At 48.4% G+C, this 286,056-nt stretch overlaps 2 protein-coding genes and 2 pseudogenes across 13 annotated transcripts; 2 read left to right on the top strand and 2 right to left on the bottom strand.

Annotated features, from left to right (window-relative positions):
* Nucleotides 1-2,921: 2,921 nt before the first annotated feature.
* KSR1 (kinase suppressor of ras 1) lies at nucleotides 2,922-172,783 on the top strand. Of its 10 annotated transcripts, XM_054459835.2 has the most exons (21): nucleotides 2,922-3,471; nucleotides 96,893-97,033; nucleotides 123,796-123,943; nucleotides 128,946-129,405; nucleotides 129,587-129,591; nucleotides 134,764-134,824; nucleotides 137,114-137,197; nucleotides 138,674-138,735; nucleotides 138,837-138,943; nucleotides 143,612-143,780; nucleotides 147,686-147,727; nucleotides 150,142-150,196; nucleotides 150,989-151,037; nucleotides 151,744-152,123; nucleotides 154,216-154,312; nucleotides 155,498-155,631; nucleotides 156,370-156,501; nucleotides 157,839-157,974; nucleotides 163,630-163,763; nucleotides 167,526-167,606; nucleotides 169,648-172,783. In XM_054459835.2, exons 1-21 carry the CDS (start codon nucleotides 3,241-3,243, stop codon nucleotides 169,724-169,726), a joined length of 2,787 nt encoding a protein of 928 aa, XP_054315810.1. In that variant the 5' UTR covers nucleotides 2,922-3,240; the 3' UTR covers nucleotides 169,727-172,783. The 10 variants fall into 10 exon arrangements, with proteins under 10 accessions (XP_054315810.1, XP_063512380.1, XP_063512378.1 ...); XM_063656310.1 differs by lacking the exons at nucleotides 129,587-129,591; nucleotides 167,526-167,606 and adding an exon at nucleotides 135,086-135,165 and having other exon boundaries at nucleotides 168,261-172,783; XM_063656308.1 differs by lacking the exons at nucleotides 129,587-129,591; nucleotides 167,526-167,606 and adding an exon at nucleotides 135,086-135,165 and having other exon boundaries at nucleotides 2,924-3,471.
* Nucleotides 72,433-73,481, bottom strand: LOC129018291 (myb/SANT-like DNA-binding domain-containing protein 3; annotated as a pseudogene).
* A 4,671-nt stretch (nucleotides 172,784-177,454) lies between the features above and the next one.
* On the top strand, nucleotides 177,455-196,008 carry LOC129018292 (galectin-9). Of its 3 annotated transcripts, XM_054459838.2 has the most exons (11): nucleotides 177,467-177,610; nucleotides 184,744-184,835; nucleotides 187,045-187,246; nucleotides 188,700-188,810; nucleotides 189,993-190,088; nucleotides 191,780-191,815; nucleotides 192,305-192,355; nucleotides 192,989-193,030; nucleotides 193,472-193,560; nucleotides 193,712-193,874; nucleotides 195,284-196,006. In XM_054459838.2, exons 1-11 carry the CDS (start codon nucleotides 177,572-177,574, stop codon nucleotides 195,428-195,430), a joined length of 1,068 nt encoding a protein of 355 aa, XP_054315813.1. In that variant the 5' UTR covers nucleotides 177,467-177,571; the 3' UTR covers nucleotides 195,431-196,006. The 3 variants fall into 3 exon arrangements, with proteins under 3 accessions (XP_054315816.1, XP_054315813.1, XP_054315814.1); XM_054459839.2 differs by lacking the exon at nucleotides 189,993-190,088 and having other exon boundaries at nucleotides 195,284-196,008; XM_054459841.2 differs by lacking the exons at nucleotides 189,993-190,088; nucleotides 193,712-193,874 and having other exon boundaries at nucleotides 177,455-177,610; nucleotides 195,284-195,362.
* A 2,344-nt stretch (nucleotides 196,009-198,352) lies between these two features.
* Nucleotides 198,353-212,116, bottom strand: LOC129017550 (nitric oxide synthase, inducible-like; annotated as a pseudogene).
* Nucleotides 212,117-286,056: the final 73,940 nt, after the last annotated feature.

Consider the following 286,056-nt stretch of genomic DNA (forward strand, 5'->3'; position numbering starts at 1 on the left):
GCTGCAGTGAGCTTTCTTGCACCACTGCACTCCAACCTGGGCAACAGAGCAAGACCCTGTCTCTTAAAAACAAAAAACAAAAACAAAAAAGTTTCTCCACCTCTGATGGGCAGTTCTATAAACTTGTGGCTGACAGATGACTCAAATCCAGGCAAGAAGGCTGGAGGCTATCTGTGAAGAAGGAAAGCTGTGGCCTGCTGAATGCTTTGGATAATCAGAGGGAAGACTGTATCCACAGAGGAGAGACTCGCTGCATGGAACCTGGCGGGAGAGTAACCAGGGAGCTGGCATTTGTCCAGTCTCAGGCTCTGACATCACCCCTGTGGTGATATGGGTGGGCATGAATGCCACTAGTTGGCAGTGGCTCTTCTTAGGATGTGGCTTCCCACATAAAGTGGCCCTAGAGGGAGAATGTGATGACCAGGCCCCCGTGGCAATAACAAGTTCGATGTAAATGCATAAATAGGCACTTACCGGAACATTTCTTGTGAGCCAGGCATGGTAATTCACGCCTATAATCCCAGCACTTCAGGAGGCTGAAGGGGAAGGATTGCTTGAGCCCGAGAGTTTGAGACTAGCAGCCTGGGCAATGTAGAGAGACTACATTTCTAAAAAAAAGTTAAAGTTAGCTGGGCATGGCGGCACACTCCTATAGTCCCAGCTACTTGGGAAGCTGGGGTGGGAGGATCGCCTGAGTCTGGGAGGTCGAGGCTGCACTGAGCCATGATCATGCTACTGTACTCCAGCCTGAGTGACAGAGCAAGACCCTGTTTCAAAAAAAAAAAAATCTTTTGTGAATTGCGTTAGAATGAGTGAGTCGTTCAAGCCTGGAAGCTCTGGCTGCTGGACAGAGGCTCTGAACCAGCCAGGCTGGGTTGTGGATAGTCCCTTGAGATAGTTCTCTGCCCACTGACCTTCTTCTGTACCTAGGCTTCTCAAAGTATAGACTTGAGACTGGGCTCAGACTAACCACATCAGTACCACCTGAGAACTTGATAGAAATGCAAATTCTCCTGCTCTGTCCTCTGATCTACAAAACTAGAAACTATAGAGGTGAGGTCCATGGTTCTGGGAATTAACAAGCCCTCCAGGTGATTCTGATGCATGTTCAAGTTTGAGAAGCACAACTAGTTTCCCTTTCATAATAGTTACTACTTTGCAAGGAGTCGGGTGGGGTTAAGGTAACAGGCTGAGAAATTCATAATATCGTGCAGGGGGTCTTTTTATAAGTTGAGTGAGGACTGGATCAATGACTCTCAATGGGAAAGGCCAGGGGTTAGGGAGGAACCTCTTCGCATTTGGAAAATCTCGAGGAGGGGTTAATTTGCAAAAACAAATTTTAAAGTTATAGTTTTGCTTTCTATACCTGATTTTTAAAAATTTATTATTTTTTTAGAGACAGTGTCTTGCCATATTGCCCAGGCAGGTCTCTAACTCCTGGCTTTAAGTGATCCTTCCCCCTTGTCCTCTCAAAGTGCTGGGATTACAGGCGTGAGCCACGGTGCCCAGCCCTTTATTTCGAAGGCTGGTGTAATATAAACATTAAAGGAAGGTGTAATACAAATTGCCATCCATTATTGATTGTTTTAGTGTCTATAAGGTTTGGATCCCACCTCCTGTCCAATTCTCATCCTCAAACACAAAAACAAAACAAAACCAAAAAAACAACTGTCTATCTATACACACACACACACACACCCTTGGCTGGCCTGAGAGGTAAAAGAAACATCCCGTAGGACCCGCGGAAAGAGCTCCTGAGGCACGTTGGAGGCTTTCTTGTGTGCCATGCACTATACATCTGGCACTGTAAAGAGGGTACGATAGCTAGTGGCTTCTGCAATCAAGCAGCTTACAAGAGAAAATTCAGAGGGGAGACATTTTTTCTGGTTGACAGATGTCGAAAGCATGAAGGTGTGGGAGCTTTGATCAGAGACTTGGTTTTTCAGTTTTGCCAGATAATAGAACACATGGGGTGAACTAATGGGAGAGGAGGGTGAACAGATGGGCGAGGCTTGATTGCTGGGTTAGGAGGCACAGAAAGGCACAGAGGACAGAGGACTACCAGTCCTTGGCAGTACTGTACTGCTCCATGGCCACTACTTGGGTCCAGGGCCACATTCAGATCTGAGGTTAGATGGTAAGAATTGCTAACATTTATCCAGCGACCACATGTGCGAGTAATCAATCTAGGTGCTGTGCATGTATTAACTCATTCTTCATAGGAACCCTACGAAAGAGCTATTTGATGAGGAGACTCGGGCATTCACAGGAAATCGAACGTGCCCAAAGTCTCACCCTAGACAGTGGTGGAGTGGGAATTTGAGTCCTGGCCACTTGCTCCGAAGCCACCGACAATTCAGTGTGCTGTCCCCCGTGTCTGGGCTGGCTTGGTGGGCTGGGAATGGCGGGGGAAATGGGACACTTATTTTGGTAGGTAAATGTGGTTCAGAAGAAAGCTCTTCGTCTTTCTCCAAGCCTGAACAATCCTTTTGGCGCAGGCAGTCCAGACTAGAACGCTTTGTGAGCCAGCTACAGGAGAAGTGCTGTAAGCCCCTTCCCACTAGATGGCAGCCCCTAAACCCACATACAAATCCTGGAACCTTCCTGGTCCCCATCTTCCAGGGCTGGGCTGCAGCTGAGGAACTGCGGGACGCACGCCCGCCGGGCGTCCAGGGGGCGCCGCCCCATCCGGGGGTCGCGGGAAGCTCCTAGGCCGGGTGGGGGGCGGAGGCAGACGGGGAGAAGCTGCTCCCCCGACTCTAGGCGCCTGGGGGAGGAGCCGGCACGGAGCAGCCCCACCCGGGGCTCCCAGTTGGGGCCCGCCCTCACCGCCTGCCTCGCCGCGGCCGCCGGGAGGGGACGGGAGAGGAGGGCTGGGAGGGCGGCGCGGGCGCGGGCGCGGGCGCGGTCTGGGGCCCCGAGGGCGGAGGCCGGCGGCAGGTGCGCGGCGTGGACTACAAGTCCCAGCATGCCCGGCCGCCCTGACCCGGCCCCCGCCGCCGCTTAAAGGCTCCGGGAGCCGCAGCCGTCGGGTCGCCGGGGCTTTCGCTTTGCCGCCGCTGCTGGGAGGGTGGAAGCGGCAGACGAAGCGGCAGACGAAGCGGCCGGCTCTGTCGGCGTCCCGGCTCGGGCAGCGCCGAGGGGCGCTCCTGGTCCAGCTCTCCTGGCTCGGGGGTTCCTTGCCGAGGCGCCCGCGCCCCGGTCTCCCCGCCTCGGCCGCCGCGGCCCCGATGCCGAAGCATGGATAGAGCTGCGCTGCGCGCGGCGGCGATGGGAGAGAAGAAGGAGGGCGGTGGCGGGGGGGATGCGGCGGCCGCGGAGGGAGGCGCAGGGGCCGCGGCCAGCCGGGCGCTGCAGCAGTGCGGGCAGCTACAGAAGCTCATCGACATCTCCATCGGCAGCCTGCGCGGGCTGCGCACCAAGTGCGCTGTGTCCAACGACCTCACCCAGCAGGAGATACGGACCCTGGAGGTAAGTGGGTCGGGGACCGGGCTGGGCTCGAGGAGCGGCCCGGACACCTCCCTCCGGGCCCCAGTTCACTCTTGGCCGAGTTGCATCCTTGAGCCCGCGTCGCCCCCTTGGAGGCTTCCCCTCCCTCCGGCACTCGCTGATGCGGCAGACGGAGGACCCGGGACCAGCCCTCACCTTGGGCAGGATTTGTGGGGCGGGTGCGTGGTGGGAACTGGGATGGAGGCTCGAGGGGCCCGTGGGCGGGGTGGGCTGCGCGCGGACATCCCCTTTCCCCCCTTCTCCGCCCCACCCCATTTCCAGTTTGCGGGGCCGCAGGACTCGTCCCACTGAGTCACAAGCTGGACTTTTCCCCGTGTGACTGAGCCGAGCACCCGTGGGCCGGGGTGACGGAGGAGGTTCCCCTGAAGCGTGATCGCAGGCCTGCCGTCCCCTGTTCCCCTCACGCCCCAGACGCCGTCCTGTCCTTCCTTTCCTCTCCTCCCAGGTCTTGTCTGCCGCCTTTTCAAAAAGTGTTGCTGAAACTGCATTTTTGCTATTCAGGCGTTTGGTACTTTCCTTTCAGGTTGCCACGGAGGCTCGCTGCTTAAAATGTATTAATAATTACCCGCTGACTCCCCCTGCTTCCCCCCAAAGATTGGATTTTGGCTTAGGAAGGATTATGCTGGGAAGCAAGCCTTTGGTGGGAAGATGACACTGTTTAAGGGGTTCTGATGGAGACAGCCTGGAGTGTAAAGAAGAAATAAGATATGCGGGCCTTCCTCTCTAAAATTATAGCTGGGGAAGTATTTGAAGGTTTTGGAAAAACCAGCCGGAGGGTTGTTGGGGCACCCTGTCCATACACAAATGAGGGCAACTAGTGGATTCCGAATGTAATTTTGGCCAGGGACGGGGCGGTGAAACGTCAGACCAGTTAATAGCTGCCCCGTCTTGAAGAAGGAACCTCTCACCATCTTGCCCTGCCACATCTGGCCTCCTGCAGGTCTGGGGATGTTTTGTTTTATTAGATCCTGAATTTCTCCTCCCCCTAAACCCTCCCCCCGCCCCTTATTGCTAATTGCCTCTGCCAGCTGTCATAAGGCCCTCTGTGATCGCGGTAATTATTACAAGACCAATCCTTCCTCCAGGCATGCCACAAGCCTGAATCCTTATTTGATCCCAAATGCTCGGGGGTGACTCTCCCTCAGTTTTATTTTCTTAAAAGCTATAAAACCACAGGACATTGGAAGAATACAGTCAGTGCTGGGTATTATTATTTTTTATTACAGTTGGCTAAAGCTGTAGTGACCAAGGCTTTGCTTAAAAAACAAACAAAACCCCTTACAACCGGCCTTTCTGCATGCATGCTGCAGGTTTCCAAGTATTGAGAGAAACTGATTTTTTGAACACAGCTGAGTGTGTTTGCTCAGCAAAGTTCAGTTTTTAAGCTGACACAATAGGGGGCCTGTGAGGCTCAGTTCCGGGAGGAGGGGTCGCTGTCCGGCAGAGTGTGCGTGGTTGGACTTCGGTGTTGCTGGGCTTGGAGAATGCTCTCTGTGTTGGCCTCTGTGGGATTGTCCCCACGTTGCTCTGAAGTACTCCTGGCTTCCAGAGTGTGTATATAGGAGAACCATTTGCTGTGCATTCTCTGGAATGGCCTTTTGTCCTACCCTAACTTCCGGAGTCCCTCATTTTGATGGCAGTGTGGCGTTCATGACACCCCAGAGCATCCAGCTATTTAAGTCTTGGAGCTGGTTTATTCAGTGGCTTCCCTCCTGAGTGTTTGTTTAGACGATCATCCCTGGCAGCAGAGAACCCATCTGAAGGCCCACGGGGGATTTGCAACTCCCTGTTCTTCCCATCGTGATGTGGATTCGGGTTCACTCCACTTCCTGAAAAGGCAGGGCCTGGGTTGTTTTTGGGGATGGGAATTTAGACCCCTGGAGCGAGTTCCATGGGGCTGCCACCAGCTAGTTTAGATGAGTCACTTCATCCCGGAGGCCTCAGCCTCCTCACCTGCAAAACAAGGAGGCTGGAGTGGATCTCTGAGGGCTCTGGAAGCTCGAAATTCTCTAGGTTAGAAAAGGAGACTTGGTTGGGTGAAATCAAATGTTTGTGATTGTTTTTATACTACCCTTGTTTAAGAATAACCCTCTTTAAGAATGGTTCTAAAATCCAGATTTACTGAACCCATAGTAACATAGGGGTTAAGTTTATTAGAAGAATCTTTGCCATAGGAGCAGTGTGGTGAACAGGAAGCCCCATGGCTTTCATACTGGGCCTGGGTTCTGTCTGTGTGACCTTAGTCAAGTCCCATGACTTCTGAAACTCAAGCTCTCTTGTCCATAAAATAGGAACGAGACTGCTCACACCTGCAGCATTTTGTCTGTCAGTCCATGCTGTTACTACCAAAAGAGTCTGCCTGGCAGCTGTCCCTAGTGAGGGTCCAGTAGCATTTATGGCACAGGCCACCACTAGGGAAACTTAACCCCTACTGGACCCTCGCTAGAGAAACAACTCCTACTTTATGGGTTCAGTAAATCTGGATTTTAGGGAAAGGTACTTCTGCAGCTGCCTCTCATTTCATACAGGTGGGTGACACAAGCCAGGAAACAATCTCAGCAAGCTGGGTGGGGCCGTCCACCGCCAGCAGCATGTGTTGAGGCCGGGCAGGCCAGTGGCATTGTCCACTCCAGCGTTCTTTCCTGTTCTATGGGCTCCCCACACACCAGGCCGTGGCCCCAGAGACTGTGCTTGCAACACTGGATTCCTGGCTTTTGAAGAAGGATCTGACCTGGAGGGCTTGGCCTGTGCAACTGCATCGGACTTATCTAGAATCTTAGGAGCCCCAGCTCACTCTGGCCTTCATTAAATAAACACTCAGTGGGAGAAGCAGCACGTGAAATGTCCCTGGAGGTCCCTGACCAGGGATGGGCTGCTGCCTGAAATCGGGTTGTGATGGGGTGTAGTGGGTCAGCGTGTCTGGTTGTCTGGGGATAGCTTTTCTCTGTGTCGTGGTCCAGTTTGGATGGAAAAGGGTAGAAGGAGCTGAGACTTAACGTTTGCTGCCTATGTGCCTAGCAGCGTGCCTGACTCTTCTCAAACTCACACATGTTCCTGGAGATCAGCAGTCTTCATCATACACATTTTCCCTCTCTAAATAGAAAGGGAGGGAGGCACAATCTGAAACCAGGGTCTTAATCTGTAAACAGAAGTTGTGAGGCTACTGCTTCCTGGCAGGACCTGGTGTTCTGTCTCCGCTAGACCCTCCTAGGGGTCTGAAAACTCCACCGAGGCAAACGGGAATGTTCTTATGCCCCAGTATACTCACGGAGGGACACCTGGCCTGCCTAATAGCTGGGCCTGCAACCTATGCCACTAATAATTACCTTCATTCCTTTGAATCTGCCTAGCGCTGGGGAGACAAGGGTGTGTAGAAGCAGACACATGTTGCCTCATGGAGATTTATGTTCCAGGGACATTGTGACTTGCCCTTTCCTGCCAGCCTACTAGTACTTTCCAGAGACAGGCTCTGCCATGCTGAGTCTCCCCACCTTGCGTTCTTGTGGAGAAAAATCCCTCCTAAGCAAGCTGGCGTGGAGAAAGGGGCTGCAGGACTTTGACCATCAGGCTTTGCTGGGGGAGGTGATGTTGGAAACTGTGGTAGGTGCAGAGGGGAGGCAGTGTTGGGAACTGTGGTAGGTGCAGAGTCAGGCTGTGCTGGGAGGCGATGTTGGGAACTGTAGTAGGTGCAGTCTCTGCCCTTCGGCTGCTTTCCTGAGCCGTTGCCTTGGAGCCGCAAGGGGTCAGAGGGGAGGCCCTCCTGCCACCTGGAAGGTCAGAGAGGCCTGGCCCTCACACAGCTCTGCCATGGCAGAGGTCAGAGTCCCACCGTGTGGGGGACCTGAGCTCGCCCTGTGCCTCCCAGGAGCATCTGGCGATGGAACTGCTGGGAGAGGGGAGGGGTGGCATGCCTGCAGATTGGGTCCTTAGGGTGTGTTGAGGCACGTTCCCTGGACAGACCTTTAGTTACTGTTGATGTGCTTACCTGGCTGGTGTTACTGTTGATGTGCTTACCTGGCTGGCGGCCACCTAGCAAGGGTTCTGAAGTAGGTGGGCTGTTCTCCCAGTCTTTGGGGTTTAGGGACACTTCTAGTCTAGTGAAGGAACCAGGCAGGGCACAGTAATGACTGTAGTAGCACAGCTTGCAGGACCCTGCATTGGGAACCCCACTGAACCCTTGGCCCATCCAACCTCCTGGGTTTTTTTTTGTTTTGTTTTTTGTTTTTGTTTTTTCTTTTAGTCAGAGTCCCACTCTGTCGCCCAGGCTGGAGTGCAGTGGCATGATCTCGGATCACTGCAATCTCAGCCTCCCAGGTTCAAGCAGTTCTCCTGCCTTAGCTTCTGAGTAGCTGGGATTACAGGCATGCCCCACTATGTCCAGCTAATTTTCGTGTTTTTAGTAGAGATAGGCCAGGCTGTGTTGGCCAGGCTGGCCTTGAACTCCTGGCCTCAAGTGATCCACCAACCTTGGCCTCCCAAAGTGCTGGGATTACAAGTGTGAGCCACCTCCTGGTTTTCTGGGAAATATTCCCAGAGTCTTGGGGACTTCTCCCAAGTCACAGGTCCCTGGCAGAACTGAGAGTGAAACCTGGTTTTGCTTTCCCACCCAGTCACTGTCTCGAAGTGTGGCGTTGCTCTGCTTCTGCTCTGTGGTCACGGTTGTAATCCTCTGGCCAAGTGGCTCCAGCCATCTTTGAAGAGATACAGAGCTGGGAGCTGGGGCTCTGGCCCTTTTTGTGTCCACTTTCACCTGGGTAACTTTTTCGCTGGTAAAACCTACCTCCCAAATGTTTCTCGGAGGCAGCCTGGAGGGAGACCCACAGTGGCTGTGAGCCTGGGGAGGGCTGGGTGGTGCTGGAGAGAGGTCTTATCAGGTCTGCAGCTTGGGTTGACGTGGGTGCCGGGAGGTGTGGTTTGCTGCCTGCAGCTATGGGAATGCCTTCTTCCACATCAGGGTTGTTTGCTGCTCTTGGAATGGTCTGGGCTGCCTCAAAATCCAGGAAAGTGCACCGTAGGTATTCTACTCCTGCCCGCTGGATGTGTCTGGAGATGGACCATGCAGAGATGCTGGCCCATGGTGGCAGTGTCTGCAATGCTGGGGAGAAGCAGCAAAGCCTGTGGCCAAGTCTCTCTAAGCTGTGCCTTTTAAAAAGGCCATCCTTTCAGAATAGGCTGGTTGAGATCTCTTTTTTATGTTTAATTCAAAGGGAAAGCTGCATAGGTGCCTTTGGGGTTAGGGGAATGATCTTCGAGTAGAGAGGGCAGACACAGATGAGGAACATGCTTGATCACCTGTTCTATGTTGAGCGCTCCACTAGGCTCTCGGCATATGTCGCACCTTAACATTCACAATGATGCTATGAGGCCTTATCCTGATGTTGCAGATGAGGGAGTTGCAGCCCAGAGGGGTGGAGAGACTGTCTCAGCAGGTGGTTGAACCCAGGTTGACTGGTCTTGAGAACTTATGTTCAGAACTCCTCAGCTATTGCTATGGTGGGGTGCAGGGCCATGGTTGCTGAGACCAAGGAAATGGCCAGTAATAAAAAGAGCTGGGCCGAGAGCATTCCGTGGCTCAACTCTCGATGTTTGGGCTTCCTGGTGGCCACCCAGGCTGTGCAGCCTCAGGGTTCGGGCATGGGTCTGCTTCCCTAATGTCCAGGCCAGCACATCCTCAAAGACAAGACTCTCAGCACCATGATGCAGCCAGCTCTACGCTTGTCTCATTCTGAGAAAGGAGAAGCTGCCTAGAGATCAGTTTACTCATAATTTTTTAAATGGCTACCTGTCTTATTCTTTCTGAACAGTTCCTCTGATAAACAGTATATTCTTTAACTTTCTACTTTTAATTAAAATATGTAAAAAATACATAATGATATATGTTCACTATAAAAAAGAAAGTACTAGATGTACAACAGTGAAAATCACCCATAATGCCACCTCTCAGAGTTAATTCCAGTGCACGTTTTGTTGTATATTCTTCCTGCATTTGCATACAAATGTACATGTGTATATTTGTGGCACATACCATGTGCATTGCCTTGTAAGTGTCTTCTGTCTATATCAGCACATATACATATGCATCAGCACTATTAGTGGCTGCATTGTGTGGTCATACCACAAATTCATCTAACCGGTTTCCCTGTATGGGCCATTCAGGCTGTTTCCAAGTCTTGCTTTTATAAATGGTGCTGCAATGAGTATCTTCCTACAAGTGAGATTTGCTGGGTCAAAGTATATGAATACATTTAATATCTGTCCTAGTCTTTAATATCTTTGTGGCATCATAACTCCCCCTCTCCTAAGCAGGAATGGCAGCCTTCATACATTTATCCATTTGCCACTGCATCTGTAATCACACTGACGGCCACGAGTTTAAAAGGAGGCTGGGGCTGGGTGCAGTGACTCATGCCTGTAATCCCAGCACCTTGAGAGGCTGAGGCTGGTGGATAGCTTGAGTCTAGGAGTTCAAAACCAGCCTGGGCAACATGGTAAACCCCGTCTCTACAAAAAATAGAAAATTAGCCATGCATGGTGGCACGCTCCTGTAGTTCTAGCTACTCAGAAGGCTGAGGTGGAGGTTGCAGTGACCTGAGATTGCACCATTGCACTCCAGCCTGGATGACAGAGAAAAAAAAAAGAGGCTGGACATGGTCCTCTGGCTGAGGTTCTGGGATAAGTGTTAGGAACTATGGCTTCTAGTTTTGTGGTTCTTGTGTCTGAGGTTCTGGGCTATGTGTCAGGCATTGTGGCTTCCAGTTTTTGTGGTTACCTGCAGCAAAGGGGGGCCCCCTGGGCTGTTCAATTAGAAGAAGGCCTTTTCCTTGCTCCAAGATAGCGGAGGGAGGGGCTGGATTTCAGGTCTCCCTGTCCAGGGACTGATCAGCTTTGGTAGTACATAATCATATGGTGAGGTCTTGATCACTTGAGGCTCATGAAAGTCACTTTAACTGCATTCTTGGTTGCATCCCTAACTACAAATACTGATCACAGTGCTATTTGGGGTGCCTGGCTTTGGGGATGATTTAGTAGAGTTGTGGGTTTCTACGGCTGCAAAGGGTCTTGGAATTTCCATCTGGTCCAGCCCTCTCATCTTGTAGGTGAGGAAACTGAAGGCCTGAGGGAGAACTGACTTGCCAGGAACCCCTGTTAAGCAGAATTAATAAAGGGTGGTTATTAAAGGAGCACTGAGTTGGGAGTCAGACCTGGAGGCCCACACCCTTGGTTAAGACATTATACCACCTTGAGTCTGGCCTGTTGACTGAGGGTGAGCCACTCCATCCTCCTCTGATTGTGGGGTGTTGACCTCAAGGGGTTTCCTGTAGGAAGAAGCAAATGGATTTGCTTTCCTAGCTCTGTCCCAGTGCCTTAGGGACCCTGAGGACTGGAGAGATTCTTGGAGCGCCATCTGGGGTATGTCGTGGGTGGGCCTTTTTTGAAGGTCAGTCTGCCCAGTGGGCTGGCTCAGCCCGAATGAACTGTCTTGAATCTTTGGAGTTGTCTGTGTACTTTTAAGGGCTTCTCATCCTTGCACCAAAAGATCCCCTGGAAATTAGGTGGGAAAACCTTAACTTTTGTGGGGGCCCTTGTGTTTGTCTTAAAAGTTCATGCACATGGCCAGGTGTGGTGGCTCACACCTGTAATCCTATCCTGGATCCCTTGAGTCAAGGAATTTGAGACCAACCTGGACAACATAGTGAGACCCCGTCTCTACAAAAAATAAAATATTAGCCAGGGGTGGTTGTGCGCATCTGTAGTCCCAGCTACTACAGTGGTTGATGCGGGAGGAGCACTTGAGCCTGCACTGAGCTGTGATCTCACCAGTGTACTCCAGCCTGGGCCACAGAGCAAGACCTTGACTCAAAAAAAAAAAAACAAAAAAAAACCCAGCAAGAAAAATTCTTGCAGATTTTGCATTCTGTGCCACTATGCATTGGTTTTCATGTCAAGATAATGTCAGAAATTCTTTACAATTGCTTCCAGAAGGAGTAGCCTTTTAAGCTAGTGCACAGATGTCCAGTCTTTTGGCTTTTCAGGGCCACATTGGAAGAAGAATGCTCTTGGGCCACACATAAAATACACTAATGGTAATGATAGCTGATGAGCTTAAAAAAAAAAAAAAGGTTTGTGCATAATTTTCATGATACCCACCACCACAGATAGGCGGAAAAGTCCTTGTAGTCAAAGGGTTGGACATGGCTGATCTAGTGTCTTGGCGTCCATTTTGGCTTTCTCCCTGATTCCAGAATGCAGGTAGAGATGTAGAGATGTGCTCTCAGGACAGCTGTTGAGATAAAAAAAATTCGTTGTCATTTATTCCCAGGCACAGCTGTTTGTCATTTGCATTGAAAAAGTCTCCATTCAAACTGCTGTAACATATAAAACCTATTTATGTAATTCTGTATTTTTCTGTTGTCTTGGCCTTGGTGGGCCGTAGTGTGTTTTAACTGAGCAAACTGTCTTTCCAAATAATGAAGCTGAAGTCAGCCTACCTGCTTGCCATTTTTCTTCCCCTTCCATTTTTCTAACCTCAGGATAATTGTAAGAATGAATTAAGATTTGTGTTTAAGGCCGGGCACAGTGTCTCAGGCTTGTAATCCCAGCACTTTGGGAGGCAGAGATGGACGTATCACTTGAGCTCAGGAGTTCCAGACCAGCCTGGGCAACATACTGAGACTCCGTCTTGTATAATTAAATTAAAATTTAAAAAAAGAAGAGGTAAAGACCTGTGTTTAAAATTTTTAAAAAAAGAGGGAAAGTGTAATGCAAAATGTGGACTATGCCAGCTATGATTGGGAAAAATAATTTTTCATACAGCATTATCTATAGACTTGTATTAGCAGCATACTGGTCATAAGCGTTTTGCTTTCCGCAAATATGATGAGGTAAGCTACTTTAAAGTGTGTTGGGGCTTTCTTCCGCGTGGCTCCCGGAGGTGTTGAGTCCCAATTTAGCCAATTAATTTGGGTTTAGTTTTGATATGGATAAGGGATACCAGCTTCATTCATGGTGTACACACAGTTTTGCCAATAAGGAAAAAAAAAAAGCAACCTGAATGTTCCTACTCATTAGGAGCTATCTGGAGAGCTCCCACCCCACCCCCATCAAGGCCCGGGCCCTTAAAAAGACTCAGTGCAGCCTTTCTGTATCTCACTGTATTCTGCAAGATGCTCCTGTGAAGAAAGTTGTGCTGCATCAGCCATCTCCCTCCTGAAGATCCCTGCGGATGAGGATTTGTCTTTTAAAGGTTCTGAGAAGTACTGCAACAACAGTTCTCAAACTTATTTTTCCAAGGGATCTTTTCTTCCACTGAACGTAGTTGGGGAGACACGACCTTAAGCCTTGAGCAGAGAAAGAGACAAGAAACTGTTGGCTCACTTACAACCAAGTGTTGTGTTTAAGTTTTAGGTTTTTATGAAACTGAGGTGCTGTTTGAGTTTCCAAATAAAATTGGGTGGTTCAAGAGAGGCTGGTATCCCTGTAGACTTATCCAGCCATGAGGGGTTGCCTTTTTTACAAAGGGAAATAGGGTGTCTCCTGGGCATCACATTAGTACTTAAATACATGTATCACTGAATCCTTCTAACAAGAAGAGGAAACTTGCCCAGAGAGGTGTGCCCGCCTGCCTGCCTGCCTGGAGTTTGCACTTCCTGCCTCCTCCTGGCCCTGGGTGCATTTAGGTGGTGTTAAGGGCATGGTCTGCTCAGGGTCTACCGGGAACCTCATGATCCCCTTGGTGGGCAGAAAACAATCCAAGATAAGTGCAGATGGCTGTGGGTGCATTTGAGCTTGGGCTGCCGGGAGGTTGGGGGAGAGGGCTGGGCTACAGATGAATGCTTTTTAAAATAAAAAAGGAAATGCTGGCTCTGAATGGAAAGGAAAGGAAGCAGCTTCCTGTTTCTCGTGGTGGCTTTTTGAAAGGAGGAGCTCTTTCTGGCCTCTTGGCCAACGGAGGCCTGGGCTGCCTGGGGCCACTCTAGATGCGCTGGAGTCGAGGCTCCCACACCGCTGCCTGAGGTTTCAGAAAGAGAGCGCTGGTTCCACCCCGTTTCATTTTCCCCGGTCGCTGAGTCAAATGGATGCATGTGGTTTCCAAAACGAATATCTGTACCTGTTACAAAATGGATGTGTCATAATAGGTGACATTTACTTTTACGGCAAGCTTGCTTGGTGCCTGGCCCCCTTGTTAAGCTTTATGTAGCATTTACTTTTCACAACACCCTTGTGAGGAAGGTCTTCTGGCTGTCCCCATTTTACAGATGAAGAAACTGAGGCGCAGAGTGGTTAAGTGACTTTCCCAGAGTCACATAGCTAAGGAGAGACTCAGCTGTGACTTGAACCCAGGCAGTCTTAATTCCTTGCCTTTACCACCCAACTTGGATTTGCAAACTCCTCTCTCCATCCAGCTGGAAAATCTGTTAGCATAGGATAATTTTGAAGACTCTGGTTGTCTTTGTCTAGGCTCTGGGGGGTAGCCCCAAACCCTGGGCCAGGCCATAGTGATTCCTTGGTGTGTAGCGGCCAAGGGAGAAACTTACTTTTTGCCCTCTGAAGGTTTACTGAAAAATTAACTCACAACATATAGATGACTAAGAGAAATGGCATATAAATTGATTCTCCCTGGTGTATCACAGAATCACAGAGTGATTACTTAATATCCCAGTGGGACCCAAATATTTCTTTGAATGTTCCTAAGAGATAGACATTATCTTGTGAATGGGTCTCTTAGGGTGTGGTTGCATTTTTGGTCTTTTTTCCTGCAATAGATAATGAGATAACAGTGAGGGGAAGAAAAAACAATCCTTGGTCCCTGGTGGGTCCATCTGGTCTTTTTATAGATAGGGGAAATGTCTCTTTCAGTGTCTGTTAATCTCTAAGGGCCTTTAGTTTAAAATGCTGATTATATCAGAGAGCTATGTTTTGAGGTCAAGTTCCCTGTGCTCCATCAGGTGAAATGCCTAGGTCTGAGTTTATTTATTTATTTTATTTTTTTTTGAGACAGAGTCTCGCTGTGTCCCCCAGGCTGGAGTGCAGTGGCGCAATCTCAGCTCACTGCAAGCTCTGCCTCCCGGGTTCATGCCATTCTCCTGCCACAGCCTCCCGAGTAGCTGGGATTACAGGTGGCTGCCACTATGCCCGGCTAATTTTTCGTTTTCATATTTTTAGTAGAGACGGGGTTTCACCGTGTTAGCCAGGATGGTCTCGATCTCCTGACCTCGTGATCCACCCGCCTCGGCCTCCCAAAGTGCTGGGATTACAGGCGTGAGCCACTGCGCCCAGCCATATATATTTTTTTAACTTTATCATGGAAAGGTTTAAACTTGTACAAAAGTAGAGAGAATGTTGTGACCACCTCTATGTAGTGATTACCCAGCTTCAGCAATAACCAGCTGTGGCCAATTATTTTTTTTTTTTTCTGAGATGGAGCCTGGCTGTGTTGCCCAGGCTGGAATGCAGTGATGAGATCTCAGTTCACTGCAACCTCTGGCTCCCGGGCTCAAACAATTCTCTTGCCTCCGCCTCCCAAGTAGCTGGGATTACAGGCACACACCACCATGCCTGGCTAATTTTCTTATTTTTAGTAGAGACAGGGTTTCACCGTGTTGGCCAGGCCAGCTCGTGAGCTCAAGCAATTTACCCACCTTGGCCTCCCAAAGTGCTGGGATTACAGGCATGAGCCACCGTTCCTGGCCTGTGACCAATCTTGGGTGATCTAGGGTATTTATGCTCTGTTTTGGCAATGGTGGCCCTGGGCATTTCGTCTCTAGGAAGCAGAGTGACCCAGGGCAGTCTTCTCCAGCCATCCGCTTCCAGGCTGAGCTGTACCTATCTCAGCAGGCTGGGAGGAATCTCTATGTTTTCCTATGAAAAGGCAGTTTTGATTATTTTCTCCTAAGCTTGCTCTGGCTTCTGGCAGCAGGTACATTGCGGAGTGTCCATCTCACTATCTAACCTGAGTCTCCTGCTGCACCTGAAACCTGTTCTCAGACGGCTGAGTGCTTTCCCTCTCCCCACAGCAGTCCTGCCAGAGACTGAGATGAGAGTCTTTAACGAAGCAGGGCCCCCAGACCCAGCGGAATCCCACTGTGCATGTCCTGATTTCCAGTCCACTCTTGCCCATGCCTCTAGTGTCTCTTCCCTTCCTTTTCCTTGTTGCTTGTTCCCATTATGAGATAAGTGTATTTCAGCTAACATTGATTAAGCTTCACTGTGTGTGGGCCCTGGAGAGAAAAGCTGCTGAGTACAGGAAGGTGCTATTCTCTGGGAGCCCCTGGCAAACCCTCATTTCTGTGGTTCCAGCCTGGAACCTGGATCCAGCACCTGTAAAAGGCTTCCTTGCCCTTCCCGGCTCTTATCTTGAGGCTCGGCACAGTCCTTCCTGAAGCCTGGCTTTGCTGACCGCTTTCTCATTTCTTTTCTCCGTGGTCTTTTGATCCCAACAGGTAGTTTTCTTTTGGTTGTTTGTGCTTTGTTTTGGCTTTTGCTGTCTTCTCTTGCAAGCATTTCTCAGGTGCCAAGTCACTTTTTGCTGGCTGTTTCAGTCTCCGAGTTTGGCCTCCACAACACAATCGTGATGTCGCTATGGGAAAGAGCCCCTCAAGCACTTGGTAGGACATTGAGGCGTGCATTGAGGGCGCCAGGATGTGCGGGAACTCTGGGGTGAGGATGACATATTCGTATTCTGACTCCATTCCTTGCCAGCTCTGTGACCTTGGGCAAGTTCTTTAGCTCTCTGGACCTCAGTATTCTTGTTAGTTAAAAGGGGATAAGAGTAGGTTAATTTTGGATTCTTTTGAGAACCAAGATACAGAAGGAGTGCTGGACAGTGCCAGGTACTTAGAAGGAGTTCAGTGTTTCCCCCCCTGCCCCCCGCCTTTCATGTAGCATTACTCCAAAACACTTTTCCATGTTTCCCTGTTATCTTCCTTTTGGTCATTTTAGTTGCCACATGAGAGTGTATCTAGTGGATCTGCTGTAACTTGGCAAAGCATTTTCCCTGTTATTGGACATTTCAGTAGTTTCTAGATGTCTGCAATTATAAACAATGTGAATGGAATCGTTTTTATATGGGCGCTTTATTTTTGTTCCTATTCTGAATTTGTTTTCTTGGGATAATTCCCAGGAATGGAATTACTGGATCAAAGAGCATGGAGATGGAGTTTGTGTGTGTGTGTGTGTGTGTGTGAGAGAGAGATAAGACTTGCCAAACTGTTCTCCCATTTTTTTTTTTTGAGGTGGAGTATCGCTCTGTTGCCCAGGCTGGAGTGCAGTGGTGTGATCTCAGTTCACTGCAACCTGCACCTTCCGGATTCAAGTGATCCTTCTGTCTCACCCTCCTGAGTAGCTGGGATTACAGGTGCACACCACCATGCCCAGTTAAGTTTTGTTTTTGTTTGTTTGTTTGAGACAGAGTCTCGCTCTGTCGCCCAGGCTGGAGTGCAGTGGTGCGATCTCAGCTCACTGCAACTTCCGCCTCCCAGGTTCAAGCAATTCTCCTGCCTCAGCCTCCTGAGTAGCTGGGATTACAGGTGCCTGCCACCACGCCCAGCTAATTTTTATATTTTTAGTAGAGACAGGGTTTCACCATGTTGGTCAGGCTAGTCTCAAACCCCTGACCTCGTGATCCACCCACCTCGGCCTCCCAAAGTGCTGGGATTACAGACGTGAGCCACTGCGCCAGGCCTAAGTTTTGTATTTTTAGTAGAGACAGGGTTTCACCATATTGGCTAGGCTGATCTCAAATTCCTGACCTCAGGTGATCCGCGGACCACGGCCTCCCAAAGTACTGGGAGTACAGGCGTGAGCCACCACACCTAGCCCCTCCATTTAACTCCTTTTGAATGATGGCTGTTTTAAAAATTGTACTCCTGGGTAAGTATCTCGTATTTTTTACAATTCTTTCTGACCTTTGTGCCTTTCTTCTTCTCTCCTTTATTCTCCCCATTTTTTGACCTTGTTAGATATTCCTCATCTTGAATTTGCTGTTTGTCTCTTCTGTCCATTCATTCAGTGACTTTTTTTTTTTTAAATTTCAGACAGAGACTCACTCTGTCCCCCAGGCTGGAGTGCAGTGGCACGATCTTGGGTCACTGCAACCTCTGCCTCCCGGGTTCAAGCGATTCTTGTGCCTCAGCCTCCTGAGTAGCTGGGAGCACAGGCACGCACACTACACCCGGCTAATTATTGTACTTTTAGTAAAGACGGGGTTTTGCCATATTGGCCAGGCTGGTCTCAAACTCTTGGCCTCAAGTGATCTCCCTACCTTGGCCTCCCAAAGTGCTGTAAAGGCATGAGCCACCATGCCAGGCCCACTCAAGTGATGATTTATTGAGCATCTGCTCAATATCAGGTTTGTTTTAGGCACTGTTTTAGGCACTGAGGAAGGAGCAAGGAAGAAAATAGAGGGCTTCCTTCAGTGGAAAGAGAAAGATAATAAACACGCCAAATAGATGTGCTCTCAGGAGAAAACTGGAAGTGGGTTAGAGAGAGGTGGGGGTGTGGAAGAGGTGATTTCTTTAGATGGGGTGATCGGGAAAGGCCTTCCCAGAGAGGGTGACTTTTGAGCTGAGTCTTGAAAGATGAGAAGGCCACTGTAGCCTGGAGGAGTGTTCCCGGCAGAGGGACTGGCTTGTGCAAGAGCCCTGAGGCAGAATCGAGCTTGGTGTGGTCAAGGGCCAGGAGGAGGCTGGTGTGCCTGGAACACAGTGTCAGGGGAGGATGGTTGGCCTTGGGGTCAACGAGGTAGGCAGGGGCATGGGGCTGTTTTTTCAGTGCTGGGCCCCAGGAGAGAATTAATGCAGCAACTCAACAAACAGGTGTCCTCCCACTTCCCCCTCCACCCTTCTGGCTGGGTTTCGTGCCAGGCGCTGTTCTGGAATATAAGAGTGAATGAGAGGTGTATTGTGCTCCAGAAAGCCAGCTTAGTGGGGGAGTTTGTGGATGAGTAAACCCATAGAAGGTGCTGGTGAGATGTGAATGAAGGCTCATCAGGCCGCACAGCTGACTCGTCTCTGCACTGAGGTGTGTAGGGACTTGGGAAATGTGTCTTGATTTGCACGGAACTGTGCTGTGTGCTGCCAGCCTTCACTGTGGTAACTGAAACTCGGTTCGCTGATGTAAAGCCTGGCAGTCCCGGCCTGCTTGGGGGCACGTGGACCCCCGTCAGGGAAGGGGTCCTCAGACTTGAGGTTGCCAGCTCAGATGTGGGGCTGCTGATACCAGGTATGAGTGTTTAGGCTCCCAGTTATGGGAAACAAGCCCAAGAGACAGCCATGGGAAACCCCCTTCTTACTGAGCTGCCTGCCCTGCCTCTTTCTCCCCTGACTGTGGACTCTGATTTGTGGCTCTGGTTGGGAATGTAGACTTGGGGACATTGTGCTCCTCATGGGTTTCTTCCCGTAGGATGGGGCAAAGAAGGGGTTATGAGATCGAGCAGATGCTTCTGGGAGTCTAGATTGTACTCACATAGCGAGGTGTGGACCTCATGAGAGTGCCTGGAAATAGCCTGGTGGAAGATGTTGGCACCATTTCGTTTGGAGGAGGCTGAATGACTCATAAGCCCCAGGGGGGCTCTGATGTCATTGAGTTAGGGGCCTCCTTTGACCAGGGTTAACCAGCACCTTGGGTTCCTTGCGTGTAAGCTTGTTGCTATTAAATAAATGGGAAGTGGGCTGGGCCCCGTGGCTCATGCCTGTAATCCCAGCACTTTGGGAGGCCGAGGTGGGCCGATTACCTGAGGTCAGGTGACCAGCCTGGCCAACATGGTGAAACCCCGTCTCTACTAAAAGTACAAAAATTAGCCGGGCATGGTGGTGGGTGCCTGTAATCCCAGCTACTCAGGAGGCTGAGGCAGGAGAATTGCTTGAACCTGGGAGACGGAGGTTGCAGTGAGCTGAGATCATGCCACTGCACCCTAGCCTAGGCAACAGAGCGAGACTCCATCTCAAAATGAAAATAAAAAAATGAATGGAAGGCCAGAATCCTGGGAATATATCAATAATAACTCAGGGCCCTATCCCTTCCTCCCACAGTTATGGCTAATGTGAAGTGGACCTGCCCAGGTTTTTTGAGACAGGGTCTCGCAGTGTTTCCCAGGCTGGAGTTCCGTGGCACCATCTTGGCTCACTGCAGCCTCTGTCTACCTCTCTGGCTCACCTTCAGCCTCGCAAATAGCTGGGACCACAGGTGTATGTCACCATGCCCAGCTAGTACCCAGGTTTAAGGCAGCAAGATTCTGACAGCAGTTCTCTCAGTTAACTTCTCGGTGATGATAACTTTATGAGCCCATGTAGGTGATGAAATAAGGCCCAAAGTCACACAGTAACTGGTGGAACTGAATTGTCTGAATTTCCATTTGTGTTCATTTCATTGCCCTCTTTAGAAATTTGCTTGATCTTGGGTCATGTTCAGGGCAGAAAGAGATAATACAAGGCTTTGGTAATGCTTAGCATTCTAGAAGAAGTAATGCTGGGTGGAAATGGATTTGGCAGTCTCGTTTTTCGCATCATTGGAATGGGAGTCCCTCACAGTTGGAGACAGGATGAAGTAACAGAGTGTGGGGATCTGGATTAACAGGTGGCCATTCGCAGAAAGGAGGCTGCAAAGCAAGAGGTGGGGGCTTCTGGCTGAGCAGGAAGATGGGAGAGGGGCATCCTTGTGAGGAGCAGCCTGCAGGGCTGGGGTTTGGGCAGCAGGCAGGCGGAGGACTTTATCTGATCATCTCAAATAATTTTGCCTCTGCTTGGAAGGGTTCTAGCTACAAAGGCAACATAGCAGGTAGTGCTTGGGTGTGATGGCGATAGGCACAGTGGTATTTTAAATACTGGTGGTACATTTTAGGAGAAAGAAGGTGACAAGTCCTTGGGGAGAGTCCCTGTGGTGGCCATGACTCACCGTGGCACAGGGGACAGAACAGAACAAGGAAGAATCCATCAACGAATGGAAACTTGTCTTTTTAGGGGACAGGAAACTTTTTTTGTGTGGTTGGCCTGGTGGCTTATGAGGAGAGGTGAACATTTGAGACAAAACCCCAGGCCACTCTTCCAACTGCATCTTTGACAATTTTGAGAGTTTTAGGAAGTAGTTAAAAAAAGAAAAAGAGAAACCAAAAGCCAAAGACCTCGTTTACTCACAATACCTGTGTACAGCCAGCCGTGTGGGCTGCGATCGGCCATGTGTCTAGAGGAAACTCCTTCACTTGCATCCCTCCCACCTAGACCCCTAAACCAGAGGGGGCTTCTGACTATTCTTAGAAGACTTAGGCGGCCTCAAATGACCAGACCTTGTCTCAAGCATCTAACAGCTTAGGCCAAACTTCCTCTCTGGCCCTGTTTGGTTTAAGCAGTTTCCTGGTCTAGCAGGATTTGTTATCTTAGCACCCAGCTTGTCAAAGCCGTAGTGCTACTTGTCATAGCAAACAGGCCCCTGTCACCCTGTGGCTGCAAGCCAGGCAATGCTTATGTTCCAAAAGTCAGACCTGCTGTTCTTACTATAAAGCTCTGCTGGACCATGGGTGGCTTCTATCTTTGGATGTAAGGATGGGAGGATGAGCAGCACCTCATGCTGTGTAAGAGCACAGGTTGACAGCCTGGATTCAGGCTGCACTGCCTTTCTGGCTAGCTGTGTGTCTTTGGGCAAGTTGCTTACCCTTTCTGAGCAATAGTTTCCTCATCTGTGAAATGGGGATTATAATAGGGTTGTTTTTCATAGTAAGTAAGATGAGCCATGGAAAAGCACAATGCCTTGTGCAGAATGCGAATATTTTTATATTATAATATTACTATTTATTTTCTCGACAAGTGTTTAATTAGCACCCATTAGGGGCTGGGCACTATTCTTAGCTCTGGGGAAAATAGCAGTGAACAAAATGGACACAAATGTAGACCTTGTGGAACTTATGCTTTAGTGTTGGGAGGAGACATTCAGATGACAAGTAAATAAGTAAAGCCTGGAGCAGTGACACACACCTGGAATCCCAGTTACTTGGGAGGCTGGGGCAGAAGGATCACCTGAGCCAGAGTTCAAGACCAGCCTGGGCAACATAGCGAGATTCCCATCCCTAAAAATACCACACACACACTAAGGAAAATGTGTTATCTGTTAAGTGGTAAAAGTGCTGTGGAGAAAATGAAAGCAGGGAGGGGTGCCTAGATGGTGGTATAATTTAAAGTAAGGGATCAGGATGGGTTTGCAGAGGAGGTGATATTTGAGTAAAGAGTAGAGAAGGGCTCCACGGGGATACAGCTGGAAAAGAGCTTTGGAAGCTGAGCTCATGTGGAAGCCGAAGGGGAGTGAGCCCGGGTTGTTGGAAAACCCTGGGGCCAGGGGTGAGGCCACAAGGGGCCCTGGGCATGACATTTAGGGAGGTGCTTGCTCTCCAGTACCCACTGCACTCACGGGACTCTGAGCACAAGTGTGAAGGAGGAAAGAGTAATGAGAAGAGAAGGTGGTGAGAAGTGCTGGGTTTATGTGGGCTCTGCCTCCATCCTGTAGGATCCACAGGGGATTTTGAAACTTGTGTCTTACTAAAAAATGGAGTTTGGGGGCTGGCACACTAACCTACTGATTTACAGAAAGTCACTTTCTGACTGCGTGGGCAGGTGACAGAGCACTGGCCCAGGGCAGGCTGAGGCTCTGCCACTCACTGAGGGCATCAGGTGGGTGAGCCATGTTTATTCCTCCAGCAGCTTTTACAGAGCTCCCGCGGCAGGAGATTGTGCTGGCACCTGCCCGGTATTACTCTCTTCATCTATGACATGGTTGGATGCCCTTCTGTCCGCTCCATCCTTCCAGGGGTGTTCCTCCTGAGGCAAGAACGCAATAGAAAAGCAAAGCAGAATGTATGAGGCTATTTGCATTATCCATAATACAGAAAAAAATGAAAACAAGGTAGCTGTCCAGTGGTAAGGGGAGGTTTGGCAGTCCATGGCACAGCACACGATGGGTGGGTCATCACACACACAGATGTCAGTTACAGAGGCTGGGTAAGAACATGAGCATATTCATACTGTTACATCGAGAAAAAATACACAGTATTTAAGACTGCATGTATGTGGCATTTGTAGTCCTGTAAATATGTGATGATATGTATGCAGATGGAGAAAACTAGAGGTGAAATTGAAATGAGTTATGTGTGGTGGGACTGTTTTTCTTTTGGAAAAATTCCTTTATTATTGCTATAATTGCATTCCTTCATTTATTAAAGTAATGAATATTTGAGCGCCTCCTAGCCATCAGGCTCTGAGAAGGTGCTTGGGTAAAGCAGTGGACTGGACTGCACGGCCCCTGCCCCCGGGGGACCATGCTCGGTGAGCGATTCTTGAGCCCCCACCCCTTCTCAGCACTCAAGGATTGAAGGCTAATGAAGTGGTGCAAAATTCAAACTTTCTAAAATAAAATGGAGAGTTGGTCCTCCAGGTTCTCTGCAGGGTGCTTGTTGAGCCAGTCCCAGATTCTGCTGAGAAACAGGGAAGTTTCCAGAGTTGCCACCCCCTCCTGAGGGCAGAGAACTCAGGGGTAGAGCTGGCTTGGCACCAAAAGGGCTCCCTGAGTCTTGGCTGCTGGGACTTGAGCAGTGCTGGGGCGCTGCCAGTGAGCTGTGATCCCCCCTTCCCAGGGAGCGCCCCTGCCCTTTTGACTGTGGTGCCATTGGTATGAGGGGTTGTCCCAGGAAGGAGACCGCAGCTGTGGGCTCATCTCCTGGGTGCCCAACACTCACAGGGTCCACATTGCCCGTGATGTGCCCTGGGAAGCCCATGGTTGACTCAGAAGGACTGAAATGTTGGACAGCCACAGATGGTTCCCGCTGCCCCACTCTGAGAAAAGCCCTCTGGCTGTTTGGATGATGGTGGTGGCGATGAGGACATTTATAACTATAGCACACATGTAAGGCCTGCTGTCTATGTTCTGGGCTCTCAGATAGCACTGGGAGTACTGTATCCCACCAGTCCCCTCCATTACAGGAAAGGGGTCCCGATCCAGACCCCAAGACAGGGTTCTTGGATCTCATGCAAGAAAGAATTCAGGGCAAGTCCATAGAGTAAAGTGAAAGCAAGTTTATTAGGAATGTAAAGGAATAAAAGACTGGATACTCCACAGACAGAGCAGCCCTGAGGGCTGCTGGTTGCCCATTTTTATGGTTATTTCTTGGTGATATGCTAAATAAAGGGTAGATTATTCATGCCTCACCTTTTTAGACCATACAGGGTAACTTCTTGACATTGCCATGATACATGTAAAGTGTCATGGTGCTGGTGGGAGTGTAGCAGTGAGAACAACCAGAGGTCACTCTTGTGGCCATTTTGGTTTTGGTGGGTTTTAGCTGGCTTCTTTGCTGCAACCTGTTTTATCAGCAAGGTCGTTATGACCTGTGTTTTGTGCTGACCTCCTGTCTCATCCTGTGACTTAAAGTGCCTAACCATCTGGGAATGCAGTCTGGTAGCTCTCAGCCTTATTTTACCCAGCTCCTGTTTAAGACGGAGTTGCTCTGGTTCACACGCCTCTGACACCTCTAGCCGCCCTGGAAACACCGGAGTTTGGTTCTTACCTCCTATTGTACAGGGAACTGAAGCCCAGAGAGGTGAGTTAGACTCTTGAGGGCACACCAGTGGTGACAGGCTGAGATTAGAATTGGAGTCTGGCTGATGACCAAGCCCATGCCTTTGCAGTTTCTTTGTCACAGCTCACTGGACTGTGGGGTGGTAAAAGTTAAAAATCTGTCTACATAGGGAAAACGGTGATGTATAGACCCCTCTCTGCCTCCTGCTCCACTTCCGGCCCATCCCTCCCAGAATGCCATCATAGCCCCTCCACTTCTACACCAGATGCTTCAGGGAAAGTTCCCTGTTCTCTTTTTTTTTTTTTTTTTTGAGACAGGGTCTCACTCTGTCACCCAGGCTGGAATGCAGTAGTGCAGTAACAGCTCACTGCTGCCTCGGTTTCCCAGGCTCAATCCTCCTGCCTCGGCCTTTTGAGTAGCTGGGACTATAGATATGCACCACTACACATAGCTAATTCTTTTATTTTTTGTAAAGATGAGGTCTCACTATGTTGCCGAGGCTGGTCTTGAACTTCTGGTCTCAAGTGAGGCCAAGGCCTGCCTTGACTATGTCATGACCTTTTTACCCAGAAATTCCAGGGCCTAGCCCAGTACTTGGCACACAGTAAGTGCTGAGGAATTGAACGAGGGTTCTGGAGTATGTGCTTTAATCAGGGCTAAACTAACCTCACGGCATTCCTAGAAAAATAACACAAACCAGTGTAAAAGGGGATGGTGTCAGGGTTAGGAGTGTGGCCTCTGGGGTCAGACAGCCTGAGTGTGACTGCACCTGTGCTGTGGACTCTTCTTACCTTGGTCAAGTTATTTTGCTTTTCTGGGTTCCAGTTTCCTCATCTGAGGAATAGGGACATATGAATGGGGACAATGTCATACCTACTGGTTGGGGCTGTTGTGCGGATTATTTATTGTTTTTTGCATGACGTCACCACATTGGTCATGAGATGTTGTGAGGATTAAATGAATACAGTAAGTGGAGTAGGGCTTTGTGCCCAGTAAGCACTTGATAAACATGAGCTGTCCATTATTGTTCTCTGGGGAGAATCCTCTGCCCCCAGGTGTGGGTTCTCATCCTGTCTGTGGCTTCAGAGTCCAGACCTAATGCCACTGACCTCCTTGCCCTTCCTGCACCGCCACCATGGAGCACCATCAGTGGAGTGGGGTTGGGGGCTTATCACCCCAGAAAGATTAGATGAATTGGGAGGTGGGGAAGTCTTGGGCAGACTCAAGACCCCTGAGTCCCAGCTTTGTCATGCTGTGACCCTGGGCAGGTCCCCTCCTGGGAATCCATTTCCTAATCTGTGAAATAAGCACGACTGTTGCTGGCGTCACGAGAACATGGTCAGTGCCATAAAGCATGTGGCGGGTAGACCTCCATCCATGCTCCTCCCTTCATCCATGCTCCTCCCTCCATTCATGCTCCTCCCTCTTTCCATGCTCCTCCCTCCATCCATGCTCCTCTCTCCCTCTGTGCTCCTCCCTCCCTCCGTGCTCCTCCCTCCATCCATGCTCCTCCCTCCGTCCATGCTCCTCCCTCCCTCCATGCTCTTCCCTCTATCCATGTTCCTCTCTCCCTCTGTGCTCCTCTCTCCCTCTATGCTCCTCTCTCCCTCTGTGCTCCTCCCTCCATCCATGCTCCTCCCTCCATCCATGCTCCTCCCTCCATCCATGCACTGCCCTCCCTCTATGCTCCTCCCTCCGTCCATGCTCCTCCCTGCATCCATGCTCTTCCCTCCATCTGTGCTCCTCTCTCCCTCCATGCTTGTGCATCTGTGCTCTGCCCCTCCTCCCCCATCCATGCTCCTCCCTCCATCTGTGCTCCTCCCTCATCCTGGAGTGCCAGGCCCACTGTCAATCTTGTGTGAGTTCACAGAACCCACGTCAATAAGGCGAGAGCAGATGGGTGGCTGGGTTCCCATTCTCGCTGCAGCATCCCAGGTTGTACCCCTCACCTCTCTTTGCTCTTCCTTTTGTTCCTTCTGAGGCGGGTGTAGGGAAGGGAGGAAGGTGCCGCTCCTAGTGCAGGTGACAGGGATGGGCCGCTGTGACCCATACTGGCCCTCCACCTGCTTTCTTTGCTCAGTTGAGACCCCTTCATCTCCTTCAAGTGCTGCAGGACATGAGACAGACGCTTGGACTTCCCTTGAGAGCTGGGCATCCCAGACCTCTGTTGCGGCCTCCAGGGAGTGGGTAGGTTCTGGTTGGAAGGAGGAAGGGCTTCAATGGGATGTGAGCCTCAAGCACAGGAGAGAATTACATCCCTGGGTCCAGATAGTTGAAAGGGGCCATTCCCAAGCCATCTGCAGCGCAGGTGCTGTGGGATGAGAATGACTGACTAACAGGGGTGGCGGCACCACGCAGACATTAGAGGGTGACCTGTGCTGCGGGGGCACCTGGGTCGGACCATATTCTCTGGGGTGTGTGTGAATGTATGTAGGTGTCTGCCTGTGTGTGGGTTTGTCTGAATGTAAATAGGAATTCTTGGTGACATTCAGGGAAAAGTTTAATGATAAAGGGGTCCTTTAAAATGCAAGTCAGCTCTTTTGCATCATCTGCAGAGACCATTGACTCTCATTCCACTTGGGGCAAAAGCCAAAGTCAAGGCCCTAGCTTCTGTCCTTCACCCCATTGCTCATCCTGCCCCAGCCCCTTGGGCCACCTTCCTGTTCTCACATCCCCCAGATGCCCCCAGGCCTCCTCCCCTTGCCTCCACTCCCAGAGTGAGGTCTTCTCTAAGCAGCCCATGTCATTGTGAGCGCTCCTGCCTCCCCCACCTAACACATACTGTGGTTTTACTGACTGGTTCATTGCCTGCCTCACCTCCCTAGAATGAAAGCTCCACAGGGTAAGGATTTTTCTCTTTCATTCACTGATTTTCTTTTCTTTCTTTCTTTCTTTTTTTTTTTTTTAATTTTAAGACAGAGTCTTGCTCTGTTGCCCAGGCTGGAGTGCAGTGGTGCGATCTTGGCTCACTGCAACCTCCACCTCCCAGGTTCAAGTGATTCTCCTGCCTTAGCCTCCTGAGCAGCTGGGATTACAGGCATGCACCATCACGCCCATCTGATTTTTGTATTTTTAGTAGAAACAGGGTTTCTTCATGTTGGCCAGACTGGTTCTTGAACTCCTGACCTCAGGTGATCCACCCGCTTCGGCCTCCCACAGTTGTGAGCCACCGCACCTGGCCTATTCACTGATGTTTTATCCTCAACGTCTAAACAGAGTAGATGCTTAAATAATATTCAAATGAAAGAAGGAACAAAGCAAGTTACTAAGAAAACTGCCAAGGCCTAGTGCAGTTTGACACTCAGAGCCCAGTAGGACCCATTGAGTAGTTTTCCGATATTGGAAATAACACCAGTGGATCTGGGCTCGATCCTCCTTAGTTGCATGCATGTGTGTTTTCTTCTTTTGTATCAGCCAGGATAATGCAGGGTGTGTTCCAGGCCTCTGTGATTAAGGTTTCAGTAACACTGTGATGTCATTTTACAAAACAAAACTACCTTTGATGGAAACAGCTTATTGTGTCTTTAGCTTTTGTTGTTTTTATTATTTACATCTCTTGACTTTGTTTTTTGGTCAAATATGCCGGAGACATGAAACCAAATACCTCATCAAAGTCCTGTAAATTAGATACTCAGCTTTGCTTAAACTTCAGGTAGTTTTTTTTTTTTTTCTTAAAATAGAAATTTTGTTTTTGGGAATTTTTGTGAGTTTTGTGATTCACATACTGCTGTGAGTTATTGCTTAGACTGCTAGGTTGGGAGGCTGTAGACGTGGGTCTGCCGTGAACTGGTTTTGTGACCCAGTGTCCTGAGCCTCAGTTTTCTTGTTTGTGGAAACAAGGTGAGGGAATTGGACTGGCTGATTTCTTCTGAAGTCTCTTTCAATTCTTTAGTTCTGTCTCTCACGGGCCAAACTCACAGAGATAGTAATTTCAGTTCATAGCACATACGTGCCATATTTTAGCCGATAAGGCATGCTGCACCTTGTACATAAGATACACGTAGGTACTGTGGCCCTTCAATCACGAGTCAGCCTCATGGCTTCCTGTTGTGTGGTTGTGGACTGTGGAGCCACCAGCCTTCCTGCTTGACTATCTGGTGACTGCCAGCATGATGAGTGGGGCCACCAGCACTTACATAGCTATCTCCATGCCATGGAAACTCATCCTTTTGGGAGTTCAGCTTCAGGGGGTGCAGTGGTTTTAGGTTACGTGGATGAATTGTAGAGTGGTGAAGTCTGGGATTTTAGTGTACCCGTTACCCAAGTAGTGAACATTGTACTCCAGTATGTAGTTTTTCATTCCTCACCTCCCTCCCACTGTCCCTTCTCCTGAGTCTCCGCTGTCCATTATACCAGAACTGTAGATTTTATTGCCAGAGTTTGAAGCTGGTGCCCTTGGGCTTTGGAGACAATTTCGTTTAAATCCTGAGTGCTATGATGCTAGCAGTGTTCATTGATTGGACTCTGTATGTTGAACCTTAATTTCTTTTGTCCATCAAATGAGGGCAACAGCTTCTCTCAGAATGTTTTTGAGGGTTAAATGTTATCGCACATGCTAGCTGCTTAGTAAAAAGCATAAATGTTGTTGGTGGTGCTGAGAAAGAAGAACTACTATGATGTGGGGGTAAAGAATATCTCCAGGCCAGGAGTGGTGGCTCATGCCTATAATCCCAGTACTTTGGGAGGCCAAGGCAGCAGGATCTCTTGAGACCAGGAGTTTGAGACCAGTCTGGACAACATAGCAAAAAAAAAAAAAATTATATGTATATAAAAATTATATCCATGGTCCTGGGGTTGCAGGAGCAGGGATTCACTGTCTGCAGAACACCAGCAAGGAGAAGGCCCCATCTTTTGGAGTTGCTGAGGCAGATAGTGAGCCTGAATGTGTACAACCTCTGGTAACTGTGCTGCAGGTGGGAACAACCCATTGTTTACGTTTATAAGATGCCAGCTCAATAAAGTTACATGAGTCTCGGCACTGGAGATTTGTGTTAAGGACCAACTACTATTTAAAAATAATTTGGCCCCAGGATGTTAATTGCAGCATTATGTTATACTGATGAAGAATTACAAATCATCTAAATATCCAGTATCCTATACCTACAACCTTGGGATAGTGTGTAAGTAAAAGTAAAACTGGAACACATTTGGACCTATGGCACTTAAAAACAGCAAACATTTGCTATGAAGAATTACTACTTGAGAAGATATTAATGATGAACCACTAACAGGCAACAAAACAGGTTACCAAATAGTATGACCCCAGTTAATTATTATAAATGAAATAAGTGGAGGGAAAGTGAAGGAAATGCATACAGTTGTTAAAGGTGAGTGATTTGTCCACCATCAGTGGATAGTGGCCTAATACTTAACTTATTTTCCTCTTTTTTCTTTCCCAATTTTTCAATAAATCTATATGTCTCGTGTTGGGGGGAAAATCATGTCATCCACAAAAAAATATTTTGGCTGGATTTTCAGTACTTCACAATGTGACAGACATTTCTCCCATGTTATTTTTGTGCCCACTGTCAAGTTTTAACCATTTCATTGCGCAGGCCTTGTCCCTGGCTTAATGTGGTTATCTGCTCATGTGATGTGGTTTGAGTCTACAGGTAAAAAAATAGGTTTTTCGAGTATGTGAACTAGGAGCTTGAGAATGATGAGGGAGAAAATGGAAATTTCACATAGCAACTCATCAACAGGTTTTTTGAAGTGAAATTATGTGCTCTTAAAAATAATCTGAAACCAGGAAAGAGCACGTTAGAGCCTATCAGCTCAGTTGTGAGGTAGAAATCACAGACCCAGCTGGGCACAGTGGCTCATGCCTGTAATCCCAGCACTTTGGGAGGCCATGACGGGTGGATCACCTGAGGTTGGGAGTTCGAGACCAGCCTGATCAATGTGGAGAAACCCCGCCTCTACTAAAAATACACAATTTGCTGGGGATGGTGGCACATGCCTGTAATCCCAGCTACTCAGGAGGCTGAGGCAGGAGAATCGCTTGAATGTGGGAGGCGGAGGTTGCAGTGAGCTGAGATCGTGCCATTGCACTCCAGCCTGGGCAACATGAGTGAAATTCTCAAAAAAAAAAAAAAAAAAAAAAAAAGAAATCACAGACCCATGCTTTTCCTCTGTGACTTTATGTGTCATTTCTTTCTTAGGTGACTGGACTGATGTTCTGTTCTAGATGAAACTCCTTGAGGGGACCATTTGAAAAGGCTTGATGTGCTGCCCAAAGCCCCCTTCAGAGCTGACTTCTCCACCCCCAGCTGCTGTGAGCCTTGGCCGCTGACAGCTCATAGCTGAGTCCCTCCCATGAAGTCACCTTCTGCTTCAAGGTGACCCCCTCCAACGTTTAGTGTCCGTTGTAATAATGCGTCTATAAAAATAGACCTTTTGAAGGAAGAGGTAAGGAAAGCTCTGTTTGCTTCCTGCAGCTCTCTTTGAGGGCCTCTGGATGGGAATTCCTAGATGGAGAACTCCCTTGTGTTGCAGTGGTGGAGGGTGGGGAGCTGGGGATGTGTCTCTTTTGTATCTGCAGTGCCAGGTATAGAGGAGGCTGACTTGGGGTGTGAGAAATATTTGCTGGAAGCAGACAGAGAGCAGTGAGGTGCCAGTGACCTTGGTCAGTCCCAGTGTCGGAGGCTCCAATGGGGAGCCACCCTTCCTTCCAGGAGGGTTCTGTCCTTTTCACAGATTTCAGAGAGTGATAATAATACTTGTTATTTATTTATTTAGAGACAGATTTTCGCTCTGACGCCCAGGCTGGAGTGCAGTGGCACAATTTCGGCTCATTGCAACCTCTGCCTCCCAGGTTCAAGCAATTCTCCTGCCTTAGCCTCCGGAGTTGCTAGGATTACAGGTGTGCACCACCATGCCCGGCTAATTTCTATATTTTTAGTAGAGACGGAGTTTCACCATGTTGCCCAAGCTGGTCTTGAACTCCTGGCCTCAAGTGATCTGCCTGCCTTATGCTGGGCATTACAGGCGTGAGCCACCATACCTGACCCCGTTGTTATTTATTTAGTGAACATTTATTGAGTACCTAGTGTATGCCAGACATTCTGACACGTGTCATGGGTACAGAAGGAGGAGCCCTGATCCCCAGCATACACACAATTCCCGTCCAGTGTGATGGGGAGGTCCCTGGGGAGCTTGAGGTCCTGCGAGGGAGGGAGGGCAGGTGCACAGAGAGGGAAACAGCCTACCTGCTTCGGGGCTAGGGGTCAGGGCCTGCCTCTCAGAGGAGCCGATGCTTGATCTGAAGCTTGAACCTTCCTGATCAGAAGAGCACGGAGGATGCTCCAGGCAGGAGATTACCCTGGAAGCTGCGCAGTGTTCGTAATGGCTGCGTTGTGCAGGGAGTGGTACATCACATCTGTAAAATGTGTCTCAGAGCTTTATTAGGAAGTGTATGTGAATAGGCTCCTTTACCAACACTGTCTTCCCCACGGAGTTGGGGATGGAAGATTATCCCTACTTTTACAGGTGAGGAGACATCCCGGAGAGGTTAAGACAGTTTCCCCAAGAGGGTTGTTGGTCAAGCCTGGAATGAACCTGGCTTCCTATCCCTGGCCCACTTCCCCAGCCTGGCAACACTGCCCCTGCCTAATACAAGAGAGTCCACCAGCTCTTGGGCCATGGTTGTCTGTCATCGGGGCAAGTATGCCCACCCTGGACTGTTCTCTTCTCTCACATGAGTCATCTCCTGGGTTGTCAGCCTGGCATGGTGTCCACATGTGGGCTGATGGGTCACCAGGACCCTTGGTCTGAGCTGAGGCAGAGAGGGCAGGGTGATGGGTGGACGCTAGGCTCTTGCTGTGTTTGTAACTGCTGGGGAGACACTCCCTCTCCCCCACTGTCAATCTGGCTTGCATGCTCCCATTCCTGGAGTTCAGATGGGTGGGCCTGGGAGTCTGGGAGCAAGAAGTAACAGGCCTGACTGGCCCTCTGCAGACAGAGTAGATTTAGAGGAAGCCCAGGACCTCATGGAGGGGACACAGGGCAATGTCTTTCACAGTGGGTTTATTATAAATGAAATAAGTGGAGGGAAAGTGAAGGAAATGCATACAGTTGTTAAAGGTGGGTGGTTTGTCCACCATCAGTGCCTAATAGTTAACTTATTTTCCTCTTGGTACTTTTTTTTCCTTTCCCGATGTTTCAGTGAACCTACTCGTCTCATGTGTTGGGGGCAAAATTGTGTCATCAGTAGGGCTTGTGCACAGGGCTGTGTCTTGTGTAGTGGGTGGGGATGGGCCTTGGAGCCAGCCAGACCTCACTTTGCCATTTGCTGGCTCTGTAACCTTGGATGAGTGACTTAACCCCAAAACCTTGATTTCCTTTTCTGTAAAATGCGTCTCTCCCCCGAGGGCTGCTGGGAGGATTGAAAGAGGCTCTGTGTGCAAAGAGCTTAGCTACAGGGCTGCTATATCTTAATTCATAGTAAGTGTTCTCCAAATGTTAGTTCTTCTAATTATTCTTCGTGCTTCTTAGTGTGCCTGGCTCACAGTGGGGTAGGATTTGAAAAGAACGTATGAACTCAGATTTATGAGCGTTTGTTAAATAAGGAAGTATTAGAATTTGGATTAAGTTGTTTCTGGCCTCCAATACATGAAGCAGGCATGGTGGATTTTTGCTGCAAGCAAAACCATCCTGTTTTCTTAACTTCCCCTGGCTCTGAGCGTTTGTGATTCTTCTGCACAGCCCTTCAAGGATTTTCTTTAATGTAAACACACTGACAAGGGTGGTATTTAACAACTGGAGTCTGGTTTGGCTCCGGGTACCCACTGTTGTCTTGGGTCTGGCATCCAAGGCTGCTGAGCTGGTGAGTCTGGTGCGTGGTTGGCATGAAGGCATCAGGGTAAGTGCTCCCCAACCCCAACCACCCCGCCAAATGTGGTCGTGACTGCAAAGTGGCCAGTATGTGGAACTCCCTAGTGGGCTTGTTTGGCATCAGTTTGCTGGGAGGATCTCTGCTGAGGACACAGGAGTGGCCATGCAGGCTGACAATGCCTGGAGAATAAGGATGGGAAGTGGGGGCCCTGGAGCCCATCCACCCATCTGAGTGTACACAGGCTGGAGGCAGCAGCCCCGGGGATGGGGTAGGGAGGCTTCAAAGCTCGGAGTGCCAACCTTGACTGTGCTCCTTGACTCCTACCTTGGGATTTGTGGTCCCCTCCCTGAATTCTCCCTGCCCACCTGAGACTGCACTGGGGGAGGGAGCTGTAGGAGGCACAAGCAAGGCGCGTGGTTTGGGGTTGGAGTGGCCTGGGAATCCCTGGTTGAGAGAGCAGGCTAGATAACACTGGACTGCAGGTGGGACACTTGGCTTCTCTTCCCGAGTCTACCACTCACTTGCTGGGCAGCCTTTGACAGGACATTCAGACCCTCTGGGCTGCAGTGTCTTTAGCTGTAAAATGGGGAAACTGTCGCCTTGGGTACTTTCCTGATCTATGATGCTGAAACACGCTGGAGAATTGCCAGTGACCTTTTTTTTTTTTAGATAGGCATGTGATAAAAGACACTAGAAAGCTGTAAAAGAATATAGAGTGAAAGAGTAAACCTCCCTCATACTGTGTTAGTCCACTTTATGTTGCTATACAGGACTACCTAAGACTGGGTAGTTTATTTAAGAAAGAGGTTTATGGCCGGGCGCGATGGCTCACGCCTGTAATCTTAGCACTTTGGGAGGCCTAGGCGGGTGGATCACCTGAGGTCAGGAGTTGGAGACCCGTCTGGCCAACATGGTGAAACCCCGTCTCTACTAAAAATACAAAAATTAGCCAGGCGTGATAGCACACATCTGTAATCCCAGCTACTCAGGAGGCTGAGGAAGGAGAATCGCTCGAACCTGAGAGGTGGAGGTTGCCGTGAGCCGAGATTGTGCCTCTGCACTCCAGCCTGCGTGACAGGAGCGAGACTCCATCTCCAAAAAAATAAAAATAAAAGGGGTTTATTTGGGCTGGGTGTGGTGACTCACTCCTATAATCCCAGCACTTTGGGAGGCCAAGGTCGGTGGATCACTTGAGGCCAGGAGTTCGAGACCAGCCTGGGCAACATGGCGAAACCCCATCTCTTTAAAAAAAAAAAAAAAGGTTTATTTGGCTCACAGTTCTGCAGGCTGTACAAGCATGGCTGTACAAACATAAATTTTATGTTTTTTTTTTAGAGGCGGAGTCTCACCTTGTCACCCAGGCTGGAGCAAGTATAGTAGAGCATCTGCTTCACTTCTGGTGAGACCTCAGGAAGCTTTTACTCCTGGCCGAAGGTGAAGGGGGAGCAGGTGTGTCATGTGTCTAGACAGGGACCGAGAGAGGAGGAGGTACCAGGCTCCTTTAAACAACCGGCTCTCGCCTCTTGCTTGAACTAATAGTGTGAGAACTCACCCATTACGGTGGGGTCAGCACCAAGCCATTCATGAGGGATCCACCCCCATGACCCAAACACCTTCCACCAGACAACACCTCCAACATTGGGGACCACATTTCAACATGAGACTTGGAGGGGACAAATATTCAAACTATATCACATACCCAATCCCACTGCCTCTCAGTGTCCCTGGTCAGAGGCATTCATAACAGCTTTTAGAGATTTTTTGTGCATGTGCACCCATAAATGTGCACATGTGTTCCAGCCTTTAAAATTTTTGAATTGTGAAATATCATACATTCAAAACATATATAAAGTTTAAAGAATGATAAACTGAACATCCATGTACCCACTACTCAGGTTAAGAAATGGAATATTCCCAGTCTCTAGACCCCTTCTGTGTTCCACAATCCTTTTACTGAAGTGGGAATATGCTATTTATGCTCTTTTTACTTTTTTACTTCTGTCTGGCTCACATGTCTTGTTTTTTTTAATAGCTGATAACATTTCCTCTATCTGGATGTACCATTATTATTAGCAGTTTTTTTAAACCAATTTCCTCTTGATGGTTACTTAGGGTGTTTCCAATCCTTTGCTGTTACCAACAATACTGCAATAATTTTTCTGGCTTCCAAGAACTGACATTAATTAGAATGTGCTATGAGAAGTCCTATTAGCAGAGCATGGTGGCTCACTTTGGGAGCACTTTGGGAGGCCAAGGCAGGAGGATTGCTTGAGTTTAGGAGTTAGAGACCAGCCTGGGCAGCATGGTGAGTCCCTGTCTCTATTAAAAAATAATATTAGGCCAGGCGCGGTGGCTCACGCCCAGCACTTTGGGAGGCCGAGGCAGGTGGATCATGAGGTCAAAAGATCGAGACCATTCTGGCCAACATGGTGAAACCCTGTCTCTACTAAAAATACAAAAATTAGCTGGGCGTGGTGGCGCATGCCTGTAGTCCCAGCCACTCGGGAGGCTGAGGCAAGAGAATTGCTTGAACCCGGGAGGCGGAGGTTGCAGTAAGCCGAGAACACGCCACTGCACTCCAGCCTGGCGACAGAGCGAGACTCCGTCTCAAAAAAAAATTTTTTTTTTAAATGTCCTGTTGTCTCGGCATCTCTGACCTGTCAGTCCTTTCCAGAGCAATACAGAAACATTTGCAGCACGAAAGCCCTGCATGGCTCTGGTCTAACATGTTGATGTCCTGTGCCACTCTCCCTGTACCTGGGTGGTGCCAGCATTCCTGTCTGATGCCATGCCTCCCTGGAAGCCCCTGGGGGCCGGGCCCGTGGGAGAGTGTAGGATTCTCATTGGACTCTCAGCTGGGTGTCTGCCATGGGCGTGCCCACATGCAGGGTGTGGAGAAGTGTGCTGATGGGAACTCAGCTGCAGGCTTGGCTCCAAGCAGAGTTCCTTTTCTTTTGATTGTGCAACATCCCTGCAAGGATCTGGGTCTGCCCTTCTGCTTTTCTTCATCTTCCTGCAGCGGGGAATGAGGCAGGGGGCCTGGTTTGGGGGTTCAAGCCCAGGCCACTTGAACTTTTGAGACGAGGCTCCTTGTTTTTCTTTGCTTGCTCCATCTGCCACTTTCCCTTTCCTCTTCTCTTTTGTTCTTTCTCCTTTTCTCTTTCTTCATCCCCTCTTTAGACTACAATTCCTGGTAACCCTGGCTCATTCTTCCATCCGTGTGTACAAAAGTTCTGGCTCTTCTCTTTCTCTCCCATCTGAATGAGATTTGGGGGCAGTAGAGTGAAAGTCAGAGACAGTGAATCGGAGGTTGGGGCCCTAGCCCGCTTTTGCTTCTTCTCTCCCCTGTGGGGCTGCTCTTCTTGGTATCCTCACTGCCTCCTCGTTCAGGTGTGTGGCTGTGAAATGAGAAGACCAGATCTGCCCAGGAGGAGGTTATGAAGAATCCACAGTAGGGAAGATGGGGGCCCAGGGGCAGGGAGGTGGCTGGGAGGTCGGCAGGAAGAAAAGGAGGGGCAGCTGCGTTCTCAAAAATGACAGTGTTTCCTTGCTTCACCGATCTGGGCAGAAAGGGCTGACCCAGAAGCTTGTTGCATGCAATTGGTTCAAAGAGGCCAACAGGCCAAGATCTGGAAGCATTGCGTGTGTGCATGTGTGTATACCTGTGTGTGTGCTCAGACCCTTCACTGGAAGATGGTAAGGTGTCGGGCAAGTGTGTGGACTCTGGGATGGATTGCCCAGGTCCATTCTGCTCTACCTGTTATCAGCATCCTGGTGGGACCTTACGGAAATAACTTCTAAGTCTCCATTTCTGCATTTGTACAAGGGAGCTGTTGAGAGGATCAAATGGGATTATCCTTAAAAAGTTAAGCATATAGTAAATGTTATGTAAATGCTAGCAATTATATGAGGTGGTTTTGTTGATACTTACTGTAAAAGACCACAGCAGACTATCTCATTTATCATGGAAAATAAGGTTTTGTTGTAAAATTATGAGAAAGTTATTTTTACATAAAACCATTTTATCTTCCCCATTGTTAAAGAATGAAGATGAACGGAACCTTAGAGTTCATCCTGTGGTTTCCAAAAACCTTCGCCAGAGCAATCGCCCTTTCTTTCCCAAGTGAAATCTTACATGGAAAGCCAGTGTATAAATAAGGTGAAATGGAAGCTGCACTGGTAGGAGGATCGGGGGTGGGGGTTACAGAATGTGGGCAGCAAAGACCTGGGGGGTCTTCCTGCTGGCTTCCTGAGCCTCATTCTTGTGGTCCAGGGAGCAGTTAGCAACTCTAATACATAATTGAGTTGTACAAATAGGTACTGCCTTTTTGGATGGTAATTGACAGTATTACCCTTAGGCAGCTGACCCCTGTAAATTACCATCATTATTGAAATTGAAAATGTATGTTCCTTAGGATTCAGCAGTCTCACTTGTGGGACTCTGACACCTGTAGAAACGATAGCCTGTACACATACAAGCATAAGCACAAGGTGGTTCATTGTGTAAAGGGCTAGAGACACCTAAATGTCCAGTAACAGGGGAAAGGCTGAGTCAATTTTGAACTTGCTTATGTAACCATAAAAGGGACAAAGTAGATCTATGGACTGTCTTGGACAGATTTTCGTGATATATTCAAGATGCAGAACAATATATATAGTATGATCCTTCTTTTGAAAAACCATATATATCTGTATCTATAACTGTGTGTGTATGTATACACACACATATACACATATACACACAATACACAAAGCACTCTAATTTTTATGTTTATTTTTTTAGAGGTGGAGTCTCACTCTGTCGCCCAGGCTGGAGCAAATACAGTGGCATGGTACTAGCTCACGGTAGCCTCAAACTCCTGGGTTCAAGTGATCCTCTGGCGTTGGTCTCCTGAGTAGGTGGGACTATAGGCTCATGCCACCAATCCTGGCTAATTTTTTGTTAGTGGTGTGTGTGTGTGTGTGTGTGTGTGTGTGTGTGTGTGTGTGTTGGGGGCGGGGTGGGGGGGGAGTGGAATGTCTCACTTTCTTGCCCAGGCTGGTCTTGAACTCCTGACCTCAAGTGATCCTCGTGTCTTGGCCTCCCAAAGTGCTGGGATTACAGGCACGAGCCACTGTGCCCGGCCACAAAACACTCTAGTGCTCATTACTTTAGGAACCAGCTGGGAAGGCTACAGACCAAACTGCTAATAGTACTTATTTGGGGGGATAGAGGGGAAACTGGTGTTTTTTACTTTATAGTTTTCCCCTGTCCACAAAGGCTGGTACTTTGTGTAATTTATTTCCTAATTGGTATTTTCCTTCAAATTAAAAAGGAAGGGAAATAAAAGTATGCTGGTCATCATAGAGGTGAGAAAATGACTTACAAGGGGGCAGTGGATTTGCCCAGGGTCGCCCAGGTCTGTGTGGGGAAGTGGCCGGCTGTTTAGTGTGTGCAGCAGGAGAGCTCAGGGGCTCCGATTGAAGTTAGTCTGCTGGGAGGCCCCTTGCTCCTGCCTTGTTTTTGCCCTTACAGGCTGGCTCCAGGGCTGCACTCCTGCTACACTCTGCTCACCATCTGTTAAGGAAGCAGTTGGTAGGCTGTGAGCAGCGCCTGCCTCCCTCCCATGTCTAATTTAACCAGTCACCCTTCTCTCCGTCGGCCTCCACCAAGGCTGTGGGATCATTCTTTAATTACTTACAGGGGTCAGCCACCTGATGGGACGCCTTTGCTGGAGACAGACGGTACTGACAAGCAGATTAGTTGCACATTGGGAGGTGGGAGGAGGGAGGAGACGAGGAGAGTGTGTGCAGCAGATATGAGTGGGTGGCTTCAAAATAGAAATTCATGAAGGCTCTAGGAAGGTAATTTTAAACACTGTTCATTTAGAGGCTGTGGTTCAGGGGTGAGCAAAGCTGGTGGCAGCCCACCCAGCACATGTTGACCTTGCTTTCCTGTCAGACTTGGGAGGGAGGAAGGGAGGAGTCTCCTCAACTCACCTTTGCAGAGCTCTGAAACTGGGTCTGTTCAAAGTTACACCTGCTTGTTTCTTGTGCCCGTGAATTCCTTTCTAGGAATGATCAGGCATCCATAGGCAGGATCTTCCTCAAGAGTCAATAGACCTGAGCCCAAATGTCAGCTCTGTGTCTGAGCTGCCATGTGACCTTGGACAAGCTGCTTCCCTTCCCTTGCTTGGGCTGAGTTTCTAACATTCCTAACTCGGGATCAAAAGAGGTGAGTCCTGTGGACTTCCACAGCTCTAGAATGTTCTGTGAGTAATATGCCCCTACTTGCTGTTTGCAGGGAGGCAGCCATGAGTTAGATAAAGCCCCAGAATTCGAGGCACCCATCCCTTCATGCTGGCCACCAAGCAGACCTGTGGATCTTGATTTGTCCCTTATCTGCCCATAGATGTTGGCTTGGAATAGGGAGGAGGTGGGACTTACTTTGAGCCTGAGTTCCCCATGTACAAAACGGGGCTAACAGGATTTGCCTTGCAGGGTAATGAGGATTTGTGAAAATATGGTTGAATTCCTGGCACGTGGTAGGTGCTCATTAAATGGTGTTATACACTTAGTACTTGGCATTCCCAGCCTTACTTTTTGTCTTTGCTGGAAATATATTCCATGCGGGGAGGGAAATGGGAATGATCTTACTTTATAGATGCCACTTCATAGAAAGCATTGGCACTGGGATTGCCAGCCTTTCCCAAAGCAGTGTGTGTTCCTTCATCATTCTGCTGATGATGATCATTTATGGAGCAATTTACTATGTGAGGTACATGATAACCCCAGTCTCCTTTAATCCTCGTGAAACCCTATGAAGCAATAAGGTACTATTATTATCCCCACTTTATACATATAAATGAAGAAAGTGAGGCTTTGTGAAGTTGAATGATGTGCCCAAGGTCACCCAGTTAGTAAATGCTGAAGCTGGAGTCCTCAGTCTTAGTTATTAATGTAAGCTTGCTTTTCAGGACAGAGAGGGCTTTGGAGGACCAGGAAGGGCTCCAATTCTGAGGCAAAGGCTGTGAAACACCGGGGTCAGACAGGAAATCATGCCCTTGAATTCTTTAATGGGGCACATTTTTTAAGTCAGAGACATTAACGATCAGCTCCGTGTAGTGTTTCTGGCCTGTGTGACCCTGCCGCATGGTGCCTGTAGACCCCACTGCCCATGTGTGCCTCATGATTCCATTTCTGTCTTGCTTATTGCAAGTGACCTTGAATTACCTAAAACCCAGGGAAATGTGTTCTTAATCTGCCCTTTTAACAATGCTGATTTTACCCTTCCAACTCAGATTTAAATAACCTTTCCTTCTGTGTTGTCACGAGTGTAAAGAAGCAGCATCATGAAAAAGCCCAGCCCTAAACTCTCTGTAATTATGGGGTATGGTGGAGAGGGAGGGGCACTGAATAGGAAATAATGGGGTCGTGAGACCATTGGAAATTGCACTGGTTATATTCGGTAGCAGAGCTGGAGATTTTTGCCTGCTGCTGGGAAAAATTTAAAAAGCAAAACAACCTCTGCCTCAGCCTTGGAGGTTTAGCTGTTGAATTTACTCCCTTTAATTTGAGGCACCTGAGGCTCGCATTTTGTGGTGTGATTGGCTGGGCTTTCCACCACTTCTTCCTCTCTCTGGCCAGAGGGAAACTTGGGGACGCTGAGGTGGTTTGTAGCAGCTGTCATCCATGTCCGCCTTTCATGTCCGCAGTGGTTTGGAGCAGAGGCCCAGAAATGCTTGGGGAGTCTCTGTGAATTCAGAAGAAGGCTCCTTCTCCCACTCCGCTGTCTGACAGCGGGTTAAAAAAAAATTACAAAGAGCTTCCAGGAACAAAAAGTGGAGGTGATTTTTTTTACGGCCCTTAAAGACTTGAAATTTGCAGGAGAAATGCCGTGTGGTTGTGTAATTCTATACATGGAGTATCTGGAATTATTCCTGGAGAGGCGGGCATGCACCCGGATTAGAGATGTGTAAAGTGCAGTTTTGTCTTGCAGTCCAAGCAGGTGAGCATTCAGGCCTGTGGGAAGGAAGGAAGGAAGGAAGGGAACAGCAGGTGGCAGTAACTGGGAAGCTTGCCTCTGAGTGAGATTAACTAGAATGCGTTTTTTCCGCTGCATTTAAAGAGCCAGTGAAAGGGGCAGATTTACCCAGGGTCACGTGCCTGGTCAGTGCCTTCAATGGACCCAGGGTGTGAGCCCCTGAGTCGTCGTCAGCCCCCTCTGCCTCGACTTTAACAGAGTTAATGTTTCCCCAGAGACTAATAGAGGGACTGATATTAGGGATTCCGGGGACAAGTACGAACAGGTCTTTTGATTTACATTTAAAAGCAGTAGAGAGCAGGAAGGAGATTTCTAGCATTTGTGCAGTTTAAAAACCAACTAGACAAAAAATCTTGATGGAGCTGTTTCCCAATCAGCCTGGCAATCCTCTCAGCATTGACGTCGTGAGAATGAAAGCTTCTCTGAGAGTGCCATTGGGCGGTGTCCCTTCCAAGTTCTCCAGGAAGCAAATTTTGGACCCTGGCCGCTGACTCAGTGTGGCCTGCTGGGTGGCTCCCTGTGCCTGGGAGGCGGCCCTGTCAGTGTCCCTGGGCTCAGCCCATAAGCGAGTGCCCCAGGTGATCCTGCTCCCATTCAGTGACTGGAGAGGCAGAGGGAAGGGGCTCCCGGGCAGTGCGGGTTCCAGGTGGGCACAGCTGGTAAGCCGGGCTGCTGGACAGGGGAGGGCGGGCGGAGGCTTCAGGTGTGCAGAGTGGGTGTGAGTTCTGCACAGCGCAGGAGGTGGTTTTTGCCCTTACCCATTGGGCAGGGAAGGAAGCTTGAGAAATCAGACTTGATTTTAGCAGGACAGGAGCTTGTGGGCTTCTGAAAGAATGCGTGCCTCAGCGGCACAGGGGTCTGGGGGTGTTTGCAGGGTGGGGAAGGAATCTTCAGAAGCTGAGCTTGATTTTAGCAGGACAGGAGCTTGTGGGCTTCTGAAAGAATGCACGCCTCAGTGGTACAGGGTTCTGGGGGTATATGCAGCGGCTGCTCCTCTCCTCCTCCCCTGAGTCCTCTAATACTGATCTCACACTTTCCTGGCCTTGTCCAACATCTTGGGAGGCAGAAAAGCATAGTTTATATGTGTGCTTGTCTTTGTACAAGGCTCTGTGTGTGACTGTGACTGTGGGTGTTTATTTAACTCAAGAAAAGTCCAAGGGACCCCTCACACAGAGGAGGTGAGGTGCATTGGACAACCTGGGCCAGGACTTGGAGGACATGTCTGTCCCAATGATGATTTAGGCCCAGTCCCGTGGTCTCCTTGGGATATAGTCCCCTGATCTGCCCCAAAGGTGGAGTTGGGCGACAGGAGGGAGGCTTGGAGATAATTTCTCATGTCCCTTCCAGCTCTGAAATCTGTGAGCAATGTTGTCCAGTGAGGCTGTCTCTACCAGGTAACACATGACTGCCAAGTGGGTATTTTAATCACTGTGATTTCAGAGTAACAGGGCGAGCTCTCACAGAGCATTCATTGCTTCATTGATCATGCAATCCCTGTGGAACCTGAGTTGATGGCGGGTCTACAGTCGGTTCAGTTTACTTGTAGCTGTCATTGATCAGGTGCAAACATGCTTTTCAAAGCCTGGAATCATTTTTTTTAAGTTGGATCATATTTGCTTATTATAATTAGTAAAATTTGAGTGTTGCCCCTGGGCTCTCAGAGGGAACAGTTTGGAAAGTGCTTCCTTCCAAGAAGAGACGAGATGGTAATGCGCATAAGCCTCCTTTAGGGTTGGGTCTTTATGCAGGCAGATAGTAAATGCTTCTGGAACGTTTTGAGTTCTGCCGCCTACTCCATGAGCCGTTCTGCCGCCTACTCCATGAGCTGCCGCAGGATCTGGCTTGTTGGGACCTCATGGGCCAGTGGTCAGGCCCAGCATTATGAATCTCTTGGCCAAGTTCCTGGGATAGGCCTGTTTCTCCTTTAATAACTGCAGTGTGAACAAGTCTTATTTTGAGTAAGAGAGTGAGGCCCCGGGTGGCGTTTTTGTGTTTGCCTAAGGGAGATGCCTCATCTCCAGCCACCCAGATGTGACCGGAGACAGCCATGATGCTGCTTTTGTTTGTCTCCAATTACATTTAATAAGATGGGGGCAGGGGAGGAAGGCATAAGAGTGCCGTAGAAACCCCAATTTCCCCTAAAATTAGAAACCCTGAAACTCATGAGTTGAATAGAAAAACCTAGATGGATAATTTGCATCCCTTTCTCTGTTTTGTTCACCTTGGTGGCTGATTCTGCCTGATTTTAAGTATTTGAAATATGTCTCAGCCAGATTTTCTGGTCCTCTTTCCTCACCTCTCCCCTCCCTTCCAACAGAGGGGAGGCCCCCATGTGGTCTTCTTGCCTAGCCGGGCCTCCTGTGCCCCAGAGCGAGAATCTGAGAATGCAGGAATTGGGTTGGGACTGTGGGGAATTTGCATGTGCCATGGTAACCAGCAAGGGGATCCTGGGGGATCTCAGGTTAATGATTAAGCCCTGAGTCTTCATTCAAGCCAGGCAGTGGCAGTGGCCCTCAGGATTTGCAGCCACCTGCCAAATACAGGGCCTCTTACTTCTGTTTGCTTTTCAGGCCGAGTGAAGATGGAAACTGTCTTGGAGGGATACCGAGAGGCTGGCCGTGTGCTAGTGAATTTGCTAGTAGCTACAGCCCTGCCGTATCCTTCTCTGAGATGAGAGTGTGGGCCAGCAGGTTAGAACTCTGAGGTTCAGCTTTCATCAATTGCACACAGTTTTAAAAGCTCACATTTGTCTTTCTTTTTGCGTAAGCAGAAAGGATCCGACCCTTCCTGCTCTGGTGTTTTCTAGGGGCAGCAGTAAGTGGGCTTTTCCTCCCTCCCTGTTGGGCAGGAGAATGCGGAGCTGCTCATTAAAGTCAGCAGATGAACAGATATTTGGTCTTCAGCTCTTTCATTTGCACCCCTTTGCGATATGAGACAGCAGACATTCCCAAAAAGGGCTTGTAGTTTATGTTATCGGTAACCCATTTCATTCTTCCAGATGGTGAAGGACCTTAAACTCCATACAGAGAAACAGAGGCTGAAGCTGGGGAAGATTGAATAACCAGTGCCAGAGTGGGCTTCATCCTCTTATCGTGGGACCAGCTGTCCCAGTGACTTTCACTTGTCGGTACTGCAGTCCTGTCTGGAAAATGTCCTGGGACAAGGATGGTGCCCAGATGTGGCTGCATTAATTACTGTAAACCCCATAATGAAGAAGACGTCTCCTTACAGCCCCCTTTCAGTCCTTGAATGGCCTCTAGGAGAAAGTCTGAAAGTGACCTCCCTTTCTAAAAAGCAAGGAGTGGGACCAGGAGGAAACAGGCCTCAGGATCCCGGTCTTCTGCAGGCAGTGGGGCCCCAAATATATAATAATGTTGTTTTGTTTCAGTTATGCTTGTTTTTATGGAAATCTTCTGTATGGCACAGATACTAGTGTCTCCTTTATGGTAATGAGATAGTTTCTTTTTTAAAAAGTGAGTAGATTTAAGAGAAAATATTAAATAATAGTACTGGTGGCATATGCCAGATTTGATGAACAGCCCACGTTTGAGAAGCCCTGTTTGGCTGCAGCAACACATGTGCAGCAAGGAGGGCCGGCAGAATTGGTGAGGAAGCTCCAGGAGTGACTGAGAAAGAGATCTTACTGGAAAGTCTGGCAGAGTCAGCGCGTGCACAAGACCGTCACGGTGACAGTTTCTTTCCGGGATGGGCAGGCAGGTTTGTACAGGTTTTGCTGCAAAAATGAGGAGTGTGCGTGTGCGTGTGCATACTGTTTTTTCCTTTAGTAGCAGTAATATTTTGCCCTTAAAAATGCCTCTTGAGGCTGGGAGCAGTGGCTCATGTCTGTAATTCCAGCACTTTGGGAGGCTGAGGCAGACGGATCACTTGAGGTCAGGAGTTCGAGACCAGCCTGGCCAACATGGTGAAACCCTGTCTCTACTAAAAATACAAAAATTAGCCAAGTGTGGTGGTGGGCGCCTGTGGTCCCAGCTACTCGGGAGGCTGAGGCAGGAGAATGGCGTGAACTCGGGAGGCAGAGGGTGCAGTGAGCTAAGATTGCACCACTGCACTCCAGCCTGGGCAATAGAGTGAGACTCAGTCTCAAAAAAAAAAAAAAGGCTCTTGACCAACCAACTCTACTTACACACAACTTGGTGTGACAATTCTATTTAGATAATTTCAACCACAGGGGAACAGCTCAGGAGTTTCCAAGTAACAAGCCCAATGGGCAAAATCTCCTTTTCAAACTCTCCCACTTTCCGGACAGTCCAGTGGTTCTCAAACTTTTGTCATTGTCAGCATTGCTTGGGGAAGCTGATAGAAGATGGAGGACCCACCCTGCTGCACCCAGCCAGGCCTCTTTGCGCTGTTTCTCCCAGGGTGATCCCGATAACACTAGTGTTTGAGATCATGGCCCAGGTCGTGGGTGCCAGCCCTGGCTGCCATTAGAATCTCCTGGAGACTGTTAAAACTGTTGAGGCCTGGATCCCACCCTAGCGAAGCCCCACTGGAATCTTGGGGTGGGGCCTGGGCATTGGAATTTTTAAAATGCTCCTCAGGTGATGCGGTTGTGTGGGCAGGTGGAGACTCACTGGCCTTGATGGAGACTCTTAGGGAAACTTTAACGAACATGTGGCAATGCTTTGAGGAAGAAGCAAAGGGCGGCATGAGGCACTGAAAGAAATGAGTGCGGCTGCAGAGGAACCCTCAGATCTGAGTTAGGTTTTAGAGGACTTCTATGAAAAAATGGAGTTAGAAGGCAAGTAAGCCAGGGTGAGTGGGAGAGCAGCACCGGCCTGTTGGTTTTAGAGCAGGGCCAGGAGGGTTAACAGCTAGGGGATATGCAAGGGCATCAGAAGGGTTCTTGAAGATTTGTTCAGAGCAAGAGGAACAAGGGTGCGATCAGCCTGAGGCAGAAGCCAAGCAATACACCATTAACTCAGGGAGGTGGAGGGAAGCAGCGCCTCTCTGTTTTCTGTTGGGCCCCTGGGCAGCAAGTGTAACCCAACCAGGAGCGAGAGGGAACTGAGGCAGAAACCACAGTCTGCTTTAAATGAAGTCCACCCCTAGGGCTTATTTTCCTGGGCACTTGGGAACCTGGTTATTACCATCACAGGATGGTTTATCAGTCAATTGAAATAGCTAAGAAGGGAGATCAAGTCACCGGACAACCAGAGGGGGGCAAAAATTTTCCCAGCTTTTGGGAAATTAGGAAAATGTGAATTCCAGAAACTATAGTCTGCTAAGGCTGGGCTTCATTTCTAAGAAATTTCCAGAAAGCATTATTAAAGCAGTTGCTTTGTGAGCACATGTTGAGCCCAGTCTGGGTCAAAGTGATGGCCCCTTCCTATTTTCAGAACAAGGTGTGCCAGGCTAGCCAGGCCTGTTCTAGTAGGTGGCAGACAGCTGGCCCTTGGCAAAGCTATTGGCAAGGCACTCATGATGTCATCTTCATGTGCTCCCCACAGTGAAGATGGGTCTGGCTCTCAGGTAAGCCTTCAATAATGTGTTAGTGAAAATCCTGTGGAGAGACGGGGACTGAATGAACTATTGTGTGTCAGAGTTTAAAATTCATCAGCCACCACAAAAGCAGAGGGGATGTACGAGGCCTTCTGTTTGGAAGGGTGTCAAAGGGAGTTTGTTGCAAAGTACTGACTGTGGCAAGCACACGGTTCATTTGAGTGCCTGTTATCTGAGGCTGGCCTGGGAGGACTGGCAGCGATTGTAGGGTGGAGTCACCTGCCACATCTGCACCAGTGCTGCTGTCATCTTGAGAGTGGACTCGTGTCAGATGGGAGAAGGCACCTTTGGCCTCTGCCGTTCTGCGTTATGGCATCACCTTAGATAAAGGCACATTTGCTGAAGACCCAGGTCTGGGGGAGCTGAGCCAGGATGGATGACCAGCAAGCTTATAAAGAGTGCAGGGGTCAGTGGGACAAGGGAGGTTCTGTGCAATGCAGTGGGTGTAAAGCTTTGCACCTGGTCAGAAGCCTCCTAGAAATGAAACCCTTGAAGCCTTCCCTTGAGCATTAGGGTCCAGAGTGGCCCTAGTGATCTTTAAGATGATGAAAGCTGATGTTAGAAGTGATGTTCCCAAGGCCACCCAGTAGCTGTGCAAGTACTGATGGGATAGTGTAGGTTTGGTGGTGTGAAAAGACAGGTTTCAGCTGCTGTCATGCTCCAGAAGGCTCTGTGGAGGTGTGGCAGCCAGCAAGGACAAGGACACCTTGGGCCATGGCAATACAGGTTTGATGCTTAGCCATGCACCTGGACCAACCAGGCCTCATTGAGATGTTCATGTTCTGTTCTGGGTACCACATTTTATTTTTAGCTTATTTGGTTAAATTAGAAACTAAAGTTGTTTTGGAAGAATATTTTAAAGTTCTAAAAGTAGTGTTACGACAACTGAAAATTTGGGAGAAATTGAGGGGTACACATTGGAAGAGATGTTGACAAATTTGTGGGTCATTGGGGTGCAGAGGTATGAGAAATGGGAGGAGGTTTGTGGAGGAAGGATGGCACTCACCACCTTCAGGGATTGGGGCCCTCTGCGGGTAGGGGGGGCAAAGGGTGCTGCCGGGTCCGGACCCTGACTCTGCCAGGCCTTGCAGCAGCCCCTTTACATGGGTTGACTCTGAATCCTTGGCTTTATCAGGAGATCAAGCTTATGTGAAGCTCCAGGATGCAGGATTCATACCAAAGGGTATGCAAGTTATGTGATAATGACAATGGCGGATGTGTTTCAAGCCCTTCCTATGTGCCAGGCATTGTGCTAGGCTGCATGAGCTCCAGGATACAGAATTCAGACCAAAGGCTATAGGAGTCTGTAACAGTAATTGCTGATGTCTGTCAAGCCCTGAGCCCTTCACTTTGTGCTAAACTCCTTTCATACATTGTTTCATTTAACCCTCATTGCAGCCCTATGATGCAGTATTTAGGCTTGTGGTTGCTTTAGAGTCAGAACCTTGACCAAGGCTATATATTAGGTCATCAGGAGTTGTCCTAATTTTCTTTTCTTTTTCTTTTTTTTTTTTTTTTTTTTTTTGAGCTGGAGTGCAGTGGCTGTGATCTTGGCTCACTGCAATCTCTGCCTCTGGTTCAAGTGATTCTCCTGCCTCAGCCTCGCAAGTAGCTGGGATTACAGGCACGCGCCACCATGCCTGGCTAATTTTTGCATTTTTAGTAGAGATGGGGTTTCACCATGTTGGCCAGGTTGGTCTTGAGCTCCTGACCTCAAAATATCCTCCCGCCTCGGCCTCCCGAAGTGCTGGGATTACAGGCGTGAGCCGCCGCACCCAGCTTGTCATAATTTTCATCACAATGATTGCTGTTCCAGACACTGCTAAATACTTTCCATACATTGTCATTAGTTCTTATAATAACTTGATGGAGATTTAGGAAACATTTTGAGGTAAAGGAATTGAGGGTCAGGTGGGCTGCTGTAGCAGAGCATGCAGACTTTGCACAAATTACTGAAAGTTGTCCCTCAGGTAGACTGTGCCAGGTGCTGGGCTTGGTGGAAATTGTGTAGGCTGGATTGTGCCTCCATGCCTGCCTCCTTGATTGGTACCTTAGCCAAGGGCTCAGACTGCATGACAGCTGATGGCTCTGAAAGGTGAGCAAGGGGCTGAGAACTTGGCAGAGCCTTTCAGCTAGGAAATGGCAGAGCTGGAATTCCAAGCCAGGTCTGCCGATTCTGGAGCCGGTTGTTGTAAACCACTGTGGAGGGGAGAAAGCTGTATGCCTGTCAGAAGCGTCCGGTGTAGCCTCGACCATCCTGAGGCTTGTCTTTGGATGTGGTCCTGTGAAGACAAGGTGGCTGTCCATCAACATCACAAGAGGAATCCCCCAGTGGGTGGAGGGATAGTGGGCCTGATGACCCTGAAGTATCCCCTCCCTGATTCCGAGACCCTGTCTTACATGTGAGGCCATCTGTCAAAACTTAATGTCTTAAAATATGACATTTTCCCTGTACAATCTTTTCCTTTTGCTAATTTAAAATTGACTCCATCCTCTCCTTCCATTCTCTAGCCCTTGGTGAAAAGGCAGAGGCCGGCCTCAAACCACATGCAGCCTCACAGGCGGTCATTGTAGGCTTGTGGGTGACCTAGTCCCTTGTCAGGAGCCCTCCTCGGGGGCAGGCACTGGTTTTTCATCTTTCTGTGCTTGCCCACACTTGAGCGTCAGCACATTCCAGAACCTACCTTAACCGTAATCACAGCACAGATGTTGTTTGACTTCAGTTGTTGGGGGCTGGGGTGCAAATGGCAAGAATTCTGCAGCAGCCTTCCAGCCTTGGATTCCTGTCTGGGGCCAGGATGACCTTGGGCCAAGCGAGTGGCTCCCCTGGCTCTCTAAAAAAGAAATCTCTACCTGGCTGTTCCCATCACTTCTCACGGACAGTAATGCTAGCAGCTGTGCTGATGGTAACAGTAACACAATGAGCCCCAGTTACTGACAGGCAATGCCACTGCTGCCTCACCCTTACCATTTACCATGTGCCTGGGCTGAGTGCTGTAAAGGCATTTGCCTGTTGAATCCTCACAACGACCCTTTGAGGTGGGTAGCAGCATTCTTATATTGCAGATGAGAAAACTGTCTCTTAAGAAAGTTCTGAGTAAGATATTTTGAGGGAGGAGGATGATGTCATTATTTTCTTTGCTCTTTAATAAAGAGTATACTTCTTGTAAGTCTAAAGCAGAGGTTCTCAACTAGAGGTAATTTTTGTCCTCCAGGGACATTTGGCAATGTCTGGAGACATTTTTGGTTGTCACAATTTGGAGAGGGAGTTTGCCACCAGCATCTCGTGGGTAGAGGCCAGGGATGCTGTTCAACACCTTGTGATGCACAGGACCTCCTGCAACAAAGAATTATCTGTCCCCAAATGTTAATAGTGCAAGGTTGAGATTCTCTGATCTAGGCCAGGTGGCTCCTGCCTCTAATCCCAGCACTTTGGGAGGCCGAGGTGGGCAAATCACTTGAGGTCAGAAGTTCGAGATTCTCTGATCTAAAGAGAAGACAAAATCATATTCAGCCTTTTGTCCAGTTTGGTATCATTAACTCCTGCTCAAATCCTGCTTGTGGTCGTTGGTGCAGTTCCCATCTATTTCTGGTTGTCTTTCTACTGAGCACGTGGGAGCATTGCACTCTCCTACCTTCTTCAGTTAGGTGTGGATGTGTGACTTGTTTTGACCAGTTAACTATGAGCAGGAAGAAACATGACATTAAAGTGGGGAAACCTTTATTGCTCATGTGATTTGCCACACTCCTTGCTCCTACCCTCTCGTGCTCCTAGATGGTGGAGGCGCCATCAGCCTAGTCCTGGTGTAAGGAGGTGCAGGTCGGAGCTCCTAGTCAACTCACGATGAACATGTAGTATGAATGAGATGTAACCTCTGTTGTTTATATTACTGGGATTTGGGAGTTGTTTGTTACCATGGCATAGCCTATGCAATCCTGACAGATGTACTCTGAGAAGAACAAAAGAAGAAGTTGGCATTTGGATTAGGCAGGTGGATATCTGGATACTGTGGATAAAAGCCCAAAAATATCCAATATTTTATGGGTTGTTTCCTATAGTGAAGATGTTGTGCTTGGCCCCGTGGGAAGTATAGAGACACTGGCAGGTTGCTTCATAGAAGAAATGGAAGGGAGTTTAAAAGGTGAGTCTCTGAGGTCTGGAGAGGTTTAATGACTTACCCAAACATCTGTGAAGGCACCTGCTGGGATCCAGCAGCTGTGCCCAGCCTGGCTCTGTGAGGCTGGGCCACAGTCAGCCGGCCATTCTTACCCATCTCAGTCAGTGGTTTCAACTCAGTTGCAGGTCTGTGAATATTTCAAGGGCAAAGTCTGTCTTTACCTTCCCAGAGCCTCTCGCAGGCTGTGGCACAGTCACGTTTGTTGAGTGAGTTGGGATATGGGGGGGGAGAAGGCAGACAGTGAGCAGTGCCATGATGGGGTGCAGCTGTGGGGTTTGAGGGTTCCAGGGAAAGAGATGACCTGAGGAGGCCGGCAGAGACCCTGGAGCCTGCTTGAAGGGTGGGTACAGACGGGGATCGGGCCTGGGCAGGGAGAAGGGCTGGACATTTCTCACTTCTCTCTGAGTTTCACATGGGCAGGAAGCACCGCAGTCCTGAGGGACTCCATGAGGGAGGAGCACTGTGGGGTGGGGGGATGTCTTCCCTGAGAGGACATCCCCGCCGCCATCTGTCTGAGCAGATGCTGCCTTACCTGAGTAGCACGTGCCCTTGGGAGGGCTGCTCCTTTGCAGGAAGTGCGCCGAAGGCTCATGAATTATGCTCATCTCCCTCAGCGGCTTGGAGAATAATGATTTAGTGCCAGGAGCCGGCTTATCCTGGCCCAGAGCCAGAGCTGTTCCCAGCAGCACAGAACAAAGTCAGCTTGGCTTACACTCCCAGGCGCCTCAGTGTTCCTGTCTATAAAACGGGCATTATCTGGAAAGCTCTGCCTCTCTTCCACTAAGGTAAGCATGTGGGAGGGCTCTGTCCCATAAAGCCAGGGAAAGATGCCCTTATGGGTCAGAAAGGGATGGTTCAGATCTTCAGGGAACTCTTACCTAGAGAGGGATTGGGACAGGAGCCCTGGGACAGCTCTGATAGCACCTGTGGAATCAGTACCTGTTGGCTATGGCCATGGGCTATGACACTTCAGGAGGATAGTCCGTTTGAATCCTCTGGGAGCTGGCCAGTGAGAGGGATCTGTTCTCACCTCCTGGTTCTGGGTGCTCCCAGACTGAGGGGTTGACCTGAACTCGTTGTGGGCTCTACAGTGCAACCCATTTGCCCCTGAGATGGCCATCCCCCAGGGTCCACAGGCCTGCGTGTGCATGCTTCCTGTGACTCTGCCCCTTCTCTGTCCTCATTAACCCAGGAGGGATTAGTTCTTCATCTAAGAAGGTGCATGCCTGCAGTCTCCACCTGAGCTGGGTGATTCGCTCAGATACAGGCAGCAGAGGTTTGTTATTAGTGCTCTAAGAGAGGCAATACGGCAAACAGCCCTGCTCTGGAGCCAGACTGCTTGGGTTTGAATCCCAGCTTTGCCACTCCCTGGCTGTGTGGTCTTGAGCAAGCTGCTGATCTCCCTGTGATTCAGTTGCTTTATCAGTAAAATGGGGATGGTAGCCGTATCTCCCTCAGGGGAGTTATCACGCGTCTTAAATAAGTTAGTGTAATTACCATACACTAACTTATACCAGTGCTTATACCAGTGCTGGCATATCATAAACATGTTTGCTGTTAATATTTTTTGTTGATGTTTCTTCCATTTTGTACCAGGTATTGGTGTCACCAAGGGGTTGCCATCAACCATGCTTCCAGTCGGTTCTTTGATAGAAACAGTGGATGTGTTTTCAATCTTATTTGAAGCACCGTGGTTCTAGTCTCAGCCCACCCACTATGGGGGAGCATGGGGCATCAGACCTCAGGGGTGACCAGGATGGCTTGTGCATAGTTGATGTTCTTGGTACTTTTCTCATTTTTTTCTTTTCCTAGAAGATAGCGTTTAAAAAACGATGCATTGCATACACGGCATAAGAATGTAAAAACAACTGGTTCAGGGCCCCCACCTAACCAAACTTTTCATGTTTCTGTGCTCCCTCCTTGTCCTTGTCTGCAGGCGGATATGTATCTGGTTCACATCCTCTGCCCCAGAGGCACCACGGGAAGGCAATAGTGTAGTAATAAGGTTGGATTTGGGTTTTGGAGTCTGAGGGGCTTTGGCTCAGTGTGGCCTTGGCCCCTTGCTGGCTGGGCCATCTTGCTTAAGTGAATTTTACTTTGAGGAACCTCACCCTCACTTTCTCTCGTAGCATGGGAATAATACTACCCTAACTCATGTCTCCACTGCAATAATTACAAGAGGTAGTTTAGGTAAACATTCTAGCTCGATATGGTTGTTTAACAAAGCATAGTTTTTATTATTAATTGTAGATGTTCACTGTAGAGTTTTTAAGCACTGCCTGGTACTCGATTATGTGGATATAGTTGGATTTGTCCAACCTGTGTCTGGGGTTGTACATTTCGGTGATTTCCACCTCCCCTTCTTGGTCATCTCTGGAGAGAGCAGACTTGTGGGCTGGCAGCTGGGAATCCCCTGGAGTCTTCCCTTTGCAGTTGGTAACTTGGCGTTCTTGGGAGTTTGTCCAGCCTTTATCTCCCATCTCCCACTCCCACCCCCCTCCCCCCACCCCCAAGCTGCATTTTTCTGTGGTGTGAGTATTGGTTCAGCTCCCTAGGGGATGCTTTGGCCTCTGCAGGTGTCATGGGTCATGGAAACCCCCAGCCCTGCCCAAGCCTGAGGAAGACAGAGGGGAAAGCTTTTTCATAGCCTGACAAACAGGTATTTCCTGTTAGCCCCCAGCTGTCAGAGAAGTTGGTCCCTCTGGTAATTCAGAAAGAAGAGCCGCACACATGCCAGCCTCCCACCCCTCAAATCTCAGGATCTGATGAAAAAGGACAGCTGCACTGTCTAGAACTTTCTGCAATAATTGAAATGTTCATTCTGCTTTTTCCAATGCGGTAGCCATCAGCCACATGTGGCTTCTCAGCACTGAGGCTCTGGCTAGTCCAAGTCGGGGTGTGCAGTGTAAAAATGCTTGGTGGATTCAGAAGACAATATGAACAAAAGAATGTAAAAGATCTCTTTAGGCTGGGCAAGGTGGCTCATGCCTATAATTCCAGCACTTTGGGAGGCCGAGGCAGGCAGATTACGAGGTCAGGAGTTCAAGACCAGCCTGGCCAACATGGTGAAACCCCGTCTCTACTAAAAATACAAAAATTAGCCGGGCATGGTGGCAGGGGCCTGTAATCCCAGCTACTAGGGAGGCTGAGGTAGAAGAATTGCTTGAACCCGGGAGGTGGAGGTTGCAGTGAGCCAAGATCATGCCACTGCACTCTAGCCTGGGTGTCAGAGCAAGACTTTGTCTCGAAGGAAAAAAATATATATTTTTTTAATGTTTTATATTTATTTTTGTATGTTTTGTGTGATTATGTGTTAAAGTGATATTTTGGGTATGTTTGGTTAAATAAAATAGATCATTAAAATCTTTTTTGTTTGGCTTTTTTTTTTTTTTTTTTTTTGAGACAGAATTTCACTCCTGTTGCCCAGGCTAGAGTACAATGGTGCGATCTCGACTCACCGTAACCTCTACCTCCCGGGTTCAAGTGATTCTTCTGCCTTAGCCTCCCCAGTAGCTGGGATTACAGGCATGAGCCATCACGCCTGGCTAATTTGTATTTTTAGTAGAGAAAGGGTTTCTCCATGTTGGTCAGGCTGATCTCGAACTCTCAACCTCAGGTGATCCACCTGCCTCAGCATCCCAAAGTGCTGGGATTACAGGTGTGAGTTACCGTGCCTGGCCTTTGTTTGGCTTTTAATATGGCTACTAGAACATACCAAATACATCTCTTGGATAGTCTTGTTCTAGAGCGTGTAGCCTGGCAGCTGCTGTCCTGCCCTAGAAGGGGCTATCTTGGCTTCAGAGGGGAGAAATGACACCCATCTGGGTACCTCCCTAATCTCCCACGTGCCTCCAGTCTCCTGCTCCCCAACCTGCCACCTTGATTACAAAGGAGCAAGTGCCCTGGGCAGTGTTCACTGTGGCAGCCACCCTGTTAATACATTACTCTGGGGTCTTGGGTCAGCAAGTTAGGTTACTGAGGGAGCTTCTGTTGGGGTGGAGTGGCTGGTTAGGGTGGACTTTGGAGGCATGGACATGGATTTGAATGTGTCTAACTGGACAGAGGAAGCCATGAGCCCTGTATGGAATCCTGGCTCTGAGCAGTTAGAATAATGGTTACCATTGACTGGGTGCCTATGGCCTGCCAAACCCTATGCTGGGAACTTTTGTCATCCCTCTGAATCCTCCCACTGAGCTGGAAGGTGCTGTGATGTCCATTTTGCAGATAAGGATCATCAGAGGCCTAAGTTGTAACATACTAGCCTGGAGTCCTGCTATTTGTAAGTGGCAGGAGCTTGTAGTGAAACCCCTCTCTGACTCAAGGTCACGCTCTTTGCCCCACATCACTCCTCTCTGGGCTTATTGCCTCTTCTCTCCAACCCTTAGTTTCCTGATGAAAACAAAGAAGACTGGACACTTGCTCACAGGAGGTGCAGGAAGGGCAGGGACAAACACAGGCTTGAGATTCAGCCTGTCTTCACTGGGCCCTCTTTCCTAGGTTTGGGCCTGAATTTTATTGATTGATTGATTGATTGATTGATTGATTGATTGATTGAGGTAGAGTCTTGCTCTGTTGCCCGGGGTGGAGTGCAATGGCGTGATCTCGGCTCGTTGTAACGTCCGCCTCCTGGGTTCAAGTGATTCTCCTGCCTCAGCCACCCAAGTAGCTGGGATTACAGATGCCTGCCACCACGCCTGGCTAACTTTTTGTATTTTTAGTAGAGATAGGGTTTCACCATGTTGGCCAGGCTGGTTTCAAACTCTTGACCTCAGGTGATCCACCCACCTTGGCCTCCCAAAGTGCTGGGATTACAGGCATGAGCCACCGTGCCCAGCCTGGGCCTGAATTTTGAACACACCCAGCAGAGAAGCCAGGTGCAGAGGGGTTGGGCAGCCAGGCCTGATGCTCCAGTGGATCCTTTGCAGAGTGAGCAAGGAAAGAACAGTTTCCTACATTCCAGGCATTTTTCTGCAACCCTGCTTCCTAGGCCAAGTGGCTTTTAAATACCAAATAAATATTAAAGAAGCCAGAGCAGGCTGGGTGCAGTGGCTCATGCCTATAATCCTAGCACTTTGGGAGGTTGAGTCAGGAGGATCTTTTTTTTTTGTTTTTTTGAGACGGAGTTTCGCTTCGTTGCCCAGGCTGGGGTGCAGTGGTGCAATCTTGGCTCACTGCAAGCTCCGCCTCCCAGGTTCACGCCATTCTCCTGCCTCAGCCTCCTGGGTAGCTGGGAATACAGGCACCCGCCATCACGCTCGGCTATTTTTTGTATTTTTAGGAGAGACGGGGTTTCACCATGTTAGCCAGGATGGTCTCAATCTCCTGACCTCGTGATCTGCCCACCTCGGCCTCCCAAAGTGCTAGGATTACAGGCGTGAGCCACCACGCCTGGTGACTCAGGAGGATTTTTTGAATCCAGGAGTTTGAGGCCAGCCTGGGCTACATAGGGAGAGTTTGTCTCTATTTTAAAACAAACAAACAACAACAAAAAACAAACAAAATAGCTGGATGTGGTTGTGCATGCTTATAGTCCCACCTACTCAGGAGGCTGAGGTTGGAGGATTGCCTGAGCCCAGGAACTTGAGGCTACGGTGAGTTGTGTTTGTGCCATTGCACTCCAGCCTGGGCAACAGAACAAGACTCTGTCTCAAAAAATAAATAAATAAAATAAAGGCCAGAGCCCTTCATTTTGTATGAAAGGCCATGTTGGGGGAGCAGAGGCAATACCCAGCCTTGGCTTTAATCTCCTTACCTAGAGGTGGGCAGACTTGGCTCAGAGGTAGTGGAGTTCATCATATAATCCTAGTTTTGGGGGCCTGAGGAGGGTAGTACCCTAAGTGCTAGCACTTCACCTTGTCCCTCCTCTTGGCACTTGGGAACTGGGGAATCTCTCTCTTCACACAAGCTCACCTGGGCCCTGCCTCGAAGCTTGCTGCACCTTGCCCAGAGAGAACCTTTCTGGTTTTCCCTTTTTCCGTGGACTTCTGATCCTTTCTTCTGAGGGCCATGAGTTGTGGCAGAACCAAGACTCTGGAAAAACCATCCCTGATTAGCCTGGGAAGGTGGCGGGGCTGCCCCACCAGGGCTCTTCCTGACCATGGTTATCCCAGTGACCTCTGGCACATCACTTCACCTCAACGAGCCTCAGTTTTCCTCATCTCTAAAAGGGGAGTGTTGGTGGTGATAAAACTTATTCACTGAAGAGTTATAAGGACCGAGTGAGTAGACGTAAAAGGGCTTGGTTGCCAATAAAGCATGAGGTACCAGCATGAGTGGTCATTTTGTGTAGTTTAATGGATGGTTTTTAGACACGATGAAATTGGAAAGAGTGTGGGAGCTAGAGAGAAATCCAAGTCCTAACACCAAAGAGCTGAGTGGCCTTAGCTTAAGGTAATTTAGGTAATTTAACCTCCCCAAGCCTCAGTGCCATTGTCTGTAAAATAGGGCGTTTGAGAGGATTTGAGTGAGGCTGCAGTGCCATCCGTTCAGAGCAGATGCTCTCTTGCTGGTTCATTTTTCCAGATGCATGGGTTGGGGGTATGATGTGCTTGGCAGAGGGCTACCAAGAATGCTTATCTAATGTCTTTTAAAAGTGTACAGATAACCATTTCCTGGCGCAATTCTCTGCAGCAAATGCACTTTGATCCTCCTCTGAGCATCCCGCGTTGCCTGCCAGGCACCCTTCTGAGCCAGAGTTATCTTGGTATGGAGCGCCGTACCACCCAGGAGCCATGTAGCATGTTTCCCATTCCTTGATTCTCACAACTGTCTTGAGAGCAGGGAGAAAGCTATTATCCCCATCTGAGAAGACAGAGTCTCAGAAGGTGGGGATGAGCCTGCCTGTGCACACTGCACACAGCTCTTGGAAAAACAATCTGGAAGCTCTAAAAACACCTTTTCTGTCCACTTCTTCTGCTGTTTACGTCTTTCTTAGGAAAAAAGTGAGAAGGGTGAGGAGTTTCCTGGCTAGAGATTCTAGTGCATCTTGCTCCTGCAGAATGTTTGGCTGTGAAGAGGTGGGCCAAGAAACGTGGTGACGGCTGGCTGGGGCTGGAACACTGGCAGGCAGCTGACTGGACTGTCATGACATCTCAGAGCCGGAAGCCTCTTACCTTTCTTCCAGTCTGAGTGCTCTGGAGATGCACTTGCTCACCGGTGCGGGGAGGTAGAAGGCTGGGAGAGTGTGGAGGGTGCATGCTGTGCATCGAGGGGAAGGCCGGGAGGGTGTGGAGGGTGCGTGCTGCTGCGCATTGAGGGCTGTCTGTACTTGGCTGGGAAGAAACTGAACAGTGTCAGAAGGTAGGGAGGGGGAGCATCGTTGGTCACTTGGAGTCTGGAACTGAGAAAGACAGGAAAACAGCCTGCTCTCTGGAGCAGTTAGACCCCACTCAGGAGGGGCCTGTGGAGCGTTGGGCCAAGTTTCCTGCAGGACCTGGGGCGAGGTGGGAGTGGGATGCTTCTGGGCTGGCAGGGCTGGGCTGTGGCTCCTTGGTTGAGGTATCTCCATAGGGAGAATGTGTGATTTAGAGGCAGCTTGGTCAGCTTAGGAAATGGAGGTTCCTGAGGCAAACCTTTTCAGTGCCCAAGCAGGGTTGCCCAGGTGAGAGGGCTCTCAGGGTCAGACTCCTCTGCATCCCGTCTCACCGGCGAGACCGTTGCTGTGATGAGCTGCAAGCATCCAGGTTTGTTTGCTCCCTGCCACACATATAGCAATTCTTAAAACTAGTTTTTGGTGTTAGGATAAGCACACCCGACAAACATCTGCTTAAGTGTAAGCTTGCTCACCAGGGAGAATACGCTGATTGATGTGGACTTTCTAGGATAGCAGAACCCAAGTGGCTTTGTGCAATTGATAGTAGTCATGTGTATGTTAAGTTAGCTTGAGCCGACTCTTCAGGGCTGGATTAGACCAGATCCTGAACCCCTTGTCCCCTCATCAAGGTCCTGATGTGTCTCTAGCCTTTGTTTTGATGACCCCAGCAAAATTCCCTGCTCTTCCTCCCTGTAGTGACTTCTTTGTTGCTTTCTGAGCTAGGTTAGGTTTCCATCACTAATCTGTGGAGAAAATGTGTATATCCCAAGCCATTTCCTCCTTCAGAGGAGCTTATGATTTTGGCTTGGAAAATAGAGATGAATATACTCGAAGCGTCCAGGGAAGGATGAATTGCTGTACCCTTGCCAGTTTCCAGTGGAACATAAATGTGAGCATTTCTTCTCTGAAGAGGAGGATGCCAGGCATCCTGGAGGGGTGATAAAGTGGCATAGGATTCAGGTTCAATCAAGATGTATTGAGAATGGCCAGGTGCAGTGGCTTACGCCTGTAATCCCAGCACTTTGGCAGGCCGAGGCAAGTGGATTACCCGAGGTCACAGGAGTTTGAGACCAGCCTGGCCAACATAGTGAAACCCCGTCTCTACTAAAAACACAAAAATTAGCTGGATGTGGTGGCGTACGCTTGTAATGCCAGCTACTCGGGAGGCTGAGGCAAGAGAATCGCTTGAACCTGGGAAGCGGAGGTTGCAGTGAGCTGAGATCGCGACACTGCACTCCAGCCTGGGCAACAGAGCAAGACTCCGTCTCCAAACAAACAAAAAGATGTATTGAGAACCTATGGTAGGCTGGGTTTGTTTGGATCTAGATATCATTACTTTTCATTTTTGCTTTCTGTTTATATTGTAAAATATATACAGACTCAGAAAAGTACACAAAACATAAATGTACAGCTTGGTGAATTATCACAAAGTGAGCACCCTTGTAACCACCGTCCAAGAAAAGGAACCCTGCCAGCGCCCCCGGAGGCTCCCTGATCATAACCTCTTCTCTTACTGCCACGCACAACATTAGCTTGACTTTAGTAGTAGTAGTTGCCTCCCTGCTTCTTAAAATAATTATTTACCCAAAATATAAATCCCTAAACACTGTAATTTAGTTGTGCCTGTTTTTTGAACTTCCTACAAGGATAATCATGCTGTATATATTCTTTAGTATCTGGTTTCTTTCATGCAACATTGTTGTGAAATCCGTGCATTTTCGTTGCATGTAGCTGTCATTTGTTCATTTTCATTGTGTGTTATTCAATTGACTGATTAGCACAATTTTTCTATTCATTCTCCTGTTGAACATTTTATTTGTTTACATTTTGAGGATATTCCTAAAAAATGCTGCGGGCTAGATGCGGTGGCTCATGTCTGTAATCCTGACACTTTGGGAGTCTGAGGCAGGAGGATCACCTGAGCCCAGGAGTTCAAGACCAGCCTGGGCAACATAGCAAGACTCCTTGTCTATAAAAAAAAAATGCTGCTGTGAGCATTGTTGGACATGACTCTTGGTTAGCCTGTATTGTGTGTGTGCATGCACACACTTGTGTTGGGTGTACCTGGAGGTGGCATCACTGCATCTCATCCCATCTTCATATTAACCTTGTAAGCTGATGGGGAGAGTGGCTCACCTTAGCAAGGGTGTGTCTGCTGGGACCCCAGGGAAGCTTTGCTTACTGTCCTATGTCTATACCCCTTGGGTTGTCTCTGAGCTTCTCTTGGGCACACATCGTTTTCCAGGTGTTATGAGGAATTACAGCAGTAAAGCTTGCTTGATGCTTGCGTTTAACCCCTGCAAGGCGGAATACGGGAGTTGTATGTAGCCAGTGTGGGGGGCTGGTGAAGAAGGGTGTAGGGCTGTGTTGGGGCACAGCCTGCTCATCACACAGGTCCTCCAGAGTGGACCTGAACGCCCAACCCCTTTAATCTTTAGTGTCTGCCTGCAGTGTTTCCTCCCAAGTGGGTTTGGTGCCCTTCCAGCATATTGAGTGGAGAATGGTCAGAAAGGCTGAGGCTTCAGCCGAGTCTCCGGGCCACTGCTTGCGGTGCAGCTAAGCTCTTAATGTGTTTTCATAATCAAAGCAGAAAGGTCCCATTGTGGCGCTAACGCCTTTGCCATAAAGCACTTTTTGTTTCCTAACAAAATTCCAAGTCTCAAAAGCAAGTCAGCTTAGCAAAAACACAATACCAATGAATGGCCATTTGCCACTTGCAACAGCTAGGCAAGCTCCCAGTAAATAACACTCGGTCAGCCTGTGTTTTATTGGGGCACCCCAAAGACACCAAAATACTTTGCAGGCTACTTGGAGGAAAACAGTAAGATATTAGGAGTCATATTTATCACTGGGGAATTATAACCTGATATTAAGGTGCCAGTTTGCTTGGCTACATATTTCAGAAAATTAAGTAAGGCTGGGGACAGTAGCTCACGCCTGTAATCCCAGCACTTTGAGGGGCTGAGATAGGTGGATCACCTGAGGTCAGGAGTTCAAGACCAGCCTGGCCAACATGGTGAAATCCTGTGTCTGTTAAAAATACAAAAAACTAGCTGGGCGTGGTGGCGTACGCCTGTAATCCCAGCTACTCAGGAGGCTGAGGCAGGAGAATCCCTTGAACTCAGGAGGCAGAGGTTGCAGTGAGGTGAGATTGTGCCATTGCACTCCAACCTGGGTGACAGGAGCAAAACTCCATCTCAAAAAAAAAAAAAAAAAAAAGAAAAGAAAAGTAACACTGGAAGTTAGGGATTATTTTTCTTATGAAATAAAAAGCCCAGAGGCTGACAGTCTTACGGCTCCACGTTGCTGCCTCCTGTCTTTTTGCTTTACCATCTTCAGCACAAAGCCTCATGCTCCCAAGATGGCTGCTATATCTCCAGGCTTCACATTTGCATTTCAGGTAGGAAGGTGGCTTTTGTCACCTGCCTCTTATCCATTTTAATGAGGAAAACTAACTTTCTGGAAGTACCAAGCAATAGGCTTTCCCTTACATTTCACTGGCTGGAAGTGGATCACATGGCAACTGCTGGTTGTCAGGGTGGCTGGGAGCTGAGCACATTGTTATTTGAACAAAATCAGGGATTCCCGAGGTTAAGGAAGGAAAAAAGGAGGATGGACATGGGAAGGCAGCTAACAGCAGGTGCCATGATTCACTGGATAAAATAGATAGGAAACAAGCTGTTTCATGGAAAGCGAATTTATATTCAGTAACTGAAACATTCCTATAAGCACTAAAATGTATTTTAATCATTTTAATTGCAGTCATGTGCCGCATTGTCAACAACAGACCACGTGTATGACAGTAATCCCATGAGATTATAGTACTGTATTTTTGCTGTACCTTTTCTGTGTTCTGATATGTTTAGATTTGTCTTACAAATGTATTACAGTCATCTACCGTACTCATTACTCTGATGTTCACACAAAGCCAAAATCACCTAAGGACATGTTTCTCAGAACGTATTTCTGTCGTTACACGCCGCATGACTGTAGTTTGAGAAGACACATTTTCTTCTAAACAACTTAATGACTTTTTCGGTGTGGCTGGGAGTCTCAGTAGGCTCTACTGAGGTGTGGTTTGAATGGCCACTTTGCCTCTCATATAATGGTCCCAGAAAATTATGCTTTTTAAATCTTGGGTTTGCTTCGTAGTTTGTTTTTTTTTTTTTCACTTATTCCATTATTGCTGTCAGGTCTTCTGGCCTCTGTGCATTTACCTCTAGAAACCTGGTTCTTTTCACCTTAAAAATGTTCTGCTTTACTATAATCTATGGATGGGAGAAACCAGAGAACCCAACATGGTAGAAATGCGGATTGAGGAAGGAGGCTCTGGGGGAAACCATAGACTCTCCTCTAGATTAGGTAGGGCTTTCATGAGCAGGCTTAGTCTGTTTTATCAGCTCTGATCTCTTCTGGCCTATCAGATAAAAGAATTTGCCTTTTTTTTTTTTTTTTTTTTTGTTAAGGGAAGGAGTTTGAAATCTTCTCCAGTCAAGGCACTATTTAACAATTGGCTCTCCATGGCTGACTTAATGCTAATTTTCTCATCACCATTCAACATAGCTTCCTCCTTACCTCATCTGTCTTTGTGAATGTAGCCCCCATTTTATAAGCACAACCTCTAGAAAACCTGGTTTTATCTGATTAAGAGACCTATCACATCCAGGAAGTTGCAAAAGGAGAAAATCGAGAAAAGGTAGTTGTGTGACGTTGGGCTAGTTACCTGATCTCTGTCTGTTTTCTCATCTGTGAAAGAGCAATCGTAATGATTGCCTTATGGTCGTTGTAAGAAATGAGGATGAGTTAAATGAAACAGTGCCTAGTATGTAGTAAATGCTCAAAAAAACTATTATCATTAATATTATCATCATTATCACAGATGGGGTGTGTTCAGCGTGGGATTGGGCCACCCTGGGAGGGTGTTTGGACGGAGGCCAATGTGAGCCATATTTACCTGATGAGAGAGATCAATCCATTGTTGGAACAGATGTCTTCATGTGCCTTTGTCCTCGCTCCCTTTCTGTGATAGTGCAGAGTAGAGTCTCCCTCCCCCTCCTCCTCCTCCCCCTTTCATCCTTTCTTCCTTCCATTCTTTTCCTATCTGATTACAAGAGTAATATATGTTCCTTGTGGAAAATTTGAAAAGCATAAAAGAAAATTGAAACACTCTTAAAAATGTATATATAGAGAGAACTTTTCAAAGCTGGAATCATCCTGTACTTTTTGCTCTATAGCCTGCTTTCATTTTTTATTTTCTTTCTTTCTTTTTTAATATTTAAAGAGATACATTCTGAGCCAAATGTGAAGACCATGACCCATGACAGCTTCAGGAGGTCCTGAGAACATGTGCCTAAGATGGTTGGGTTACAGCTTGGTTTTATACATTTTCGTGAGACATAACGACCAGTCTAAACATTAAAACAGAGATCTTAATACAAAAGAGACTCTTTGTGGCAATGAGATACCAAATTCCAACCTGACTCTAGTATAACATCACATGACAGATAGCAGGCCCTGACAGAAAGAAACAAAAACAAAAGCATTTTATCCTAAAATAGATTTCTTTGATATATTTTGAAATGGCCCTGCAAAGCTGTCTCTTGTGGGAGAAATTTACATTCTGTAGAGAATCCCCTTCCCTTTCTAGGTAATTTTCTGATCCTGAAAACATTAACTGATCTGATCCTGAAAAGATTCACCTTTTAAAGGTCTGAATGGGAAACATTTGCCATCTATTGCCTTTAAGGGTGGCTACCTATGAGACTTCATCTACATAATAAGAACCTTGTGCTCCACAACCCCTTATCTTAACCCAGACGCTTGTTTCTATTGATTCCAGGTTTTTAATAACTCTTTTTCTTTTTCTTTCTTTCTTTCTTTTTTTTTTTTTTAAGCCAGAGTCTCACTCACTCTATGGCCCAGGCTGGAGTGCAGTGGCGTGATCTCGGTTCACTGCAACATCCACCCCCTGGGCTCAGGTGCATACCACCATGCCTGGCTAATTTTATACTTTTAGTAGAGATGGGGTTTTGCCGTGTTGCCCAGGCTGGTCTCGAACTCCTGATTCTGAGCTCAAGCAATCTGCCCACCTTGGCCTCCCAAAATGCTGGGATTACAGGCTTTGGCCACTGCACCTAGCTGATAATAATTCTTTCATTTTCATTGGATGATAAACTATGAGTGTTATTGAGTACCACTCCTGTGTAGCATTTCATCAAATGGATTTCAACCTGGAGTTGGAAGAGACCACTGAGGATTGAAGATAGATTGGTTTTCCTGGGTGAGCTCAGAGAATCCACCCTTGGCCCACTTCTGTATTGTAAGACTTGCTTTTTTCTAACTGAGGGATGGAGTGCATTGCAGTTGGGTCCCTATGTTATGTAATTGTGGGGATTGTAAGCTTGGATTGTAAGTGGAAGATTTGGGGACCTGGGATGATTTCAGATATAGGCAAGAATGGAAGAAGAATGATTATAAGCTAAAGCAGTAACACGATTCAAGCTATTTATTCATTTGGTCATTATTGAGGACCTGCTGTATGCCACCACATGAAGCCAGATGCTCTTCATACAGAAATAAATAAGAGGACCTTCTAGTTTCAGACAGCATCTGTCTCAGTGAGTGAAGACTTAAAAAACCAATTCATGCAGTAGGCTGTTAGAGATGCTCTCATTGAAATCTATCCTGTCCCCAAAAGAAGTCTGAAGGTGGGGGTTGGCAAGGGGGGAGCTGGCAAAGGCTCTGTAGGGAGCAGGGCATTCTAGGTGGAGAGAGCCTATAAACAAGGCCCCAGAGGTGTGAAACAGCTTGGATGGATTAGCTTAGCAGTAATGAAGCAATAGCTACACCTTTTCATTTCTCAATCCATTTAATACTGGGTGGAGTAGCTGCACTTGTGAAATTTGGCGTGAACCTTAATATTCTTAAAGAAAAAGGCAGAAGGTATGTATTTAGAAAGCATCCTATAGTTTTCTTTCCGTCCTTTCTTTTGGAAAGTGTAGCTCTCCCCTGGAAAAGCATAGAAATGGTTTCTGTTAACTCTGGTGTTTGCTGTCTGCCTGCCCACCCAGTGCCCATCCATCATCTGAGTGCCCCCTCTCTACAAGGCACTGTGTGGGGGAGCTCAGAGCCTGACCTTGCCAGGCTCTTGCAATCTGGGTCAGTGGACATCTATGTTGATAATTGACGTTCTGTGCTGACAAGTTCTGTGGGAAAGTGGAGGTAGGAGCAAGAACTGTGTTGGCAGGAGTCGGGAAAGCTTAAGGCTGCGATGCTCAAAGGAGAGGATAAATGATGGACACTCCCTTGACCCTCCTCCCTCTCCACCAAAGGCATAGCCTTCGTAGTGCTGGAAATGTTCCATATCCCTCCATTGTGCCGTGGTGGGAAAAAGACAGGGAAAGAGCCCTCCAGGGAACTGGCATTTGTTGTGGCCTGCACTGGCTGGTTCCTGGAGTAGGATGTGTGCATCATTAGCCCTGCATAGCACAGTAGCTGTGAGGAAGTGACCGCTCAGGTGTTGGATGATGTGTCTAGGGTCACATTGCCTAGAAGAGTGGCAGGGCTGCGCTTGCTGCAGGCTTGCTTGATCCTGAAGCCCTGGTTCCTCTCACCATGCCCTGGGCTGCAGAACTCACTTCTGGGCCTTGTAAGGCCGCTGGTGGGTAGTGGTGACAGTGGAAGGAGTAATACCTGAACAGAGGCTGCCCTAAATAATAGCTTGTGGTGGTCAGCGCCTGGAAGCCCTGGATGTGGTTCCCTGCAGAAAGGAATTCTGAGTCCTCAGAAATGAGGTTTTGTTTTGTTAAAATTGTCTTGGGCACCCACTCTCCAGTTGCAGGTCAGGGCCTGCCCTGTGGCTCAAGTGTGGGGCCACATGGAGGTTGAATCAACTGCTCCCTTAGGGCTCCCAGGGGTGGGAGGACAGGAAATCCCTGCAGGATTGTTTAGTTCAGCAATACTCCTCCCCACACCGATGTTACAGCTGAGGAAAGGAGGCCCCTTCAACCCCAGGCATTTGGTGATTCTGTCATGTCGGCATAGTTTCTTCTCTGACCTGGCCATGGTGCGTTTGATGCCAAGAATGGGCAGCTTGAGTGGTGATGGTCAGTCAGTGCCACTCTGTCAGTCCCGGGACCCCAGCTGTCCCCGTTCTCTGCACAGCCCAGCCTTGGATGCTTGCTTGTGGGGCCTGCAATGTGAGTGTTTAGAGCTGCCAGATTTGTGGGGGATTTCTGCCACTGTTAAAATCAAACAAAAAGCAAGGAGCTCTACTGAGCTGTATGATTATTTAGGCTCCAAACTGGGACGGGTTGTGGTTGAGGGACCTAGAGTCTAAGACCAAAGGAAAGTCCATGGCACAGGCTTTGAATGTGGGCCCCGTCACCTGAGAGCTGTGAGCTTTGGGAGGAGCTCTTCATCCAGCCCAGCTGGGAGTGGGGATAGTAAAACTGTTTCCCCAGCCAGGAGTGGGGATAGTAATACTGAAGCTGGCAGGGCTGCTGTTAGACCGTGGGTGCGCGATGCAGCAGAGTCTCTGTAAATGGCAGAGGTGGTGCTTCGCAGATGGGAGAAGGGAATAAACCTGTAGCTGATGTCAGGCCCTTTGTTGCACCCTTTATACCGAATTATTTCATTTCACTCCATAACACCTCTGAAATAGGCTACATTTAGGTGACAGACACCAAAATGAGTTTCGGAGAGTTTCTGAAACTTGTCCAAGTTCATGTAGCAAATGGAGTTTAACTTCCAAATTCTTTCCACCTTGCCATGAGAAAATTTCCATTCCTGCAGAAGATGGCCTTCTATAAAGGGCACCAAAGGGATTTAAGTCACACCTTGGGACACATTCCTAGATCCAAGTGGTTTCTGTATGTTATAGGCCAGACAGTAGCAAATGCAAAAGGTAAATGTATGTGCCTGTAGAGGGGGAGAATTAATTTTTTCCGCTCCCTGGACTTTAACTCTGGAAAGCTTAATCTTCTAAAGCTTAATCTTTAGAAAGGGCTCAGAAACTCTGCTTGGTGTGCATAATAAGTGCTATGTCCCCTAAGGCATTTGTTAGATAAAACGAAAATTAAATAAATAAATAAAATGCTAATCGTGCCACCAGCCCTGAAGTCTCCTTGTCTCTGCTGGCTTTTCCGTGCAGAACGGGCACAGTGGAGCTTTGTTCTTCTGCCCCTTTGTCCGGACGAGGCCTCTCAGGGGCTGACTCACAGGCAGGGAGGCCAGGCTGTGCCCGCCCAGGTTTCCCAGGCCCCGCTGCCTCCAACTCTCACTGGCCTCCTTTTCCCGAGGGTGGGGTGGCCCCCTGCCAGTGGATGGGAGGGGTGCTACCTTCCCCCTTACCTATTTCTCCCAGTGGCCAAAAGGGGCTGAGAGCAGGTAGCTGGAGGGTGCGGGAGACATGTGATTCCCTGTTTGCCAGTTGGCGTAACTGGAATCTTCCTGAAATCATTGTATTCCTGTGAGCAGACAGCAGGCACTATGGGCTGTTTGGCCTTGGGTTCGCTTCCTGCCTTGGGCAGTCTGTGGAATGGGAGCCCGGTCCTCAAGCACTGGTGGCTGTCACCAGCAGGAAGTTTGTTCAGCACCGTGGTTCTGAACCCTGTCCTCATGTTTGAATCATGGGTGCTTTTAAAACACATCCATATCAGGAGCACAGCCCTGGGCCAGCTGACTTAGTACCTCTGGGGTGGGAATTGGCCCAGGCATCTCTATATGTATACCTGCTCCAAGTGATTCTGATACACAGGGAGGGTGGAAAGCCCCTAGTTAGGATACCTGAGCTGAAAGCACTGCTCAGGAGTTGCTTGTTCCACCCTTCAGTTTACCCACGAGGACGGTGAGTTGACAAAGGCCATTCCTTTTTTTTTTTTTTTTTTTTTAAACAGGGTCTAGCTCCATTGCCCAGGTTGGAGTGCAGTAGCTCACTGGCGCCCCGACTTCCTGGGCTCAGGCAAGCCTCTTGACTCAGCCTCTTGAGTAGCTAGGATCACAGACATGAGCCACCATGCCTGGCTAGTTTTTCAATTTTTTGTAGAGATGGGGTCTCACTGTGTTGCCCAGGCTGGTCTCAAACTCCCTAGGCTCAAGTGACCCACCTGCCTCAGGCTCTCAAAGCATGGGGATTGCAGGTGTAAGCCACCACACCTGGCCTGCAAAGGCTACTCTGATGGAGGCAGGTGGGTTAGAACCAGGTCTCCTGACGTCTGAGCTCCCAAAGCACTGTCTGTTGCCCTGTTAATCCACACTCTCATGGCTATGGGAAAGGCAGGCAGTTGGAATTATGATGTTGATGGTAAAAATGTCTGCTCATCACCCATGCTGCTAGGGAGACCAGGCTTAGTTAGGTTTACTTTCTCTGTTCTTTCCTTTGTCTTGCACATATTTACCATCACATCTTTTCACATGACATCACAAGTATTTATTTTCTAGGCCATGAGTTCTCAGAGGGCAGGTTCTGGGTAATGGCTGAGTTTTTGTTACAGCCATTGTTATACACTGGTACCTGGCCAGAGCAAGCTTTCAATAAATGTTGTGGAGTGGAAAGGTGGATACCAGACCCCGAGCCTTGAGCCCGGTGGAGTGTCTCTCTGAGCCCCTGGTTTAACTGGGTCAAGGCAACTACCCTTTGCACTTGGGGCAAGTTCACATGAAAAATCCATAGACAGGCAGAGTCAGGAAAAACAGGACTGAGAAGGGGCTATGAACTTGATCCTAGGAATACTGGCTTACTTAAAACTAAACAACCACGCGATCCTCCACACAGCTTCGGCCCCCGCTCCCTGTGGCCCTCCCGCCCAGCTCGCCTTTGCAGTGAGTGGATCCAGTATACATGTCACATCTGGAATCTGGCTTGTGTTTGGAAATAAACAACTTGGCCCCTCTCTCTGCCTGGGATTTTCCTTTATCAGGAGATGCTCATGAGCCACCACCAGAGATGAGGTGTTTCTTTCCAGCAGAGATGAGATGTTCTTTTCAGCAGCCTGCCTGAGAGCTCCAGGGAAAAGTCGGAGGGCTTTGTGGTGGGACAAACACCTTCACATTGTCCTTTTCTGGTTGGTATTGGAGAGGGCTTGAGTGAGTAGGCTGGATATGAAATAATTTGAGGGGTGGTGAATGCAGAGGACTAATCCACCAACCCCCCAGCAAGTTTGCAATGAGGGAAAGTCTCTATCTGTCTTGCAAGAGGAGACACCATAGATAGAGAACAATGGGTGCACCGCTCTGAATGCTGGCTGCCCAGCTAGGTTGCTTTTTGCAGGGTGGCCTGTCCTCAGGCAGCAGCCAGACAACATTTTGGGAAGAGTAGCTCAGGGGATTCCTGTGTTTCTGCTGTAGCTAGTTCAGGGTACTAAGAAAGAAAAAAAGGATCCTGCTACCATCATGTTAGGTAGAAACTGGCAGTTTAGAAATACAGCATGGGGAGGGGCCTCCTCTCTCACACAGGGCCCTGGGGAGTGTCAATTGGTACAACTACTCTCAAGAGAACTTGACTAGATGTGGTGAAGTTAGGGATACACAAACCCTATAGCCAAAAATTTTACTTCTAGTGTCTGTACTGGAAAAACTAGCATGCAAGTGCTCAAGGAGAAATAGATGTACGTTGTAGCATTTTTGGTGATGATGAAAAACTAGAAGGAAACTAAAAGCCTATTAGCCAGGAGATATATCAATAAATGATGGTTTACACAGTGTAGTACTTTTCACCAGTTCCATCTGACTTACATGAATCAGCCTGACTACATTTAAGAAAAACGTTGGTAGAAAGGTTGCAGAATATCTGTAGTAATGATACCATTTCTGTAAGGTTAAAAAAAAAAAAAAAAAGGAAAAATACCATTTTTGTGTGTTTGAATTATTTAGAAAATGAGAGACATGTTGCTGCCATCAAGTTGCTTGCAGTCTAATGGGGAAAGTTGGCAAATAAATAGCTGGAGGCTTCCAGATAGTGAATGTTGATGTTATTGACCAAGTTCCTTGTCTTGCAAGACATGACCAATTTGGAGGGGATATTAGATAAAATGGAGTTCAAATAACAGGAACTCAAGCAAGTTAATTTTTCTCACACATAAAAGAAGTCTGGATGTAGGTAACCCAATGTCGGTGTGGTGGGTCTACAAAGTCATTAGGAACTCAGGAACCTTCCAGCTCACCCTTCTGCCATTCCTTGTCCTTATGTTCCTAGATGGCTGCTGGAGCTCCAGCTTTCACATCAGCTTTCCAGGGAGCAGGATGAATGAACTGGAGAAGGATGTGTCCTATATATATTCCTTTTGAAATTACCATGTGGCACTTCCATTTATGTGTCATTGGCCAGGTATTAGTCACACAGCTACACCTGCCTGCGAGGGAGGGTGGAAATGGGCCAGCTACAACCTCAGCATTCTGTTAGGAAGAAAGGAGAGTGGAAAGTGGGAGGCCACCACTAGATGATGAAAGATGAGATAATGAGTTTGGGTACCTCTGGCCCATGCAGGCCAGCCGTCCATTTGGGGGTTAGATTGGGGCTGGAGCTTATGAGAGGAGTGGGGTTCAGAGTTTTCTAAATTGGGAGTCATAAGCATGTAGGTGATTGTGGGAGTCCTGGGAAAGGAGGCTGCTGAGTTGTCAGAAAGGTAGGAGAACTGGGAAGCTAGAGGTGGGCATGTCTGGGAGGAGAGACCACCTGGCCAGATGCCCCAGTGAGGTCAAGCAGGATGAGGGTGGGAGTGAGAACACAGATTCTGGGGGCTTCTGCAAGAGCAGTTTTGGTGGAGTAGAGAGACTAAGATCAATGGAGGAGTAATATTGAACAGCTGAGGAAATGTGTCAAGATCTTTGAACTTGAAGGGAATGAGAGAGAGAAGGGGGAGCTGAAAAGAAAGTATTTATTAAGGCCAGAAAGATTTGAATGCAGGTTTGGAGGCTGAAGGACAGCTAGATCTCCCCTCCCCATCCCCTTTCCAAGGAGGGAGGTAATGATGGGAGGTGAGGATAGGCAAATCCAGCAAGTACAGGCCAGTGGCCTCCAGTATCTCTGCAAAGGGGCTTGTAGAGCATGAAACTGGTGAAATGCTGCCCCAAGAATTGGGGAAGAGCAAGGAATTAGATAGGATCAAGTCAAAGAGCTGCTAAGCCAGAGGAAGTAGGTCAAAACCTAAGACTTTGGATGTCCCCAACCCACCTGCACATTGAGTTTTCTCCAGTAGCAATTACAGGAGCAGAGAAAGAGAGATTACCCAGGATTAGAAGGCTGCAGGCAGAGCGGCAGGAAAAGGCGGGGAGGGGGCTCTGGGTTCCTGGAGTGGCAGTGGTGGTGTGGAGTTCAAGCAGGGTTATATTACATTATGCTGTAAGGTGAAAAAGAGTGGGGCACATTTTAGAAATATTGCCGTTAGAAATGGTAAGAAAGAAAAAATCTTATGCCCATGAAGTTGTAAATGTCAGAGCATTGTCTCATCGTTACTGAAAATGTGATCATCTAGACACACAGAATTGTGCTCTCAGTCACCCGCATCAGTGCTTCTGTATATTTTGAGTTGCATTAATTTGCAGACCACTTATTAATATGAAACTGTGCCGGCTTGTTACTTGGTAGCAGACCTGGGAGCCGGATGGCCTGGGTTCAGATTCCAGCTCCGCCTCTTACTGTGTGAACTTGGACAGGGCTGTGTACAGTCAAGCAGGTTGTGCACTGCACAAGGGGGTGAAGGGTTCCTGAAATCCAGACTGCCCCTATTGCCAGGAATATGCCTTTTGTGGTTCTGTGCTGTGTCTGTGCAGAGGATGGGATGCACTCTTTCACCTTGCACAAAGGCACTGCATGGGTTGGTTCTGGCTCTGGCTTTGGGCAAGTTGCCTCTGTGCATCAGTTTTGCTGGAGAGAATAAATGAGTTACCGCATGTAATGTGCTTGGAACAGGGCCTGACACATGGCTAAGAACCATGGTAAGGATTAGATGCTGATTATATGTAGTACTGGAATGAGCTGAGCCTTCTGGGTCTCCTCTGAAGGCTTATCTTGAGTTTCCCAAAGCCTGGCATTTAGGAGAGGATACAGCTCTCCACCCCTTATAGTTTGGTCACTGAGTTTGCATTTTTTCCCAAAGGTTCCAAAGGTTTCCAAAGGTTCTCTCTAAACCTTAAGCTTTTCCAGGTTGCAGCTGCTTAATCTTAAGGCAGCTGACCTTGGTGTTCCTGGTGCCTTCTTCATCTGAAAGAGGATGAGGTAGTTGGGGCCAAGGACACCCCGGGTAGTCTAGCAAGATTTGCCCTTCAGACATTTGCGTAAATCTTCTCCCTAAACATCAAACTGGAGAAATATAGGTGTGCTATAGGGAGAATGAAAACAGCCCTTTCCAATTTGGAACAGTTTGCGTGGAAGGTGGGGCCTTGCCCCTATGGCATCCAGATCTGTTCGGTAACTGCAACTTTCTCTCTCTCTCTCTCTCTCTCTCTCTCTCGTATGAATTCTAATTAAGAGACATTACATTCAGAATTATAGCACTCAGTGATAATTTTCAGAAGACAGTAACAGCTTCTTTGCCACTTAAGGGGTACAAAGGGTGCAGCTGTTTCCCTGAAGGAATTCTTAAGTTAGTGACTACTACCACTCAAATTTTCCTAGTTGTCGCTCTGTTACAGGTTACTGACCGCAAGTCCATGTTCCAGACATTCTTTGCCAACACAATTAATTACAAGAGAGCCACCCCCAAAGTCTTAGGGTGAATTGGGAAAGGGCCAGTTAAATGAGGAAACAGGCCATTCCTTGGTAAAAGTTTGTAGTTTTCTTTCCCAATACATCTTCTCTTTATTGAGAACTTCATTTTTATCCTGTGTTCCTCCTCTGCCATCTCACACTCTCGCTCTGTCTGCTGGATTTTGGCCACAATGCACCTCATTCATTTGTATCAGTTGCAGTTGTAAGATGGACATTTGTTGATTGTGTTCAGTCCTCATGCATCTTTTTTAAAGCACCTTCATGAGAGATTTTGCTCCTGTAGTTTTTGTTGGCTGTTATTCTGACAGCTGAACACGAGGGTTCAGATTGATAGGTCCTCTCACGTGTTGGAAAACGTATGAACTCTTTCTTATCATCGCACAGTTCTCTATCTGAAACAGCAAATGATTCTTGGGCCATGGCGTCGGAGTGGTATTTGGGCTACCTCCTCCGGGGGAAGGGGTGGAGGGAGTGCTCTGCAGGAAGTAGAGCTGCTCCAGGAGCATGCTGGTGATCTCCTTCCCTAGGACGTGGGTACTCAGGAGGGGGTTGACGCTCCCTTTCACCTTCTCTCTCCTTTCATGGGCCATAATTGTTTTAGTCTGAGCCTCGATGTTCTCCCAGCACTTCTTCAGCTGTTTGAAATCCGGCAGGGACAGCTCGGCTGAGAGTTGCATTCGTGGGTCAGTGCCTGCAGGTACATTGATTGCTTAAGGGCAATAGTTCACACATCAGTTTTCTTACATTCCAGCACATATTTGTACGTTTCTACTAAAACCAGCAGGGTGCTCTTTTCTACTTCTGAGAAGTATTTGGCAGGTTTTATAATTTCATTGTTTTGCATTTTCCACTATATTTCCCCTGGCCGCCAGCTATCCTGTAATCCCAGCTACTTGGGAGGCTGAGGTAGGAGGACTGCTTGAGCCCAAGAGGTCAAGGCTACAGTGAGCCATGTTTGCACCACTGCACTCCAGCCTGGATGACAAAAGGAGACACTGCAGTGGCACACCCGCCCCCCCCTCTTTTTTTTTTTCTTTTTTGAGACAGAGTCTTGCTCTGTCACCTAGGCTAGAGTGTAATGGCGTGATCTTGGCTCACTGCAACCTCCGCCTCCCGGGTTAAAGCGATTCTTCTGCCTCAGCCTCCCGAGTAGCTGGGACTACAGGCGCCAGCCACCACGCCTGGCTAATTTTTGTATTTTTAGTAGAGATGGGGTTTTACCATGTTGGCCAGGCTGGCCTTGAACTCCTGACCTCAAGTGATCCACCCACCTTGGCCTCGCAAAGTGCTGGGATTACAGGCGTGAGCCATGCCCGGCCTGACTTCTTGTTTGGGGCACAAATCAGACTGTAAGAATCATGAGAAAAACAGTAATATCTTGGGCTTTCACCAAATGTTTTATCCTGGTCAGCAGTATCTTTAGAAGACATAAATTTTCATAGTTTCTTGATTTTAGGATATATTTCGTAGTTTAATATTTCTGAAATTGGGAGGCTTTGTACGATGTCTTTAATGTAGTAATTCTTTGCTCTCCCCAAATGCTGTTATTACATTGATTATGTGTCTCATAAATGAACATCCCTACCTCTTGTGGGTCATCCAGGGTGGAATTTGTTTTATTGGTTAGTAGAAAAGGCTGTGACCTAATTAGTGTATCGAGTAGGTATTCTGTGTAAATTAATGCATTTATTTTGTTTTTTATTATTTTTGAGATGGAGTCTCACTCTGTTGCCAAGGCTGGAGTGCAGTGGCGCCATCACAGCTCACTGCGACCTCTGCCTACTGGGGTTCAAGCGATTCTTGTTCCTTAGCTTCCTGAGTAGCTGGGATTACAGGTGCGTGCCACCATGCCTGGCTAATTTTTGTATTTTTAGTAGAGAGAGGGTGTCACCATGTTGGCCAGGCTGGTCTCAAACTCCTGACCTCAGGTGATCTGCCCACCTCAACCTCCCAAAGTGCTGGGATTACGGGCGTGAACCACTGTGCCTGGCCAAGTTAACACATTTAGTCTTTAACACATTTAGTCTTTGGAAGAAACTGAAGCTCAGGGATGGGTCAGTAATTTGTTAAAGGTCACACCGCTAGAAAAGAGTGGATCCAGTATGTGAGCCCAGCTCTGTCTAACTATGATGTTCAGTTCTTTCTCCTTCTCAGGAGAGACCTGTACTTCTTCACTTTTGGCTCCTGCTGTTTTTTTAAGCCAAGGATGCCCTCTTCTCTTCCTATTGAAACTCCATTTATGGGCCAGGCACAGTGGCTCACGTCTGTAATCCCAGTGCTTTGGGAGGCTGAGAAAGGAGGATCTCTTGAGCCCAGGAGCTTGAGACCAGCCTGGGCAAGATGGTGAGACTCTGCCTCTACAAAAATTAAAAAATAAAAAAAGTTAGCTGGGTATAGTGGTGTTCACTTGTAACCCCAGCTACTCAGGAGGCTGAGGTGGGAGGATTGCGTGAGCCTGGGAGTGTGAGGTTGCAGTGAGCTATGGTCACGCCACTGCACTTCACCCTGGGTGACAAGAGAGACCCTGTCTCTACTGGAAAAAAAACCACAAAAATTCCAAAACAAAACTTACACAACCTGTTCCCCAAAAACCTATTGGAAAAAAAAACTCCATTTATTATTCTTTCAGTTTGGATAACATTTTATGATTATAAAAATGACACCCGTTCTTTAAAAATACAAAAAAGTAAAAAAACTTTCCAGCGTTTACATTTTGAGATGTTAATTTTGCTATAAAAATAGAAATTGACCTCAAAGTTGAAAAAAGAAAATTAATGCCTTAAATTAAAATAAAAAAGATATGTGAAGATCATACTGCAAATGTAGTTTTCTTATCTTGAGTTGTTAACTTTCTAGAAGATTATGGGCGTTGCCTCATATCATTAAGTACACTCTTAAAAGGGACTTAAAAAAAAAAAACTTGCCTCATAGTTTTCTGTGATTGACACACCAGAATGTAGTTACCTACTTCCCCATGTTTGGCTATTTTAAGTTACACTTCCGTGAATAGGCTTATGCTTACACTTAATTGTTTCTTTAGGATAAATTCCTAGAAGTGGAGTCTGGCTCAAGGGTTAAGGGCCACCTGGCGAGGCTTCTGTTGCATCATCCTGTTTCTCTGCTGCCCTCCAGGGGGGCGATGCCACTCCATGCTCCTGCCATGCTCCTGCCACAGCCACACTGGGGAGTCCCTCTGCCAGTGTTGCCAAACATCTGCCCATATGTTTCCATTTTGTATTTCCTTGCTTATTATTAAAGTGGGAGGTTTGTTATGGTTGCCGGCAGAGGTAACTTTCCTTTGAGATAAACATGTATATTTCCTTGGCCTGTTTAACTGACTTCTTTGTGCAACCCCAGTCGTTCTTCAAGACCCAATTCAAAGCTCTTCTTTTCCATTAACTCTTTCCCGACACCCGTCTTTTCTCTGAAGCTGGAAGCTTTAATTTTCATATCTGAATTCTCACATCCTGTGTGTATCTGAAAACCCTTGTCAAAGACACTTTTGCATTGCAACTTGATATCTTTGGCCCCCCACTTGAATCTGAGGTCTTTAGGGTAGGAGATGGGTCATTCATTTCTGTATTGTTTGCAGGGCCTTGGCACCATACTGGGTAACTAGTGGGTACTCGATAGTCTTGAATGGATGGATAGATGGACACACACTGTTCTTAACAAACCAACCAATCCACCCCACACCCGTCAGCAAAATGAGTTTAATGTCACCTTATGAAATTGCTCTCTTCCTTTCCACATCTTTCCCTTTGGAATCAGTGAGGTTTTGCTCCATCTAAAGACCCAGCAGGGGCTGGGTGCAGTCCCAGCACTTTGGGTGGCTGATGTGGGTGGATCGCTGGAGCCCAGGAGTTTGAGACCAGCCTGGGCAACATGGTGAAACCCCGTCTGCACAAAAGATACAAAAATTAGTTGGGCGTAGTTGTGTGTGGCGGTGGTCCCGGGTACTCAGGAGGCTGAGGTGGGAGGATCGTTTGAGCCTGGGAGGTCGAGGCTACACTGAGCCATGATTACACCACCACACTCCAGCCTAAGCAACAGAGTGAGACCCTGTCTCAAAAGAAAAAAAAAAAAAAAAAAGACCCAGCAGGGCAGACGGAGTAACCAGCAAAGCCGACCTTAGTGGTGAGGCTGGGCATGGCGGCCTGAGCAGGGATCTGCTCCAAATAGTACGTCTACCGTGTGCTCCTGGACCTTTCTCCCTTTGCTAGAAGAGAAGCACCAGCACCCTCCCTTTTCCTCTTGCGACATTTTAAAATGTATTATTACCATTCATAGCCTTACAAAATCAGTACACAGTAATTAGAGAACATTTGGAAAACACAGAAAAGTAGAAGGAAGAAAATGATTACCTATAGCCTTCCCACTCAGATCAGCCCATTCACAGATGGACATTTCTGCTGTGTTTTCTTTCAGTTGTGTTTTCCAGGCAAAGACTTTGTGTGCGAGGTTTTGCTTACGTAGTTCTTGCCATCCATCATGTAGATTTTTTTGTCCTGCCTGTCGCTTAGTAAAATAACACAAAAAACTTCCTATGTTTTTGTAAACCTGCTCAGTGGCTCTGTCATAGTTTAGTAAGTGGTTTTACCATCACCTCCTTAGCTGTGCTTCTATTGTTGGGTCTTTGGGTTGTTTGCACTGTGTCCCTCTTGTAAACAATGTTGGGATGGACAAGTTTGTGCTGGGCGTTTCCTTGTCCCTTTGGCTGGTTACCTCAGGCAGACTGGCCCATACCAGCCCTTCCCCTCTTCATTCTCCTCCCTTGGGGCCAATGCCCTATTTGCCTCTCGGTTTGTGTTTCTCAGTCTCTGTGTGTAGCAATATGTTGAGAAACGGCTTCCTTTTTCAGGAAGAAAGCTCAAGATGTTGAGCCTTGAGGAGGCTGTGCACAAAGGTGCAGAGTCCTGCCTGCTGGGTCATGGCCTTGGCACTGCAGGGCGGCCCCCTTCTGCCTCACAGGCCCAGGGTTACAGAAGGTGCAGGTGACGGGGAGGCCACGCCTTTGGAGGGGCTGCCTGGCAAACCTTTTCCCCTGACAGTAAGCTGAGGGGGTGGCCCTGGTCACATGTTGCAGGTCTCTGGAGGGGGTATAGTGAATACCTGAGTCCTTTTTCTCTCTGGTCCCAGACTCGGATCCGTCATGGCAGATCTGGCCCCTGTGTTGTGTGGGCGAGTGTTAGGGGAGAACCCCTCCTGTGGGGCTGCTGAAATGTGTGCTGTGCTGGAGGTGGCTTCAGCCCTGCTCCTCTGAGCAGCTGCTTGGGGCTTGGGGCATGCTGTTGAGCTCCAGAGAGCACTTCAGCATATAGCCAGCGGCGCCCTGAGGAGCTGCAGTGACAAAGGCCACTGTGGCACTCAAGGCTTCGGTTTGGACGGTGGAGTAACATTGCCTGGGTTCACCTCCCACCCTGGACAGTTACTTTATCTCTCTGTCTTTCATCTCCACGTGGGGATAGTAATAACACCCACCTCCCCAGATGAAATGAGTTAGCATTTTATACACTTCTCAAAACAGTCCCTGTTTGTTAAATAAAAATAGGGAACCAGTGTTAACAGCTAGACCACTTGCTCACAGCAGGTTGAACCCAGGACTTCTGCCGTCCAGTATGGGGGAAAGAGTGCTGGACAGAACCAGGAGACCTGGAGACCGTCCTGGCACTGCCTTCTACTTTGTGTGACTTTGACTAAGTCGTTGTCCCTCTCTGGGCCTCAGTTTCCTCATCAGTTTTTCATCTATTTCTGTGAGATGACCTTAGGCCCTTCTTATCTTAGAACATCCAAGGATTTTGTAATTTAAAGGCATTTCAGACATCTCAAGATGGGTCTGGTCCTGCTAATAATCCTCACTGGTTGACGTGGTCCTTAGATGGGGCCAATTGCAAAGGCCAGAGGGCAGGAGATGCAGAGCCCTGTGGGGTTTGCCTGGTTGTTCTCGGTGCGGGTGAGCTATCCTCCACCTGGAGGGTTATGGTAGCTGGGTCACCTGGGAACAGGCTATGGGAGAACTGGCCTCCTTGGGAATGTGCTGTCCTGCACGGCAGAGCACTTTCAGGTACGGGCTGCTCTGTGAGGCCACCCTGTGCTCCAGCCCGCAGCACTTGAGACTGACTTGCCCTGAGGTTTGTGTGAGCGAAATTGGGTCTTATGCAAGAGTGAGTGCATGCATCTCCGCTTCGAGCTGTTACATCAGAAAGCTAAACACGGAGAGCCCTTGCGACTGGAGAACTAGCAGGAGACCCTCGCTCTGGTTCTTTGTCAGCGGGTGGGATGGGGTAGGATGTGGCTTACAGGCTGCTGTGGAGGAGAGGACTGTGCTAGGAAAGAGGTTGGAGCTGGTGGACTCTCTCCCAGGCGCTGCTTTTCCAACAGGCTTTCTGGAAGATTCTGGCCTCCTTCTGATCAGGTGGCGGAGCATCCCCGGGGCTCCTAACCAGGATTCGTGTGCTCTGGGTCAGTGATGTCTCCATCTGCATCACTGCTGGTGGAGCACAGTGGGAAAGGTCAGCCTTCAAACTGTGGAAGGTCAGATCCAGCACCTCAAGCCTGGAGGGGCAGCGTGGGGCATCAGCCTCTTATGAGTTTAAGTTGGCTCTAACACATACCAGCTGGGTGAAGTTGGATTGGCTTCCTGACCCTCTGAGTCCTTTTTTATAAATGAGAACATTTGTACCAAGATGCCCAGCATTGGCCTGATGGACAGTAGGCACCCCAAAAGTCTCATTCAAGGAAGTAATGTAGCCCATGGTTAAGAGCATGGGCTGAGCAGCTGAACTTCCTGGGTTCAGTTTCTTGCTCTGCCACTTACTAGCCGCATGACGTGGGACTGTTCTTCGTTCTCAGTTTACGCCTCTGTACAATGGGGATAGTTATGTTAGGGTGTCTCTCACAGGTTTGTTGCAAGGATTAAGTGAGTTAATTTAGTTGTCCCTTGGTATCCACGGGGGAGTGGTCCCAGGAACCCCTGAGGATACCAAAATCCAGATTCTCAAGCCTTCTTAGTACAGATGCAGATGCAACCATTCTTTTTTTTTGTTTTTAGACGGAGTGTCACTCTGTCGCCAGGCTGGAGTGCAGTGGCATAATCTTGGCTCACTGCAACCTCTGCCTCCCAGGTTCATGTGATTCTCCTGCCTCAGCCTCCCGAGTAGCTGGGACTACAGATGCACACCACCATGCCCAGCTAATTGTATTTTTAGTAGAGATGGGGTTTCACCATGTTGGCCAGAATAGTCTCGATCTCTTGACCCTGTGGTCTGCCTGCCTCGGCCTCCCAAAGTGTTGGGATTACAGGTGTGAGCCACCGCGCCCAGCCGCAACCATTCATTTTTTAAAAAAGATTTCTGATCTGCCATTGAATCTATGGATGCAGAACCCACAGATCCTAAGGGCTGTCTGTACACATAAAGCACTTAAAGCAGTGTCTAGCGCATGATAGTCACCCTTGTTGGAGTTAGCTGTCATTGTCTAATTTCTTCAATAAGGGTGGTCAGTTGATTTCTTGGGAGCTTGGCAGCATACCGCCTCTCTTTATTTTGAGATGCATCCCCACTCTGTTCAGCTAGAGCTTGTCCAGGTTGACAGGTGTGTGTGCGCACGCGTGTGTATGTGTGTGTGTGTACGCGTGTGTATGTGTGTGTGCGTGTGTGTGTGTATTTTTCAGCCGTGTCACCGCTATCCAGGTCTGGAGAGTAGCTCCCCTTGCAGCCTGGGGGCCAGGCCTCTCCTCGGCTTACTTCTTCAGGCTGTGTGCATCTTGTTACCAATCCTGGTTTGCCTCCCTCTTCTGCACAGACTGTGCTCAGAGGTTCGTGTTGCACAGTTTGGCTCGGGTGTGCCCAGCTCTTGACCTCCTGAGAATAAAGTAAGGGCCAGGAAAGCCATCCTTTCAGTGTGAGTGCGTTCCAGCCACGCCTGGCTTTGTCTACGTTTGCCCATTTTCAAGGAATACACCAGGGTAGCTTGGGACATGCCATGTAGATGGAGTCATCCAGGAATGTGTTTAAGAATCTTAAAGCAATAAACAAGTCAGACTAACTGCTTTCAGAGTACAAGAGACTGGAATTTTCATGATAGAGATAGCTGACAATGAGTGTTAATCTATTATAGCAGGCCTCATGTCTTCAGCAATAGACATCCCCCTCTTCCCCCATTTTGCAGATAAAGGAAACTGAGGCAGAGAGTGGTTAAATAATCTGAGTTAAAGCAGCTAGTCAGTGGCCGAGCTGGGATTTGAACCCTGGTCTGTTGGCCTGTAGGCCCCAGCACCTGACTATCCATCACTATACTGCCCCTGGCTGGCATTCCTGGGATTATACAGCAGCGGCATCCTGTCGCCGGAGCCCTTTCTCATCCCCCGCTAATGATAGTGCTGGTAATGTGAGTCCAGTTACAGCTGTGTTGCCTGAGGTGCACAGGGCCTAGGGGGATAACTGCATTGTCTTTAGCCATTGCTTGTTAGAGAGGGTGGTCTTGCCTTCTTTCTCCCTCCCAGAGCTGATGTTACCTAAACCCTGCTGCAATATTATTCCTGGGTTTCAGGTCTGATTTTTATGTCCCCTACATCCCATATCTCCTTCCTCTGACCAGACAAAATGGTCCCTCAGGAAAAGAGCTTTGAAGATTATATAGTGGAGATGGCTGTGGCTAATCAGTGACCTTCTCAGATCGCTTAGGAAAAGCGTGTGGATGTCCTTGTCAGGTCTTTCTTCCCTGAGAGGCATCTGAGAGGTCCCTGGGGTCACAGCTGGGAGTGACCTTGGGTGGGACTCAGTGTTTCAGGGGTGCTTGGTTTTAATCTAAGAATTTCAAATCATGCTTTCCTGGGTGGGAGTTGGGGTGGGCAGTGGTTGTGAAGCTGGCGCCACAACATAGGATGGTGTGTAGCCTTGGCCATGTGCCTTTACCTCTGAGCCTTGGTTTGCAGTGAGGATCAGACGAGGTGCTGTCTTGCCAGAGCGCTCCGTAAACTCTGTAGTGCTGTGACTGAGCATGAGATGCTGCGACCAAGTATCCGTAAGGTACACAATCATCACATTGGTATGCGCCACAGAAAGAACACACAGTCATGTCACTAGGAGTAATTCTGGTCTCATTTGAAACTCAGCGTGGTGGTTTGGTGCCAGAGGTGTTCCTTGGGCCTCTGGTACAAGTGAATTGTTAAAAGGGTGTGGGTGCTGATATGCCCTCTTGCATAGAGCTTCATTTCACAGCCGGTTGCTCTCCTTGTTCCATGGGAAGCTTGCAGATACATTAACAGATCAACAATCGTGATTCTTCATCTGGACGCTTTCCTTCTGCACTCTTCCCCAGTCACCCATCCTGGTTTTCCTATCAGTTGCCAAAGGCACAGCTTTGATGTTAAGATTAAGATTGCAGCGAAGGAAGATGGGAAGGAATCTTTGCTGGGAGCTCGCAGTCAGCCAGCTGCTGTGTCATATTGTTTTGTCTTCACAGTGATCTTTTGAGGCTGATCTTTGCCCCTCATTTATAGCAGAGGAAGTGAAGGCTCAGACATTCAATTGCCCATGGGGCCCTTAGCTGGTAGGAGTCAGGGCTGAGTTTCAAATGAGACCAGAATTACCCCTAGTGACATGACGGTCCATTCTTTCTGTGGCGCACACCAATGTGAGAGGGCCCTGTGGGGTCTGGCCATGATGGCAGACACTGCCTCTCTCCCATTGCTTTCTGTCTGACCCACCTCCACGGGTGTGGGGAAGAGTTGGAGATGGTACTGTTGGAGCAGCGGCTTGTGCTGTTGGCAAGCATAGGGTTCCCCTCTGTCTGGGAGACAGGGCAGGCACAGCACTGAAGTGAGAGACAGCTGGGCTGGGGCTGCCTGTGGGCTGAGTGCCCTTTGAGGGTGGAATCTCCAGCCAAAGGGCCCCTCCCCGAGAAGCACCAAGTCCTAGTAAATCAAACAACAAACAGGGCTCTGCTTGGGCGGCTCATTTGCTGGAGAAACTCAGTGCTTCAGCTTCCTGCTAAGGTATGCTGGTATGCCAGAAATTCCCTGGACAAGCAAGAAGGGAAGTCATGTCTTTATAGTAAAAACACTAATAAAACAGCTCTAGAATCTTCTCCTTCCTTTACACCCACACTGCCACTAACTAAATTACCTTTTGTTCTCATCGTTTGCTGAATTGCAGTGCTTCTTAATTGATTTTCCTGTCTTTGGTTTCTCCACACCCACTTCAATCTGTCCTCCTTATGGTTTCCAGAATGAGGATCGTTCAGAAATGCAAATCTGATCACGTTTTTTCCTTTGCTTCCTGCCCCACGCCTGCAAGATTGAGTGCAGATGCCTGAGTGTGGCATTCCAAGACCTTCTGGAACTTTGTAGGACCTGCATGAACTGGTCCTGGTCCCTGACTGAAACAAAAAAAAGTGGCACCAGCCATTGATCTGGAGGGTCTAAGAAGGCCCTGCTCATGCACCTGGCCCTGGGTGGGGACCATTCCATCAGGGGCAGGCCCAGGGCCACTCATTATGGTCTCTTCATCACAGTAGTCAGGACTCTAGGAGACTCTGTACTCTGTTGGACAAAGTAGCCACAGACCAACCCAGGTTCAAGGGGAGAGGAAATAGACCTCTAGATTGGAGGAGTGTCATATACTTTGTGGCCATCTTCAATCTGCTGTGGTCGTCTACACTCGTATGGTAGACTCAGATGATCCTGTGACTACCCAGTGGGGAAGAAGAACCCTCACCACCCACTGCCAGGAGCGGGGGCTCCCCCACCTATTCTTTTTCTCTAGCAAATGCAAGATCCTACATAGCCTGCTTCACCCCCACCCTTACCTTGTGCACTCCGGGAAACTGAGTCATCATGTGTCTTCCTAAGTGCAGGGGTGCAGCTGGGGGTTGTATTCCCAAACACTCAGCATCAACTGAATCAGGGTAGAACAACAAGGATTCCATATCTCTAGCTCGTGGCAAATGTTTGTCTGTACTCCAGGTCTTATATAATAGACTTGAAGGTACTCTAAGGTACTGCATGTGGTTTACAGTATGCTAGGGTCCTTTTTCAAGGATATGTAACTCTCTCAGCCTCAGTTTCCTCAGCTGTAAAATGAGATTAATAATAGTACCTGGCTGGGCGCAGTGGCTCACACCTGTAATCCCAGCACTTTGGGAGGCCGAGGCGGCAGAACGCCTGAGGTCAGTTCGAGACCAGCCTGGCCAACATGGTGAAACCCCATCTCTACTAAAAATATAAAAAATTAGCTAAGCGTGGTGGCGGGCACCTGTAATCGCAGCTACTTGAGAGGCTGAGGCGGGGGAATCGGTTGAACCCGGGAGGCGGAGGTTGCAGTGAGTCAAGATCAGGCCACTGCACCCCAGCCTGGGCAACAAGAACGAAACTCCATCTCAAATATATAAACAAACAAACAATAAAATAAAAATACCTATCGGGGATTCATGTAGGTATTAGGTGAGATAATATAGAATGTATAGCATGATGCCTAGTACATAGGAATGCCCAGTTAAAAAGAATATATCCAGTTGTGGTTAAAACAGTCCTGGAATACAAAAAATAACTCAACGTGGATCAAAAACCTAAATAAAAAAGATACAACAATAAAACTTCTAGAACCCAGGAGAATATGTTTGTGAATGTGGGCTTGACAAATATCTCCTAGATAGGAAATAAAAAGCACAAACAAACAAACAAAAAGATTATTAAGTTGGACTTCATAAAAATTAGCTGCTCTTCGAGATTTAAGGACTTTTGGAAGAATGCTTTTGGATGGCATGTGGTTTGAAGAAGAATGAGGGATACTTTCTTTTTACTGTTGTAGGTTTTCTGGAAGCCAGCAGGAAGCCTCAGCCTTAGAAACATTAGCAGTAGAAGGAGGTTTGGAATACTACGAACTTAATAGAACTACTTTTGGTTGCAAGTAACAGAAAATGTGACTGGAATAGGCCACTATGTTTCTCCTACAGTGAGTCTGGAGTTAGGTGGCACACATATGCTGGTTTTGCAGCTGAACAGGGATACTGTCTCTGGTTTTCCAGGCAGCTCTTGCCATCCTTGTGGTTGCGAGATGGCCACTGCAGCTTGTCTGTTTTCAAAATGGGCAGGAAGTGTTGGGCAGCCCCAAGATCTGTCCCATGCTTTCCCAGCAGGTCCCCTAGCAAGCAAGTCCTCATGCCTCATTAGCCAAAACTGTCACAGGTAACCAGCTTCAAGGGAAGCTGAAAGTGGGGACTGAATCATCATGATGGCTGTGCAGGGACCCCATTCCGGATCAATTATGTCACACTCGCTGAAGCTGAGGCTCGTGGGCTGTGATGTGAAGACTGGGCTGCGAGCCACTGACTGAGACCAGTTCATCACTGGGCACAGTGCTACCCTGAACAAAACTGGGTCCTGTGGGCAAGGGAGAAGCTGGGAGCTGATATTAGGTGGAGATGAGCAGTCTGAGCATGGTGCTCCACAGGGCGTGGCAATTCGGGCGCCCCTCATCCTTCTGGGGGAGTTCACAATGCATTCATTGATCCCTGGTGTCTGGGGCACTCATCTGTCATTGCCCCTTGCCCCTGTCCAGCCCTTTGTCCTTTTCTGTGATGGCCTGAATTGCTAAGCCAACAGTCACGTCCCCGGAAAGAAAGCCCTCTATCTTTCCAGCACTGGGCACAGTCTCCTTCTCATAGTTGGTGCATATAGGTCAGAGTTTAAGGTGCCTTGCCTTCCCCATCCCTCCCTTCCAGTGTCACCCCAGGGAACAGGCCTTAAGGATAGGTAAGGGGTTTGGCCCATTGGCAGAAATTTACCTTTGCCATTAGGTGCAGCCTCTGCCTTTTTCCCTAGGCCCCTGCTTGGTAATTCACACCCAGGTGCCTTTCAGTTTGCAATGTCAGGAATACTCCAGGATTACCTGTTGTGATTGAGGAGTTGAGCTGAGGGGGTAAACTAGTTCGTGGCTGTGCCCTGTGGGCCTGGTGACCTTCAGACAAACACGTGGAGTGTGTGTTTGAACTGGGACACAGGCCGTGTTGATGAAGTATCTGGTCTGTGAGCAACACCACACCTGTGGCTCCTGACACCTGGGCCAGCACTCCCCTCAGCCTCCCAGCAGAAGCACCGAGCAGCGGGGCTGCTGTGTCATGGACGCTCAGACCTGCTGTCTGTTGCTTTGCCTTTCCTAGCCTGCGGTCAGGTGTCTGTGCGGACACATCTGTTCCCCCAACTTGTGTGGGTTCCTGAAAATTATGGACCCCTGCCGCTTACGACCATTGTCCTTGGAGTCCAGCGGTGCCTGGCATTGGGAAGAGGTTTGGTTGTTGAATGACTGGATGATGGGCAGAAGTTCTTTGTTGCCCTTATTCAATTGCTTCAGGCACAGGGGAGTTAGGGGGTAAAGTGGGTGTCTTTCTTTCTCATGATTTAGTCCTGTTGGTCCCCACAGCCCCTAAGGACTGCGGGTACTAACAGCACATGAGATATTGGGGAGTTACATCAATTGAGGCAGGAAGGAAAACTTGAAAGGCAGATCAAGACAGATCATTTACTGACTTCAAATAATTGCTTTCTGAAGAGCAGTGTTTTGACTCACCTTGGCTTTGCAGGTGGGAACTGTATTAGGCTGTTAGGTCAGGGAAATGCCTTCCTCTTCGGTTCTGCGGCATCTCACAATGTCTGTGGCGCATGAAATGGCCTAGCAGTTGTTGCTGAGAAAACTCGGGCCCTTGGCCATTCACTCTGGCCCAGTTCAAGCTCTGCATTTCCCAGGAAGCATCATGGGTGCTTTTAACCCATAGTTGACCACAGTCTTCTTTCCCTGACTGCTCATGCTTAGTACTGGAGCAGTGGGAACAGGTGATTTATGTGATTTATCTAAGGTGGGTGCCTAGTTGCACAGAGGAGCTAACTCATCAGTGCTTCCATACAGGGTCTCCTGCACCCACTGCTGCACCAGCCAAAGGCAGTCAGTCATACTCTTAGACAAGTGAGCTCGTTTTGTCTCAGCCTGGGGTTGAATCTCCCATCTACAGTCTGTTGTCAGGTCCTCAGACTTTGCATTCCCAGTGGAGCTTAGGGAAGGGCAGGAGGCCCTGAGTTCCCAGCTGTGGCCGTTCTCACCCCTGGCCTCCTTGGGAACGTCTCCACTTGTGGTCTGGGTTAGACTTGTTTGTTTGTGTTTGAAGTTCCCCGACTCCGAGTTTGACGTCAAGGCAGGATTGCTGGTGGGAGGCTTGGCTGGGAGGTTGTCTCTACACAAATGTAAAAGCCTGGCAGCTTCCCCAGAAGAGTGCGGGTACGGGCCAGGCCGGGAGAGGGCTGGCTATTGTGAAATGCCCAGCTCAGGGATTGAGGTCACTTGTACTTTCTCCTCTCCTTGCCCCACTTTCCCTGTGTGCCTCTCCTGCTCTGTCCCATGCCCATGAATGTCAGCCCCCGTGGGTGCCCTTGAGGGCTGGGCAGTGCTGGGAGCCAAGGGCTGCCTCTGGTGCCCTTGGAGCTGGGTGCTATGGTCACTGCGTTCCTGTGCTTGGAACTGTCAGCTGCATCACAACTTCCAGAGGCCTCCTTACATTCTCAGAAATCATTTTGCAACAAGTTGGCCATGGCAGCCAGGCTAGACTGCTTAGCTGGCTGGGTTGGCGGGAAGTCCCCAGAAACGCACTCCAGCTTTGGGAACGAAGTGGAAGATGTAAGGGGAGCTTCCCCGAGGCATGGACAGAACGGGTCAATAGTGGAGGAGGAGCAGCAGCTTCAGGGACCACTGGAGTGAAGGCTGGAGTAAGTTGCCAGGGCTTTGGTGGCATCCTGAAGTTCGGGATGGTGTAGTCAGCGACTTGGCAGGAGCAAAGACTGCTGTGGGCACCACGTAAGAGTCTGGTGCTGCCTACTGAGGAGAAAGGAGTCAGGGTCTTGTGGGTGCTGGTGAGCTGGAAGCTGGTCCACAACTGCACCTGCCACAGGAGGACTAAATAAAACAAGAGGCAAGTGATGGATGAGTGGAGTGGCTGTCCAGTTGCTTCGTGTCACTCTGTAAAGCATACTAGGATCTTCTTAAAAGGGATGACCTCAGGTTATAGGCAGGATGATGGCTAGTTTTAATGAATTTAATGCTGGCTTAGAGCCAGGGGTGGGGTACAGCCCAGAGGGTAGGTTACTGCAAGTCAGGACCAGAGGTGGTGGCCCAGCTGGGTGGCTGGATACATTTAGAGGGTGTGGGCAAGCCTGTGGCTCTTATTCACAGGATTCACTGCCTGGAACAGTCTAGGCATGGCTGGATTTTGGGCTTTGGATCGCAAAAGAGGTAGACCCTGCCCACTGCCATCCTGCTTGTACCAGTCAAGACAGCTTAGGGTGTGGGTTGCAGGAGTCATTATTTTGAGAGGTGCATAGAGAGCATTAGATTGAGGTTGGAATTCCTTCTTTAACCACAGGATTCAAGAAAGTTACAAAGGCTGGTGCCTTGGTTTCTTCATTGTAAGATGGGAATGATGAAGTACACCTTTAAGTCTTGTGGGTTTCACATGCGAGGTTTTATGATTTGTGAGTGACGGTGAAGGATGAGCAGTGACTCGTCATTTGGCTGAGGCTGGACTCGATGGCAGGCATGCAGGTGAGCATCCCTGAGCCAGTGAGTGAGCCCAGTGTGCTGTCCAGTACCCACATCCCGATGTAGCTTTGTTTTTCTTTACTCAATGTTGAATACACAGTACATCCCATCAGAAGTCTGGAAGGGTCTGTAGTGTTTTCAGTTACACATGAGTGTATTTTGTGGAGGGAATGATGTGCTTTAGGGACATTGCCAGCTTTAGGGTTGTGTGTGTGTGAAGATTGGGACATCAGTCACCCTTGTGCTATTGGGGATCTACTCTAATTCCTAGCCTCTGGAATTTTCATTGACAGTCCAGGTAGAGGAAGTGATATGGTACCATACATAAGGAAAAGATTGTTAACGCTACTAGGTTGACAAATGAGTACTGACATGATTCTGTAACTGAGGGAGCCTGCTACTATACATGGGAAACTAGTGTCCATGTTAGCCTGTGCCTTGGATTCATTTGCTCATTTATATGTTAACATCTGTGACATCTGTCACAACAGATTTAACCCCCTGCCCTGCTTCTGAGACATGAAGATCTGGGCCACTGAGAGGGTCCTGTGTCAGCCAACGACCAAAGTCAGGGTTAGGGTGACAACCTATAATAGGCCTTGGCATCTGGCTGCTAACATAGCCAAGATCATGGGTTTGAGAGTTGCCCACAGAAGAGACCTCCCCATCTCAGGCCCTGCAATTTTAGGGTGGAGCTGACTTTGTTTGCAAAGTCAGTCGTCTGGAAAGAGGTGTTTTTTGCAAAGGTGCTAAAAAGCCTGGGTGGGGTATAATCCAAACGGCACCTGCCAAAAGTCTTCATGCTTCTCCTTTTCGAGGTCATTCTGCAGGCTGAGCAGGAGTAACACTAACAGAGTTCTATTTAGTGAGCACTTTATATGTTCTGGACATTGGACTAAACACTTTGCATACGTGAGTCTGCAGCAAATTCTCAGCAGTGCTATGGGGCACGTATTGTATTTTCTCTGCTTTACAGAGAAGGAGACTAAGATGATGTGATCTAGATCCTGCCACACAGCTGATGTGTGATGGTGCGAGGGGTAGAGCCTCCTGGCTGCCAAACCCAAGCTTCTCGCAGGTGGGGATGGGACCACTAACTAATGGTAGGCATGGCCTCTGACCAGTCAGAACAGGTGCTGGTGGTAAACAGGAGGCGTGGGTCATCTGCCTGTCACTGCTGCACTTCCAGCCAGTCCAGCACAATGGCTGGCCCATCCCTGTCCACACACCCTGTGGAAGCCCGTGGGAGCTTTCTGTCTAGACTGCCATTTTAGCTGGTGCTAAATGGTCTTGCTTTTAGAGGCAAGGCAGCTGTTGCTCCAGCTCCACTGTGGCAGCCTCCAAGGGATGGTTGGTTCTGTGGCCACAGAGGAACCCAGCCTCCCAAATCAGACTGACCCACGGGTAGGTTGCCTGGGACAGCCATGACACACCATGGAGGATGGGCCCAGGACCCATGCTATGGGGCACCAGCTATGGAGAGGCAGGTTGGGGCGCAGTGTAAAGGAAGGATGACAAGGAAAAGACCTGCAGGGTAGGGGTGTGAGGCCTCCATGTTCCTGGGGATCCCTGCAGTTCTGGAGACTGTGTCCTTTACCTGAAGAAGTCTCTTTCCTCAGTGGCACGTGCTTCTTGGCACAGTATCTGCTCAACCAGGCCCACGCTCTCCAGGGATGTCTGACAAGCCTCACCACCATCCAAGTGATACTCATGGAGCCTCCATTTGGGAGGCCTGTGCCAGAGTCATACCAGAGCAGCTGGGGTGGCAGATGACACTGAGGCTGATCAGGATGCCAGGTTACAGGTGCAGATGTTCCTTTGGGCAAGTGGAGCCGATGTCATTTCATTCCCATCACATCCTCTGGTGCTGAGGTTGGAGGTGAGCACTCAAAAGAGGATGGGATTGGGTTCCCTGGAGTCAGCTGGGTGGGTACAGGTCTTGGCCCTCTCGCCTTTAGAAGAAATATATCTGATTCATGGGTTCCTCCAGCATTGTCCTGAAGTCAAGACCAGATTTCAGGGTCTTCCTTAGTCCCATGTCTGACACGGGCAGATTCCCACCCGTATCTTCTGTATTGCCTAGGGAGGTAATAAGAGAGAACGTGAGGGCTTCGCCTGAGAAGAACACCACCCACGTCCGCTGCCGCGCAGGAGTGTTTTCTGTGTTCCACACGTTTTGCTGAGCATTTTGCATTCATATTTTTCTCATGTAAGCCTTCACAACAGCCTTTTGAGGTAGATCAACCCCATTTTACAGGTAGGAAAAGTGAGGCTCGCTGATTAGATCCCATGGCTATGTTCACCTAAGGGAGTGGTGTCAAGGGACTTTAGGGCTAGAGATGTCCTTCATGGAGCCACACTGACTCCTAGGTATGGCTGGAATAACCAGTGGTAGAATAATAGGACCCGTGGTTTGTTTTTTGTTTGTTCCAAGCACTTTGTATATGGCAACTCACTTGGCCTCAACCTCCATAAAATGATACTCTTTTTATAGGTGGTAAGACTGAAGTTGAGCCAAGGGGGATTTCCCCAAGATCTTTGATTTTAGATGTTAGAGCTGGGACTACAGCTGAGCTCCTTCAGCCCCAGATACTTAGTGAGCGCCTGCTGTAGTATCGGTAGCACCCTCCAACTGTTTGTGGCTGGCCTGATGCTATTCTCTTTCTGTAAGTCAGACTCTGGTCAGGGCTGGGGTGGGCCCACAGTACATTCTTGAAGCAAAAGAATATTGGGGCGTGAGAGATGTTGGTTCCAGCCCAGGGCCTCCCCTGTGGCCAGAGACCTAATGACTCTTTCCTTTTTGCTGCTGGTCCCATCCCTGAAACCCCAGGTGCTTGTCTATTCCGGAAAATTTATATCTTGCGGTTTTGTGGTTAAGAGAAAATGACGCTACCAATGAAAGGTCCCCTTTTAGGCCCCCAGGGCTGGGCTGGCAGGCCCCACTGTGGTTTGTCTGGGAAAGTAGCCCCTTGGCGCTTCTGTGACTGCAACCAACTTTCCAAGAAGTGAGAGCAGCTTCATTTCACTCTGACGGGAGTGGCTGCCTGCAGGCCACCTCCATCCTTCGTCAACCAGAGAAGTTTTGCTCCATCAGCAGAACCCAAATCTGCAGAGGTTGATTCTTGACAAGTTCTGGGAGATAGCAGCTGCCAGGACACCAGACCTGCCAGTAGCTGGGTCGTGCTGCACTGCATGTCTTCCCTTTTCCTTGTCTCAGGCACAGCTAGTCAGGTTTATGGGTTATCTGGGTGCAGAGAAGAATCACTTCAAGTTCTGCACAGTCCTACCCATGGGCCTGCTTTGGGCTGTCTAGCGGGGATCTCTACTGGCCTTTAAAAAAAGAAACCGCTCGCTCCTCTTCTAGGGAAGCTGCCCTGGCTTTTGAGATGTTCAGACCCCTGTCTCATCACTTGCCCAGTTGGTGTTTGTTTTTCGCTGCCATTTGATAAACTTTGTGTGCCTGTCTGGCACAATGTATTGTGTGTTTGTGTGTTCATCCTTTCAACAAAGGTTTTAAAATAGCAAACCAGGCCAGGTGTAGTGGCTCATGCCTTTAATCCCAGCACTTTGGGAAGCTAACACAAGAGGATCACTTGAGCCTAGGAGTTAGAGACCAGCCTGGGCAGCATGGCAAGACCCCATCTCTATTATGAAAAAAGAAAAAAAGCAGACCATGTGCTGGGTGCTGTGCTGGCTCCTGAGGTCTGCTGGTGACCAAGAACACCAGCTGGACCCCCACCTCCCAGAGTTTCCAGCCTGAAGAGGGAAGCAGACAAGCGTGAAAAATCAGAACTGCGATATGTGATCTGGGCAGGGGGCTGGAGGGCTTGAGGAAGGCTTCCTGGATGAAGTGGTGTCTGAGCTGATCCTTGTAGGCGGAGAGTCACTGGGAAGAGCTTGCTTAGCAGGGGACCCAGTGCCTCAAAGCTGAAAAGGGAAGGCAGGTTGTGGGGAGGCTGGACTGGGGAAGGCCCAAACGCTGGCTCAGGCTAAGGCCAGGTGGGCTCATCTCAATGTTGGCCTGTGGTGGCCAAAGTCTTGTGCAAATGGCATATGTTATGAATCACTCCCAGAGGCAGGACCCTTGAAAGCCATGTGCCAGTGACAGAAGGGCTCTAGTGCTGCTGCTTTTAGTGCCAGCAGCCCGACCTCTCCAGTTAATGTAGAAAAGAGTGGTTTTGAGTTTGCACAGCTGTTTGATTTATAGACCTGTCTCTGGTCAGCCCTTTGAAGTGGTGGTTTCAGAGCCGCGTGGAATGGAGGGAAGGGCTGGCTGTGAGAAACATGGGGATAAGAACCACACATTTTCTTCCTCTGGCACTCCTGAGCACATGTTATGTGCCAGGTGCTGTAGTAGGAACTGGGGATATGAGGGAAATACGGCCCCTGCCCTGATGTGTAATTATAGGGGGATCTAACCTAGTCTTTTGGAGGTCTCCATGCTGTAGTTGAATATGAGCTAGGTATCATCATTCCTGTTTACAGGTGGGTGAACTGAGACTCAGAAAAATTAATTTTCTTCCTTGGGGCAGTGCAGCCTAGTATATGGTGGATTTGAACCCAGATGTGTTCAACTCAGAAGCCTGGGAGCTTGTGTCTATTGGGGGAGACCGAGGCAGAAGCTGTTAACTGTAGTATGATAGTAACTTCATGATCGGGGCTCTGAAAGAGTCACACATGACACACCAGGAAGGGGAGAGGCGGACTCTGACTTGGCCTGGGTAGGAAACTCCAGCAGGTATTGGAGGAATAGCTGTTGGGTGAGTGTGTGCCTGGTGGGCAGGGCCAGGGGCTATGGAACGGAGCTGGGGGGCTGGGGGAAGTTGGGGCCCTGGTTTTGGAATTTGCCTCTGGTCTCACTGGGCGGGATGGATCAGAGTGGGGTAAGCCAGGATAGGGCACATGAGTGCCTCCACTTAGACCTGTAGGATAAAAGCTTACTCATGTGTCTACGGTTGTGAGCTTCATGCTCTGTAGGTGCTCCCCAGGGCTTAGGTTCCATAATAGGACAGCAAGTAGACTCAGAGTCCTGAGCCTCAGCAGTATGTTTGATTTAGCAGGGTCTGCTCTGGGCGCGTGAGGGGCAGGGGTTGCAGGAATGTCAGGGGATCAGCCTCTGGGTCTGTGGTTTCACCAGACATCAAAACTGTGCAGTTGAGAGTGTGGAATTATTTTGATTCTGACTCAGTGCTCCCTCTCCAGCAGTTGTCTGCACTTGCCACTGAGCCCCTAGCACCCTGAAGGGAGCAGGGGCCATGCGAGAGGGTTAAGTAACCCCAAGGGGGTTGAATCTGGCTCTGTCAGATTGTTGGTGAGCCTGGGGCCAAACTAGTTTTCTGGGGGAAATTTCAGAAACGCTGATGTGGCAGCAGTGGTTTCATTATTATGGGTCTCATTTCATGCTCACATCTCTCTAGCCATAGGAGTTCTTGACCTGGCGTCTGTGGATAGAATTCAGGGGGTCCATCCATGAACGTAGATGGGGAAGAAAATTGCACTTTTATTTTCATTAACCTTAACTGGAATTTAGCGTGTCGTTCCACTTGGTTGTAGGCAATGAGGCACAGTTATCTTAACAAACACCTGTGACTTGGTCACCAGTAGGAATCACAGTTGTGGAGCTATCTGAAAAAGCAGTTTACACTTGTCACAACTTTAAAGTTATGGCAGTTATTAGATGCACTGTTGGATGTTTAATACTTTAATAAAGAAGCTTTTATGACTCTATCACAGGTTTTTTTTTTTTTTTTTTTTTTTTTGAGACAGAGTCTTGCTCTGTCACCCAGGCTGAAGTGCAATCAGACAAGGGATACTCAGCCTGTATCTCAATATATTTTTCTTTTTATTTGAGACGATCACCAAGGCTGGCAGGCTGGGGTGCAGTGGCACGATCTTGGCTTACTGCAACCTCTGCCTCCTGGGTTCAAGTGATTCTCCTGCCTCAGCCTCCCGAGTAGCTGGGATTACAGGCATGTACCACCACGCCTGGCTAATTTTTGTATTTTTAGTAGAGACAGCATTTCACCATATTGACCGGGCTGGTCTCGAACCTCTGATTTTAGGTGATCCACCTGCCTTGGCGTCCCAAAGTGCTAGGATTACAGGCGTGAGCCACCATGACTGGCCATCTATCACAGTTTTCAGTAATTTGATAAATGTGTTTAAATAGAATTGATTTCCTTTGTAATTGTAAGTGCGTCGTTTTATACATTTCAAAGCATTGTTCTGTCCAGGTGCGATGGCTCACGCCTGTAATCCCAGGACTTTGAGAGGCTGAGGTGGGAGGATTGCTTAAGCCCAGGAGTTCAAGACCAGCCTAGGCAACATAGTGAGACCCCCATCTCAAAAAAAAAAAAAGATAAAGATAAAAAAAAGAAATAAATGAAAGTATTGTTCTTTGAAAAGAGATCATGGGCCTCCCTAGACTTCCAAAAGGGTCTATGGCCCCAAACTGGTTATAAGTTTTTATTCTAATTGGAAATTTGGAGTCTTTCTAGGTATTTGAAATTAAAAATTATTAATTCATCATTTTTTTCTTTGTAAAATATTGTGACTCTGTTAACAAGAGTCCTTGCTCTTTAGAAGAATGTACTAAGGTCCTGGTGCAGTGATCCTGAGTGTTTTGTTTTATACTCAGATCAAGTGATCTGCCCACCTTAGCCTCCCAAAGTGCTGGCTCATGCCTGTAATCCCAACACTTTGGGAGGCGGAAGTGGGCAGATCATCTGAGGTCAGAAGTTGGAGACCAGCCTGGCCAACATGGTGAAAACCCGTCTCTACTAAAAATACAAAAATTAGCCCTTTATGGTGGCATGCACCTATAGTTCCAACTACTTGGGAGGCTGAGGCACAAGAATCACTTGAACCCAGGAGGCGGAGGTTGCAGTGAGCCAAGATCGTGCCACTGCACCCCAGCCTGCCAGCCTTGGTGACCATCCCAAAAAAAGAAAAATATAGTGAGATACAGGCTGAGTATCCCTTGTTTGAAATGCTTGAGGTCCAAAGTGTTTTGGATTTTTGATTTTTTAGAATTCTGGAATATTTGTATTATACTTAATGGCTAAGCATCCCAAACCCAAAAGTTCAAAATCCAAAATGCTCCAGTGAGCATTTCTTTGGAGCATCATGTCAGTGCTCAAAATGTTTTAGATTTTGGAGAGGTTCAGATTCTGGGTCTTTGGAAGCGTTTCGGATTTTGGGTTTTTGGATTCGAAATGCACAACCTATATTTACAGATGAAAGGAAAAGGAATGAATTAACACCAAAACCATGAGGGACAGCAGGGTTGAGAAGTGTCTTCAGAAGGCAGGTTCCTGTAAGAGACTGTGAAGGTGGTACTTATTTTGGGGGGATGCTTGGAAGTCACCATTAGGAGGCCACCAGAGTCTTAGCAACATTTCAGGAGCTCTCCCTGGGTCCCTGGGTCACTTGGCCGTAGCCAAGCCAGGCAGCTCCCTGGTCTTCTGGCGGTGAGCTGGTTTCCATCTGTCGAGCCTGACCTCTGTTTGGAATGCGAGTCCCTTATTTTTCATCATACCTGGGCCATGCCCTCCTTGTGCTTCTCTGTATCCCATGTTCCCCAGTCCAATGCCGGGCACCCAGTCAGAGCCGAGTGTTTGTCGGGTTGACCCAAGTCAGGCTGTCCTTGTGTAAGCTTATCTTACTTGAAGTTTTAGCCATTTGCGAGTCTTTTGAAAGCTTTGGACAATAACTCTAGAAAATACACAGACTTGCATATCTGAAATGTGCATACATTTCAGGGTGTGGATCCCTGAAAGCCTACTGGGAATCTGAGTCCAGGACCCTGGCCAATACTGCTGCTGCTCAGTGGTCATGGCTACACTTGCGGTGCTCACTACGTGCCAAACGCGGCATTTCTTCCATCTCTCTGAGAGTCAGCTTCTGTTATCCCCATTTTTCTGGAGGACAAGATGGAGACCTTTGACAAGATGGAGACTTTGATAGGGGGTTGAGTAACTTGTCCAAGGTCACAGAGCTAGGGTGTGACTGAGCCTTTGGATCCCAACCCAGGCAGTTGGATTCTTTGCTGGAAGCATCCTAGGCGGGAGGTTACCCATTCTCCCCAAACCAGCAGGTCTTCCATATTAGCAATTACCAACTCCCTGACCCCACCCTGGCAGGAAAGCCTTCTTTTTTTTCCCGAGTCACGGTCTTGTTCTGTCACCCAGGCTGGAGTGCGGTGGTGTGATGATGGCTCACTGCAGCCTTGACCTCCTGGGCTCAAGCGATCCTCCCACCTTAGCCTCCCAAGTAGCTAGGACTACAGGCATGTGCCACCATGCTCGGCTAATTATTGTATTTCTGGTAGAGACAGGGTTTTGCCATGTTGGCCAGGCTGGTAGGAAGGCTGCCTTATATTTAACCCAGCTCTCTGTTCTGACCAGTGTTGCCCATGACGCTCATGTCCTGAGGTGGGCAGTGTCAGCCGCCTTGGGTAGGGCAGGGGGCTCATGGGTGGCCACCAGCCTCTGCCTGTTCTCCCAGACCCTTCTCCACCCTTTCCCCTCCCCTGCAAACAGCAGAGAGGAGAGCCAGCCCCTTCCCTCATCACATTGCTTGTGTCTGCCTGAGCTCCCCTGTAGTGTGCTTGGGCCTGCCATATGGTTGGGCCACAGATGAACACAGGCTTTCTTTTTTGGACTTTCTGCAGGCGAAGCTGGTCCGTTACATTTGTAAGCAGAGGCAGTGCAAGCTGAGCGTGGCTCCCGGTGAGAGGACCCCAGAGCTCAACAGTTACCCCCGCTTCAGCGACTGGCTGTACACTTTCAACGTGAGGCCGGAGGTGGTGCAGGTATGCAAGCTGGGGCTCAGCGCAGGGATAGGCATGAGGGGCCAAGCAGAGGGAACACACACAAACCTGAGGGCTAGCTTCCCCGTGGCTAAGACTAAGGGTTGATGCTCTCTACTCTTGAGAAGGAGGATGGGGAGGGACAGCAGCAGCCAGGAGGGATCCAGGGTACATGTGGCTCCAACAAGTGCCCTGAATGCTATTGCCTGATGAACTAGGGCAGCCCCACGCTGGGCATTGATTTGTTCATCATACTTACAACAGCCAACATATCTGGAAGCATTGGCTGTGTGGCAGACACTGTGTTAAACGTTTCTGTGTTTTGTAAGACAGATAATCTCACTTCTCATGAACTCCTATAAGGAAATTACTATCATTGTTGCCATTTTATACTTGAGGAAATTAAAGCACAGAATGGTTAAGTAAGTTGTTTAAAATCACACAGCTAGTAAATGATAGCTTGGAATTTGGAAATAAGAGTCTGAATTTAGTTTAGTCTTCTGACTGCTACAATATGCTGTCATCCTTCCATTGTTCTCTCTTCCTGTCTGTGCAACCTACCCACCTGCCAGCCAGCCAACTAACCAACCAGCGTACCCGGAGTGTGTACTCTGCCAGGTGCCAGGGGTGCAGGTCAGCTCTCATGGAGTGCAGATTAGTCCTACTTGGCAGGCATGGTTCACCCAGTCAGATCTCATAAATCCCCTACTTCTATCCTAAAATTAAAAATATTGGCTTTTGCTGCTGTGTAAAAAGCAGCATGAATTCATTATATATAGATACTTTGGAAACAGAGAAGGAAAGAAATCACATACATACACCTAACACTCAGAAAATCTATGATCATTAAGGTCTTTTTTTTTTTTTCTTCCTCTCCTCAATATGGAAATCTTTTAAAAATTTCTATCTGGACTGTCCTGTATGGTAGTCACAAGCCTCATGATTATCCAGCACTTAGAACATGGCTAGTCCAAATTAAAATGTGCTATAACTTCTTCCCTTGCTCTCACCTGTGTGGGCAAGGCCCTGTGGCTCTCCCCCAAGGCACACTGCTGACCCGCCTGCCTCTCTCCCTCCCCATCTCCAGCACCATGGTCCAGGCTGCTGTCACCTCCTGCAGAATCTCTGCAGCGGCACCTCGCCCCTTGCATTCCATTTTCCACCCAGCAGCCAGGGTGCTTACCTAGAAAGGTGACTTAGATCCCATCCTTTTTCAGTGCTTCCTGTTTCCTTCAGGATAAATGCCAGTTGCCTTCCTTGATCTGGCCTCTCTCGCCTCTGCTTGCTCACCTTCTCCTTTGCTCGGTAGACTCTAACCTTTGAACTTGCTCCCCCCTTCCCTGGAGTGCTCTGCCCATGACTCATCCTGTGAATATTTTTCTGGTGTTGAGTGTTGTCACCGCCTCCAGGCAGTCGTCCCTGGTGATGTGATCTAAAGATCACCCCCTGCCCATCATTCTCGCCTGCGCACCTGAGTTTATTTTCTCAATGACACTGACCACTTTCTGGAGTGACCTAGCTGATTTGTTGTCTGTGGTCTGTCTGCTCCCCCTGGGGTGCGAGCACCATGAGACACGGCCTTGCTGTTTGGGTTTGTTTGCCACAGAATCCCCATTGAGTGTTGGGCCCAATATGGCAGTTGCTTGGTTGCGACAGATATAAAAATAAATACCTATTTATTTACTGAGTAAGTAGATTTCATCATGACATGGTAGATGTCTCCAATAGCCCAGGGTTTGGCCCCAAGTGGGTGGTGTGACACAGGTTACTCTTAGCTCTGGCTTTCAGTTAAGTCCTGCAAGAGAGGCCAGTGTAGGGATCATAGCCCCAAAGAACCCCCTTCCCAGCTATGCCTGCTGCCATGAGTCACCTCCATGAGTCACCTGCCATGAGCCCTGGGAGAGTTGGTGCCCCCAGGTGAGATGGCCCTCTCCAGGAAGGCTAGGGCAAGTGCCCCAAAGATTTCTTGGATGCAGTAGCACTCCCCTCTTCCCATGCCAACGTCCTTTTCATTCATGAAGGGCTTGTGCTGCCAGGAGCCAAAGCAGCCCTGTCCTGGGAGGCCTCTGCTGTCTGGTTATTGAGCTGCACTGGTGGCCACAGTGGGGTCCTGGGGCCCCTGAGAGCCTCTGGGTTCTTTTGCCTCAAAGTTGACACAGAGCACATCTGGCGTGTCATGATGGGTACACTGATGTGTTATTTAATTATCCCAACACCCTACTTAATAGAGACCATTTTCCCCGTCTCACAGTTGAGGAAGCTAGCACTCAGTGGGTAGAGAAACTCACCAGGGTCCTAGAGCCACAGAGGAGCAGAGCCGGGTGCCCCTCCACACCTGACTGTGAGTCCTCAGTCTCAACCACTTCTCTCTCCTTCTTCTTGGAATGCTTGGATTTAGTCACCTGGCCAAGCCCTTTCACCTTCCAAAGCTTCAGTCTCCTCCTTTTGTGAAATGGGAATAACCCATGTGCTGCTTGCTGGCACAGGCAGTTGTGAAAGTCAAGTGCGGGGGTGGAGGAGGAAAAATGAACAATTTCCCACCTCTCTCTTACCCTCAGCTACTGTTAATCCCAGGTGAGAGCCAGACCCAGCAGAGGCAGCTAGAGAGGCCTGCACACACGGCAGCTCTCAACAGCCTCCTGGGGAGTGAAGGAAGGCTGGGAACGGCTGACTAGAGGCAGTTTTCTGAATCAGGAGAGACAGCGGGAGTCAGCCCAGAGCTTAGGACAGAGAGGGCAGCACACCAGCCTGACAGAGCTGGCCAAGTGTCCTCCTTCCATCCCCCCAATTGGTACCAAGGGTGTCCTCACCAGCAGGGCCAGGAGGAAGTGAGGCTGGAGTGGATGGGGAGCAGGATGGCGGACTGGGCTGCAGGAGCCTGCTGGAGGTACCTGGGCCTGGCAGCTTTCTTCCTGGGCTTTAAGAACCACAAGGAACCGTTAGCTGCTGTCATTCCATCTTCCCCAGACTCTCCAGAAACCCCTTCTCAAGATTTCTCTTTTTCTTCCTCCCAAATCTCATGTCAGTTCCTAGGCTGTAGCCAGAGTATTCTAAACCCTAGAAAGAAAAGGCTATTTCCTTTAGTAAACCCAGCTTCAGCTCCTACAGACTGAGGAGAGGGCTACCTTGGTTCAGTTCTACCTCTGGGAGTTTCTCCTTGTACATGTGTGGAAGCCTAGTGATGGGGGAACCCTGAGTTAGAGCAGTTCTCCAGGGCTTCGGCTACAAGGGCTGGCCCCAGGGGTATGGGTCTATTTTATTCTGTTTCTTAACCCAAACAGTTCTTTGGACTCTGATTCGATACCCACTGCTGCCCCTGACCCCTACCCTGGCCCTGATGGATTCTGTGTGCTTTCAGTGGGAATTGGCTCTATAAGTTCTGCCCATCAAAAATAGGTGCAGTATTCAGAAGCCAAAGTTCCAAACAGCATTAAAAACCCACGTCTGTCAGAGAATCTTTTGACTTCTTAACCCATTTATGCCGGAGGTTGCAGTTTTTTGAATTTTTGCAGTCAGACCTTGGCAGTGACCTTGAGCAGTAGGATATAAATAACTCCCATGTGCTTAGCATTCCAACAATGGAACACTAGGCATAAGTGGTTTGTCATCTAAAACAGGGGACCCATCCCCCAGGCCACTGACAGGTACGGGTCCACTTGGCCTCTTAGGAACTGGGCCACACAGCAGGAGGAGCGTGTTTACAGCTGCTCCCCATTGCTCGCATTACCACCTGAGTTCTCCCAGCTGTCAGATCAGCAGCGGCATTAGATTCTCACAGGAGCACAAACCCTGTTGTGAACTGCACACGCGAGGGATCTAGGTTATGTGCTTCTTGTGAGAATCTAATGCCTGATGATCTGTCACCGTCTCCCATCACCCCCAGATTGGACTGTCTAGTTGCAGGAAAACAAGCTCAGGGCTCTCACTGATTTCTACATTATGCTGAGTTGTATAATTATTTCATTATATATTACAATGTAATAGAATAAAGTGCGTGATAAATGTAATGCACTTTAATCCTCTGGAAACCATCCCCCACTCCCTGTCCCTGGAAAAATTATCTTCCATGAAACCAGTTCCTGGTGCCAAAAAGGTTGGGGACCACTGTTCTAAACCGTTGTTTATTTTCTTAAATAAACTTTTTACTTTGGAATAATTTTAGATTTACAGAAAAGTTGCCGGGATGTACAGAGAGTTCTCGTGTGTACCCCTCACCCAGTTTCCCCATCATTAACGTTGTCGTGACCAGGGTGCCTTTGTCAAAACTGAGGAAATGACACTGGTATATTACTATGAACGCAACTCCAGACTATTTAGGTTTCACCAGTTTTTCCTTTACTGTCCTCTCTCTTTTCTAGGATCAATCCAGGGCACCACATGGTTTACATTATTTTGATTTATCATGTCTCCCCAGTTTCCTCTGCTCTGTGACAGTTTCTCAGTCTTTCCTTATTTTTCATGACCTTGACACTACTTTGTTTTTTGGAAGTGAGCCCTCCCTTAGGATTGGGGGGTATGGGGGGTAGGTGGGTTAAGCTCCGTCTTCTCTGGGGGTATATCTACAGATTATTTGGAACTTTTCTATAGGAAAAAGTTGTCTTTTCTCCTCCATTTATTTATTCATTCAGTCATTTATATCAGTATAGGCTCATGTCTTTTTCTTTTACACATTGGGTTCTAATCCAATACTACATGATTTATTTTGTTTCTCAAGTTCTTCCAGCTTTGGCCATTGGGAGTTCTTGCAGGTTTGTTCCTGCATCCTGTGACATGCCCCATCCTTCAGTTTTGTTTGGCGTGTGTGTGTGTGTATGTAGCACTTCCTTTGCTTTCTGACACTACGGTATGCTTCAGCCCCCTCTGTTTTTTACTAACCCCACTTCTAGAATCAGTTATTTCCCCAGGGAGCCTGGTGAGTCATTCGCTCTGCTTTGTTTTGATTTTATTATTTTTATTTTTTAAAACTGTGGTGAAATACGTATAACATAATTTACCATTTTAATCATTTCTAAGTTTACAGTTCAGTGATACTAAATATATTCACATTGTTTTGCGACTGTCACCACTGGAACGTTTTCATCTTCTCAAATGAACCATTGGTTTTATTAGAAGAGATGTGTTTATTGTAGGGGGTAAAATGAAACAAAGGAGATAAAGTGAAAGAAAATTGCTGCATTCCATTTCCCTGAAGCCTGCTCATCTTTCTGGACATTTTCTAGCCCTCACATTCCTCTGCATGTTGTCTCTTTTGTACATATGAGATCAGGCCAGACATTTGGTTCAGGAACCTGCTCTTTCCCCTTAATGACCTGTATTTCCATGGTTACAAACACTGCTACCAAGAACATCTTTGTGCACCTGTGTATTTCTACAGGGAAAAAATCCTAGAAGTGAACTTGCTAGGCTGGATTTTAATCAGTGTTGCCAAAGTGTCTTTTAAAATACAATAAAAGCAGTCTTTTTCTTCAATGGTTATTTATTTATTTATATATTTTGAGACAGGGTCTCGCTCTGTTGCCCAGGCTGGAGTGCAGTGGTGCAATCCTGGCTCATTGCAGCCTCAATGTCCTGGGCTCAAGCAATCCTCCCGCCTCACTTCCCAAGTAGCTGGGACTGCAGATGTGTGCACTACCACCCTGGCTATATATATATTTTAATTTTTTTGTAGACACAGGATCTCTCTATGTTGCCCAGGCTGATCTTGAACTCCTGGCTCAAGTGATCCTCCTACCTCAGCCTCCCAAAGTCCTGAGATTACAAACGTGAGCCACCGTGCCTGGCCTGCTCAACTTTTTAATGAGACTCTCATTCCAGGTGTACCTGGACCAGACAGTAGACTGCACATATACCTTTTCTAAACTTGTACTTGGCTGGGCGGTAGTTAAGACCCCCAGCTCATCCCTGTTCCTGTCCCTGTATGTTTCCTAAGAAATTGCGTAGGGCCATGCCCACAGAAGAAGACTCAGAGTCATAGGAGGGAGCAGGGTCCCTGGGTGTGTTGAATGGTCAGTGTGGTGCAGGGCCCAGATTCCAGCCTGCCCTAGTCCTGCCTCAGGAATCCCTCTAGGGTGCCCAGGTCTTTATGGGTTGGTGTGGCCTCTGTTATGTCCAGACTGGCCTGGTGCCTTGGAGGCTAGAAGCAAAGTTGAATTTTCTCCCTGGCTGACCTGACTTAGTGCCTTAGCCCTCCTGTTGTTTAGGAAACTAGAGAGCCCCGGAAGGGCCAACAGGACAGCTTGGCTCACACGGAGGGGGAGGAGTGCCAAGGTCCTGCCAGTGCCCCCATGGGACAGCCTGATCCAGGTCTGCAGGGAAAGGGACTTCCCTTTGTCAAGCTTCAGGAGGGACCTAAAACCCAACAAGATCTCCAGAAACCTGGCCCAGGGGGTGGGGATAGGTCCTTGGGGGTTTCTGTGGGGCAGCTGGTCTGGCTTGGAGGATATTAGAGCTGGACCCCTCTCTGCCTGACCCTGAAGTTTGGCCTGGAGAGAAGTCTCCTCCAAGGTAGCTCAGACTGCAGAGATTGGCACCCTGAAGGAATGGTTCCCCGTACGTGTGAGAGAGGTTGGACCAAAAGACACCACCAGCATCAGGAGGAGTCCTGGGGGGAATAGAGGAGGCCAGGAAGTCATGGCATTTGTCCCCTCTTTCCAGGCAAGAATTAGACATAGCATGCTCACTTGGCTGCTAGTGCCCACTGTGGTGGGCACTGCAGGGAGGTAACCCTGCCTCCCAGAACCACTGTCCAGTGGAAGCAGGATGGACCTGCATGGCCGTGGCCATGGTTGACCCAGGCAGGACCTGAGATCCTATGGGTATCTAGAATGGGCCTATCTGCCTTTTACACAATGTGAGATCTTGGGCAAGTGACTTCATCTCTCTGGGCCTCAGTTTATCCATATGAGAAATGACAGATTAAGTGACCTTTTAAGTCCTTTCCTCAGATGGCTGCTGCTTCTGGACAGTAAAGGAGCCTAGAGTAGAAGGAGTTCTGTCAGGTGAGGTGGTTCGGAGAGACCATGTGGAGCGGCACCTTCCCCTGAACCCTCCAGATGGTGGCTTTGCCTTGCCTCTCAGATGTGTCTGCCCTCCTGTAAGTTGTATACCGTGCTCTCTTCGAGGTGTTTCATCATGTGCTTTTCCCACTGGCTCCTATGTAATGTTTGTGTGCAGCAGTTGGAGCTCTGCCGCACAGATCATGGTGCAATTTTTTTACTCCTGTACTCTGTGCCCCCGAGTCGGGCTTTTCTCCCGTGGATTTTGGCCAAAGCTTCCTTGTGTGTCTTCACTCATTTTTTTTCCTTTAGCCCACACAAGATGTGATCAGCTATCCATTGTTACTGAGAGATGGGAGTTTTAAATTTTTCAACACCAAGCAAGTACAGAAGTGTTAGAAAGCAAGCAAAGGCCCTCCTCCTCTTCCACTTCACGGGGGTAACACCTTGTTAACAGGTCGGTGGGTGCACCTGCCAGACCTCTTCATGCATTTTACAGTCACTTAAAATGACGTGCAAATTTACTCCCTTCTCTTTTTTTTTGTTTGCTGAAATGGGATCATATGATAGATATCATTTTGCAGGTTTTCAGTCTTAACGTCATCTGTGTTATCCATAAAAATTCCTGTTATCCTTCTTTAACAGTAGAGTAGTAAGAGATACAGTTTCTTCAAGGTATGATATGAATGCCTGTGTCTGAGGGATACCTACCTGCTCACATACACGCGCACACAGTGACATCAGGCAACTTGGTGGTTCAGATGACTCAGCACCTGAATGAAGATGAGAGCCCGCGCCCAGAAGAGGCCAGGTGCCCAGCTGTAACACCTGGCACATGGGAGGCCCTGGCAAATACTTACTGGGTGAAGGAATGTACCAAAGTCACTGCAGGATAGAGGTCAGGGATGCCAGACTTGAAAACAGGACTCTTTCAATATTTGTCTGTCTGTCTGTCTGTCTTTCTGTCTGGTTTTTTTTTTTTTTTTTGCTTTGGAAGGGAACAAAATCCGTGAAGTCTGTCTGTTTCCTTTTGCTAACCTGGTAGTGCTGAAGCACCCCAGTATCTGTGCAGTCAGTGCCTGAAGATGATCTGCCCAGGGCTGTCCCCTGAGGCTTCCTGGGGAAACTTTGTGTGGTGAGATTTGTCCCTTCAGTCGCTTCGAGTTCTCTGCTGACCTTGACTCTTCATGGCTTCATGACTAGGACTTTGATTTTTCCCTTAGGAAAACACATACATGGATCGTTTGTGTGTGCAGCCATCTGTGTGTGTAATCTTCTCCTTTCTTTTCTATATTGCTTTCCTAGGGGCCATCCCTGCAGGGTTATCTAAATACCATTTCAGCTTTTGTCTTTTGGTTGGATAGTGTTTGCGGTCTTAAAGTTTCCAGGAAATAATGCCTTTTCTACTAGAGGAAGAGAGGGGGTAGACGTGGATGTGGTCACACAGCACGGCAGCTGCATTTCCAGGTTCCTGGTGTGGCTGAGGTGGCCCTGCGTGGGTTTCTTTCTGTTCCCACCTGAGTCAGATGCCAGCCCTCTGTGGCTCCGTGCCTGCTGCGGCGCTGCATGCCTGACCTTTGGTTCCTCGTCTCTTCCCTGTCTGTAGATGTTGGAGACAGAACTTGGGCGATGCCTCCATATGTTTGCCCAACCATTAGACCTTCATCTAGAGCAGCGCTGTTCAAAACGTTCTGTATTGTCCATTCAGTGTGGCAGCCCTTAGCCATATGTGGCTTGGGGACACTTGAAATGTGTGTAGTGCAACTGAGAAACTGAAATTCGTGTTTTATTTTATTGTAATGAATTTTAATTTGAATAGACATCTGGCTATGACTGCATTGACCAGGGCCCTGTGGTGAGAGCTGGAATGCTGAAGACACCTTCCTCTGCCCCAGGAGCGCACAGACTGGGGTGAAACAGGAAGTGAGAGCCCCAGATGCCCTGATGGCTCTGGGATGGGATCTGTTGGAGCCAGCGGGCCGACTCGTCCTGGGTAGTCAGGGAAAGACGGATGTCCGGGAAGGCAAGAGCACACCAGGCGGAGGGAAGAATATCTGCAGACACCCTGAGGATGAGGAAATCAGAACGCTCGTGAAGCGCATGAGAAGGAGTCTGTGAGGAGGCTGGCGGGGAGCCGGAGTAGATTCCTGCAGCTTTCCCTGTGTGCAGTGTAGGGGTTGGGGCTCCTCTTGGGGGATATTGGAAGCGTGTGTGAGAGAGGGGGAGGAATTCCAAATGAACATTAGAATTGTTTAAAGGAGAATAAAACTCCTAGCGAGAAGGCTGCATTCACATGGGGATGGGCTGAGAGTGACGGGGTGAGGAGCGCTGCCTCCCACTTGGCTGGAGGGTGGAAGGGCCAGGGATAGGAAATGAGATGGGAGGGAGCTCAGAGGCGGGGCCCTTCCCTGCTCCCGGTCATTTGGATTTGCACACTGTGGCTGTTTCAAGCTGCCCCCTGTCCCACAGGTTACAGCTAAAAGTCTCAGCTTCATGTTCTGGCTGCAGCTGGGGAAATGATTTCAGAGCCTGCTGGCATGGAGCCATTTTTTTTTTTTCTTTAGCAATTTTCCGGTTGGAAGTTGTTGAAAGGAAGTGGCAACCGCTGCCTGAGCAGTTCTAGCTGGGAGAGGTGGGTGCTGCAGAGTCTGGGATTCCAGGGTGAAAGCCACAGGTTCGCCTGAATAAGCTCTTACTGCTTGTGGTTCCTGAACTGAAGATGCAGGCGGATCTGGTAAGGGGATTTTTGTTGTGATCCTGACTGGACATGTTTCTCTTTCCCCTCTCCTCTATCCTTGCGTTCCTGTGTTTAAGATGAGGCCTTCTCCCAGAGATGGGAGAGAAAGCTGCCTGACTCCTGCCACCATTTTGGATTCCCAGTGGCTGGGGGTGGCCAGAGTTCTGTGTGGACACCAGGAATGTAGTCTGTATGAGGCAGTAGGATGTGTGAGACCTAACCAGGAAAGCGAACCCACATTTGGCTCCTGGGGTGCAGCTTGAGTCGGCATGACTATGGCCCTCATTCCTAGCGTCTCCTTCCCACCCCACCTCCTGTCGGCCCCATACTCTCTCTTTGAGAGCCAGAGGCCCAGCTGTTCTTACAACCTTGCTCTTTGGCAACTGGGAGCCTCCCCAGGAAGCAGCACACACCCTCACCCAGCCTCCTGGAGGGATCTGTGCCTTGGTACCAGCCCAGTGGGGGCTGGGCCACACAGTTCTCCACTTAGGAGGGGGAAATGGTGGCAAGTGGTGGACCGGCATGCCTGTATCACCCAGCCAGTCAGGAGAGGAGCTGAAGTTGGAGCATGGAAGGAAGGGGCAAGCTACAAGGCCAGCATTGTATAGATGTCATCCTGTTTCATCCTTACCTCTGGGACAGGAGAGAGGGAGATCTGATGATCCCCTGCAAGCTGATGGCAGGATGAAGATTCAAACCCAGGTCCTTGTACTTCCTTCTCATACACAATTTTGTCATCTAATATCTTACCCAGAATAGCCCCAGTAGTCTGGGGCTACTGTATGATGCGTAGTTGTGTAAATGAATTGACTGCCTGCCTTTGTGTGTGCGCATGTGTGCGCATGTGTGTCTCTCTCTTCCCCCCTCATTTCTTCTTTCCTTTACATTCACTCGTTATTCATATGCACCCATTGATCACTTACCTTTTACCTGCTACCTTGGTTAATTATCACAGAGGATTAACTGATGAGCAAAATAGTCTGTCCTGGACGCTTACAGCTAGTGTGATGCACACGTCTGCATATAACTAGGGTGCATAGCTGACTGGTGGCCCCAAGGAGGGGGGAAGGGATGAAGCATGGTCAGGTACAGAGCTGAGGTCCTACTTCCATTCAGTTATTTATTCACTCACTGAGTGTGTATTTAGTACCTCTTGTGTGCTCGGCACTGTTCTAGCCACTGAACATGAGTTCCTGTCCTTCTGGAACTGGCAGACATCACTTTCTCCAACAGATGAAGTCATTAATTTTTCTGATCTTGAGCCAAAGGTACCCACTTTTCAGGGTGCGGGTTCCCCTGGTTTCATGAATCTGAAAAATCATGAGCATGAATGTCCTGCTTAGTCCTGTACTGCTTGGTGTTTGTTTGTTTGTCTGTTGTTTGTTTGTGGCAGGGTCTTGCTCTGTCACCCAGGCTGGAGTACAGTGACGCAATCTTGGCTCACTGCAACCTCCACCTTCCAGGTTCAAGTGATTCTCGTGCCTCAGCCTCCTGAGTAGCTGAGACCACAGGAACATGCCACCACACCCGGCTGATTTTTGTATTTTTAGTGGAGACGGGTTTTTTGCCATGTTGGCCAGGCTAGTCTTGAACTCCAGTTCTTAAGTGATCTGCCTGCCATGGCCTCCCAAAGTGCTGGGATTACAGGTGTGAGCCACCAGGCCTGGCCTTGCTTGGTGTTTTTGATCAATCCTTTGGATTTCTGGGCTGCCCAGTCCAGTGAAAACTGACTAGACTAGAAGCAACATGTTGGCAGGGACCTGGCTGTTTTGTTCACAGCTCTATTCCCAGTGCCTGGCATGTGGTAGGTTTTCTTGTTGAATGATCGGATTCAAATAACATTATCCAAAGAATTTTGGTCTCTTGGCCCAAGGCGTCTCAGGAGCTCTCACCTGGGCCAGTGAAGGTTGCGTTACAAGGATCTCTGGGGAGGGTGAAGACGAGGTGGCTGCTGGTGGCCTGCTGAATCCCAGGGCTCCGAAGCTGCCTCAGGCTTCTGTTGGCCACAGAACTTGAGCAGGACTGTGTGCCTATAGCCCTGCCATGAGATGGCTTTGGTGTAGTGTGTGCCTGAGCCCCCTCTGGGGACTACCTGGCTCCTGAGTGGTCCTGAGCCCCCTCTGGGGACTACCTGGCTCCTGAGTGGTCAGCTTGTGTGTGTTCCCTCCTCCTCCTAGGACCACCTCAAAGGCAAGATTGCTCTAGAACAGATCTGACTATGGCCAGATATCATTGGGAAACATTTATGTCAACACTGCACTGTTTTAAATATTAAAAAGCAGCAATCTCTTATTACCCTTCTTTTAAAAAAATAGCACATAAATTTCAGTGGCCCCTGCTCCTAGCTATGTACCTTTGGGGGAGGCCGCAGGATTGGGAAACAAAATTGTTTGAGTGTCAGCTCTGGAAGTAAATGGCCTTGGAGGCAGACAAAATTTTGACAAAATTCTTCCTTTGCCACTTGCAGCATTGTGACCTTGGACAGGTCCCTTGACTTCTCTGAGCCTGCTTACTGTCTTAGCTGCTCTTGCTGGAAACCTGGGAGTCGTTTCCAACTCATTCTGCTTCCTCAATGCCCACGTGGAATCAGCTAGCAAATCCTACTGGCTCTATGTCCAAGTATGGGTCTCAAGTCCTTCTGCATCTCTTTTCCATCACTGCCACCTCCCTGGTCCTGACTAGTCCTCGGACTGTTGCAGTTTCCCCTGTCGCTCCCTGTATCCACTCTTTACCCTCTTGATTTCATTCTTCATGACCTAAGAGTGGTTTTAGCAAATCCGGCTATCTTACTTTCTTACTTTCTCACTTTCTCTTTTTCCTTTCTCCTTTCCTGTTTCCTTTCCTTTCCATTTTCCTTTTCTGTTTTCTTGCTGCCCAGGCTGGAGTGTAGTGGTGCAATCATGGCCCACTGCAGCCTTCAACTCCTGGACTCAAGCTATTCTTCTGCTCCCCAGTAGCTAGGACTACAGGTATGCACCACTGTGCCCAGCTATGTTTTTATTTTTTAGTTGAGATTGGGTCTCACTCTGTTGCCCCAAGCTGGTCTCAAACTCCTGGCTTCAAGTGATCCTCCCACTTGGCCTCCCAAAGTGTGGGGATTACAGGCACGAGCCACCGAGCCTGGCTAGATAGTTCTGAGTTAAATATTCTGTCAGTGTCTTGTTACGCTTAGCACAAAATCCAAACCCTTCACCTACCTTTGAGGCCCCTTAAGTATTCAGTATCTGCCACCTTCTTCCACGTCATCTCCTGCCTTTCCGCACTCTGCCACTGGCAGGAGAACGCATCAGATGGTTTCCTGTCTTAGCCCAGGGCCTTTGTATGTTCTGTTTCCGCTCCCTGGAAGTTGCTGTACCCTTGTGGCTAGTGCCATCTCATCCTCTGACCAGGACTTAGAGGTCAGCTCTTCAGAGAGGCCACCTTGTCTAAGCTTAGAGGCCTGCTATACCTGCCGCTTTATCTCAGCATGCTTTTTCCTTTTAGCACTTACTCACAAGCTTCAATTACGTATTTTAGCTATTTTTTGATTTGTACAGTTGGTATTTGGTAGCTTTTTTTTTTTTTTTTGAGATGGAGTTTCACCTTGTTGCCCAGGCTGGAGTGCAATGGCACGATCTCGGCTCACTGCAACCTCCACCTCCCAGGTTCAAACTATTCTCCTGCCTCAGCCTCCCAAGTAGCTGAGATTACAGATAACCGTCACCATACCCGGCTAATTTTTTTGTATTTTTAGTAAAGACAGGGTTTCACCGTGTTGGCCAGGCTGGTCTCGAACCCCTGACCTCAGATGATCTGCCTGCCTCGGCCTCCCAAAGTGTTGGGATTGTAGGCACGAGCCCCCGCACCCGGCCTTCAGTAGCTATTTGTTGACTGGATGGGATGGATAGATGGACAAATGGAAGAATGACATGGCACCAGGGCTCATAGTAAGTACTTACTTAATCGAAGTTATATTCTTCTATTCCTAGTTAGAACTTTTTTCAAAGCAAGTTCAGATACCTGTTGGCTTAAAACAGAGACTTACCAGTTTAGGCAATACAAATCCAAGGAAGTCTGGATGCAGGGGCTCAGGTGATGCCATTAGGATGTGCCTGTGGGACAGGCTTGCTCCACATGGCAGGTATGAAGAGCACAGGCAGCTGAGCCTCACTGCCTTCTACTGTAGTCATGCTTGTCCATGAAGGGCTGTTTCCCTTGACTGAAAAATAGCTGAAAAATCCCAGAGAAGGCTCTGATTGGCTTGGCTTTGACCACATGTGCATACTGTAACCAATCACTGGGCTAAGAAGATGGAAGACCCCCACCTCCCCCACCCCCAATAGGCTCAGGAAATGGGTTCTTGGAGGAAAGACAGCCCTGATAACAGAAGGCAGAGACCTGTAGAAACTTTTCCTCCCTCAGAGATGATTTGTCAGAGGCTTTGCAGCTTCGCAGGAAGGGTCTGCAGAGATCATGTTTCTAGACTACAGTAGGTGAGCCCACCCTCCAGTTTTTGTTTTTAATAACATTTCTTATTTCTCTCACTATGAAATCAATGTTTATTTTAGAAAATAATAGAAAGGCAAAGAAAACCCTACTCAGAGACAACCATTGGCTCTTAGCTTTTTAGGTGTTTTCTTAATATCCAGTAATTTACATATATGTTTATTTTCAAACTGTGTAAAGTATAGAAATTATAGAAACAGTAACAGCTACCATTTATTATGGTTTGCACTGTAATCTTACTACTCAAAGGAAATGCTGTAAACCATTTGATGCATTTCTTTCCAGTCAACCAACTTTGCTAGGCTTCTCTTTTTCTTTTTCTTTGTAGTTTATTTATGAATTTATGCTGTAATTCTTTAGCAGGCACTCCCATTGTGCCTGGGACTGAGCTGTGAGCTTTATGTGGAATCTCATTCACTCCTCCCAGTAACTGTATGAGGAGGCAATGCTTTTATCCTCAGTATAAAATAGAGATGGAGAAACTACGTGACATTATATTTATTTAGTTTTGAGATGGCATCTCACCCTGTCACCCAGGCTGGAGTGCATTGGCACAATCTTGGCTCACTGCATCCTCCATCTTTTGGCCTCAAGCAATCCCCCTACCTTAGTCTCCCAAGTAGCTGGGACTACACGCACACCACCACAGCAGGCTAATTTTTTTGTATTTTTGGTAGAGACAGGCTTTTGCCATGTTGCCCAGGCTGGTCTCAAACTCCTGAACTCAAGCAGTCCGCCTGCCTCAGCCTCCCAAAGTGTTGGAATTACAGGTGTGAGCCACCACAGCTGGCCACTAATTATTATTTTAAAACAGCATTCTGTAAATCTAATTATGAACATCCACTGTAGAAAAAATTTAAAATACAGAAAAGTTTAAAAATAAAATGAAACCCCCATATAACCGTGCCAGCCACTGATAGCCAGCACTTAACTGTTTTATACATTTTTTTTTCATTTGCATGGACTCAAGTCCATGGTTTCTGGTGTAGACCTCTAGGAGTTTTGACAGCTGAGCATCCTTTTGAAGGTTGTCCCATGAGCCATCCCAGGCATCTGCTGCAGTTCGTAGGGTTCTTCCTGTTGGTCTCCATACCACCCACCCGAAGCATGCGAGAAGCTGCAGGGGCTTGGGGGCAGTTGGAGTTCATGTGGGGGTGGGGGTTCCCCAGATGATTCACTGGAAGGAGGGAGATGACAGTGTTCTTATTGACTCAGCTCCTACCTTTTGGAGGGAGGTGGCAAGGCAGGGGAAACCTCTTGGTGGCCTCGCATCGCGGACATCCTGGGTGCCTGGTCCCCAGCCCCTGCTGCAGGGCCTGCTGGAGCCTGCACGTCTCCCACCCAGCACCTGCCCCGGGAAGTATGTGCTGACTCCCCAGCTCCCAGGCACAAACTATTTTTGGCTGCAGTGACTGTTCACTACAGTCATGAAAACAGAAACCCCTCTCCTTGCCTCCTTCTTCCCTGGGACACTGCACTGGGGGCCAGGGCTGCCGGGGACCCTGGGCTCAGGCCCCCTTGTCATGAATCGCCTGTGGAGCTGGGTGACAGCCAAGGTGTCCAGGGGCACAGGGCCCCCACCTCCAGGGATACCAAGAGAAGCCCGAGGCGTGAGCCCACCTGGGCTGGAGGATTATGAGGTAGGCACGGGGGTCTGGGCGCAGGAGGCCATTCCACAGCTCCCTGGAGTTGAGTCTGTTTGCTAGACTCTGAGTCCCTGCTTTGCTAACTGGCTGTAGAACACGTGTGGAGAAATCGCATGTTGGGGCAGAAGGTGCTTCTGTTTCATGACTTCATTCGCTGTCTTCTGTGTGATAAAGTCACTAGAGATCAGTTAGAATCTTCCTGAAATAGATCTCCCCATCCTTCTAGTGAATAGTGTTTGGTCATTTCCTGTTTTTGAGTAGGACACACGCTTGTTCTGAGCATGCTGCTTTTCTACAGGGAGCTTAAGAATGTGGAGCTGTATGGGCTGACCCAGCCCTACCTCTCCATGCTTCTGGTTGACCAGGCAGGGAGGCCGATGGTTATAGAGACTGTGAGTGCTGACCTTGGGGTCACACAGACCAAGGTCCAAATCCAGGCCCTGTTACTCAGGGCTTGCCGTGTCTCAAGGTGTGTAACTTAATCTCTATGAAGCTCAGTTCCTTAGCTACCAAGCAGTTGTGCCCAGGCTACTTACACAGTGGTGATAATACCAATAGTTGTTATTTTTATGATTAGACTAATTGTGAAAAGGGGAAATACGTCAAGAAGCTGTGTAAGAATCCATGTGCCATGGCCCTGAGTGGGTCTCAGGACCTGGGCATTAGGGTGTCGCTGGTGACGTGGGATCTGTTTCTTCCTTTCAAAAAGAAGAAAAGTGCATTGTCACCAAAATGGGGGTGGGGCTCACATCTGTAATCCCAGCACTTTGGGAGGCTGAGGCAGGAGGATTGCTTGAAGCCAGGAGTTCGAGACCAGCCAGACTGACATAGTGAAACCTTGTCTCTTTTTTTTAAAAAAAGTGGTAATGGGTAGGAGTGGGCGAGAACATGGACTTGAGGAGTTCTGCCCATCTGCCACCTTCTAAGCCACTGAGGCCTAGGACCTGGCTAGGCTTCAGGTGAGGCCACGAGCCCAGAGCCACATTGCTTCTGGATTGCACAGGGCTCTGGGCCCACGAGGCACTCATGTGGCTTGGCGTCCCTTAGGCAGAGGGAGGTGATTCTCAGGGCAGACCTCAGGGAGATCTTGACCTTGGCTCCCTTCTTGGACTAGCGCAGAAAACCTGGAAGGAATGAAACCTTTGCACTTGGGCAGGGAATGCGTTCTGGAAACTGGCGCGCCCTCCTGGGGGCATGGTATATCCTGGTGTTGGTTACTGGCAAGTGTGTCTGGACACCTGGATCCTGGTCCTGGCACCATTGTTTGGGGTGACCCAGGCAGGTTTTCTCCTCTGTGAAATGAGTGCTGACTAGATTGTCCCTAAGTTCCCTTTGGAGCCTGCCTTTGATCTCGGCAGAGAAGGGGTTTCTTCCCGACCCCTTGAAGATCCGTTGGCCCCTTTCATGCCCCTAGAGCCTGGTAGCTGTGGCATTGGTCTCCCCAGCTTCTCCTCGGCCATCTGCTCAGGGTCTCTATTGAGCTCCCATAGCTTTGACGTCTGTTGCTGCTGTGGGGCAGAAGTTGTTTTCAAGGTTTCTGGAAAACCACAGAGGGGCTGCCTGAGGGGAGCAGGAGCTCCTGAGACACCTGTCTCCTAGTTGGACCCCCATGGGGCAGCTCCGAAACCCGACATCTCTTGTTCCTAGGCGGAGGAGCCTGGTTCGTCTGTCTCCAGCTCTGGGCTCACTTGCTGTGGCCTGGCTCATCTCCCATCTGAACGGACAGACCACCCCAAAGGACAGACCTCACGTGCTAAACACTGGGGCATGTCCCTCTGGTGGAGGGCATCTGTGATTTGGCTTCTGGCCCCACAAGGGACCCACCAGACTCCAAGGCTGGCTCCCAAGGCCTATTTGACACTCTGGACGCCTTCTGGCACCAGGGCCCTCACTGGCTGAATTCCGAGCTCTTGCCCTGTGCATGTGGAGGAGGAGGGGACTCGTCTGACCATTCTCTTTTTCAATGGTGTGTCTGAGCAGGGGAGAATGGGGAGGGGGAGCAGTAAAGATGCCGGGGACATGGCCACACCCAGGAACCCCTGTTTAGTTCTGTCAGTGCCTTGACCCCCAGGAGAGCTGGGGTCCCCCATGGGGAGTTACATCTCTAGCCACACCTAGCACCCTGCACCCTCCTCATAGGATTACTGCATCCCAGTTTGCCGGCAACAGTCCCAGCTGAGGCCTGCTGTCCGGGCTCTGCCTTCCGTAGAGGAAAAGTGTCCCTGTTGAGGGGCACGTCCTGTGCCTACCCTCCTCTGTAGCCCTATCCTCAGCCAGCTGCCATCCCAGAAAGGGCCTCTGATCCTAGGCCCTCAGCTTTAGCCCCTGCACATAGCCCTATTTTGTGCAGGGCGGGACTTTCTCATTTGCCAGTCCCCTAGAAGTCAAGTGTCACCCAAGGTTAACGCAGCTCTTTGGCTGTGGCTCACCCTCCCACGTTCCATCCTGACCCCACTTTTCCTTTTGAATGTTCTTTAAACATTTAAAAAATTTAATGTATTCATTTTGACTCAAGTTCTAGTGTGGGATCTTGTGGATAATACTGTTTCTTTTTTTAAAAAAAATTAAAATTTTACAATCACGCATTTTGTGAAATGTTACAAAACATCCTGGGTGTAGGGAAACCCACTCTGTAGAAGCCTTCCCATCGCGTCTCTACATTTTGGGAGTAATTGGGGGACACACCAGTGCCCAAAGCTGGAGTAGCTGTGTGTGTTTCTCTAATGCAGGACACATCTGGCCATTTTCACACAGGAGCCTGGTTTTAGAAATGTGTGTTGATGATGCAGAGAAAGGTGACAAGATATGGGTGTGCCAGCAAGCCTGTCCTGCTGACTGTGTGCTGGGGGTTAGGTGGGGAGGTGGGAAAGGAGGAGGAGCCAGGCCCAGGGCCACCAGGAGGTGGAGCCCAACAGCATTGCTGTGTGTTTGGGGGTTGCCAAACTCTGGCCCATGGGCCAAATCTAGCCCAGCACTATTTTTTGTAGAGCCTTGTGAACTAAGAATGTTTTTTATGTTTTGAACTGGCGGGAGGAATTAAAAACAACAGAATATTTCGTGACCCGTAAAAGTTATATGAAATTTGTTTCAGTATCCATAGTTAAATTTTATGGGAGCACAGCCACACCAATTTGTGTATGTGTTGTCTGTGGCTCTGGGGGTGCCACAGTGGCAGAGTGGAGCAGTTTCGACAGAGACCATGTGGCCCACGAAGCTGAAGAGACTCTGTGTGGCTTTCAGAAAAAGTTTGCCTATTCTCACACTATGTATTAGACCTCTGGATTTATAGAAGGAAGAATGGGGCCTTTCCACGCTGATAGGGAGAGCAAGGAGGCAGCCACAGGACAAGCTTTCCAGGAGGGTGGGCTGGCCTGGAGAGAAAGTGGTGGCTGTGGTGACAGCGGGTGCAGCTGGAAGCTAGATATCTGGTCCCAGGCAGAGTTGAAAAGTGCCAGCCTCCTCCAAAGGACTGGAGTGGAGGCTAAGTGGGATTAAAAGGGAACATGGAGAGACCTTCTTGGAGGAGCCTCCTGCAGCTGCTTTAAACCCCACTGCCAGAGCTCACCCTAGCTGGGGCCAGGGATAGAGCGGTGTGGGGCCTGGAAAGTCAGATGTGACCTGTGATGCCAGTGGTGGCAAATAAACGCTGCCCTGGGAAAAAGGGCTCACTTCATAATGCAAGGCTGTGGACACAAGGGCTGGCTGGTGGTGGGTTGAGATGGCCTTGTTCTGTGTGGCCTTGAGCAAGTTACCTGCCCTCTCTCAGCCTTATCTCCCATCTCAGGCTGTTAGGAGGATTGCATGTGCTGACCTCTGTGGTTCATCTGACAGAGTGCCTGGCACGCAGGACATGTGTAATAAATGCTGATTGCCCTTTCTTGAACCCCTCTCATCTCCTTCTCCCCTTTGACCTGTATTCCTCCACACCCACCACTGTACCTTCTTTCTAAACAAGCTTTCAATCCCAGGCTTACCAATGCATATGTGAGAAAAAGCCAATCCTGAAGGTCCCAGTTCAAGCCCAGCTCCCCACTGTGAGCCCCTATTTGCTTTGTGGAGAGGGAGGCAGGGACCTGGGCACAGGAGAGGACGTCTCCTGGGATAGCTGTGAGCTTGGGCTGGGCTCGAGTTCAATGGAAGGAATATGGCCTCCTGAGCACAGCCGTGCTGTGGCCACATCTGCCTTCTGGTCTGGACATCCCCAGACCTGTTCTGTCCTGGGCTGCTTTAGCCAAACTTTCGGCCCCAACGCCTGCCTGCCCTCATGGTCCGCACCTCCAGAAATTCTGATTTGACTGGTCTGAAGTGGGGCCCAAGCATTGCGATTCATTTTTAAACTCCCTGGAAAATTCCAGGGCACAACCCGGATTGAAAGCCATTGATTTGTTCTAGGCAGAGCCACTCATTTTATAGATGGGAAATCCGAAGCCCAAAGAGGGGTGGGGACTTGTCTGAGGTCAGGGGCATTGCGGGGACCCAGTCTGGCTCTTTGCTTCACTGTGCTGGCCTCCAGGGAATGGTGTTGAGAGGGGAGTAGTTTGCCCTCAAGGAACCAACTGACTCTTCTGGGAGGGGGCTTTGTTCGCCTTGCTTCCCAGGGGTGGGGTAGTGAGGAGGCTGGGCCCAGAACTGGCCACAAGCAAAGCCAGCATCCCCAGGCTTTCTGCTGATTTCTGTGGAAGCCCCTGGAGGCTGCCTGACCTGGGCTCTTGCCTCAGCCCTTCCTGTGCCTCCCAGAATATCTGACTGTTACTGTCCATGTCTCACTCCTCCCTCTCCGTGAGCCCCAACAGTGGGTGCAGGTAGGAGGAACATCTGTCAGGTGCTCCCTTGCCAATTTGAGATGTGTGGCTCCCAGCCGGGGCTGCCATAGAAACCTTCTCCACTTGCTCCTCTCTCTGTCTCTCCTTCCAGCCCCACTGGGCTCTGGCCTCAGAGGGATGTGCAGGGTCCTATGTCACCACCCACAGGGCTCTAGGAGCCCACGTTTGGCCTCTCTGGTCTGACCAGTTCCTGGGGAAAGGTCTGGGGTTAAGGATCCCTTTCATCCCAGCCAGGGAGGCTGGGGGATGCACCTGCCCATACACACCAGTGATCCAGGTTCCACAGATGTACCTATGTTCCAGCAGCACTGCCTGAGGCATGTTCTAGGGATGCAAAGCTGAACAGAAACACAGAGCCTGGGTTTGCTGCTTGATCTTCCTTCAACCCAGCTTTCACCCGTGTTCTTGCGTGAAGTGCAATATGTTTGTATACATGGCCGGTACAGCAACAGTGCCGCCCCTGGCATTTTCCTGGTCCACCTGACTGGCCACAGGGAGTGTGGCGCCTCTCAGTGTCAGCAGGCCCGGGTTTCTAAGTATAGACCCCAGGCAGGCCCGTGGCTGCTAGTAAATCCCTGGATACCATTTGATACCTAACTGGCCCTGAGCTGCCGGCTTACCCAGCATGGCCTGTGACGCCAGCCTCTGCCAGCTGCTGGGGGAGGGGGTAGCACGTTGCCCAAACTCATCCTCACCCTCCACTGGAGAGAATGGAGACCAGCAGTCTCCTGCTAATGACATGACTGGATTGTCACAGACTGGGAGTGACCTCAGCACTCAACTGGCCCTGCTCTCCAATTATTATCAGAAAGAATAACTTAATCCCACCTACTGGAAAACATATCTCCTGGTTTGAGGGAGACAGGCAGAGGCAGGGAGCCAATGATCTCTGACGCTGTCACTCTGCTCCTCGTTCCTGCATCCCCACCTGTGTGCACCCATGCTAACCCTGAGACTTGTCAGAGCTGGGACTGGACATCTCTCAAGATGGTTTGGGCATCTCCTATGATGGTCTGGGCATCCATGTCTTCCATTCTTGGTTTGTTAGACAGAAGCTGGGGTGGGCAGTAATTCTCCTGGAAGCAGTATGTACTCCCAGCCGGGTTCTCCAGAACTTTGGGATATGGGCAGAGAGAGGGGCCTTTTGCCCTTGGCTTTGAGACAACTTAACATCTTCTGGGCACCTCCTGGCAGATGGGATGCCCTTCTGGGGCACTGGAGCCTCTCAGGCCTGAGAAGGTTTCAGAGTGGCTTCACCTGCGAGTTCACCTTCAGCAGGTGGCAAAACTGATTCCCTTATTTGTTTTTGGTTTAGAGATGATCCAGGAAAGTTGTGAGTTACTCTGCTTTGAAACATCTTCCTAAATCAGACTTGGCTGTGCCTGTCACTGTGGCTGGGCGAGTCACATCCATATGTGAGGTTTCGGGGGTGCTGAGTTGCTTTGAGGCACTGTTGAGTCATGATACTGGGAGATGTCAGGGCCCCTCGCGGGGGCCTTCACATCCACGAGACCTTCCTGGTAGCTTTCCTTTCTTGATTAAGTTAACATTGGGTCTCAGAGTCAGTTGTAGAGTTGGGAGGTGGGGCACTTTGTTTCCAGGGTGGGCCACTCACTGAGAAAGCCTGGTCCCCTGGAGTACTTGCTGCTGGGCCTGCATCCTTCCCCGTTTGCCTACAGAAATAAAGTTTTAGACGTCACTCACTGATCAGATTAACCTTGGAAGGCATCAGATTCTTCCCGTGGGGTCTCCGCGCTTAGGCCTGGAAGCCCCATGTTCTTCATGGACATAATTTGTTTTGTTTGCACAGATTTGAATTAGTTATCACCATGTAAAAGCCAGCCATTTAAAAATAAAAATTCAGATTTCTTTAAAACCAGAAGGTCTGGTGCCCCTCCATTGCCTGCCACTTTCCCCAACACCAAGGGAGGAAAGCGGGGGGTTTCTGTTTAGCATTGCCATTGCTGCCGTTGGGTTTCTTGTTCAGTAAAAAGGCAGAGAAGTGTGTTAAATCAAGTTCAGCCTAGAGCTGCCTCCTTAGATATTTTAAGTTCAGCCTAAAGGTTTTTCTGTATATCATGAACTATAACAAGTGGAGGTATAAAAACACTGTAGACTACACTTGTGCCAATCAAATGTAGCCAACTGTTCGAATCTTGTTCAAATAAGGCAAAGGAGCTGTAACCAATCCAGCTGTTTCTGTACCTCACTTCTATTTTCTGAAAGTAGGTAGAAATTAATTTACTTTGAAAAAATAATTTCCCCTGAAAGGTAGCTGCTGTATCCCAAGGCTTTGCCAGGTTAACAAGTGACAGCATGGAATATTTGGAGGAGGTTTGGAATCGTGCGCACATGGGTTTCAATTCTGCCCAGCCACTTGTTAAGCTGTGAAGTCTCTGAGCCTCAGTAAGATGGACTTAACTCCATCTACTTGCGGAGTTGATTAAAGATAAAATAATGTATACAAAGCCCTAGGCATATTGTTCTGGCAAATAGTTTGTAATAATAAATGTAGTTACTTTGAGAACTTGAAACTTGGTATGGGTGAGGAGGAGATGAATAAAAAGAAAGAAAAAGAATCCCTATTTGCATTATAGTTAGGTTGAAGATTGGGTTTCCTCGGCCTGGCTCCCTCCCCAGCCCCATTAAACATCTCTATCATCTTCTGGGGAAACTGCTGAGTCATCACAGCCTTGGAGTATGTGGTGGAGAGACAAACGGAGGACACCCTTCCAGAGAAGTAGAGGATTGCTTTGTTCAGATAAGGTGAAGGTCGCTTTTGTGCTTGCCCTGACGGTATCGCCAAGGTGCTCTTAACAGTCAAATGAGGGCAAAGATATCCAAACCTCATTTCAATGGAAGACAGGCTAAGGGAAAGAAAGCAAGACATGTTGATTGAATAGAAGCTTCTGCATGGCACCATTTGTCTAATCTGCCTCCCTGCTGGTGCCGTTCTCATCAGTGGTTTCCTGTGACACTTTAGTTTTATCTTCTGGAAGGCAACCAGGGTTTTGGCCAGTGATGAGCTTCTTGGTACGGTTATGTGTCTGGCTTTATTTTGGTGTGAATCCTTCTAAGTGGTGATGTGATTCTTGCCTACAGCCCTGAAGATTGAAGAATATACTGAAAAGCTACAAAAGCATCTGCCATCAGCGGGTACAGTAAAAAACAAACCAAAACAAAAAGGCAGGCATCTAGCTCCAGCCCTGCTATGGGAGAAAGGGGTATGGATTGGGCCTCATACCTTCAGGACTCAGCCAGTATCTTCATCAGGGTTAGTTTTGACGCTTGAGGCAAGGAATTACAGCATGTAAATGGAATGACAGTGAAATTAGTCCTTAAAAGTAAAATTAGACACAACTTGCTAAAAATCATTGTAAATTGGCTTAGATTCTCAAGAACTGTGGCTTTATAGCAGTCATTTGATGTGGAATGTCTGGCCTTCTCTGTTATAGAAAATCTGGAAAATATAGAAAGGGTTAAAGACAAAAAAAAGTCTGATCTGGTCCCATAGCTCTTTGAACTCTCTCTGCTCTAGTGCGCATCTTATTGCATTGTGGTTACCTGTTTAAATGTCTGTCACTCCTCCCACTGGGCTGTGGGCCACTTGAGACCAGAGGCATGTCCCATTGGTTTTTTATATTTGTCCCAGGCTTGGTATTGTTGCTGGATATAGGGGTCCCATTCCGGATCCCAAAAGAGGGTTCTTGAGTCTTGCACAAAAAAGAATCCTGGGTGAGTCCACAGAATAAAATGAAGGCAAGTTTATTAGAGAAGTGGAGAAACAAAAGAATGGCAACGTAGGCAGAGCAGCCCTGAGGGCTGCTAGTTGGCTATTTTCATGGTTATTTCTTGACCATATGCTAAACTGGGGTAGATTATTTGTGAATTTTCTGGGAAAGGGGCAGGCAATTCCTGGAACTGAGGGCCCCTCCCCCTTTTTAGACCAATAGGGTAACTTCTGGGCATTGCCATGGCATTTGTAAACTGTCATGGTGCCGGTGGGAGTGTCTTTTAGCATGCTAATGCATTATAATTAGCATATAATGAGCAATGAGGAAGACCAGAGGTCACTTTGGACACCATCTTGGTTTTGGTGGGTTTTGGCTGGCTTCTTTAGCTCATCCTGTTTTATCATGGGGTCTTTGTGACCTGTATCTCGTGACCTCCTGTCCCACCCTGTGATTAAGAATGCCTGACTTCCTGCGGATGCATCACAGCAGGTCTCACCCTCATTTTACCCAGCCCCTATTCAAGATGGAATGGCTCTGGTTCCAGTGCCTCTGACAGTGTCATGTGGCTCAAAGTAGTCAGAGCTGGAGAGGTTTCCTCCCTCCCTGATGAGAGGAAAGGGCACAAGTTTTGAAGTCCACCGAGCCTTGATTCAAACATTCATTCTTTGTATTTTCCGTTGCTTCATAACAAATTTAGCAGCTTAACACACCACCCGCTCTCCAGGCAGGCTCTGCTTACATCCCTACTTGGGATCTTACAAGGCTGAGGTCAAGGTGTAGGCCAGGCCTTCCTCTTACCTGGAAGTTCTGGGGAAGAATCCACTTCACCTTCATTCAGGTTATAGGCAGAATCCATTTCCTTGTGGCTGGAGGTCTGAGGTCCTCATTCCCTCAATGGCTGTCAGCCAGGGGCTACTTTTTTTCCCAGAGGCCACCCCCATTCCCCTCCTCCTTCAAAGTCTGCTGAGTCCTTTTCATGCTTCGGGTCTCTGACTTCTCTGTTACCAGCTCAAGAGAACCCTTTGCTTTTAAAGGGCTCTTGTGATTGGATGAAGCCTACTTGGATAATTTCCCTTTTGCTGTATATAGTAATGCCCCCTTTTCTGTAGGGGATATGTTCCAGGACCCTCAGTGGATGCCTGAAACCATGGATAGTACTGAATATGTATATATATATGATATATACTGTGTTTTTTCCTATACATGCATACCTCTGATAAAGTTAGTAAGTTGGGCACAGTAAGAGGTTAATAATCAACAATAACAAAATAGAGCAATTATAACAATACACTATAATGAAAGTTACAGGAATGTGGTCTTTCTTCTCTCTCTCAAAATATCTTACTGTACTGTTCTCACCCCTCATCTTGTGATGCTGTGAGATGATAAAGTGCCTACGTGGGGAGAGGTGGCAGTTGATCTGATAACCAAGATAGCTACTAAGTGACAAACAGGCCGGGAGTGGAGACAGTGTGGAGACGCTGGACAAAGGGACAATTCACGTCTCCGGTGGGATGGAGCTGGATGGTGCAAGATTTCATCACATTACTCAGAATGGTGCATAGTTTAAAACTATAAATTGTTTATTTCTGGAATGTTTTATTTCTGGAATGCATTTTCCATCTAATGGTTTTAGGCTATGATTGGCTGCTGGTAACTGAAACTGCAGATAAGAGGGAGACTGCTGTAAAGTAACAAGATCAGGAGCAACACCAGGGGACGAAGGTCACAGGACTATCTTAAAATTCTGCCTGCCACTTTCTTCATCGTATGGCCTAGTGACCTCGTGCAGGTGACATAATCTCTCTGAGCCTCTTTCTTCAGCTGTCAGGTGGGCCCAGTGAAAAGTTTTGACAGAAATCAGGTGAGGCAGTAAATGCCTCTGCAGTGTTTGGTGAGGTTTTTTTTTTTTTTTAATCCTTCATTTCTTGAGCCAGTTTGATTTGAAATCTCTCTTATCTGATTCAGATACAACAAAATTGTGAAGGGCCATCTTTGTCTGAAGTACTCGTCATTCTAAAAAGTTGTTATGACTCGCTGTTTTTTTTCTGTGCAGAGGAGTAAGAAGAAACAAGCTGGGCAACATGCCCTCATCCAAACCTTTCTGGTCTTTACTTCCTCCCCTCACCCCCCACCGAGTCTGCTTCAGCTGCTGTCTCTGGGAGCCTGGAGGGTGGGGGCCAGGGAGCTCTGCCTGTGTCCCCAAGCACGTGGTGGCTCTGGTCAGAGGCCGGCCCAGCCAGCAGCTGGCCCCTGCCACTCAGCAGGAGGCCAGCCTGAGGCTGAGGGGCTCCCGGCCCAGCCGACTGCTCACGGCCTCTCTGCCTGTCCCTCTGTCCCTTCAGGAGATCCCCTGCGACCTCACGCTGGATGCCCTGCTGGAGATGAACGAGGCCAAGGTGAAGGAGACGCTGCGGCGCTGCGGGGCCAGCGGGGATGAGTGTGGCCGTCTGCAGTATGCCCTCACCTGCCTGCGAAAGGTGACAGGCCTGGGTACGTAGGGCCTGCTACCCTCTCCCTTGCTTGGCCTGGTGCCCTGGGGGCTGTGGCCTTCACCATGGTGGGTGATGGAGCGGGGGCAAGCATGGCCCAGGGTTTCTGGGGCAGCCTGGAAAGGCCAGGGTTGGATGTTCACAGCCTCCTGAGAAGCTGTCACGGGGTCCTCAGGGCTCTGGAGAATGGTGGGTCTGGCCAGGCCGAATCTGAGGGGGCTTCAGCCGTGGTTAGAAATCCCAGGCCTGTCTGCTGGGCTGGGCTGGCCTGGCATGGTTTCCTCTCTGTGGAGGGTTCTGTGTACCCTCTGCCAGCTTCCCACATTCCAGCCCCCAGCCCTGTCCCCGCCTTCTCCTGTCCCCGTTGCTGACTGGGTTCTGTGCTCAGAAGGCACACGCTGATGTGGGCCTGAGCCAAGGGTGATTAGGGAAACTCTATGGCTCTTTAGCTGGGAGTGTGTACGTGGCTGTCCCAGGCAAAGTGTGTAATCCTGGCCTTGCCACGAGGTCCTTGGGAATTATTCACAGGCTTTCTAAATCTTGCCTTGGTAACAGCTTCAAATGCCTGACTTAATGGTCCCACTACCACATAGATAAGGCATTAAAATAAGCCTCATGAATGGAATCAGGCCTGGTTTTTAATTATCTGAGGCCCCTGTCTTATCTCTGTCTGCCTGAGGCTTAAGGAAGGCACTGAGGTTTATATTCTGCCTGGTTTTTTTCATCCCAGAGAGGATCGGGCTTAATTTCCTCTCTGCCCTCATTGTATCAAGTCCTCTGAACACGGCCCAGTGTAGAAAGTTGCACTCAATTCAGAAAATCTTGACCTGCCAGGTCTCCCGGCAGATGCTGGAAATAAACACAACAGAGGTGTGGCTGGTGTTCTTGTTCTCACATATTACAGGAGGAGACTGAGCTCAGAGAGGGAAGGGGGTTGGGTAAGGGCACACAGCAGTTGGTGGCTGAGCCAGAATTTGAACCTTGGGCCGTGATGGCGATTGGTTTGTCCCCATGCTTGCCACCCAAGCTGAGATCTTTGGGGTAATTTGTCAGCCCATCTTTCCTTCCTCCTTATGCCTGGATTTTAAAGAATTGTGGAAGAGTCAGCTTTTAAGTGGTAGTGACCCAGTTGTGTCATGCAGGCTGCTGTCCACCTGTCCTAGATGCCAAAACAGGGAGATCACTAATTTATGCACCTACTGTGTGCCAGGCGTGTGACACACATATTGTGGCCACACCGTTGTAAGAGGTAGTGTTGAGCTCACTTTGTAGCTGAGGCCTCTCTGACCACTGGAGGCGTTGGATGAGTCATCTGGGGCCCCACACCTGGCATGGAGCAGAGCTGGGCTTTGAACTCAGGTTTCTTGTTCAGAGGGTGCTTTTTCCAGCAGGCCTTAGAGGAGGTCCCTGAAGAAGAAGCATTTTCTGGGTTTCTTCTCTCTCATTTAGTCTCAGCTTGTGGTGCCTCTGCATCCCCAGCAGAGTCCTAACCCCATCACAGTCCAGGATACAGGCCTTTCGTCTGCCCAGTGCTGGCTGCACTTCACAGGCACCTGCTGGGATCCGCTGGGTACCAGTGATCCCATCAGATCATGCATCACAGCATCTTCATTGCATCCCCAGGGGGCTTGGTGAGAGCAGTCTAGTCACAGTACGGGTGGGCTGTGGAATCAGACCGCCTGGGCCCTGCCTGGGCCCAGCACTCTGCTCGGCCACTTAGAACCTGTGGGACCTTGGTGAGTTACTTCACCTCACTGTGCCTCAGTTTCCTCATCTGTAAAATGGCAGTGATAACGACACCTCTCTCAGGGTTGTTGTGAAGAGGAAATGAGTTAACGTAAAGTCCTTAGATCAGAGCCTGGCATGTATTAGATGTTCTTTTCAGTGTGAGGCCTATGAGGTGATAGAAAGCGTGGAAGTCATTTCCTTTGCAATCTCTGGTCTAAAGAAAGGTGACTGAACAGCTGGGCATGGTGGCCCAGGCCTGTAATCCCAGCATTTGGGAGGCTGAGGCAGGCTGATTGCTTGAGTTCGGGAGTTCAAGACCACCCTGGGCAACATGGCAAAACCCTGTCTCTACAAAAAATACAAAAGTTAGCCAAGAGTGATTGTGCGTGCCAGTAATCCCAGCTACTCAGGAAGCTGAGGTGGGAGCATGGCTTGAGCCTGGGAGGTAGGGGTTGCAGTGAGCCAAGATCGTACCACTGCACTCCAGCCTTGGTAACAGAGTCAGACCCTGTCTCACCAAAAAAAAAAAAAAAAAAAAAAAAAAAAAAAAAAAAAAAAAAAAAAAAAAAGTGAGTGAAGGATGGTTGTCTGTGCTGGTGAATAGGAGATGAACATTCCTGCTGATCCTCCCAGTCCTTCATCCGAGGCAGATATCACTAACCCACAGATGTTTCTGTGTGACTCTAGTGTCATTCTCAAGCAGTCACTGCCAATCAGCTGGTGTCAGTGCACACATCAAGACCCACTGGCCATCCTCAAGTGGGCCCAGAGCAGTGGTGATTAAATAGGCAACTTGCAACTTTGGGGCTTGTTTCCTTTGGTGGCAGGCTTGCTCCCTTTGGTGGCAGGCTTGCTCATAGATTCATGAAATTCATTCTTTCATCTGCTCAACAAGAAACCCGTTTGGTGCCTCCAGTAGGCCAGTCTATGAGCTACAGTGTCAGTCATGGCTGCAGCTTGTAAGGAGCAAGCGGTCTGGGACACAGGGACTGAGCAGCTCCTGTCCAGTCGATTCCTGAATAGAAAGTCACTGCAGTCAGGTGGGAGGAAGGGTGTTTGAAGAGGGGATGGGATGTGCAAAGAAACTTATGAATTGGGAAGGCTAATTCATCCCCCTATTCTTGATAAGTGGCTTGACCACCTCTGATGGAGCTTGTTACCTCCCATAGCTGTTCCTCTATAGGTTATTCAGAATCAGTAGCATCGTCAGGGGCACGGTGGGGAGCATGGTGCTGAGATAGAAGTTTTTAATTCCCATCCCACCACTTTCTTAGCTATCTGGCCTTGGGCAGTGTCTGTGGCCTCCCTGAGTCTCAGTGACCTCCACTGTACACTGGGGAGAAGAACAGGCATTGCGGGAGGGAGGAGGGAGGCAGGGCTTGTGCAACACAGGTGCGTCAGTCCCTTCTCACAGACTGTAAAGAAATACCTGAAACTGGGTTGGTTGTTTATTTATTTATGAGATGGCCTGGAGTGCAGTGGCGCGATCTTGGCTCACTGCAACCTCTGCCTCCCAGGTTCAAGCGATTCTTGTGTCTCAGCCTCCCAAGTAGCTGGGACTACCAGTATGCACCACCACACCTGGTTAATTTTTGTATTTTTAGTAGAGACAGGGTTTTGCCATGTTGGCCAGGTTGGTCTCGAACTCCTGACCTGGTGATCTGCAGGACTGGATAATTTATTTAAAAAAGAGGTTTACTTGGCTCATGGTTCTGCAGGCTCTCTAGGAAGCATAGCAGCTTCTGGTTCTGGAGAGGCATCGGGAAGCTTCCAGGCATAGCGGAAGGCAAGGGGGAGTGAGGCGTCCCACAGTGTAGGAGCAGGAGCAAGAGCAAGAGCGAGAGGGGGCAGGGAGGTGCCACACACTTTTAAACTCACTCTCACAAGAGAACAGCAAGAGGATGGTGCCAAAACAGTCATGAGAAACCACGCCCATGATCCAGTCACCTCCCACCAGCCCCCACCTCCAACATTGGGATTACAATTCAATATGAGATTTAAAGTTCTTAGCAAGACATTCAAGGCCCTTCCTGATCTGGCCCCACTGGGCTGACCCCTCCAACTTCATCCCTTGCCTCTCCCCAGCTTGTCTTTACCTCTGACAGCACACAGAACTCTTTGTAGTGACCAGAAGGTGCCATATGCCCTTACCTTCCCATTATGCTGTTCCCTCTGCCTGGTGCTCCTTTTCCACCTTCTTCCATAGCTAGCTCAGCCCAGGTGCCACCTCCTCTGGGAAACCTTCCCTGGCACACTCCCTCTCTCCACCCCCACAGCTGATTTAGGGTCTGCTCCTCTGCAGAGCCCCCTGTACTGGCACAGAGCATACATAGTGTGTTATGTGCCTGTCACGCCCATTCGACTCTACAAGCACAAGGATGGGTCTTTTTAGGCCTTTCCACCCAGCATCCAGCATGTGCTTGAATGGCTGGAGCTCAAGCACTACAGAGCCACACAAGCCTCGGGGGCCTCAGGCACAGGGTCATGGTAGGGGCAGCCCACAGTCACTCGAAGGCTGGTGTAGAAGGAAGTGGCTGTTGATCCCTTTCTTCCTGGATCTTTTTTCACAAGCCCCGGGGCACTTTGCTGTTGGATGTTCAGAACAGCCCCTTGTCCCAATGTTTGAATTTTCTTAAAGTGGAGTTTTTCCTTCCTTCACACACCCAGCTTCCCTTTCCTGACTCTTAAAGATTGGTCACCCCTTAGGTTTCTGAAGTCACCCACTTTTGGGGTGGGTTTCCTGGATTGCTCCCCCAAGACCTGCCCATAAGAGCCCTGCACGAGCCAGTTCCTCTCTGGGCCGTGCTTCCTCCTCTGTAAAACAGAGATACAGTTTGAGTATCGCCTATTTGAAATGCTTAGGACAAGAAGCATTTTAGAGTCTGGGTTTTTTAAGATTTTGGAGCATTTGCAGTATGCCTACCTGTTCAGCATTCCCCATCCCCAAATCCAGAGTGCTCCCCTGAGCATTTCCTGTGAGTGTCATGTCAGTGCTCAGAAATTCCCAAGTTTTGGAGCATTTTGGATTTCGGATTTTCAGATTAGGGATGCTCAACTTGTGGTAGTATCTGCACCGAGGGCCTCATGGTTGGCTAGATAATGTGTGTGCATGAGTGAGCGGCCTTTATAAACCAGGTAAAGGTTGGTAGTTGAAGCCTTCCCTTAAGAAACGGTGCAGCCTCACACCAGGTGTTGAACATCTCTGGCCCCTAGCCATCTCCCCTGTGAATGCCTTCCAGCCCTGACCATCTGTGACTCCACGTCTTGGTCCACAGGAGGGGAACACAAGGAGGACTCCAGTTGGAGTTCGTTGGATGCGCGGCGGGAAAGTGGCTCAGGGCCTTCCACAGATACCCTCTCACCAGCCAGCCTGCCCTGGCCCCCAGGGAGCTCCCAGCTGGGCAGAGCAGGCAACAGCGCCCAGGGCCCACGCTCCATCTCCGTGTCAGCTCTGCCCGCCTCAGACTCCCCCACCCCCAGCTTCAGTGAGGGCCTCTCGGACACCTGTATTCCCCTGCACGCCAGCGGCCGGCTGACCCCCCGTGCCCTGCACAGCTTCATCACCCCGCCTACCACACCCCAGCTGCGACGGCACACCAAGCTGAAGCCACCACGGACGCCCCCCCCACCCAGCCGCAAGGTCTTCCAGCTGCTGCCCAGCTTCCCCACGCTCACCCGGAGCAAGTCCCACGAGTCTCAGCTGGGGAACCGCATTGACGACGTCTCCTCGATGAGGTGAGTGCTCTTTCTGGGCAGCTACCAAAAGTGCCCTCTGTGGTTTTCTAATTATAAAGACATATGGAAGGACCAATAAAATCAACCCCTAGAGAAGCGTGTAAAGTCAAAAGTAAAAGGTGCCCCCATCTTTCAGTCCATTCCTCAGACTACTTTAGTGGTGTGGGCTGAATCCTTCTAGATTTGGTTCTGTATGTACGCGTACGTGCACATGACGTGATGCCATGTATGGGTCAGGGTAGGCCAGGTTACACAGAAATAACAGATATCCCCAAATCGCCAGGTCTTAAAGGAACAAAGATGTGTTTCTTGCTCATGCCACCTTGTCCATCTCGTCCATCATGGGTCAGCCTCCTTCCGGGCCCAGACTGTCTGAACATTGCTGGCCACAGTGGCAGAGGGAGAAGTGAGTTCCAGGTGTCATGCTCTGGCAGTTGAGTACTCCTTCTTGGAAGTTCCACTCACCATTCCTGGCCCAAGCTGAACAGGAGAATGAAACAGTGCTCTTCGCCCACATGCCCAGGAGGGGAGAACTGGAATATTTGGCGGAAACCACTAGTGACTGTCAGATACCACCATACCATCTACTCTGTCCCATGACTTGTTTTTTCAACTTCCCTTGGTATCTCTGAGAACATCATGTCAGTACATCTTGGAATATTTTACTCTTTTGTTTAGTTTTTGACTTAAAAATTTTTCTATCTATATATTTTGAACAAGTGAGACAGTCACACTGTCCAAAGCGCAGTAGCTCTGTGGCTCCTCAGGGTAGGCGGTGAAAACTCTACCCCACCATTTTTATTCAGTCACATGGTTCCCCTTTCAGGAGCCAACCAGGCTAGCAGTTTTGTGTATGCGTATAATTAATTAAACCCCATTTGTTTGACTTGTTCATGTTATTTCATTGTATAGTTTATCTTGTCCCTTCTTGATGGGCATTAGATCATTGTCTTTTTAGTTACAAAGATTGCCCTTGTCAATATACCCTCGGCAGCACAGAAAGAAAGGGAGTGTTTTCCTTGGGTGCCTCTTACCTTCTTGTACCCCTGAGGATTGGGGCACCTGGTTTCTCTCCTCTGCATGGGCACCCCTTTCCTACACTTGATCTTAGCCAAAAGGCCGAGAAGCAATAAGGGCACCCCTTTTCTAGGGGGTTCCTTGGGCCCTGGTGTATCTTGGGCCTTGGAGTCATCTTTGGAACGGGCCTCTCCCAGTGCATGCTGTTTGGGTCCTTTATGGGATGGAGCCTGGACAGCTCCGATGGGTTTGAGTGTGCTGTCCAAGGAGGAGAGATCCAGGTGTCACCGACCCTGCTGCTCCCACTCGGGCTGTCCTGCTGGGGCCTGGGGCCCACCCAGAAGGGGCTGTAGAATGCAGTGATGATGGCCACACGAACATGGGTCAGTCAGAGGAGGCCTCACAGCGGGCTCAACCCAGGCCCTCTGTTTCTATCTTCTCCCAAGAAGAACATTAGGAAAGCTGTGGTCTCATTCCCATGCTGGAAGGTGGCAGGGACACAGCTTCAGGCAGATGACACAACTAGCCTCAAACTCCAGCCAGTGACTGAGCCTCAGACCCTGGGATTCTGAGTCCAGTCCCTGCAGAGCTACCAGAATCAGCATTGACATGATGCTGAGGCCACCTCGCTGTTCTGGTGACACCTGAGTGCTCTGCTTCCTCCAGCTCCATGTGTTCTTGGGGGCAGTGGCAGCCCCCTGGGGAGGCTCAGGGTGTGTCCCTGCCTGACTCTCCTTTCAGGGGCTACCTCTGCTCTGCACAGCTGTTATCTCTGCCCTCCTGTCCAGCCACACCCTTGCCAACTGATAGTTCTTTTTTCTTTTTCTGAGAAGGAGTCTTGCTCTGCTGCCCAGGCTGGAGTGCAGTGGTGCAGTCTCAGCTCACTGCAACCTCTGCCTCCTGGATTCAAGCAATTCTCCTGCCTCAGCCTCCCGAGTAGCTGGGATTACAGGCATGCGCCACCACACCTGGCTAATTTTTGTATTTTTAATAGACACAAGGTTTCATCACCTTGACCAGGCTGGTCTTGAATTCCTGACCTAGGTGATCCACTCGCGTCAGCCTCTCAAAGTGCTGGGATTATAGGCATGAGCCACCAGGCCTGGTCTCTCCAGCTGACTGACCCCTTTTCTTGCCTGGCTCTGGGCCAGGCTCTCCCACTGTGAGCCATGTGACCTACTGAGCCTCATGAGGCTCAGTTTTCTTGACTGTGAAATGGGCTGAACTCTAATTACCATGCTTGGTTGCTGGTGAGGCTTACGTAAGCTAATGTATTAACGTGCACAGCACTGAGTTTCGATGTCCCCTGGGGAGGCCTGGGGAATGCCCTTCTAGTCCTTTCCATTGAGGAAATGTCCCCACAGAGATTGCAGGGGTTCCCAGAGTCAATCAGCCAGTCTGGCCTCAGGCCAGGCCTCAGAGTCCCACGTCCCAGCCCCTTGCCTGCTCCTGCCCAAGGGTAATATTCTAGGAACACGCCGAGCCAGCATGGTGACATAATCCCCCTCTTTGCTTTTTGTCTCCTCCAGGTTTGGTAAGAGAGATTCATTTCCATCCCCTCTACCACCTGGGAGTCGTGTGTGCGTTGCTGTCCCCATCGGGGGTGGACCTCTTTGACCCCCCTCTTAGCCCATTCAACCTCTCCATAGTCCAGAAGCAGAGGTGCTGGTGACCACCTCAGGAAATAGCCCTAAGACAGGTGGCCTTAAAGTGACCGGCTGGCTTCAGCCCAGCTGGTGGCTGCTCTCTGAGAAGCGGAGACCTTGAGCACATCTCAGCCTGCAGGCAGCCCCATGAAGAGCCCTGTCTCCACCTTGCCCTTCCCCGCCAAGACTCTGCAGCAGGGACTCTGGCCTGCTGGGCTGCCACGGTAAAGCAGTGCCCCGGGAAGGCGGTGCCATCTGCCTGATTTCACTGGACTTTAGCCATCTCCAGAACCCCACCTGATGTCCCGGGACCCCACTCTTCAGGAAAGGGACATTCCTGGAGGCAGAAATGTAGCGCAGCTCTGAATGAGGCCCCAAAAGATGGGAGATGCAGAAGCCCCTTTGGGAGGAGAGGATACCTGGGCAACCCTTGACCCCCTTTCCCACCCCCACCTCCAGGTTGGGAGCACGTTCCTGCACGTGGCTATGCTGTGGGGCCTCTCTCATGAGTCAGAGCGGAGGGAGACAGCTGTGCCTCTGGAGTCTGCTTTTAATTGTCTGGAAATGCAGAGATGTCTGGTTTTTGCCTGAGCAAAATAGGAGTTTATTTTTGTACTATCCCGAGCTGGCTAAGGAGAGTCACGTAGCTGTGGGTGGGGTCTTGGGGATGAGGAGAGGTACAGCAGGCAGGGACTATGCTGAAGTGGAGCTGGCTGTAGGAACCCCAGGGAGGCACAGGGGGAGCGTGGAGAGGAGCTACACTTCCCTCCCTTAGTGCCCGGGCATAAACTCCCAGGGCCCTTCACAGAACCTTGGAGGAACATTCAACACCCCCATCTCTAGGACAGCTCCAGCCCTGTCATCCTCCAATTGCTATGGTAACACGGGGACTGGAGCAGTGAGATTGTTAGGCCTTCAGGACCAGTGTCTCCATGCAGATCAGATGGAGGCAGTGCCTGGCACAATATACCACCTGACTGCCCATGCCCACAGAAGATGGTGCAGATCATAGGTGGCTTTTGGGGCTAATTGATTGAAGTTCCACCATCCTAGTCTGTTTCTCCTAGGCTGGCAGCTGGCGCCTTTAGCCCCATGTGTTTTTTAATTATTTTTTTCTTTTGAGACGGAATCTCGCTCTATCACCCAGGCTGAAGCGCAGTAGTGCAATCTCAGCTCACTGCAGCCTCTGCCTCCCGGGTTCAAGCAATTCTCCTGCCTCAGCCTCCCGAGTAGCCAGGATTAAAGGTGCCTGCCGCCACACCTGGCTAATCTTTGTATTTTTAATAGAGACAGGGTTTCACCATGTTAGCCAGGCTGGTCTCAAACTCCTAACCTCAGGTGATCTTCCTGCCTCGGCCTCCCAAAGTGCTGGGATTACAGGTGTGAGCCACTGTGCCCGGTCATCCCTGTGTGTTTTGGTGGCCTTGGCTGTTGATGGGTGGGGTGAGCCCCAGGAGGAAGTTGGGACAAGTCAACCTCATGGCAGATGTGCCAGGGAGAGCTGCAGGTGAGATAGATTGTTCCTATCCCCATCTCCTTGATGTGGGAGGACTCAGTACCTCCAGCACACCCTTCTCATGGAGGTTGGTTATGTGGTACTTGGCCTTAAGTGAACCAGCACTTCATGAGTCCAGCTTTGTGCTAGACCAGCACTTGGGATTGAGGGGGGCAGTGGCCACCCTCGGGGGACCTTCTGACTCAGAGGACATGAGATGGCCACACTCGAGCTCTGTGTTCCTGACCTTTCTGGGTCACAGGTCACCTTGATGGTTGGATGAAAGTCTTAGATCTTCTTTCCAGAGAAAAGCCTACAACATTCTACTGAACCAGTCCAGAGGGTTCCCGGACCCCCGAAGCCCACCCGTGGGCTGGCTCTGGGAGGCAATGGCGCTGAGTATGGGGGCGTGAGTTGAATGTGCGGGCTGCCGGTGGGTGGAGAGAGTGCTTCCAGCAGCTTGTCTACTGCACTAGGGATGCCTGTTCTTACAGGGAATCCCAGGCCGGGAGAGGGAATGTCCTCTGGGAAGGCCAGCAGCAGGGGCATCCCAAAGCATATGGCCCTTATCTCATCAGAGAAGGAGGGTGCCCAAGAAGTCCCCAGAGGCTCAGGCTTGTACCTGGGTGGGGCTGGCCCACGTGAGAATGTGGTAAAACTTCGCCTTGTCCTTCTTCTATCTGCCCATATCTGGCAGTGGCCTCTCTCAAAGGAATATCCTCCAGGGGCTTCTGCCTGGAAAGGCACTGGATGGGCTGACTAGCCTCGGCCCTCTGCTTGAGGTAAACAGCTTCAGCCGTTTACCAAGAAATACCCAGAATTGAGCCCCTGCACACTGGGGGCCTGTGGTGTGTCGGTGAGAGGTTGGGCTGTGTAGAAGCTTCTGCCCTCACTCTGGCTTTGCCTTCTGCCTCTCCAGCCTGCCTTGCTCTTCATCTGGAAACATCACAGGGGCAGCTGACTGAGCCATCCTCAGAGGCCAGGAGCAAGCTGGAGGACCAAGCGAGGCGAGGGGAGCCACGCCATGCCACTGGGCTAGCCTGGCCTGCTCCTGTGTTGATGGACATAGATCAGGGAGATGCTTATATAATAAACCATTGTGCCCTCCTCTAGCCTGTGGTCTCTGAACTAGAAAGTCACGGGCACGAGCTGTTGCCTGCGGAGTTCCTCAGCCTGCCCATCCGGCCTCTTTCCCTGCAGATCTCTCACATGGATCCCCACAGATGGTACGGAGGGATATCGGGCTGTCGGTGACGCACAGGTAGGCACAGCGGACCTGGAGGGGGAGCAGGGCATAGAGCCGGGCTGGAACCCACATGGGGCCAGGAGTTCTGGTCACTGTTTCTCAGTGAGCTCTTTGCCTCTGACGGGCCAGCCCATTTCACCTGTGGGACATGGCCCTGCACTTACCTGGAGCCCTCACCTTGCCAGGGTGGCCACATGGACTTGCAGCTCCCTCATCTGCACCTCCTCGGGTCTCTTCCTCACTCTGCTTAGGGAAAACACTTTCCTTCTTTCCCAGGACACAGGTCCCGGGAGAAATAGAGTCAGGGTCATGGGAAGGAGTCGCAGGAGCTTCCCCTGCATCCAGTGCGATGTCACGTGAGTCCTGAAACTGGCTGCATATCAGAGTCCGCTGTAGAGCTTGTTGAAAATCCAGATTCCTGGGCCCCACCCCTAAGGTTCTTGCTCCCCTCATCCCCATTGCTGATGTGAGAAGTAATTAAAACCCAATGAGGGAGACAGAGAGCACGTGTGCATGTGTGAGCCTCCACAGACCTGGTTGCATCTTGGAGAGGCCAGGCCGGGTCGCAACTCCTTAAAAGGCACTCCATGCAGTTTGGCGTCCCCTGCCACCGGAAGCTCCCATCTTTGTTGGGTGGAGAGAGTAACATTTATGGATCTCTGCTACCTTCCATTTACACGGCGTATCTGTGATCCTTCCCAAATCCTGTGAGGCTTAGCATTAACCCTATTTGCAGAGGTGTCTGAGGCATCTTACAGCTGGTAGTAGGCAGAAGGCAGAATTCAAACATAGCTGTTTGCCCCCAGAGCCTGTTCTCTTTCCCTTGTGCTCAGGGCCTTTTTTGGCCTCTGCTGGACCAGTGGAATCTCTTATAGAGAAGCTCTGTAACTCTTAAGTTCAGAGAGCTGGGATTCAGACCCTGTTACGCAGCATCCCAACTGTGGCACCTTGGGAACATCACCTGACCTCTCTGAGTTAGTTTCCTTGGCTGCACACTAAGAATCCTGGACCTGCCTCACTCCCTGGCATGGGCATAAGAATCAAATGAGCTAGTGTTGGTGGATGCATTACGAACTACTTCCCAAATACTGTTGGCATTCATTCTGTTGTTACTGTGATATACAATATGTTAAAAAAAAAACTGTGTTTCCAAAATATGAGTTATTTCTGCTCTTAGGCCTCCCCACCCTGCGGACCAGCCTTACGCTTTTTTTCTGGAGGACACCACCCACTCAGCCCCCATCCTTCCTTCAAATCTATCTTTCGTGTTTTCTTTAATGTTCTACATTTTGGATTGAAAATACACTGATATGTTGAAACGTCAACAGAAAATTGCCCTCTTGTTCCTGTCCCCAACTCCTCAACCCCCTCTGTAAAGAGGTCTTAGCTATGTGTTGTCTTCTAGAGATATTTTATACAAACAAATATGTATATATGTTTTCTCCTTTATTTTTTACTCAAATACTGCGTGTTATACACAGTCCTATACTTTGTTTTTTCAAAAAGGGAGATACAATTTATATAGAGCAAAATGCAGAAGTGTGTGTGTATGTGAATTTATGTATTCATACACACACACCTCTGTATACCATCCAGATGAAGATGAAGAACATTCCAGCACCCAGAAAGTTACCTTTAGTTCTCCCTAGTTGACAGTGCTACCATCCAGTGGTTACTATTCACTTCTATTGTCATAGCTTAGTTTTTTTCCTGTACTTGAACTTCATGTGAATGGGATCATATCTTATTGTACCTTACTTTTTTAACTTGACAGTGTGACTTGGAGATCATTCCATATTTGCACAGAAAAAGTGTCCTTGTTTTAGTTTCTTGCTGCATAGTGTTCCATTGTATGGAAAGACCATACTTTAGTCAGCCCCAATTGATGGACACGTAGGTTATTTTCTGTCTTTATGCTGCTAACATGCTGCAGGCATACCTTGTCCATATATCTTGCAACACTTGTGGGCCTATGTGTTGGATAAATTCCTAAGAATTCCTAAGAACTGTGGGGTCAAAGGGTATGCGCACTTGTACTCTTGATTGCTGCTGCCAAATGGGTACTGCCAGATGACCACACCAACTTCAGCATATTGACAATGATGACTTTGCATCTGGGAAATTTAAATGCGAGGGGAGAAGCAGTGGCCCCTGGGTATCTCTGTCCTCTCTGGGAGAGGGCCCATGGGGCTCTGGGTTGGAGCCAAGACTCCCAGTTGCCCTGGAGCTCCATGGGAAACCTTCTGTGGCTGGGCCTTGGCCTCCCAGCTGGTGCAAGCATGTGCCTGTGTCCACCCTCTGCAGGTTCTCCACCAAGTCCTGGCTGTCGCAGGTCTGTCACGTGTGCCAGAAGAGCATGATATTTGGAGTGAAGTGCAAGCATTGCAGGTGATGGGAAGAGGAGTGGGGATGGGGGAGCAGACACTTTTAGTTTAGTAAATCAGAGTTCAAACGCGCTTCCCTATACTTGCTATTCATAGTCCTATTCAGCACACCAGGGAGTGATCAGGCCTCTTCAGGGAGATTAACCAAGTTACTCCTGGAAGAAGGGAATACTTGAGGTGGGCTTTGAAGAATGAATAGAAGTTTACAAGGTAGACCAAGGGGAAAAGAGAATTCCAGGCCATGGGTGCATCTTGTACTAAGGCCCGGAGGAATATGAGGACTGTTCTGGGACCTGTAAGGAGTTCTGAAGTTTAGCCTTACATTTTGTAGCCCTCAAGAGGTGGCAGACAGGCGATGGTAAAAACAGGGAGTTGGCTTGCGGAAGGGGAGAGTGAGCGGAGGGTATAGATTCTGTACAAGTCCAACTTTATTTTCTCATGCCTTGTGGTTTCTGGTGGGAAGGAAGGTCAAGGATAGGGAACAGTGTGGGCTAGGTAGAGTGTGTCCCCTGCTGTCCGGCTATCTTCACCTAATGCAGGGAGGCCTTGGAGGCTCGGTGCCCAGCCCACTCTGCCCCTGCATTGCTGTGTGATCTGGGGCAAGGCACTTGCCCTTTCTGGGCCTGATTTTTAATGTATACATCAACCATGGGGATGGCTCTGAGCACCTGAGCTAGTATGTGTGATTGCATCTGGGCTCCAGTCAGACTGTAGATGGTGGGTCTTGTGCATATCAGCTGGACCCATTACTTTCCCAGCAACTCTCCTGACTTCTAGGGAATTGCTGAGTTTTCTCTCTAGTCTGGGTCTCCTGTGGCTCCTGGCCACTTGGCTTACATTAGGGACCTCTAGCTCCCATCATGTGGAGAGCACAGGATGACCTCTGAGCCCAGGGCTGTCCTGCGATGCAGTATGAGGTTGATAGGACACCCTTAGCCCATTAGTGAGAAATCTGAGACTCAGTGCAGAAGGCAGGACCACAGTGAGAATCCAGTTCTTTCCAATCTTGGCCCGGGGCTGACCCTCAGACCGCATGGTCCATTGCACAAATGTAGCCAGAGGGGCTGCCCTTTGGGTCCCTGGGATTCTTTGGTAAAGCAAACATTGTCTGTCTAATTCTTCTTTTTTTGTAAGTTCAGATTTGTCTTGAGCTTTTTCAATATGGGTAGAGGGTCTCCTTTTCTTTACAAAAGAAAAATAGGTGGGCGACCTGGGGCAAGTCAAAGTGGGCATCATGAGACCTGCTTTGCTGTGAGGATGGATAGATGACAGTGGAACGTGGTAAATGCTCAGCATAGCGGCTCAGTGTAGCAGCTGCTATTACTATTAATATCATGATGTTCTCTACTTTTGAGCTAACATTTGTTGAGAAGTGTATGAAAATGGAGACAGTCCTGAGTGAATGCTACACAGAGCTACCCCTGTGTGCCCGAGCCCCCCGATGTGGCACTCCGCACGCCAACCTCCCCTTCTTTACCAGGTTGAAGTGTCACAACAAATGTACCAAAGAAGCCCCTGCCTGTAGAATATCCTTCCTGCCACGTGAGTTTTCTGCCTTCCTCTCCTCTGCCTTCTGGATTTGGGTGAATCTTTCTTTAGCTTGACCTGTTCCCTGGTGATGGGTTTTCCCTCTTTTCAAACAGTAACTCGACTTCGGAGGACAGAATCTGTCCCCTCGGACATCAACAACCCGGTGGACAGAGCAGCCGAACCCCATTTTGGAACTCTCCCCAAAGCACTGACAAAGAAGGTACACTGGGTAATGCTGGGGAGGACGCCCTTCTGCCACTGGCCTTCCTTCCTATAAAGCACCCCTGCCTCAGAGGCTCAGTGGGGAAGTGGGGCATGACACCACCGTCTCAGATTTGTGGCCAGAGGGTGGCCTTGGGGATCATATCTTGAGCCATTAGGAGGCTTTACATTTAAGTTTACAGCCGTGATTCCCAGTCCCTTCTCCTTTGAGCTAACACTTCCTGTGTGCTTAGTGTGTACTGGAAACTTCTTCCATTGCTGTTTCATTTGAGCCCCACAATAGTTCTGAAGGGTACATACGGATCCATTTCACAGGTGAGAAAACAGCACAACATCCCGAGAGCAAGAGACAAACCCAGAGTGGTAGCTTCGGCAGCTGCCCAGCCCCAAAACCTGGGCCCTTAGTCACAATGCAGCAGATACACCTTCAGTTGTTCATTAAAGCAATTGCCATGGCAGCCACCGAGCAAGGCTTTGCTGCCCTCACAAGAATGCACTCAAAAGTAATACAAAGAATGCATTTCCATCCATAGCCATGTCAGGCTTCTCTGCTGAGGCAGACAGGTGTCCTCTGCAGCTAGATGGAGTCTGCAAAGCCTGTGTCCCCTAGGAGGGTTGGCACACCTGTCATGGGCCTCTTTGCACAGGTATGCCTGGCATCTGGGAGGTGCCAGTGCTGATGGCTTCTGATAGCAGCTCCCATCCTGGCTGGCTGCTGGCTGCTGGCTGCAGGCTTCTGGCTGCTGTGGTTTTGGCTGTGTATTTTTAAGTGTGTTCTACCTGCAGCCCCAGACCAGGGGCTTAGCGTGTGCCCCCCTGATGAGTGTGTGCCCCCCGATGAGCATGTGCCCAGTTGCCCCATGGCTGTGGCTGGCCATGTGGCTCAGGCTGGAAGAGAAAGACAGGCAATGTGGCCAATTCATACTGGGGACCCTGAAGATACAGCTTCAGGGGCTGCTCTGGGAGAGCCAGGGCCACCTCTTACTGTCAGACAAGAAGGCCAGCTGCCCCAGGCCTGACTGTCTGCCACGGGCCTACACCTGTCCTCTCTCCTGCCTCTCGTTTCCCTCTGGTGGTAGCTTCTCACCCGGAATGGGGAGGCAGAGGGGAAAGATGATAGGGTCCTGTCTTAGTGTGTTCAGGCTACTGTAACAAAATATCATAGACTGGGTAGCTTAAAAACAACAGAAATTAGTTTCTCGTGGTTCTGGAGCCTGGGAAGATCAAGGTGCCAGTAGACTCAATGTCTTGGGAAGGTCCACCTTCTCACAGATGTCATTCGTGCCGCATCCTCCCATGGTGGAGGGGCCCAGCAAGCTCCCTCGAGCCCTTTCATAAGGGCTCCAGTCCTGTTCCTGAGGGCTCTGCCCTGATGACCCAGTTACCTCCCAGAGGCTCCAGCTCCCAGTACCACCTCCTTGGGTGCTAGGGTTTCAGCGTGTGAGTTGTGGGAGTTCACAGTCATTCAGACCACAGCAGCTGCCCAGCCCTGGCTTTGAGTCCCAACTCCTCTCTTGCTTCCATGACCTAGAGTGAGCCACTTGACCTCTCTGAGCCTCACTTGCTGCTTTGTAAATTGGTGTTACTAATGCTTCATTCACAGGGTATTTGAAGGGTAAAGAGAGAATGTTCACGAACTTGTAGGGAGCAGTACCATACCATCAACTAGTAATTATTTTCCCAGCCCATCACAGATAGGATCAATTCCTCAGCAGGAATGCAGTGCCTCCTGCCCCCATTGCCAACAATGTCATCATTGCTCCTGCCTTTCCTCTCCAGCTACACCAAGCACACCCTCCAGGCCTGTGGGTCCTGCACAACCCCCTGCCCATCATGTTCAGTCCTGCATCTCCACCCACCTGGACACCACCCCTCAGCCCTCCTCACAGCACTCTCTCTCTGTCCCACCTCCCCCATGAGCCCCTCCTACGTGCACCTGCTTGGCCTCTAAGTCCACACAGTGGTGGTGCCAGAGGCCTCTCATCTCTGAGAGCAGTGGCCCTCCAGGATCCCACTGAAGGTTGCTATGATAACATGAGCTAACCATTACTGAGTTCTCACTAGGGGCCACACATGGTGCTGAGAGGTGTTTATCCTGTTCCCCTTTGACCTCTTCTCCCGCCACCTGCCCCTCCACCCCTGCCCGCCCCACATTCCCCTTCAGCACAGATGCTCCCTGAGGGCCCAGTGATGCTGTCTTGCTCTCGTTGGCACCAAGCACAAAATAGGCAGGCAGGAAACCAGCATATTGATTGTTGAATGATTGAACAACCCTATGACCTGGCAGCTGTTACCCCCATATTACACAGTGGCTCTGAAAGGTTGGATCATTTGTCCAGGGTCACAGAGGGACTGATGGAGGGTCCTGAGCCTTGGAGCATGAGTGAGAAGAGGGAGGGCTCAGTGGATCCAGCTCCCACCTCTAGCTTGGCACCACATGATGTCAACTATCCCTGGCCAGTAGATTCCAGAGGTCACTGTGTACCCCAGAGCCTTCACGGCCTGCAGCAAATAAACCTGTTGAACTTAGCATTTAACCCAACTTGGCCTCAACTTCTTTAACCAAGGAATTCCTCTCCCACCCCCAGGGGAATTGATGTTTGCATTCAGGAAGCACTGGTCAGATCCAGGGTCCTGCCTAATGTAGAATCCACCTGGAGCCCTCTCTCTGTTGGTCTTTTGGCCTTGCTGGGGCCCAAACTTCTGGGTGCTCCTAGCTAGCAGGTCTGCAAAAGAATGTGGAACAAGCATGTATTAGTCACCTGCTGTGTACCACACACTCCCGCCTTTGTGATGCTACTGATCAGCGCAGTAACCCTCTGACATAGGTGTTGATGTTTTATTTTTGTGGTTGAGGAAATGGAAGCTCAGAGAGGTGGAGGAAGTTGCCTAGAGTCACCCAGCTAAGTGGTGGTGGAAGCTGGCTGAGAATTCCAGTCTGTCTGCCTCCAAACCCAGTGCTCTTTCTTTTTGGCCACAGGGAGAAGCTGGAGCTTAGGCCTCTCTCCCTGCCCCCCACTTTCTCCCTTCATCCCCCTTTTCTCATTTCTAGTGCAGCAGCCCTCCCTTCCCAGGGCTCCCTGCCCCCCACATTCTCCCTTTGCCCCCCTTTTCCATTTCTAGTGCAGCAGCCCTCCCTTCCTAGGCCTGTGTCTGGTGGTGCTTTGCTCCCACAGGCTCTTGCTCGGAGCTGTGAGATGCTGGTGCCGTTCTCAGGGGTCTCCTCTGTGCTGTGGCTGGGAAGCCATGGCCACAAGGCATCCTGGAGCCAGGATCATGCCAGGCCCATCTCCCATGACCGTGGGCAAAGCCCTTGGCTTCCTTGGGCCCTTCTCCCCTGAGCTCTGCAGTGGGGCCGTGGTGGCACGTAGCGTGGATTGAGTTGATAATCAGTGCCGCCCAAACTTCATCAAAGCTGAAAACCATCTTTATGGTTTCTGTCTGAACCAGGTACCACCTGGGCTAATACTTACTTATAACACTTCATTTTTATGTAATCATCACTATCATAATTGGAAAAACCATGATCCCTACAGATAGAAGGTAATCATTAAAACAAGCACAGTTAAAACCAAAAAGTTACTAAGCTTCATCCGGTTATCACACTTGCTTAAGGCTTGGAGCTTGAAGCCCTCACTCTTGAATGGGCAATGAGCCAGTGTTGGAGAGGCATTAAAGACATAGCAGCTCAGGCCGAGGCCTTCTCTCAGGTAGAACAAGACAGGAAACAGAGCGCCCCTCCTCCCTGGTGCAGCGTCCTCTGTGTTGTGTCCAAGGGCCTCCTAAAGGTGTCTCACTAGGCATCAAACATGTGTTTCCCATGGCAAGCACTGGTTGATGTGATCCATTAGCAGGGGGAGCATGCTTGCTTTGAGTGTGGAAGGGATGACATTAACATTTAAGTTGGGACAACATGAGTGAACCAGGCCTGTCCTGACAAACCACCTCCTGTGGTCATCTTCTAGAAAGTTCTTTCTAGCTCCAGAATTCTTACCCCTCCAAAATGGCAGACCGCACCAGCCCAAGCTATCACCTCTTTCAGGGTTTTGTAGTTTGACTCTAAGACTTCACAGTGCCTTTGATTCAGCCAGGTTTCCAAAGAAAAAGACTGTACACCTCTCGCTTATCATTGGTCTCCCTACTTCTGGCAGAGTGCCTGGTGCCTAGCAGACATGATATAACATTTATCAGAGCCTGAACTTAATTCCTTATAAAATGCTAATGTGTGCCCAGCTCAGAGCCAGTCACTGAGTATGTGACGGTCACCCTGGCCTCATGGAACACACGAGGTAGTGGGAGAGACTTTCATCAGGAAAGTGCCCATGGACATCTGCAGTAGACACGGTGCCCTGATGAAAAACTGCTGGGAACTGTGCCAGGATGGAGAGGAGGAGCGTGGTCCCAGCCAGGGTACAGGAAAGGCTTCTGGGAAGAGTGTGCTTGAGCTGAAATCAGAAAGCTGAGCAGGAGCCCCCCGGGGAGTGAGCACTGAGGTGAGGGCCTCTGTGCGCTGCCCTTCCTCAAATGTTAGATGTGTAAAATGTCAGACCCTGAGGATTCCCTGGGCTGACTGCTTCCTTTCCAGATGGGGAAGGGAGGGTGTGGCTGGTGGGAGGCAGGTGGGGCAGGGACAGCCCTGCCATTCCCAACATCTCTGGTCCTGCAGGAGCACCCTCCGGCCATGAATCACCTGGACTCCAGCAGCAACCCTTCCTCCACCACCTCCTCCACACCCTCCTCGCCGGCGCCTTTCCCGACATCATCCAACCCATCCAGCGCCACCACGCCCCCCAACCCCTCACCTGGCCAGCGGGACAGCAGGTTCAACTTCCCAGGTACCACATCTCCAGGCTTTTCTGGGTTCTAAGGGGTGCGGTCAGATCCCCTTCTCAGCAGACCCAAGTTCAGCAGATTCAAGGTTAGACATGGCCACAGCTAAAAGCTGATGTTTATGGAGCACTTGTCAGGTGCCCCAAGCACAATAGCTCTGAGGTTGATGCTGTTGTTTTACAGATGGGAATACTGAGGTTCAGAGAGAGGGAGGGGCTTGCCATGAGTTGTACAGCCTGTAAGTGGCACAATGGAGATCAAACCCAAGTCTGTCTGACATAACATAATCCCCACGCTGCCCTCCACTTCGTGGGGTGGCCTCTCCTGGGCAGTGCTCACTTTCTCGGGACTGGCTTCTGAGCTCCCAGGAGGCATGGCCAGCAACGGAGGGAGCTAGAAGGCCTCAGAGAGGGAATCTGGGGTCCTGCTGCTTCCCACTCGTGATCTGGGTAAGCTCCTTCAAGGAGACCTCTCGTTCCCTTTCCATAAGATAGGTGACCATGTAAAGTTGGAATTAGGTTGTTCCCATTGTGTGGATGAAGACACTGAGTCCCACAGGAGTTTAGAGCAGAGTAGACCTGAGCCAGAGCTGACCTCCAGCTCCACCCCAGCCCACTGCCTGGTGTCTGTGGGGAGAGGTCAGAATTCCAGCCTCTCCTGCCCTCAGCTGCTGGCCCGGGGGTGTCTGCCTCTCCAAGCAGCAGGGTGAAGCCCACCTGCCCATTTTGGGACTGAGCTGCTGCCTCGGCCTCCCTGGCAGCTCCTCAGAGTCAGTCTCAGCCTTCAGTTTATTACAGTTTGCAGTCTCAGAGGAAGGAAGGTGGCTGTGACACTCCTGTTTGCTCTGGACCCAGCCACAGGCCGTCTCCAGCCCATAGAGTCCAGGTCAGGCCCCTGTCTCTGGCCTCTGGAGCTCCAGGTCCATGAGGACAGGCACAGCTCTCCCTGTGCCAGGAGAGCCCCAGCTGGAGCCATACCCAGCCAGCAGGAGGCCAGGGAGCTTCTCCTGGGACTTCTTTTGGGGACGATGGAGACGGAGACCTTGTAGGAATCTCTCTCTTTGCCTTCACCTCAGTACGCACGTGGCTGGATATCTCCTGACATTCACGCGTTGTACTGAGCACGCCCCTCCCCTCCCCGCATTGAGTGATGGCCCATTTGATTAACCTCCTCTCCCATTCTGCTCTGTCTTTATTATGCTCTGATACTGTGCCTTTTGCTAAACCTCCCAGTTGGGGTTTTTGTAAAAGGAAAGGGTGTGTTTGAAACACGGCAGTCACAGAAAAAGTTCTTTTTGCACAATCAGCCAGACTCTTGCTGCTTTCCCTGATGTCCCCAGATTGGGCCTTCATTGTCCCCTGCACAGCAGCCTCACTCTCTCCAAGATCCTATCTCTTTGGTCGTGGCAGCACCAATGGGTCAATCCTCCCCCCAACCCCCACTGCCCACCCCACTGGCCCGGTGGTTCAGCTGGAGAAGGCACGCCTCCTATCGTCCCCCTGCTCTGTGCTGTGCAGGGGCGTTGCACTTGAACTTCAGGGCTAAACCTGGGAAAAGATTATAGTCACGTGCTGCTTCACAACGGGGAAATGTTCTGAGAGATGCATTCCGCGATTTCATTGTTATGTGAGCATCATAGAGTATACTTCCATAAACCCAGATGGTAGTCCTCCACACGCCTCGGCTGTGTGGTGTAGCCTATTGTTTCTAGGCTGCAAACCTATGCAGCATGTGACTGTACTGAATATTGTAGGCAATTGTAGCACAATGCTAAATATTTGTGTATCTAAACATCTGAACACAGAAAAGCTACAGTGAATATACAGCATAAAATATTAAAAATAGGGCTGGGCACAGTGGCTCATGCCTGTAATTCCAGCATTTTGGGAGGCCGAGGTAGGCGGATCACTTGAGGCCAGGAGTTCAAGACCAGCCTGGCCAACATGGCGAAACCCCATCTTTACTAAAAATACAAGATTAGCCAAGTGTGGTGGCAGACACCTGTGGTCCCAGCTACTCAGGAGGCTGAGGCACAAGAATCGCTTGAACCCAGGAGGTGGAGGTTGCAGTGAGCTGAGATTGCGCCACTGCACTCCAGCCTGGGTGACAGAGCAAGACTCTGTCTCTAAATCAATCAATCAATAAATAAAATGTTATTTATTTGTAGGGGACTGGAAGCTGCTCTGGAAGAATTCCTGTACACTATTGTAGACTTTATAAACACTAAACACTTAGGCTATACTAAATTTATTTTATAATATTCTCCTCAATAATAAATTAACCTTAGCTTACAACTTTTTAAAATTATAATCTTTAAACATTTTTTTTAACTTGGACTCTTGTAATAACAGCCCAAAACAAACATATTGTATAGCTGTACAAAAACATTTTTTAATTTTTATAAGCTTTTTTCTATTTTTAAAATCCTTATTTTTTCTTTTACTTTTTAAACTTTTTTGTTAACTAAGACACACACGCTAGCCTAGGCCTGTGCAGCCTCAGGATCATCATCAATATCACTGTCTTCCACCTCCACATCTTGTCCCACCGGAAGGTCTTTGGGGCAGTGACATACATGGAGCTGGCATCTCCTGTGATAACAGTGCCACCTTCTGGATACCTCCTGAGGGACCTGCCTGAGGCTAGTTTACAGATAACTTTTTTTTTTTTTTTGTAAGTAGAACAAGTATACTCTAAAATCATGATGAAAAGGCCAGGTGTGGTGGCTTACGCTTGTAATCCCAGCACTTTGGGAGGCCGAGGTGGGCGGATCACCTGAGATCAGGAGTTCAAGACCAGCCTGGCCAACATAGTGAAACCCCGTCTCTACTAAAAATACAAAAATTAGCCAGGCATGGTGGTGGGCGCCTGTAATCCCAGCTATTTGGGAGGCTGAGGCAGGAGAATCGCTTGAACCCGGGAAGCGGAGGTTGCAGTGAGCTTAGATTGTACCATTGCATTCCAGCCTGGACGACAGAGCAGGACTCTGTCTCAAAAAATAAATATATAAATAAAAAATTTAAAAAAAATGGTTAAAAGTACAATATAGTAAATACATAAACCAGTAATAAAGTTGTTTATTCTCATTATCAAGTAAGATGCTACCGTGCATAATCATGCGTGCCATCCTTTTATACAGCTTGTAGTTCCGTGGATTATTTCCCGCCAGCATCACCACAGATACGTGAGGAATGCATGGCGCTACCCTGTTACCACAGCTACCACATCACTAGGCGAGAGGAATTTTTCCACTCCATTATAATTAGGGCCACCGTCGTGTATGTGGTCCCTTGTTGACCAAAACAACATTCTGTGGCACATGACTATATTTATACCCCCATTTGACAGTGAGATAGCTGGAGAGGTTAGCCAACTCCCTAAGGTCCCAGAGCCTAGTTATGTGGCAGAATTGAGGTTGGAACATGCTGTCAGCTTCCAGAACCCCAGTGTATCCTTTTCAGTCACCTATGAGAGAGAGAAAAAAAAAATGTGGGTAGGGAGTGGTAAGGTTGAGACACTCTGGAGGTACAGGTGGGTCTCAGGGGGAGGAGGCCATTCTTCTGTACATAACACTGTTCAACTTTTCCAAATCACTCTCTCCCATTGTATTTTGCCCTTCTGGGCTCACATGCATTTCACAGAGCGCTGGTGACCAGAGACGGGGTCTTGGAATGCCCAATCCTCCAGTGCAAGCCCCTTTAGTCCTGCGGACTCCTGCCAGGGCCCATTTTCTCCCAGCTCTTTTCCTCCTTCCTGCATGGTTTGGCCTGTCCTTGCCAGGTCCATCTGGGGTAGGGCTGTCCCAGCCCAGTAACAAGTCCCTGCCTCCCAAGCCGGTACCTGCAATTCCGCTCCTCCCTCCTGCGTTGGCCGTTCTGTGTGTGTGACTCACCTCCTCTTCTGTTTAAAGCTGCCTACTTCATTCATCATAGACAGCAGTTTATCTTTCCAGGTGAGTCCTTTGCATGGTTCCATTAACTGCCCTTTGCTGTGACCCCTTCTGTCCTGCCCACCTGGGCGCCCTCTCTCTGGATACCTTTGGAGATACTTGAGTCTCCCTCCACCTGTTCTGAGAGCTGACTGCCCATAGAGGATGGGAAGGGGGCAGGGCAAGTGCCCTGGTGGTAGGCCTCTTATGTGAGAAGTTCTTGCTGGGAGGGACCCTGGAATCCATCCCATCCAGCCTCTTGTCACAGAGACTGCAGGCGACCTTTTCAAGGTCACACTGCTAGGAGATGGCAGAAGCAGGACTAGAATCTGGGTTTATAGAATGGGGAGAGGACTTTTTGCTAATGCCTTATGAGCATCTGTCACCATATCCTCCTTTGCACAATGATGGGAGGATATCTTATGCACAATGTAGAGAACCCATTTGGGAAGGTCTGCTGGCTTCTCTTAGTGGGGTTCACCCTTCTGTGCCTTACCACACAGTGCCATCTGCTGGCCATTGCTGGAAATGCCTCATTGCAGAAAATTTAAAGGAAAACACTTTCAGTAAGTCAATACATTGAGTCCCTTCTGCAAAAATTGTTTTCTACACTTACTGTGTACCAACGTTTTCATTCCTGTCCCTAAAGTGCTTGAGATCAGTGCTTTTTACTGTAACTGAAGGTGATGAGCATAATGGTGTTTAAAACAAAGACTGGAGCTGTTTTTTTCTTGGGTTGAACAGGACTGTCTTGAAGTCACAGTATTTTGGTTACTCCAGGCTTTTCTATTCCCTAAGCCAGCTCCATTAGGGGGCTGACTTGGAGCATCTGTGAGTCCTTAGAGGACCATCCATATGGCGTTGCTCAGGTGTGAGCAGGGCAGCAGTCAGGGCCCTGAGAACCCGCCTCCCGGAGGCTCCCTCTGAACAGCTGAGCAGCCTCTGTAGTTTCACACCGGTTTTTTGTTGTGGTTCCCCTGGTTACTAGCTCTAGGATGCACACAGGGGATTACCCCAAAACATTGGGAAGATATGGCTCTTCTCCCAGAAGGGTCCATTTTCCCCCGAAGATATGTCACGGGGAGGGCAAGGAAATACATTTTTATTAAAGCAAACGTGAACACATTTTGGAGCAGAATGCATGATACACTCTTAACTTTTAAGGAAAAGCATGAGGCTTCAGAGAGGCATTTTGCCTTCCCACTTGGGGTTTGGGGAGAAACCACACCCCAACTCTTACTACTTCCCTCATGCTTTAGGCGTGTGTTTGCCTTCTGTGGAACATTTGAGCAGTGTGGGATGGGTGGAAATGCCAGGCCCCTGCTGGTAGTCTGCAGACACACTGTGTCCGGGGGAGGCCTTACCAGTAGAGGCTTCTAAGGTTCTGATCCCCCAGAAATTGTGCACAGGATGTTGGGCACATGTGTGCATTTCCCTGCTAAGAAGGCCCACGGCCTCTATCAGATTCTCCAAGTCTGTGAGGTCCCAGAGATGTTGACAGCCTGTGGTTCAGATGACCTTCAAAGGCAGAAGAAAGCCCTAGAAGAAGGTCGAGGGAGGTCTTTTGGCTGAGCGGGGAGAGTCTTTGTCCACACAGGCAGGAGAGAGGCCTTTGATAGCTTCAGCCACTGCCACTTCCTGTCTCTCTTTTTGCAGAAAAGAGCAGGGAGTGAGACGTCCGTGGCAACCCTGGGGCCACCAATCTCCCTGTAGCACTTTGGTTCCATGCTGGAGTAACCTTTGGTTCTGGTCTTCCTGGACATGGGACTTTTAGCGCCAAAACTGGGAACACCCGAGGCTCAGGGGTCAGCCCCAGCTGCCCACTCTTGGGCCCCTGATATGTGGCGTTTCTTCCTCTCCCCTGAGAGCTGCTCCACCAGTGACCCATACCTGAAGCTGAGGGGTCAGGGCCTCTGTGCTGGAGATTCCCAGCAACTGTACTAGGCACCAGGTGTCACTAATGAGCCACCTGCACGTCCTGCCACCGGCCTTGCTGGCCAAAGTGAGGGAATCTCATTACTTTCAAGGGTTGTTGCAAGCAGCCCCTGCTTCCAAACAGCAGCTTTAGCCAGCCTGTCCAGTAAATGAGAGCCCAGTTTGCTTTTACCACTTGCTTGTGGGGGGCATTTTGGCCACGGGCGTGGTCGTAATGAGAAGTCTCACCCTCCCCACCTGCCCAGATCCCCTGCCCAGAGCCTCTGCCCAGAGCCCCTTCCCGAGACACAGCTGTATATGCAGAAGCAGGTGCTGTGGAGGCTGCGTCCTTGCAAAATTTATGGAAGGGCCCAGGCTGGTCCTTGTGGAAGTGCCTGAGGAACATGTGGCAGTCCACTCAGGGGAAAATCAACCTCTCTGGGGGTGCAGGGTTTCAAGCACGGTGTCTCTTTGGGGAGGGGAAAGCAATCTCATGCTTTGTGTTTGGTTTTTGTTTCCTCCAGACATTTCGGCCTTTGCACAGGCAGCCCCGCTCCCTGAAGCTGCCAACGGTACCCGGTAGGCATCCCTAGGTAGTGCCTCCTTCCCTTCTTTGGGGAATTATTAAGGCTGGATCCATATCCCTGGCCACCTCCCACTCCACCTTTCTATCTCCAGCCAGCCAGATGCAGAACTCCCTGGGCTCATTCACCCTCTGGGCAAGTGAACTCCACAGAGGGTTTTATTTGCCTCCTATCAGTGCGGTCAACATTGGGTGGGGCCGCATGTGAAACTGGAGCAGTCTTGGGACCCAGGAGGGGTGGATAGAGGGCACTTGGAGTTAGAGAAGCCTAAGAATAGCTCCTGTGCAGAGCCCTTTCTCTACCAGGCCATGCTGAGCACTTGACTCACATTCCCGCATCTCACCCTCAGCGCGGTGGTAGGTATCAAAGTAGGTGTCATTCTTAACACACAGCCAGCCCAGAGAGGTTAAGAAATTACATAAGGTCACACAGCTAGGAAGCGATAGAGCTGGTTTTCCAAGTCGAGGCCGTCAGATTCCGAGTCCTGTGGGTGTGCTCTGAGACCCTGTGTAGCAGTGTCACATCTGAAAAGGGGCTTTGGGGATCACTGCCCACCTCTCAGCCCCCACCACCCTCAAGTTAGCCTAGGGAAGGCTGAGGCTGCACAAGGGGCAGGCCTGGCCCTCAGCCTCCTGCCTATCGCCATGGTATCCACGTGGCCTTCCCCCTAGCCAGGTGTGAGTCAGAATAGGTACCTTTGTCTCAGATCTCTCCCGGGAGTCCCCGCCAGCTGAGAGCAGAGCGGCCTCCCTCAAGGTCTCCTTGACAAACCCTGTTTTACTCTTAGGCTCGATGACCAGCCGAAAGCAGATGTGTTGGAGGCTCATGAAGCGGAGGTAAGGGTGACACACATGCGTCCACAGATGGCCTCTCCCTCTTTTCTCCCTTCCCCATCTCAGAATGTGCAGGTGGCTTGAGGGTGAGTGGGTTCTGGACTTTGGCAAGGGCTATGCCAGGCACCTATTGCAGAGGTGCATGGCAGGGAAGAACGATGAGGAATGTAATGGAGCAAGCTTGTCCAAGCTCTGTCTTCCCCACGCTCCCCAGGTGATTGTAGCCAGGGTCAAGAACCACTGCCTTGACCCTTGAACAAAAGTGTCAGCCAAGGCTGGATCCCTCCATTGCATTATGGCTTGGAGAATGTTAACAGACTGATTTACTCCTGCCCAGGGGAGAGTCAGAAACTCTGTTTAAACAAGAGTTCCAGAAGGATGGATGCAGTGAAATTCTTCTATGCCAGGGATGCTCTTGGTCTTCCCTAGACAATTAGATGTTGCTCACAGGTAGGTACTGGAGTATTAGCATGACGAAGGGGCCTCAGGTCACCGGGGCCAGCCACCACATATTGTGGATGAGGACGTTGAGGTCCAGTGATGCTAAGTGAGCTGCACAGCAGGCCAGTGCAGAGCTGCAACTACAACCTGGGTCCCCTGGCAGGATGCCTCTCTCCCCTGTTACCTGGCTAGGGCCCCAGGAGAAGGAAGAGACGTCGCAGAGCCTAGATCTGCTGCCCATCCCTGTTCCTTCCTCCTCTCCTTTCAGGCTGAGGAGCCAGAGGCTGGCAAGTCAGAGGCAGAAGATGACGAGGATGAGGTGGACGACTTGCCAAGCTCTCGCCGGCCCTGGCGGGGCCCCATCTCTCGCAAGGCCAGCCAGACCAGCGTGTACCTGCAGGAGTGGGACATCCCCTTCGAGCAGGTAGAGCTGGGCGAGCCCATCGGGCAGGGCCGCTGGGGCCGGGTGCACCGCGGCCGCTGGCATGGCGAGGTGGCCATTCGCCTGCTGGAGATGGACGGCCACAACCAGGACCACCTGAAGCTCTTCAAGAAAGAGGTGATGAACTACCGGCAGACACGGCATGAGAACGTGGTGCTCTTCATGGGGGCCTGCATGAACCCGCCCCACCTGGCCATTATCACCAGGTAACCAAGCTCTAGGACCTCATGCTGGATGGCCAGCTCAGCCTCCCCCTTCCCAGGGAGCCCTGTTTGTGTGGATGCCCTAGAGGGTGTGGAAGTTCTAATAGAGGCATAAAGAAGAAAACCAAAAATGGGGTATAACTTCCTAATCACATAACCCCATTGACACTAAAAAATAAATAAATATGGGCTGGTGCAGTGGCCCATGTCTGTAATCCCAGCACTTTGGGAGGCCAAGGTGAAAGGATTGCTTGAGACCAGGAGCTTGAGACCAGCCTGGGCAACATAGTGAGACGCTGTCTCTACAAAAAAATACAAAAAAATTAGCTGGGCCTGGTGGCAGGTGCCTGTGCCTGTGGTCTCAGCTACTTGGGAGGCTGAGGCAGGAGGATCGCTTGAGCCCAGGAGGTCAAGGCTGCAGCGAGCCAAGATCATGCCACTGCACTCCAGCCTGGGTGACAGAGTGAGACCTTTCTAAGTTTAGAGAAAATCAAATGTCCATAAAAGGTACGGAGTGAAAGCCAGTCTTCTCCCACTGCAACTGAGCGCTTCTCCCCAAAGTCAGAGACACTATAAACAGTTAACATTCCTTCTGTTAAAATGAAGACATTTGCATATACTCACGTTTTGAAACTGTTTGTTCCTTTTTGTAAAAATACAAAGGAGAGATCATGCTGGCTCACACCTTGCCTCCTGCACTCGATTGTGGGTCTGAGGTCTACTCTCTTCTAACACCTGCACAATATCCCCGTCACGTAGGCTGAACCCAGTGGTGTGCTGGTAAATGTGTAACAACCAGTTTTGGGGCAGTATGGAGGGAGCCCTAATTTATAACATCCATCACTTCCTGTGGTGTGAATACTCTCACCATGGTCAATTTCAGACGACCAGTGTTATCTCCCTGGAGTGGAGTAGGGTTGGGAAGAGTTGTATAACCAAGAGCTGATCACTGGTGGTCCCGTAATTTATTTACAGAACAAGACTCCATCTCAAAAAAAAAAAAAATTAGTTAATGAAAAACAAAACAGGTAATTAACTAATGACAAACTAGACAGGGTCTTGCTCCGTGCGTGGCGTGGTCTTGGCTCACTGCAACCTCTGCCTCCCAGGCTCAAGCAATTTTCATGCCTCAGCCTCCTAAGTAGCTGGGATTATAGCCGTGTGCCACCACACCTCGCTAATTTTTATATTTTCAGTAAAGATGAGGTTTCACCATGTTGGCCAAGCTGATCTCAAACTCCTGACCTGAGGTGATCCACCCACCTCAGCCTCCCAAAGTGCTGAGATTACAGGCGTGAGCCACTGTGGCCTGCCTGAAACAGGAAAATATTCATTAACAAAAAAATCTTACTTTGTTTAGAATACGCTGAAGAAAAGTGGGACACAGATAAGGAAATCACCAACCAATATTCTCTACCCCTTGCCTGGTTTTCGAAGGCTTTGAGACTCCAAGAATATTTTCCTAAAAACATAGTCCCTTCCTAAGATAGCTCCCTTGGACCCACAGACTTCTCTCTGGGTCCCTCTCACCTGGGGTTTTAGGAGTTGATGCAGGTGGAGACCCCAGAACTCAAGCTCCTTTCCCAGTAGTCACCCTGATGCCCCTACATCTACCCCACCCCCTTTGCCTCCTTGCACACTCCTTTATTGTAATAAAAACCCTGTGATCAAGAAAAAATGAAAACTATAATGAGACTCTTGACAGTGAGCCCCAGAGCCTTGATGTTGCCTATTGATGGCCTTAAATTAGCCAAGTTCTTCCCCATCAGAGTGGTCCTGCCTTGAACCCACCAAGCGTGGCTACTCTGAGTTCCTGAGAGCTTTGATGCACTGTTTCCTGTTGTAGGATGGGCAGGCACTGGCTCTCAGGGAATAGGGGTTTGTGTGTGTGTACGTGCGTGGTGTCGTGTTTCTGCACGTTCAGGCCAGGCCCCAGCAGGACTGGGCTGGGTTAAAGAAGATTTGGCTCACAGTCGAGGGGCTGGAGAGAGTCCTTGCAGGCAGACGGGCACAGTTCTCCCCATGGGCTCCACCAGGGTTAGGGTCAGGCTGCACCAGCCCCAGACTCGTGCTTGACCCCCACCACCCTCGACAGCTTCTGCAAGGGGCGGACGTTGCACTCGTTTGTGAGGGACCCCAAGACGTCTCTGGACATCAACAAGACGAGGCAAATCGCTCAGGAGATCATCAAGGTGAGGGGGTGCCCAGCTGCTGGGGGTGGGTTTCTGGCCGGTTCCAGGGCTCTCGGCTGTTCCTCTCGGCCTGTTACTCCCTGTTAGGGTGGTTTGGGCAGCTTTGCCTCTCTCTCTAGCTCAGGCTCCTCAAGGGTGGAAGGAACCCCATCTCTTCCTCCCTGTCTCTGTCTCATTCATTCAGAGACAGGGAGCTGACTGTCCACATGATTAGGCTTGATGGAATTGACTTGGTTGGGAAGGAACTTGGCAGGCTTTAGAGGCCAGTTTCAATCCTGGTCACACCCTTTGTATGACCTTGGGTAGGTTTAGCCTCTCTAAGCCTCAGTTTTCTCCCCTGTAAAATGGGGATCTTCATATATCCTCCCTCTCTGGATTGGTGTGAGGTTAAAAATGCAATAATCCATGCTGTGGGGTACACAGGAGCCCTGGGTCTGGTGTTTGAAAACAGCTTGACCTTGGATGAGATCATGCCTGTGTCACCCACATTCCATGCACCTGACTCATCAGTGTTCAGTTCAAATAGAGCATTGGTTAGAAATCACCCACTGCCACCTTTTCACTTGATAGACAAGGAAACCAGTCTTCAGAGAAGTTGAGCACTGTGTCTAAGGCCACAGAGTGAGTGAGAATCTGAGCTGAGATGGAGTTCAAACCCCAGATTTCTTAGTCCAGGGCTCCTTCTACTACAGCTCAGATATTAGGAGCACTCAAAGTTGGGGACCCCACTGTGGGAATGCCTCTCTGTTCCCCCACCTTGAGCCCTTGCCCTGCCTGAGAACACAGACCAGCTGTGCATATCCTGACAGAAAACCCCAGCTCATTTAGGTCCTTTATGACTGAACACTGATAATCTCACTGTCCCTGACCCCCTGGCTCTCTGCCCATCACCCTGTTCACACCTCCTACCTTAGCCAAGGTTAACGTGGTTGTTTAGAAGCATGGTAACGTTAAAAGAGCATGGACCGGTCTGGGATCAGATCTCAGCTCTGCTTCTTCACTGCTGTGTGGCTTGGGGCAAGTGACTTTCCCTCTCTGAACCTTGATTTTTTCTTCTGTAAAATGGGGACAATATACTGCATGGAATTGTGAAGATCAAATGTGGGGATTTAGGTAAAGCATCCAGCCCAGGGTGGCACCTCCGTCATCGTCGCACATCTTCACTCCTCCTGATGTGTCCTCCAGGGCATGGGATATCTTCATGCCAAGGGCATCGTACACAAAGATCTCAAATCTAAGAACGTCTTCTATGACAACGGCAAGGTGGTCATCACAGACTTCGGGCTGTTTGGGATCTCAGGCGTGGTCCGAGAGGGACGGTGAGTTGGTCTTGAGTGTCTGGGTGGGATGTGGGTGCTGGATGGGGAAGAGCAGGGCTGAGGTCTGGGCACTTTCACTGTTTGTTGTTGAACTGCAGCCCTCCCTGCAGGGAAGCCCAGGTCACTTTGGTCCTGCCCTTGTAGTTCTGGTTTAGAATCAGATTTGGGTCGCGTTTGGATTCTCAGGCTGACTTCCATGGAAACCAGGTCCCCACACTCACATTTGCCCTGGCTGTTCACCCGCTTGGCCAAGGAACCAGGATTCATTTCCCCACAATGAGGAAGAGTGTCAAATTTTATTTTCCCATATCTTGAAGGGATTGGCATAGGGAGAAAGGCCCCTCCCCTCACATCTAGGGGAACCCCAAAAGGGAGCATGGCAGCGAGGCTGCAAGGCCAGCCCCAGGCAAGTTTGAGATCCACAGGCAGATCGGGGTTCCTGGTTAGAGAGGCGCCTCATTCTCCAGCAGAGGGAGCTGGGCACCTTCACCGGCAGCTCCCTGTCAATATTTATCCATTCTTGCCCTGCTTTTCTAGAAACACCTGGTCATGACTCCTTTCTAGAATTCCTCAAAAGCACCGGTGCCTTTCCCAAGTGCAGGGTCAGCGTTCTGGGTCTGGGTTTGTTTTCTAAGCTGTGTGTGGGTGTTCTGCCGGCCCTGGGGCAGACCTGTGCCAGGCAGGCCTCTGCTGCCTGCTGAAAGGCCTGTGTCCTTGTCCCGGGTTCCTGGTCTCCAGGCGTGAGAACCAGCTTAAGCTGTCCCACGACTGGCTGTGCTATCTGGCCCCTGAGATTGTACGCGAGATGACCCCTGGGAAGGACGAGGATCAGCTGCCATTCTCCAAAGCTGCTGATGTCTATGCATTTGGGTGAGTAGGCCCCTGGTGCCCTGAGACCAAGTGTGGCCAAAACAGAGGGCCCTGGTGGCCATTGGGGGCAGAGGGAGGCATGCTTTTAGGTGTTGAAAACCCAGGCTCTGGAGTAAGAAATCAACCTTGAGTCCTGGCTCTGCCGCTTGTTGAGTGAGTGCATGGTCTTGAGTCCTGGCTCTGCTGCTTGTTGAGTGCATGGTCTTGAGTCCTGGTTCTGCCGCTTGTTGAGTGTGTGACTATATCCTTGACCTTCTGGAATAGCTCCTCCCAACAAGGTCATTTCATGAGGACTAAACCAGGTAATTGTGTGCAGTGCTTAACACTGGCTCTCAGCCCCACCCAGCTGATCTGGGAGGATGCTCACCAGAGCTGACTGAGAACTGCCCCTCCCAGTCTGGGGGAGCTGGATGTCCTGCCGGCTCTGCTACCCCACAAAGACCTGGGTGCTGACCAGTAGCAATATAATGTGAGCCCAATATAGAAGTTAAAGTTTTCTAATAGCCACATTAAAAAAGAAATGGGTGAAATTAGTTTCCCCTGTTTGTTTTATATATTATAAAATGATATATTTTATTTAACTCAATATATCCAAAATATTATTTCAACATGTAATCAGTATACAAATTAATAAGATATTTTATATTCTTTTTTCCTACTAAGTCTTTAAAATCTGGTGTGTTTTCTGCCTAGAGCACCCCTCCATTCAACTGTGCACATTTGAGTCACTCAGTAGCCCCCCTGTGGCAAGAGGCTCCCACATTGGACAGTGTGGGTCTGATGGAGAAAGTCTCGTCCCAAGTCAAGAAAGCCAAGGGGACGTAGAGAGGCCAAGGAAGTCTCGCCACCCCGGTCACCTGTGCTGTCTCTGGGTATCCTTCCCAGTGGGGTGGCCTTGGCGCCATCCTTCCTCCCTGACCTTTAACAGTATCCTTTCCTGAGCACCCCTGTGTGCCAGGTGCTGGGCTTGGCCCTTTAGTGCTCCTCAAACAACCCTCTGACAAGAGACATTAGCCCCACTGAGGTGAAGCAGTTTTACTGTGATGTTGCAGCTAGAAGGTGGCAGAGCTGGATTTGTGCTGAGGTCAGAATGACCACCAATGCTCCGGTCAAACCTGCGCTGTCTCGGACTTCCCACCCCATGACAGCACAGGGCCCAGGTCCTCTAGGGCTGGGAGGAGCCTCCAGGAGCCCATTGTAGCATCCCTTGAAGCCAAGTGGGTGCGGAAGGCTGGAGAAGGGTCCTGATCCTCTGGCTGGGCTATGGCTCAAGGGCCCCTGGGTGTGAGCTGGGCACAGCGGCCCAGGAGCTCACAGACATGGCTGGGTCTCCGCAGGACTGTTTGGTATGAGCTGCAAGCAAGAGACTGGCCCTTGAAGAACCAGGCTGCAGAGGCATCCATCTGGCAGATTGGAAGCGGGGAAGGAATGAAGCGTGTCCTGACTTCTGCCAGCTTGGGGAAGGAAGTCAGTGTAAGTAGCACCTGCCCTGGGTGGGGCAGTAGGGCTAGAGGTGGGGTGGGGCACGTGGCACAACCGCCCTTCACTCACCCACCTGAGAAATGGGGTGGGTGAGGAGCTCTGCCACCTGCAGGTGTCTAGCTAGAGATGAAAATGATATGCATTGCCCGGGAATGGGGAAGGAACAGGGAGGCATAAATAAGAAAATATCCATCCTCACCCCACTGCTCACCTTTTTCATTCCTTTCAGCCTTTTTTTTCCTTAAAGATAATGGTTTTTGTTGATTTATGAGATGAAAAGGAAGTAAAGACCCATGTTATTTACATGAAAGAAGATAACTTTTTTAAAAATCACTGCTCAAAATACAAATAATTGTGTTGTGCTGTGGTATTAAATCTTTCCCCATAATGTTTTTTTGACTATTAAGAACAAATCAAAGTTTCCGCAGCAAACTTGTTTTCAAAAAACCAAGTCTTAATTATAGTGGCTGACTTCTCGTTTCTGCATGGTTTCTCCTTAATGGTTTCTCTGTGTTTGTAAGTTTTGTCAGGCTAAATAAGAGAGAGAGGCTCTCAAAAGATGTTTATTTGGAAATAGAGCGTTGCACTGGGAATATGCATGCCATGGTGAATGGCTTGCTTATTCAGGGAGGTAAAGGAAAAAATGAAGAGGATTACACAATTATTTTGAAATATTTAATAGTTTTCCCTGGCTACAAAGATCAGTAACAAGACTGATGTCAGTCCAAGGTTAGACTGGTTGTTTGGGGCAGATGTCCTTGTAGGAGTATTTTTGTATAAGGTTGCCATAGCCTTCATACAAGGTTGCAGTTTTTGCAGTCTTTAGTGGTAGTTTTTGTTATCAGATATACAAGCCCAAGAAGCCTCTCTTCGTGGCTTTCCCAGGCCCGATTTGTCAGAGTTTTCTTCACATTAGTGACTCTCTTTTGATTCTGACAGCTTTCAGTTTCCTTTATCACAGCACAGTGATATATAAAGAAACTCCAGGGCTCAGTGTTTTCAGTGCCATCAGTTATAGCCATGTGTCCATGAATCAAATAGGATTGGGACAAAACAGCCTTGATGTTAATAAGCAACTCCAGTCAGTATTTGGGCAGCATAACAAGTGAAGTCTTCAGAGGGACCACCTAGCACTTGTCCAGGCTAAGATACAAACAGGCTGTGAGCTTCTTGTTAAGGTCACGAACATTGCTGGCAGGATCACTGTCTGTCTGCAGACTCTGTCTGCAAATTTGCAGTGATGAAATCAACCTCATCTTCCTCCAAGATCTTAATAGATTGTAATATTTTTCTCAGTCGACTGGTGGCAAGCAGCTAGGGCGTCTTCAGAAGGCTCACTCAAGATGACATTATATTTGATCTACTTTATTCCACAGTAGTATATGTCATCTTGTTGAAGTCCAAAATATTTGTACTAGGATGCCCCTCCAAAGATGACACCAAAATGCTATTTAACAACACTAACAGCAGGCTTCTCGTTGGCCAGTTGACACCATTTCATCTGGGGTGCTGGGCAAGGGCCATGGGTGATGAGCACCTCTCTGACACTCTCAGGCCCGTCCTTCTTGACTTCCTTCTGGGCCAGGGCCAGTTGAACATCACCTTCACCTTGGTGCATCCTCGGGCGCCTTAGGAGCATGTGGTGGTGATGCAGAATTTTTTGCTCCTTAGCTCAGCTAAAATCCAGGTTCTTGTCTCATGACCAGGAAAAATTAGGCATGCGGACACATTGAAAGGTGAGGAGAGCAGAATTCATTAAAAGAAAGCTCTCAGCAAAAAAGAGGGGGTCCTCCCAACAGGCTCCCATCTCCCAGATTGAATATCAGGCCACCACACACGAGCTGAAGAAGTCAGGCTCCTCCCCTGCATAAGGTGCGAATTCCTGGTGGCTCCACCCTATTCCCCCAGTGCATGTGGGTCTCCAGTCCATTGTGGGTGTACCCAGGCAAGACCCTGTGCAGGTTCCCTCATCTGCACAAAAACATCTGGTGTAAACACTTGGGGGGCAGGACGGAGGTTCTCCAGGGACCCTTTATCTGCCTCCTGCAACTGTCAGTGGGCTCAAGATACAGGTTTTGGGCTCCTGGCTGTGGCTGCAGCCTCCTTGGCTGGGCTCTGGGGCAGCTCAGATGGCAGCTGAAGTAACCACTGCCTTCCAGTCTTTTTAAATTTTTTTTGAGGCAGTTTTGCTTTGTCGCCCAGGCTGAAGTGCAGTGGCACGATCTTTGCTCACTGCAACCTCTACTTCCCAGGTTCAAGTGATCTCCCGCCTCAGCCTCCAAGTAGCTGGGATTACAAGCATGCACCAAAATAATCTGGCTAATTTTTGTATTTTTAGTAGAGATGGGGTTTCACCATGTTGGCCAGGCTGGTCTCAAACTCCTGGCCTCAGGGGATCCATCTGCCTCAGCCTCCCAAAGTGCTAGGATTACAGGCATGAGCCACCATGCCCAGCACAGTCTTTTAAAAAAATATTTAAGACATGCATGTCATAAAACCTAGCTGATTTTTTTATTGTGACTTTTTCCACATGACATTTTATTATACTCATTACCTCAAATCATTAACAAATCCTTATTGTTAAGACTGTCTGCCCTTATGTCCTGTGGCCACACCATAATGTAACTACTTCTGTCACTGGACATGGGGATTCTTTCCAGTTTTCACCTCTCTTTACAATAGAGTTAGCAAGGACATCTTTGTATAAACCAGAGTATTATGTATATTTGTTGCATCTGAGAGAAAAGATATTCTTCGTTCTGCTCTCCTGGCAACAGTTTGTTTCCTTTCTGCATACTTAGCATCTTGGAGCAGAGAATGGTAAGTGCCATCTTCAGGGAGGCAAAGGCTGGAGCAGAGCTGAGCAAAGGGCTGCAAGGGAGTCAGGGCTCAGCACTGGCTGCAAGTTGGAATCATCTGGGAGGTTTATAAAAATGCCAGGGTTAAGGCCTCCCCTACAGAGGTACCAATTTAATTGGCCTGGGATGGGAATAAGATCATAGTTTTTTTTTTTTTTTTTTAAATAAGCTCCTCAGATCATTCTAGAGCACAGCCAGAGTTCTGAACTAATTGAAAGGATTTCTTTTAGTGCGGGGTCATGGTGGTTTTGAGACCAGTTTGGGGTCAGGGCATGGGGAGTGGGGACACAGCAGATGCTCCGGCAGCAGCTTGTGGCTCACAGGAGTTCCCTTTCTTTTGTCCGGTCTTGCCTTCCCTTTTTAACACGTTGCTATTAGGGGTAGAGGAACATTGGTCAACGCAATAAAATTATTTTCTGTCATAGACAAAAGCTGGGAGTGCCCTCTGAGTGGTGCCTTTCTCTGTCTCTCCAGCCACACTGCTGTATAGTTCACCACCGGGCACTGCTTTATGTACTGAGGCAGCCAGTGAGTTTTTGGTCATTGTATCTAAGGGTCCATGCACATGGGAAGACATCAAAAGACCAGAGGGTTCTTAATGAAAACCAGCAGTCCCTCACCCTAGATCATTCTCCAAAGGCATCACCTGGGTCTGTCAGCTTTTCACTCTGGCACTCTGTTCTTTCTGCTGCACCACTTTGGTCAGCTCTCCCATTACTTATTGTTAAGGTTGCCATGATTAAATCTTCCATGCTGTGCCTGTTGATGGAGGCTGAAAGTGAGAAGATGATGAACAGTGTATACACTACTATAGTAGACTGTAAGTGGCATTAGCCACTGGTCAGGTAATTCACTGGGATTACATTTTCTTTGTGGGTCCATCTCTTCCACTTCATCAATTACTCAAAGGCTCACAATTTTGTTGGCTTCACATTTGGACCATGGCTTTCTTGTGCAGTTTAGGTTTTTCCTGTAGTTTCTATTTGCCTTCTTTTTTCCTTCTTGCCTTTACTTATTGCTGAGAGAAGAAACAAACACCTTTCTCATATTCCTGAGGTCTTTCAGCTTCTGCATTCTGCTTCCTAAATGGAATTTGTTCCATTCTTTTCAGAGCCCACTGGTCTCTTGTCATTGGAATCAATGGGATGTTAGGCCTGCTGCACAGCTGTTACCCTTCTGTTTTCTTTTCATTCACTCCTGGGTCAGTTGCACTATTCCTTATGTCTCATATCTTGCCCTCTCTTTATTTGCACTCCAGCAAACAAACTGCGAGTGAAACCTGAAGGAACTGCCTCCCAGTGGAAGAATGGGAGATAATCTTTGAATCGTTGCATGCCTAAAAAAGTTATTATTTCGTCCTCATATCAGGAGTAGAATTCCAGGTTCACAATAATTTTCCCTGAGAACACAGGGATTTTGCCCTGCTGTCTACTAAGTGTCCAGTGCCTTGTTGAGAAGTCTGGTGTTGGTCTGATTCTCAGCCATTTGTGGATGCCTATCTTACTCTTTCTGGAAGCATCTAGGATTTTCTGTTTATCCCTGCTATAGTGAAATTTCATAAACATATATCTGAGGGTAGAGTTTTTTTGTGTGTTTGTTTGTTTTTTAACTGTTTTTAGTGAGGTCCCTTTATTGGACCTTTTCAGCTGAAGACAGCTGCTACCTTTGAAAGCTTCTGGTAAATTTTCTTTTATTATTTCTTTGATAATTTCCTGCCCAATAGTCTGTTTACTTTTGTGGAAATCCCCATTAGACAGAATTTGCTTCCTCTTAGTGAGCCTACATTTCTCTTACCTTCTTTTGTATTTTCCATCCCTTACTAGAATTGAGCCTACAGTCTGGGGAATTTCCTTGATTTTTATCTTCCAGCACTTTTAATGTTTCAGTTCAGAAATTATATTTTCATTTCAAGCACTTTCTTATTTGTTGATTTCTTTTTTTATTGCAGCCTGGTCTTGTTTTATGGATAGAGTAGCTGCTTCACACAAATGTACACACACATATGTACACCCCGTATCCTCCAGAGACAGTGTCTTGATCTGCTTATCTTTGATCTCACTCTGATTTTCCTGATACGGCAGGCAACCCCATGGGGTCCAGTTGTATTTAAGAGCAAAAGCCTGAGGTGCTGAGTCTGTGTGGGTGTATGTGTTCTGCCTGCTCGTATGTGCAAGAAATAGGCCTTTCCTCACAGGCAGCTCTGAATCAGAAGGCTGCAGGGCTGTGCTGCTACACACGTGGATCCTGGAATAGGCAGCAAAATGACACAGCAAGAAGGGCTTTGCTCTGGGGGCAATTGGGACAGCTGTTCTGCTGACTCTTAGCTGCTGCCCCTGTATCGAGTCTTCCTTGTCACTCCAGCCGCCGTTCTAGTAAGGCTGAGGCTCCCTCCTCCGCTGCAGCCCCGCCTTGCGCATATTCCGAGCATATTGCATTTCACCTGTGAACATTGTACCTTGCACTTTGCATCTTCAAAAAACCAACAGCCCCATTTCTGATCTCTTTCCCATTGCTGGTGTGTTCATCATGGTTACTCTTATTTTGGGGTGAGCGCGGATCTAAGAAGGAAGGAGGTGAGGTAATCTTGTGCATTCCATGTTGAACCAGAAGCATGAGTGGTTCTCTGAAACCCAGTTACTTCTCACCCCTTCATGTTGGCGGGTGTTCAGGGGGCCACCAGCTAGAGGGCACTTGAGAACATCGAAGGGACTCTTTGTGGAGCGCCCCTACTGTGTGCCCCCTCCCTCCCAGCCAGCTCACACACCACTGATGGCAGCTCCATTTGCAGGAGATCCTGTCGGCCTGCTGGGCTTTCGACCTGCAGGAGAGACCCAGCTTCAGCCTGCTGATGGACATGCTGGAGAAACTTCCCAAGCTGAACCGGCGGCTCTCCCACCCTGGACACTTCTGGAAGTCAGCTGAGTAAGTGCCTTTTCCATGAGCCAGACTGCCAGCCAGGCCCTCGCAGCCTCACCTGGGGTCTTAGAGGGCACCTTCTGCTCTTTCTGCCCAAGACTTTGTTTTTTGGGGTGTTTTTTGAGACAGAGTCTCGCTCTTATCATCCGGGCTGGAGTGCAGTGACACGATCTCAGTTCACTGCAACCTCCGCCTCCTGGGTTCAAGCAATTCTCCTGCCTCAGCCTCCTGAGTCGCTGGGACTGTAGGCACCTGCCACCACACTTGGCTAATATTGCATTTTTAGTAGAGACGGGGTTTCATCATATTCGCCAGGCTGGTCTTGAACTCCTGACCTCAAGTGATCCTCCCGCCTCAGCCTCCCAAAGTGCTGGGATTACGGGCATGAGTCATCATGCCTGGCCTCTGCCCAGGACTTTGATCTGAGGAATACACACAGTAGGTCACCCAGAGGTGACTAGTCCCCTTGCCCAAGTGATACCAGGATTACGTTTACCACGTTTATTTTGGAGACTCCCTTTGACAGGTGAGCACCTCCAGTTTGCAACTCTGAAAAACTGCATCATCACTATTAGCCGACCAGCACTGATGCCAGGCCAGGCCAGGACTAGAAGGCTCTGCCGAGGGAGGGGCAAGATGGGGCCAGTTAGAAGTCAGAGTGACGTGGTACTATAAGCTTCACTGAAATAAGCAGAGCCAATATTGCTTACAATGGCACCCACTGAAACACAAGAAGCCAGCCACCTCTTATGGGGACCACAGTCACTTGGGTTTAGAAGCTCTCTCCCTCCTCGTTTAACACACAGCCCTTTGCACCCCTTGGTGCGGGGGTGATGTCCACCAGGTCACAGGCCACTGTCGTCTCTCCTGCATTCTATCTCATTCCCTTTTTCCTTTGTCTTCTGGCTGCCTCTGCTAGAACACTCAGAAGAGACCTCTGCCCTGTCACGAATGCTCTGTGAGAACCTGGGAAATTTTGTTCTGGGCCTCAGTTTCCATGGCATTAAAAAGTCTCTGGACTAGGGGTTGGGCCAGGTCTAGGTCAGGTAAACTTGCTGTAAGGGGCCAGGTGAATATTGGAGGCATTGCAGGCCAAGAGGGCAACTCAAGTCCTCACTCTGGGGCTGACTTCAGCAGTGTGCTGAGCACCGTCTCTGTCACGGCATCTCAGCTCTGCCATCGCAACACGGGAGCAGCCACGGATGGCGTAAACCAGGGAGCTGGCTGCGTGCCAGTAAGACTTAATGCTGGAAATTGGGATTTCACATGTCATGAAATAGTCTTCTTTTGGTATTTTTGCCCCCAACCATGTAGAAAGTGAATCGCTTCATCTCATCCAGGAGTCCAGCATGTAGGTCAAGTATGGCCTGCCACCTGTGTCTGTACAATCTGCAGACTAAGAATAGTTTTACCTTTCTGAAAAACTTTTCAAAAAAAATTCTTGTATACATAGAGATCAGATCTCACTATGTTGCCCAGGCTGGTTTCAAACTCCTGAGCTCAAGTGATGCTCTTGCCTCGGCCCCCCAAAGTGCTAGGATTACAGGCGTGAGCCACTGCGCCCGGCCAGTTATAAACTTTAAGGAAAAGGACACTTTCTAAAAGTGAAATCTCCCACAGAGTCCCGCTCTATAAAACCCATAAAGTGGAGCTGCTCTTGATGAGAGTGAGGGGAAGAGCCTGTCTGCCACCCACTGCCAAGAAAGCCCCTGAGGCCCCCGTCCCTGTGTGTGTGTCACTGAGTGCCTGGAGAAGCTGCATCCCCAACTCCCATACCTGGCGCCAGGTGTGGTGATGGCAGCATTCCTTATCCTAGGAAGGGTCAGGTAGTAAATATTTTGGGCTTGCAGGTGGCACAGTCTCTGTTACATGTTCTTTGTTACTGTTTTTTAACCCTTTAAAGTAGTCAGAACCTTTCTTAGTGTGTGGCCAGATTTGGCTTGCACATTGTTTTCCAGGCTGTATCTTTTTTTTTTTTTTTTTTTTTTTTTAAGGCAGAGTCTTGTTCTGTCACTCAGGCTGGAGTGCAGTGGCATGATCTCAGCTCACTGCAACCTCCACCTCCCGGGTTCAAGCGATTCTCCTGCCTCAGCCTCCTGAGTATCTGGGACTACAGGCGCACGCTACCACACCCGGCTAATTTTTGTATTTTTAGTAGAGATGGGGTTTCGCCATATTGGTCAGGCTGGTCTCAAACTCCTGACCTCAGGTGATCACCACCTCAGCCTCCCAAAGTGCTGGGATTACAGGCATAAGCCACTGCACCTAGCCTCCAGGCCTTGTCTTTTATTTTTTTGTTTTTTCTGAGACAGAGTCTCGCTCTGTCACCCAGGCTGGAGTACAGTGGTGCAATCTCGACTCACTGCAACCTTCGCCTCCCGGGTTCAAGCGATTCTCATGCCTCAGCCTCCCAAGTTGCAGGGATTATAGGTGCCTGCCACCACGCCTGGCTAATTTTTGTGTTTTTTTGGTAGAGACGGGGTTTCTTCATGTTGGCCAGGTTGGTCTCAAACTCCTGACCTCAAATGATCTGCCCGCCTTGGCCTCCCACAGTGCTGGGATTACAGGCATGAGCCACCGCGCCCGGCCTTCGGGCCCTGTCTTGATAAAGAACCAAAGTGGGCCTCTGGCTGCAGTTGAGGAGAGACTCAGCATGAGGTTTCTCTCCTGCAGAAGTCACTAAAGAAATGCTTGGTGCTTCACTGATTCAGGCCAGGTAGAGGGATGGTCTGGAGGAACGACAGTGTGGGCTTAGGGAATACCACGTCTCATGCAATACTGGGTTCAGTATTTTGCTCTTAGGATGGGTCGGAGTCCAGTATAAATGTGGGGTAATGGATCGTAGCCATAGAGGTGTGCATTTTAGGCAGCCATTGCTGCACACCTGCCGCATGCTTGGGGAAACACAGATGACCAAGGCCAGGGCTCCACCAGCAAGGAGGTTCCAGTGTCATAAAGACAAGACACACTGTAATGAAACCTGCACACATCAGGACTCTTTCTTTTCACCTTTGTATTCCTGGCTCCTAGTACAGTCCCAGGAACATTATAGTTGGGCACCAAATATTTGATGTGCATGAATGAATGTGAGCAAAGGGTGATACCATGCCAAGTGCTGTGGTAAAGCCCAGATGGGGGCTTCTGCATCCACCTGGGGGACAGGAGGAAGAGTCTCTGGAAGAAGGTCGTCAGGGCTGGATTTTGAGCCAGAACTATCCCAGCAGAGACCAGGAGCATGGGGCTCTTAGCAGTTCAAGGAGGGTGATGTGAGGTGGCGAGGCCAAACTCCAATCAGACCTTGGGCAATTTGCTTAACAAGCTGGGCCCTGGTTTTCTCCGTGACGAAAGAAAAGGCTCCACTAGGTGGACACTGGCATTCAGAACATCATTCCAGATTCCCCAAAAACCATATAGTCCCACCTTCTCATTTCACAGGCAGGGAACTGAGTCACAGATGGGGCTGTTCCCTACCCAGCCCCTTCGAGGAAGGCATGCGGGCTTTCCTTTCCTGAATGAGTCTGTGTCAAAGCTTCCTGTTCACAGTGTTTACTTTCTACACGCTTACCCCCTAATTCTCACTTTCTCTTTTCTTTCCCATTGATCTTGTCACTTTTTTATTTTTGGGGGGTGGCGGATGTGCTGTTCTGTCATCTCCCCCTTTCCCATCACCTGATTCCTCCACCTGTCCACACGTACCTGACTCATCACCTGCCGGGGCCGGACTGCGCTCTTCTCATGCCTGGCGGAATGGTTGCTGGGCACTCCCAGTCGCTGGAGGAGCCGCTACTATGGAAAAGGACGCTACGGCCACCCTGACTTTAAGAGCTCCTGTCCGGTTCTGGAGGAATAGTGTGTTCCTGTTACTTCCTTCGCTGGCTGCCTGTCTCTGGTTTTCCTGACGCAAACCCTGCTTCCTTTCTGTCGCTGCTTCCCAGCTTCTCCCATCTTTGTGTCATTTATTCTCGCAAACCAAAGTGAGGTTTCTGCAGCTGAAATGGCTGCCAGCAAGGGTCACACGGGCTTGCATTTTTCGCTGGGTGAGAGAAGAGCCACAGCATGTGGCGGGGCCTTTGTCCACACCACGAGTGAACGGGTGACTTGTCCCTGGCTCGGAGAAAACTCTGGTCGTTGATTTGAGCCCCCAGGATCCCAGTCCCCCTGGCCAGAGCTCAAGAGAAGAGAATCCAGTTAAGCAGAAATACTCTTGGAAGTAGATTTTACTCGTCAAGGGCTAAGGAGCTGTGGGCATGTTCCAGCCTCTTTATAAACGTGCTGCAACTGTGCCCTGCGGGAGCTTAGAGAAGGTTCTTTGTGCCCAGGCTCCCTTCTGAGTGTGCAGTGCAGCCAAGCCTGGGGGATGGAGTCCAGGATGACCCTTTCTCTCTGGAAGAGAAAGGGAGTCCCCTGCCCAGCTGCTCTGGCCAGACCTCTAGCTCCCGACAGACTCCGCATGGGGCTGTGATTCTGACGCTGTTCTTTGCTTTCTTCTCTTTCCTTCTGTAGGTTGTAGGCCTGGCTGCCTTGCATGCACCAGGGGCTTTCTTCCTCCTAATCAACAACTCAGCACCGTGACTTCTGCTAAAATGCAAAATGAGATGCGGGCACTAACCCAGGGGATGCCACCTCTGCTGCTCCAGTCGTCTCTCTTGAGGCTACTTCTTTTGCTTTGTTTTAAAAACTGGCCCTCTGCCCTATCCATGTGGCCTGCATATGCCCGAGTAACTGCTCTCAGAGGATCCCACTAACTGAGCTCCCTCCAAGGCGGTCTGGGCAGCTTCTAACTACCTTCCTGGACGTGACTGATTGCTCCCGTGTTCTTCTGAGGGCTGGTCTTGTTTTTGTTTGGGTGGCTCTGTCTCACTGCTAACACCTTAGTGAGATGCCTTCCACCCTCCTGAGCACACCAGCCTCCCACTGGGTGTGTGCCTAGTGCGGGGCAGGCGGAGGTTGGGAGGATGTTGGCTTGGCTTTTAACCTGTGGGGATTTTGTCCAACAAGGAGTGGAATGATTTCAGAGCTGCCCTGAGGCTGGCACCCTGGTCACAGGAACCCTCTGCGCTGGCTCCTGTCTCTCAGTCCCCTCTGTAGAGTTAGGTCAGAAGATACAGAAAGTTCTGTAGCCATGAAAGATACCAGCTTGGAAGGGTTGTGTCTTCAGTGGCACCCTCAGAAAAATTGTCTTGAAGCAAAGAGGTACCTGGCTCCAGACAATTTTTCTGATGAAAACAAAGTCTCTGCCCCGTCCCCACCCTGCCACCCTGGCAAAGTTACTTCCTTTACAGCTGCCCAGTGTGCCATAGACCAGACCCCAGGTCAGCATTTGTCAAGAGCATGGCTGCTGGGTCCCCTGCGGCAGTTGCTGCACTGTTTACTAAATGCAGGTTTCTGTTCTCCCTCCCCAGCAAGACCTGCTGAACCCAGATCTCTGGAATGGGGCTCTAGGAATCTGCATTTCAACCTGCTTCCCAGGTTGCCCTGATGCACCCAAGTGTTAGAGTTTATTGCTAAAAGGAACATGCCCTGTCACTCCTGGTATCCTGGGGGTCATGTTTCTCTTCTCTCTCAGTTCTACTTGGAACAAGAGCTTTCCTGGGCTGCAAATGAGAAAACAATTCCGAGGAGTCCACAGCAGTACTGAGCATGCTGGGAGCTTGGGACTTGGAGATGAATGAGCCACTGTTGCTGCTCCAAGTAGAACTACTTGGAGTGTAGCTGAGGCCTTGGATGCAGTATGACCAGGGGCAGCTCTGCCAGGGCTGTTGGCCAATCAATCATTTTCATTTCTTGTTGGAGGCCAGGTCCTCTGCTGAGCTCATTTCCGAGCTAGTGTTACCCTAATTCTGATGAAGACCAACGGGGCTATAATTCTTGTTTTTGTTCCTCTTTGCAGCATTAACAGCAGCAAAGTTGTACCCCGGTTTGAAAGGTTTGGCTTGGGCGTCCTGGAGTCCAGTAATCCAAAGATGTAGCCAGCCATGTGGTTTTTCGCTGCTGATCTCTTTCTTTTTAAAATGTGTTTCTGAAACATCCAAACAACCACCACGACAAAAAAACACTGCCTGCCCAGCGCTGCAAACCAGGAGCATGCGTCCTAGATTCAGACTGTTCGCCATAAACCCCACTCGGGAGATGGAGCTGCACCTGCTATTTCTTAAAATGACACCACCAACAACCAAACCTGTCATGACAGACAGCAAATGTTTACACGTATATTTCTCCTGAGTGAACCTGATGTTTTACAATAGGTAATAATAAAAACAGTCCGTGCATAGATGCACTGGCACTGACGGCCAGGATGGCGGAAATGGCCGTCCCCTCTGAGGACCTTGTAGGCAATGAGGGACCCATGCTGGGCCAGAAGGAAGACAAACATGGTGATTGCAGCTGTTCTTGGGGTAGGGCGGGGAGCCCAGAAGGTCTGACCTGGCCTCTGCTTTTTGGCCCAAGACCCCATCAGGGGAATCTCTCTAGGGCTCTCCCCTTGTCCTTTCAAAGGGATACTGCCCCTTCCTCGTCTTGCAGAGGAAACCCTGGCTAGGAACTGAGCTAGTTTATGGAGTCTGGAGCTCCTGGAGAGCTTGGGTTCACCTTCTCACCCCTGTAATCCAGGCTGCTCCTGCTGGAAAAGTAGAAACAGAATCCAAAAAAGGTCTGGACTCACCCGGTGGTTCCCAGCCAGGGTTTCTGCTGCAAGGTGAGGAAACATCCATGGCTTGTACAGATGTGAGTCTTTGATGAAGCCCCCAGGCAGGCACCAAGGTGATGGGACTCAGGGCCTTGGCTTTTAGATACATCCCAGTCCCTGACTGACATCTGACCATGAGGGCTGGATGAGTGGGAACAAGGAGGATGGAGGAAGGAGGAGGAGTAGATGGCAAAGGTACCTGAGCCCCCTTCCCAGCCACAGGGTGATGCTGGCATTGTAAAAACCCTTTCTCAGTCGTGCCAGAAGGTTCTAGAACTGCCCACCTCTTCCATTTCAGTCCTGCTGAAACCCTTTAGCCCATTTCCAACTCCTCTGTCCATGCTCTGAGCTCAGCTGGGTGGTGTGTGGCCTATCACCCCTTTCATTTAGACCTACCTAGCTGGCCCCCATCTGCAGAACCTTCCTTAGCACCATTAGGCCTTCTACTTGTGTCCATTTGAAGCAGGAGGGGCTGGATTTGGAAAAGTCTTTGACGTGAGAGCATCACGCTTGTCTTCGTTAGAAACTCTCACCTGCAGAGAAAAGTTCCAGATGGCAAGGGAGCCCTTAAGTGGAGATTAGGTTGCGTTAGACTCCAAAACCAGAAAGGAAAAAGGGTGATGGGAGTGGAGACGTGATTGGATTCAGGCCCAGAACCTGTGACCATGCTCTGAGCTCAGACTTGGGGAGGGAGGGGTGTGGCTACCACCCCTTCCAGTTAAGACCTGCCTAGCAGAGCCCCAGTCTCCAGCCCCTTCCCTAGCACCAGAGTCTGGTCAAAATGCTGCAGAAAATGAGCTGCTCTGCCAGCAAGCTGTGGAGCTGCCTCCTCTCCAGGCCTGGCATCCCTTGGTCAGCCCCTCCTTGGAGGGCACAGCCGTATTACAGTGCCAGTGTGCCTGGCCATCAGCATCTTCACCCTTCCCAGTCCATGTGGGGAGGCTGTAAACCACGTGGATTCAGCTCTGTGTGGAGTTTCTGTGCTATGGTGGGACTGCTCATTTTGCCCCATCATCCCTTTGGCCTCCCACACACCTGCCCCTTCCCAGGGATCACGTGTGTCTCCAGCCTTTCATCTTTCTATTGCAGCGGTGGCCTTTGTCCAGGCAAGAGCAGGCCCGATGGATGTACTGGTGAGCCCCATGGTTGGACTCAGCCGTCCAACTGGGAGGAATAGTAGGCTCAGTTCCTCCCCGACCCCTGACACCAGGCCGCAGTGGGCATGCACAGGCCCACAGAAAGTCAGTATGGGTTTTGCTTTTTCTCGTGAGCATCACAGTTAAAGAAGCGCTCATTGAGCAACTAGAGTGCACTTGGTCTTCTGCAAGTCCTGGGCACCTAGAGATAGGAACAGTCACGGTCCCTGCTCTTAAGGAACTGATGACCTGGTGGGGCCCTGTTATCTTCAAGGAACCCAGAAGCCACTGGGCCCCAAAGGTGGAACTGAAGGACTGGGGGCAGCTGGCTCTCAGCCTGCCACCTCTGCACTGCCTGTCTTTAAAGAATCCCACCCCACCCCATTATGGTCCCCTCTGTTCCCCTTGTATTTCAGTGACTGTGAATTGAGGTTAGGAAGGCACACCTGCCCTTCTGTGTGCTCTCTCCACACGAAGGACGACAGATACTGTGAATTCAGCCCTCACGGCCAACTGTGAAGGGGATGGAGAAGGCTGGGAGGGCTCGGGGAGAGCTCTTAGGGGCTACGGAAGTCCCCACTGGGGTCTGAGAGTGGAACCCAAGCTTTGGCCCTCCAGGCATCCCCAGTTTCCAGCCTCACCTCTGAAGCCCTGCTGCCTTTAACCACCAGAGCCGCAGCCCCCTGGGTTTCTGTCTAACTCGAAGTCTTGAATCCTAGCTAGTTTGGGGTTGTGAGCAGTGTGTAGCAAAGCTGATCTCTCCATGTTGCCAAATCAAAACACCCTCTGTCATCCTACGTTATTTCCTCTTGAGGTCACAGAGAGGAATGGCAAGCCCTGGAAACCTGTGTTATTCTCTGTTGATTTGGTGTAGGCGGAGGGTGGAGACGTAAATGTGAAGCCAGTTGGAGTTTGTGCTATGCAGCAGTGTTAGCCAGGATCTCATCAGCGTGCAAACCTAGCATCTTCTGTGGCCACAAGCCACACACTTGCTTTTTTTGAATGTGATGTAAAATTTGTACAGTAAAGTTTTTATATTTTCTATCAACTACATTTGTCTTCCAGACATGCTATTAATTTAAATTAAAATGGTTAGTATTAACAAACATGTTGTATCGGGTTTTTTTGCCACTGGCAAGAACATGCCCTCTGTGCTAAGCCAGGCCTGGGTGTCTGGAGTTTGTGAATAAAGTTATACCAAGGTGTTCTGGGGCTTGTGTTTGCTTTGGTCAGTTCCAGCTGAGTCCTGGGGACCATTTGGATGGGTGGCATGGGAATGGATAGGTCTGGGGTGACTGAACACCTGGTCTATAGATTAAGGAGCTCCTTCCAAAGGAAGAACTTATGCCAGGACCTCAGTGGCAGGTGTTTCTAAACAGATGGAGGAATGGAGAAGGCAGTGTCAATGGCCCACAATGTGCAGAGGAAGATCATCCAGGCCCCAGCAGCAACAAAGCCATGAGCAGGCCCAGCATCTCCTGAGCTGGAGATGCCTTAGCCTTGTGGAAGCCTTGGAGGGATGAAGTGGTGTTCATCTGAATCCAATATCTAGGAGCCCCTCATTGCCAGTTATATATACAGATAGGTGGAGAAGAGGTACTTTCTAAACACCATCTCACTTTAATCCTCACAAGGCCATGAGGTAGAATTGTGATGTTTCAGCTGAGGAAAATGAGAAACAGGTTAAGGTATTCACCCAAGATCACACAGCTGCAGGGTGGCTAATCCAGGACTCGGGCCACAGCTTTCACTCCAGAACCTCTCCAGAAGTCTGGGAATTTGCTGATCAGACATTTACTGAGCACCTACTGTGTTCATAAGATAGTGCTAAGTTGTGGAACATTTTCCAGGATAGGCCACGTGGTAGGCCACACATTAAGTCTCAATAGATATAAACATAACATACAAAGCATCTTCTCCAACCACAATAGGACGAAGTTAGGCAGCGGCACTAGATTCTCATAGGGGCACAAACCCTGTTGTGAACTACGCATGTGAAGGATCTAGGTTGTGCGCTCCTTAGGAGAATCTGAGTCTAATGCCTGATGATCTGAGGTGGAAAAGTTTTATCCTGAAACCATCGTATATTCCCCTCCATCCGTGAAAAATTGCCCTCCGTGAAACTGGTCCCTGGTGCCAAAAAGGTTGGTGAATGCTGCCTTAAACTACTACTGGATTTACTGAGTGAGGCAAACAAAGTACTGTTTTGTCATAGTCTATTTGCAGGAGAGAGGTGCACTGTTAACTAGCCCATTAGGAAGCAGTTAGAACCATATAGCTGACTTTATGGAGGTAGAATACGCTCAAAGAGAATGTTTGTTCTCAGCGGGGGGGATGCGCATGCATGTTTTAGTGATTAATGTGGTTCAGTACGGCTGTACCAATACAATGAGGTTTCCAAAGGGAACTGGACGAGACAACCCAGGGCCCCCTGCATTGTACGACAGGACTCAGGTGTCTACGGGCATCACTGACTGCCCTGCCGAGGCCCTCTGTGCTGGAGGTGTCACTGCAGATGGAAGGATTCCTTCTTGAGGAACTCTACTACTGGTGAAGGTGAACGGGTCTGTGCACAGGATCAGTGCAGTCCAGGAGTGACTCTAAAGGTGCTGGTGTGTGGGCACTACGTGCGGAGCTCAGCCCCAAGTCCTTTTCATGCATTAGCCCATTTAATCCCCATAGCATCTCTCTAAGGTTCACATTCATTTGCCTCATTTTATGGGCGAGGAAAGGAAGCTTGGAGAAATTAAGGAACTTATCGGAGATCACACAAGAATTAAGTGACAGGGCCAAGAGTCAAACGTGGGCTATTCGTACTATCTATAGAATTGTATGTCTGGCCCACATTTTGTTGACCCCTCATCCATTGATGGACATGCGTTGCTTTCACCTCTTGGCTTTTGTGAATGATGCTCCAACAAACATGGGTGTTCACATGTCTCTTTGAGTTCCTGCTTTTGCTTATTTGGGGGATATACCCAGAAGTGGAATTGCTGGATCATATAGTAATTCTATGTTGAGGTTTTTGAGGAACAGCCATGCTGTTTTCACAGAGTTGCAGTTTACCCACAATCTAGCCAACAGTTGTTATTTTCTGGATTTTTTTTTTTTTCAATCATAGCCATGCTAATGAGTGTGAGGTGGCAGACTCACATTTTGAAAAGATCCCTCAGTCTACAGGGCAGAGAACAGAGAGCCTCTGAGACAGGTCTGCTACTTTGAATACTAGAGCTCTGAGAAGAAACATTCACGAGGGCTGCTTCTCATCCCCTGAAGACCAGGGTTAACCACTGGGAATGGATTGTGGTGACTGAAGGGTGCCGGAACTGTGCCTCAAAGTGTCTCCCTACTGTGTTGATTAGTCTAAAAACACGTCAGCCTTTGGGTATGACTGGGGCCCCTCCAGGCAGGGTGTGGAGCAGAGGACCCTCCTTTATGGGCTGGACTCAATAGTGAGGCTGCTTACCTGTGACTCACCTCCAAGGCTCAAGGTGATGCTAAGGTGCTGATTTGCTAGAACTCTGAGCTGTGCCTGTGTCTCCTTGGGCTCTGGGAGATTTTTTCTTTTAGCAGTATTTTATGGAAATATTGTCTAGGTAGAGTAAAATGTACAGATCCTGGTTTTCTGTTTGAGTTTTGTTTTGTTTTGAGACAGGGTCCTGCTCTGTCACCCAAGCTGGAGTGCAGCGGCATGATCATAGCTCACTATGGCCTCAACCTCCCAGGCTCAAGCAATCCTCCTGCCTCAGCCTTCCTGTAGCCAGCACTACAGGCGTGCACCACAATGCCCCACTAATTTTTTTGATTTTTAGTAGAGACAAGGTCTCATCATGCTGCCCAGGCTGGTCTCGAACTCCTGGGCTCAAGCAATCCTCCCTCCTCAGTCTCCCAATGTGTTGAATTACAGGTGTCAGCTACTGCACCCAGCCTCAGCCTGTTGTTAATGGATGTAAATACCTGTGTGATCGCCACCCAGAACCAGATCCAGAACATTTCCAGCCTCTCAAAGACTCCTTCCTGCCCCTCCCAGTCAGAGACCCCCAAGGGTGACGCCATTCTGGCCTGTTGTTCAACTTGACTTGAATGGAATTCTCACAGCCTGTGTCTGTTTGGATCTGGCTTCTTCTGCTCAGTTGTGAGGCCCATTGATGTTTCTTGTGGCCTAGCTCCTTTTTATTGCCGAGGGCTACTCTGTTGTATGAAAACCACAATTCATTTCTCCCTCCTCCTTTGGTGAACATTTGCACTGTTTCCAGCCTGGGGCAATGATGAGTAAAGCTGTTAAAAACAGGCAAATATATTTTTCTTTCTCTTGGGTAATTTTTTAGAAGTAGAAAAGCCAGAACATAGAAGTAGATATTTGACTGTATTACAACTCACCAAGCAGTTTTTCTTTTTATTTTTTATTTTTCAATTTTTTGAGACAGAGTCTTGCTCTATTACCCAGGCTGGAGTGCAGTGGCGTGATGAGGGTTCAGTACAGCCTTGACCTCCTGGGGTCAAGTGAGCCTCCCACCTCAGCCTCCCACGTAGCTGAGACCACAGGTGTGCACCATCACACCTGGCTAATTTGTTTGTTAAATTATATGTAGGGACAGGGTCTTCCTACCTTTCCCGAGCTGGGCTGAAGTGATCCTCCTGCCTCAGCCTCTCAAAGTGCTGGTATTATAGGCATAAGCCACCACGCCCTGTTCATTTTTCTAAGCTGGATTGTTTTACACTCCAGTCTGCTGTGAATGAGAGTTCCAGTTGTTCCGTATCCCAATCAATTTGTGATTGCCTACAAATGATGTGCCATGATGAAATTGTCCCTGGTGTCTGAGAGGATCGCAAAGAATTTCCCTTCCTTTCTCTCCTTTCTGCTCCCCTTGTACTGTCTACTCCTTAAACTGGTACTTGATCCAGGAACATAATGGGGATGGACAGTGCAGATGGCACACATGGCCTCAGTCTATTGGAGCATCTCAAAGGAATTAGTCTGCAAATTCTAGTACATCTAGGTAGAGCACAGGAAGGAAGAGAGGTGCAGACTCACATATGGCCCTGGGACACCTGCCATCCTCTCGCGCCCGTACAGCCCTTACCTGCCAGCACTTACCTTACCCAGCTTGAGTTCTGGGCCTTCTCACCAGCACATCGCTGGGACCTGGTCGACTTCAGGTAAGTTTATTTCATGCCTCCCTCCCCGCAACCTGCACATGCCATATGTTCCTTCCCAGCCCCATGTCACTTGAAATGTTCTATTATGTCCTAAAGTGCAGGAAATAAGGATAGAGAAGAGAAGGAGAAGAGAAGAAGAGAGATTCATTGAGAGGGAGGATCAGAAGCTCCTGGGCACCCCATACTGTAGAATAAAAATCTTCATTACGGTGTTTTTCTTGCAAAATATTCCCCTCTACATAATTATGTTTTTACATGAATAATATAAATTTAAAAAGGAGAAATACTTTTTGAAGAGTCTGAGAATCTTCATATAGCTCAGGCGGTCACGAATTAGCTGTGTGACCTGGGGCATGCCCCTTAGACTCTGAGCCTCAGCTTCTCTATATGTAAAATGGGTTGAAGCTGCCCTTCCCCACAAGCACCCTGTGCACAGCCCCATTATTTTCTGGACTCCGTGGCCAAGCGTGCTTAGGACACACAGCCACATACTTCTGGGCAGTGTCATCTGGCAACTCGCTGTCATGTCAGTGTGGTCAAGCATTGTAGACCTCTATGAACCAAATATGCTTCAGGCTCGGGTTGAGCACAGGAAAGGGAGGAGGGAAAGGTCACTGAGGCTGGGAGTGCCTACTTCCCTCTGTGAGTGTCACCCCAGTTCACCCAGTACCGTACCTTTCTCTCTCTGGACCCACTTCCTCTTGCTGCCGGCTCCTCCCCATTGAATAACAGCCAAGTTGCTTTGGTTTCTATTTCTTTGTTAAGTCCTTCCCTCTGCAAAGGACTTCCTAGCGGGTGTGAAAGGCAGCGGTGGCCACAGAGGCGGTGGAGAGATGGCCTTCAGCGGTTCCCAGGCTCCCTACCTGAGCCCAGTGAGTTCCGGGGCTATGGGCACAGGGCTGCCGCAGCCAGAGGGACACAGCTCTGGGGCTCTGAGGAAGCAACTCCTGGATGGCAGGGGATGGGGGTGGGGGCATCCCAAAGAGAACACAAGCAGGGCAGAAGTGTCAGCGAGGGTCATCCTGGCACACCTGTGCCATGCTGAGCTCACTCATGCCTGGAGGGATGCTCCTTCTCACGAGTCACGGGTTTGACAGTGTTGACTGAGCTGTCCTGTCCTGTGCTGTGTGCTCAGGGGAAGACAAGTAGAGCTGGGTGGTTCATGTAAAGAGGAAGCAAGCACGCTTCTGGGACAGTAAGGACGCTACCCGGCATGGTAGTTAAGGGTGCTTACTGCGAAGATGGCCTCCCTGCTCCAGCTATTTACTGGCTAGTGGTCTCTGGGCCTCAGTTTACATATCTGTAAAGTGGGAATAGTACTTGAGCCCCCCACTCCCAGGGTTGGGATACGGATTAAGGAGGTAGTGTATCTGGTGTGTTTGAACAGTGCCTGACACACTGTAGGTGCTTTGGGAGTGTTTCATGTTATTGGGAGTCTGAGGGCAGCAGGGAAGACCTCCCGAGGAGGTGTCTGTGCTCTGAAGGTTGGGCATGGGCATGTTCAGGGCATCTGTGGAGGGGCAGTCTCAGAGGTGAGAGGGAGGTGAGGACTGTCCCTGCAGTATGGGGTCAGAGGGCGGCAGGTACCTTGCTGAGACCCTGTGAGGTTTATGAGTCCCCTTCATACACGGGAAAATCTGAGGCTCAGGGGGGCGGAGGCCAGTTGCCAAATGCCTCCAGATGGGAGTGGCAGCCCCAGGAGCCCAGGAGACTTCAGGGGTCACTGTGTCCTGGGCCGGCTCCTGTCATAGGATCTCACCCCGCCTTGGCAAAGAGCTTCCCGAGGGGCTGGAGAGGGTGGGCTGATGGGTCCTTCCTGGGTGGGGAGGGTGGCCAGAGGCAGGGTGCTGAGGGCAAGGAAGCTGCCACGGCCCACCTCAGCAGAGGCCAGCGTCGGGCTTGGGTGCCCCATGGTGACTGAGTCCAGAATGAGGCTGCCTACGTTCTGGTCTGCAGAGCTCGGCTCTGCTTTCTAAACTCCAGAGAGAAAGAGTGGGGAAAGGAGGCCTGTTTCCTCCTGGCTGTCACCAATGACACCTCAGCCACCCTGTTGAGGCCCCTGAGGTAGGACCTGCACAGAGGGGGCTGGGGGAAGCTGGAACAGGCCGCTGGTGGGGGCCTTAGGGTCAGCAGGTGCTGCCTTGGGCATGTCACCCTGTCTCTGGTTTTCTGTCAGAAAGGGGATCCCAGAGCTTCTTCCAGGTTCTGACATATTATTATTCTGGCGACTGGTTTTTACTTTCTAATCTTTGGATTCAGTAGGAAAATTCTTCTATGGACATCAGAGAGTTAAAACAGGGCCTTGGAGTCCAGACAAGAAAGACGATCAGTGCAGCCCCCATGGGTGTCCAGAGCACCCCTCTACCCCACAGGGGCTCCCTGGGTCGGGACAATTAAGCCTCACTCGGTGACCCATCTGGCAGTCGGGGCCATGCTTCCTCCACATGCCGACAGTGGGGGAAGGTCACGCGGTTTGCTGTCCTGCTGAGGAGGGCTGAGTGTCATGAGAGCCTGGCTTAGAAACCTCACTCCCACTTCTTGTCTGGCTTCATCTAGCCCAGCCTCTTTGGAGGGCCTGGGGGAAGCTGGAACCACATGCTGTGTGGCCCAGGAAGCACAGGGAGAGCCAGGAATAAGGACGTTCTCAGCTTCCTCATGAGAGGAAGCCTGTGTGGTGGTTAGAAGCATGGGTTCTGGGGTGCAAATCCCAGCTCTGTTGCTGACCAGCTGTGTAACTTTGAGCAAGTGACTGAATTTTCTGTGCCTCAGTTTTCTCATCTGTAAAAGTGGCCGGGGTTGCTGTGAGGATAAATGTTCCTGGTCATGCCCAGAGCCCTCAGGGACACACATGGATCCAAATGCCACAGCAGCCTTAGCTGGTCAACCTCAAAACAACACATTTGTTCTTACAGTGTTGGAGGTCAGAAGTCTAAAATCGAAGTGTCATAGAAGGTGGCCAGCAGGACCATGGAGCCTCTGAGGCAGCGGGGCACCTTGGCTAAGAGCCACGTACTGGCCTCCTGCTGGCAGGCAGTCTCAGCCAGCCAGGCTGAGCTCCCCACTCTCGGGACCGGGCCTGGGTGTCCTCTGGTGATGCTGAGTCCAAAACAAGGCTGCCCACATTTTGGTTCACAGGGCTCAGCTCTGCTTTCTAGACTTCCAGATAAGAAGAGGAGGAAAAGTCCCTGGTCTCTGGGCACTACTAGGAACAGAGAGCAAGTTATGACTCATCAGAGGGATCGATTTGTTCAATGCAAAGAGCTGCACTGTCATGTCCGACACAAGCCAGGGGCTCAGCACACGGAATCGCACCCAGTCCTCTCAGAAAGCTGCCAGCCAGGGGCTCAGCACACGGTATTCCACCCAGTCCTCTCCAGAACGCTGCCAGCCAGGGGCTCAGCACATGGCATCGCACCCAGTCCTGTCCAGAACACTGCCAGGTGGTGTTACTGTCCTGCCATTCAGAGGAGGGAATTGGGGCACAGGCAGGTCAAGCAACTTGGCCAATATCAGAATTACCAGTGTATGGAGCTGGGAGGCAAGCCCAGTCCCGTGGGACCATAAATCCAGTGTAAAAATCCATCCTCCTGCACCGCATGGAACAAAAGTAGGTCCAGTTGTTTTCCTGGGTTTTCTGGACACACTTATCTAAATTCCACAGCAGCCTTGGCTGGCCAATCTTAAAACAACAAATTTGCTCTCTTAATGATTCTGAAGGTCAGATGTTAAAATCAATGTGTCAGCAAAGTTGTTTCCTTCTGGAGGCTCCAGGGGAAAATCTGTTTCTGTTCCTTTTCCAGCTTCTAGAGGCTGCCTGCATGCCTTGGCTTATGACCCCTCCTGCCATCTTTAAAACCAGCAGCTTTGGCTGGGCCCAGTGGCTCATGCCTATCCCAGCACTTTGAGAAGCCGAGGCAGGAGGATCTCTTTAATCCAGGAGTTCGAGACCAGCCTGGGCCACAAAGTGAGACTATGTCTCTACAAAAAATAGACAAAAATTAGCCAGGTGTGGTGGTGAATGTCCGTAGTCCTAGCTACCTGGGAGGCTGAGGTGGGAGGATCACGTGAACCTGGGGAAGTGGAGGCTGCAGTGAGCTGAGATCGCACCAATACACTCCAGCCTGGCTGACAGAGTGAGATCCTGTCTCAAAAAAAAACAAAAACAAAAACAAAAAACGAAAACAAACAAAAAACCCCCCAAAAATGCAAACCAGCTTCTTCTTGCTTCTGTGCTTCTGTTGTCACATCTCCTACCTCTGACACTGATCCTCCAGCCTTCCTTTTATAGGATCTTTGTGATTACATTGGGACCACCTTTAAAATCAGGACAATCTCCCCATGCCAAAATTACTAATTTAATCACATCTACAAAGTCCCTTCTACAATGTATTCACAGTTTCCGGGGATTTGAATGTGGATGTTTCTGGGGGGTGGCCCACTGATAACCAGTGTTATAAGTTTCTTATAAATCCTTCCAGAGATATTTTATCTATAAATAAATAAATGCAAATCCATAGGCTTCCCCCACCCACTTTTTATACAAATGGCATCATTCCACATCGGTGTTCAGAGTTCTGTCTTCCTCTTTTTCTTTTCTTTTTAAGGCTACACAGAACCTATTATATGGAAATACCCTAATTTATTTCACCTTTTTCCTGTCAGAGGAGTTTTTTTTTTCATTATTATTATACTTTAGGTTTTATGGTACATGTGCGCAATGTGCAGGTTAGTTACATATGTATACATATGCCATGCTGGTGCTTAAGCTCTTTCCAATGCTTTGCTTTATGATCCTTTGTGTTATAATGCTGCAATGAATAACCTTGTTTGTAGGATGATATTCAATTTAAAAACTCATTTTTCAGGCCAGGCGTGGTGGTTCATGCCTGAAATCTCGGCCCTTTGGGAGGCCGAGCCGGAAGAATCACTTGAGCTAGCCTGGGCAACACACAGAGACCCCATCTTTACAAAAAAAAATTGTAAGATTAGTGGGGCATGGTGGCCTGCACCTATTTGGTCCCAGCTATTCGGGAGGTTGAGGCGGGAGGATTACTTGAGCCAGGGGGTGGAGGCTGCAGTGAACCATGATCACACCCCTCACTGCATTCCAACCTGGGCAACAGAGTGAGAACCCATCTCTAAATAAATAAATAAATAAATAAATAAATAAATAATCTTGTTTTTCCGAATTTTGGGGGCACTATTTAAAATATTTTGAAACCTCACAGAACTTTTTTGGGGAACTCGTTGCCTTAGAGATTAGCCTGCCCTGTCCCACCGCATGATCTGTACTTGCTCTTTCTCCCTCCTGACTTCCTTAGTTAAGCCTTGTGTGTACTTGTGAGCCCATGTTCATCACGCTCTGCCTTCAATTCTAGATGCTGTGCTGTGAATATGCTTAAGTGGAGGCCACATACTTCCCAGGAGGGTGTGTATTTTCAGTGTTGTCTCTCATGATAGTATGAAAGGCTCTGGAGAGAATCACAGGCTTCCGCAAACAGGCAAGGGGAAAAATGTTCCACAGACATGTTTCAGGGAAAACAGGCTTCCGCAAACAGGCAAGGGGAAAAATGTTCCACAGACATGTTTCAGGGAAAACAGGCTTCCCAATCCTAGGCCGTGCTGGTCCATAACTGGATCAGGCTGACTTTCCTTCCCCCACACCGCTGGTGTAGACAGGGACAAGAAAGAGAAGTCAGAGACACAGAGAAGCTGTGATTTGCTTGAGGTCACTAAAGTACTTAATGGCAGAGTTCAGACCTGACCTGAGGGGCAACAAAAGACACCCCCCTCAAATCCATGGGAAGCAGAGTCTATCTGAATCAGATCCCAGATTTCCTGGGTCTTTCACCGTGCCAGGTGTGTACACTGAGCTAGGATGGGTTTCCCAGGGTTCTGTGTGGTCACACAACTCAACAATACAGACCAGAAAGCAGCGGCGAATAGGCTGAATTTGGCTGGTGGGTGTTTTCTGTTTGGCCTGCACAGTGTTTCTTTTAACTTTTTATTATAGGAAATTCAAACATGCAGAGAGAATTGTACCATCAACAACACACACCCATCACTCTGCTCCAACAATGATCAACTCAGGCCTATCTTGCTTCATCCTATACCCTTGCTTGCTTCCCTTCCCACCCTCAGATATGTGGAAGCAAATCCAGAGATACCATTCCATTGCAAATATTTCATTTTGTATCTCTATAATATGGGAATTTGGGGGGTTTCGAGACAGGATTTCACTTTGTTGCCCAGGCTGGAATACAGTGGTGTGATCATGGCTCACTGTAGCCTCCACTTCCCAGGCTCAAGGGATCCTCCCACCTCAGCTTCCCAAGTAACTAGAGTTAAAGGTGTGCACCACCGCACCTGGCTATTTTTTTTTATTATTCTTTGTAGAGATGGGGGTCCCATTATGTTGTTCAGGCTGGCCTCAAACTCCTGGGCTCAAGTGATCCTTCTGCCTCAGCCTCCCAAAGTGCTGGGATTATAGATGTGAGCCACTGTGCCCAGCCAGGAGCTTTTACATAATCCTTTTTGACAAATTTTTTCCCCCAAGAAATTAGAAAGTTTTATAGAAAAAAAAAATCCATATTTCTGTCTTCTCTTAAAAATTTGGAAGCTCTGCCAATACTGGGCCCAGAGGGTAATCATTAGTTAGCACTGAATAGATGTTGCCTTTTTAGATGAGGGGTGTGACGTCTACTTTGCCACAGTCCCCACCACTCCCCCACCTGGCCATGTCACCCATACACATCACCTGCCTGGCTCCTTTAGGCATTTAATTTGTGTAGGAAATTGACCTAAAGGAGATATTGGAGAAGACATTAAAAACTTGAAGAATGTGAAAATCAGCCAGGAGATAGAACTGTGCTTTAATGCGGGTTATAGAACCACATTGGATGTGAGGCATTTTGGGAATAAACTTTGAAAATTAGAAGTACCAGTTTGTGAATTTTGCTCAGAGAGACCAAGGTGGGGGGTGGGTGACAGTGGTGAAGCACCTCCTATGTGCCAGTCTCTTCCATCACAGGCCTTTTCTCACAAAATCATCAATCATATGCAGCAGGTGAAACACTTTCCTATTTTACAGTTGAGGAAACTGAGGCACAGAGAGGTGAAGTAGGCTTCCCAAGGCCACTCAGGTCATGAGCAGCAGAGCTAGGATTCAGACCTGGAGTCGGCCTCACTCTAAAACGATGCATGCCTCACCATCGCCCATCGCTCCTTTAAAGAGCCCCGGAAGAGAGAATTTGACAAAGTGGTTGCCCATGGGGCCTGGGATGGGTGGGGAAACTACGCTAGGGCTCTGGGCTGCTGAGGGCCTGAGGGAAGGAATGGGGAGCCTGGGGGCAGAAGGAGAGGAGGGGGCTGTCCCACGGCTACAGAAGGCATCTGGGAAGACGCTCTGCTGAAGGTGGCCAGGAGAACAAAGGTCAATGGTGGCCATTGTTATATGGTGGTGGTGGGGAGAGGGGGATGGCTTCTTCCTGATCTTCTTGGGTGAGTCGAAGGTTTACCCTCCAGACCCTTGATGGGTCCCTTTCGTCCCTTGGGCTTCCTGAGTCTCCAGCCAGGGCCTGGGACCTTTGCTGGGAGCTTAGCATGGGGTCCAGCAGCCCCCATTGCTACCTAATTCCTTACCAGCCCAGGGTGTCTGCCTGCTACTTCCCTGCCTGGAAGGAAGGCCTTCCACCTGGTGTGTTCCTGATGCATCCTCCACTGCCTCTCAGACTCTCACACAAGCTCAGCTCCCTGATGCGTCCTCTCAGGGCCAGGCTTCTCCTTATCACAAGCTTAGACTGTCTGAGTAACTAGTTGGATTTGTGTTTGCCTCCACACAGAACCCTAAGACCCATGGGGCTGAGAATCCCTCTATACTGGTCACAGCTGCACCCCATCCCCTCGCATGGCACTGTCAAACCCAGGCCGGCCACTGACTAGCGCTGGAGGGGAGCAAACGGGAGGCCGGCCACCTCACTGATGGCCCCACACCTTCTCCCTTCAGGCCGTCCCCTTTTCTGGGACTATTCAAGGAGGTCTCCAGGACGGACTTCAGATCACTGTCAATGGGACCGTTCTCAGCTCCAGTGGAACCAGGTGTGTGTGTATATGGACGGAAACGTTTCACTCCAGCCTCGTCCCTTAGTAAAGCCACTGTGCCTGTGAGCCTGGATTAGCTCAAACAACAGCATCCAAGCTCACGTGCCTGGCTCAGGGGAGGCCCAATGCGTCCCTAACCCATGCCACAGGACAGCACTCCGCAGGCACAACCTGCACCCGGGGGTGCCATTAACCTGGACTCCAGGATGAATGGGGCCTTGGGAGCTGACGGTCTAAGGAGGGAGTGGGATGGTCAGAGCTGGATGATTATGTTCTGGGTTGAACCTTGCACACTGTGACTAAGAGTTGCAAAAATCAAACTTCCTCCATTTCCCATAACTGCTCTCATCCACTCTGAGCTCTCCTTCTGCTGATGTGAAAATATTGAAAATTGCCATCAAAAGTAATTTGGTCTCTTTTGGTTTCAAGGCCTTTTCTAGAAACTACTAAGTCAATTCAAAATACTAACATTGTATCAGGGCTGTTTCCCACCCCCTCCTCCCGCCCAAGGTGGGCTGTCTGGGAACAGAGAGGAGCTCACATGGCTTCTCAGTGGCTGGGAGGGCTCTAGACTCTCACGCAGGCCTGGCTGACCCCTGCCGAGGCACCCCGACCGGGTGGCACAGAGGTGTGCAGCTCTCTCCTGGTTTAATGGGGGACCATGGGTGGCTGCCTGCTGAAGTCTGTGGGGCCCACAGAAGAGCCTCCGGACTCATGACTCTCTCTCGGAAGCCTCAGTCCCAGGGGACCTCTCCTTAAGACCTTCTGGGCCTCACAGATCCCAGCTAAACCTCAGCTTGGACACCTAGATTCTTGGTGACCTCCTCCGCCATTGCCATCCTGCTGTGGGACTTCTCTGAGAGACTGCAGTGCCCTCAGGAAATGCCAAGGACAGGGAGGCCCCGATCCCCCTGAACCCTCCAACCAGGGGAATCAGGACCATGCCCCTGATCTTCCGCCCCTTCCTCTCTCCCTCTCCCTCTGCCTCCCCCACCTCCCAGCACCAGGAGGGCTTCCCACTCCCATCCTGTCATATAGAGACAGATCCTACCTCAGAGGGCCCTCTCCTCTCGGGAACTTTCTGTCTCTCCCTTCCTTGGGGCAGGAATTTCCAAAGGACTACAGGGATGAAGCTGAAGGACTCCAGAGGAAAAAATACATGCAGAGATATTTCAAATGCAATCTTCTCCATTTATTCATTTAATTAATTAATTTTTTTCTTTTGAGACAGGGACTTTCTTTCACCCAGGCTGGAGTTCAGTGGTACGATCATAGCTCACTGCAGCCTCGAATTCCTGGGCTTGAGCGATCCTCCCATCTCAGCCTCCGGAGCAGCTGGGACTACAGGAGTGCACTATGATGCCCAGCTAATTATTATTATTTTTATTTTTTTGAGATGGAGTCTCGCTCTGTCGCCAGGCTGGAGTGCAGTGGTGCTATCTGGGCTCACTGCAACCTCCGCCTCCCGGGTTCAAGTGATTCTCCTGCCTCAGCCTCCTGAGTAGCTGGGACTACAGGCTCATGCCACCATGCCTGGCTCATTTTTTGTATTTTTAGTCGAGACAGGGTTTCATCATGTTGGCCAGGATGGTCTTGAGCTCCAGACCTCGTGATCCACCTGCCTCAGCCTCCCAAAGTGCTGGGATTACAGGTGTGAGCCACCACGCCCAGCCAACTTTTTTCTTTTAAGTAGAGATGAGATCTCACTATGTTGCCCAGGCTGGTCTCAAACTCCTGGGCTCAAGTGATCCACCTGCCTTGGCCTCTGCGCCCAGCCCCAATTTCACATGCTCTTTACATTTGTTCTCTTCTTTCCCACTTAATCAGGCATGTGCTGGCCTCCAACAAGTGTCCACTGGCACAGAAGGCTCTCTCTTCTAGGCGTGCTTAACAACTTCCATCTTTGGTATCAATTGGTAATCACTTTCCAAGACCTATGCTTCTTGTTTGCTAATACCAGCACTTTTCCTTAACCATTTTCTACTTGTTTTTAGCAAATCATGCTGTATAGGCAAAATCCAACAATTAAAACAAAAACACATTAGATCCCAATTAGAAAAACAAAACCGATGCCAACAAAGCAGTCTCTGCCATGCAGGTTGTGTGCAAGATCCAGACAAATGCAAAGCACAGGCGCGGGCCCTCCTGTACCTATCACTGGCAATAATCCATGCCACAGAAGACTATTTGCTTTCCCTGGGCCTAGGTTTGCTGTGGACTTTCAGACTGGCTTCAGTGGAAAGGACATTGCCTTCCACTTCAACCCTCGGTTTGAAGACGGAGGGTACGTGGTATGCAACACGAGGCAGAATGGAAGCTGGGGGCCCGAGGAGAGGAAGACGCACATGCCCTTCCAGAAAGGGATGCCCTTTGACCTCTGCTTCCTGGTGCAGAGCTCAGATTTCAAGGTGAGCAAGAATCCCCTCCCCACCTCTTGCCCCTGGGACCCCCAGCCGTGTCAGGTGAATGGCCTTTAAGTAATCACCTTAATCGACATTCAGCCAGAGTGACACCACTATACAGATACCACGATCATTTCCTTGTGAGGTGTTACCCATGGCTGCCTAGTCTCCTTATGCACCTTCACCTGAATCTACAGGTGCATCTGCTGCTTCTTTTACTCTGAAAATAAGAACTAGAGAAGTCATCACGTTGCTGTTTGGTGTTGTGTGTCTTTGAATTCCAAGCTCATTCCATTCCTCTGCTATAGCCATTCCTCCTCTCTGGGTCACTGGTAGCATTTATTTTTCAGCGACATTTTTCCAGCCTTTATCCAGGGTCTATTAAGGGTATAGTTTTGTAAGCACATTGCAAATTACCTTTGCAAGCACAGTAGGTCTCTGCACTTGAGAAGCCTGTGGGTAAGTCAGTCTGAGTATGCTTATCTGAGATAAGGATGTCCCCATCCATTCAGTATGCAACCTGAGGTCACCTCTCCTCTGCTCCCCATGAGCATTTTATGCATATATAAGTAATACCCCTGCAGCCATAAAAAGGAATGAGATCATGTCCTTTGCAGGAACATGGATGGAGCTGGAAGCCCTTATCCTCAACAAACTAACGCAGGAGCAGAAAACCAAACACCACATGTTCTTACTTATAAGTAGGAGCTGAACTATGAGAACACATGGACAAAATGAGGGGAAACAACACATCCTTGGGCCTGGTGGGGGAGGGAGAGCATCAGGAAGATTAGCTAATGGATTCTGGGCTTGATACCAAGGAGATGGGTTGATCTGTGCAGCAAACCACCATGGCACCCGTTTACCTAGTTAACAAACCTGCACATCCTGTACTCGTACCCTGGAACTTAAAATCAAAGTTGAAGGGGATGGAAATGGCAGATCACGCCTATAATCTCAGCACTTTGGGAGGCTGAGGAGGGCAGATCGCTTCAGGTCAGGAGTTCAAGACCAGCCTGGCCAACATGGTGAAACCCCATCTCTACTAAAACTACAAAAATTAGCTGGGTGTGGTTGTGGGCTCCTGTAATCCCAGCTGCTCGGGAGGCTGAGGCACGAGAATCACTTGAACCACTGCACTCCAGCCTGGGCGACAGACTGACATTCCATCTCAAAAAAAAAAATGTTGAAGGAAAATAATAAATAAATGAAACCCCAGGTGAGCTAAGACTAGAAAGACAAACCTACTGCAGGAAACAACCAGAACGAAAAGTCCAACTGGAGCCCAGTAGAGGCTCGGGTTGATGCACTTCGGGTTACACACACGTTCCTGTAACTGGCCCCACACTGAAGACCAGACTCACGTCTTCATTTTCTAGAAAGAGGGTCCAGGAGCTCAGGGGTGGTTCCCATCCCAGCCTGGGGCGCCTCCCCTGGAACACGGGCTCTCCTCTGGCAGGTGATGGTGAACGGGAGCCTCTTCGTGCAGTACTTCCACCGCGTGCCCTTCCACCGTGTGGACACCATCTCCGTCAATGGCTCTGTGCAGCTGTCCTACATCAGCTTCCAGGTCAGACTGTCCACCTGGCACCGGTCCCAGGGGCTGGGATGCAGGGCCCAGTGTAGCTGTGCCTAGGCCCTGCTGGGTGGACCCAAGCCAGTCTCCTACCCAGGTCACTCTGAGGACAACCTCTGCTTCCCTGTCCCAGTACCTGCCCGCCCCTTCTCCTCTGTCACTCTGCCCCTCCTTCTGTGTCACTGTGTCTGTCTGGAACACCTGCCTTGATCTCCCAGACTCCTCAGCTTCCCCTTTCTCTTCATCCCTCAGTTTCCATCCTGGTAAGGAGGGCATATTGTTCTAGAAAAAGCCCAGGCTCAAGAACCAAACTGAATCCAGTTAAAATTCCCAGCTCTGCCATTCACCCTCTGTGGGATCTTAGACAAGCGACTTCACCTCTCTCAGCCTCGGTTTCCTCATCTGTAGAATGAGCATGGTCATTGCCTGCCCCCCATGGGTGGTTGTGTGGTTCAGTGAGGAGACAGATATCAGAGGTCACAAAGTGGCCCCCCTGGGCCCACACCAGGGTCTGTTTGACCTCTGTGTTTTAACAACTTTGAATGTGTTGCCAACATCTAAAAGGTCAGGAGAGCCAGGTATGGTGGTGGAGGTCTGCAATCCTGGCTACTCAAGAGGCTGAGGCGGGAGAATGGCTTGAGCCCAGGAATTAGAGTTCCGCCTGGGCGACATAGCAAGACCCTGTCTCCAAAAAACTTTGTTTAAATAATAAAATAAAATAAATAAAACTAAAGAAGGTCAGGAGATACCAATACCACATGAAAAATGGGAAGATTAGGGTATGCTGGGCCCACATTCCCACAGGACACCGGCAGCTGGGTGGGAGCTGCTATTACCCTTTTGGCATTCGAGGGAGCTACCTGAGATCAGCGAAGCGCACAGTAGGCCCTCAGCAAATCTGGGCTCCTCGTCCTTTGGTCCTCATCTCTCATTCCCTCCTTCCCTGACTCTCTCCCCTGCAGGTGGAAGGGGAGGGAAGAGCCGGAGGGAGACTGCCCCCCTGCACTGCTCACCAGAGCCTGGCTCTTTCCCATCCCGTCTCGGCATGGCCCTAACCCCCTTGCCGCATCCCCCTGCCTGCCTGGTCTCTCCCTCTTGCCCCTGCCTCTGCCTTTCAGCTTCTCCTTGGCTCTATTAATGCTTCTCCTCACTGTCCGGTGCCTTTTGTTTTAACAGAACCCCCGCACAGTCCCCGTTCAGCCTGCCTTCTCCACGGTGCCATTCTCCCAGCCTGTCTGTTTCCCACCCAGGCCCAGGGGGTGCAGACAAAAAGTGAGTTCAACACAGAGGCCCTGGGTGGCTGAGCAGACAGTAGGAAGGACCGAGGGTCTGAGAGGCTGGCCCCAGCCAGCAGGCCACCCAGGGCCTACAGGCCCCATCTTGCCCACCCAAGAGTTCCCTGTCTCTGTCTGCCGGGCACCCAGAGCTGGGGACCTGAGGGTCACCCTGGATTCTTCACTCCCTCTTCTTTACATCTCTCCAAGGCAACAACGTGTCTCCCTCCCGAAGCCACTGATGGGGCCCAGGCCTCTGGGATTCCTCACCATGATGACAGGGTTCCAGTTCCCCACCCCTACACACAATCTCTGCCACAGTGACCTTTCTATAAGCAAATCTGATCACACCCTCTCCCTGCTTAAAAATCTTAAAAGCCCCCAGCCCTACAAATAAAGCCCAAATTCCCCAGCGGGGCATACAAATTCCTCCCAGTCTGGCCCCAATCCACCTCCCTGCCTCACCCCCAACCCGCAAAGCTCACGCAGACTCTGCAGCTCACTCAAGGCCCTCTCGGGCCACCATGCTTTTGCATATGCTGTCCCTGGTCCCGGAAGCACCCTCTGGCAGCCTGCCCCCAGCACATGCCTAATTGCCCTTCCATGCTCTGCCTAAGTGTCGCTCCTCTGGGAGTCCTCCCCACCCAGAATATTGTTGGATGCTCCCCCATGTCCCCACGGAGTCTGTACATATCTGTGCCATGCCAGTTCACAGCACCCCATTGTAACTGTGTTTGCGTGTCTTTCCCCACCACTCCACCCCCATCTCCCTATGCCCCTGAGGCCCCAGAGGGCCAGGACTGTGGCTTGTTCATTTGCACTGTGCCTGGCACTCAGTAGGGACTCAGTGAATGAATGTGGAACGTGGTTCACACAGCCAGGGAGAATGGGATACCAGCCAGGGCCAGAACAGTCTACTGGGTGGGGCAGGATCCAGGACAAGGAGGCGAGCAGCCCTTCCTCTGGCCACTCAAGTAGTGGGGACTGGGAGGAGGGGCGCTTTGTCTATGCAGTCTTCTTGTGGCTCATCACCATACAGACAGGGCACCTGCCTCCTGCCACGCTGACTTCAGGACTGGTCGAGGCCCAGGGAACATTTGCAGGGCAGCCCAACTTTGGCCCTGGCCCTAGCACTGGGCCTGGGCCTGGGGAGGATAGAAAGTGTGCTGGATATAGTCAGACAGAACTGGCTGCCACTTTGGATTTGATCCCTTCCACCTTGGCAAGCTTGGGCAAGTTGCTTAATCTTTCTGAGCCTCATTGCCTCACTAGGGACGCAGGAGCTGAGGCTGCTTCCCTTGTTGGAAAGCACTGAAGCCCAGGAATCGACCCACAATAGGCCTTCAACAAATACCACTTCTCACCGTATGGGTGAAATATGGCACTGGAAATAATGCTCTTGCCTATGGGAGCTACAGAAAGCATTGAGGTCTCTATCAAACCCACTCTCCTCTCTCTCGAGAGGAACCAGTGGTGATACCCTACCGCCCAACCCCAAAGCCGTGTACACCTGGGGGTAAAAATCTGGGTGCCACGGGCTCAGGAAGGCTTTCTTGGGAGCAAGAGGGAGGTGGGTGTGTCTGGGGAGGCATTTCTGAGCACAGGAGCCTCCCTGGAGTTTTGCCATCGTGTCTTCCCATTCTGCGGTGCCTGGGATAACCACTGTTCTGACTCTCCTCACCCCTCCAGCCTCCCGGCGTGTGGCCTGCCAACCCGGCTCCCATTGTAAGTCTCTTGTTTTCTTTTTGGATCCTCTTCATTTTGGCTCTTCTGGGCTCATGGAGGAGGCAGGGCCAGGCATTGGGCCTCTCCTATTGGGAGTGGGGAGGGCACAGGCCAGGCCCTTGACCGTCTGCCCGGCCTGGTGAGGTTGGGGGTTGGATGTGGTTGGCTGGCCGTGATGGAACAACCTGAGTTGCCGCTCTGTGGGCAGCCATGGAAGACCATGCCCCACATTCACTTCTCTCACCTGCAAAGGGAGGCTAGGCTGAGAGACGTTTCCCCGAGAGGAAAGATGGGCCAGAGCCACCAGCGTCCCTATCTGTCTTCTCCAGGGTTCTAACCTTTGCCCCTCGCTCACCCGCTTGAGAGAAGAAACACCTGGGCCCAATCTCTGTGGGGTCTGTGGGGCCATTGGGCTTGTGGCACCCTCTGGTGGGAGCTGGTGGTTTTCACACGGGAGAGCCTGGGTGAGACCTGGTTTCTTTCTTCCAGACCCAGACAGTCATCCACACAGTGCAGAGCACCCCTGGACAGATGTTCTCTGTAAGTCTAAAGTTCTGGTCAGTTCACAGCTGCACAGTGTCCTCCTTCACCAAAAACTAAACTCCCTAGAGCCCTAGAGTCGGGAAGAAAGTGGTTTAGCAAGGAGGATGGGGATACTAGGGGCTGAGTGCTTGGCTCAGGTGACATGTGGCTAAAGCTATCCTTGGGACAGCAGAGATTCTGGAAGAAGCAGGGTTTATCCAGTGGTGGAAGAGGCAAGTCCCCTAGAGACCGGGAGGGAAACTGGTCCATCTGTCACCAAGTGGGGAGTGCAGTGGCCCCAGCACCCGGATGTGAGGTTCCTGGCCCTGCATCCTGGGTCCCCAGGATGTCACTACTGATCACAGGCTTAAGCTCTTCTCCTGATGGTGCAAATCAGGCGGGGGAGCTTAGAATTAGTGGGGCTGCCTGCGGAGGGGTTGAGGGGCAGGTGACCGTGGTGTGGTCCGGGAACATGGCAGGAAGTTCCAAGAAGGCTAACATGAAAAGGGAGGTGGACGGGAGAGTCCAAGGGCCAAAGGCTCACGACGTCAGCCTCACAGTGGAGCCCCCTCTAGAATGCGTGGGTGCCCGTGGGTGAGTGCTCGCACACAATGTGCTCTCCCATTGAATTTCCTGGTTTCTTTTCAACAGACTCCCGCCATCCCACCTATGATGTACCCCCACCCCGCCTATGTAAGTGGTTTCTCAGGGAGGGTGGAGGTTCTGTTTGTGGTGGGCAGACTGGGGATGAAGGGCCGCTGCGGGGGGATCCACTGGCCTTGAAAAATTAAAAGCAGTCATTTGGTAAGCTGAAGGGCTTCAAAGCATCCAAGAGAATTAGAAGACTGTGGAGAGGAGTTTTCAACCTTAAAACTGTCATGTCAATATGAGCACATTGCATGTCCCTCCCTTTTCACCCCACGAGACGAGTCTTTTTGTGTTTGGCCAAAGTTCCTTTCATGACACTAATCTAAGCCCATTAATTTGAGGAGCACTGGAAAGTTTTCCTTTGACTTTTATGGAACCAAGTAAAGATATCAAGGGCTTCTTCTCAGCTGACAGCCCAAATTCATGGGAACTGGTACAATCTTCCCCTTCCGCGTGGCGGCTGACCTGTCCCCCTTCTTCCGACAGCCGATGCCTTTCATCACCACCATTCCGGGAGGGCTGTACCCATCCAAGTCCATCATCCTGTCCGGCACTGTCCTGCCCAGTGCTCAGAGGTAAGCCAAGGGCTCCAGTGACCTCTGGGAAGAGAAAGCCCTTCAAGGTCAGTCCAGCCATTCCCCTGGCTTCAGGAAGACTACTGATGATGGGGAGGAAATGGGACTCAGAACTCAGTGGACAAAGGTTCAGGTGGGCTGCCCACCCCAGGTTCCACATCAACCTGTGCTCTGGGAGCCACATCGCCTTCCACCTGAACCCCCGTTTTGATGAGAATGCTGTGGTCCGCAACACCCAGATCAACAACTCTTGGGGGTCTGAGGAGCGAAGTCTGCCCCGAAAAATGCCCTTCGTCCGTGGCCAGAGCTTCTCGGTAAGGCACCACAGTCTGGAGCTTGGAGAGGCTCCCATGGGTGCACAGGAGGAGGGGGTAAAGGAGGTCTGAGGTACCTTGAACAGGATGGGGGCTGATACCTCTGGGATGAGGGCCCAGAAGAAGAGAAGGTGGCCAACAAATTATTATTATTGTTATTATTATTACTGTCCCACACATGAAGGAAGTGTTGGGATCTGCTTTTTCAGATGAAGAAACAAACTCACAAGTGCAGGTTACTTGCTTGTGGTCACACAGTCAGTAAGTGTCAAATCAGACCCAAGAAGGAGGTGTTATTCATTTCTTCATTTATTCAACAACCATTTTCTTGTCGCCTGCTTTGCGCAGGAAGCACCCCACATGATGGGGGTGCAGTCATGAAGCAGACAGACCGGGTCCTGCCTCCAGGGAGTTTACAATTTAGGTGGGGAAGGAACAAGGAAAGTAAAGCGTGGACAGATTGTCACAGATAACAACAGTGCCACGCACAAAGCAAAACAGAGCGATGAGATAGAGCGAGCCTGGGAGGGGCAGCTAGGGCCAACGTGCAGAGGCGCGGGTGTGGCCTGTCCAGGAACAGCAGGCAGGCGTGCTCTGCCCTGACTACACATTCAAATCACCCAGAGAGCTTACAAAGGAAATATCAGTGCTGGGACCCCAGCCCAGGCCAATGAGGCAGTCAGCTGGGCGTTCGTATTTTAAAAATATGCCTTAAGTGATTATACTCTGCAGTCAGAGTTGAAAATGGCTGATGTAGGGCTTTGCAGCCATGGAAAGGAGCTTGGATTTTAACACAGTGAAAAGTCTCAGGAGTATTTCAAGCCAGGGAGCAATATACTTTGATTTGTAGACAGCTGTGTGACCTTGGACAAGTGACTTAATTATTCTGTGCTTCAGTTTCCTCGTCTACAAAATGGAGCTAATAATCATGAATTTCCTAGAGTTGTAAGAATGGAATGAGACAGTATCTGTAGCATGCTTAGGACAGTGCCTGGCACATGGCATGTGTGATAGGAGTGTTAGCTATTGCGAAGGGAAGGAGGTTTTAACATTTGTACCCTGACTGTTTCGTGGAGAAGGCATTGGGGTGGAAAAGACAAGTTAGGAGGCTGATGCTGCAGGAGCCCAGGCCCAGAGCACTCCTCTGTGCTGGGCCTGAGGGATACAGATGGCACAGTCCAGGGCTCCAGTCCCTGACGGGGTGGGAACAGTATTCTAGGACAGGGAAGAGTACAGGGGAAAGAGCACGCACAGCCTGTTTAGTGAAGAGCTGTTGTTCAGTGGGGATAGAGTGCAGGTGTGGGGCTTATTAACAACTGAGGAGGGAGGGAGGGAGGGAGGAGAGAGGAGGCTGCAGTGAGGGTGGAGGACTTCCCAAGTGTAGTGCAAACGGCATGATCTCTGCACAGGTGTGGATCTTGTGTGAAGCTCACTCCCTCAAGGTGGCCGTGGATGGTCAGCACCTGTTTGAATACTACCATCGCCTGAGGAACCTGCCCACCATCAACAGACTAGAAGTGGGGGGCGACATCCAGCTGACCCATGTGCAGACATAGGCGGCTTCCTGGCCCTGGGGCCGGGGGCTGGGGTGTGGGGCAGTCTGGGTCTTCTCATCAACCCCACTTCCCAGGCCCAGCCTTTCCAACCCTGCCTGGGATCTGGGCTTTAATGCAGAGGCCATGTCCTTGTCTGGTCCTGCTTCTGGCTACAGCCACCCTCGAACAGAGAAGGCAGCTGACGGGGATTGCCTTCCTCAGCCGCAGCAGCACCTGGGGCTCCAGCTGCTGGAATCCTACCGTCCCAGGAGGCGGGCCCGGTCAGGGAGAGGGGAGGAGCGGGCAGTGCAGAGGAAGCCCCATGCTCAGTCCCCTCCCATCCCCCATGCAGCTCCACCCCAGTCCCAAGCCACCAGCTGTCTGCTTCTGGTGGGAGGTGGCCTCCTCAGCCCCTCCTCTCTGACCTTTAACCTCACTCTCCCCTTGCACCCTGCACCAACCCTTCACCCCTCCTGGAAAGCAGGCCTGATGGCATCCCACTGGCCTCCACCACCTGACCAGAGTGTTCTCTTCAGGGGACCGGCTCCTTTCCCAGTGTCCTTAAAATAAAGAAATGAAAATGCTTGTTGGCACATTCATGTGGGTTGACCATGGCTTCTTTAATTCATTTGGAGACATTTTGGAGTCTGTGGAATTGGGCGGGGGTGCTGCCGAGAGGAGTGGGATGGGAAAGCATGGACTCCCTTTGGGCAGGGGGTCCTGACCTCACACCTCCTCCCAGAGGATCTCTTGCAAATCCCACGAGGGTGTTGGAGAAAGCGGGCTGGGGCTCTAGCCTTTTGGGCAGGAGTCTCGGACACAGGAAGGGTGGTAATGGGGGACACCAAGAAACAGCCCCATGCCTCCGAGATGGGAGAGGGGCTGGGGCAGAGCCTGTGAGGGCCACAGCAGGGTCAGAGCTGGCTCCTCAGACCTGGTGTCCCAGTGGGAGGAGGTGGCTTGGGGAGGGGGGGTCAGGAGAAGCTGACCCGAAGCACCATCTGGGTGTGTGTTCCATTGTGGGTCTCCCCGGCATTAGGGGTTAGGGCTTGCATAGGAAAAGTGGCTCAGTGTCCATGTGTGGGGTTCTGCCAGCCACTGGGCCACCGCCCGACAGCCCAGCTCCGCGTCCACGTGATGCCAACACATCCTGCTTGGCCCAGCAAGAACCCAGTTCCTCAGGCCCCAGTGTAGTATTCGCAGCCGGTGGCACCAGAAGCAACTGGGAGCTTGTTGGAAACGCGGCATCCCGCGCACTGCCCCCCAGCCCCGCGACACACACACCTACCTGAGAGATCAGAGCCTTCGTTTTCACAACACCCCAGGTGAGACACACACATTAAAGCTGAGAAGCCGGCCAGGCACGGTGGCTCACGCCTGTAATCCCAGCACTTTGGGAGGCTAAGGCAGGCAGATCACCTGAAGTCCAGAGTTTGCAACCAGCCTGGCTAACATGACAAAACCCCGTCTCTACTAAAAATAATCATAATAAAAAAAATTAGACAAGCGTGGTGGCGGGCACCTGTAATCCCAGCTACTCGGGAGGCTGAGGGGGGAGAATCGCTTGAACCCAGGAGGCAGATGTTGCACTGAGTCAATAACGCGCCATTGCACTCCAGCCTGGGTGACAAGAGTGAAATTCCGTCTCAAAATTAAAAACAAAACAAAACAACAACAACAACAACAAAAAACAAACCTGAGAAGTCCTGGTCTGGGAGCGGACTCCTGGCCTTGTTGCTGAGATGCACGGCTGTTGCACAGGGCACAGAGATTTTCTGGAGCCTGAGGTTGGCACTGCACCTTCTCCTGCCACCTGAGACTCTGCTGCTAGAAGAGGGAGGGGAGAGAGAGGGGCGAAGTCGGCCAGGGCGGCCAGGAGGCAGACGCCAAACCCAAGCTGGGAGCCGTGTGTTGCCAGGACCCCAGTGTCCCCGCTGAGCTCCTTCCTTGGTTCTGACCAGGAGAAGGAAATGGGGCTCAGTCTCTTAAGAAGCCTTCCTTGGCCAGCTCCAAACCCAGGAGGGTCCCTAATCCCTCGGACGAGGATGCTGTGGCCCACACTTGCCTCGACATGTTGCCTTCCCAGCGGCCACATCCATATGAGACAAACTCACATGGGACAGGTGGCCCCAGAGCAAAACGCTTTCTAAGACAGTGTCTAAGAAGAAGCTCAAGGCCTTCCCGGAAGTGCTGGCTTCATGAGAGAATCCCACCCTCGCCAGACCCCATGTCAGATCCTTTGTGTGGGAGGCAGGCCTGCTCCCCCTGCCCTACCACAGGTCTTTGGACCAGCACGAAGCTCCATCTGCTGCTGTCACACCTGGCAGCCATTTCAGAGAAGCCATGGCCTACCTGGGGTGTCCCTCTGTGGGGGATCTGTCCAGGCTGCGACACCCACCAGCTCCCCACTCTGTATAACTGAGGGCCACATTCCCTACAAAACAGCCTCCAACCGCACCCCCCCAACACACATACAGTGTGATTAAAGTAAAATTCAATTCATGTAAATATCTCCATCAAGGAATCATACAGGGAAGACCCAAGTGGCTGTTGGGAACAGACTGGGTGTTAGTTTTTTAAACAGATGCATAAATAACTGTACACAAGGCAGTTAAATACGCAGTGGTGCGACAGCACCTCCTGGTGGTCACTTGAAGTGGTGCACTCAGCGCGGGTTCCATCTTTCACCCATTTGCCAGGTCTGGCATTGAAGATTTCGTCTCCAAGGGACCAGGAAGGCCCCAGCTTGAGAGAGGAGGCTCCAATCAATCCAGGGTGCTACTTGGGAGGAGGTCAAGTAAAGGGCTTGATGGGGAACGAAGTGAAAAAATAAGATGTGAGGCTGGGGGATATCACTTTCCTCCATCTCCCCAGGCCCTGTGACCTCTGATAATGCAGAGCTGGCTCCATGGTTAAGTTCTGTGCCGGCAGCTTTAACCCCTCCTATGGGCCATCAGAGCGCTGACATCTCCAGGCTCCTGGGCTGCACTGCCGCCTTGTCCGCTTGTAGGGAAATACAGCACCAAAGATATTTTCATGATAGCACTTCTGGCTCTTTTAGGTGGAAACAGAGACCAAAGTGTCAAGTCCAGGCTGGCATGAGCCCCTGAGGCTGCCCAGCTTCCCTATCGCATGGACCTCCATGAGCCATCTGTCTTCCCAACTGTCAAACTAACACTGTGCTTGAATCTGGTTTAGACTCTAACGGCCCTCAGCACCTGATCTGGTGTGGGCCCGCTAACCATCTCCAAAGCTTTACTTGGCATTCCCATTTCCTGCTCAGTGCTCATCCCCCACCCAAGATGCTCCAGGAAGTGTGAGCTCTGAGATAAATACGTTTGGGAAATGCTACGTCATTTCTTTCCTCCCAGCCTTGAAGGGTCCCGATGCATAGCAGCACGTTGAAGTCTCCCAGAAGTCTTGTAGTAAAGCAAAATGTTTGCCTTGGCTTAACTAAGCATGTCTCAGGCTATTCAACCTTGGAAACTTTTTGATGCCAAGTACCTACCGACCCATTCAACACATTTGGGGAAATGCCTGTCATCTCCTCACTGTTCTTCAAACACACCAGCTTAACTCCCACCCCCGGGGCCTTTGTACCTGCTGCCCCTCCAGAACAGCCCAGAGTGTTTCCTTCAGTGTCCACAGGGCTCCTCCTCACCATCTCAGGTTTATTCTCAGATGCCGCCTTCCAGCTCTGCCTTCCCTGGCCACCCTATTTAAAATTACACTCCCCAGCATTCCCTGGGCTGTTTCCTGCTGTTTTTCTCTGAAGCACTACACCTCTTCCTTGTTTGGGTTTGTCAGCCCCAGTGGAATGTAAAGAATTTTTGCCTGATTCATTTACTGCTCTACCCCTAGCACATAGTAGGTGCTCAATAAATGTTCGGTTGAACGTATGAATGTGTCTTACAGAGAGTATGGAAGTGACAATCACAGGGTTTGGTACCAGAGAGAGGCAGACTGAACTCTAGGCTTTCATATTCACTGCTGTGGTCCCCGTAGGCCCCCTTCCCTCTGCAAAATGGGGTGCCTCCCTCATAAAATCCTCGGCAGCACTGAACAAAATGTCACAGCAGAATCCTTGGCAAGCAGTATGCCCAGTGAAAACCCTTGATAAATATCACTACTATCATCATCAATAAAATGCAAGCCCTTCCTGCTGGGGGGATGAGGGTGAGCAGACACCAGCCTGGGTGTAAATAAGAAGTGTGAGGTTCACACGAGGCTGACCGGGGCAGCCTTGCTCTCCCCTGTGTTCACAGCCTTGCTTTGGCCACACAGATACTTTCTGAAAGGGGGGTTTGGGGAGAGGCCAGGGAGACTCTCTGCCCCCATTCCACAGATGGAAAAATGGAACACTTTCACCCGACTTCTCAAAGCTGCCAACCAGTCCAGGATGTGCAGTAGGGCCTTCTGACAGCCCACCCAGCTGAGATCTCGGCCACTGCTAAGATTCTCTTGGGGCCCAGAACTTTTCTGGGCCTGACTCCCCTGGGTCTACCTGCCACCCCTAGTCCTGGCTCCAAAGGCCTGTGGCCTTGGCCGGCACCTTCAGCCCACACACCCACTATTATACCTTGAGCTGAAATAAATAGTCCTTGACCTGCTCCTCATTCAACTTCAGCTTGGCAGCCACCAGCTGCTTCAGTGTGCGGGCCACATCCCAGGCCATGCGCACATCCCCGCAAACATAGAGGTGGCCCGGCTCCTCGTGGAGCACACAGAGCACCTCGCCGGCCAGCTGCTGCCGCAGGATGTTCTGAACATAGACCTGAAACCAGAGGAAGTGGTGGGTTCAGTCCCCAGCTGCTGGGGACAAGGCTTGCAGGCAGGCCTGCTGGCCTCAGGGAGGTGGGGAGAGGGCACTAAGGGGTGAGGAGTGAGTCCCCTCCCAGCCAGGACCTTGCATGGGGCCAGGCTTAGGATGAGGTGCACAGATGCCCCTGTGGCTCAACTGGGATTAGAGAGATAAATGCTGGACACAGTCCTGCCCTCGAGGGGTTGACCATCCAGTGGGGACCCCAGACTGTCTCTGAATTTGCCATGCCTCAAAGAAGCATCAATGAAGCCAGTCCCCCTGCCTAGGGCTCTGTCTATACTCTGGAAAATGTAGCCTCTCAATGCAGACTGTCCATCAGGTCCCTGCAGGGTACGGATCCTGGGCTTCCCAGTTAGAAGGTCCAGGAGTCAGTCGGGGACTCTCTGCTCCTGCTCCACACAGGATGCCCAGTGGCCCCAGCACTGGGCACAGAGCACTGGACCCGAGAGGTGCCCTGATGGGACAAATGTGTGAGGACCGAGAGTCTGTTCTGACACCTCCGGCTCAGGAGACAACGCGGCCCTGGGGGCAGCAGAGCCCGTCTGAGGGCCGTGGTGGAAGCGTCGGCCGCCCTCCAGTCTTGCTGGGCTTGAGCATAGCCAGCCTGGATCACCTCTCCCTGGGCAGTCGCATGTCCCAGGGGGCCTGCTGGGGACCTTCAGCAGGCTGAGCTCTGGGCTTAACCCATGTGTGATCTAGGTAGTCCTGAACCTCTCCGGGCCTGTCGCTTATGCTGTATGAGAGGGCGTAACACTCTTCGTAGCATCACTCTGATGGTTGTGAACTACCCGCATTTTAGAGCTCAAGAGCTGAAGGCTCAGGGAGGCGACGGGCCCGTGGGGACCCAGGGCTCATACTGAAGCCTGTGTGTGTAATGCTTCACCAGCTTTTAGGCTGCATTTACCTTAGCTTGCCAGGCAGGCGGGAATAGGCGTGTGCACCGCATGCAGCACCTGCTTCCGGGTTATCTCCAGCATTTCCTCCCGGTAGGTGGCGGTCCTCATCTGGGCGGCGGCACCAGAAGACCAGGGTCCTGCGGCCTTCCAGCACTACTGCCAGAAGTCCCGGGCTGTTGTTACCAAGTTGACCACCAGAGGGCGCAACGGCTCCAAGCCCGACTGGAATTCTCACTTAACTCCCACAAGTATCCTAGCTAGTTAATAGCATTATCCCCATCATCCATAGTCACACAACTGAAAATGCAGATGCAGGATTCCCTCAGCCCATCGGAGGTCAAAAGCAGGGACTTTCCCATTGCCCCCACTACCAGGAGAGGGAGCCCCGGCTCCGGTGCCGGAGACGTGAAAGCGGCCATTCTAACCCACAGAGGCCCGCACAGGGAGGCAAACTTGGGAGGTCTTCCCTCCAGAGAGGTCCAGGAACCGTTCGTGGGGCTGCGGTTCTGCTTCTAGGCAGGCGCTGCCCCTAGTGCCCCTCCCACCTGGGAAGCCTCCAGCCTTACCCTTGCGCTGGGAGTCACGGAGCCGCTCCTGCCAGAAACTGCGGAAGGGAGCGATACCTGTGCCAGGCCTGACAAGGATGCAAGGATGGGAGGGGTCCTCGGGGAGGTGGAAGCCGCTGGCACTGAAGAGGACAGGAGAAGAGGGGGCCAGTCCTCAGACACCCCAGGCCCACGCACACACAGGATGGCTGAGGAGCTGGGCCTGTGGGAGGCGGTCGTGAGGGGGTGGAGAGGACAATAAGCTCCTGTTTGATTTCCCACGTCCTGCAGGCTGCTTCGCTTCTGTCCAGCCACCAGCACCTCCCCCAGGTCCTTCTGAAAAAGGGCCAAGCTCACTGGACTCTGGGCCCCTCCAGCACTGCTGTCATCGCTGTCCCTGCTAGAGACAGGCACACCAGTGTGACCCCAGTGTCTTCTTTATGGGCCACGGGGCCCCCGAGCGGCACCTAAACCCCAGATCCCTCCCTTTCCTCCCGGAACCCCCAGGGGTCGGCGGCCCCACAGGGGACAGAGTGGAAGGGGTGCTTACTTCCGCACAAAGAAAGACACTGGGTTTTGAGGCTTCAGTTGTTGAGCCATGTGCTGCAGACGCCGTGGTGCAGGGGACCCTGGCCATCTGCAACGATACCACAAAGTGACCAACGTCCCCCACTGCCCATGCGCAAACTGTACCAGCTGCCCCGCCCACACCACGGCCTCCTTGGACGCCCCCACTCAGGCACTCTCAGGACTCAATGAGCAGCTGTTTGTTCTGGTTCTGAGATTCACCCTCTATGAGCCCAGAGCTGAGGAAGGTTGAAAGGGACTTAGAGAGGCTGCAAGTTGTTCCATCTGCCCAAGCAGAAACTGAGTTCGGAGTGGAAAAGTGACTTGGACAAGGTCACTCGGGTCACGGTGGAATCAGGTGGACAGCTCAGGTTCCCTGACTCCTACTCCAGTGATCCTTCCAAAGAGTTTCTCCAGGAACACTCCCAGCTCACCACTGAGCTCCACTGACAGCAGCATGAAGTGACCCCTCAGGGTGGCTACTGCTGTGTGTGCTCGTGAGCATGGCCCTTGCTGGTAGCAACCCTGGGTGGTGGATGAGCTCCGCGCATTTCAGCCTGCTCTGGCACCTCGCTTTCCTCCTCAGCGGCCCCTCCCAGGCTTGTAGAAACCCAGGAGGTTTCTCTGGGTTCTGTTCCCCTTACAATGGCCCAGCACTTGAAGGAGGCCTCCAACCAACTGCAGAGGTCCCCCTGGTTTTCCTCGGGATTACATTTTGCTCTCACAAGACATGTAGGCCTCTCCTCTCCTGGTCTGGGTGGGTGTTCTCTAGCAGGGCAAACAGAGTCTCTGGCCAGTTTTTAGAAACTGTGTTTGTGCTTCCTAGAGGACAGAGGACTCAGAAGTGTGGGCAGCTCCCAGCTTTGCCCACCCAGGCAACGCTCAGTTACAGAGGGCAGGGCAGGGGCCAGCGGCCAGTGGTGGAGCTGAAACCACCTGGACGAGATGTTGGCCTCCCGCTCTATGGCAGCATCACCCCGCCCCCTGCCACCCTGGCCCACTTCCCTTCCCTCAGTGACCCTGACCTTTCCTTCTTGGCTTCAGCACAGTGAGAATCATCTAATTATTTCTATGTCTATCTCTCCACTGCTGCCTCTAGATGCTCCCTGAGGGCAAGGCTGATGTCTGCTGTATTTCCACACCCACCCCAGTGCCGGGCACATGGAGGTGTGAAATAAACCATCACTGAATGAGCTCAGTAAGTGAATGAACAATCAATGCAGAATCTCCCCTGCGTTCAGGCTGCACGACCAGGAAGACTAAGAACCACTGGCCTCCCACCAAGCATTGGGTGTTCTCCACGTCTGATCTCATTAAATTGTCCCAAGAGTAGTGGGACAGTGGAGTGGTGGAGGACTTGGACTCAGCAGTTAGACTAACCAGGTCCGAATCTCTGCTCTCCACTTACTAACAGTGTGACTTTCTGTGCCACCTGTAAAATGCACACAGGGCCTACCCCACAATGTAAGTGATCATATACATACAGAAGGCTTGGTTTAGTGTCTGATTCCTAGAGATGTCTCCCACACGCCTCCTATTACGGTTAACAACTCTGGGTGGTGGGTGTTCCCTCCCTCCTTGAACTGATGAGGGAGCTGAGGCCGAGTTGATGAACAGTTGCCCAATAAGGGGCGGAGCATGGCTGCTCCAGATCCTCCTCCCTTGGCTCACTTCGGGTGTGGTACATGAGCACGGCCACAGTCAGGTGGATCTCCATGGGCTTGTGATCCCGGGAGGAGCTGATGGAGTAGAACCTGGGCTTCGGAATGGGGAGCTGGGAGAGCAGGAAGCCAGCAGACACCTGCAGGGACGGAAACTCCTCCAGCACCTCCAGGAATGTGAGGCTGTTGGTGAACTTCCACTTGCTGTACTCTGAGGTTAAGTGGAGGGTGATGTGAGCGACTCAGGGCACCTGCCCCACTTTGGGGGAAAAGGCTTTCACAACCCAGTATTCATTCATTCATTCACTCACTCAACAAACAAGCCCATGTGCCAGGCACTGTCCAGGTGCTGAGACTACCAAGCTTGAGAAGAAATAGTTCCTGTCCTGGAGGAACTCAGTCCGGTACATTTATCTAACTTATGTGACCTCCACTGTCAGCAACTCGTGGGCAGGGGTCAAATTTTTGTTGCAATTTAATTTGGGGCAAGGCTTGGAACCAATCAGACCTGGGTTTAAATCTTGGCTGGGTGTCCTCACTAGCTGTGGAATCTCATCCCAATTACTTAACCTTTGTGAAACAAGGATAGTATTGCCTGCCTTGTGGGGATGTTTTGGGAATTAAATGAGAAAGCATGTGCCAAGTTAGTACATTGCAGCCACAAAATAATGGTGGTGGAGGTAGTTGGGATCGAGATAATTAGCTATAATGATGACAATAATAATGATAACCAGTGCCTTTTGCAGACTTGGAACCAGACAGTTGCAGGTGAGTTAATGCATTCTCTCATTAACTTATTAATTCACCTCTCCATCTGTTACTCTGCCCATTATGCCCATGTATGCATTCATCCACACCATCCATCCCCCAATACATCTTAAGTGAAAAGTTTAATTCTAGTTTTGGGGAAAGCAAAGATGGATAAGGACAGCTCCCCTTTCTAGCTAATGTTCAAGGCAATGCACTTTGTTTGCATCCTGCAGACACTTGGAAAAACTCAGTTTACTCAACATAGTTGTGTTGAGTGACATGGGACTGTGGATGGTGCCTGGCTTCCCACCAGCCTTTGACAAGTCTCACTTTGGGAACCTGGTGTGGATCTCTCTCAGGAGTTAAAGACCAGGTCTGGGCTCTGGCTCCCCACATGCTGGGACCCCCCACATATCCCCACTGCCCACCAGCCCTGATCTTCACCTGACACAGGGCCTCCAGCCTCTGTCTCTCAGTCGCTTCTGCAGCCACCTGGGCCAGCTTTTGGAGCAGCAGCTGGGTTGGGAGGGTGGTGATGTCCAGGAAGTAGGTGAGGGCCTGGTTGAGTGAGCAGGGGGCAGCCTCTTGCCACTGACCCAGTAGCTGCCCGGATGGGGAAGGAAGGTGTCAAGATAGAAAAGAGGCCCCATTTGGGATTCTCAGTAGGTAGCGAGGCCCCCAGGACAGACACCCCCTATTCTCCAGCTGCAGGGGAAAGGAGGCTCCAAAGACCTGGCTCTAAGAGCAAAAGGCAGGAAGAAGGTGGCACACAGAGAAAGGACTGCCAGGGAAGGCTGATCACCAGCCCCCCAAGGGGCACTAAGTTGGCGTGGTCCTGATGAACTAACCATGTCCTTCTCTGGCCCAGACCTGAACTTTAGCAAGACACTCACCAGTGATCTACAGACTCACAATGACTAAATCCACCAAAGACTAATGGATACCTCACAGGCCAGTTGTTCACTTAGAGAAAAGCCCATGACTGCAGTCCCTTGGGTGCTGTACCAAGAGGTGCTGGGTGAGCAGAAGATGAGCCCAAAGGGAAGTCCCAGGGGGCAGCATGCAGGGCAGTCACAGCACGGACCCTGGGGCCGGAAGACACGGGTTCAAACCCTGGCTCCCCACTTCCGAGGTGACTAAAGCCTCTGGGCCTTGGGTTCCCTCCCTGTGAAACAGATCTGATACCACAACCTCTCTTGCTGGGTTGGCATGAGCGCTGAATGAAATTGTGCACATATAGTTGGTGCTGTGGCCAGGTGTGGTGGCTCACACCTGTAATCCCAGCACTTTGGGAGGCTGAGGCGGGTGGATCACGAGGTCAGGCATTCAAGACCAGCCTGGCTAACACAGGAAACCCCGTCTCTACTAATAATACAAAAACTGGCTGGGCGTGGTGGTGGGCACCTGTAATCCCAGCTACTTGGCAGGCTGAGGCAGGAGAATCACTTGAACCTGGGAGGCAGAGGTTGCAGTGAGCCAAGATCATGTCACTGCACTGCAGCCTAGGCGACAGTGCAAGACTGTGTCCAACAACAACAACAAAAAAAGTTGGTGCTGTGCCTGGTAAACATGCTCCCTAAATATTAGGTAAAAATATGAGTATGAAGTTATTTCCTCTGGACCAGCATCCTGATGAACCACATCCATCACCCTGCAGTCATAAGGACATCTGTCTCCTCATCCTCACTTTCTCCTAGATGGTGGGGGACACTACCAGGCTCTGCCTCTCTGATCCCACTTTTTTTTTTTTTTTTTTTTTGAGATGGCGTCTTTGTCACCCAGGCTGGAATGCAGTGGAGCAATCTCAGCTCATTGCAACCTCCTCCCCCCGGCTTCAAGCGATTCTCGTGCCTCAGCCTCCCGAGGGGCTGGGATTACAGGTGTGCACCACCATGCCCAACTAATTTATTTTGTATTTTTAGTAAAGATGGGGTTTCACCATGTTGGCCAGGCTGGTCTTGAACTCTTGACCTCAAGTGATCCACCTGTTTTGGCTTCCCAAAATACTGGGAATACAGGCGTGAACCACCACGCCCAGCTGATCCCACTTTCTGACTTTGGCCACTGCATTGAGGGGGATACACTGGCGGTGTCGTTATCACTGGGGAAACTAAGGCCAGGGAGCCATGCCTATGGCTGGGGCTGTTTCCACAGCTGCTTTCACATAAGATTTTGGCAGCCCACCCTCTCAGCAGGAAGGACAGGGATGACAGTCACTTGCAGGCCCAGGCTCAGCCAGCCCCTCAGCCAGATGGGGTGGCCGGAGGATGCCAGGCAGCACTGGCTCCCCGGCCCAGGGCTCACTGCTCTCATCCAGAGCCCCCAGGTGCCCTGTCTGGTGGGGTGTGGGGCCATCCACCACTTGCTCCAGCATGCCTTGGACCAGGGCCAGCTGATTGCCTGGGCAAATCCCAAGGTGTTCCCCCGGCAGGTAGTTCAGGCCTTGGCCCTCCTCACAAGAGAATTCCACCAGGATGGTGGTGTGGCTGGGAAAGGAAATAGAAGCCTCAGGTGGGCCAGGCACCATGGCTCATGCCTGTAATCCTAGCACTTTGGGAGGCCAAGGTGGGTGGATCACCTGAGGTCAGGAGTTCAAAACCAGACTGGCCAACATGGTGAAAGCCCTTCTCTACTAAAAATACAAAAATTAGCTGGGCGTGGTGGCAGGCACCTCTAATCCCAGCTACTCGGGAGGCTGAGGCAGGAGAATGGCTTGAGCCTGGGAGGCAGAGGTTGCAGTGAGCCGAGATCATGCCACTGCACTCCAGCCTAGGCAACTGAGTGAGACTCCATCTCAAAACATAAAAATAAAAAAAGAAGCCTCAGGTGATGTTGCAGGATTTCCTCCAGGGCTCCCCGATGGGCAGGCAAGATTCCCCAGGGAATGTGCCCTCCTTTCACTTTCCTGGCTGGTTCCACAAGCCTGGGCTGCCACCCTGAGCTTGGGAAGCATCCCCACAGCCAGGGGTGCTTGAGAGGGCCCCAGGAGCTTCCCTCTGGGGAGGAGAGGGGCTCACCCCTTCCCAGCAGCTCTCTGAGCCCCCTGAGCACTTGGCCACAGCCTCTGCCTGGAGAAAGCATCCCTCTTGGAGATAATGGACATCAGAAGAAACCTTTCCTTGTCACCAGGACAAACGCTGTTATTAGAACCAAGGCCAATTTTCCTAATGCATGTGGGGAGGACAGCACAGATCAATGAAACCTGCAGATAATCCACAAGGCTTGTTTCCCAGAGTTGGGAAATTTCCTTCCCTCCCAACACTTTTCCTGAAAGTTCTTAAGAATGAGTCAAACAGTTTAAGTCTCTCTTGCACTCTCCTTTTAGTGAAAGAGTTCAATGAGGAAGGAGAGGAAGTGGAACAGATGCTTACAGTCCAAGCTGGAAAAGTGGCCCGTGGTTAACCAAGAGTAGATGTAAAAGCACAGGTGGCCGCAGGTTACCAGGTGAGCCGGTCCTACCGATGGCATGGCTGCTAATGCCAGCAGATGCTCCTCTCCTCTCCCTTCAAAGACTGACTTCTTCTGGTCTTTCGTTCGTTAAAATAAAATCAGTAGAGCATCACCCGAGAAGCCCTGCACTTTCCCCTACCTGGATGTTGGACTCTGTAGATTCTGCCGAGATTTGAGCCTCATGGTGAACACGTTCTTCGCTTGCATGCCGCTGAGGGCTGTGGAGGACACAGAGATGGTGAAACGGCAAAATGGCTCTTGAGCATGGGTGGCAGAAGCCCCCACATGTCTGAGTCAGTGACACCAGGACACTACCCTTGGGGCATCCTGCTGAGGTGGCCGTTGGGGTTTTCTTTCCTTTCCTTTTATTCCACTGTTTCTGAATCACAAATAAAGGTCCTTGGTCTCATACAGGGCAGCTGGGTTGCTTCTAGGTGTTGGGAAATTCAATTTAGGAACCTAAAATGGAAAGACCCAGGACATCTCCATAGCTTGGGATCCACAGGAGAGCATCATTGACATTGGGGATATCTTAAACATGTAGAAACCCTCAGGACTATTTAATCAGGGCACAGAGCACAAAACCCGGGGGTGCAGAGTGGAGAGTTCACCACTACAGCCTGGAATCGCCTCTGTGATGCCTTCTTCATGACCCTTGGCTGCCTTTGTGGCTAGAATGTTGGCGCTCAGATCCCAACGTGGCCACAGGCTAGCGGCTTGCTTCACCTCCCTGAACTGCAATTTCTCCATCTGTGCCTTTCTCCCAGGAGGAGTGTCCAGGCTCACTTAGCCCATGTGGGCTAGGAGCCCTGGAGAGTGCCCGGCACTCAGTGGGCCCTCGGCGGATGCTGTCCCCTTCTCTCTCCACCACCCTCCTGGGGCTCCCTCCTGAAACAGCCTCCCTCAGCACCTTGAGTCTTGTACCCTAACAGGCTCTTGCATGCAGTGAGAGGGAGGCCCCCAGGCCAGCTGTCTCTGTTCAGAAGGACTTGGGGGTCTCCTTGACCATGGGTTCAGGGCTCAGACCCCAACACAAATAAGCCCCGTGTGCTGCAGAGAAGCAGGTCCCTTAGCTGAGGTCCAAAGGCTGTGAGTCCTGCACAAGCCTGAAGTGGTGCGGGTCCCAGGTCACACTGGAGGTGTAGAGCTTGGGGATCTGAATGTGCTGTTTGCCTCAGACATCAAACGTTTCACAGGCTGCCTGGAAGAAGGTGGAGCAGATGGGGGTTAATGGTCAGCAGCAGCAGCATCCCCACCACTGGGGCTACCACTTTTTAGGCCCTTACCATGGGCCAAACACTAAGCCATATGCTTCATGTAACTTCTAAGCACACTTAGCTGATAGGGTGGCAGCAAGGACTCAAAGAGGTGTCTGGGCTTGGCACATAGTAGCTATTGCTACTATTTTGAATGTTGTTTTGCCTTTGTTTTTGTTTTGAGACAGGGTATTGCTCTGTCACTCAGGCTGGAGTACAGTGGTGTCATCATAGCTCACTGAAGTCTCAGCCTCCCTGGGTTCAAGCAATCCTCCCACCTCAGCCTCCCAAGTAGCTGAGACTACAGATGTGCACCACTAAGCTCAGCCAATTTTTTGTATTTTCAGTAGAGGCTGGTTTTGCCATGTTGCCCAGGCTGGTTTCAAATTCTGGAGCTCACGCGATCTGCCCACCTCAGCCTCACAAATTGCTGGGATGACAGGCATGCGCCACTGTGTCTGGCCATTATGAATGCCAATATTGACATGATCTTGTTGTATCCTCATGCCCACACTGGGAGAGGTCTGATCGTTCCCTTTTCCTATTGTGGAACCACATGGAGGAGGCCCGGGCTTTGGAACCAAGCCTGCCCCAGTGCAAGCTGATGCTCCTAAGCACCACCACTGAGTGACGCTCTGCATGAGTGATGAGTTCCCTAAATAACTGGGGCCAACCATAGCAGTAAAGAGCTATGGAGATACTGAGTGGATCCAAAGTGGATCCGCCACTGTGTGGTGCCTATCCCCAGGCTCTCTATGGCTGCGAGACTGAAACAGACACAGTAGTTAAGAGGTGACCTAGGTAGTCAGTAGGGGAAAGACCTTAAACTAGAAGCTCCCTAAGGGCAGGGGGGTATCTGTGCCACCTTTTCCCCCAGAGTTTTGTGCACAGTGTGGAGCTTTTCTAGGGGGCTGAGGGAGAGCAGCAGTGACCTAAGCCCTCAGGCCTGTGGCCCTGACTCATGCCTGGGACCACATCTATAGGACCAGGGGCAGAGGTCATGGCACCTGGGACGCCCAGCACAGATGTCCTAGGCATGAATGCACCCTGTCATGTCCCTGCTGTGGAGCAGCTCTGGCTGGGAACCGACCTTGAATGTTTGCATGGCCCAGCTGCAGAAGACATCCTCTGCCCACTGAGCTCATCCTCTTCCCCCATCGGGGTGAGCTGAGAGGCCCCCAGGTGGGACAGCTTCTGGGTGAGGTCATGAGCAAAGGCACAGAACTGAGGGTACTTGCTGGAGCTGAGGCCAAACATGACATACCTGCCCGAGGAAACACACAGACTCATGTCCCATGCAAGCAGCACCTGGCACCCAGCACCCAGCACCAACAGCCTGGAGGGCCAGCCCCAGACTCTCCCCATCCAGCTGGAGCATGGATCTGCAGCCCCTTCTAGTCCTCCCAACCCCTGAGCCTTGTCACCAACTCCCATGACCACCCCATGCTTGGCCTGCAGACCTGTGAGAGGGACTTGGTTTCTGTGGCTTTACCCGTGACACACTCCAAGGGCAAACCTCTGGCCCAGGGTCCCTCTGTGCCTGGTCAGCTCTGAGAAGACCCCGTATGCGCACCCAGTTGCATCCCCTGAGCCAGACTTTGGGTCCTCAGGGCAAGGTCAGAAGGTGCAGGAGGAGGGAAAAAGGTTTATCTGAATTTGTTGGTGAGCTCTTTCAGCATGAAGAGGGATTTCTTCAGTTTCTAGAAAGAGAGGAAACGACAGAGTTCTCAGGCCAGGATGAAAAAAAACACTGCTTTTTCCATTCCTCTGGAAAACTGGCCATAGCTGGCAGGAGATGGCTCCTGGCCCACAATGGGAGTTGGTTTACATATGGGGCCACCTGGGCAAGGACCTGGTTGTCAGGTGAGAATTTTAGCTTGTCTCTCACTCCAGCTAAAATGTAGCAACTCGTGTGGGCCCTGTCCCTTGGTGGGAGACCCAGAACAGCCTGGCCCCCTCCCATCCAGCCCTGGGCATCTCTGGAGGGCCTCCTAATAGGCCGTGATTCTGTCTTCTTGTTTGGAACCTGGTAGAAGCAACAACAATTGATCCTACAGTCTCTGCAATAAGGCTGGCTTTCCAGGAAGCCAAGATGATTCCAGGAGGTATGTGACCCAGCAGAACTAGCGTCAAATCCCATGGTGACTATTTACTCCCTTTTCCATAATTTATTTTTTAGTTATTCCCCTTCAATTACATTTTCATTCTTTTGAGCACTGGAGAGACAGTCTTGAGTTGGTGCTAATAGACCTTTAATACCTCTCTCATTGCCTAGTACTCTTTTTAAAAAACAAAGAAAGAGCAGGCCTTGGCCAGGGAATAGTATCTAGCTAAAATTCATTAACTTCATTTGGTTTTCATTGAATTTATGTTTTGCTGCTTTCCATTTGTGAGAGTGATGCAAGTTTCCTTTAAACATGAATTTATAAATACAAACAGGTAGGCCATTCACAGAAATATATTAAATATATCATAGGAAAGGTGGCACTCCCATATGGCAATAATTATTATGGAGGCCGGCAAATGACCTGAGTGACCCAGATGGCCTGCACACTGACTCCCAAATGCCCTCTGTAGGACCTGCTGCATTCCCCAGACCCTTTCCTGGGTCCTCCCACACCCTACCACCCCCTAGACCAGCCAGACCTCAGGCCACCCACCTCTCCGTTGCTGGGGCAGTCTCCATTCCAAAATGTGCTGGTCTCCACCAGCAACAGCTGTACCTCCTCCAGGCAGCTCTTCTAGCCTGTACTTGTCCATGCAGAGAACCTGGATGGTACCCAGGTGGACATCAGTCCTCAGCTCCCAGTAGATGCTCTGGGCTTCCTCCCACAGCTCCCCCAGGCCAGGGCTTCTGTGCTCATCTGTCTCTTCCAGTGCCCGGCACAGGTGTGGCACGGAAGAGGTGAGTGAACAGATTTGAACACATCATCCTCGGTTCTCCTTCCATGCTCAAGCCCTGAAGGTAACCCATCAGGAAGCCCTGGATGCTCTGCCTCTAAAATACTGCCTATCCTATGTCCAAACTCCTCTCATCACATCCATTGCTATTTGCAATTTTGTGTGTGTGGAAATATTTCCACGAAATTGGAATGAGCTGGGCTGGGGAAATGTGCCCTCGCCTTGCTGTTCTATCCAGGCCCACCCAGCTGAGGATGGGGCACCTGCCACCACTCTCCTGGGAGTTCCGGACTCCTGGGAGCTGGCAGGTGAGGACCCAAGAGTGTTTTCAGTGACCTGGCTGACCTGGTCATCCATCAGTCCCACCTTAGCCTAGGCCTCTATGCAGCACAGACCACAGCTCATCCCATCGTGGCATTACACTGGCCTGTGCCCTGTCCTCGGGGTCATAACCGTCTCCCAGAAGCCGTGCAACCCTGGAAAACCCATCAACCTGTCTATCAGTCAGGTTCCTCCTCTGTGCACTAGCAATGGCATTGATGCCTGCTTTGCAGGGTGCTGGGAGGGGAGAAGGAGGTGTATGCTGGAGAGCTCCCCAAGGGCAAGGCCTGGTTCTGCGTCACTCACTGTCAGATCCTCAGAGCCCGGGGCTGTCCTAGCATGTGGCCACCATTCCCTAAGTATTGGATTTGCTTCATCAGTGCTGAAGGCAGGGGATAGAGCTTAGACAGACCCCCTGTGTCCTGTCTTCTTTATCTGCAGCTTACTCATTCTTGCCCCTTTCACACACACCCTGTAGAGCAGATGTTCACTGAGTTTGAACAAAATTCAGCTAGAGCAGCTGATGTATATTGAGGCCTGAGTTCACCTGCCTGGGTCTCTGAAGTCCTCGGAGTCTCTGTGTGGCCCCCGTGGTCTGACACTGAGGACACGCCTGTAGTCTGCTGATCCCAGAGGGAGGGGTGTGTGCTGCCTGGGGTGGGGAAGATGTCGGGGCATGGCAGGCGGCTCCTGGGACTGCCCCCCAGGGTTCAGAGAGGCTGAAGGCTTCCTGCCACACACCCTTATCCAGGGCTGTTGGGCCTGGGATACAGCCCCCTGTCAGAACTCAGGTGGGAGGGGCCTTGGTTGTCACCCAGCCCCCTTGCCACCTCACATGGGGACCTGCCTCCGCAGTGGGTGACTGGACCCAGATGTGGGTCACCCTCTGCCCTCCTGGGCTGCTCAGTCCATGCCAGGACTGACCTTTCCCACGCCTGGCTGAACTCTTGGCTCTGGCTCTGGGCCCGGGGTCCCTCCTGTGCCCTCTCCCTGAATGCTGTGGGGGTCAGGGACACCTGATTCCCTTGTCTCCCTGGCTCAAGGCTTGTCGTCCTGGCACCCTTAGAGGGATCTGCCGGAGTGAGGGGCCTCTGCTGCTCTCTGAGGCTGTGGGTGCTCTCAGGGAGGGGTGGGGGCTCCCACAAATGGGTCTGGCTCCTCCAGTGCCCTTGAGGGCCCTGTGAGGGGGAGAGCGGGCCACCATGGAAAGTTGGAGGGGGCTTGTTGTAGGCTCTTGCCCACATCCCCCTCCTGCACAGTATGTTCCATACACACGCACTGAGCACCTGCCTTGAGGAATGGTGGGCCTCCTGTACTTTCTTAGAGTCCAGGAGGAAGAGGAGAAAGAAAGGTGAAGAGGAAGACCCAGATAGTAGGATTGGGGGTCCTGGGCACTCCCCCAGTATTGACTGCCCCAGAGGGTGATTCAGGAGGGGACCTGGTACTGGAGCCCACCTGGGGGTGGCAGGTTCCCATGTTTCCTTGTTAGTTTCTTCATAGAGGCCCGAAGGTGTTTCAGAACAGGATCATTGTCCATGGCTCAGGTATGAAATAACTGGTCTCGAAAATGTGCCCACAGGCCAGACCTGGACGTCTTCATGAGGTGCTCTAGGGACAGGGTGGGCATCAGGCCAGGAGAGTTCCCTGGGAGAGGTCAGAGCCCACACCCCATGGCCACTTCAGTCTCCCACTGGGCGATGCTGGATCCTTTCATGGCCACTCCAGGGGTCCAGATATGCACAGAAGGCTGTGGCTGGGGGTTAGCCTGGGCAAAAAAGTGCTCACTACACTCCTGACTTTCATCTGGGTCATGTGGGGGATGGGCTTGGTGTCACTGTGCCCTGCCCAGCCCACCTGGACAGACCTCCCTCTGGGCCAGAACAGAGGATCATGAGAACAGTGTGAGGAAGCTGCCCTTGGGCCAGTCAGGGTCTGACCCCAGCGCTCCCCAGGCCCCACTGGCCACACGTGGACTTACTCCTCTGAATCTTAAAGGCAATGTTTGTTATCGGCATCAGCACCTGTTCCCCTTTCAGCAAATACATGTCCCACAGGTGCAGGGTTATCCCAAGAGATATCTGTGGGGACAGCAGGCATGGGAGGACCTGGCCCTTCCAGGCTGGGGTTGGTGGCTCGAGCTGCGCCCATTGGGGCTTCAGTCTCCAGAGTCAGTGACCTTCCCCATGAGGGTCACCTGACCCCTCCAGGACACTGGGTCAGACAAGGTCTTGCAGCTCCTCATGGGGGGCACTCATTTCAGTGGGGATGTGGCTTCTGGAGACAGGGGCTTGCCCAGGGCTTGAGGCTTCCCTGAGCCCTCCCAAGTTGGGTCCTGGCCCAGTCTGCCCATGAGGCTGGGCCTGAGCCCCAGCCTCTGCCCTGGGATGACCCCTCTTGGGCAGAGGGTCTTGCTTGTGTGGCCTGCAGGGGCCCTCCTGGGCCTCGTGTGGGCTAGGGGCGAGCCAAACCCCTGGGCTGGGGATGCAGGGCACTGCAGGGCAAGGAGAGTTCTAAACCAATGTGCAGAATCTCCTGGCCACTGCTCCAGCCCCTCCTGGAGTGACTCCTTCATCCTCCAAGTCTCCAGGGTGGCCCCTATGCAGCCAGCCTCTCCCTGATCCGTCAGCATCTGGCCACCCAGACCAGTTCTCAGTCCCTATGGTTTGGCCTTTTCCAGAGTGGCCTAGGAATGGGAATCCTATTGTGGTAGCTTATTGGGCCTGGCTTCTTTCCCTTAGCAAAACGCATCTAGGATCCACCCACGTTCATGTGGGCATCACTAGATCATTCCCTTTTCTCACTGAATCTTCTGCCATTTGAAGGCAGGACCACCCTTCCTTTCTGCATTCCCGTGTTGAAGGTCATTCCCATAGCCTCCATGTGTGAGTGTCAATGAATCAAGCAGTGAACATGGCATGCAGGTTTCATGTGGACACCAGTTTTCAAATCAGTGGGTTCAATATCAGTGACGCTTTGGGGACATGTGGTTCAAGTCCATTGAACTTTGTGAGCCACTACGCAACTGGCTGCCAAAGTGGCTGTGCCATGTGATGTTCCCAGCAGACCTGGATGAGAGTTTCCAGGACCCCATGCTCCCCAGCTTTTGGTGCTGTCAGTGTTGCCTGGGGAAGCTCATGGGCCCTCCATCCTGCTGCCCTCCCGTGGGTCCTACCATGGGTCCCTGTGGGTCAGGGAGAGCACTTTTCACCATTGTGCATGATTTTCTTTGCTGCTGTCTGTCTCCTCAGGATCCTCCTGGGTTCTGGCCCCACATGTTCCAGTCTGGCCCAGGGCTTGGAACCTGGGGGGTGCTCGGTCCATGGTACCAGCTGCTCCCTGGTACAGGAGAGCTCTTGGCAGCTCTGTCATCCCTCCTGGGTGACCCTGGCTTCTGCTCCAGGGAAGTCCCCATCCCTCTGGTTCACCCCATCTCCACTGGAACCCTGTGGCTCCCATAGGCTTTCTTGACTCCATATTGGTCCCTGAAGAACAGGTGGTTCCTTAATGTCTGGCTCATGTCCAGGTCGATCTGCTGGATGTGTCCAGAGGACTTCTTGTCCTTCTCCTTCATGACCTGTAGGGCAGGGCCAAGAGGAGGAAGCAGGCTCAGAATAGATGGAAGACTGCCCCAAATGGCAGTCAGCCCACAGTCAGCCCTTCTGGAAGGAAGGAAAGAAGAAAGATGTCCTTCTGCAGAAAGCTGCTTTTTGGCTTGTTTCTGAAGCCGGAGAGGGTCATGAGAGCTGAGTTCGTCTGTGGTGACCATGTCACCGTCTGTGCCCAGGATGTGCATCTGACCACCCCCCCCACCCCCAAAGCCTGGGCTTGATGTTCTCTCTAGCTGGAGACCTGGGCCCCTGACATGGCCTGGCCTGTTTGTTGTGCTCTGGCTGAGCATGCCTGGTATTTTCTGGGATTTTTTGCCTTGTTTTCCTGAATGTTCAGGAGGATTGACCACAGTTGGCCCTGGATGTTCATGGGAATGCCTTTATACACTCGCTCAATCAGCTGTGGGCAGAAAACAATCTGGTGTCACAGGCCACAGGGCAATCCCAGTGAGGACCAGAGCCCGAGGATTCTGGAAATCTTTGGTTTTGGCCCCATGATTCCTCAGTAGAGGTGAGGTCAAGCTGGTACAGGGTCTTCCTTCCCAGGATTGAAAGAGTGTGTGGGCACTGAGTCCTGAACACTGATATCTGGACCTTTTCCTTCTTTTGGGTCACCAGGAGGCATCCCTACTCTGAGCTCCAGGGGGCCCCAGCCCTAGATTCAGTTTCCCTCCCAGCAAGGTGATGCTTGCATGAATGGGCAGCAAAGCTGGCAACCAGGCCTGTGGTCCTCTGGGTGAGGACAGTGTGCCATTCGTCCTCTGAGAGGCTGATGGTGCCAGGCCACAGCCATGGGTGCCTGTCCCCTGTCTCTGCAGAGTGGTTCCGGGGGCCTCTCCCTCCACACATTACTTTTTTGCTGTTCTGATATGTCTCCCATTCTCCCAGCATTTCCATCCACTTGCTCTTTCATCTCATCTCCTGCCGCATTTGCTTTCAAATGAGGAATGTTGGAGTTAGCGGAGCTGCCAGGCTTCCTGGAGTGGCCCGTGGATGCTGGGTCTTGGGCTCTGAAGCCTTGGTGGGACCCAGCTGGAAGGAGCCAGGGAAGGAAAGACCCTAAGGGCTGAGGGCCTTTGAGCAAATAAGCACCAGTGGGCTTGCCTTGGGACCCCGGGACATGCCATCCTCAGGCCACAGACACACCAGTCATAGGTCAGGTCCCAGCCTCTAGGTGGGGTCCTAACACAAGTGGGCAGCCACCCCCATACCATGACTGTGGTTCTCACTTTGGAATTTCATCAAACTGCCAGTGATGAAACAACCTGGGGTCAGGTCCAGCAGGAACAGCTGCCCCTCCCAGTAACAGCGTGTTGCCCTCACCTGCCACTGCCCAGACCTGCTGCCTCCTCTGCCTCATCAACCACCCACCTCTCCCTCATCAACCACCCACTGAGTCCCCCTGTCCTGGGACCAGCCCCCGATGGATCAGGCTCTTACCTTCGCCTCCCAGGTAGTGATAAGGGGCAGCTCCATCTCACTGTAAGGGAACCCAGGCAGAGCTGAGGACTTGCAGAGGGTCTGGAGTTGTCCAGGTCAGGGAGTCAACCCCCAGAAAGGACTGGCTCTGTCCCATCCAGCTCAGGGCTCAGCCTGGGAGAAGGCACAGGGAAGGGAGGACAAGGGCCTTCCCATGGGGCTGACTCCCAGGAGGGGCCAGGACCTGGGAGAAGAGGGAGTACACAGCCAGCCTGGCGGGGGTTACTGGGGCCCCTGGTGTGGGGGGTGGTCAGGTTGCACAATGGGTCTGCCCCTCTTGGACTGGAGGTGGTGCTTTCTGCTGGAGCTGAGAAACGTCAGCCCTTGGATAGGATGGGGGCTACCCACTGTGGGTGACCAGGCCCTGACAGTAATCCCTCAGGGAGTGACCAGTCTAGGGGGTCTGGTCTGAGACCTGCCTGGTATACCCTGGCTGCACCAGGGGCCCATCCCACTTGAGAGTCCCAAGGCCCTTACAGCATCTGACTTCCCAGGGTCCACCTGCCTCTCCCTGCACCCAAGCCACACACACTGCATTTCAGAAATGGCATGGCTCATAAGCTCCCTCCCATCCTACCTACCCCGGGATCCTCTGTCTCTCCATCCTGTGATCCCTGAGGGATGGGCTCCTCTTACCTGGCCCCAGATCCCTTCCCAGCACCAGACCCAAGGTCATTAGCCACAAGCTCTGCTGCCTCCCTGGCTCTCCGTGAGATGCCCAGAATACGGCCCTGCCCATCTTCTCCTCCATTCCCCTAAGACCACAGCCCCTATGGTCCCCATGCCTTTCCCCCTTCACCATGGGGACAGTGAGGGCTGTAGCTCTAGGGAAATGGGGGAGAACAGGGGCAGGTGGGCCCTCAGAGACCTGCTGGACAACAACCCCGAGGCTGGGTCAGGCATCCCCTCACCCTGTGGCCACAACGCTTGGATCTCACTGGGGTTGTCTCCAAGTGAACAGGGCCAGACCCTCAGGCTGCCCCCCTCCTCTAGTGCTAACTTGGAGACAGAATTGCTGAGAGCCCAGGGCCCTGACCTAGACCCCTCTCCATTCCCACGCACTCCCTAGATGGGCCCTGCACCACTGGCCTAACAACAACCTCGGGCTGGACCTGCAGGGGAGCCAGGGAGGAGTTCTGATCCTGGAAAGGAGGTTGGCTCGACCTGGGGAGATATGTCCTGTGTCAGAAAGGTCTTTGTAAAAGCAAACCCATCCCTGAGCAGAGATAGGTGCTTTAGGGGCTGAGGGAAGCACAGAGGACTCACTGCAGAATCCCAAAGCGATCAATGTTGCCGTAGATTCCAACAGGCACAGGCCCCATGTCCTCTGGCAGACCAGCTCAGTGTCCCTGTAACTCAGAGGGAGCCTTGGTGAGGGGTCCAAGGTAAAGGGTGCAAGGGCCTTTGTGTATTGGCCACCCATCCCTGCCCTGTGCTCCTAGGGAGCCCAGGACCCTTTCACCAGGGTGCTCTGGAGGAGGCCTCCCCCCAGGGAGCAGACTGACCTCTACCTTCTCATGCTGCATAATGATGTCCCCTCACTCCTGCAAAGTATCTGCATCCTCTACCATGTCCATCCTGTGAGACAAAATTGTCTAAAGGTTACACTGTACCTGAGAGCTTCAGAGAACACCTGAACTTCTCCTGCCTGGTTCCCAGATGCTGCCTGGCTGCGTAACACCCATTCCACCACTGCACCCAGGTGAAAAGGGGCCAGACCCAGTGGCCCACACCTGCACAGGTCTCTGGAGTCTAAAGCCTCAAGCATGGGTGGGCATCTTCCTAAGGACTTGAGAACAGTGGGACCTGGACAGAGAGTCCCATTGTCCCCAAATGCCATGAAATGGGCACATATTTGGCCTGGCAGTTTCAATGGTGTCCACCTGCCAAGGGTGAAGGGCCCATGATGGGCTATTCCAGGGATGTGGAGGCAGACTGGGGACAGGGACCAGAGGTCTCTGTACAGTCGGCCTCCTGGGATGCTCAGGACCACAGAGATGCTCAGCTTCCTGTGGGGAACAAGACCTCTCCTGACTGTTCAGTTCTACTCCACTCATCACTTGGACTGCGGTGGCCCTTCAGTCTGAACAGTGAAGCCACTTTAGGAACAACGCCAGTTGAGCAGGAGGGTGTTTGATTTTGGGGATGAAAATAATCTACTGTCTCCAAAGCAGCCCCTGTGCTCATGGAAACCACATCTCTCAGGGAGGGATGGTGGACTCCACCATTCTGAGCTATCCATATAGGAGGGGGCTTCATTTTCCTGGGTCACTGAGGAAGAACAGTGGGTCTTTGGTCCTGGAGAACACCTAGATGGACTGTCCCTCCTGGGAACACTTGGGGCAAAAGGAGGGCAAGGCCTTGAGAGGATCAGACAGAGAAAGAAATACTTGGGGAGAACCCCAGTTCCTGGACCCGTTTGAACAGGATGGAAGATAGTCTCGCTCCAGCCAGCTCTCCAGGGCTCCTTCATTTTCCACAGCTGCCCAAAGGCAGAAGGCTCCCCATGCTACTCCCAGACAAGGGACCATGTGTGTCTAGTGGGTCCCACAGGGACCATCAAGACCCAGCTTAGGGCACAGATGTGTTCAGAGGACCCTCCCCTCCACCCCACCCACAGTGGATCCATCCCAGTGGCTCTGCCAGGGCCAGGCTCTGCCCCTTCAGGATCAGAAACCCTGGACAAATTTGGGATCTAGGGCAAGGAGGCCACCAGGTTCAGGCCTTAAGTCCAGCCCAGCACAGGGCAGGGCTGAGAGCAAAACCCAGCGTCATGCCTGGATTCCTGGGCTGGTTACTGCTTCTCTGAGCCCAGATGTCACACCTGTCGAATGGGTACATTCAGGAGCCCCCATGAGGATGAAAGAGACAATTGTCTACATGGGCAGCATAGAGTGGGTACCCGGTGAGTGCCCAGGGGTGACCTTCCTCGGCAGCTGCCCAGAAGCTAGCACTGCCCACACTGTAGCCACTGTCACCAAGTCAGCATGGAGGGAAGAGAGCAGGTCACACTCACCTGATTCTGATGAATCAGCGGGCCTGGGCTATGCCTTTCAGGGAGAAAACCTTTGAGTCCACAGAGCTTCTCACAGATACCACTGTGTGTGCGTAGCTGCTGTAGAACACAGAGGCAGGATGGAGAGCGGACGGGTGCTAAGTATCAGTGACACTCTGAAGTCATGGCAGGCATCACAATGGGGCCTTGCCTGGGTCAGCAGGGCCCAGAGTCAGCATCTTCCACTGCCTGAGGCATCAACATGCCTGCCTGCAATGTGTTTCCGCATGTGTGTGCACACGTGTATGTGGGTAAACACATCTGTGCACGCATGTGTTGCTTATCTGGCCAGGCCTGGCTGCCCCACTCATGTGTGCACCCAGTTCCTTGCCACTGTCACCCCCGGGGCCCAGGGCCAGCATCAGAGCATCCATGGGTGCTCCCTGACCTCAGCCCTCCCCGCCCAGGGTGGTCCTGGGATACACATAGGGATGGAGGGAAGTGACTGCTGCTGTTGAATCTCAGAATAAAAATGCTAATACTATTACCTAATGATCTTTTTACTATCTCTAATGGTCTTTTTAGTATCTCTAATGGTATCTCTTTTTTTATTTCTGATATTTTAATTGGGTATTTCTCTCCATGATCCTTGGTTATTCCAGCTAGGGGATCCTGTGGGGAAAGTGCCTGGCACACAGTAGAGGCTCACTCTTCTAGACATGTTATCGAAAATCTAGCTCATCTGTCCTTCCACCCAAGGCCTAGGTGATGCCAAATTCTAGGAGCCAGAAAGAGCTTGGGATAAAAAGAACATTCAAGGGGAGGGCTTTGACCTTGGCTGAGCCTGCCTGTGCCATCCAAATCAGGAGGCTCAAGTCCTGAAACAGGGTGTCCTGATGCCCCAATGCAGGGCCCTCCTGATCGACACCTGCTCCCCTGTACTCATTAGCAACCTCACCCACCCTACTCTCAAAGCACACTTGGCCCTCGTATCTGGGAGTTCTGCATCTGTGGATTCAGCCAACAGCAGATGGAAAATATTCAGAACTGAAATTGGATGGTTGTCTATACTGAACATGTGTAGACTTTGTTCCTGTCATAATTCCCTAAACAATACAGTATCACAACCATTTATATAGCATCTGCATTGTATTATGTATCATAACTAATCTAGAGATGGTCTAATGTATCGAGAGGATGTGCATAGGTTATATGTAAATACTAAGCCATGTTATATCAGAGACTTGAGCATCCATGGATTTTGGCATCCCCAGGGACCCTAGAACTAATCCTCCATGGATACCAAGGGATGACTGTATAAACTCACTCAGGAAGGCTTCTCATCGGAGGAAGGGCCCAGTTCAGGACAGACAGGGACATCCTCCCTGGACTAGTGTCCATTCATCCATCCATTCATCCATTCTCCCCCCAGCAACTCTAGGACTGTCCCAGTGACAACCCTAGCAAGTGGAGACAAGAAAAAAGACCAGCTCATGTTGTCCAGCTTTGAGTCTTGGAAGAAGTTGCACTAGTATGAGGATAGGGGGTCAGTTTCCTCCAGGATCCAGAGAGCATATCAGGCAGCCTCAGGGTGAGGAAAGGAGCCCGGCCTCTCCAGCAGCCACACAGGCCTGCAGTAGGATGGGGCTGGGGCTGGCCCTGTGGGTCACTTGGGCCTAATGAGGGGAAATAAAGACCAGGGGGCAGAGGAGGAGCATGGGGGCAGCTGGTGGCCTAAGGAGAAGGCATCTCAGGGAAGGGGTCTGTATTAGTTTGTTTTCACACTGCTATAAAGAAATACCTGAGACTGGGTAATTTATAAAGGAAAGAGGTTTAATTGACTCGCAGTTCAGGAAACACAATCATGGCAGAAGGCGAAGGGGAAGGAGGCACCTTCTTCACAAGGCAACAGGAGGGAGTGAGTGGAGAACAAGGAAGTGCCACTCTTTAAAACCATCAGCTCTCCTGAGAACTCACTCACTATCAGGGGAACAGCATGGGGGGGGGGAACTGTCCCCAAATCCAATCCCCTCCCACCAGGTTCCTCCCTTGACACCGGAGGATTACAATTTAAGATGAGATTTGAGTGGGGACACAGAGCCAAACCTATCAGGGTCTCAGCCTGTCTTGCAGCTCCCCTGCGGCTGAGGATGTGTGCAGATCTCCTGACCCTGCTCTATAGCACTCGGGGGCTCTGTCAGTGCACCCCCATCTGCTGCTTCCTGGAGGCAGTGTCTGCTTCCTCAAGAGGAGAGTGGATCTGCTCTCCTGCCAGCCCCACGCAGGGCCTTGTGGAGCTCTGGCCATGTCCTCCCAGGGTAAGGGCAGGAAACCTGGCTCCTTGCCCTTCTTACTCCTTGGGTGACAAGCCTGGGGTCATCCTTAGGCCCCGTCACTGCCCCTGCTTCTAAATGGAGAGCATGTTGCCAAATCTTCCTGGGAGAGGCTGGGGGCTCATCCCTGTTGTCTGTTCCATCTTGTTAAAGCCAGGTTAAGACATCTGGGCAAACAGACAGTAGAGTGGCGCCCAGGAAGGGTGGGTGGAGGGCGCTGGCCTTTGGGCTTACCTGGACTGTGGTGGAAGGGGGAAGTTTACCAGGAAGCAGCGCTGTCAGGGTTAAAGTCAGGAGGAGGTGGTTATGCTAGTGGGGGTGGTGTGTGGCTGGTTTGGGGTGGGGCATAAATAAGAGCCAAGGTTGGTCAGCACCCAGAGGGGGCAGCTGACTCATCCCTATGGCAGCGGAGCCCAGTGGTTGCCCTTAGTTCCTGGATCCAGGGAGATTTCTGGGGCCTGGGTCTGGGGCAGTCTAGGGGTGGAGGTGGTGGGAGAGGGGTGGGAGAGGAGGCCTTGCCTGGCAGGGTGCAGGGCAGGAAGCAGCCCAGGGACTGGTTTGCGGTGGCTGCTGTCATCCCTACCCCCACCCCCAAATTCACCCCTACTCCCACCCTGGGGCAGGCCAGGGCCTTTTCAGGCGTCCTCTGCTGTGGTCTCAGCAGATCACAGGATGGAAGCTGGCAGCCTGGCAGGTGCACCACTTGAGCCAGGGGTGACCTGGAGCTTCTGCTTCTTAGAGTGCAAGGTCCCACACCCCTGACTTTGAGGGTGCTGGGAGGTGGGGGACCAAGCTTCTGTAGCCCTGTGTGTGTGCCCTGAAAGGTGGCCTAAGACTCCTGTGTGCGCCTGTCCAGGTGGGGCCCCAGGAGCCTGAACAGTGGCAGGGAGGGAGATGAGGAGGGAGAGAGAAGTGGAGATGAAAGAGAGAGAGAGGAGAAGGGAGTGAGAGCAAGAGGAAGACAGATGGGGAGAGAGACAGAGGAAGCTGAGAAGAAGAGAAGGGAGAGAGAGAGTGAGTGACATAAAAGGTAAAGAGACAGGGAGAGAGGTGCATGAGTAGGAGGTTGGGTCACTCTTGATCCCAGTTCCCAGTGAAAACTGTTGGTCACTGTCACCTAATCACACATGCAATAAAGTCTTCTGCCTGCTGCTTACAGCCCCCGAGAACCCCTTCTTCAAGAGAATAAAGTCTTTGCCCACTGCCCTTCCCTAGTGGATTTTGGTCATGTCTTCTAATGAACCATGATGTCTCTTTGTAGGAATGGTGTGGAAAAAGAGCCAGATCTGAGGAGGAATGTAACATGAGGCTTTCCAAATTATTCTCAGCTGAAAGGTCTTTAACGAAAGTTTCAAACTCTTTAGTAGTTGGATCGCTGGCATCAGTGGTGCTGGAGCTAGCCCCCTTTCCTTTCTCTCATTCATTGTTTGAACTTGCTGAGGATTGAACAAGTGTGCAGATGACCTGAATAGGCCTTCACTTTTGACAGTCACATTCTTGGTAAGTGGATTATACCTATGATAAAGGAGACAGATCAGAACCACACTCCTGCAGCTGGAGTACCCAAACCCTGGGAAGGCAGGTGTGCAGAGAACGTGAGAATCCTTGGGATAAATGTGGTGCAGCTTCCTAAAGAAACAGAGTTTTAATTTTGAGTAATTTATTATTTTTAATATGTTAATTAACGAAGAACAGATACGGGTATACTATAAAATGTGTATGGGTTTTTTATAATAATTTTTTTTTTGAGACGGAGTCTTTCTTTATTTCCCAGGCTGGAGTGCAGTGAACCTGATCTCGGCTCACTGCAACCTCTGCCTCTTGCCAGATTCAAGCTATTCCCCTGCCTCAGCATCCTGAGTAGCTGGGATTACAGATGCCCACCACCATGTCCAGATAATTTTTGTATTTTTAGAGGAGACAGGGTTTCACCATCTGGCCAGGCTGGTGTCAAACCCCTGACCCAAATGATTTGCCTACCTCGGCCTCCCAAAGTGCTGGGTTACAGGCATGAGCTACCACACCCAGCTTGGGTTTTTAAGATTAAATATATGACTTCAGCCAGGCGTGGTGGCTCATGCCTGTAATCCCAACACTTTGGGAGGCCAAGGAGGGCAGATCACGAGGTCAGGAAATTGAGACCGTCCTGCCCAACATGGTGAAACCCCATCTCTACGAAAATCCAAAAAATTAGCCAGGCGTGCTGGCGTGCACCTGTAGTCCCAACTACTCAGGAGGCTGAGGCAGGGGAATTGCTTGAACCTGGGAGGCAGAGATTGCAGTTAGCTGAGATCGTGCCACTGCACTCCAGCCTAGTGACAGAGTGAGACGCCCTCTCAAAAAAAAAAAAAAAAAAGATTAAATATATGACTTCAAAAGAAAGTTAGTGCTTATAGTGGATACACTCTCATGTCTCCTGGAAATTGAATTCACTTTTCCTCCATCTGGGTATATGGGTGGACAATTTGGAGAGGTGCTAAGTTAGGATATTCTCTGCCAAATGCCAAACACATCTTTCTCATCAGTTTCTCAGATCCCCTGCTGCCGTAGTTTATCCAATACTCTGCCAGAATGGAATAATCACAGAAAAGTCCTCATTACTCATTAGTGTGAGGTTCTAACCCCATCCATTTATGCACCACTAGATATCTGAAAACCATAAAAAAAAGGCAACGACTAAAATGTTTTCATTTATTTACCCTTACTTCAATGGGTATTCAAACTAACTCTTCAGAAATAGATTAGCTATGGCCAGATGCAGACGCTCATCCCTGTAATCCTAGCACTTTGGGAGTTGGAGTTTGGTGAACTGCCTGAGCTCAGGGGTTCAAGACCAGCCCAGGCAACATAGCAAAAACCCCATCTCCACTAAAAATACAAAAAATTTGCATTGGTGGAGCAGGCCTGTGGTCCCAGCTATTCGGGAGGCTGAGGCAGGACCTCCTGAGATAGGAGAGTCAGAGGTTTCAGTGAATTGAGATCATGCCAGTCTGGGTGACAGAGCAAGACCCTGTCTCCAAAAAAAAAAGAAAAGAAAGAAAGAACTTAACCAGTAGGGAGAATATCCTGTGGTAACATCTATACTTATCAAAAGATAAAAAGGAAAATGACAAGAAAAATGCTGTCTCTAGTAAAAATATAAAAATTAGTTGCTCTCCCTCTCCCTCTCCCTCTCCCTCTCCCTCTCCCTCTCCCTCTCCCTCTCCCTCTCCCTCTCCCTCCTTTCTTCAGTCTCCCTCTCCTTCTTTTTTCGGTCTCCCTCTGTTGCCGAAGCTGGACTGTACTGCCATGATCTCGGCTCACTGCAATCTCCCTGCCTCGAGCTCCTGTGACTCTCCTGCCTCGGCCTGCTGAGTGCCTGGGATTGCAGGCACGCACCGCCACGCCTGAATGGTTTTTGTATTTTTGGTGGAGACGGGGTTTCGCCGTGTTCACCAGGCTGGTCTCCAGCTCCTGGCCTCGAGTGATCTGCGGGCCTCGGCCTCCCGAGGTGCTGGGATTGCAGACGGAGTCTGGCTCACTCAATGCTCAGTGGTGCTCAGGCTGGAGTGCAGTGGCGTGATCTTGGCTCGCTACAACCTCCACCTACCAGCCTCCTGCCTTGGCCTCTTAAAGTGCTAAGATTACAGCCTCTGCCCCGCTGCCACCCCATCTAGGAAGTGAGGAGCGTCTCTGCCTGGCCGCCCATCGTCTGGGATGTGAGGAGCCCCTCTGCCTGGCCGCCCCATCTGGGAAGTGAGGAGTGCCTCTGCCCCACCGCCATCCCATATAGGAAGTGAGGAACGTCTCTGCCCGGCTGCCCATCCTCTGGGAGATGAGGAGCACCTCTGCCCGGCCGCCCCGTCTGGGAGGTGAGGAGCATCTCTGCCCGGCTGCCCCGTCTGGGAGGTGAGGAGCGCCTCTGCATGGCCGCCACCCCACCTGGGAGGAAGTGAGGAGCGCCTCTGCCCGGCTGCCCCATCTGGGAAGTGAGGAGCGCCTCTGCCCGGCCACCACCCCATATGGGAAGTGAGGAGCACCTCTGCCCGGCCGCTCCATCTGGGAGGTGAGCGCCTCTGCCTGGCCGCCTCGTCTGGGAACTGAGGAGGGCCTCTGCCCGGCCGCCCCATCTGGGAGGTGAGGAGTGCCTCTGCCCGGCTGCCACCCCATCTGGGAGGAAGTGAGGAGCACCTCTGCCCGGCTGCCCTGTCTGGGAGATGAGGAGCACCTCTGCCCGGCCGTCCCGTCTGGGAGGTGAGGAGCGCCTTTGCCTGGCCGCCACCCCGTCTGGGAGGAAGTGAGGAGCGCCTCTGCCCGGCTGTCCCATCTGGGAAGTGAGGAGCGCCTCTGCCCGGCTGCCACCCCATATGGGAAGTGAGGAGCGCCTCTGCCTGGCTGCCCCGTCTGGGAAGTGAGGAGCGCCTCTGCCTGGCCGCCCCGTCTGGGAAGAGAGGAGCGCCTCTGCCTGGCCACCCCGTCTGGGAGGTGAGGAGCGCCTCTGCCCGGCTGCCACCCCGTCTGGGAGGAAGCGAGGAGCACCTCTGCCCGGCTGCCCCGTCTGGGAGATGAGGAGCATCTCTGCCCGGCTGCCCCGTCTGGGAGGTGAGGAGCGCCTCTGCCTGGCCGCCACCCCACCTGGGAGGAAGTGAGGAGGGCCTCTGCCCGGCTGCCCCATCTGGGAAGTGAGGAGCGCCTCTGCCCGGCTGCCACCCCGTATGGGAAGTGAGGAGCGCCTCTGCCCGGCCGCTCCATCTGGGAATTGAGGAGCGCCTCTGCCCGGCTGCCCCGTCTGGGAGGTGAGGAGTGCCTCTGCCCGGCTGCCACCCCGTCTGGGAGGAAGTGAGGAGCACCTCTGCCCAGCTGCCCCATCTGGGAGATGAGGAGCACCTCTGCCCGGCTGCCACCCTGTATGGGAAGTGAGGAGCACCTCTGCCCGGCCGCCCCATCTGGGAGGTGAGGAGTGCCTCTGCCTGGCCGCCACCCCGTCTGGGAGGAAGTGAGGAGCACCTCTGCCCGGCCGCCCCGTCTGGGAAGTGAGGAGCGCCTCTGCCTGGCCACCCCGTCTGGGAGGTGAGGAGCGCCTCTGCCCGGCTGCCCTGTCTGGGAAGTGAGGAGCACCTCTGCCTGGCCGCCCCGTCTGGGAGGTGAGGAGCGCCTCTGCCTGGCCGCCACCCCGTCTGGGAGGAAGTGAGGAGCGCCTCTGCCTGGCTGCCCCATCTGGGAAGTGAGGAGCGCCTCTGCCTAGCCGCCACACCGTCTGGGAAGTGAGGAGAGCCTCTGCCCGGCCGCCCCGTCTGGGAGGTGAGGAGCACCTCTGCCCAGCCGCCACCCCATCTGGGAGGAAGTGAGGAGCGCCTCTGCCCGGCCACCCCATCTGGGAAGTGAGGAGCGCCTCTGCCCGGCCGCCCTGTCTGGGAGGTGAGGAGGGCCTCTGCCTGGCTGCCACCCCGTCTGGGAGGAAGTGAGGAGCGTCTCTGCCTGGCCGCCCCATCTGGGAAGTGAGGAGCGCCTCTGCCCGGCCACCCCCTCTGGGAAGTGAGGAGCACCTCTGCCCGGCCGCCCCATCTGGGAGGTGAGGAGCGCCTCTGCCTGGCTGCCACCCCGTCTGGGAGGAAGTGAGGAGCGCCTCTGCCCAGCCATCCCGTCTGGGAGGTGAGGAGCGTCTCTGCCCGGCCGCCCCATCTGGGAGGTGAGGAGCGCCTCTGCCCAGCGGCCCCGTCTGAGAAGTGAGGAGCGCCTCTGCCCGGCCACCCTGTCTGGGAGGTGTACCCAACATCTCCGAAGAGACAGCGACCATCGGGAGCAGGCCATGAGGATGATGGCGGTTTTGTTGAAGAGAAGGGGGGAAGTGTGGGGAAAGGAAGGAGAAATCAGATTGTTGCTGTGTCTGTGTAGAAAGAGGTGGGCATAGGAGACTCCATTTTGTTCTGACTAGGAGAAATTCTTCTGCCTTGGGATGCTGTTGATCTATGGCCTTTCCCCCAGCCCCGTGCTCTCTGAAACATGTGCTGTGTCAACTCAGGGTTAAATGGATTAAGGGCGGTGCAAGATGTGCTTTGTTAAACAGATGCTTGAAGGCAGCATGCTCTTTAAGAGTCATCACCACTCCCTAATCTCAAGTACCCAGGGACACAAACACTGCAGAAGGCCGCAGGGACCTCTGCCTAGGAAAACCAGAGACCTTTGTTCATGTGTTTATCTGCTGACCTTCTCTCCACTATTATCCTATGACCCTCCCATATCCCCCTCTCCGAGAAACACCCAAGAATGATCAATAAATACTTCAGAAATAAAAAAAATAAAATAAATAAATAAAAAATAAAATGAAATAAAAAATAAAAAATAAAAATAAGTGTGTTAAAAAAAAAAATTAGCTGCACATGCTGGCACACACCTGTGATCCCAGCTACCTGAGAGACTGAGTCACAAGAATCCCTGAAACCTAGAAGGTTGAGGTTGCAGTGAGCTGAGATTGTGCCAATGCACTCCAGCCTGGGTGACAGAGAAAGGTTGTGTCTCAACAACAACAAAAATTACTAGCATGTCAAATAAATTGCATAGATTGTATTGCTTTGGGCTTGCCTTTATTTAGCAAGTAAAGAGAATGAGAAATGTTCTTTCTATGCATTTCCTATGTTCTTTGTGCTTCATGAACTAATACTTCTGTTACTCCTTTAGAGGAAAAACATCTTGAAAACATTTCCTAAGAAATACTACCACAAGCTGGAACTGGCTTTGTAGAATTACTTGAGCATAACTCTCCTTTTAAATAAGAAATCTAAGGCCATGAGGATCAGGATTTGATGTGTATTCTAAAGCGTCTTGTTTGATGCCTAGGTTGGAAGCATGTCACTATGAGTCAACTAAGCAATAACTAGAATATTATTTATTCCAGAAAGCTTCCTCTTATTTTAACTCTGTATTTTCAAAACCTCAAGGTCTATGAATCATTATGCACCTATAAAATGAATTAAATTTAACTAAATGCTAGTATTGTGAAGAATTAGTTTTTCACCATTTCTGTTTACTCTTATACTGTCCTGATAAACATATGAATATAATGAGTATGGAATAACCAACAGTAGAGATTGCTCTCGCCTTCATTCATTCATTCAACAAACATTTAATGAGCATCTACTAAGTGTCAGGCACTGTACTAGGTGCTAGGCATATATGTGTGAATAAGACAGAGGCAGTTTTTTCTCCCCTCATGGAGCTTCAATTCTATTGGCCTATTGTTCTTTCTCACATATTTGGGAAGGGAAGATTTATATTAGTAGTCTACAGAGCATCTATTTAATCTTTTTCATTTGCCACACCCAGGCACTGTCACAGGGCAGGACAAAGTCTTCAGTAAGATTGGAAAGCATAGTCATTGCCTAGGCATTTATCTGTGTCTAGTATAACTCAGGTCTGTATTGAGCTGCTCGTATGCTAATACATACTACCTGATGAAGGTTAGTGGTGTTTCAGAAAAGGCAAAAGAAATGCTCTGGACAGGCAGGTTCAGAATTTGAACGTGTCGAACACAAATTTCACTTGTAAAAAGAGATTTCTGACTATTCAGATTTGAAAAGGCAATTTAACACAATTTTACAAACCAAAAAGATGATTGCATATTATAAGTGGAAATGTAGAAGATTCATACCAAAGCATGTAGGACATGGCTGTATATGTTGGATTTAAAGCCAGTTCCTGAGTATTCAATAACTTGTTATCCAATCTATAGATTTTTTGTTTTGAGGGCGTCTCACTCTATTGCCCAGGCTGGAGTGCAGTCATGTGATCTCGGCTCACTACAACCTCCACCTCCCGGGGTTCAAGTGATTCTTTTGCCTCAGCCTCCTGAGTAGCTGGGACTACAGGCACAGACCACCATGACTGGCTAATTTTTGTATTTTTAGTAGAGATGGGGTTTCACCATCTTTGCCATGCTGGTCTCAAACTCCTGACCTTGAGATCCACCCGCCTCAGCCTCCCAGTGTGCTGGGATTACAGGCATGAGCCACAGTGCCCGGCCAATCTGTGGATCATTTAAAACTCAATTTTATTTCCTCTTGGTAAGAGTCAAGGAAAGAAGAGAAAACTTCATTTTGAAGATGAAGGAACCATAATTCCTTTGGGGTAAAAATTTAAAAGGTTGTTTCTCGCAGACCCTATAACATAATCCAGAATTCCTTTTATGGCTCCTATTAATTACCTTATTATTTTAAGTATGTTTTAAAGGACTGTATTTGACTAATGGGTTCCCTTTAACTGAACTTGTTTTTATTTCTGATCTAACACCCCTTTTAAATGGATCAAGCCAAGACAGAATGTTTGTGACAATGGTGCTTGAGATTGAACAACTTTTGGCAAGGGTAGGTGTTTTAAAGGACTGCATTTGAGTAGTGGATCCTCTTTAACTGAACTTCTTTTTAGTTCTGATCTAACACCCCTTTTAAGTGGATCAAGCCAAGACAGAATGTTTTTGACAATGGTGATTGATACTGAACAACTTTTGGCAAGGGTAAGTGCTTTCTGCTAAATGGCTATTTTGCAAATAACTGTGTACTTCTTAGATAGGATCCTGGATTATATTAAGACAGACAGGTTTAATGAAATTACCCATTCCATTCAATATGTGTGCCTACCCAGGCCACCTGAATTTTGATGACAGCCATTCTCAGGTCATGTGGTGTTATTATGGTCTTTATGGATTATGTGGATGAAATGCTGAATTCTTACTTGCCCTCTTTTTTTTTTTTTCTTTTTTGAGGTGGAGTCTTGTTCTGTCATCATAGCTGGAGTGCAGTGGCATGATCTCAGCTCACTGCAACCTCTGCCTCCCAGGTTCAAATGATTTTCCTGCCTCAGCCTCCCAAGTAGCTGAGATTACAGGCACCTGCCACCATGCCCAGCTTATTATTGTATTTTTAGTAGAGACGGGATTTCACCATATTGGCCAGGCTGCTCTTGCACTCCTGACCTCAGGTGATCAGCTCACCTCAGCTTCCCAATTACTTGCTATCTTGTTTGTTTTTTGTTTTGTTTTGTTTTGCTGTCAACCAAAAGGGCGTATAGGCAGAACATTTGCTTTCAGCTGTTTATAGCACTTTGTGAAATATTTTGATTGTTTTTTTCCCTTCCTAGCTTATGAGGTAAATAATAAAATGGCAGAATATATCAACAGTGCAGGTGTCCCCTCCTTGAATGTGGCCCTGATGCATACATTATAGATGTAGAGACGTATTGCAGATAATATATTGGGCTGGAGACTTTTTCTTTATCACAGGAGTTTTTGTTTCATTTTGTTTTTTAATCCCTGCATAGGATATGTGCACATGTATTTAAAAGGTCAAAGAGAAAAATCTGAGAAAATAAATGCCATGCTATAGAGACTTGTTTTACTTTTTTATTTCTTATTTTTATTTTTGGTCAGCATTATAAAATTCTGAAAATATCTAATAGCTCATTCCTTTTCCTGGTGAAGTTGAGTAATATTCATCACTGGGTACATATACTTCCACTGTGGGAGACCTAGCTAACTAGCTGTAACAGTGAACTAGCCAATGGTCATGTATAGACAATAACATGGTGGGTTAGAGTGTACTTTCATCTGGCTTTGACGATAATATGGAGGGGGAATGATTTACTACACTTAGTATATTGTTTGAGAAAACATTAAATGTGTATGCACCAATAAAACTAAATAAACTCTTAAAGATTTGTATGGAGGGTGTGTTAAAAATATAGTAGTACAGGCAGGGCAGAGTGGCTCATGCCTGAAATCCCAGCACTTTTGGAGGTTGAGGCACGTGGATCACGACGTCAGGAGATCGAGACCATCCTGGCTAACATGGTGAAACCCCGTCTCTATGAAAAATACAAAAAAACTAGCTGGGCATGGTGGTGGGCACCTATAGTCCCAGCTACTCAGGAGGCTGAGGCAGGAGAATGGCGTCAACCCAGGAGGCAGAGCTTGCAGTGAGCTGAGATTGTGCCACTGCACTCCAGCCTGGCTGACAGAGTGAGACTCTGTCCCTATATATAGTAGTACAAATAGGAAAGCAATTTTTGTGTATGTGTGATAGGGTCTCACTCTGTCACCCAGGCTGGGGTGCAGTAGTGCAATCACAGCTCACTGCAGCTTCAACCTCCCAAGCTCAAGCAATCCTCCTACCTTAGAGTCTTGAGCAGCTGGGACCACAAGCAGAAGACACCACAACTGGCTAATTTTTTCAAAGTTTTTTGCAGACACAGGGCTTTGCCCTGTTGCCCAGGCTGGTCTCTAACTCCTGTGTTCACGGGGTTTCACTATGTTTCCCAGGCTGGTCTCTAACTTTTGTGCCACCATGCCCAGCTGATTCCATTTTCTGACTTTGACCACTGCATTGAAGGGGATATACTGGCAGTATTGTTATCACTGGGGAAACTAAGGCCAGGGAGCCATGCCTTATGGGCTGGGACTGTTTCCTCAGCTGCTTTCACATAAGCTTTGGTGGCCTGCTCTCTCAACAGGAAAGACAGGGATGGCTGTCACCGGCAGGCCCAGGCCCACCCCCTCAGCCAGGTAGGGTGGCCAGAGGATGCCAGATAGCACTGGCTCCCCGGCCTGGGGCTCACCGCTCTCATCCAGGCCCTCCAGGTGCACTGTCTGGTGGGGTGCAGTGCCATCCACCATGCACTCCAAGATGCTCTGGACCAGGGCTGATTGGTTGCCTGGGCAAACCCCGAGGTGCTCCCCCTACACACAGGTATTTCAGGCCTTGGCTGTCCTCATGGGATAGTTCCACCAGGATCATGAGGTGGCTGGGGAAGGAAAAAGAAGCCTCAGGTGGGCTGGGCACTGTGGCTCATGCCTGTAATCCCAGCACTTTGGGAGGCTGATGTGAGCAGATCACCTGAGGTCAGGAGTTTAAGACCAGCCTGGCCAACATGGTGAAAACCCATCTGCTGGGAAAAGGCCCCAAGACTGGCCATAAACTAGATCTCTGCAGCACTGTGACATGCTCATGATAGCTATGATGCTCACGCTGGAGGTTGCTGATTTACCAGAATGAGGGCAAGGAACACCTGGCCCACCCAGGTTGGAAACCTGCTCAAGGTGTTCCTAAACCACAAACAATGGCATGAGAGATCTGTGCCTTAAGGACATGTCCCTGCTGCAGATAATAAGCCAGAGCCTGCCCCTTTGTTCTATGTAAAGAATACTTTTAGTTAATCTATAAACTGCAGAAATTACATTGATCATGGCTTACTGTCAATAAATAAGTGGGTCAAACTCTGTTCAAGGCTCTCAGCTCTGAAGGTTGTTAGCCCCCAATCCCACTTTGCATGTATTTCTGTGTCTGTGTTTTTATTCCTCTAGTGCCACTGGGTTGGGGTCCCCATGACTAAGCTAGTCTCATCAATTGGTGTCCAAATGTGGGGCTCAAACCTGGGTTGAAGGGCTGCTGGAGTGATGGTTGGAGAATGTGGAACTATTCTGGAGGACACTCAAGTGCTGTTAAGCAATCCCCATGGTGAGTAAGAAGGGGAGCTCAGAAGCATCAGGGTAACAATGAGACAAGGGTCAAGCAGGCATGAGGCTTATTTGAGTCAGCTTCAGCAGCTCATTGGAAAAGGAGGAGTGAAGGTTAGCACTAGCCAACTTATGCAGCTTTTTAGTGCAGCAGAGAAATATTGCCCCTGGTTTCCAAAATGAGGAACTATGGAGGTAGAGTTCTGGGAGACAGTAGGTAGCACACTGAAGAGGGCATATAAGGATGGTGCTGAGGATATTCCCATAACTGTCTGTTCAGTGTGGGCTCTGATTCATTCCACCTTGGGACCTTTTCACACTGAAGACGAGGAGGAAGGAGACAAAGAAGAGGGGGAGTGTGATAGTGTTGTGGAAGAGATAGAAGAACAGATCTGTCAACTGCTTAAACAGACCCAAGAAGGGGAAGCTTGTTCCTGCCCCTTGGCACTCCCTCAATATCTTGAAGATAGAGAATGGCCTGACCCTCCCAATCTTTCTTTTCTGGAGGACACTGGGTGAAAAGAAGACATCCCAGTGACTGAGCAGTGCTGCAAGTGACCACCTTCAGTTCTATTCAGGCAGGAATTCAACAAGCTAGAAGAGAGGGTGATTTAGAGGCTTGGAAGTTTTGTCAGGATACACCCCCAGATCAACAGGGGAATGTTATGGCTACATTTGAGCATTTTACCTTTAAATTACTCAAAGAGTTTAAACAAGATATCAATCAGGATGGACCAGGTTCTCCTTTCATGATGGGTCTGTTAAAGAATGTTGCTACCTCCAGTCAGATGATCCCCATTGATTGAGATGCTCTTACTCAAGCCTGTCTGGCTCCTGCTCAGTTTTTACAGTTTAAGACCTGGTGGGCAGATGAAGCTTCTACTCAAGCTGCCTGCAATGCACAAGCTCAACCTCTGATTAATATAACTGCAGACCAACTTTTGGGAGTCAGTGGCTGGGCTGTGTTAGATGCACAAGTGGTCATGCAGGATGATGCTGTAGATCAGTTTAGAGGAGTGTGCATTAGAGCTTGGGAAAAAAATCTCTTCAGGTGGAGAACAATACCCTTCTTTTAGTGCCATTAAGCAGGGGCTGAAAGAACCTTATGCAGATTTTATAGCTCAGTTTCAGGAGTCTCTTAAAAAGGTGATTGCAGATTCAGCTGCTCAGGATATAGTGTTGCAGTTATTAGCTTTCAACAATGATAATCCTGAGTGCCAGGCTGCTCTGTGATCTATTAGAGGGAAAGCACATTTTATCAGGGGAACTAGCCCCCAATATTTCAATGTAGGTTCTTTTCTATTTCCCTAAGAAATAAAGAGAAAGAATACAAAAGGAGAAATTTTACAGCTGGGCCTCCAGGGGTGACATCAAACGTTGGCAGGTTCCGTGATGCCCACCTGAGCTGCAAAACCAGCTAGTTTTTATTAGGGATTTCAAAAGGGGAGGGAGTGTATGAATAGGGAGTGGGTCACAGAGATCACATGCCTCATAGGGCAATAAAATGTCACAAGACAAATGGGGGCAGAGCGAGATCACAAGGCCAGGGTGAAATTAGAATTGCTGATGAGGTTTCATGTCCCACTGTGCACACATTGTCACTGATAAACATCCTAACTGGAAACAGGGTTCGAGAGCAGACAACTGGTCTGACTAGAATTTCACCAGGCTGGAATTTCCCAATCCTAGCAATCCTGGGGGCATTGCAGGAGACCACGGCATATTTCTTCCCTTATCTACAACCGCATAAGAAAGACACTCCCAGAGTGGCCATTTTAGAGACCTCCCCCTGGGAATGCATACTTTTCCCAGAGCTGTTCCTTGCTGAGAAAAAGAATTCAGTGATATTTCTCCTATTTGCTTTTGCAAGAAGAGAAATATGACTCTGTTCTGCCCAGCCCCACAGGCAGTCAGACCTTATGGTTATCTCTCTTGTTCCCTGAAAATCACTGTTATCCCATTCTTTTAGGATGCCCAGATTTCATATTGTTCAAACACACATGTCTTACAAACAATTTGTACAGATAATGCAATCATCACAGGGTGCTGAAGTGACACACATCCCCAGCTTATGAAGATGATGGGATTAAGAGATTAAAGTAAAGACAGCCACTGGAAATTATAAGAGTATTGATTGGGGAAGTGATAAATGTCCATGAAATCATCACAATTTATGTTCAGAGATTGCAGTAAAGACAAGCATAAGAAATTATAAAAGTATTAATTTGGGGAACTAATAAATGTCCATGAAATCTTCACAATTTATGTTCTGTGGTGGCTTCAGCCGGTCCCTCCATTTGGGGTCCCTGACTTCCTGCAACATCTCTCCCTTTCCTTTGATATAAATGTGCCATGGCAATGAAGGCTTGTTCATTCTCTCAATTTTGACTCAGGATTCTTTTACTGGTCCGACACACTAAAGACAAGCTGATTAAATGGAGAAACATAATTCCAAAATTTACTACAGTGGAGTCCCTAGTTGACTTAATCCAAGTCATGGGGTTTAGTCCAGAAAGATCTTCTGACACCTGATCTAATGCCTCAGCTCCAGGCACAATGGATAAATGAGCTTGAGAGGCTTCAAAAATTTGTTTCTTTAATTTAGTTATGTCCAATGACAAATTGTCTTCCCTATTGAGAAGGTGTCCTTTGACCATTTTCCATGAATGATCAGTCTCACTGTAGGAATATGGTGTAATCTAGAAATCAGAAGTGTTCCAATCACACTGCATTTGCATGCGATGTTTGAGACTCACTACCCAATCTCCAAGCCAAACAACAGTCTATCTTAAATCATTAATTTGATTAGTGAATTTTTGATCAATGCTTTGCTGAGAATTCCACATTTGGGTGGAAGTGGCTTGCAAATCATTAACAAAATGAGCCATTTGAATACACTGATATAACACCATTCCAGCAGTGGTGGCCATTGCAGTGACTAATTAGGCCCATGATCACAGCATTTAAAGTGAAAACAAATATCTTAGATCTTTTTATAATTTGCTGTAACACTTCATTAATTAAATGTGTGGAGGGAGAGGATTCCCAAGGTCTGGGCAAAGTTACCAGAATCCAGATTCCTTCTCGAGCTCAAACAAACATTACACTTTTCCTGGAGTCAAAATGGGAGTTAATACAAGTGTATAAATGACATTCAATGCATTGGACAGTTTGATTGTTAGTCCAAATTTTGATATTTCCCACTAACAGCATGTAAGGAGGCTTAACACAACTCTGTATGGGAACAGTCAGGTTGGAGGTAAGCAAAGCAAAATGTCTGGATCTACATTGATACTGAGGGAGAGGGACGGTAGTGGGGACAATAGACAGAAAAGTTTCCCCTTCCCATACTCACAGTCCAGACATGGTAATAGCCAATTTCCAAAGTTCTGGGTGTTCTGGGCTTAGAATGGGGAATATCATACAAGGCCTCAGGAGGGCAATGCCTTTATCTTCCCATTTTAAGGGAAAGAATGAGCTGAACCTCCTATGCAAATAGAATGATGATTCTCATTCTCCCAATAAGAAATAAAATAAGTAGCTTCCAGGCATTCCCTTCCCCCAGGGGAACAATTGTTTTTTAAATAGCCCTTTGGTGCCCAGTCTATTACTAAACCATGTGAGTCATTTTTTAATATTACTGCATGTGGGTTAACACAATCTTCCCAAATTAAAGTTTTAAGTGGGCCCTCAAAATTTGTAGGGCATGGTTTTCCTGCAGGTTTATATTGAAAGTATGGGGTGCCTCCCATTACTTCCCCTTTCATTTATTTTAAAGGAGAAAGGGAGAGGCTGGAGAACAAATGTCCTGGTTTCTCTGTAGCTGTTCTCTCTGGAAGATAAGCAGCCCAGATTTGGGTTTCTAGATGGATACAACCAGATGCATGTCTGAGGCACAGAGAGGGGTATCTATAACCCATAGTAACATTAAATGCAGTGCCTTCTTCTTCTGGTTGAGCAGGACAATGGTCATCTGTAGCTCCAGACATCCACACACTATCATTAGTGTAGATTTCTGCAGGAGCATCCATCCAGGTGAGAGGTCAAATAAGTGGAGGAAAAGGCACATAAGCCCAACAAGAATAATTTTGTGTAGCAGGTAAATCAGTGTGAGAGGAAACTGGTGAGACAGAAAGTATAAGGAGGACAATCATTAAATAAAACCTGTTGTAAGTGAGATTCAGTGCTGAAGGAGGAAGAGAAGAACAGAGGGATGTTATTTCCAGGCTAATAGAAATGGTGAGATTTTTAGGTTTGTAAGGAGAAAAAGAAAGGTATTTAGGAGAAGTGGGATTAGTTAGATGGGTCTCCATTGCCATCAGGGAGTATTGAACCAGTCTTATTTTGATTTGGTGTGCCAGCTTCTGAGGAGTTGGTACAGATCTCACCACATCTGAGGGCGGTCTCTGATGTGGATGTCTTTTCCCTGTGGTTTTCATTGTCAGTATTCACACAAAGCTTGAGTCTCTTAGTGGGCACCCAGACAGGGGATTGATGATCTCCTGGTGAAACACAAGCATATCCTCTCCCTCACGTTATAATTGTGCCAGGTTCCTAGGTATTAGTTTGGGAGTTTTTCCATAACACTGGCTTGCCTTCGTTTAGGGAGCATCTTTTGCCTGTATAATGGTGTTTGGCTGCAGTTAGATTATTATCTTTAGGAGCATTTTAAAAAGTTAAAGTAAACAATGCCAAATGTAATTGGGAGTGGGGGGTAGTTAAATTATGTTTTTGTTGTTCAGACTGTTTGGGCAATTGAGTTTTTAAGGTGCAATTGACCCATTGCACTATAGCCTGTCCCTGAGGATTGTAAGGGATTCTGATAGTATGGGAAATTCCCCATTGTTGCATAAATAACTCAAAAGCCTTACTAACATATCCAGGGGTGGTGTCTGTCTTTATTTGATATGGAAGCCCCATAACTGCAAAGCAAGAATACAAATGTTTTTTAACATGGGCCATGCCTTCCCCTGTTTGGCAAGTAGCCCAGATAAAATCTGAGAAAGTATCTACAGAAGCATGCGCATATGAAAGTCTCCCAAAGGAGCTAACATGAGCCACATCAATTTGCCATAAATCATTAGGAGTTAGGCCTCTGGGATTAACACCAGGTTCCTGATTTGGAAGTATAAAGACCTGACACTGAGGGCAGCTGTGAACAATAAGCTTAGTCTCCTTCCAGGTGACAGCAAATTTATCTTTTAATCCAGCAGCATTGATATAAGTGAGATTATGGAACTCCTGAGCTTCTTGGGTTGCAAAAGAGACCAAACAGTCAACTTTATAGTTACCAGCAGACATGGGTCATGGCAAAGTGGTATGAGATCTAATATGTGTAATATAGAAAGGATGTTTACTGTTTACATTGGCAAACTGCCTGTTGTAGCCTTGAAAATAAAGAAGCCAGTTCAGAATTATCGATATGTTTGATAGTAGCGATTTCTATATTTTTAGTGGCATGTACAACATAAGCAGAATCAGAGACAATATTTAAAGGTTTGGGGAAATCCTGTAAGGCAGTAATGACAGCAATTAACTCTGCCTTTTGAGCAGAGGTATAAGGGGTAGAAATAAGCTTGTCTGTAGGACCTACATCACCAGCATTTCCATTACTGGAGCCATCAGTGAACACTGTAATGGCCTCAGGAATGGGCTGATCTTTGGTTAATCGAGGGACCACCCAAGACGTCATTTTTATAAAATCAAACAATTTGTTTTTTGGATAATGATTGTCAATAATGCCAATAAAATCAGCCAAGTGAATTTGCCACAGTACAGAATGTTGAAAGGTGGCTTGAACTTTGAGCCGATTTAAAGGAACTACAATTAAATTCGGATCAAATCTGGAAATTTTAAGTATTCTACACCATGCCTGTCCAATTAGAGTGGCCGTTTGGTCCAGATAAACAGACAAAGTTTTCAACACAGAATGAGGAGGAAAACACCACTCTACTAAATCATTATGTTGACCTATTAGTCCAGTAGGGGAGTGCAATGAAGTGAAAAAGAGAAGCTGAAAAGGCTGAGATGGCTGTACTCTAGATAACTGGGATGTCTGGGTTCCTTCCTCTATGAATTCCAGTTCTAGTGAAGCCTCAGGGATCAAAGTCGTGGGACTGCAGAGATTGGAATCTCCCCACGCATAGAAAACAAGTTAGACAGTGCATAGGTTGGAATGGCTAAAGTAGGTCTTAAATAATTAATGTTACCCAAGAGTTTTTGGAGGTCATTAAAGTTTTCAAAGAATCTCTCCTAATTTGAACTTTTTGAGGTTGAACACGTTGATTATCGACCAACATTCCTAAATATTGAACAGGAGTGGTCTGTTGAATTTTATCCTGAGTGATGTGTAATCCAGCCTCTGTAACACAGCAGCTCAAAATTTGATAACAGTCAATTAATTCTTTATCAGTGAGGGTAGCAATTAAAATGTCATCAATATAATGAAGAATATAGGCCTGGGGAAATTAGGCTTGAACTGGTGAAAGCACTTGTCCAACATAAAGCTGGAAGATTGTAGGGCTATTCAGCATTCCCTGAGGAAGTACTTTCCATTGATAATGAGCTGTAGGCTCTTGATTATTGATGGATGGTACAGTAAAAGCAAATTTTTCACAATCCAACTTATGTAAATCAATATAAAAAATATTTAAGATCAATAACTGTGAGAGACCAATTTTTAGGTATTAAAGCAGGGGTAGGCAAGCCGAGTTGGAAGGCTCCCATAGGTTTAATTACAGCATTAATGGCCCTTAAATTGGTCACCATCTGCCACTTGCCTGATTTCTTTTTTACTAGAGACACAGGAGAATTCCGGGGGAAAGAGAAGGTTCCACATTCCCAAGTTGTAACTGTTCAGAAACTGTCCATTGTAAAGGGATAGGATCAGGAGGCATGGCAGTGGCTGCCATTAAAAAGGATAACCTAAACCAGCCCTGTCTTCTTTTACAGTAATTGGGAGGGGTTTAGTAATCCCTTCATGTTTTGGACTGAGTCCAGGAACAAACCCCATGTTTTCTATCATATGCTGACTGGGAGCACTATAAGAGTTATGTGGAACTTTTTTCCTTGAATGTGTATGGTGCAGGTGGGCCATTGTTTAGAAATTACATTAATCCAATAAGCAGCCTTTTCACCGCCAGAGCCAATCCCATGGCCACATGTCTTATCTCCTTTGTTTAAAACAATATTAGGTAGTAAAAGCAATTGAGCAACTGATTCACTGGATGGAATGAAAACAGGAACCTTGGCAGACCTGATTAGTTTAATCTCATCAATGGAATCAAAATTAATGAGACCAGTATGAATGGTGATTACTTTAGCAGAGGTAGATGCTCTACCTAACACCAGGCCCACTGAACCTTGAGGTAAATGGCCAGTGACCCCCATGGGGACAATTAAAGGCAAAGAGTTAGGTAGTAAATTTAGAGGAATAGTACTATAGAGATTGACTGCCCCGTGCCCTACTGTGGAGGTGGACAAGCATTGTACTGAGACAGAAGGAGAGGCTAGGACCCATCTGGGTTTGCTGTAGGTAAATTTGTTTGTTCTGGGGGCTGCGTTGGGACCGCCTGAAGCAGAAACACAACATTGGTCTAAGTCTGAAGCATCCCATTTGATATTGGGGCCTGGGACTGGCCCCACTTCCTGTTTCCCTGGTTTTGTGGCAGGGGGTTTCCATCTATATCATTCTTAGAGTGGCAAGTACTTGCCCAATGTTTACCTTTGTGACAATGTGGGCAAACAGTAGCAGCAGCATTTGGCCATGTTTGTTGAGCCAGCTTGGTCACTTTTAAGTTTTTAACAGTGCAATTTTTCTGAATATGACCAAGTTGACTGCAATTACAGCAGGCTCCAAGAAAAGAATTAGTGGGGCCAGTTTGATTGGTGTTCTTCATGGCCTGTGGCCACAGAATAGCTTTGTGGGTGTCTGATCCAATGCCTTCACAAGCGTTAGTATATGCAGGCAACACCTCACGATCAGGTAAATTTTGTCATTGGATGGAACACATGGCCATTTTACACTCATGGTTCACATTTTCAAAAGCTAACATAGGAAGGAGAATACCTTGAGCATGCTCGTCAGAGACAGATTTTTCAACAGCATCTTGTAATTTAGCTAAAAAATCAGGGTATAATTCAGTGTGACCTTGTTTAACCATAGTAAAAGAAACAGGAGCTTGGCCTGGGGCGCATAATTTATCCCAAGCTCTCATACACAGCTTTGTTACTTGTTCTGTGGTAAGAGCATCAAAGTTTAATTGGGCATAAGTATCAGAGAAGCTTTCAGAGCCTGTGAGGTGAGCCTGAGTAATTAGAATGCCAATAGTCTGATTTAGCTGGGCCTGCAAACAGGCCTCCTCTGACCACCAGGTATGAAATTGTAAATGCTGAGATAGGGTTAGAACAGCTTTTGCCAAAAGGTCCCAGTCTAAAGGAAGAAAAATGACTTCAGTACAAAAAGTTAGTAATACCATTTTATTTTTTTAATTTTATTATTATTATACTTTAAGTTTTAGGGTACATGTGCACAATGTGCAGGTTAGTTACATATGTATACATGTGCCATGCTGGTGTGCTGCACCCATTAACTCATCATTTAGCATTAGGTATATCTTCTAATGCTATCCCTTCCCCCCCCACCCCATAACAGTCCCCAGAGTGTGATGTTCCCCTTCCTGTGTCCATGTGTTCTCATTGTTCAATTCCCACGTATGAGTGAGAACATGCGGTGTTTGGTTTTTTGTTCTTGCGATAGTTTACTGAGAATAATGATTTGCAATTTCATCCATGTCCCTACAAAGGACATGAACTCATCCTTTTTTATGTCTGCATAGTATTCCATAGTGTATATGTGCCACATTTTCTTAATCCAGTCTATCATTGTTGGACATTTGGGTTGGTTCCAAGTCTTTGCTATTGTGAATAGTGCCACAATAAACATACGTGTGCATGTGTCTTTATAGCAGCATGATTTATAGTCCTTTGGGTATATACTCAGGAATGGGATGGCTGGGTCAAATGGTATTTCTAGTTCTAGATCCCTGAGGAATCACCACACTGACTTCCACAATGGTTGAACTAGTTTACAGTCCCACCAACAGTGTAAAAGTGTTCTTATTTCTCCACATCCTCTCCAGCACCTGTTGTTTCCTGAATTTTAATGATTGCCATTCTAACTGGTGTGAGATGGTAACTCATTGTGGTTTTGATTTGCATTCAATACCATTTTAACATAACGAGAAGTAGGGCCATGCTGAGTACAAGCATCCTTAAATTCTTTTTAAAAGGTAAGATTGAGAGGTACATAATGATACATTTGTACCCCTTGGAAGTTGGGAGGTTCTAGCATGACTGGATAAGCCTGCACATCTAATCCACTTGTTTCTTTATTTTGGCATAATAAGCATTGCATTGAAGTTTCAAGAGTAGGCATCTGAGATGGAATTGGCATAGAAGTGACAGGAAAAGCATGTGTAGATTAGGGAAACTGAGGGTGAGGGGGCCGGACCAGAATGAGAGTGTGAGAAAGTGGCATTGGGGGAGCAGAAGGAGCAGAAGGAGCAGAAGTATACTGGTGATTACTGGCGTCCATGTGTGAAGAAGGGCACAGAGAAGCAGGCTGAGTGGATGGCAAAGTGACTGGTTGAGGAACCGAAATGACCAGAGGGTGAGGGGCTGCAGTGGATGGGGGAGGGCCTGAATAATTATAGGTAAATTGTAGTTTGGTCCCAGAGCCATTAGCTGACTCTGGAGGTTTGAAGAGAGAAGAATTAGCATATATATGGTCCTGGGCTGTCTGAGTTGGGGCCGCAGGAGCTACAAGTACCGGTTCTTTGTGAAAAGAAATAAGGTCATTGAGGGGTGACATTAAGCCAAAGTCACCAGAGTTAGATATTGAATTGTCAGCATCATTAATTGGGGGAGGAGTAGGCAAAGGAAGAGGCTGATCAGTTAACAAAGGCTGTGTAGGAGAGGAAGGTTGAGGAAGAGGTGGAGGGTCATCAGATTCAGAAAACTGTGGTAACTGTAGGGGGTCACAGGATTGGTATGTCATTAGGATGGCACATACCAAGGCCCAATCACCCCAAACAGTGATGGGAACATAATTTCCTGTTGAGACCAGTTCCTGGAATGTTGTGCCAACATGATCCCATAGTTCTACAACTAAGTTTCCTTTTTCAGGAAACCAAGGACAGTGTTCTTCCACTGCCCTGAATACAGTGACCATATTTTCCATGGTTACTCAGACACTGCCCTGTTTTTATGGGAGTTTAATATAGCAGAGATAAGCATGAAGTTTAGACTCCACGTGGCCCTTAGTTAACCCGGACCATACACAGACTACTCACCAGTTGTCAGGGAGTCAAACAAGGGTTTCCTTGGGCCAAACCAATGACGTTTCTCCCCACCTATCAAAGGGAATTGGGTTCCCACATGCACTTAGGAAAAAAGAAAAACCACACTGGGTGCCAGATATCAGGGGAACCAGCCCCAAATATGTCAACATAGGTTCCTTTCTATTTTCCCTAAGTGTCGGCCAGTCTGAGAAATAAAGAGAAAGAGTGCAAAACAGAGAAATTTTACAGCTGGGCCTCTAGGGGTGACATCACATGTTGGCAGGTTCTGCGATGCCCACCTGAGCCGCAAAACCAGCTAGTTTTTATTAGGGATTTCAAAAGGGGAGGGGGTGTACGAATAGGGAGTGGGTCACAGAGATCACATGCCTCATAGGGCAATAAAACATCCCAAGGCAAATGAGGGCAGAGTGAGATCACAAGGTCAGGGTGAAATTAGAATTGCTGATAAGGTTTCACATCTCACTGTGCACACATTGTCATTGATAAATATCTTAACCCGAAACATGGTTTGAGAGCAGACAACTTCTCTGACTAGAATTTCACCAGGCTGGAATTTCCCAATCCTAGCAATCCTGGGGGCATTGCAGGAGACTGGGTGTATTTCATCCCTTATCTACAACTGCATAAGACAGACACTCCCAGAGTGGCCATTTTAGAGACCTCCCCCTGGGAATGCATTCTTTTCCCAGAGCGGTTCCTTGCTGAGAAAAAGAATTCAGTGATATTTCTCCTATTTGCTTTTGCAAGAAGAGAAATATGACTCTGTTCTGCCCAGCCCCACAGGCAGTCAGACCTTATGGTTATCTCTCTTGTTCTCTGAAAATCACTGTTATCCCATTCTTTTAGGATGCCCAGATTTCATATTGTTCAAACACACATGTCTTACAAACAATTTGTACAGATAATGCAATCATCACAGGGTGCTGAGGTGACATACATCATCAGCTTATGAAGATGATGGGATTAAGAGATTAAAGTAAAGACAGCCATTGGAAATTATAAGAGTATTGATTGGGGAAGTGATAAATGTCCATGAAATCATCACAATTTATGTTCAGAGATTGCAGTAAAGACAGGTGTAAGAAATTATAAAAGTATTAATTTGGGGAACTAATAAATGTCCATGAAATCTTCACAATTTATGTTCTTCTGTGGTGGCTTCAGCTAGTCCCTCTGTTTGGGGTCCCTGACTTCCCACAACAACATTTAGTTGATTATATCAAGGCCTTTGACAGTATTGAAGGTAATCTGCATAAAGCTACTCTGTTGGCACAAGCCATGGCAGGACTGAGAGTGGGTAAAGGAAATGCTCCATTTCCTGGAGCTTGTTTCAACTGTGGGAAACATGGGAATACAAAGAGAATGTAGAAAAAATCAGAGGGTCCAACTGCCCAGTGTTGGAAAAAAGAAAACTGCTGAACCAGGTCTATGCCCAAAGTGTAAAAAAGGAAAGCATTAGGCCAATCAGTGTCATTCTAAATTTGATAAGGATGGAAACCCAGTTTTGGTATATGCCATGAGGGGCCCATCCCAGGCCCCATTCCAAACCAGAGCATTCGTGGCTCAGGCCACTCCCTCACCCCTGTACAATGCTTGTTCCCCACCACAGCTGTTAGTGCCACAGTAGATCTGTGTTGCACCAAGGCTGTGAGTCTCCTGCCTGGAGAGCCACCGTAGAAAATACCAACAGAAATCTGCAGACATCTGCCAGAAGGAAAGGTAGGACTACTTCTGGGAAGATCTAGTTTAAATTTAAAAGGAGTGCAGGTTCATATAGGAGTAATTGACTTGGATTGTAATGGGGAAATTAGAATCATTATATCTACCTCCATTCCTTGGAAGGCAGAACTAGGAGAGCATATAGTGCAACTTCTGATTTTACCATATGTGGGACTAGGAAAAAGTGAAACTAAAAGAACAGGGGGATTTGGCAGTCCAAATAAGCAAGGGAAAGCCACCTACTGGGTAAATCAAATTACTGATAAGTGTCCTACCTCTGAAATAACTATTCAGGGAAAGAAATTTAAAGGTTTGGTAGATACAGGAGCAGACATTTCAATCATTTATCTACAGCACTGGCCGTCCATGTGGCCAATTCAACCCACTCAATTTAACATATTTGGAGTTGGTAAAGCCCCTGAAGTATATCAAAGTAGTTATATTTTGTATTGTGAAGGGCCCAATGGACAACCTGGGACTATTCAACAAATTATAACTTCTGTACCTATAAATTTATGGGAGAGGGATTTATTACAACAATGGGGAGCACAAGTTTTAATTCCTGAGCAATTATACAGCCCTCAAAGCCAACATATGATGCATGAAATGGGGTATGTCTCTGGTTTGTGTGTAGGAAAATATTTGCAAGGTTTGAAGGAATTACTTCAAGCAGAAAGACAAAGTTCCTGCCAAGGCTTAGGATACCATTTTTGATGGCGGTCATTGTTAAGCCTCCAGAGCCTATCTCATTAAAATGGCTGACAGACAAGCCAATATGGATAGAACAATGGCCACTGAATAAAGAGAAACTGGAGGCTTTAAATGAACTCGTTAAAGAACAGCTTCAAAAGGGACATATAGCTCCAATGCTCTCCTCTTGGAATTTCTCAGTTTTCATAATTAACAAAAAAATCAGGTAAATGGAGAATGTTAACTGACTTAAAGGCCATTAATTCAGTTATACAACCTATGGGGGCATTACAGCCAGGACTGCCTTCTCCTGCTATGATTCCAAAAATTGGCCTTTAATAGTCATAGATTTAAAAGACTGTTTCTTTACTATCACCTTAGCTGAGCAGGACTGTGAATGGTTTGCATTTATGATTCCTGTGGTAACAACCTGCAGCCTGCCAAGCATTTTCACTGGAAGGTGTTGCCACAAGGCATGTTAAACAGTCCAACCATTTTCCAGACTTATGTAGGGCAAGAAATTGAACCTACTCATAAAAGATTTTCACAGTGTTACATTATTCATTATATGGATGATATTCTTTGTGCTGCCCCCACTTGAGAAATATTACTCCAATGTTATGATCACTTTCAAAATTCGATTTCTCATGCCAGTTTAATTATAGCTCCTGACAAAATTCAGACTACTACTCCTTACTCCTACTTGGGGACCTTAGTAAATGACACTACAATAGTGCCACAGAAAGTAACCATATGTAGGGATCAATTGAAAACATTGAATGACTTTCAAAAATTACTAGGGGACATTCATTGGATATGGCCCATTCTAGGCATTCCTACTTATGCCATGAGTAATCTGCTTTCTATCCTTAGAGGAGATCCTAGTCTCACAAGCCCTCGGAAATTAACAAAGGAAGCTGAGGCAGAGCTGTAGCTAATCAAAAATCAAGTCCATGAGGCCCAAATAAATAGAATAGATCCAGAGAAGACTATAGATTTGCTAATTTTTTCAGCTCAGCATTCACCTAATGGTGTTATTGTTCAAGAGCAAGATCTTGTAGAGTGACTTTTTCTTCCACATACTAATTCACGGACTTTGACTCCTTATTTGGATCAAATCGCTACTATGATAGGAAATGGGAGAACTTGGATTGTTTAATTACATGGATATGATCCTGGAAAAGTTATTGTCCCCCTCATGAAGGCACAAATATAGCAAACTTTTATAAATAGCCTTACTTGGCAAATCCATTTAGCTGACTTTGTGAGTATTCTCAATAACCATTTTCCTAAAATGAAACTCTTTCAATTTTTGAAATTAACTAATTGGATTCTCCCTAAAATAACTAAATTCAAACCAATTGAAGGTGCTGAGAATGTCTTCACAGATGGGTCTAGTAATGGTAAAGCCTCTTATTCTGGATAAAAAGGTAAAGTTTTTCAGACGCCCTATACTTCAGCTCAAAAAGCAGAGCTTGTAGCTGTAATTGAGGTTTTGACTGCTTTTAATATGCCTATTAATGTGATTTCTTATTCTTCATATGTGGTTCATTCTACAGAGTTAGTTGAAAATGCTCAGGTATGATTCCACATAGATGAGCAACTGATGACTTTATTTACCCAATTGCAAGAGCAGTTGGAAGTATAATGAACCCTTTTTTACATCACTCACATTAGGGCGCATACACCTCTTCCAGGACCTTTGCAAGGAATCAAATGGCCAATCGCCTAGTTGCTACTGCAATATCTAATGCTAGACACTTTCACAATTTAATCCATGTTAATGTCTCTGGTCTCAAACACAGATAAAGCATTACCTGGAAAGAAGATAAAGCTATTATCCAGCAATGCCCAACTTGCTAAATGGTGCATTCCTCATCTTATACAGGAGGAGTTAATCCTCAAGGATTGGAACCTAATTCTCTTTGGCAAATGGATGTCACGCATGTTCCCTCATTTGGGAGACTAGTTTATGTACATGTATGTGTGGACACCTTTTCTCACTTTGTCTGGGCTGCATGCCATTCAGGAGAGTCTTCTTCCTGTATTAAACGTCACCTTTTGCCGTGCTTTGCAGTGATGGGCATTCTAGCTTCTATTAAAACAGATAATGCCCCAGGCTCTACTAGCCAAGCTCTAGCTACATTTTTCTCCATATGGAATGTTAAACACATTACTAATATCCCATATAATTCTCAAGGACAAGCCATAGTGGAAAGAATGAATCTCTCCCTGAAACAGCAGTTGCAAAAACAGAAAGGAGGAGACAGTAACTATAGGACTCCACACATGCAACTAAATCTAGCATTATTAACTTTAAATTTTTTGAGCCTGCCTAAAGGCTGATTGTTATTAGCACCTGAACAACATTTACAGAAGCCAGCTACAAAAGCAGAAGTGGAAAAATGGGTTTGGTGGAAAGGCCCAATAACAAAACGTTGTGAAACAGGTAAAATAATAACATGAGGCGGAGGTTATGCTTGTGTTTCTCCAGGACCAAATCAATAGCCAATTTGGGTGCCATTGAGACATCTAAAGCCCTACTATGAGCCAGATACCAAGGAAAAGGTTTTGGGAGGATCCCAAAGACCAACTGGTGGCAGCGTTGTCCAAGTTGATGCTGAGGAGGACCCCAACTGTCACGAGCAATCCCTGTCTAATGCAGCCACCTACCTGCGGACAGATCAAGAAGCTGTCACAGATGGTGGAAGAAAACCTGAGGAAAGTGGGACAACCCGTCACAATGAGTAATTTAGTGATAGCTATGATAGCTGTGATTACCATTGCCATAAGTATTCCTTCAGCAAGGGCTGACACAGAGAACAATTATACTTACTGGGCACATCTACCTTTTCCACCACTTCTATGGCCTGTAACTTGGCTGGACCCCCCATTGGCGGTATACACTAAAGATAGCTCTTGGATGCCTGGTCCTACAGATGATAGAGGTCCATCTCACCCACACGAGGAAGGAACTGTTATGCATATTTCTTTAGGATTTGAATATCTGCCTATCTGTTTAGGAAAGGCCACTAGTTGTCTACTCCCTCACTATCAATCTTGGCTGGCAATAATGCCTGGACATAATCACTCTATGATGCACTTTTACATGCTTTCTGGTCTCAGTATTTACCATAATGAATCTGCTCCTGTAATTGAGGTATGCCACCCTCAAAAACCTATTTGTAAACAGAATTGGACCTGGTTACAAATAATGAACATACTTGTTTGAGAAGGTTGCATTGCAGAGGTGCTGCACAACAGACAGAGGTGCTGCACAATGATTCCTATGGAATCATTATTGATTGGTCCCCTAAGGGGATGTTTAGCAAGAATTGCACCTCTCAGTCTGCGTGTGATGGCCACACTATGTTCAGCTGGTCTCAACAAAATGATCAGTTGGTAGAAATGATAAGAAGTATGGCAAGATTTCCTATTATCTGGAAACATGGCAGTATAGTGGCACCTCAACTTCAAATGATCTTGATAAGATCAAGGTTTGGGAAGAAAAATATACCATGCCATTCACATTATAATCCTAATTACATTTTGGAACTTGTTGAAACAATACTATTTGGATACAAAGTTGTGTTCATCCTCCTTTCCTGTTGGTAATGGGCAATCTAAAGTTTGGCATCCCTAATTATCATGTAACTTTCCAGAAATGTAGATTGTTCTCTTGTGTGAGCTCTCCTTGTTTAATACTAATCATTCTATTCTAGTAGAGAGTGCTTGAGAACGAGTATGGTTACTGGTGAAGGTTTCCTGTCCTTGGAAAGCCTCTCCCTCTGTACATATTATTACTGAAATTCTCCAGAAAATTCTGAGACACTCTTGACAATTCATTGCTACTTTAATCTTGATTATTATGGGACTGATCACTGTCACAGCTACTGCTGCAGCAGCTAGAGTTGTGCTACATTCATCAGTGCACAGCAGATTTTGTAAATAAATGGCGAAAGAATTCTACTCTGCTGTGTAACTCTCAAACTAAAATAGACCAAAAGATAGTTAACCAAATCAATGATCTCCATCAAACTGTAATGTGGCTGGGAGATTGAGCAGATAGTTTGGAATATAGAATGCAGCTAAAATGCTACTGGAATACTTCTAACTTTTGTATCACTCCTCACCCTTATAATGAATCAGAGCATGAATGGGGAAGAATAAAAAAGCATCTAGAAGGACACTCTACAAACTTGTCTTTGGATGTTGCAAAATTAACAGAACAAATATTTCAAGCATCCCAGGGACACTTGACCTTAATGCCAGGAACTGGAGTGCTTGAAGGAATTACAGATGGATTGGCAGCCATAAATCCTTCAAAATGGATAAAAACACTTGGAGGCTCTGTGACTTCTATGATGGTTGTGTTATTAACCTGTGTTGTTTGTCTTTGTGTAGTCTGCAAATGCAGATCCCAACTCCTGCAAGAAGTAGCTCACCTTGATAAAGCCATCTTTGTTTTTATTGCCCTGAAAAAAACAAAAAGGGGGACACGCTGGGAACAGGCCCCAAGACTGGCCATAAACAGATTTCTGCAGCACTGTGACGTGCTCATGATGGCTATGATGCTCATGCTGGAGGTTGCTGGTTTACCGGAATGAGGGCAAGGAACATCTGGCCCACCCAGGATGGAAAACCACTCAAGGCATTCCTAAACCACAAACAATTGCATGAGTGGTCTGTGCCTTAAGGACATGTCCCTGCTGCAGATAACAAGCCAGAGCCTGTCCCTTTGTTCTCTGTAAAGAATACTTTCAGTTAATCTATAAACTGCAGAAATGATGTTTATCACAGTCTTACTGTCAATAAATAGATGGGTCAAATTCTGTTCAAGGCTGTCAGCTCTGAAGGCTGTTAGCCCCTGTTCCCACTTGGCACTCTGTGTCTGTGTTTTTATTCATCTAGTGCTGCTGGGTTGGAGTCTCCATGACTGAGCTGGTTTCAGTGCCCATCTCTGCTAAAAATTACAAAAAATTAGCCAGACATGGTGGCAGCTGTAATCCTGGCTACTCAGGAGGCTGAGGCAGGAGAATCACTTGACCTCAGGAGGCAGAGGTTTCAGTGAGCCAAGTTGGTGTCATTGCACTCCTGCCTGGGCAACAAGAGTGAAATGTCATCTGAAAAAAAGAAAAATAAAGAAAGAAAGAAGAAAAGAAAAGGAAAGAAAAGAAAAGAAAGAAATAGTTGCTGAATTTTCTCAATATTAAAAATATTTGCAACTGGGTACAGTGGCTTATGCCTGTAATCCCAGCACTTTGGCAGGCCGAGATGGGTGGATCACTGGAGGTCAGGAGTTCGAGACCAGCCTGGCCAACATGGCAAAACCCCATCTCTACTAAAAATATAAAATAAATTAGTAGGGCATGGTGGTGCATACCTGTAATCCCAGCCACTCGGGAGGCTGAGGCACAGGATTAGAGCTGCCAACATGCCCAGCTAATTTTTGTATTTTTAGTAGAGGTGGAGTTTCCCCATATTGGCCAGGCTGGTCTCAAACTCCTGACCTCAAGTGATCCACCCACCTTGGCTTCCCAATAGTGCTGCCACCCCTGGCAGTCTGAATTTTTAAAAAGTAGTGAATATTCTTAATATCTTTTTAAAATACAGTGGTACAAAAATAAGGGAAAATGTTTAAAGATTATTTTGTGCTTTACAATTATCTTGGTTCTGTTCTTTTTTGATTAGTTTAGGGATTAAATTTATTGGGAGAGCTCCAAAATGATGAAATTTGAAAATAAGCTCTATAAGGTGCACTATTAAGTAGAAAGAGCTTATCAAGTTTTCTCCTAGGCTCTTTGAAGTTATTTTGTTTGGGAACTTTTTTCTTCCTAATTCTGCATCATAAGACAAAGTACTGGGAGATACAAAGGATAGTGATTTAATGGCACTGTTTTCCTAACACGGAATTATTTTCATTTGAAAGAAGTTGATCACTCTTCAGAAAAGTAATTGTAAAGTTATTTTTACCCTTGGTTCATTTGATTTCTTAAACAGCAGTTTTCCTGACAGAAATTTACAGTGTGATGACAATACATAACTGGTTCAGTGAGATGAAAATCCAATAATCAGCTTATGTTGAGACTGGATGTTGATTTATTACAGGATTATACACATGAATTCCATAAAACCAAAGCAAACTTTATGGCAATATGGGAAAGGGAGAATCTCATGGGATCAGTACAAAAAAAAATTGAGTAAGTTGCCTTTTATATTATTTTGTAGAATATTTATTCAGATTTGGCTTTAGGATATGTTCACAGTTCATTACAAATTGAGTGGCAGAACCATAGTTGAGATTTCAGGGTTTCCAATTCCCATTTCACTGTCTTTTAAGCATTGCTGCTACAATGTCATCCTAATCTACTTTTCCATTTTTATCTCAGGCTTCCCCTTATTTTATCATTGGCTCCTGCCAGCTTTGACTTTCCTGCCTTAATTCCAAGTCCAGCTTAGATGGTATCATCATGGTTCCCTGATCTTTTACCATGCACCCTAAGAATTATAATGTTACTTTTATGATCCTCTGCAGATAAGTCAAAGAAAATAAATTTTTTAAAATTACAACATTATCAGTAACTGAAGCTTTCCATGTTTCTCTTCCTGATTATCACCTATCTCTGCCCCCTCCCTTGTCCCAACAATTATATATTATAAACTATAATACATACACAAACTCATAGCCTTAATGTTAAATTATTTAAGGACTCTCAACATTTTTATGCTGATCTCAATCTATAATTTTAAATATTTTTTAGGTGAGGTCATTTCCTCTCTCCTTTAATGATCTATTCTAGCATTTCATACACATTTTTGGAAACTTTTTCACAACTGAACACTACTGACAATGTTAAGTCCCATGGGCATCTCATTGAAGCTGAAGACTTTCCAATTTGGAGCCATCTAATGATACCTGTCATCGTCTCTCTTGTGATGCATTATGTGATAAGTTTCATAAACTATGATATACATTGATCATAAACTATATATTATGTGTACTCTCAGAAACACTTCCCTAGAGATCCTTTATACTGTTGTAACAGGTTCAACAGTAAGACAGTTGTAAGATTTTTTAATCTGTCAGGACATGTAACCCTTTTGTTTTTGTTCGTTCGTTTTTTGAGACAGAGTCTCGCCCTGTCACCCAGGCTGGAGTGCAGTGGCACGATCTTAGCTCACTGCAAGCTCCACCTCCTGGGTTCACGCCATTCTCCTGCCTCAGCCTCCTGAGTAGTGGGGACTACAGGCGCCCACCACCATGTCTAGCTAATTTTTTGTATTTTTAGTAGAGACAGGGTTTCACCATGTTAGCCAGGATAGTCTCGATCTCCTGACCTCGTGATTGGCCCTCCTTGGCCTCCCAAAGTGCTGGGATTACAGGTGTGAGCCACTGTGCCCAGCCTCAAGCCTTTTGTTTAATTTCCATACAGTCCATTTACTTATACATTTTGAGGAATGCATTGAGAACCTGTGTAGGGGATGACCTTTAATGTATAGACATTGAGCACCCCACACACACAATGTTTTGGAATCACTAGAATGCAACCCATTGTAATAAGTTGCTTTTTGGAAAATGGCCATAAAAGATATGTTTGTCTATTCCTTAAACTAGCTCCTGAGTACCAACTCTGAATTAGTCACAGTAGAATGTAGAAATGAAAAGACCAATGTGGCCCCATAGGAGTTTATAATCCAGGTGCTAGAGGAACGTAAGGCAGGTACTCAAGTTAGTATAAACCAAGGCAGAATATGATTAGTGAGATGAGATGATAATAGTACCTAACATTATGTGTATGTGTGTGTGTGTGTGTGTGTATAAATTTACACAGTATTTTTATGTATTATATTTTTTGGCTTCATAATAATCTTTTGGTTAACATAGAAATTATCAGTCTCATTTTACAAAACTAAGTATTGAGACACTTGTCTAAGTGAAGCGGCTATGAAATGATGGAGTATAGATTTAAATCCAAGTCATCAGTCTCCCAAGTCCAGTGTGTTCTTGGTTATATCATCCTGCTTTCTTCGGTGGTGTTTTCTCCTGTGCTTTGCACAGTAGCCCTGCATCTCAGTCAGTATTTCTGTTTTAACAGCATGACTCTCTTTTGTCTTATTAAGTATTTGTATGGTTAACTTGAATTTTAAAAATTTGAGGCCGGGCGCAGTGGCTCACATCTGTAATCCCAGCACTTTGGGAGGCCAAGGCAGGTGGATTGCTTCATCTCAGGAGTTCAAGACCAGCCAGGGGAATGTGGTGAAACCTCATCTCTACCAAAAATTCAAAAATTAGGTGGGCATGGTGGCATGCTCCTGTACTCCCAGCTACTTGCAGGCCTGAGACAGGAGGATCACTTGAACCTGGGAGGTTGAGAAGGCTGCAGTGAGCCAAGACTGTGCCACTGCACTCTAGCCTAGGTGACAAACTGAGACACTGTCAAAAAAAATTCTTCACTTGATTTCAGTGTTTCTTAGGCTTCAGTTGGTGGACTGCATGCACTATTGTGAAGGAAAACATTCCATTTCAACTGCTTTCCCACCCCATGTGCTAGATACTAAATCAGTGCTATGTTTTACTTCCACCTGGAGAAAATGAAGATATCAGAGGTAATAGACAAAGGAAAAGTAAGATTTTTTGTTTGTTTGTTTCAGAACGTTGAGTTATTTTGGTGAAAAACATAGTAAACTGTTAGAACTAAAATAGAGAGGCATAATATTTATCTGTTTATAATAGATATCTTTTTTTTTTTTGAGATGGAGTCTCGCTCTGTCACTAGGCTGGAGTACAGTGGCATGATCCTGGCTCACTGCAACCTCCACCTCCTGGGTTCAAGCCATTCTCCTGCCTCAGCCTCCCGAGTAGCTGGGAATACAGGCACATGTCACCACACCCAGCTAATTTTTGTATTTTTAGTAGAGACGGGGTTTCACTGTATTGCCCAGGATGGTCTCAGTCTCCTGAACTTGTGAGCTGCCCATCTTAGCCTCCCAAAGTGCTGGGATTACAGGCATGAGCCACAATGCCCAGCCAATAGATATCATTTTTTAGGGCAAAAGGAAAAAGATTATGCACTTTTATTGTTCATTCACAGCTATGAAGAGGCTCACTTTATCTACTTTCAAGATCACTAGGGTCAGTCAGTTAATCTGATTTTGTATTCTCTGCCAAATATTTTTTTTGATGGAGTCTCACTGTGTCACCAGGCTGGAGTGCAGTTTCATGATCTTGGCTCATTACAAGCTCTGCCTCCCAGGTTCAAGCGATTCTCCTGCCTCAGCCTCCCGAGTAGCTGGGAGTACAGGCATGTGCCACCATTCTCAGCTAATTTTTGTAATTTTAGTAGAGATGGGGTTTCACCACGTTGGCCAGGATGGTCTCAATCTCTTGACCTCTTGATCTGCCCACCTGGGCCTCCCAAAGTGCTAGGATTATAGGCATGAGACACCACATCCAACCCAAAAATTTTTTTAACTTTTCTCTTTTGTCCCAGGCCATATAAAAGTGGGTCTGGAGTAAACAACAGAAGAACTGAGCTATTTTTGAAAAAGCATGACCACCTTCAAAAGTAGGTAGTATTGAATGCATGTGCATTATGTGGTTTTCCATGTTTATTAATTTATTTACTTATGTAACAAACATTTTATTATGTTTATCATAGTATGTGCTTTATCCATTCTAATTCATTTTGTTCTTCTGACTCTTTTTAATAGAAAAGAAATTGCAAATATTCTGACCATAATGAGGAAAGACCTTGTGCTCTTGAGTATTTCACATCACTTAATTGTTACCTTAATATGTTTTTTATTGCCTTAGTGTGTTCTTTCCCTCAGCAAGTCTTGCTCTAAAGCTTTGGTCCAATACTACAGGTTATTAGTAAAAATAAGTCTGGGTGCGGTGGCTCATGCTGTAAACCCAGCACTTTGGGAGGCCAAGGCAGGTGGATCATAAGGTCAGGAGTTCAAGACGAGCCTGGCCAAAATGTTGAAACCCCATCTCTACAAAAAATACCAAAAAATTAGCTGGGCGTGGTGGCAGGTACCTGTAATCCCAGCTACTTGGGAGGCTGAGGCAGGAGAATTGCTTGAACTCAGGAGGTGGAGGTTGCAGTGAGCTGAGACTGCACCACAGTACTCCAGCCTGGGTGACAGACTGAGATTCTGTCTCAAAAAATACAAATAATAATAATAATAATGCTGATAATGACTTATGTTTGAATGGCCTGTTACCACTTACATATAAAGAAGCCTTATAAGGAGACATTGGATCATATACCAAATTTTTAAAAAGTTTTTATTTTCCAGGATTTCAGAAGAAAATACTTAAATACTTGGATGAATTGTATATATATCTTAAAACAAGCCACCATAGTCTGCTTCATTATTTTTCTACTTTTCTCTGAAATGTACAGGTTTCTTTGCTCTTGGATTTATGTTTTGTCATAGAACTTACAGATCAGAAAATTACTTATCTCTATGGACTTAGCCTATAAGCACTTGAGCAGCTTGTATTGGTGAGAGTTAAGTGTTAGGAATTATGTTGACATTTGCTACTGAATGTCATAAATTAGTCATGTCTTATGGGCTTAACATACTGTTCAATTTAGTTTTCTTTAAAAGTCACCACTTTAAATATAAGCTGTTGAAATCAAAACACAGAAAGATCCAGACCTTTTTAGAAACCTGGGTGCTCCCAGTGTTGGAACTAGTTTTCTGAATCTGTTGGATGTTATTGATTTGCACAAGGGGGCAGTCTCTTCTAGAGCATGTTTAGTTTGTAGTATTCATAGCTTTGGTAGCCCTTTTGGTATTTGACAAAGACCACCATAAAAAGAATTTTGCGTTGTATCCAAAATTATATTAATCTATTCTGGGAGAACACAGTAATTTAAAGGATAACATATTCTAGTAGCACAAAATACAGATTAGATTGCATAAGTATCTCTATGTTTATTGCCTCAAAAGAAACAGAAATGCAGTAGTTGACTTTGACAAGAATGATTTGATGCTGAGAAGAGTCTATCAGTTATTATATACACAAATATTCTTTATTTCATGACTTCAGAACACATCACATATTAAAACTTTTCTATGAATTTTGCATAAAGTTTTGCATTTGCTTTAATTATTCAGGGTAAATCCTTGGGGAGTTTAATACCATTAATTTTACAGGAAAATGAAGCAATTCAAGTATACACATATTTAATAATTTGTTTAGGGTTATAAACATAGTGAGAAAATGGAGATCAAAAGGTATTTTTCCATTTTTGTTTGATCAAAGTATAAAGTCCCAATTTTACATATACCATACTTTATATATATTATATACTTTATGTACATTTATTTCAACATTCTTGTGAAGAAGTTTGTGTGTACCAATTCTATACAGAGAGAAACTGAGACAGGATGAAATTGAATGGAATAAGAGCTTCTGGAATTAGAGAAGTTGTTGAGTCTGAAAGCCAGGGCTTAGTCATTGTTCTCAAAATGAGAACACAAGCTTCCAAATACTTTTTTTAGTCAATTTTGTTTTGTAAATTAAAACCACTGGCTAGATAATAAAATAACATTAAAATCATGAATAAAATATGTTTACAAAATAATGTGAAAAACTTCAGTTTTTCAGTGTTATTGTATTTCATTTGCTAAGTGCTTTGAGGAAGAAGCAGCAAGACATTTTTGAAATAACAAAAGCTATTAATGGGCTTTTGTCATAGTACTCATTTTAAAAAGTAGGATAGTTCAACAAGACAAAAAGAAAATTTAAATCACACATTACTACAAATTTTGTAACTTTTTTACTCTTTAGTAGATTGCACGTAGTTTTCCCATGTAGTTTGATTTTTTAAAAATATGTGGTGCATATATTGTATAATACAGATAAACCATAAATTATGTAACCATTTCCCTAATGTTGACCTTTTGGATTATTTTCTGTTTTTACTATTATACATAGTAAATTCTTTGCATGTATCTATCATTATTTTCTTATAATTCCTAAATTAGAATTGCAGGATTAAAGAACATACTCATTTGCAAAATTTTTCCTATAATGTTCCCAAATTTCCAAGTTTGATTTTTTGCAGTAGGGTCTGACTTTTTATGGCTACAACTAGGTCTAAGTTTATGCTTCTTCACAAATATTGTTTTTTCATGATAATACAAATTTTTACTTGTTCCAAAATTACATATTTTTGCCTGGAAGAAGAGTGAATCAATTTTTGTAAATGAATGCCACACACACATGCAAGGAATTAACTTTGTAATGAATTGTTTTTACCAGCTCTCCTTAATACTCTTTTTATCTAAAAATCAATGTTTTTAGGTTTTAGCAGTTTGTGTTATAAAAGACAGAAATTTCTTTTCCTATAGGGTGGATAAGGTAACTTTCATTTTCAGCTTGCTTTCCCTGAGTCTGTCAGTCAGAAGAAAATACTGACTTTGAATTAGTGTCAAGCTCATAACTATTTGTTTTTCACTGGACTGTTGATACATTCTTAGAGGTTTTTTTGTTGCTGTTTAGATTATTTTCTCTTCCTTTCTACAGTTGTTCTCTTTCAGCTCTCCCTGATATTTTTCTTCTTGGAAAAGTATCTAGTTAATTTTGTATTTTAAAGTTCTTAACCTCACCCCAAGAACTTCTGCCTTTATAATCATTTCTCTCTTCATATTTATTTTATACAAGATAGATGGCTGATTATATTGTTGCTGTCTTTACAGATGGAGAATTAAGGAATAAAGAGGACAGACAGACTAGATTACCTCAAACACTGAAAAGCTATGATTTGTCCCAAGCCATACATTCATTATCTGACCAGGCATATGGTGCTTCTTCTGTAGAAGCATTTTGTCATCATGAAAAAATTATGTCTTCTGTATTTACCTTGATGAAGCTGTCAACTTTCAGAGGTTTTCAGTGGTGAAGAGAAACTCAGATGAGGAGATAACTTACACAAACAGAAAAAGCCTCATCTCTTCTGGATTCCTTTAATGCCAGTAGTCATCACCAGGTGCAGATTAACCACCCTTCACCAAAGCTGGGACCTCCACCTTCTCACCTACAGGTATATCACCTTAAAAATCTTCTGCATTTCACTGTCACCCAACACATTTTGTCCTTCCAAGGCTCTGCAGTCTCATGAGTTTGTCTCTATTTTTCTCCTTATAACTTACCTTCCTACCCTAGCCAGGCTGGATCTCATAGGAGATTAATTGAAATACTCCCAACATTGGGTCTTTCCTGTGCCCCTGTTTTCCTGCTGTACCCTGGTAAAATGCCAACCCAATCCACAGTCTATTGTTCTACTTCTGTATGTGAGGGCTAAAGAAAAATCAACTAGTCATATAGATTAACCCTGCTTTAAAGTAACTATTAATGCTGGGTGTGATGGCTCAGGCCTGTAATCCCAGCACTTTGGGAGGGCAAGGCAGGCAGATCATGAGGTCAGGAGTTTGAGACCAGCCTGGCCAACATGGTGAAATCCCATCTCTACTAAAAATACAAAAGTTAGCTGGATATGGTGGCAGATGCCTGTAATCCCAGCTACTCAGGAGGCTGAGGCAGGAGAACCACTTGAACCTGGGAGACAGAGGTTGCAGTGAGCCAACCTCAGTGGCAGTGAGCCACTGCACTCCAGCCTGGGTGACAGAGTGAGATTCCATCTCTAAATAAATAAATAAATAAATAAATAAAGTAACTATTAAATATTTTCAACCTCATCTGAGTACTCAGTCTTGCCTGATGCCTTTTGCTTGCCCAACCCTGTTGGCAAGCAATTCTCATTCTCTTCAAGAATTTTACCAAATCTTTTCCTTCTCCCTCTTGACCTTCCTGTCTCTTCACCTGACACAGAGGTTCTTAGCTCCTACCTCATTGATTTTTTTTTTTGAGACAGAGTCTTGCTCTGTTGCCCAGACTGGAGTGCAGTGGCACAACCTTGGCTCACTGCAAGCTCTGCCTCCTGGGTTCATACCATTCTCCTGCCTCAGCCTCCCAAGCAGCTGGGACTACATGCACCCACCACCATGCCCAGCTAATTTTTTGTATTTTTAGTAGAGACAGGGTTTCACCATGTTAGCCAGGATTGTCTTGATCTTCTGACCTCTTGATCTGCCTGTGTCAGCCTCACAAAGTGTGGGGATTACAGGCATGAACCACTGTGCCTGGCCCTCATTGAGATTTTTAAGGTTTTTGCTTTTTTCTATAAATTGACATATAGGAGTGAGAGGTGAAGCCAACTGAACTTCCTGGGTCAAGTTGGGACTTGGGGAAATTTTTTATCTTACAAGAGGATTGTAAAATGCACCAATCAGGAACTTTCCTGTCTTACAAGAAGATTGTAAAATGCACCAATCAGCATTCTGTAAAACACAGCAATCAGCAGGATTCTAAAAGTAGCCAATCATGGAGAGGATGAAAAAATGGCCTTTGATAGGACAGAAATGAAACATGGGAGGGGCCAATAAGGGAATAAAAGCTGGCCACCCAAGCCAGCAGCAGCAACCGGCTTGGGTCCCCTTCCATGCTGTGGAAACTTTTCCTTTCACTCTTCACAATAAACCCTGCTACCACTCACTCTTTGGGTCCATGCCATCTTTAAGAGGTGTAACAACTTTAAGAGGTGTAACACTCACTGTGGCTCCATTCTTGAAGTCAGCAAGACCACGAACCCACTGGCAGGAACCAACTCTGGACACATTTTGGAGGCTCATCCAGGATATTGCCACATGGTGAGTGCCATCAGACCCCTTTTGCTTGCTATTCTGTCCTATTTTTCCTTAGAATTTGGGGGCTAAACATCAGGCACCTGTCAGCCAGTTAAAAGCAACTAGTGCAGCCACCAGGCTAAAGACATGGGTGTCAGGCTTTCTGGGAAAAGGCTCTCTGACAAACCTGACTCTTCGGAGTTGGGAGCACTGATTTGCCTGGAACCAGCTTCCACTTTTCCTGCACTTCCAGGCTGAGCCAAGGGTCAACAGAGAGGAAAGCCATTCAGCTCTGGGGTCCCAACAAAAAGTTGGTTGACCCTTCAGCCATGAGAAGAACTCTCAAAGTTACATTGGCCAAGTGAGACTTGCCAATCTATCCTATCTATCTGGACACTTGCCTCCTGGGTCCTAATGCCCGTCAGACAAACATCCTCCCACCTCTTCTCTGAGGCTAGTCCTGATTCTAAAAACCACTCCCTGTCTCTGGCGCTCTTCTAGTTTCTCCTACAAGGATGATTTCTAATATAAATTTTGGGACTCTCTTCCCTTCTTTAGGCACCCAGGCTCACCAATCAGAAAGACATAATTTTTGCCCAAAGCCCTGTTAGGGGGGTACTAGCTGGAATTTTAGGATCCCTCCTAAGACTAGCAGGTCTAACAAAGGCTATTCCCAAAGCTATGATATGGGGAGCCTCCGAAATTACAGACTCCAAAATAGGGGGGATATCCTTTCTATTAATATGATAAGAAGTGAAGACAAAGGTGTCACTCTTCCAACCCTGGAGATCCTTTCCCTCCCTCAGGGTATGGCCTTCTACTCAATTTTGAGGCATATCATCTTTTTAGGACAAGGGTAAGGTCTCCATACCAACAGGGGTAAATGCTAAGGACTTTAACTAACAGGTTTTCAAGAATGTGTCAGTAAGGGCCACTAAATCTGACCTTCCTTGATCCTCTTTGTGGTCTAAGAGGAAAGGCAGTGTTTCTGCTGCTGCTTCAGTGAGTGCAACTGTTCCAAACAGCAAGGTCCAGGGACCATTGTGGGTTCTTGAGTGGGGAAAAAAAACAGACTGAAACTGTGGTTGGCTTTTTCTTTCATATGGGAAACACTCAAGCATCAACAAGCTCACCCTTGACATGCACCCTAAGCCATTAGACCTATTTGACCTGCAAACCCTGAAAAAGAAGCAGCTTATTTTTTTCTGCACTGTGGCCTGGCCCCAATATTCTCTCTCTGATGGGGAAAACTGGCCACCTGAGGGAAGTATAAGTTACAATACTATCCTGAAGCTTGACCTTTTCTGTAAGAAGGAAGGCAAATGAAGTGAAATACCTTATGTCCAATCTTTCTTTTTATTGAAGGATAATCCACAACTATGCAAAACTTGCAATTTACATTCCACAAGAGGACTTCTCAGCTCACCTCCATATCCTAGCCTCCCTACAGCTCCCCTTCCTATTAATGATAAGCCTCCTCTAATCTCCCCCACCCAGAAGGAAACAAGCAAAGAAATCTCCAAGGGACCACAAAATGCCCTGGGCTATTGGTTATGCCCCCTCCGAGCTGTAGAGGGAGGGGAATTTGGCCCAACCCAGATACATGACTCCTTATCCCTCTCTGTTTTAAAGTAGATCAAGGTAGACCTGGGAAAGTTTTCAGATGATCCTGATAGGTGTATAGATGTCCTACAGGGTCTAGGGAAAACCTTCAACCTCACTTGGAGAGATGTCATGCTATTGTTAGATCAAATCCTGGCCTTTAATGAAAAGAATGTGGCTTTAGCTGCAGCCTGAGAGTTTGGAGATACCTGGCATCTTAATCAAGTAAATGAAAGAATGACAGCCAAAGAAAATGACAAATTCCCTACTGGTCAACAAGCTGTCCCCAGTATGGATCCCCACAGGGACCTAGACTCAGACCATGGGGACTGGAGTTGCAAACATCTGTTGACCTGTCTTCTAGAAGGACTAAGAAGAGTTAAGAAAAGGTCCATGAAATATTCAATGACATTCACCAAACTCAGGGAAAGGAAGAAAATCCTACTGCCTTCCTCAAACGGCCATGGGAGGCCTTAAGAAAATATACTCCCCTGTCACCTGACTCCTTTGAGGTTTAGTTGATCCTAAAAGATAATTTTGTTATCCAATCAGCCACAGATATCAGGAGAAAGTTCCAAAAGCTAGCCCTGGGCCCTGAACAAAATTTGGAGGCATTATTAAACCTGGCAACCTCAGTGTTCTATAATAGGGACCAAGAGGAACAGGCCAAAAAGGAAAAATGAAGGACAGAAAATGGAGCAGGCCAATCACCCAGTAGGGCTTGTTATCAGTGTGGTTTGCAAGGACACCTTAAAAAAGATTGCCCAGTGAGAAACAAGCCACCCCATCACCCATGTCCACTATGCCAAGGCAATCACTGGAAGGTGCACTGCCCCAGAGGACAAAGTTTCTCTGGGCCAGCAGCCCCCAACCAGATGATGCAACAACAGGACTGAGGGTGCCTGGGGCAAGTGCCAGCTCATGTCATCACTCTCACTGAGCCCCAGGTAAGTTTAACCATTGAGGGCCAGAAAATTGACTTCCTCCTGGATACTGGCATGGCTTTCTCAGTGTTAATCTCCTGCTTCAGATGGCTGTCCCCAGTGTCCATTACCATCCAAGGAATCCTGGGGCAGCCTGTAACCAGGTATTTCTCCCACCTCCTCAGTGGTAATTGGGAGACTTAGCTCTTTTCACATGCCTTTCTTGTTATGCCTGAAAGTCCCACACCCTTATTAGGGAGTGACATATTAGTGAAAGCTGGAGCTATTATCTCTATGAATATGTGGAACAAGTTACCTATTTATTGTCCCCTACTTGAGGAGGGAATCAGCCTTGAAGTATGGGCATTGGAAGGACAATTCAGAAGGGCAAAAATTGCCCACCCAGTCCAAATCAGGTTAAAAGACCCCACCACTTTTCCTTATCAAAGGCAATATCCTTTAAGGCCTGAAGCTCATAAAGGATTACAGGACATTATTAGACATTTAAAGTTCAAGGCTTAGTAAGAAAATGCAGCAGTCCCTGCAACACCCCAATTCTAGGAATACAAATACTGAATGGTCAGTGGAGACTAGTGCAAGATCTTAGACTCATCAATGAGGCAGTAATTCCTCTATATCCAGTTGTACCAAACCCCTATATCCTACTCTCTCAAATACCAGAGGAAGCAGAATGGTTCACCATTCTGGACCTCAAGGATGCCTTCTTCTGCATTCCCCTGCACTCTGACTCCCAGTTTCTCTTTGCCTTTGGGGATCCCAGACCACACGTCCCAACTCATGTGGATGGTCCTGCCCTAAGGGTTTAGGGATAGCCCTCATCTGTTTCGTCAGGCACTGGCCCAAGATCTAGGCCACTTCTTAAGTCCAGGCACTCTGGTCCTTCAGTATGTGGATGATTTACTTTTGGCTACCAGTTCAGAAGCCTCATGCCAACAGGCTGCTCTAGATCTCTTGAAATTTCTAGCTAATCAAGGGTACAAGGCATCTAAACTGAAGGCCAAGCTCTGCCTACGACAAGTCAAATATCTAGGCCAAATCTTAGCCAGAGGAACCAGGGCCTTCAGCAAAGAATGAATACAGCCTATACTGGCTTGTCCTCACCCTAAGACATTAAAACAGTTGTGGGGGTTTCTTGGGATCACTGGCTTTTACTGACTATGGATCCCTAGATATAGTGAGATGCCACTCTATACTCTAATCAAGGAGACCCAGAGCACAAATGCTCACCTAGCAGAAAGGGAACCAGAGGCAGAAACAGCCTTCAAAACCTTAAAGCAGGCCCTAGTACAAGCTCCAGCCTTAAGCCTTCCCACAGGACAAAGCTTCTCTTTATACATCACAGAGAGAGCAGGAATAGCTCTTGGAGTCCTTACTCAGACTCATGGGACAACTCCACAACAAGTGGCATACCTAAGTAAGGAAATTGATGTAGTAGCAAAAGGCTGGCCTCACCATTTACGGGTATGTAAATGGCATACTAGGCACCAAAGGAAATTTATGGCTATCAGACAACTGCCTTAGATACCAGGTGCTACTCCTTGAGAGACTGGTTCTTCAAATACTCATGTGTGCAGCCCTCAACCCTGCTACTTTACTCCCAGAGGAAGGGGAACCAGTTGAATATGACTGCCTACAAATTGTAGCCCAGACTTATGCCACCAGAGAGGATCTCTTAGAAGTCCCCTTAGCTAGTCCTGACCTTAACCTGTATCCTGATGGAAGTTCATTTGTGGAGAATGGGATATGAAGGGCAGGTTATGCCATAGTTAGAGATGTAACAGTACTTGAAAGTAAGCCTCTTACCCCAGGGACCAGCACCCAGTTAGCAGAACTAATGGCACTTATCCAGGCCTTAGAACTGGGAAAGGAAAAAAGAATAAATGTGTATACAGATAGCAAGTATGCTTATCTAATCCTACATGCCCATGCTGCAATATGGAAAGAAAGAGAGTTCCTAACCTCTGGGGGAAGCTCTATTAAATACCACAAGGAAATCATGGAGTTATTGCACACAGTGCAAAAACCCAAGGAGGTGGCAGTCTTACCCAGCCAAAGCCATCAAAAAGGTAAAGGAGAAAAGGCAGAAGGAAACAGTTGGGCAGATGCTGAGGCCAAAATTGCTGCCAGGTGGAACCTCTCATTAGAAATACCTATGGAAGGACCCTTGGTATGGAAAAATCCTCTTCAAGAGATTAAGCCCCAGTATTCCCTGGCCAAAATAGAATGGGGACTTTCACAAGTGCGTAGTTTTCTCCCCTCAGGGTGGTTAATGATAGAAGTGGGAAAGGTACTCATACCTGAAGCCAGCCAGTGGAAAATACTTGAGACCCTCCACCAAACTTTTCATGTGGGTATTGAGAACCCTCATTAAATGGCCAAATCCCTATTTACAGGGCCAAATCTCCTCTGGACCATCTGACAAGTAGTCGAAGCCTGTGAGGTGTGTCAAGGGAATAATCCCTTGGTCCATCATAAGGCTCCTCTGGGGGAACAAAGAATAGGGCACTATCCCGGAGAGGACTGGCAGTTAGACTTCACCCATATGCCTAAGTCAAGGGGATTTCAATACTTGTTGGTCGGTGTTGATACCTTTATAAATTGGATGGAAGCCTTCCCCTGCAAGACAGAGAAGGCTCAGGAAGTGGTTAAAGTCCTAATTCATGAAATAATTCCTAGATTTGGGCTTCCCCAAAGCTTACAAAGCAACAATGGTCCAGCTTTTAAAGCCACAGTAACTCAGGGAATTTATTGGTCAAGTCCTTCCCCTCTACCTCCCCATCTATGGATTCCTTGTGGGAAGGACCATACTCGGTAATTGTCTCTATCCCACTGCAGTTAAGGTGGCTGGAGTGGAATCTCGGATTCACCACACCCAAGTTAAACTTTGGACACCCCCTGAGGAACCTTCAGGACCATCAGCTCAGATCCCAAGATCAGCCAGACCAGCCTCGATACACCTGTGAACCACTGGAGGACTTGCATCTCCTATTTCAGAAGGAAACATCCCAGACTAAAAAGGCTCCTACAGCTGATCCTGAGGAAAAACCCCTTCCTACTTAAAAGAGATAAATGAAAAATTACATAAATCTTTTTTTAGTTTTTAATTTTTTTATTATGCTTTAAGTTCTAGGGTACATGTGCACAACATGCAGGTTTCTTACATATGTATACATGTGCCATGTTGGTTAATGCACCCATTAACTCATCATTTACATTAGGTATATCTCCTAATGCTGTCCTTTCCCCCTACCCACACCACACAGCAGGCCCCGGTGTGTGATGTTCCCCTTCCTGTGTCCAAGTGTTCTCATTGTTCAATTCCCAAATATGAGTGAGAATATGTGGTGTTTGGAAAAACCTACATAAATTTTTAACACCTCACCTTGTCCCTTTAATGGAATCCTTTTACTGTTTCATCACATTACTAAGCAGCATACTAACCATACTCTTTGCAGAAGGACTATATACTGTAGCTCCTGCAGGGACAAAAATCCTAATCACATCAACCTTTTTTCTATCATCCTTCCTTCTGACAGAAATTTACTCCTACCTTTAACTTAGACTAGATAAAATGATCTCATCTTCCAGGGCACCCTCTTTACCTTCCTATTTACTCTTTGCCTATATACCCCTCCTGCTTCCTTGGGTACCCCCATAGTCACCTCTCCCCTTCCACTAGCTCCTAATTACCTCTAAAAGACTCTCAACTTAACCCTCTCTCTGTTATACCAGTCCAATCCTTCCCTGAAACGACTGTTGGCTTTGTGTCTCTCTATCAGCTACTGCTTACATTGCCACTCCCGTTCCTGCAAAAAACTGGGTCTTTACTAACTTAACCTACCACCCCCATTATGAAGGAAAAGACCCTTTCCAAATTCCAAATATGCAATTATTAGCCAACTTACCCACCTCTGATAGGACCAAAAATACCCTAACAGGACACGCAATCCAGCTTTTATGCTCTTACATTTCCAACCTCACCTATTACATGGGCAATGAAAAGCCCATGCATGGCGCTGTAACCATGAATACCATCTTAACTTTCCAAGACCCTTTATGTATCCAACACAACCTGTTATCAGGCCTGCCCCTGGGACACCTACTATCCCATCAGTGTAATTACACCCTAAAACTTCAAGCCCCGACTGATCATAGTAACTTCTGAGTCACCCACACAGCTCCATTCAGACAGCTTGTCTGCTTCTCAGGGGCCCCAAAATCATCACCTCCTCTCTGCTTAACAAACAGTCTGGGTTTTTTAATGGCAAGCATACTCCCTGCATGACCATTCACCCCTGGACTCCCTGCAGCAGCGCCCCCACCACTAATAAATGCCTTCTCATCCCCTCTTTCAATTGCTCTCTTGAATGGTTCCTAGTAGATACAAAATGGTTTTTTCTCCAATGGGAAAATAGACCACAGGGAACCACTCAGTTTGCTCCCTTTCCAGCCACTCACCAGACCTACCTTGGCAAGTAGTCTAGCAGAATGGGAAAATGAAAACAACAAACTCACACACCTTTTTAACACACACAACCAGTTCTGTCTACTCAGCCAAGGCATATTCTTCTTATGTGGAACTTCAACCTATATCTGCCTCCCCACCAACAGACAGGCACCTGCACCTTAGTCTTCTGAAGTCCCAACATTGACATTGCCCCAGGAAATCAGATCCTATCAGTGCCCCTCAAAGCTCAAGTCTGTCGGTGCAGGGCCATATGACTAATACTTGTACTTACAGGGTTAGGAATAGCCACTGCTACAGGAACCAGAATAGCCAGTTTATCTACTTTATTATCCTACTACCACACACTCAAAGGATTTCTCAGACAGTTTGCAAGAAATAACAAAATCTGTCCTTACTCTACAATCCCAAATAGATTCTTTGGCTGCAGTGGCTCTCCAAAACCACTGAGGCCTAGACCTCATCACTGCTGAGAAAGGAGGACTCTGCACCTTCTTAGGGGAAGAGTGCTGTTTTTACACTAACTAGTCAGGGATAGTATAAGATGCCACCTGGCATTTACAGGAAAAGGCTTCTGAAATCAGACAACACCTTTCAAACTCTTATACTAACCTCTGGAGTTGGGCGACATGGCTTCTCCCTTTTCTAGGTCCCATGACAGCCATCTTGCTATTACTCACCTTGGGGCCCTGTATTTTTAACCTCCTTGTCAAATTTGTTTCCTCCAGGAATCCAGGCCCCAAGCTACAGATGGTCTTACAAATGGAACCCCAGATGAACTCAGCTCACAACTTCTGCCAAGGACCCCTGGACTGACCCACTGGCCTTTTAACTGGCCTAGAGAGTTCCCCTCTGGAGGGCACCACAACTGCAGGGCCCCTTCTTTACCCCTATCCAGCAGGAAGTAGGTAGAGCAGTCATTGCCCAGTTCCCAACAGCAGTTGGGATGTCCTGTTTAGAAGGGGGATTGAGAGATGAAGCCAGCTAGACTTTCTGGGTCCAGTGGGGACTTGGAGAACTTTTCTGTCTTACAAGAGGATTGGAAAACACACCAATCAGGGACTTACCTGTCTTACAAGAGGATTGTAAAATGCACCAATCAGTGCTCTGTAAAATGCACCAATCAGTGCTCTGTAAAATGCATCAATTAGTGCTCTGTAAAACCCACAACTCAGCAGGATTCTAAAAGTAGCCAATCACAGGGAGGACTGAGAAAAGGACACTCTGATAGGACAGAAACAGAACACGAGAGGGGCCAACAAGGGAAAAAAGTCTGGCCACCCCAGCCAGCAGCAGCAACCCACTTGGGTCCCCTTCCACCCTGTGGAAGCTTCATCCTTTTGCTCTTCACAATAAACCCTGCTACTGCTCACTCTTTGGGTCTGTGCCATCTTTAAGAGCTGTAACACTCACCGCAAAGATCTGCAGCTCCATTCTTGAAGTCAGTGAGACCACAAACCCAACAGCAGGAACCAACTCCGGACACATGAGTATCCTTACCACTTTCTGATAGATTTTAGGGGATGGAATATTTGTCCTGAGAAGGCCAATACATCCATCTGGCACTTGTCTCTATCCCCATTTGCTATGTAAGTATTTGACTCTTCAGCCATCCGGTACACTGGCTCTGTCTTTCTGGTTTACACCCGCTATCCCTGCGTCAGCACTTATTTCCGCTTTAGCCCATTAACTTCTTTCCTCACAACTCTACTGAACTTGTCAATAGGCACATCGGTGATCTCCTGCATGTCCAGGTCTCATGGACATTTTTCTTCATGTTGTTTGGCTGCTGCTCTGCCTTACTTGATATTATAATCTCCTTTCCTTGAAACCCTAGGCTACTGTAGCACTACACTTTACTGGTTTTCCACTTACCTTTCTTACTTCTCCTTTGTTTTTTTTTTCCAGAGTCCCTCCAGATGTGGCCTAGGAATCCATTTAAACACAGTGCTCCAGGCAGAAATTAGTTGGAGTTAGTTCACAAGATGCAATTTATTTGCCATCCATCCTTGCATTTCAGTTCCATTATTTGTCCTCAACATGACTGTCTATAAAAACACTTTCTCCTTCCCTGGGATGGCAGCTAACAAGACCTAGCAAACAGAAATGGGAAATTTTATTCACAATTTCACATGGAAAGCAATTGGTAGGATTATTTTACTGCCAAGGATAATAAAATTAACGAGAGAGTTGAAGAAAGAGGCATGAATTCTCAAATTGTATAGAACCATCTAAGGGGTAAAGCTGAGGTGTTTTATCCATACCTGTAGGCTCTGTTTGTTTTCATAGAAGTACTGTTTGATTTATGCACATGCCATTGATTACCACTAGAATTACAGATTGGGCACATTAAGCACATCAGCTTAAAAATCCTTGACACTTTAAAAATACCTCTGGCAGGGTTTCAGAGTACTCATGATATTTAAAATAGTACCATGATTTGTTGGTTTCTGAAGTATAATTTTGTTTAGTCACATGTATGATAAGAACATACAGACTTCTTGCTGTGGGCATTGGCTCATGCTTATAATGCCTGTAATCCCTGCTCCTCAAGAGGCTGAGTCAGGATGATTGCTTGAGGCCAGGACTTTGAGACCAGCCTGGACAATATAGCAAGACTCTGTCTCTAAAAAAATAATAATCATAAAAAGATTCCTTGGTTAGTAGGATTAACTTTTTTTTTTCATTTTTCTCGCATTAATCTGCCACTTTTATCTAAGATACCTTAAGTTTCTTTATTCCTTGGACTGGTAGTATAGTGAAATGATTAGGGCAGAGTTTTGAAACCAGAGACCTGGGTTCAAATACTGGTGTGGACTGTATATTTTGAGGGCAATGGCCTTAAACCCTCTGACTTTCCAGTGTCTTTTAAATGAATAAAATAAGCCTTACTTTGTGGAATGTTGCAAAGATGAGAGAAGATGTATGTAAAATAAACATTTTACATACACTGTAATAAACCTATTACAGTGCTTGATACGTAGTAGACAAATTCTAAAATTACACTGAACCATTTTGCCCATTGTGGCTTTAGAATAGAAAAGCATACTCATACATTAAATTGTGCACCTAGGGCCCAGAGCGGTGGCTCACACCTGTAATCCCAGCACTTTGGGAGGCCGAGGTGGGCAGATCACGATGTCAAGAGATCAAGACAATCCTGGCCAATGTAATGAAACTCCACCTCTACTAAAAATATGACAATTAGCTGGGTGTGGTGGTATGCACCCGCAGTCCCAGCTACTCGGGAGGCTGAGGCAGGGGAATCACCTGAACTTGGGAGGCAGAGGTTGCAGTGAGCCAAGATGGCACCACTGCACTCCAGCGTGGGTGACTGAGTGAGACTCCATCAAAAAAAAAGTGTGCACCTAGAGCTAAGTGACTCCAGCCCTGTGGAACCCTTCAATACCAAAATGACATGTAGAGCTAGATAGATGAATGTCACCTGACCCTGAACATCTATTAATACTCACTGTATTTTATTACTATTATTTGGAGATGGTGTCTCACTCTGTTGCCCAGGCTGAAGTGCAGCGAGGCAAACTCGGCTTACTCACTGCAAATTCTACCTCCCAGGTTCAAGTGATTTTTCTGCCTCTGCCTCCCAAGAAGCTGCGATTACAGGCTCCTGCCACCACGCCCAGCTAATTTTTGTATTTTTAGTAGAGACTGGGTTTCACCATGTTGGCCAGGCTGGTCTTGAATTCCTGACCTCAGGTGATCCACCCACCTTGGCCTTCCAAAGTGCTGGGATCACATGCATCAGCCAATGCACCCAGCCAACTCGATGTATTTTAAAATCACTCTTACTAGTCATTAGTCTTATTACATATCAGTATAATGAACATTTTATTTATTCAAATCCTTTAATTTTTTTAAGATGGAGATAATAAAATTTCAGTTGCATTCCACCTGTTTCTTCATGTGCATATCTGGATGCACATGTAATTTGTTGGTACCAGTTTTGGTTGTTTTAACCGGCATTTGTTGAGCATCTATAATGTGGAAAGTATTGTGCTGGGTGCTGGAGATAGAGAAGTTGAGTAAAGCCTAGTGGCATCATCTCTGTTTTCAGTGAGCTCAGCCAGGTGGGATGGGGAGCAGAAAAGAAATGTGAATCGGTAGTTCCAGTGCAAAGTAATAATAAGTGCTTTATTATGATATGGAAAGGTTTGTGCGTACCCTAGAGGAGCACATGAAAGGCAGTCATTAATCTGCTGAAGCTTCGGAAAGGGCTTTAGAAGTCCAACATCTGATATGGTTCTTGAGGAATGAGTAGGTGTTCACGAAGTAGAGGTTAAAAAAGATTGAAAAGTTGAAACTCAAACCTCATGACCATGCCTTCCTGTCTTCTCTCCTCAAATCCATATCAATCCTGATACATTATTAAATGGATTTATTTTGAAACATCATACATTTACTCACAGTCCAAACCCTTTCCCAGGTTATAGGCCTCACTCATGCATCTGAAGAGGACACACTGGGCAAAAGAAAGATAGCAGTGGGCGGGGGGGGCTCTGAGGGTCACGTGGGTCAGCAGAGGGTGCCATTCTTTTTCCTCACAAATCAGATTTACTGAATGTACTTACAGTAAAAATGTATCCATTTTAAGTTCATAGTTTGGTACATTTTCACAAATGTATAGACTCTTAACTGTGACCACAGTGAAGATAGAGAACATTTCTATCACCCCAAAAAGGTTCCTTATGCCCCTTTGGAGTCAGCCCCTGTCCCCCAGTCCCAGGAAGCTGCTTACTGGCTTTCTATCACTATAGATTAGTTTTACCTTTTCCAGAATTTTATACAAATGAATTCATATAGTTTGCACTTATTTCATCTAGCATAGTGTTTCTAAGACTCATTCTTTTTCTTAAATGTCAGTAATTTATTTCTTTCTACAGTGAAATAATTTCCATTGTATGATATATCACAATTTCTTTATCCATTCAACCATTGGGTTGTTTTCTGTTTTGGGCTATTACAAATAAAACCATTATGAACATTCATAAACAAAACTTTTTGTGGCCATATGTTGTCATTCCTCTTGAGTAAATACTAGGGGTTGTATTTTTGAGTTGTATGGTAAGTATGTGTTTCACTTTGTAAGTGTCAAACTTTTCCAAAGTGGTTTATCATTTTTGCATTCCTGTCAGTTGTGTGTGAGAGTTCATATTGCTTTAAGTCCTTGCCAACATGCCCTTCTATTGTAGCCATTTTAGTAGAGGTGTAATGGTTTTTATTGTGGTTTTGATTTGTATTTCTCTAAGGACTGGTGGTGTTAAGCCTTCCTTCAAGTGCTTATTAGCCATTCGTGTATCTTCTTTTTTATTATTCACAACTCACAGATTGTTGTGACATTTGTGTATCTTCTTTAGTAAGTGGTCTGTTCAAGTCTTTTGCCCATTTTTGTGGAGCTGTTTTTTTCTATTGGGTTATAAGTGTTCTTTCTGTACTCTGGACATAAGGCATTTGTCATGTAAAGGTTTTGCAAGTATTTTCTTTGAGCCTATGACTTGCTTTTCATTGTCATATGGTGACTTTCAAAAGAGCAGAATTTTTCATTTTGATGGTCTAGTTGATCAGTGTTTTCTTTTATGTTTCATTTACGTTTGCCCTACTTAAGAAATCTTGACTATCCTAAGGTCACAAATATTTTGTCTTACGTTTTCTCTGAGAAGTTTTAGTTTTAGCTTGTTTTTTGTTTGTTTGTTGATTTTTAAACCCATTGCCACCATCATACAGTTTTAGCTTTAATGTTTTGGTGTACGATCCACTTTGGCTTCACTTTTGTGTGTGGTATTAGTTAAGGATCAGGGTTCATTCTTTTTTTTTTCACATGAAAATACTGTTATTTCAGGACCATTTGTTGAAAAGACTCTCCTTTCCTCCATTGAATCATGTTGACATCTTTGTTGAGAATTAATGGAACACATGTTAGTTTATTTCTGAACTTTGTTCTGTTCCATTGACCTATATGTCCATCCTTATGCCAGTTGCACCCTGTTTGGATTACTATAGCTTTATAATAAGTTTCAAAATGAGGTAGTGTGTAAATCTTTCAAATTTGTTCTGTACCTTCAAAGTTATTTTGACTCCTCTGGGTCCTTTGCATTTTCATATAAATTTTAATATCTGATTGTTTAAAAGCCTGTTGAAATTTTAAATAAGATTACATTTAATCTAGAGATCCATTTGGGGAGAATTGCCATCTTAATAACAGCAAATCTTCCAATTCAGAAACAGCGTATTTTAAAAATTTGTTTAGGTCTCCTTTAATTTCTCTCAGTAGGAGTTTATAGTTTTCAGTGTAAAGGTCTTATACAAATTATGTTACATTTATCTTTAAATATTTTCTATTTGGGAATGTGATTATAAATGGAATGTAAGAGTTTTAATTCTCCAATTGTTTTTGTAAGTATAGAAATACAGTTGATTTCTGTGAGAGGTGAAGCTGGCTGGGTTTCTGAGTTGGGTGGGGACTTGGAGAATTTTCTGTCTAGCTAAAGGATTGTAAATGTACCAATCAGCACTCTGTGTCTAGCTAAAGGTTTGTAAATGCACCAATCAGCACTCTGTAAAAATGCACCAATCAGCACTCTGTAAAATGGACCAATCAGCAGGACATGGGCAGGGCTAAATAAAGGAATAAAAGCTGGCCACCCCAGCCAGCAGCGGCAACCCACTTGGGTCCCATTCCTTGCTTTGCTGTGGAGGCTTTTTCTTTTGTTCTTCGCAGTAAATCTTGCTGCTGCTAGCTCTTTGGGTCTGCACTACCTTTATGAGCTGTAACACTCATTGAGAAGGTCTACAGCTTCATTCCTGAAGTCAGTGAGATCACAAACCCACCAGAAGGAAGAAACAACTCCAGACACGCCACCTTTAAGAGCTGTAACACTCACTGTGAAGGTCTGTGGCTTCACTCCTGAAGTCAGCAAGACCACGAACCCACCAGAAGGAAGAAACTCCAGACACATCTTAACATCTGAAGGAACAAACTCCAGACACACCATCTTTAAGAACTGTAACGCTCACCTCAAGGGTCCGCAGCTTCATTCTTGAAGTCAGCAAGACCAAGAACTCACCAGAAGGAACCAATTCTGGACACAGCTGTATATAACTTTTTATCATGTGACCTTGCCAAATTTACTTAGCATTAGGTTGGTGCAAAAGTAATTGCGTTTTTTGCTTTTTTTTTTTTTTTTAGCAATGGCAAAAACCGTAATTACTTTCACACCAACCTAATAGTTCTAATAGCTTCTTCGTAAATCCCTTAGGGTTTTCTGTGTATCCAATCATGTTATTTGAACATGCACTTTTATTTCTTTCTTTCCAATCTGTTTCCCTTTATCCTCTCCCTTACTGGTCCTCCCTTATTGCACTGGCCATGGCTTCTAACATAATACTGAACAGAAGTAGTGAGTGCAAAACATTCTTACCTTGTTTTGTGTCTTAGCAGGAAAGCATTTAATATTTTACCAATAAACTTGATATTAACTGTAAGATTTTTGTACATGGTCTTTATCAGTTTGAGGAAGATCTTTTCTCTTTGTTTTGTTTTTGCTGAAAGCTGTTTATTGTTGATTATTTTATCTTTTAATTTCAAATTTTAGGCACAACAATTGTTAAAAAAAAAAACAGATTTTTCATATATGCCTCATCCAGCTTTCCCAATGTCAGTGTGTTGCCTAATGCTAGTACAAATATCAATTAGCAAATTAACATTGATACAGTATTAACTGAACCACAGACTTGATTCACAGTTTTTCCAGCAATGCCCCTTTTTATGTTCCAGGATGCAATTCAGGATCCCACGTAGTAATGCCTCCTCAGTCTCCTCCAATCTGTGACAAAATTGCCTAACCTTAAGTTGTCATGGGAAAAATCAGACAAACCCAACTTGAGGATATTTTACAAAAATACTGACTAGTTCTCTGCAGTGTTCTGGGCATGGCCTTTCATGCAGTTTTGGCAAGAATGACACCTAAGTGTTGATGTGCCCTTTTTGGAGCATCATATCAAGATGTACGTCATGTCAGTATGTCTTATTGATAATGTTAACCTAGATTACTTGGTTAAGGTGATGTCTACCAGGTTCTCCACAGTATAATTATCGTATTCACCATTAAAATTAATACATACTCAAGAAGATACTTGGAGACCCTGCAAATACTGTTTCTCTGGAAAATTTTTCTCACTCATTTTAGCATCCATTAGTGAACCTTGCCTTCCTGATTATTATTCTGGTGTTTCCCTACTGGTGGTTTTCTATTTCTATCAGTCACTTTACATTTATTATTTATAATTCTGAAAGGAAAAGCTACCTATCCTCCACCATTTTATTTACTTATATCAGTATAGGCTCATAGATACTTATTTTATGCTGTGGGCTATAATCCAGCACTTTAATTACTTTATTATTCAGATCATTCCATATTTGGCCATTGGGAGCTCCTTCAGGTTAGCATCTGTCATTTGGCAATGTCTCATTCTTTTTTGAATACTTCCTGTACTTTCTGGTAGCACAAGATGTTTGTGGCTCATCTTGTGTTTTCCCTGCCTTGGCTTTAGAATCAACCACTTCTTTAAGCAGCCTTAGTTCCTGTCACTGGAGAATGGTGTTCGGAAACCATCATGTGGTTGCTAAGTGTGTTTATTGCTGTTGACATGTCATTGCTTCAAGGCTGTCTCTTGGTGAAAATTTTTTTCTTAAATTCCTGAAATGAACTCTACTTGATTGTGATGTATTTATTATCTTTTAAAATATGTCACTGGTTTTATTTTGTTAAGAATTTCTGCATTATTCTTATGAGGAATATTGTAATTTTCTATTCTTGAGATGTTTTTGTCTGATTTTAATATAAGGGTAATATTGGCCACATCAAAGGAGTTGGGAATTATCCCCTTTTCTACTTTCTGAAAGAGTTTATACAGGCTTGTGTTACTTCTTCCTTAAATGTTTGATAGAATTTACAGTGAGTCTGTTTCATCCTGGAGTTTTCTTTGTGGTAAGATTTTTAAATTACAAATACAGTTTATTTTGTGGCTACAAGACTATGGCTCTGCTTGGATCTATCTCCAGACTGAGTGGGTTACTGTGATTGGCCCTGAACAAGGCACAAATCCACCCTGTGGCCTGGGTACTTAGAATGTCTGTTTTCAGAAGAGAATGTGGCATATTCAGGGCTCGAGAGAATTTATCAGCCAACCGGCCTCCTCAACTTAGGTTTATCACACTTTCTTCTATACACCAAACCATAGACATAGAAATAGTCTGGGCATGGTGGCTCATGCCTGTAATCCCAGCACTTTGGGAGGCCAAGGCAGGGAGATCACGAGGTCAGGAGTCTGAGACCAGCCTGCCCAACATAGTGAAACTCCATCTCTATACCAAAAAATACAAAAAATTAGCCAGGTGTGGTGGTGGGCACCTGTAATCCCAGCTACTCAGGAGGCTGAGGCAGGAGAATTGCATGAACCCAGGAGGTGGAGGTTGCAGTGACCTGAGATCACACCATTGCACTCCAGCCCAGGTGACAGTGTGAGACTCAGGAAAGAAGAGAGAAAGAAATGACAGAAAGAAAGGAAGAAAGAAAGAAAGGAAGAAAGAAAGAAAAGAAAGAAAGAAAGAAAGAAAGAGAGAGAGAGAGAAAGAGAGAGAGAGGGAGGGAAAGAAAGAAAGAGGAAAGAAGGAAGGAAGGAAGAAGGGTATTTAAGCACAATCTTTTTTTCTATTATTTATAGAAGTGACTTTTTACTTTCCATTCTGCCCTGTCTCCCCACCAGTTTATTATTAACCCTATGGGTCAGTGGGGTCCGACATGATGAGCCCACTACCTGAATCTCCAATGTCATCACTTGCTTTCTACTCCTTCCATACCACTCTCTCCCTTCACACACTAGAAACCAGCCATACTGGCCTCCGTTCATTTCCTTTCATGAAGATATCCAGCCCTTTCCCTTATCTTTGTATTTATACTTTATCAGCTTGGAATCCTCTTCCCTTAGTTCCTTTGACTTGCCTGTGGCCTGAGCTCACTTGTCATCTCCACACAGAGGACTTTTCTAACTGTCTTACATGAAGTAGTCCCTTCCTGGTTTTAATTAACAAAGTACCTTTTGTGTTTCTTTTGTAGCATTTATGGCAATCTGTAATGATTTGCTCTTCTTGTTTTTTTATTATCTGACCCTCCTTGAATGTAAGCTTCATGAGAGCAGGAAATTGGTTAGTCTAGTTATGGATGGTATTGGGTCCCAGTTCCTGTTGAATCATAAACACTTAATATATATTTCTTATATGAATAAATGGATATATACAAAAGGCTTTAATTTCAGTTTCATATATATATGAACATACATCTGTGTCCCAATGTGTTGATAACCTGTTTTATTTATTCATTTTCTCCCCAAGTATTTATTTATTATTTATTTATTTATTTTTGAGATGGATCCCCACTCTGTCACCCAGGCTGGAGTGCAGTGGTGTGATCTCGGCTTATTGCAATGTCCACCTCCTGGGTTCAAGTGATTCTCCTGCCTCAGCCTCCCTACTAGCTGGGATTACAGGCCCACACCACCACACCTGGCTGCTTGTATTTTTAGTAGAGATGGGGTTTCACCATGCTGGCCAGGCTGGCCTCCAACTCCTGACAGATTGATTGAATTCATGCTGTGTACAAGGTATTTGTCCAGATGTTAAATGTATGTATGAAATCTGATTTTGAAGACTAAAGTGGATATAATGTAAACAATTATTTTTTGCTATGCAAAATAAATTCCCCATGAAATTCCTTTTAATAAATCAAATTTTCATATTGTATGTAATCAAACTCTTTGGCAAGCATCTCTTATTACAGATAAGGAAACAAGATTCAGAGAGAATAGAGGTAGGCCAAGGTTGTCTCATAACTATTTAGTAGTAGAGCTCTCACTAAATGCATATTTCCTAACCAATTCCCACATCACACAGCCTTCTCTGAGATTTTCTTCTTTAAATATTGACTGGCATTGTATTTTGCTTTCATTGAATTTGTATTTCATTGTATTTGTGTTTTATTTTCGTTGTATAACCACCATGGCATAATGTTATTGAGAACTGAAAGATCAGTTACTCAGTCTTTTTTTAAAATGTTTAAAATAAAATAATAATCTGTACATGGTGGTGTGTGGTTGTGGTCCCAGCTACTTGGGAGGCTGAGGTGGAAACATCTTTTGAGCCCAGGAGTTGAAGGCTGCAGTGAGCTATGACCATGCCACCATGCTCCAGCCTGGGATGACAGAAGGTGATCCTGTTTCTAAAAAAAATAAAAATAAGGCCAGGCATGGTGGCTCATGCCTGTAATCCCAGCACTTTGACAGGCCAAGGTGGGTGGACCATTTGAGGCTGAGAGTTCAAGACCAGCCTGGCCAACATGGTGAAACCCCATCTCTACTAAAAAATACAAAAATTGTCAAGGTGCAATGGCTCATGCCTGTAATCCCAGCACTTTGGGAGGCTGAGGTGGGCAGATCGCCTAAGGTCGGGAGTTTGAGACCAGCCTGACCAACATGGAGAGACCTTGTCTCTACAAAAATACAAAATTAGCCAGGTGTAGTGGTGCATGCCTGTAATCCCAGCTACTCAGAAGGCTCAAGAGGCAGGAGAATCACTTGAACCCAGGAGGCAGAGGTTGTGGTGAGCCGAGATCGTGCCATTGCACTCCAGCCTGGGCAACAAGTGCGAAACTCCATCTCAAAAAACAAAAAAATTAGGTGGGCATGGTGGCATGCACCTGTAATTCCAGCTACTCAAGAGACAGAGGTAGGAGAATCACTTGAACCCAGGAGAGGGAGGTTACAGTGAGCTGAGATCGCACCACTGCACTCTAGCCTGGGCGACAGAGTGAGACACAATTCAAAATAAATAAATAAATAAATAAATAAATAAATAAAAATATAAATATAAAATGGGATAATAGGCTGGGCACAGTGGCTCAGGCTGTAATCTCAACATTTTGGGAGGCCGAGGTGGGTGAATCACCTGAGAACAGGAATTCGAGACCAGCCTGGCCAACATGGTGAAACCCCATCTCTACTAAAAAAAAAGAAAAAAATTAGCGGGGCACCATGCTCAGCACCTGTAATCCCAGCTACTAGGGAAGCTGAGGCAGGAGAATTGCTTGAACCTGGGAGGTGGACATTGCAGTGAGCCAATTGACCAGGCTGGTCTTGAACTCCTGACCTCAGGTGATCCACCCACCTCAGCCTCCCAAAGTGCTGGGATTACAGGCATGAACTATTGCACCTTGACAATTTTATTTTTAATTATACTTTAATTTATTTTTAATTATACTTTAAGTTCTGGGATACATGTGCACAACATGCAGGTTTATTACATAGGTACACCTGTGCCATGGTGGTTTGCTGCACCTAGCAACCTGTCATCTAGGTTTTAAGCCCTGCATGCATTAGGTATTTGTCCTAATGCTATCCCTCCCCTTGCCCCCAACCCCCCAACAGGCCCTGGTGTGTGATGTTCCCCTCCCTGTGTCCATGTGTTCTCATTGTTCAACTCCCACTTATGAGTGAGAACATGTGGTGTTTGGTTTTCTGTTCCTGTGTTAGTTTGCTGAGAATGATGATTTCCAGCTTCATCCATGTCCCTGAAAACTACATGAACTCATTCTTTTTTATGGCTGCATAGTATTCCATGGTGTATATGTGCCACATTTTCTTTATCCAGTCTATCACTGATGGGCATTTGAGTTCATTCCAAGTCTTTGCTATTGTAAATAGTGCTGCAATAAACATACATGTGCATGTGTCTTTAGAGTAGAATGATTTATAATTCTGTGGGTATATACCCAGTAATGGGATTGCTGGGTCAAATGGTATTTCTGATTTTAGATCCTTGAGGAATCACCACACTGTCTTCCACAATGGTTCAACTAATTTACACTCCCACCAACAGTGTAAAAGCATTCCTATTTCTCCACATCCTCTCCAGCATCTGTTGTTTCCTAAGTTTTTAATGATCACCATTCTAACTGGCATGAGATGGAATATCATTGTGGTTTTGATTTGCATTCCTCTAATGACCAGTTATGATGAGCTTTTTTTCATGTTTGTTTGCCACATAAATGTCTTCTTTTGAGAAGTGTCTGTTCATATCCTTTGCCCACTTTTTGATTTTTTTTTTCTTGTAAATTTGTTTAAGTTCCTTGTAGATTCTGGATATTAGACCTTTGTCAGAAGGTTAAATTGCAAAAATTTTCTCCCATTCTGTAGGTTGCCTGTTCACTCTGATGATAGTTTCTTTTGCTGTGCAGAAGCACTTTGGTTTAATTGTTTATTTTCATATTTGTGTAATAATGTCCAGTTTTACCAAGGAGAATGTTTTACATAGGAGCTTTTATGCAAAACTCATTGTTCTTCACTTAGAGCTTGTTAGTCCAGAGTGAAATCAAATCCATTTTCCGTTGCTAGGTGGCTTTGTTAAACAGTTAAACTTGAGTTGAAGATGCTCTGCAGTAGGGAGGAATTTTCGCTACCCAGATGTGTTTGTATAATGTAATGTATTTTTCCCCTTTCCCCTGTGAAAACTTTGTGGAAAGATTATTTCAGTGTTAACCATGACTGATATTTTAGTAATCAAACAAGTGTCTGTTACTCTTTATTCATTAATTTATCAAGCTCTTAATGAGTGTCTTTTGTGTGTTAGGCACTGCACTAGACTCTGGGGAGTCAAAGATGAATCACACTTAGTCTCTACCCACTGGGAATTCATTCGGGTTAGAGAAATTATAAACAAATAATTATGATCCTATAGGATATTTTTAAAGTATGAAATGAGATAATGTATGTGAAAAAAACTTTGTAAGCCTTACACATTTAAGATTCTTTTCTCCAGTGGGTAGCATGATGCCTGACATATTTTTAAATGCTCATTATACCCTTAAATGAACTGGTGAAGAGCCAAGAGTTATGAGAGCATAATACTAGAGTGTAGATGGATTTGTTCTGCCTTGGTGGACAGGTGGGATGTGGAGATTTCCAAGAATATAACTTTTGAACTGGACTTGGAAATATAACTTGTTTAAGAATTGAGAAAGGAGGTTCTGCAGGGGCAGCTATCAGTCATTAAAGTGCCTGGATTTAGATGAACCACATATCTATAGGCTTTTACAGTTTACAAGATGCTTTTGTTTACAGTATCTCTTTTGAGCCTTATGACAGGTCCATGTGGTGAGTTCATATAACCAAGAGAAGCCTTGACCAGAACCTGGGTTCTCGGGTGTAAGAGACAGCATCTGGCCAGTTTATTCTTTACAGTTTCACAGATGTTATGATTGCTAACATTATTGTATTTCTATTATTATATTTGTGAAAGCATGGTTTTCTGAGTTACAAGTATGTGAAAGAAAAATGTATACATGTCATGAAATGTATAGTTTTCTTTTTATTTCTCTAAAGGTTAGCTTGTATTAATACATGAGGAGTTTTTTCCAGAGGTTTCAGAAACAAGTTAGAAAATGCTTCCATAATATTTCATAGATTCTTTAAGATTCAAGCACTTTTTCAGGATTTTCAGTCCATTTAAACCATTTATCTAACGAACAGTAAGTAGTAACTCTGAGCTGTACATTCTCTTGTAAGCTGTCTTTTTCTGTTATACTTGAGCACATTTATTGACACTTTTATTTTTTACACCAAAATGTTTGGTTAAGATACTTTGGGGAGAAAAATAAAGAACTTTTTTCTCATTTATAGTTGACTTCCTATTTTGTATATGTTGTCTTCTGTATATATTAAGACAGTGAAGTATTGGTGAAAGACCACATAAATAGATCAATGGAACAGAATAGGCACCCCAGAAATAGACCTATACAAATAGAGTCAGCTGATCTTTGGCAGAGGAGCAAAGGCAATTTAATGGAGAAAAAATTGTCTTTTCAACAAATGGTGCTGGAACAACTAGACAACCACATGTGGAATAACGAATATAGACACTGACCTTACACCTTTCCCAATAATTAACTCAAAACAGGTCATAGACTTAAATGAAAAACACAAAACTAGAAAATTTCTAGGAGTTTAATAACATAGGGGAAAATCTAGGTGACCTTGGGTTTGGCAATGAGTTTTTAGATGCAACACAAAAACACCATCTACAAAAGAGAAAATGGACAAGATTGACTTCATTAAAGTAAAACATGTCTGCTGTGCCAGTGACACGGTTAAGAATGAACAGACAGGTGGGCACGGTGGCTCACACCTGTAATCCCAACACTTTGGGAGGCCAAGGTGGCAGATCACAAGGTCAGGAGTTCGAGACCAGCCTGGCCAACATGGTGAAATCCGTCTCTACTAAAAATACATAAATTAGTTGGGCATGGTGGCCAGCACCTGTGATCCCAGCTACGCAGGAGGCTGAGGCAGGAGAAATGTTTGAACCCAGGAGGTGGAGGTTTCAGTGAGCCAAGATTACACCACTATACACCAGCCTGGGTGACAGGGCGAGACTCCATCTCAAGAAAACAAAACAAAATGAACAAACAGAAAAACTAAATATGGTCTTATCATACATTCTAGCAGTCATGCTCCTAGTGATTTTCCTAAATGAGTTGAAAACTTATGTCTACACAAAAGCCTGTATATTAACACTTTACAGGAGCTTCATTCATAATTGCCAAAAGTTGGAAGCAATCAAGATGTCCTTAAATAAGTGAATGGATAAACAAATGGCGGTACATCCATGCAGTGGAATATTATTCAGCCATACTAAGAAATAAGCTATCAAGCCCGGAAAAGACGTGGGGGCACTTTAAATACATAAAAGCAGCCAGTCTGTGAAGGCTAAATGTTGTATAATTTTAACTATATGACATTCTGGAAAAGAAAAAACTACAGAGACAGAAAAAAGATCAGCAATTCTCAGGGGTTGAGGATGGGAAATGGAGGAAAAATGAATAGGTGAAGCACAGGCTACTTAGGGCAATAAAACTCTTCTGTATGATTCTGCAAGGATGGATCCATGACAAAACTCCTACCACCGTGCAATGCAAAGAGTCAACTCTAAAGCATGGCATTTAGTAATTTATCAGTACTGGGTGATCAGTTGTAACACATGTGCCACACTAAGGCAAGAGGTAATCACAGGTGAAGGAGAAGGGGTATACAGTGTGTACCTTCTACTGAATATTTCTGTGTGTCTAAAACTGTTCTAAAAATAATTATTTTTGTTTTTAAAAAAGTAAAAAGTGATTTTCCAATATCTCACTCTTAATGGCTTAACTTTTTTTTTTATTCTTTCCTTGAACTGAGTAGGAATCTGAGTCTGTCAGTTGCTTCACTTTCTGTCTCCCGGTAACTTGCTGTGATTATGAAAATGTTTGTGCTAAATGACCCATGAAAAAAGCAAATAGAGATATTCCTTCATCTACCCAGACTGAAAGGAAATATGCCACCACATCAATGTTAATGGAAGAGAGGTTACAGCTGGTTTCTCCTTTCATCTTTGTTTTCCTGTATTTTACAAATGTTCTCTGTAAAATAAAAAGCTCTTAGCACTAAAACAGTATATATGTATTCCACTGCAGCTTAATTGTATTCAGTTAACATAACTGAAGAGATTAAATAAGAAATGTAGAAATAAGTAAGACATAGATCTTAAGGATCTCTCTGGTTAACTGTAAGTGAAAGACTGTCTCACCACAATGCTTGATGTAAATGGTCTGATTGGTTAGTGACAACCTCATCAATTATTGCAGCTTGCAAAGGGATTGATTTTAACTTTTTACTTATTAATTATATACTTGCTTATTTGTTTTCTCATTTACTTGCTTTCTTATTTATTTGCTTATTATTTACTCACTTTCCTATTGTTTTGAAAGAGGATTCTAATTAGATATTATCTAAGTGATTATGCTGAGTTCTTACATTTTGTTGGTTTAAATTGCTTTAAGATATATGTTTGAAATCATATGTTTACTCTTGAAATATGTGCCATTTGCAGTGTGTGTGTTGGGGGAAATGAGTTATTTTTTGATGGGAAATGAGTTATTTTTTAAAAAGAGAATTGTTTAGATATGGCTTTAGTGATTCCTTAGCACGATAACTGGT

The sequence above is a fragment of the Pongo pygmaeus genome, chromosome 19 (assembly GCF_028885625.2).
Source record: "Pongo pygmaeus isolate AG05252 chromosome 19, NHGRI_mPonPyg2-v2.0_pri, whole genome shotgun sequence".
Taxonomy (NCBI): Eukaryota; Metazoa; Chordata; class Mammalia; order Primates; family Hominidae; genus Pongo; species Pongo pygmaeus.

Excerpts from the sequence above, each read along its gene's own strand:
- KSR1 (XM_054459835.2), top strand. The coding sequence starts at position 3,241 with ATGGATAGAGCTGCGCTGCGCGCGGCGGCGATGGGAGAGAAGAAGGAG. Across the intron at positions 151,038-151,743 it reads TGGAGGCTCATGAAGCGGAG|GCTGAGGAGCCAGAGGCTGG; the intron begins GTAAGGGTGACA and ends CTCTCCTTTCAG. Across the intron at positions 163,764-167,525 it reads CACTTCTGGAAGTCAGCTGA|TCGCTGGAGGAGCCGCTACT; the intron begins GTAAGTGCCTTT and ends GGGCACTCCCAG.
- LOC129018292 (XM_054459838.2), top strand. The coding sequence starts at position 177,572 with ATGGCCTTCAGCGGTTCCCAGGCTCCCTACCTGAGCCCA. Across the intron at positions 190,089-191,779 it reads CCAGGGGGTGCAGACAAAAA|CCTCCCGGCGTGTGGCCTGC; the intron begins GTGAGTTCAACA and ends TCACCCCTCCAG. Across the intron at positions 193,561-193,711 it reads GTCCTGCCCAGTGCTCAGAG|GTTCCACATCAACCTGTGCT; the intron begins GTAAGCCAAGGG and ends TGCCCACCCCAG.